Source organism: Cetorhinus maximus, chromosome 9 (genome assembly GCF_964194155.1).
Source record: "Cetorhinus maximus chromosome 9, sCetMax3.hap1.1, whole genome shotgun sequence".
In the NCBI taxonomy this organism is placed as follows: Eukaryota; Metazoa; Chordata; class Chondrichthyes; order Lamniformes; family Cetorhinidae; genus Cetorhinus; species Cetorhinus maximus.
Window position 1 is genome coordinate 109822945 of NC_135887.1, and position 288358 is coordinate 110111302.

Here is a 288358-nt window from a genome sequence, read left to right on the forward strand (position 1 = left end):
GACCCAAACCTCCCTGTCGCTTGCCATTTTAACACTCCACCCTGTTCTCTTGCCCACATGTCTGTCCTTGGCTTGCTGCATTGTTCCAGTGAAGCCCAACGCAAACTGGAGGAACAGCACCTCATCTTCCGACTAGGCACTTTACAGCCTTCTGGGCTGAATATTGAATTCAACAACTTTAGATCTTAAACTCCCCCTCCCCCCGTCCCCACCCCGTTTCTTCCCCCCCCCACCCGCCTTTTTTTTCAATAATTTATATAGATTCTTCTTTCCCCACCTATTTCCATTATTTTTAAATCTAAAACTAAAACCTTTAGTCTTTCCACCCCACCCCCACTAGAGCTGTACTTTGAATATCCTGTCTTCCATTCTTAATTAGCACTTTTCTCAGACAAAGACCACCACCTTCAACACCTCTTTGACCCTTTTGTCTCTGACATCTTTTGATTATCTGCTCACACCACACCCTCAATGTGTCTCTTCCCCCCCACCCACCTTAAACCAATTTATATTTCTCCCTTGTTGAAACTATGCTTCAGTTCTGCTGAAGGGCCATGAGGGCTCGAAACGTTGACTGATTTCTTCTCCGCCGATGCTGCCAGACTTGCTGAGTTTTTCCAGGTAATTCTGTTTTTATTTTGTTTTGGATTTCCAGCATCCGCAGTAGCTTTTAGCTTTTTGTTTTTATCCTTTTAAATCATCCATCTCAACTTAATTGATATTTAAGCAGTGTAATAATGATTTATTCATGCTCATGTGGACAATTTTAAATTAGAGACTGTAAGGCTCTGGCACTAGACAAACACTGCACAACATTTAACCTATTTTTGACTATGGTAATCTTAGGTTACAAACTAATACAGTCTTGTCTTAGCTTGTTGGCATCGTTCCATATCTTCAAAAGTAAACATTCTTCTTCATTTCTTAAATTACAAGTAAGATAAGCAATAGATCTCAAGGAAAAGGAATTAGGAAAAAAACACACATGCTTGGGTAAGTGCCCATAATAAGCCCACCCCTCGTGTTATACAACTCAACATACATAGCCAAAGCAAGGCTTTGTTTTTCATAACACCAGTCACTATCAAAATGCCTTGTCAGTACAGAAACATCAAACTTACTCTCAGGATTCAGAGGAAACTCCAAATCTTCTCAAAATATTTCCACAGGTGAGACTATAAGGACAGCTTAAAAGTGGCCCATAATCATGATTGCCTGAAGCAGCTCATGTTAGTACTCTGAATATTCAGTGAAATTAAGAGCCAAGGAAACAGTTGTGATTCAGAGATTCAAGCACAGTTTGCTTTACAAGGTTACAATAAGTGGGTTATAAAGCTGGTGGAGGAAGGTCCATGCAGATTAGGTGTACCCACATTGCTGGATGGGACAGGAGGGCTGCCATGGCCTGATGAAAGATGGCCAGCAATATTTCAGTGCTTATGCTTCAGCACTGGGGCACCTCCCCATCCTGGGGTAAATGAGAAGCCACCTCCTAAGCTAATTCAGCAGCAGTTGCGTTACTTCTTTTAGCTGCTGACTTCAGGCTGCCGTTGGCAGCAGTGATGTAATATAAAACGGAGTAAAGTGCAATATTAACCAACCACCGAAAGCTGTTGGACCGGTTATTACATGATGTAAAAAGAAAGAAAGGCTTGCATTCCTATACCTTTCATGACCTCAGTGTGTCCTAAATTGTTTTACAGCCTATGAAGTATTTTTTCATGTGTAGTCACTTTTGTAATGTAGGAAATATGGCAGCCAATTTGTGCATAACAGGCTCCCACAAATAGCAATGTGATAATGACCAGATAATCAGTTTTTGTGATGTTGGTTGAAGGATACTGGCCCCAGGACATGGGAGAGAACCTCTTTTCCCTTCTTTGAAATAGTGCCACGTGATCTTTTGACTCACCTGAGAGGATAGATAGGGCCTTGGTTTAACGTCTCATCTGATAGACAGCACCTCTGCCAGTGCTGCACTCCCTCCTCAGTGCTGCCCCTCCGACAGTGCAGCATTGCCTCAGCATTGCTCCTCTAGCAGTGCAGCACTCCCTCGGCGCTGCTCCTCCAACTGTGCAGCACTTCTTCAATACAGGCCCTCTGACAGTGCTGCTCTACCTCAGTATTGTCCCTCCAATGGTGCAGCGCTCCATCAGTACTGCCTCTATGACAATGTAGCACTCCATCAGTGTCGCCGACCTATTAAATGTGAATTAGCTCTCAGTTTTGGTAGCAAGAGTTCCTTTAACATAATGACTCACCTGTGGCAAATACCGATTTGATTTTTTCAATCACCTTTCAGCACCTGCGGTTTTACCTGTGCAATCACAGAGGAACGTAGCTTAAAATAACTCAAGGTATTATAATAATTCATTTCACGCATGATTCCCTTTTATCAAAGGTGTGTTTATAGCTTTTCATCAGCAGCCTTAGCAAAACACCAAATAGCCAAAGGTTTAGTAATTGTCAGAACATTTTCCGATAGGAAGCAGCACCCTCAGATTCCAAGAATTGCTGCAAGTAATTGATTCCATTCAAACAACAGTGAAGGAGGCTCTTTCTGCAAAGCACGTAAATCACGAGGAAGCAGTGAGGGAGCAAGCAGTACAGCATTCCAACAAACTGTAGTAATTACAGTTTTATTTAGTGTGTAATGTACCTTTAAGAATAGTATTTGTCAAGGAAGATCACATGTGCTGTAGTAACCAATAGGAGAGTGGCTCAGGCAACCTCCAGCAGTGAGTGTAGAGATAGAGTTGGAGTCGAAAGCACACGTGTAGTTGCTGCTGAGTATATTATAAATAAACTTAATGTTTCCACCCAAGAAGAGTCTGCAGATCAACTCTATCAATAGTAGCAACTTGGCCACCCTTACAACAAACTGGCAACAAGGATAAAACAGGATTGAACAGAAGAAATCGAGTTAAAAAGAAATCAGCACTGTACCTCGCCCAGTGATTGTAAGTAGCAAGCTCTGCTAGAATCGAAGAAGTATCCCCTCTCAAACTTCCACAATTTGGGAGAATAGATCCTTTTGAACCAGCCACAGACGATTGGTCTCATTACATAGAACGCCTCACTTCTTTTTCAAGTGAACGAGATTATGGGGGAAGAGAAGAGGCGAGTGTTCTTGAGTACTTGTGGGAGCAACACCTACAGTCTGATTCGAAGTTTGATGGCACTCAGTGCCCCAGATTCGAAGAATTTTGATGAATTGGTAGACCTCATGAAGGGTCATTTTCAACCAAATCCCTCAGTCACGATATAAAGGTTCAGGTTTAATTCATGAAATAGAGCCCTGGGTGAGACAATTACATGCTATGTGGAAAGCCTGAAGCAGCTAACAGAATATTGTGAGTTCGGTACGACTCTGAATGACATGTTCAGAGATTGTTTAGCGTGTGGTGTGAAAGAGGGCTCTATTCAGACAAGATTATTGTCCGAAGTGATCTGGATTTCAAGAAGGCGCTAGAGATAGCATTGGCCATGGAAAGCACAGTAAGAGATTCAAAAGCAATACAGGATGCGCAAAATGGCACCATCCTCCACATCAGGTGGGAAACCTCAGCCGAGAAGGGCACAAAAATGCAAGACTCTGCCGAGAAGCGGGAAACAGCCCCCACTAGCGAAAGAATAAAGAAAAATAGCTTTGCAGCAAAATAGATAAATAATTTTAATAGAGATGGAAACAAGGAGTCTTTTAGCGGTTGGCATTTGTAAAAAATCGAACGCTACTATTGTCACAGAAATGAACATATAATGAGGCAATGCAAGGAAAGATTTAAGCAGGGTTGTGAACAAAAGAGGAAGCCCAATGAAATCTACAATGTAGAAGAGCCTGAAACAACAAATTCAGATATTTACTCATTGCTTAACCTGCAAGTTGGACAGAACCAATTTTTGTCACAGTGAAAGTAAATGGCAAACCTGTTAGAATGGAATTGGACACAGGAGCTTCCACTACAGTAATTGGGGAACATACCTTCAGGTATTTGAATAATAGTGAACATCAATTAAGTTTAGAAGAAACAGCTGCCAAGCTCAAAACATACATGGGTGAAGACATTCAAGGAAAAGGCATAAGCAGGGTAAGTGTCCATTTTGGAAGCCAATCGGCAAAGCTACCCTTGATTGTGGTAGCAGGTGAAGGGCCAAGCCTCCTGGGGTGAAATTGGTTGAAGGAGATTAAGTTAGAATGGGTTGAAATTTTCCAGTTGAGAGCAAGTGGGCTACCAGAGCTACTTAGAAAGTATGCCAGTCTTCAAGGACGAACTGGAGAAAATCCAGGGCCTGCAGGCCAAGATTCATGTGGATCCAGAAGCAACCCCTTGCTTTATGAAGGCAAAGTGCCATTCGCACTTTGAGAAAAAGTCAACACTGAACTGAACAGACTAGAGAAACTGGGTGTTATACAACCTGTTCAGTTCTCAGAATGGGCAGCACCTATAGTCCCCGTCCTTAAGCCCGACCAAAGTGTCCGAATTTGTGGAGACTACAAACTGAGAGTTAATAAAGTAGCTAAGCTAGACAGGCATCCTATTCCAAAAATCAAAGACCTGTATGCCAAGCTGGCAGGAGGGACAACATACACAAAGCTTGACATGAGTCATGCTTAACAGCAACTAGAGTTCAATGATGCCTCCCAGGAATTTGTCACAATTGAAAGGGTCGTACAATATACATGATTGCCTTTCGGTGTCTCCTCAGCTTGAGCCATCTTTCAAAGAACAATGGAAAGCTTACTGCAGGTTGTAGTCTATTTAGACGATGTATTGGTGACAGGATTCACTGAAAAAGAGCATTTGGCAAACTTAGAAAAAGTCTTAAAACATTTCTTGCAAGCTGGAGTGCGTTTTGAAAAAGAAAAGTGCACGTTCCGAACAAGGAAGGTAATCTACCTGGTTCACCGGGTAGATTCCTAACACGTGAAAGTGGAAGATCAAATCATACAGAGCCACATGGATCACATAGGAAGGGGAGAAACAAAATACCCAGAAATGATTCCACCAGTGTTCGTGACTGGTCAACGTCTCCTGTTGAAAGAACTCAACCGAGTACAGATGTGTCTGAAGGGCCAACTGTACCTGAAAGAGTCAAAGAAACAGATTTGCAGGTATTTACTGAGGAACCAGATGCTCAGACAACTACAGTAAAGGAGGCTCTGGATATAACTTCAAAAGCTGTAGAGCTGAGACGTTCTACACGCATAAGGAAACCCCCAGAAAGACTGACTTTGTAAATTATTGATCTGCGTGAATAATTTGATTGTAAATAAATTGTAAAATGTATTTCTGAATAAAGGGGGAGGGATGTAGTAATCTGATGTGTAATACATAGAATCTCCAGACTATTTCTTCATACCAGATTTGAACATCTGAACTGCTCTCTCGGCCAGTCCATTTGAAGAAGGGTGGTATGGTGAAGTTCTCATGAGTAATACCATTGAGGCTGATAAATCAGTGAAATTCAGCACCTGTGAATACTGTCCCATTGACTGATACGAGCACTTCAGGTAGTCCATTGATTGCAAAACTTTGTCATAGCTTGTCTATTGTAGCGGAAGATGTCAGCGACCTCACTTCATATATATCCATCCATTTTGAATGTGCATCGATGATAAAAAGAAACATTGTTCCCACAAAAGGTCCCACATAGTCGATGTGTACTCACACCCATGGCCTTCCTGGCCAATCCCAGTGGTGTAATGGAGCTGTTGCATTTTGTACTTGTTGACACTGCATACAACTTCTCACTAAGTTTTCTATTACTCCATCCATTCCCGGCCACCACATATAGCTGCGAGCTATTGCCTTCATTTTGGAAATTCTGGGATGTGCACTGTGAAGTTCAGATAACAATGGCTTTCATCCTTTGGAGGAACAATCACTCCAGCTCCCCACAATAAAACACCTTCTTGGCTGGTGGTCTCATATCTTCTCTGGAAATACGGTTTCATTTAATCAGATTTTTGTTTTTGTGACCAACTATGAAGAACATGATTTCTCACTTTGGATAAGACTGGGTCTCGACTTGCCCAACCTCTAATCTGTCTAGCACACATCGGTGATGAGTCCAGGAAGTTCAATAATAAAATGAATTCTTGAGGAATTGGAACATTCTCATCTTTTACTTGCAAGGGCAAACGACTGAGCTCATCTGCGTTTGCAATTTGACTTCTGGGTCTATGAATAAAAGTATACGCCTATGCTGCCAAGATCAGGGCCTATCTTTGTACTCTTGCTGAGGCTATAGGGGGTATAGCCTTGTCTTCACCAAATAGTCCTAACAATGGCCTGTGGTCCGTTATGATAGTAAAATTACAACCGTGCACATATTGATGAAACTTCTTAACAATGAAAATGATTGCCAGGCCCACTTTTTCAATTAGTGAATACTTTTTCTCTGCAGTACTGAGTGTTCTCAATATCCTATAGGTCGTTCTGATCCGTTATCCATTCGATGGGAAATCGCTGTTCCCACTCCATAGGGTGATGCGTCACACATTAATACCAGCTCTTTTTTTGGGTCAAAATGTCCTAGAAGTGTAGATGATTGTAATAACTGTTTCACTTTTGTGAAAGCTTCTTCCTGTGGTGTTTGCCAAGACCATCTCTGGTTTTCCTTGAGCAAGTAATACAGTGGTGCCAGGTCTGTCTATAAATTAGGCAAGAAGCATCCATAGTAATTGATCATCCCCAAGAATGATTTCAGTTCGGATGTATTCTTTGTCTCTGGAGCTTCTTTAATGGCTTTCACTTTTTCTTCAACTGGATGTAGGCCTTGTGAATCCACCTTGTGACCTGGGTAAGTTACCTCTTTTGCCTGGAATGTGCATGTTTCCTTTTTCAATTTCACTCCCACCTGCGAAAAACATTTTGGAACTTCTTCCAAGTTCATCAACAGTTCCTTTTCAGTGAGTCCAGTCACGAGAACGTCATCCAAATAAACTACAACATGGGGCAGTCCCTGCAGTAAACTTTCCATGGTTCTTTGGAATATGATGCAAGCAGAAGATACGCCAAATGGTAAACGGGTGTATTGGTCCAATTCCTTATGTGTATTTATAGAGACAAGCTTACGGGATGCCTTCTCTAATTCACTTGTTGGTAGGTGTGACTCATATCTAACTTTGTGTAAGCCATCCCACCTGCCAGTTTAGCATATAAATCTTCAGTTTTAGGTATGGGATGTCTATCCAATTTTTCCACTTTATTATATGTTAATTTGTAATCCCTACATATTCAAATGCTTCAGTCAGGTTTGAGAACAGGTACAACTGGAGCTGCGTACTCTGAAAATTGTACTGGTTATATCACTCCCAACTTTTCTAATATGTTCAGTTTGACCATATCCCACATTGCTGGTCTTGCCTTCATGAATCTTGGTGTTGCCCCTGGATCTACATGAATTTTTGTTTGTAACCCTTCAATTTTTCCAAGCTCGTCCTTGAAAACTGAGGCATATTTTTGTAGTAGCTCTGATAGCCCATTAGCTCTCAGCTGGAAGATTTCAGTCCATTCCAATTTAATTTCTTTCAGCCAGTTTCTTCCGAGGAAACTAGGTCCCTCACCTGCTACTACCATCAATGTTTGAGCTCTGTAGGGTACTGTGACTTTACATACGCCCTTGACTTGTATGTCTTCTCCAATGTAATTTTTAATTTGACATCAGTTTCTTCCTAATTTAGTTTACGTTCTCCATGATTCAGGTATTTAAAAGTATGCTCACCATACTGTAGTGTAGCTGTAGTGGCTGCACCAGTATCCACCTCCATTCTGATAGGCTTCTCATTCACTCTCATGGTTACATAGATAGGCTCTGTTCTTCCTACCTTTAAATTATATAACGAATAGATATCAAAACCTATTACTTCAGGCTTTTCAACGCTGCTTATCTCATTGGGTTTTTGCTTTTGTCTGACAGTCTGCCTGATTCTATCTTTACAATGTCTCATGAGGTGTCCGTTTCGATGGCAGGAGAAACATTCGATCTTTTTATACTGTGATTCTTTACAAGGTTGTCTGCTTCTGCCTCTGTTACTATAATGCCAGGTTTTGCTGCTAAGTTATGACTTTTAATTTGTCTGCCAACAGTGGCTGCTTCCTGCTTCTGAGTAAAGCTCTGCACTTCCGTGCTCTTTTTGGTTGAGGTTCCCCGCCCAACTTGGAGGACGGCACCATTTTGCACTCCTCATATGGCTTCTGGGTCCCGCACTGCACCTTCCGTTGACAGAGCGATTTCCAATGCCTTCTGAAAATCTAAATTTATTTCAGCCAATAACCATTTCCGAATCGCACTTTTGTTTATACTGCACAGCAAACGATCTCTAAGCATATCATCGATAGATGTACCAAACTCGCAATATTCAGTTAATTGCTTCAGACTTGCCACAGAAGAAGCAACTGTTTCCCCCACAGCTCTATTTTTTGAGTTACCATCAGAGAAAAGAATTTCCCTCCATTTAACTTTCAAATCCATTTATCATTTTAAACAGCTAAACGTCACTCTTCCATCGCTCCACATCTCAGCTCCAAAGAACGCAGAACCTCACAACTCCTCACACTGAACTCCCTCTGTCACAGTTTTATTGACTCACCTCGCTCTGTCTATACTACATCCTGCTCCCATCTGCTTTTACAACTCATTCCCGAGATACCGGCATTGCTGGCAAGGCTGGCACTTATTGCCCATCCCTAATTGCCCCTTACTAGGGTGGCAATGGGTCTTCTTGAACTGTCGCAGTTCGTGTGGCGAAGTTTCTCCCACAATGCTGTCAGACAGGGATCGGAGAAGATGCTGCTGTAATCCTGGAGGGTTGCATAATTTCTTTATATTATTACTTAACAGACAGGAAGTGCATGAGATGCCATTTCACACTTTACCAGCAAATCTTCACTGGCACTGTTCCCTGCTGAGCTGGAGAATATAATGCTTTCTAATAAGCAGATTTTACCAACAAAGTGTGACAGCAGAAAGTGTCACAGGAAGCGTTATTACTCCTGCAGGGAATGCAAGACTTCTAAGAAAGATGATTAATAGATTTCCTATTTTCGAAATTGTCATCAAACTGGAATGAACCAGTTCAAGCAGTTCAATTTCCCGTTGACATGCATGAGTGTTTCATTCTGTATCTAGGTAATGTTTTGTTACACTGCTGAATTTAGCAAAGTGTTTGGTGACTCCTAGGACACTTTGTGACAAAGGGCGACATACCTTACTTGGGAGTTTGTATCTCTGAGATATGAGATGACCTTTGTTTGTGGAGCAAACATAGATTTCAGCTGTGGCTCAGTGAATGGCACTCTCATTCCTAGCTAAAAAGTCCAGGGTTTAAGCCCCACACCATAGGTATTGGGAACATAATCTTCCTGAAACTGTGATTGACAATCCTTTTGATTTAGAATTTTAGGGATGTAATATCAAATTAAGATGATGATGATGGAAATTGTACACTTATATCAGAACAAGCTTGTGATGCACTGTCCCCACCAGGAAAGCTTTCTCCAATGATGTAGGGACCTAAATCGCAAATATCTCCTGAATTTAGACAGCGGACAAATAGGATTCAGTCACCTTCAAAAGAATGTCATTTTATCTGAGGACTAGGGAGAGAATTCTTTGACCCCCAGCTCTTACTGTGGAATATCATTCATACCCTATAAATAAGCAATACGATGAGGGTCAGTGACTGGGAAGCACAGTATGAGGAGTGTAATGGGGATCAGTGACTGGGAATCGTAATGTGAGGGTGTATAGAGGATCAGTGACTGGGAATCATAATGTGAGGGCGTAATGAGGATCAGTGACTGGGAATTGCAATGTGAGGGGTGTAATGAGGATCAGTGACTGAGAAAAGCAATGTGTGGAATGCAATAGGGATCAGTGACTGGGAATCGCAATGGCAGGGATGTGATGAGGATTAGTGACTGGGAATTGCAATGTGAAGGGTGTAATGAGAATCAGTGACTGGGAATCACAATGTGAGGGGTGTAATAGGGATCAGTGACTGGGGATTGCAATGTGAGGGGTGTAATGAGGACCAGTGACTGGGAATTGAAATGTGAGGGGTGTAATGAGGATCAGTGAATTCTTTGATCACCAGCTCTTACTGTGGAATATCATTCATACCCTATAAGTAAGCAATATGATGAGGATCAGTGACTGGGAATCACAATGTGAGGAATGTAACAGGGATCAGTGACTGGATACAGCAATATGAGAGCATAATGAGGATCAGTGAATTCTTTGATCACCAGCTCTTACTGTGGAATATCATTCATACCTTATAAATAAGCAATATGATGAGGATCAGTGACTGGGAATCGCAATGTGAGGAATGTAACAGGGATCAGTGACTGGAAAAAGCAATGTGAGAGTGTAATGAGGATCAGTGACTGGAAATCACAATGTAAGGAATGTAATAGGGATCAGTGACTGGAAACAGCAATGTGAGAGTGTAATGAGGATCAGTGACTGGGAATCGCAATGTAAGGAATGTAATAGGGATCAGTGACTGGAAACAGCAATGTGAGGGCATAATGACTGGGATTTGCAATGCGAGGGACGTAATGAGAATCAGTGACTGGGAATCACAATGTGAGGGTGTAATGAGGATCACTGACTGGGAATCGCAATTTGAGGGATGTAATGAGGATCAGTGATTAGGAATAGCCATGTGAGGGATGTAATAGGGATCAGTGACTGGGAATCACAATGTGCGGGTGTAATGGGGATCAGTGACTGGGACTTGCAATGAGAGAGGTGTAATGAGGATCAATGACTGGGAATTGCAATTTGAGGGGCGTAACGAGGATCAGTGACTGGGAATCGCAATGTGAGGGTGTAATGAGGATCAGTGACTGGGAATAGGAATATGAGGGTGTAATGAGGATCAGTGACTGGGAATAGCAATGTGAGGGTGCAATGAGGATCAGTGACTGGGAATAGCAATGTGAGGTGTGTAATGAGGATCAGTGATAGGAAATCACAATGTGAGGGATGTAATGAGGATCAGTGACTGGGAATTGCAATGTGAGGTGTGTAATGAGGATCAGTGAATACTTTGATCACCAGCTCTTTCTGTGGAATATCATTCATACCCTATAAATAAGCAATATGATGAGGATCCGTGACTGGGAATCACAATGTGAGGAATGTAATAGGGATCAGTGACTGGAAACAGCAATGTGAGGGCATAATGAGGATCAGTGACTGGGATTTGCAATGCAAGGGGTGTAATGAGGATCACTGACTGGGAATCGCAATCTGAGGGATGTAATGAGGATCAGTGATTAGGAATAGCCATGTGAGGGATGTAATAGGGATCAGTGACTGGTAATAGCAATGTGCGGGTGTAATGGGGATCAGTGACTGGGACTCGCAATGTGGGGCAGTGTAATGAGGATCAGTAACTGGGAATCACAATGTGAGGGTGTAATGGGGATCACTGACTGGGACTCGCAATGAGAGAGGTGTAATGAGGATCAGTGACTGGGCATTGCAACGTGAGGAGTGTAATGAGAACCAGTGACTGGGAATCGCAATTTGAGGGGCGTAACGAGGATCAGTGACTGGGAATAGCAATGTGAGGGTGTAATGAGGATCAGTGACTGGGAATAGCAATGTGAGGGTGTAATGAGGATCAGTGACTGGGAATAGCAATGTGAGGGTGTAATGAGGATCAGTGACTGGGAATAGCAATGTGAGGGTGTAATGAGGATCAGTGACTGGGAATAGCAATGTGAGGGTGTAATGAGGATCAGTGACTGGGAATAGCAATGTGAGGGGCGTAATGAGGATCAGTAATTGGAAGTGGTCCTTCTTCCTGGAGATCTCCTCATTTGGTATTTACATTGTTCTTCCTGTAATGGCAGCTAATTGTGACATTGACCTGAATTCTTCGTTTGTCGGGCGCATATAATCGGTGGGCCTGAGAGCGGCCAGGAAATGGACCCCTGACCGCGACTTCACACTGGCTGGTCAATTAACGGCCAGCTAGCGTGAAACGTCCACTGGAAAGTTCAACACTGCCAGGATGGGGGTGGGATGAGGGCGGGCAATGACGTCACTGCGGGTGTGGGTGAGCACTGCGAGAGAGCTCCCTGAAGACAGACAGCTGCCATGGGGAGCTGCAGACCTGGAAACAATAAATAAAGCTGTAAAAAGCGGCAAATAAAAATGCACATGCATCACAATAAAGCGCCTGAAAGCAAACCTCATAAAAATGCTGACCCCAGACATTTATTTTTATTTTATTTCCTAACGGAAATTTCATCCCGACCTTGGATGAGGTTTGTTGAAAAATGTAAAGGCCACCTGGCCGATTCGCCCGTCCGCCAACCGTAAGGTTGGACGGGCCACGAAAAATCGTAGACAATTGCGCCGTTATTATCTCGATTGCGAGGGGGGCTCCTTTCTTTAATCATCAAAAATGTCAATATTTGCCCGACGCTAGAAATTGGATCAATGTGAAGAAATTAAATGCAAATAGCATGCTGTGAGGCCATCTTGCATTGGACTCTCACATCTTTGTGTGATCTAGCCACACCATCATGCATTGGACTGGTAATCCAGAGACCCAGGGTAATCCTCTAGGGACTAGGGTTCAAATCCCGTCACGGCAGATGGTGGAATTTGAATTAATAAAAATCTGGAATTATAAGTATAATGATGACCATGAAACCATTGTGGATTGTTGTAAAAACTCATCTGGTTCACTAATGTCCTTCCGGGAAGGAAATCTGTCACCCTTACCTGGTCTGGCCTACATGTGACTCAGACCCACAGCAATGTGGTTGAATCTTAAATGCCCTCTGAATTAGCCCAGCAAGCCACTCAGTGTATCAAACCACTACAAAATCACAAAAAGGAATGAAACCGGACGGACCACCCAGCATCGACCTAGGCACAGGAAACAACGACAGCAATCTCAGCCCTGTCGACCCTGCAAAGTCCTCCTTGCTAACATCTGGGAGCTAGTGTCAAAATTGGGAGAGCTGTCTCACAGACTAGTTAAGCAACAGCCTGACATAGTCATCCTCACGGAATCATACCTTACAGATAATGTCCCAGATCCCACCGACACCATCCCTGGGTATGTCCTGTCCCATCGGCAGGACAGACCCAACAGAGGTGGTGGCACAGTGGTATACAGTTAGGAGGGAGTTGCCCTGGGACCCCTCAACATTGACTCCAGACCCCATGTAGTCTCATGGTTTCAGGTCAAACATGGGCTGGGAAATGTCCTGTTGATTATCACATACCACCCTCTTTCAGCTGATGAATCAGTGCTTCTCCATGTTGGACACCACTTGGAGGAAGCACTGAGGGAGGCAAGGGCGCAGAGTGTACTCTGGGTGGAGGACTTCAATGTCCATCACCAAGAGTGGCTCGGTAGCACCACTACTGATTGAGCTGGCCAAGTCCTGAAGGACATAGCTGCTAGACTGGGTCTGCGGCAGGTGGTGAGAGAAAAACATACTTGACCTCATCCTTACCAACCTGTCTGCTGCAGATGCATCTGTCCATAACTGCACAGTCGTTGTGGAGACCTGCCTTCACATTGAGGATACTCTCCAACATGTTACGTGGCACAATCACAGTGCTAAATGGGATAGATTTCGAACAGGTCTAGCAATTCAATACTCGGCATCCATGAGGCACTGTGGGCCATCAGCAGCAGCAGAATTGTACTCAAACACAATCTGTAACCTCATGGCCCGGCATATTCCCCCCGCTCTACCATTACCATCAAGCCAGGAGGTCAACTCTGGTTCAATGAAGAGTGCAGGAGGGCATGCCAGGAGCAGCACCAGGCATATCTAAACTTGAAGTGTCAACCTGGTGAAGCTATAACACAGGACTACTTGTGTGCCAAACAGCATAAGCAGCAAGTGAAAGACAGAGCTAAGCAATCCCACAACCGACTGATCAGATCTAAGCTCTGCAGTCCTGCCACTTCCAGTCATGAATGGTGGTGGACAACTGAACAACTCACTGTAGGAGGAGGCTCCTCAAATATCCCATCCTCGATGATGGGGGACTCCAGCACATCAGTGCAAAAAATAAGGCTGAAGCATTTGCAACAATCTTCAGCCAGAAGTGTCAAGTGGATGATCCATCTCAGTCTGCTCTGGAAGTCCCCAGCATCACAGATGCCAGTCTTCAGCCAATTCAATTCACTCAATGTGATATCAGAAATGTCTGAAGGCACTGTATACTGCAAAGGCTATGGGCACTGACAATGTCCTGGCAATAGTACTGAAGATTTGTGCTCCAGAACCTGCCGCACCCCTAGCTAAGCTGTTCCAGTACAGCTACAACACGCGCATCTGCCCGGCCATGTGGAAAATTGCCCAGCTATGTCCTGTACATAAAAAGCAGGACAAATCCAAGCCAGCCAATTACCACCCCATCAGTCTACTCTCCATCATCTGTAAAGTAATGGAAGGGTCATCAACAGTGCTATCTAGAGGCACTTGCTTAGCAATAACCTGCTCACAGACGCCTAGTTTAGGTTCCGCCAGGGTCACTCAGCTCTTGACCACATTACAGCCTTGGTTCAAACATGGTCAAAAGAGCTGAACTTCCGAGGTGAGTTGAGAGTGACTGCCCTTGACATCAAGGCCACATTTGATTAAGTGTGGAATCAAGGAGCCTGAGCAAAACGAGTCAATGGGAATCAGGTGGGAAACTCTCCGCTGGTTGGAGCCATACCTAGAACAAAGGAAGATGGTTGTGGTTGTTGGAGGTCAGTCATCTCAGCTCCAGGACATCACTGCAGGAGTTCCTCAGGGTAGTGTCCTCGGCCCAATCATCTTCAGCTGCTTCATCAATTACCTTCCTCCCATCATAAGGTCAGAAGTGGGGATATTCGCTGATGATTGCACAATGTTCAGCACCATTCGCGACTCCTCAGCTACTGAAACAGCCCATGTCCAAATGCAGCAAGACCTGGACAATACCCAGGCTTGGGCTGACAGGTGGCAAGTAACATTCATGCCACACGAGTGCCATGTAATGACAATCTCCAACCAGAGAGAATCTAACCATCGCCCCTTGACATTCAATGGCATTTCCATCACTGAATCCCCCACTATCAACATCCTGGAGGTTACCTTTGACCAGAAACTGAACTGTACCAGCCATATTAATACTGTGGTTTCAAGAGCAGGTCAGAGGCTAGGAATCATGCAATGAGTAACTCACCTCCTGACTCCCCAAAGCCTGTCCACCATTTACAAGGAACAAATCAGGGATGTGATGGAATACTCCCCACTTGCCTGGATGGGTGCAGCTCCCACAACATTGAAAAAGCTTAACAGCATCCAACCCATCAAGCAGCCCACTTGATTGGCACCACATCCACAAACATTCACTCCCTCCACACCGATGCAGAGTGGCAGCAGTGTGTGCCATCTACAAGATGTACTGCAGGAATTCACCAAGGCTCCTTCGACAGCATCTTCCAAACCCACGACCACTACCATCTAGAAGGACAAGGGCAGCAGATACATGGGAACACCACCACCTGAAAGTTCCCCTCCAAGTCACTCACCATCCTGACTTGGAAATATATCGCCGTTCCTTCACTGTCACTGGGTCAAAATCCTGGAACTCCCTTCCTAACAGCACTGTGGGTGTACCTACACCACATGGGCTGCAGCTGTTCAACGAGGCAGCTCACCACCACCTTCTCACGGACAACTAGGGAATAGATGCTGGCCTAGCCAGCGAAGCCCACATCCTGTGAATGAATAAAGAAAAACTCTGTGCCCTCACTGTAAGAGCAAAACAGCCTTATCCTCTACTTGAGTCAGTGAGACAGAGGATGTGGGCACATTAAACAAGATGCCAACTGACTTCCGTGAGTCAGCCCCGTCTGTCGGTGCATTTAAAATCAGAGCAGAAAATCTTGCAAATGCTCAGGAGGTCAGGCAGCCGAGAGAAACAGACATTTCAGGTCTGTGACCTTACAACAGAACTGGGAAAAGTTAGAGATGCAACAAGTTTTGAGCAAATTCAGAAGGGGAGAAAGTGGGAGGCACGGCCTGAGATGGGGTGAAGACAGGAGAGATTAAATGTCAAAAGGGATGATTGCGAAGGACAAAAAAACCCCTAAGATTTGTATTTATATAGCACCTTTTACAGCCTCAGGATGTAATCATGGATGGTTAGTATTTTTAGTATATTTTAGTAAATAACCATTATTGTAATTAGTTAGTTTGATCTGTCACTACTCGGTTTGACTGGTGAAACACAACCTTTCAGCTAACATGCCCCCTAACTTTCACATGTGCAGATGAGGTAATTCTGCGGAAAATAAAGTCAGGGCCAAAATAAACATTACCTAAGTGACAGGGGTCAGATTGAATAGGAACACCACGAGGGCTTTTGAAGAGGAGTGAAATTGCAAAGGGACTTTTGGTAATTCATTTTAAAAGATACATTCACATTTTAAAAGTACCACCGTAATTTCCCCTCTTTTTTTATATTCATTCATGGGATGTGGGCTTCGCTGGCTGGGCCAACATTTATTGCCCATCCCTAGTTGCCCTTGAGAAGGTGTTGGTGAGCTGCCTCGTTGAACTGCTGCAGTCCATGTGGTGCAGGTACACCTACAGCGCTGTTAGGGAGGGAGTTCCAGGATTTTGATCCAGCGACAGTGAAGGAATGGCGATATATTTCCAAGTCAGGATGGTGTGTGGCTTGGTGGGGAACTTCCAGGTGGTGGTTTTCCCATCTGTATGTTGCCCTTGTCCTTCTAAATGGTAGTGGTCATGGGTTTGGAAGGTGCTGTTGAAGGAGCCTTGGTGAATTCCTGCAGTGCTTCTTCTAGATGGTACACACTGCTGCTGCTGTGGTGGAGGGAGTGAATGTTTGTGGATGTGGTGCCAATCAAGCGGGCTGCTTTGTCCTGGACGGTGTCAAGCTTCTTGAGGATTGTGGGAGCTGCACTCATCCAGGCAAGTGAGGAGTATTCTTTCACACTCCTGACTTGCGCCTTGTAGATGGTGGACAGGCTTTGGGGAGTCAGAAGGTGAGTCACTCGTTGCACTATTCCTAGCCTCTGACCTGCTCTTGTAGCCACAGTATTTATATGGCTAATTCAGTTTAGTTTCTGACCAATGGTAACTCCCCAGGATGTTGATAGTGGGGGATTCAGCGATGGTAATGCCATTGAATATTAAAGGGTGATGGTTAGATTCTCTTTGGTTGGAGATGGCCATTGCCTGACACTTGTGTGGTGCAAATATTACTTGCCACTTGTCAGCCCAAGCCTGGATATTGTCCAGGTCTTGCAGCATTTGGACATGGACTGCTTCAGTATCTGAGGAGTCGCAAATGGTGCTGAACATTGTGCAATCATCAGCGAACATCCCCATTTCTGACCTTATGATGGAAGGAAGGTCATTGATGAAGCAGCTGAAGATGATTGGGCTGAAGACACTACCCTGAGGGACTCCTGCAGTGGTGCCCTGGAACTGAGATGACTGACCTCCAACAATCACAACCATCTTCCTTTGTTCTAGGTATGACTCCAACCAGTGGAGAGTTTTCCCCCTGTTTCCCATTGACTCCAGTTTTGCTGGGGCTCCTTGATGCCACACTCAGTCAAATGCAGCCTTGATGTCAAAGGGCAGTCACTCTCACCTCACCTTGGGATTTCAGCTCTTTTGTCCATGTTTGAAGATTACAAGATGACATAATAAGATTGGGCCAAGTCCTCCAAACGCCTGGCTATTAAAGACAGCAAATGGCCAGGCATTCGATTCTAATCCCCAGAGGGTAGCAAGGAGAGAAGGGTATCATCATGTTCCTGCTCCTGGTCATTCTCTGGCTGGACATTGTTGTGCTGCATGAGGGCAGAACTGGGTTCAATTGCAATGTTTCCATGATTAGAAAGAAAGACAGACTTGCATTTATTTAGCCCTTTTCACAACCACCAGATGTTTCAAAGTGCTTTACAGCATTGAAGTACCTTTTGAAGTGTTGTCACAGTTGTAATGTAGGAAACTAGGCAGCCAGTTTGTGCTCAGCAAACTCCCAACAAACAACAATGCGAAAATGGGCAGATAATCGTTACTTTGTGATGATTCCTGTGTGGATTGCCACCTTGATCTGGTGGAGAGAGACGGGTGCTCCATTGATGCCTTGGGCATGTCATCAGGAGCTCCTTGCCCCTGGTAGGGCCCCAGACAAAAAGTGGTCCAAAAGGTCTTCAACAGCAAAACAGGCGAAGGAAGATTGTGCGTCTCACCAGCTGCAACAGCGGAAGAAAGCTGCAGCAGAAAGGTGGAAGCTAAAAGCAAAAAACTGCGGATGCTGGAAATCCAAAACAAAATTAAAAATACCTGGAAAAACTCAGCAGGTCTGACATAGTATAGAAAGGTAGCAGAAAGGTGGTCCTGGTTATCGTGGTTCAACGCTCACTGAAACCTGACTGCCAACCTGTCAATGACGGCGCCCCAAGGTTCCCATATTAAATTGTAATCACCTTCAAGAAGGGAGGTAAATCATGCTGTGTAAAATACAGAGGCATTTCCCTGTTGTCCAAAGCAGGGAAATCCTGACACGTATTCTCCTGACTTGCCTACTTCCTGTGGCTGAGGAAATTCTCCCAATGGCATAGTTTTGCTTTAGATCTTCCAGAAGAACCTCCGACATGGTCTTTGTAGACAAATCCAGAAAAAGTGTTGAGAATGACACCAGAAACTCTTCATTGCGTTTATTGACCTGACCAAAATATTTAAACCACACGGCTCTGTGGCTTGTGCTCCAAAGATTTGGATGGTTAAGAAAACTAATGTCAACCCTGCAATTGCTTCATGATGATATGGTGATACTGTCTTGAGTGGAGATCAGAAACAGTCCTCGTCAAAACCTGAAGTGGGTCCAGCAAGGCTGTATGTAAGCCCCATACTATTTACAATCCTGACAGTAGCTATTCACTTCAAGGATCAACTGCCCTCTTGTGTCAGTATTAAATACCACCTAGATGGAAAACTCTAACCTCAGTCATCTCTGTGTAATAATAATCATGTCGCTATTATTGATCTACAGTGTGCAGATGACTGCAGTGTCAATGGCCACTATGCACCAGATTTACAAGCCACTCTTGATCTCTTCAATTTTGCATAAAAGAAATCCGGCCTGTCCTTGAATGTTGCCAAAACAAAACTCATATATCAACCCACACTTGGTCAGCCAAATATTCGACTTCCCCTATGTTGGAGGGTCTCTGGAATATGTTGAGCATTTCCCATATCTTGGCAGCCACCTCTCTCAAAAGCCCATAATCGACAAGGAGACCCAGCACTGGATCAGCTTTACCAGCTCAGCCTCCTACAAACTATGGCAGAAAGTGTTTGACAGCAAAAACCTCCGCAAATCAACAGAAGTCCTAATGTACAGAGCAGTTGTTGTCACCACACTCTTGTACTGCAGTGGGACCTGGACTGTGTATCATTGTAGCCTTCAGTATCTCCTCCTCCTGTGTATCCTTTCCCATGTGCATCCTCCCTCCCACATAGCCTCTCTCTCACATATCCTCCCTGCAGCGTATCCTCCTTCCTATGTATCCTCCCTCTCACATACCCCATCCCTCCACTGTATTCTCTCCCCTGTATATCCTCCTTCCTGCATAACCACCCTCCAGTGTATCCTCTCTCTAGTGTATCCTCACTCCAGTGTATCCTTGCATCCATATACCATCACTCCAGTGTATCCCCCTCCTACATATCCTCCCTCCCTCATATTCTCCATCATGCATATCCACCATCCAATGTATTCTCCCATCTACATTTCCTCTTTTATGTATCCTCCCTCCTGCATTTCCTCTCTCCTGCATATCCTCCCTCCAATGTATCCACCATTAGTGTATCCATCTTCAGCATCTCCTCCTCCTGCATATCCTCCCTCCTGTGTAACCCCCTTCCTAGTAGATTGCTCCCTTGTATACTTCTGTCGCTTATCCTCTCACTATGTATTCTCCCTCCCATATATCTCTCTCTTCTGAGTATCCTCCTCCTGTAATCCTCTCACCCTGGTCTACTGCCTTCCGTGTATACCCCTTCTGGGTATCCTCCTGCAGTGTATCTTCTCTTTAGACACAGTCACAGCCAGTGGAACGCAATGGTGAAAGATATAAAATATTGTCTGGTAAAACAGCCATGTGATAAAGTGAAATCTTGTCAAATGCTTTGTCAGTTCATATTCTTGATTCTTTTTCCTTTTGCAAACACAATCTGTGCCTTGTGGAGGAAGTCACATTGTAAATTTTAAATTTAGATCCTTCTACGATGGCATCATGCCAATTTCATTGATGCTGTCTGCCTCAACCGTTCCTTGTGGCAGTAAGTTCCACATTCTTACCACTCTCAGTGGAAACTAATTTCTCCTAAATCCTTTATTCTTTCTATATGAGTTTCTATTTCTGCTCCTAGTTCTGAACTTACACACCAGTGGAAACATTCTTTCCACATCCACCCTATCGAAATGTTTCCTAATTTTAAAGCCCTCAGGTCTCCACCCAGCCTTCTCGTTTTCCAGAGTAAAGAATCTCAGCCTGTTCAATCATAGAGTCATTTAATGCACAGAAGGAGGCCATTTGCTCCATCAAGTCCAGCTCCCTACAGCAACCCAGTCAATCCCAATCTCCCGCTCTATCCCTGTCACCCTGCAAGTTAATTTGCTTCAAGTTCTCATCCAATATCCTTTTGAAACCATTGATCATCTCCAACTCCAAGCACCCTGGTTGGCAGCAAGTTCCAGTTAGTTTCCAGTTAGCTGATTCCTCTGAGCAATCTTCCTGACACTGCTCCCCCTCCCCAGTTGCCGCCAGCAACATATTTCCAAATTTTCCACTTAATGTGTGAGCAGAACACTCAGATAACTGAACATGGATCTTCTCTGCCACTGTACCTCCTGCTTCATTTATTCTGATTCTTTCTAACACAGCCATTTCCTCCTTTTACTTTCTTGATCCTTTAATGCACTGTCCATTACACGCTGCTCAGATAACCATTGATTTAGCCTCCAGATCCCTGCTCAGTTCCCACTATTCTTGACCCAGACTGAGATCTCGCTGAGCTTTAGCGAATGCTAATATGACACCGGCAGTGGTGGAACAGGTTTCAGTATCTCTGCATCGTTATTAAACAAACTTCTCATCTGAAACATCATCTCAGGGACATTGGAATCTCATGTGTTCATTTCCTGTGGTAACTTTATTCTTTTGTTTTGGAAGCTTCTCTCTTAGTCACTTAGTAATACAAAACTACCTATGGTGCAAGATGAAAAGCTTTGACATGTCTCTTTTTAGCAGTACTCAATTTTCTCTCTGTTCATCATTTCAATCTTTTCCCTTTTCAATGTCTGACTCATGAGGTAATTGTAAGTTTGAGACAGTATTAAATGGGTGATATTACATCTGCAGCCCATTGTACATGTTTTCTGACTGAAGTTACTGGAAATGAGAATTGGGGATACTGTAGAATGGGGCAGCTGATTCGACGTTGCCTGGTTTACAATATCCCCCTGTCGTGATTGTTGGCATACCCTTTCCTGCTGCCTTTATTGGTCACGTGATGGTACTGACGAATGAGCCCTAAGCGTGGGTAATCTTAGGGGCAGTGCTTTCTAGTCGTGGACCTGATTCAAGCACGTAGCTTCTAAACGAGCTCTGTAATAAAGTTATCTGTTTCAAGTAAGAAATCTGTCCGGTGCCTCAAGTTCATTACATTTGGCGATGAGGGTGAAGTAGCTCTGATGCTGCACCTCGCCTTGTGAATGTGAGTACATCAGTCCTTAAGGAAAGAAAGAAAGAAAAGTATATACTCACCAGTCATGCCACTTTCCAGCAGAATCGATTCTTATGACTTGTCCATGGGAGACTGGAGCCAGTACATAAGGTGCCTAGGTTTTTATTTTGTGGCAAATGAAATAACAGCGAAGGAGAAGCGGAAAGCAATTCTTTTAAGTGTCTGCGGTAGCAAGACATATAACCTCATCCATAGTCTGACAACCCCGAAAGCGTCCAATTCTAACTCTTTCAACAAATTAGTAGACTTCGTGAAGACGCATTTTCAGCTGAAGCCATCAGTAATGGTGTAGAGATTTAAGTTTAACTCCAGAGTAAGGGCCCCGGGAGAGTCCATCATAACTTATATAGCGAAGTTGAAGCAGTTGACTGAACACTGCAACTTCAGAGATACACTCAATGACATGTTGCAGGCCGGCTGGTTTGTGGTGTTCATGACAACCCCATTCAGCACCGTTTACTTGCAGAAGTTAACATTGATTTGAAGCGCGCCTTGGAAATAGCACTAGCCGTGGAGAGTGCAGCGAGGGACTCGCAGGCTTTACAGAGTGTGCAACATGTCGCCATTTTTCAGTTGGGGCGGGAACCTACCACCGGGTGTGGCGCAAAAACCAGAGAGACAACCGCGAAGTGGGAAACAGTCTCTACTGCTGGAAAAATAAAAAGACATAGTGGAAGCATTACAGCAGCGATTCAGAAATTAATCTGTTACAGATGTGGGGGTAACCATGTACCAGAAATCTGCAGATTTAAAGAGGCAGAATGCCATTACTGCCACAAAAAAGGGCATGTAATAAAGCATTGTAGGGTGAAATTTAGACAGCCAATCAATCAGCAGACCAAGATGATTGATGTCAAACCTTTAATCCCTGAGGTGACAGATCGACCTAGAATAGATATACCTGATGTCTCTGTTGAATTACCTAATCCTGAACAGCCACTGTCTAAGAGTACCCCTGATGCTGCAGTTCCTGATTATGTCAATCCAGTGAGAGAATCTCAAATGGTAAAGCTACAACGCTCTAACTGAATTAGAAAACCACCTCAGAGACTTAGGGCAGAATTTTCTGCCTGTCAGGCAGGTGGGCCCGACCCAATCTCCAGCGGGCGGGGAGCCGATCCCCGCCGGAGAAGCGGGCCCCGTCGCCATTTTATGTGGGCGGGCCAATTAATGCCCGCCCAGCGTGACATCTGGCGGGAAGCGCTATGTGCTTCCTGCGCGTGCAGGGGAGGAGATTCCCCAAAAGCGAGAGTGCGCTCTTTCGCGCATGTGCACAAAAGAGCGCACATCTCCCTGAGGCTAAATGCTGCCTCAGGGAGATCGTTTACACTTTTAGAAATATTAAAAATAGAAAAAAAAAATTCCCTAACATGCCCTCCTCATGTGACAATGTCACATGAGATGGGACATGTTCATAATTTACATAATAAGTTTATTAAACTTTTTAAAACCCCACATGAAACCTCATCCTGCCGGTGGATGAGGTTTCATGTTTTTTCTGTTAATAATATTGTTTTGTTTTAAGTTATACAAAGATTCTTAATAACCATTTATACATGTGGACATCAAAATTTCAAGACCCTTCACTTTCCCCTCGGTAACTACTTTCTAGGGCTCCTGGCCTGCCCGCCAACCTTTAATTGTATAATTGATCCTGTCAATGGCCTCAATTGGCCACTGACAGGTCGGCGGGCGCGCAGCTGATTTTGCTGCACCCTCGCCTTCCTGAAAATTTAAATGGGGCGGGATGACGTCAGGGGTTCCGCCCCCTGCTCACCGACGGCAAAATTCTGCCCTTAATCTTTAATCACAAGGCCTGTGCATATATGTTTATGTTGTGGATTAAAATATTCTTTGTAAATAGGAAATGTAAAAAAGCTAAAGGTGGAGGAAATGTAGTTATAAAAACAAAAAGCTAAAAGCTACTGCGGATGCTGGAAATCCAAAACAAAAACAGAATTACCTGGAAAAACTCAGCAGGTCTGGCAGCATCGGCGGAGAAGAAAAGAGTTGACGTTTCGAGTCCTCATGACCCTTCAACAGAACTGAAGTATAGTTAGGAGAGGGGTGAAATATAAGCTGGTTTAAGGTGGGGGGTGGGGGGGAGGTTGGGGGAAGAGAAGTTGGGCGGTGGGGGGGGTGGTTGTAGGGATAAGCAAGCAGTGATAGGAGCAGAGAATCAAAAGATGTCACAGACAAAGAATCAAAGAGGTGTTGAAGGTGGTGATATTTGTCTAAGAAAAGTGCTAATTAAGAATGGAAGACAGGATACTCAAGGTACAGCTCTAGTGGGGGTGGGGTGGAAAAGACTAACAAGGTTTTAGTTTTAGATTTAAAAATAATGGAAATAGGTGGGGAAAGAAGAATCTATATAAATTACTGAAAAAAAAGGGGGGGGGGAGAAATGGGGTGGGGATGGGGGGAGGGGGAGTTTAAGATCTAAAGTTGTTGAATTCAATATTCAGCCCGGAAGGCTGTAAAGTGCCTAGTCGGAAGATGAGGTGCTGTTCCTCCAGTTTGCGTTGGGCTTCTCTGGAACAATGCAGCAAGCCAAGGACAGACATGTGGGCAAGAGAACAGGGTGGAGTGTTAAAATGGCAAGCGACAGGGAAGTTTGGGTCTTTCTTGCTGACAGACCGCAGGTGTTCTGCAAAACGGTCACCCAGTTTGCGTTTGGTCTCTCCAATGTAGAGGAAATCGCATTGGGAGCAACGAATGCAGTAGACTAAGTTAGGGGAAATGCAAGTGAAATGCTGCTTCACTTGAAAGGAGTGTTTGGGCCCTTGGACGGTGAGGAGAGAGGAAGTGAAGGGGCAGGTGTTGCATCTTCTGCGTGGGCATGGGGAGGTGCCATAGGTGGGGGTTGAGGAGTAGGGGGTGATGGAGGAGTGGACCAGGGTGTCCCGGAGGGAACGATCCCTACGGAATGCCGTCAGGGGGGGTGAAGGGAAGATGTGTTTGGTGGTGGCATCATGCTGGAGTTGGCGGAAATGGCGGAGGATGATCCTTTGAATGCGGAGGCTGGTGGGGTGATAAGTGAGGACAAGGGGGACCCTATCATGTTTCTGGGAAGGAGGAGAAGGCGTGAGGGAGGATGCGCGGGATATGGGCCAGACACGGTTGAGGGCCCTGTCAACGACCGTGGATGGAAAACCTCGGTTAAGGAAGAAGGAGGACATGTCAGAGGAGCTGTTTTTGAAGGTAGCGTCATCAGAACAGATGCGACGGAGGCGAAGGAACTGAGAGAATGGGATGGAGTCTTTACAGGAAGCGGGGTGTGAGGAGCTGTAGTCGAGGTAGCTGTGGGAGTCGGTAGGCTTGTAATGGATATTGGTGGACAGTCTATCATCAGAAATTGAGACAGAGAGGTCAAGGAAGGGAAGAGAAGTGTCAGAGATGGACCATGTGAAAATGATGGAGGGGTGGAGATTGGAAGCAAAATTAATAAATTTTTCCAGGTCTCGACGAGAGCATGAAGCAGCACCGAAGTAATCATCGGAAATGTAGTGATTGTTGGTATAACCTTTCCTACTGCCTTCACTGATCACATGATTATACTGACGAATGAGCCCTAAGCGTGGGTAGTCCTAGGGGGTGGAGCTTTCTAGTCGTGGACCTGGTTCAAGCACATAGCTTCTAAAAGAGCTCTGTCATAAAGTTATCTGTTTCAAGTAAGAAACCTGCCTGCTACCTCAAGTTCATTACACACCCCCCCACCAAATTGAACACTGCCCTCATTGAGTGCCAATCAGAGCCCTCAGACTGAAAATAACAGAATGGGCATGTTCCTCAAACACTATTCACTGCCCCGTAATGTCCAACCAGCAATTCCAGGTTTCAGCGTCTGAAAGAGAAAACTCAGGCTTAAAAAATAACAATGCTGGAAGCGCACGGCAGGCCAGGCAACCTCTGAGAGAAGGGTCATGTCTCGGGTATACATCAGTCATAAAAATTGGAGGATATTGCTGGTACAAACAAATAAACACAAGGAGCCATTCAGCCCTTTGAGCCTGTTTCCCCCCTTCAACTATATCATGTATCTTGACTCCATTTACCCACCTTGGTTCTGTATCCCTTAAGACCTTACCCAACAAAATTCTATGAGTCCTGCTATTGATATTTTCAATTGAGCCCCAGACACATCAGCTTTTTGGGGGAGAGCATTCCAGATTTCCATGTTCCTTTTGTGTGAAGAAGTGCTTCCTGACATCACCCCTGAACGGCCTGGCTCTAATTTTAAGGTTAGGCCCCCATTTTTACCACACTAACTGCTGTTTGATAAGTTTAAATGTCCAGTCTGAATGTTAGTGAATGGGGGAGTGAGTGAAAGAGGAGGTGGGTAGGTGGGTAAGATGGACAAATGGGTAAGGTGGGTAGGTAAGTGAGGTGGGTAAGTGTGTAAGAGGGGTACATAGGTAAGATCGTTAGGCGGGTCATTAGGTGAGGTGGGTAAAGTGGGTAAGTGATTAATGTGAGTTAAGTTGTTAAGGGAGTAAGTGGGTAAGGTGGGTTGGGTGGATAGATGGCTTACATGGTAGGTGGGTAAGGAAGTAAGTGGGTAAGGCAGGTTGTGTTGTAGGGAGGTAAGTGGGTGAGGTCCTTAGGTGGATGAGGTGGGTAAGTGGGTAGTTGGGTTGGAGGGTAAGGTGGGCAGGTGGTTAAGGTGGGTAGGTGGGTATGTGGGTGACGTGGTAGGTCAGTGGGGGGGTAGTGAGATCTGGTTGGGGGGGTAATGGAGTCGGGCCTGGGGTAGTCGAGTCAGGTTTGGTAGGTAGTCAGGTCAGGTCGGGGGGCAGTCAGATCAGGTCAGAGCAATAGTTGGGGGGGCAGTCAGGGGGTGAGGGCAATAGTCAGGGGTCAGGGGAGTTTGGGGTCAGGAGGGGTGATTTAAGGGGTTAATTGTGTAGTTACCCAGCAGTTAGACTAGGTTTAATCTGTCTAACAATTCCTGGGCAACTATCCAGGGTAAGTCCCACAGAACTGCCCAAAGTCTCCAACTCGAGCTCAGAGTCAGGGACCTTCATGGATGGTCCCGGGGAGCAGGGGAATTTGCCATTCGGAAGTTGAAACTTCCTGTGCAATTCCCATAGGTCAGCATGTCAGGACTTCCACAGGGGCCCCAATGCTCATTTTTGGTCGTACATCCATCTGGAGACTGGAAGATTTGGCCCATCCTTCCTGAGGTGCAGTGTGCAGAACTTAACACAGATGAACAACGGTTAAAAAGAAAGAGACAAAGAGAAGGAAGTAGGAAAAACACCTGCCTGCGCTTTGCTGCTCCCTGACCTACTGAGTGCTTCCAGGGAGGTTAAAGCTCTGGACTTCAATATGACCATCCAATAATATTAATCTATATCTAGCACGTGCCTGTTATATTTCCCAGGTGTCACCCTTGGAAAGATTGGCTGAAATGTTACAGCAACAAGTCACAACTGAACAAGACGGGAAGGAGGCCAACGATCAGGGAATAATTGAGAAAGAAACCTCACCAATAAAACAGAAGGATGTACACTAACTGATGCTCAGCAAACAGACAATATAACAGTGAGCAAGGAGAAGGGGAATCAATAAAATCATTCAAACTCATTTAAACAAGCCTTTCAGCCATTATTTTGTGTGGTGACTGAACCAAACCTCACTAAAAATAATTGAGTGTTGTGGTACAGCAATTTCACAACGTTTGTAATTCACACCAAAATAATGAATGTTGCTCCCAACACTTGTCCTTTCTGCTACAGGAGTTCATGTTGCTTCTTAAAAACACTGGGTTAGCTGTTTAAAGAAGTTCTATTAACTGCAGACTAAAATGCACAGTGTGTGTGTTTAAACCTCTATTTTTTCTTAGTTGAAGCAGGACCAACAGGCTTTGCAGTGCAGAGGGACGAGAGGCAGAGCGGCAACAAGTTGCATTTCTGCAGCACCGTTAATATAGGCAGAAATGCAGAGGGTGGTGATGATATCACTGGGCTAGTAATCCAGAGGCCTAGGCTAATCCTCTGGGGGTACAGGTTCTAATCCCACCATGATCACTGGTGGCATTTAAGTTTAATTCGATTAATTAATCAAAAAAGATTGAAATGATAGCCAGGGTTAATAATTGTGACCACGAAACCATCATTTTTTTAAAAATATGTTCCTATAGACAGATTTTTGATCGACAAGGGAGTCAAGGATCATGGGGGGCAGACGGCAAAGTGGAGTTGAGACCACAACCAGATCAGCCATGATCTTATTGAATGGCAGAGCAGGCTCGAAGGGTTGAATGGGTTAACTCCTGCTCCTAAGTCCTATGTTCCTCTGCTCCAAGGTGTTTCACAGTTGGGTTATCAAACAGGACTTGACACCAAGCCACATAAGGAGATATTAAGACAAGTGGCCAAAAGCTTGGTCAAAGAGATATGTTTAAAGGAGAATTTTAAAGGAAGAGAGAGAGAGAGAGAGAGAGAGGGAGAGAAATTTAGGGAGGGAATTCCAGAGCTTAGAACATATTAAGACTGGCCATTCACAGAGTGTGCCAGTACTTGCTACCTGTAGCTACCTGCATTGCTGACTGGGTTACTGTATTGGAAAGGGGCCTGATGAGGATCAAATGTGAAAGTACAGCCACTGGTGTTGAGGCTGTGTGGCTATCATTCAGTTCTGCCTGCACAATGAATTTAACGATTAAGATAGTCAGGGGATTTTTTAAGAGTCAGACAACATTTTTTCCATTATGTGAAAGGGAACTAACAAATAAATGTCAGCAATATTGACATATCCTGTTGGCGAGCAGACACTCTGTTTGTAGATAGCACTGTACTTTCTACACAAGCCTCAGCAGAGGAAGTTTGGAAATCATTTACATTCAAGGCAATTCAAATCCATAAGTTTGTCATGTTAACATGTGCAAACCTGCAGGCACAATGAGCATTCATGAGGCACTGTGGGCCATCAGCAGCAGCAGAATTGTATTCAACTGCAACCTGTAGCCTCATGGTAAGCATATCCCCACTCTATCGTTACCATCAAGCCAGGGGATCAACCCTGGTTCGATGAGGGATACATGAGATCATGTCAGGAGCAGCACTGGGAATACCAGAAAATGAGGTTTCAACCTGGTGAGACGTTTAGCTACATGCATGCTGAACAGCACGCTATAGACAAAGCTAACTGATCCCAAAATAAACGGATCAGATCAAAGCTCTGCAACCTTGCCACATCCAGTCAAGAATGGTGTTGGGCGATTAAACAACTGACAAAGGAGGAGGAGGCTCCACAAACATCCCATCCTCAATGAGAGTAGAGTCCAGCACAACCGTTCAAAAGACAAGGCTGAAGCATTTGCAACCATTTTCAGCTAGAAGTGCAAAATAGGTGATCCATCTCAGCCTTCTCCCTGAGGTCCACAGGGTTGAATTCCAAAGGCAAGGTGACAGTAACAGTCCCTGACACTAAGGCAACATTTGACTGAGTGTGGCATCAGGGCCAGAATTTTGAGGTCGATGGGTGGGCGCGATCAGCAGGTCCGGGAGCAGCCAGGAAATGGCCCACCACCTGCGATCAGCCCCCGATCATGCTTTCATGGTGGTGGGCCAATTAAGGCCCACCGAGCATGAACGGCGGCTCCCCGATGGTCGGGAAGGGGAGGGCGGCAGCGGGGGCATGGGCGAGGGCCGGTCGGCCGCTGGGTCCAATGACAGCTGGCACAGTCAGGCCCTGGAAGGCTGCCGGCAACTAAGATATCTCAGGTGTTGTCAGCAGAAGAGTAAAAATCATGGATACAAATGCAGCTGCAGACACTGGGTGGGAGGGCAGGTCGGGTGGGCACTCAGCCCCCTGTTTTTCTGATGAGTGCCTTGCAGTCCTCCTGGAAGAGGTAGCTGCCAGGAGGGACAATCTTGTCCTAGGGATAGAAGGAGGAGGCCACCGCACCTTACAAAAAGAGCTTGGGAGGAAGTTGCAGTGCTCACCAGCAGCCATGATGTTGTGCGGCACACCTGGGTCCAGTGCCACAAGGGGTTTAATGACCTGCTGCGCTCAGGAAGGGTGAGTACCGTGTTGGCATGGATCGGTGTGTTGAAGTGTCAAGGTCTGGCCATCCCTCCCGTGGAGCTCAGGGGTGTTAGAGTCTGAGTGCTAATTGTCAATGATGCTGGAGCTGGCCAAGGGGGTGAGCCCTGGCTGCTTGGATTGAGTGCTTTGTGGCTCGAGGGCCATGACTCAGATGTGCCCTGCTCCTCAGGAAGGTGCTCCTCAGATGGGGTTGGCCAAGCTGCAATGGCGCCGCAGGTGAAGAGTGGACTAAACAATGCTCCTCCTTTCAGGAAAAGACGGCCCATAACAGCATTGAAAGGTCACGGACAAGCGGAGCCCCCCCCAAACCTCATAATCCTAACCAGATATGAGCAGGACGCCCTTGAGCTGGACAGCCAACACGCACCTCGGTCAACCAGCCATGGAGATGCTGGGCTGTCAGACGAAGGTAAAAGTGCAGTGCACAGAGGTGAGAGTTTCGGATGGTGCAAGCATTCTTGCTCATCATTGATGGGAGCCTCGTTCATCATTGAAAGACGATGGCACCATAATGCAGATCCCCATGGTCTCACCAGGGTGCCTGGCATGCTCAGTGACAGTGTGATGACTTAAACTAATGACATGTCATTGTCCTCCCTTAGGTTTGCCACCATGCACCCAATTGCAGGATCCCGAAGAGCCACCCCCGATGCCAAGGACCGCCAGGCTCCAGATGCACCTGTGCCACAGCTGCTCTCTGAACCAGGCACCAGCACAGATACCAGCATCTCAGTGGGTCTGCATCTTTGGCTAGAATGTCAGTGCACAGAGGTGAGGGCACTTCAGGTGCAGGCGGAGGCAGAGAGTGCCCAGGGCGCCAGCAGTCAGAGGACTGCTGGAGGCCAGGACAATGCTCAGTCGAAGGCTGATGATGAGCCTCTGGAGTCATCCAAAAGGTGGCAGGTGCTGGATGCCCAGTGAGATGTGCGGGACGATCTGGCAGAGATCCACGAGCATATGCGTGCCATGGTTTCCATTATAGAGGAGTCCATGCAGAGCATCAGCACTGCGTTGACCCTCATGGCCGAGTGCACTGCCTCCTCCATTGAGAGAGTGGCGACTCATTGAGAGGCAGCTCCAGGAACAGAATCAGGGGTCCTGGAATTGCGCTTGGGCCTGCAAACCCTCACACAGGCACTGACTTCAGGTGGTCAGTGACCGTGTGGGAGATGGATGAGGCACCCAGTATCCCAGCTAGGTGCCCTCTGCCAGTGACCATGGTATCTGATGAGACTGCGATGACTGGAGAGATGTCAGCCACGGAACTGGCCGCTCCCTCCCAAGCAGGGCCAGCGCAAGGCCTACTGGCCAGAAGATGACCACCAAGGGCTTTAGGTTTCTGGGGCATTGGGACCATTTCTGGGGGCAGTGGGACCTGTACAAGGTGGACGGGTTGCACCTGAACCAGAATGGGACCAACATCCTTGTGGGGAGGTTTGCTAGTGCTGTTGGGGAGGGTTTAAACTAGCTTGGTAGGGGGATGGGATCCTGAGAGGAGGTTCAGCAGGAGGAGATGCACAGCCAAAATTAGAAGAGAGAGCAAGTGAGTCTGGAAGGCAGAGAAGTTATAGGCCAATTAAGGCACAAGGGAGTTTGGCAAGGTTGGATGGCATTTATTTTAATGCAAGGAGTTTGATGAATAAGGCAGATGGGTTGAGGGCACAATTTAACACATGGAAGTATGATGTCATTGCTGTCACATGGACATGGTTAAGAGGGGCAAGATTGGCATCTCAATATTCCAGGATATAGGGTCTTCAGGTGAGACAGGGAAGGAGGTAAAAGAGGAGGGGGTATCGCAATATTGATTAAGGAATCAATTACAGCAGTAAGGAGGGATGACATCTTAGAAGGCTCCTCAAGTGAAGCCATATGGGCAGAACTTAAAAACAGAAAAGGAGCAATCACATTGCTGGGAGTGTACTATAGGCTACCAAACAGCCAGAGAGAAATAGAGAGGCAGATTTGTAGGCATATTTCGGAGAAGTGTAAAAATAATAGGGTAATAATAGTGGGGGATTTCAACTTCCCCAACATTAACTGGATTAATCATAGTGTGATAGGTTTAGAGGGAGCGGAATTCTTAAAATGTATCCAGGAGAGCTTTTTAAGCCAGTACGTAGAAGGTCCTATAAGAGAGGGGGCTGTCCTGGATTTAATTTTAGGGAACGAAGCCGGGCAAGTGGTAGAGGTATCAGTGGGGGAGCATTTTGCAGATAGTGATCATAACTCCATTAGACTCAAGGTTGTTATGGAAAAGGACAAGGATGGGCCAGAAATCAGGGTTCTAAATTGGGGGAAGGCCTATTTTAATAAGATCAGATATGATTTGGCCAGAGTGGGCTGGGAGCAGCTACTTTTAGGTAAATCTGCTTCTGAGCAGTGGGACTCATTCTAGAAGGAAATAGGGAGAGTACAGGGCCAACATATTCCAGTAAAGATAAAGGGTGGGACCAACAAATCCAGGGAACCCTGGATGTCGAGGGATATACAAGACTGGATAAATAGAAAAAGGGAGACTTATGGCAGATACCGAGGGCTCAAAACAGCGGAAGCCCTAGTGGAGTATAGAATATGTAGAGGGGAACTTAAAAAGGAAATTAGGAGAGCAAAGGGGTGAATGAAAAAACGCTTCAGGTAAAATAAAGGAAAATCCAAAGTTATTTTACAAGTACATTAAGAGTGAGAGGATAACTAGGGAAAGAGTAGGGCCCATTAAGGACCATAGTGGTAATTTGTGTGTGGAGCTGAAAGGCGTAGGTAGGGTTCTAAATGAATACTTTGTGTCGGTGTGCACAAGTGAGAGGGACAATGTGGGTATGGAAATCAGGCAGAAGGACTGTGATATAATTAAAGAAATTAGCATAGAAAGGGTGGAGGTTCTAAGTGGTCTGGCAGACTTAAAAGTATATAAATCTCCAGGCCTGGATGAAATGTATCCCAGGCTGTTGAGTGAGGCAAGGGAGCAGATAGCAGGAGTGCTGGCAATAATTTTCAATACCTCTCTGGCCACAGGAGAGGTGCCAGAGGACTGGAGGACAGCCAATGTGGTACTATTATTCAAGGAGGGAGGAAAGGATGAATCAGGGAATTACAGGCCAGTCAGTCTAACCTTCCCCTGATGGGGAAACTATTGGAAGCAATTCTGAGGGACAGATTTAATCTACACTTGGAGAGGTAAGGATTAATCAAGAACAGTCAGCATGGTTTTGTTAAGGGAAGGTCATGTCTGACCAATTTGATTGAATTTTCTGAAGAGGTAACCGAGTGGGTAGATGAGGGCAATGCATTTGACGTAGTCTACTTAACCCTCAGCAAGGCTTTTGATAAGGTCTCACATGGGAGACTGATAACCAAGGTAAGAGCCCATGGGATCCAAGGCAATTTGGCAAATTGGATCCAGAATTGGCTGAGTAGCAGGAAGCAGAGGGTGATGATTGAGGGGGGGTTTTTGTGACTGGATGCCTGTGTCCAGTGGGGTTCCACAGTGATCGGTGTTGAGTCCCTTGCTGTTTGGGATATATATAAATGATTTAGACTTGAATGTAGGAGGGTTGATCAGTAAGTTCGCGGATGACACGAAAATTGGTGGGGTGGTAAATAGTGAGGAGGATAGCCTTAGATTACAGGAGGATATAGATGGGCTGGTCAGATGGGCTGAACAGTGGCAAATGGAATTTAACCTGGATAAGTTTGAGGCAATGCACTTGGGCAGGACAAACAAGGTATGGGAATACACGATGAATGGTAGGACCCTGGGAAGTACCGAGGATCAGGGGAACCTTGGTGTACATGTCCACTGGTCCCTTAAGGTAGTGGGACAGGTAGATAAGGTGGTTAAGAAGGCATATGGGATACTTGCCTTTATTAGCCGAGGCATAGAATATAAGAGCAGGGAGGTTATGCTGGAACTGTATAAAACGTTGGTTAGGCCACAGCTAGAGTATTGCGTGCAGTTCTGGAATCCGCATTATAGGAAGGATGTGATTGCACTAGAGAGAGTGCAGAGGAAATTTACCAGGATGTTGCCTGGGCTGGAGAGTTTTAGTTATGAGGAGAGATTGGATAGACTGGGGTTATTTTCCCTGGAGCAGAGGAGATTGAGGGGGGACATGATTGAGGTGTATAAGATTATGAGGGACATAGATAGGGTAGACAGGAAGGATCTTTTCCCCTTGGTGGAGGGATTAATAACCAGGGGGCATAGATTTAGAGGCAGGAGATTTAGAGGGCTGTGAGGAAGAATTTTTCACCCAGAGGGTGGTGGGAATCTGGAACTCACTGCCTGAAAGGGTGGTAGAGACAGAAACCCTCATAACATTTAAGAAGTATTTGGATGTGCACTTGCGTTGCCATGGCACACAAGGCTATGGGCCTAGTGCTGGAAAATGGGATTAGAATAGTTAGGTACTTGTTTGATCGACGCACTCGATGGGCCGAAGGGCCTTTTTCTATGCTGTACGCCTCTATGACCATATGACTCTAAGGTCATCAAGGCCAACAGGACAGCAGACTAAGCAGGCTGTCTTTAATGCCGGTGCCAGTGTGGGGAGAGCGCCAAGGCGTAGCACTCGCAAATGTAAATTTAAGGCACTATGAGCACAAGAGGGACTGGTCACGGGTGATCTCCTATTGTGCAATGTTTTGTTTAATTTAACTGGACTGGGGTTTAAGATCAGAGAAGGTTCTGTTAATTTGTTTTGACTGTCAACATGATACATTTTTTTTTGTCGTAATGGCCTGAGTACACTTCTTTATCTAATGTGGTGCAAGGTATACCAGTATGTAATGCTGGACATTGGTGGCTTGAAATTTTAGGCACTGAATGGACTTTGGGGTCAAAGGAAAGGGTCATTTCAGACATCTGGGATGGAGGCGGCAGCCCTGGCTTGAGGTGGTCCTGCTTATTTGGCAGCCTAGCTGAAGAACTGTTGGATCAAGGCACCCCTGGTGTCCCGGTCTCCTTGCAAGTTACAGAGGTCTGCCTCCACACCCTCAGCATTCTCCTCACTGTGCTCCTCTTCTGACTCACTACTGGACTCCTCATCTGTGGCCTGTGCAGCTGCATCAACATCCTTTTCCTCCAGTGGATCACCCCTTGCCAGTGCCAGTATGAGGAGAGTGTAGCATGCAACCACTATCAGTGACACCCGCTCTGGGTGTTATTATAGTGCTCCCCCTGAATGGTCCAGGCATCGGAAATGAATCTTCAGAAGGCCTATGGTCCTCTCTATCACCGCCCTTATGGAGGCATGACTCCTGTTACACCGCTGCTTTGCCTCTGTTCTTGGGTTGCAGAGAGTTGTCATAAGCCAGCTTTTCAAGGGATAGCCCTTGTCACCCAGCAGCCATCATCCAGTCGGGCTGGAGCACTGAAGACCCTCACTGCCTGGGAGTGTCCCAAGATGTACTCTTCATGGGAGTTGCCAGGGTGCCTTGCACAGACTTGCAGAATATGCATCCTGTCGTCACACACTATCTGGACGTTCATGGAGTGGAATCCCTTCCTGTTGATGAAGGCACCCGGTTGACTCTTGGATGTCTTGTGGCCACATGTGTGCTGTCAATTGCACCCTGGACGCTGGGGAACCCAGCAATCGCTGCAAAGCCTCTGGCTCGCTCAGTCTGGCTGGCCTCATCCGTACGGTAGCGAATTAAAGTCAATACCCGCTTGAACAGAATTTCTATCACCAGCTTGACGCAACTATGGACAGCTGATTGGGAGACTTCACACAGATCCCCCACTGACCCCTGGAAAGTGCAGAGGCATAGAAGCTGAGGACTACTGTGACCTTCAGAGCATCTGGAATGGGGTGTCCACCCACACAGTCGGAGCTGATCTCAGGGCCGATCATCTGACATATGGAGGTCATTATCTCCCTCAAGAGTCGGGGCCTCCTTTGGCATTGCACCTCGGACATATTGATGTAGCTGCATCGCTGCCTGTAAACCCTGGCAGCAGGATAGTGGCATCTTCTGCGGCCCCTTCTGTCTTGGCTTCCTGCTTCCTGCTGGCCCTGCACCCCTTGTACCTACACCACCCCTCCCATAGGTCCCTCCCCTGGAAGCTGCATAGGGACACGTGGCCTCTTTTCCCTCCTGCCCCTCTCTTCTTCTTCAGAGGAAGTGCCACCAGCGGAGACACAATCCCCATTACTCGGGTAACAGAAGGCTGTCTGATGCCTGGAAGGGTCCACACGGTCTGAATTTACCGGGGTCCTTGGAGACACCAAGGAAGCCTGGAAATGCTAACAATGAACCCCCGAACAGAGATGAAACTGCCAAGTGCCAATAAGTCACCAGCAGCAAACTATGTACCAAACTCCTCACTACTCACACTGGCAATGCTGCTGCCTCTTTTTATCCCGTCCTAGGATGAGGTTTTTGAAATTGTCAGCTGGCCGCCTGCCCGTTCTGCCCATGCGATGAGCGCAAAATCGCACGGGCAACGGAAAATCGGCATCAATTGACTTTTCAATGGGCTTAACTGGCCTCTTAACTAATGGCAGGCACGGCTCCGGCACCCGCTTACGCCTGTCGACCAAAATATCGCGCGAGTGCACAATGACAACGGGACGCTCACCCAAGCTCATTGCGAACTACTTTACGCTCGAGCGTGTCAGTCACAGGGCTGCACACCGAGCGAAAAATTCTGACCCAGGAGTCCCAGCAAAACTGAAGTCAATGGAAATCAGGGGGAAAACTCCCTACTGGCCAGATTTGCATTTACTAGTGACAAATATATAAGAAGATTTGCGACTAATTACAAAGAATAGCTAGTCGGCCCTTCCCCTCAATCACCCTGATGTGTGGCAGGCTTTGCAGGATGGTGGCTCTCTGAGACACCGGCTCTGATGACAGGAATAAGGTTGTCAAAATGAGCCATGGTGGGAATCAGAATGGATTCACAGGATCATGTAATTGACAAGAAGGACATTGTAATTCAGTTCCCGTCACCACTTCCCCTAAATTCCAAGAAGAAACAAATGCCTTGTGCTAGTTCTGGCCTATTGCCAAATCAGCACAAGGAGTAAATTCTGCTTGCTCCATTGCCGTTGTGGTCAGTCCTGTGTCTGCTCTGGCCACGCAGGATTTCATCAGACAAGGCCCTGGGGCTGAACAACTCCACGCCAGCTGGATAAAAGCAACAACTTGCATTTATATAGCACATTCAACCAGTAAGGCACCCCAAGCTTCTTCACAGGAGCACTATCAAACAAAATTGATATTGGCGACATGAAGAGTGGTTGGGCAGATGGTCGAACAGGTCGGTTTTCAAGAGAGTCTTAAAGGAGGAGAAAGAGATAGAGCAGTGGAAAGGTGTAGGGGAGGGAATTCCAGGTCTTAGGGCCTAGGAAATTGGAGGCATAGCCTGCACCAATGGTGGAGCAATTAAAATCAGGGATGCTCGAGAGACCAGGATTACAGAGGCACAGATATCTTGGAGATTTATGCGCCTGGGACAGATTACAGAGACAGAGAGGGGCAAGCCATGGAGGGATTTGAAAACAAGGATGAGAATTTTAAAATGTAGATTATCTTGGGCAAAGAGCCATTGTAGAGCAGCGAGTGAACAGAACCTGGTGCAACTTCTGCCAAGCTTTCAATACAACCAGATACACCTGCATGTTGTTAATTATTTTGAGTAGGGCAAACAAACCTTACTGAGTATTGTCATGAATTTTTGGCTTTCACAGAAATATTATCCCTTTTATTAATTCACAAGATGTGTGTGCCACTGGCCACGCCATCATTTATTGCCCATCTCTGACTGTCCCTTCAGAAGGTGATGATGACATTTCTTCTTGAACTTTTGGACTTCGATATAACTTTCGGAGGGTCAGTACTGAGGGAGTGCTGCACTGTCAGAGGGGGCAGTACTGAGGGAGCGCTGCACTGTCAGAGGGGTCAGTACTGAGGGAGCGCTGCACTGTCAGAGGGGCAGTACTGAGGGAGCGCTGCACTGTCAGAGGGGCAGTACTGAGGGAGTGCTGCACTGTAGGCGGGGCAGTACTGAGGAAGCGCTGCACTGTCAGAGGGGGCAATACTGAAGGAGTGCTGCACTGTAGGCGGGGCAGTACTGAGGGAGTGCTGCACTATCAGGAAAGGTAGTGCTGAAAGATTGCTGCACTTTTGAAGGGGGAGTACTGAGGGAGTGCGGCACTGTCAGGAAGGCTAGTACTGAGGAGCTCTGGCACTGTCAGAGGGGTAGTAATGAAGGAGTGCAGCATTGTCAGAGTGTCAGCACTTAGGGATTGCTGCATTGTGGAGGCGAGGGTCCATCCTCCCCATCAGGTGAACATAATTTGTGGATAGTATTCGAAGACGAGTGGTGGAGTTCTCCCCAGTGCCCTGGACCAAAATTTATCCCTCAGCTAACATCAGTGAAAGGCAGATTATCTAATCATTATCTCATTGTTGTTGGAGCTATCTCGACGTGTGACTGCACTTTGAAAATAGCACTTCATTGGCTCATATGATCAGCAAAGGCTTGTTTATACAAGGCTAACCTAACAGGCACTACTGCAGCTCACCTACTGTGGGTGGATTTGTTAAGAACACTCATCTGAGAGAGGAGCTGGAAAGTCAGGAGAGAAATTCCTCGCCCAATGCCGTTCTGAAGACCATTGTTGTTCCCCGCTCTGTCTGATTGTCATCTCTACACCAGCTCCCCCAAAGCCGATTGCCCCTTTTTTCTTGAGCTCCCTCACTCCGGAGCTCCATCCCACAGGAGCTCTCCGAGCGCCATTACAAGTGATGAAACATTCTGAAATACAATGTCGGCTTTTGTCTGAGTTAAGCAGCAGAGGAGGTCATAGCTCACCTGCCACATTTAACTGAGTCCCGAAGGCTAATATCATGTGTACTCTAGGTTACCCAGCCCCTGCTCAACTCGAACAAATTCCTAGACCCCAGTTCCTGATGATTGAAATATGATGTTAATCATTAATCCAGCAGTAAACCTGTGATATTATATCCACCTGACCGTGTACTTTGTCCATGTGCTCACTCCAAAAAGACTAAAGCTGGATAACTGTGCTCACTAACACATATAGTAAAGGGAAAACAGCATTGTCAAGGCTGTAAAGTAGTTAAGGTGTTAGTTTTAAACCACATTAGTTTCCATACAGGAATTAGGATGTCAATCCTTCACAAAATCCTTCAGCAGTTTGAGTAAAGTTCACTTGAAAAAACATGTCAGACTTTATACCGCGAGCAATGAACTACAAACAGCTTTGCAAGCATGATTAGATCAGTAGCTATGGAGATTATGCACACATCAGAGGAATTTAAAATCACCTGGGGCAGGATTTTACATCTTTCGGGACGGCGCTTGCCCGATTGGCTGTAAAATCTCACGCGATGACATCAAGCGAGCGTTCTGGCATCATTGCGCACTCGCACGATATTTCAGTGGGCGGGCGTGGGCGAGAGTCAGTAGTGGGCCTGCCAACAATTATGAGGCCTATTAAGGCCCTAAATCAAATAATTGAAAAGTATTTTACGCTGCCCATCCAAGCTTACGGTTGGCAGGAGGGTGAATCGGCCAGGCGGCCTTTGGATTTTTTATGAAACCCACCCACGGGCAGGATGAGGTTTCCAGCAGTAATTAAGAAAAAAATTACAAAAATTTTCAACATCATTTTTAACATGTCCCTCTTCATGTGACTGAGTCACACGTGGGGACATGTTTATATCATTTGTAAAATCTTTCTTAGTCAGTGTCCAATTCTTCAGCTCCCTCAGGCAGCTCTGTACCCTCAGGGAGCTGCCAGCGTGTGCTCCCCCGTCATGTGCAGTTTTCCACGCTCGCCCTCCTCCTGCCCCCACCCTTGCAGCACTGAGTGTTTCAGCGTGCCTTTCACACTGGCTGGCCGTTAATTGGCCAGCCAGCGTGAAATCACAGTCAGGGTCCGATCGTAGCTGGTGGTCCATTTCGCAGCCATTCCCAGCCCCACCTGCCTGACAAAGGGAAAATCCTGCCCTTGGGTGCGAATGGAAACCTCAGCATGAGGTGTAGGGATTATGAATGATTTCAATCACCTGAACAGCACCTCATCTTCCGACTAGGCACTTTACAGCCTTCTGGGCTGAATATTGAATTCAACAACTTTGGATCTTAAACTCCCCCTCCCCCATCCCCACCCTGTTTCTTCCCCCACCCTTTTTTTTCAATAATTTATAAAGATTCTTCTTTTCCCACCTATTTCCATTATTTTTAAATCTAAAACTAAAGCTTTGTTAGTCTTTCCACCCCACCCCCACTAGAGCTGTACCTTGAGTATCCTGCCTTCCATTCTTAATTAGCACTTTTCTTAGATAATATCACCACCTTCAACACCTCTTTGATCCTTTTGTCTGTGACATCTTTTGATTATCTTCTCCTATCACTGCTTGCTTATCCCCACAACAACCCCACCCTCAACTTCTCTCTCCACCCGCCCCCCACCTTAGACCAGCTTATATTTTACCTCTCTCCTAACTATACTTCAGTTCTGCTGAAGGGTCGTGAGGACTCGAAACGTCAACTGATTTCCTCTCCACCGATGCTGCCAGACCTGCTGAGTTTTTCCAGGTAATTCTGTTTTTGTTTACCCTAGATCCTCACATTGCTTCTGTGAACGTTTGACTCCAGTCTGGCTGATGGCAGCGCACATACCCTCTGTGATAAGGCTCCTGTCATGGTGACGCAACAGATGCCCAAAGTCCCTACATTCCAGGAGGATGCTGACAATATGCAGTGGGGACACTCCATAGATCCTCATATAGCTTATGTGAATGTCTGACTCCTGTCTGGCTGATGGCACATCGCTTGCACTCTGTGAACAGGGTCATATCATGGACATGCAGCGGGGAAACTTTAACTTCTCCTGATCCTATGGCATCCTTCATGAGCTGAACCCTTCAGGTCCACACTGTGACTGGACACAAATGCTGATGAGATGGGGGCCCAGCCGCACCTCAAAGATGCTGAGAGCCCACAGAGAGAATGACGGAACTCTGTGCAGCCGGCCCAGGACATTCTGGCAGCATTGATAAGTCCCATCGAGATGCAGGCATGACTGATGTACCCAGTGACTGTGAAGGCCACCATCAGTGTGCTAGGAAGGTTGCACACAGCACAGGGAAGAGGCCCTGGACTGAGACACCTGCCTTTATCTTGTGCAGGAACCAAGCTTTCACTTCAGACTGACACAAACACTGCTCATCATAACAAGGAGCCATCGACAGAGTGACATTGTTGGGAGTTTATTTACAATAGTCAACATTATGTACAAGTGATTAACGCCCATGCCCACATGGTGAAACTACATTTTCTTAACCTTCCTAACCCTGCCGCTACATCTTGGTGCTCCCCGGACATCCACAGTGGAGGTGGAGCCCGCTGACTGCTACACCCTATCTGTGATGACCTTGGCGGGTGTCCTCTGGAGTTCTGAGACCTGGAGGGCCCCGGCCTGTTTTCGGGGTCCTGCTGTGTGGCAGTGGCACCCTCCTCGGCCTGTGGAGATGAAGCTGCTGGGGTCACAGGAAGAGGGGATTTGGATGGGCTGGACACTCCCAGAGTCACCTGGATGGCCCCGGGGTGTGCACCTGCTGATATTAACTCCTTGTGGGTGCCTGAGGGCCCCAGGATGACTGCTTGAGGAGAAGGGGAAGCTGCAGTAAGATTGAGCTGCCCCACATCCCTCTCGCGTTAACACTATCGGAGGCCAACTATGGCATCAGCAATGGAATTCAGCCTGCGCAGCTGTACAGGACCAATGACCTGGACCTAGGACTCCATGGTGGCAGCCATCCTACCACTGTTGACCTTGGTGCGTTGGCATGCCAGCGCTATCACCTCAGACTGAAGGTGGACAGGCTCCTCCATCATGCCTTGCAATCTGAAGAGCGTAGCAGGCATCCCTTCCTAATGTTCCCGAGCTTGCCTTTGCAGCAACTGAGGTATAACTGAGTCCAGAGGCTTGTCTTCTGACTCGGACTCAACAGGCTCCTGGCCTCTAGTGGTCGTCCGACTATCAGAAACCTGGGAAGTCCCTGCCGCTGCCTGCTGTGGATCAGACAGTGTGATGTGCTTACCAGGTTGTGACCCTGGGGCTACTCTAGAGGTAGATCACACCGAGGTGTGTGTCTCTGCTCTGGTGGAGGGTGTGGCTGAGCGATGTGATGGGACATCAGGGAGGGTTTCATCAGATTCTTCTACCGAGGTGTCTTCGATGTTTGAGTCAAGGACCTGGCTCAGTGAACTCCATCGGCTGTTTCCCAGATGTGCCTGCGGAAGCAAGGAGAGATAATTAGTGCATGGCAGTGGCCTGTGAAACTGGACACATCACTCACAGCACAGTTGTCTGATGGATGTTGCACTACTGGATCCTCACTTGGTTGACCATCGCCAACCTCACCGTCAGCACAGGAATAGTCCAGATCGTCACTGGCCAGCTGAATGACTCTGTTTTCAAAGCCGGTGAGGACCTTGATGTCAGGCATTCCTCCACCGGTCTGCGACCTCTCCCTCTTGTTGTGCGCCAGCTTGCCCTGCGTGAATACAGATGGAGAGAATGTAAGTTGGACGTCTGCCAGGCTAGATGAGAAGGGTGCCTGGCATGTGTGGGTGGTGAGTGGTGCCATGGACAGAATGAGGACATGGTCCATAAGGCAGATGAATGTGGATGCGAGAGAGTAAATGTCCCTTGAACTGACAGTGAGTGAGATCCCTGTGGATGTGTGATGGGTTTGTGAGTGTATGAGTTGAGAGTGAAGAGAACAGTAACTTACCCTGGAGGAACAGTGGAGATTATTCATCCTCTTGTGGCACTGGGTGGCTGTCCTCTTTTGCACAGGGTTGGCGCTGACCACCGCAGCCACCGCCTCCCATGCTGGATTGGTGACCTTGCTTGCTTGTCTTCGCCCAGAGCAGGGGGGGTAGAGGACTTTGCGACAGGCCTCCACTGTGTCCAGTAGGTGCTCAACGGATCAATGGAGGCATTGCTAAATTTGGGGGCAGCATGTTTCCTCCCTTTGGCAGCCATGACTTTGCAGCAGCTTCTGATGCCTTAGAGAGTGCTGGCTCTGTGCAGGGGTGCCCTTTAAATATGGCTCAAGTTTGCTGTGGGGTTAATAGAAATTGGATCACACCAATACTGAGGGGTTGGGAAGTATGCACAGCTTACAAAGGGGGGAAATCAAAATCAAAACACCTTTCTATTTACAGATGGGTGGTGAGAAGAGAAATCGGGGCTGTTTAAATTAAACCACCCCACCCTCCCCCCACCAGCCCCGACTGTCCGTAACAAGGCAAACGATAATGTGGTCAAGAGGGGCGGATCCAGGAGTAGGGTTCATTGGGCATCCTCATTCCTGAGCCTCAGTCAATGCCCAACAGAGTCTTGGAGGGAATGGTTACACCCTCTCAGTACTACATACTGGGGTCTCTAACTGGCTGGCTGCCTCAGGGTTGTTCACTATATTAAAATGTATCATATACACATTGTTCAGTTTTATTCACTTTAGTCTCCTGACATGAGCATTGCTTTCATTATTTGTCCATCCCTAACTGCCCCTTAAGAAGATGACAGTGGTTTTTTTTTCTTGAAAGGCTCCAGTCCATGTGGTTTAGATATACCCACAGTGCTGTTAGGGAAGGAGGAAGTTTTGATCCAGTGACAGTGAAGGAACAGCAATAGATCTCCAGGTAAAAGTGGTGTGTGACTTGGAGTGGAACTTGTGAGTGGTGATGTTCCCATGCATTTACTGCCCTTATTCCTCAAGGTGGTAGGGTTTGCAGGTTTGGAGGGTGCTGTCGAAGGAGGCTTGGTGAGTTGCTGCAGTAGATCTTGTAGATGGGGTACACACTGCTGCTACTCTGTACCACTGATGGAGGGAGTGCCATGCCCCCACCCTTCCTAAACTTTACTGCAGCCTTTCCCAGTGGACAGGCTGTCAATCAGGCTGGAAAACTTACAAAAAATAATTCAAACACAGGAAAAACTCCTCCCTCCCACTCTGAGATCACATCAGAGTAAATATCAGGGCCAATGATTCAGTGATTCAGTAAAGTATACCTACAGACTTGGGCAGGCTCTGAGAGTTTGGCTGGGACCCAGGGTATTTTGAGATGAGTTTCAAATGAGTACTTTGGCATAGTTAATTTACTTCGCACCTTTGCATCTATCTTTACCAAGGAAGACATTGCTGCCAAATTCATAGTGAAAGAGGAGGTAGTTGGGACATTAGACTGGTTAAAAATTAATAAATGGGAAGTATTAGACAGGCTACTGTACTTAAAATTAATAAGTTACCTGGTCCAGATCAAATGAACCCATAGATACTGAGGGAAGTAAGGCTGACAATTGCGGAGGAACTGGCCATAATCTTCCAATCCTCCTTAGACACAGGGATGGTGCCAGAGGACTGGAGAATTGCAAATATTACACCCTAATTCAAAAAAGGCTGTAAGGCTAAACCCAGCAACTACAAGCCTGCTGGTTTAACCTCAGTGGCGGGAAAGCTTATAGAAATAATAATGCAGGACAAAATTAACAATCACTTGGACAAATATGGATCAATTAAGGAAAGCCAGCATGACTTTGTGGCAGATTTTGTTTAACTAATTCAATTGAGTTTTTTTGATGAAGGAACAGAGAAGGCTGATGAGGACAATAAATTTGATGCGGTTTGTAAGTGTTGCAAAAGGCGTTTGATAAGTTGCCACATGACAGGCTTGCCACAAAGTTGAAACCCTTGAAATAAAGGGTACGGTGGTAGCATGAATACAAAGTTGGGTGTGCTACAAAAAACAGAGTAGAGGTGATTGGTTGTTTTTCTGACTGAAGGAAGGTATACAGTGGGATTCCCTAAGAGTTGGTATACGTTTTCATGACATGTTATTCACCCAGGCTTGGGTTGAAAAGGTCACAATTTCAAAATTTACAGATGGCTCAAAATATAGAAGCATTGTGATCTGTGAGAAGGATAGTGATAGACTTCAAGAGGACATTGGCTGGTGGAATGGGCGGTTATGTAGCAAATTAAATTTAATGTAGAGAATTGTGAACTAATGCATTTTGGTAGGAAGAACAAGGAGAGGCATAGAATACAAAAATAAAACGGCTATAATAAACTTGTATAAAACTTTGGTTTGGCCTCATCTGGAATATTGTATACAATTCTGGGCACCACATTTTAGGAAGGATGTGAAGGCATTACAGAGGGTGCAGAAAAGATTCACGAGAATGTTTCCAGGGATGAGGGATTTGAGTTACGAGGATAGATTGGCAAAGCTGGGGCTCAGGAATTCCAGAACACCGGGTTTCCCCATGTTTTGCTATTTTTGACTCCAGAGTGTGCATTCTTTTATCCAGCAGGTTCCCTGCTTCATTGACAGGCTTGGCTCCCTGTCAGATAGGAGATTCTCTAGAACAGGATGCAGGCCAGGAGCCTGCAGCTGGCTTAGTGGGAACGTGGAGTGGGTGGTTCAGGTGTGGTTCAGGATCTTGGAGGGATCAAATCCCTGATCCATGACTGCATGGTTGAGTCCCATGTCCAATCTAAATGAGGTTTGATCCTGAGGCGAGGGAGAGTGAGAGGGTGGTCAACGATCCCTGGAGAAGAGTCGGATACCTGGGTGATGTTGGTGAGGTGCTCTGATCACGGTGGGGGGGAGGCATATTTTTGGATCAGGATGGGTCTGCTGGCGAACTGTGGAGAAAGTGAGCTTGCTGGGTTGGGGGAAACACTCCTGCTTTAATTGGCCCTCAAGCCTTGCTATAAAGAGACGTACCTTTTTCAGTCTTCACCATGCTTTAGCTTCAGGGATAAACTGAGAGACAGGTTAAATATGAGGCACACACCTCAGTATAATATTTAAAGGGCAAACCCGCTCCTTGGAGGCAGATTCATTGCTCAAATATCATACCTCTGTTAAAACCAGGAGTGGACAGGTTGAAGTTGGGTTGAGATCTCAGGCAATGAATTCCAGGTTTCCACCAGCCTATGTGTGAAAACATTTCTCTCCAACTCCCCTCTAACCCCCCTCCCAATAACTTTAAATTTATACCCTAGTTATTCACTGATAATGGAGGTAGGTCCATCTGATCCACCATACTTCAGCCCCTCATAATTTTATACGCCTCAAAAATCTCCTCTCAGCATCCTCTGTTCCAAAGGAAACAACCCCAGCCTATCTAATCTTTCCTGAAAATTCTCTATTTCTGGCAACATTCTTATAAATCTCCTCTGTGTCCTCTCTGGTGTGATCACATTCTTGTTGTCATGCAGGGGCCAGAACTGTGCTTAGTATTCCAGCTACAATCTAGCTAATGTTTCTTACAGTTCTAACATAACCCCCTGCTCTTATATTCTACATCTAGGCCAATAAAGGAATGCATCCAATATGCCGTCTTAACCATTATATCTTCAATTTGAATCCCATTTGCCACTTTTCTGCCCACCTGACCAGTCCATTATATCTCCCTGGAGTCCACAGCTTTCTTCCTCACTGTCAACCAGAGCAAATTTTCAGATCATCTGCAAACTTCTTAATCATGCCTCCTACATTTAAGTCTCAATAATTGATATATATCACAAATTGCAAGGGCCCTGCAGAACCCCACTGGAAACAGCCTTCCAGTCACAAAAATACCATTCCGCCATTACTCTTTCCTGCCACTGAACCAATTTTGGATCCAACTTGCCACATACCCTTGGATCCAATCATCTTTTAATTTCTGGCCTCTCTGCCATGCGGAACCTTGTCAAAAGTCTTGCTAAAATCCAGTAGGCTACATCAAATGGACTACCCTCATTGACCCTCCTTGTTACCTCTTCAAAAATTCAATTAAGTTAGCAAGGCATGACATTCCCTTAAATCCATGTTGACTATTCAAGCATGCTTTAATTGCAGTATTCAATCCAATTGTTATAATGCCTTCGCAACCCAATGTTTGCCTAGCTCCATGTTGAACTGAAAGCCACGTCATGTTTTTACCTGACTTTAAAAAGATATTTTCAGACATGCAAATTGGAAGATTCAGCCTCGGGTGGTGTTTCGGTAGCAATTACTGGCAGAAAGAAGTCAGGGTAGAATGAAAAAAGGTTCTTATCAAATTATACACAACAACACCATTGTTTATGCGTTGGAGGAACATCTGATGCCATTTGATAGAGGGCACGGGGCCAAGAGCAGTTCTCCCTGTGAGCAATGAGTAATGTGCTTTTATTTATTGACCATGGGTTCCTAACCAAAAAGCCTTGCTTACGTGTTCAAATGCCCACTAGCAGTGAATAGTTCTCCAACTATGAGGGTCCATCCGTTGATCACATTAAGCAGAGAAGGGCAGAGTTTAACCTTTCTTGCCTGGCAGAAATGGCACGGGCAGTTGGTTAGAGTGTTAGTTTGGCAATTGCCACTGCATTTCTGACACATTTCCACTCAACGTCATTTTATCTACAGGTGGAGACCTGTTCACATTTAAAATTCTGGGTCCAATGATATCATTTGGAACCCAACACAATTTTTATTGAAGATTATTGATGATGACATTGGGTAATGGGCACTGACACTGGACATTGGCACTGGGTACAGATAATGGTGCTGGGCACTGACACAGTTATTGAAACTGGACACTGGACTCTGAACACTAGGCACTGATACTGGGCACTGCAACTGGGCACTGACCCTGGGCAATAGGTACTTACACTAGATAATGACACTGGCAATGACAGTAGGTGCTGGGCATGGACATGGGCACTCACACTGGGCAATAGGCACTTACACTGGATAATAACATTGGCAATGACACTGGGTACTGGGCATGGACATGTGCACTGACACTGGGCACTGACACTGGGTATTGGGCACTGACACTTAGCATTGACATTGGGCACTGGCATTGGGTGTAAAGGAATTCCTGTATTGACTGAAACTCCTGTCAGTATAATTCTCCTTTACTTCACTGCAACAATATTCGCCCAATCTACTTTCTCTGCTATGGCGCTTAAAATATAAATGACAAGGAAATGAAAGTAATCCCTGTTTTCTCTGCTGCAACAGAAAATTCATTTGTTCACTCACTGTGTTTTGTATTATAAACTGTAGTGTTAGAGAGTGTGAAACATAGTGTTGATTCAACGTGACAGAGTGATAGTGTCTCTGTGAAAGGGTGAAAGAAAACTCACATTTCAATAGCTCCTTTCATGACCACCGGATGTCTCAAAGAGCTTTACAGCCAATTAAGTACTTTTAAAAATGTAGTCACTATTATAATGCAGGAAATGCAGCAGCCAATTTGTGTACAATAAGATCCCACAAGCAGCATTCTGATAATGACCAGTTAATCCATTTTTCTGATGTTGATTGAGGAATAAGTGTTAACCAGGACACTGCAGAGATCTCCCCTGTTCTTCTTTCAAATAGTGCCACTGGATCTTCTCCGCCCTCCAGAGGGGCCTTGGTTTAATATCTCATCCGAAAGACAGCACCTCTGACAGTGCAGCATGCCCTCAGTACTGCCCCTCTGACAATGGAGCATTCCCTCAGTACTGCCCCTTGGACAGTGCTGCACTCCCTCAGTACGGCACCTCCGACAGTGCAGCGCTCCTTCGGTACTGACCCTGCAACACTGCAGTGCTCCCTTGGTACTGCACTGGAGTGTAGCCTAGATTGTTGTGCTCAAGCCCTGGAGTGGAACTGAAATTCTCAACCTTCTGACTGAGAGTTAAGAAAGAGTGCCACCACCTGGAATATATCTTGCAAGCTTTGTTTTACTCATTCCTGGGATGTAAGTGTCACTGGCTAGGCCAGCATTTATTGCCCATCACCAACTGCCCTTGAGAATGGTGAGCTGCCTTCTTGAACTGCTGCAGACCAGTCATATTGTGTAAGTACCTGTTAGGAAGGGAATTCCAAGATTTTGACCCAGCAACAGGGAAGGAACAGAGATATAGTTCCAAGCCAGGATGTTATATGGCTCAGAGGGGAACTTGCAGGTGATGGTGTTCCCATGCATCTGCTGCCCTTGCCCTTCTTGATGGTAGAGGTTGTAGGTTTGGGTTGTGGAAGGTGATGTCAAAGGAGCCTTAGAAAGTTGCTGCAGTGCATCATGCAGATGGTACACACTGCTATCACTGTGTGCTGGATTGTGAAGGGGGTGAATGTTTAAGGTATAGAATAGGATACCAATCAAGTGGTCTGCTTTTTCCTGGATGTTGTTGAGTCTCATGTGTGTCGTGGGAGCTGCACTCATCCCGGAAAGCAGAGAGTATTCCATCACAGTCCTGACTTGTGCCTTGTAAATGGTGAACAGGCTTTTGGAAGTCAGGAGGTGAGTTACTCGCTGCAGAATTCTCAGCCTCTGAACTACCCTTGTAGCTATTGTTTATATGGTTCACCCAGTTAAGTTACTGGTCAATGGTAACCCCCAGGATATTAATGGTGGGGGATTTAACAATGGTATTGCTGTTAAATGTCAAGATGGTTAGGTTCCATCATGTTGGAGATGGTCATTGCCTAGCACTTGTGTTGTGTGAGACATTTATCAGTCCAAGCCTGAATGTTGTCCACGTCTTGGTGCATATGAGCATGGACTTCTCCAGTATCTGAGGAGTCGCGAATGATGCTGGACATTGTGCAATCATCAGTGAACATCCCCACTTCTGACCTTATGATAGAGGGAAGTTCATTGAGGAAGCAGATGAAGAAAGCTGAGCTTGGGACACTGAGGAACTCCTGCAGTGATGTTCTGTGACTGAGATGATTGGCCTCCAACAACCATCTTCCTTTTGCTAGGTATGATTCTAGCCACTGGAGAGTTTTCTCCCTGATTCCCACTTGACTCCAATTTTGCTCGAGTTCCTTGATGCCATATTCTCTCAAACGCTTCCTTAATGCCAAGGGCAAGGGGATGGGGTACGAAGTCTGTATGTAAGGATGGGGTACAGTGTGTTCGTGAAACGGTGGGAAGGATGGGTGTCAACGGGAAGATTTGGGGACAGGAGTTACGTATCAATGACCTTTGAATTATTGGCCAGTAATGTTTGCTAATTGACAAACAAAAATTCCTAAGCTTTGCGATGTGAAAAGTTAAAGTGGGTTTTTTCTGAACATTCCCTTCCTTATCATTATTTGGAATATTACATGCCGGTTAAACAAGATGCTGCTTAACAATGTTTTTTTCCGGGCCTCCAGAACGAATAAATGCACCAATTTCTTTTTGCATTAACCAGTGCGACAATAGAAAGCGAAACTTAAAAAATAAATAAAGCTGCAAACTCGAATCGAGCCCATGTGATTTCTGAGAAAGGAAACTGCATTGCCATATTTGGACAGTTAGAGTTCCCGCCCCCAGTATTTGGGTAAAAGCTGGTCTGAAGTTGCTTGACTTGAGGTGAGCTGATGAAACCACAAACCGGCGAGAGTCAACTCCTCCTCCTGGGGCTTTTACAGCTGGGCTGGTGTTTCTGTTAGTCTGTGATGTAATATGACTGCTCCAGCCCTCCTTATATAACAGGCTGGAGCCTCGGGCTGCCTTTGAATAGAATTGAAAGCAGACAGACTGTCGTGTCGTGTGAACTGACTGCAATGGGCAAGCAGAGGTAACTCACTCTGGCTGTCATAAAGTATTTGCTGGGGGAAAAGTCTTGATTCTGACCTGCACTTTGTACCATTGGAAAACTCATTACCTTCATTTGATCTGCTTCCGTGCGTTTTAAAACATAAACCCCTGTCCTTATCACTTTACTATTTGCAGAATGAATAACCAGAAACCGCAGTTCCGAACCTGGCTAATTGAACAAATTAACAGTGGCCGTTACCACGGGCTGTATTGGCTGGACCCAGACCAGACGATATTCCGAATTCCCTGGAAACATGCTGGCAGGCAGGACCTCTGTGAGGATGATTACAGCATCTTCAAGGTAGGGACCTTGGCTTTCCTTGGCTGCAGAGGATAAATGTTTGCTAGGCTTAGCCCCCTTATCCCTGGAAGTATTGACATAGCTGAGAGACAGTGTCTGAATCTGAATGTCCAAGAACCGTGTCTGTAATGAGAGCGCGCTGCACTGTCAGAGGGGCGGTACTGAGGGAGTGCTGCACTGTCAGAGGGGCGGTACTGAGGGAGTGCTGCACTGTCAGAGGGGCGGTACTGAGGGAGTGCTGCACTGCCAGAGGGGCAGTACTGAGGGAGCGCTGCACTGTCAGAGGGGCAGTACTGAGGGAGCGCTGCACTGCCAGAGGGGCAGTACTGAGGGAGCGCTGCACTGCCAGAGGGGCAGTACTGAGGGAGCGCTGCACTGCCAGAGGGGCAGTACTGAGGGAATGCTGCACTGCCAGAGGGGTGGTACTGAGGGAGCGCTGCACTGTCAAGGAGCAGTACTGAGGGAGTGCTGCACTGCCAGAGGGGTGGTGCTGGGGGAGCGCTGCACTGCCAGAGGGGTGGTGCTGAGGGAGCGCTGCACTGCCAGAGGGGTGGTACTGAGGGAGCGCTGCACTGCCAGAGGGGCAGTACTGAGGGAGTGCTGCACTGCCAGAGGGGCGGTACTGAGGGAGTGCTGCACTGCCAGAGGGGCAGTACTGAGGGAGCGCTGCACTGCCAGAGGGGCGGTACTGAGGGAGCGCTGCACTGCCAGAGGGACAGTACTGAGGGAGCGCTGCACTGTCAAGGAGCAGTACTGAGGGAGCGCTGTACTGTTGGAGGGTCAGTACAGAGGGAGCGCTGCACTGTCAGGGGGGCAGCCTTCCAGTTGAGATGCTGAACTGAGGCATCCTCTGGTGGGTGTAAAGATCCTATGGCATTGATTTGAAGAAGAGCAGGAGAGTATACCATGGTGTCTTGGCCAATATTTATATCCAACGGCTTAGAAGAGATTTTCTGATATCTAATCTCACTGTTGTTTGTGGGAGTTTGCTGTGCACAAATAGACTACTATGTTTACTGTACCTGTATTACAGACTTCAAAAGTACTTCATTGGCTGTAAGGCACTGTGAGATTTCTGGTGGTCATAGAAGATGCTGTATAAATGCAAGTCTTTCATACGTTGAGTCTATTCTCTTAGGGTTTCCTGTTTGAATTGTTTGAGTTTTGAAAGTGCGCACTGATGGTTAAGCTGTGTTTAGTTGTATTCCGACTTCGATTGGGAGCCTGTTCTCACTGAATGTTGTTTCAATGTTGGTGTGAAACATGGAAAGTGAGTGGATTAGCTTCAGCACTAAAGTGAGACCAACCAGAAAATCTCAGTGGGGACTGTTCTGTGAATTCTGTTGAATGAATGGACCCCACAGCACAGTTTGAAAATGCTGCCTTACTGTGGAGTGCTTCAAATAAAAACATTCCGCTGCTGCTGCCTGGCCCATACTTGGTGTCTGCCTGAAGTGCATGCACCAGGCAGATTGAAGGGATGGTCCCTCCGCTGGGGCAGTGGGAAGCGGCAGTGGCCCCAGTCCATTGAGCTGTGAGCTTCAGACAGGAGGTGTATCAAGACCCCTCCTTAGGATCGCTCAGCGCTGTTGTGTGTAGGGCAGCTAAGGACCAGGGTCTTCTGGGGTAGTGATGAGCAGCCAGCACCCACACCCTGGGCAATGGCCATTTAGTTGAGGAATCAGTGAGTAGTTGACACCTGTGGCACAGAGTGTGCCAACACCAGTCTGCGCCTCGACAGAGGAGGAAATCAGTGGGGAGATTTAAAGTAACAGAGCACCTGTTTCCCCATCCATCAGCGCAAGAGGACTTTCAAAAATGAATATGTTTGAAATCTCCTCCCACCAGGTTTTGTGGGTTAGTTGAAACTGATTTATCAGCTCAACAACCTCCCAGTGCTCTAATTAATTTTACAAATTGGCCTTCCATCGTCAGCAGTCTAGCATCTGTTAACTGGGTTCCATTAAAAATCCGACTGTGTCTCAGCTAGGGATCCTCCCATGTTTATGTATCCAGTTTCTAAGTGATGATTTGTCAGTTGATTTTATCCAAAAACTAGAATTGAAATCTCAAAAAGCAGACTTTCTTGAGTTATCACTGTCCGACTGTGTTGTTAACCTGCTAGTGTTGCTGTGCTGCCCTGTGGTTAGCAGCTTATGAGGTGGGTGGAGTATTCACAGGATTGCAGCATGCTAGCTCACCCAAAACCCTGACACAGCTGCCAATGGCTTCAATATCCACTCACGTGGGAGGTATTTCAGGATAAATCAATGGTTTAACACTCCCAGCATGGAGGCTCATACAACAGGAGGGCAGTGTGCCCAAAAATGCATAGAAATTTAGCATGGTTTAGTGTGATCTGGATCTGTAATAACTAACATGGAAATGCTAATCATGACCCAACACTGTTCCAAAACAGTACGGCTCAATACTTGTACCCTCCCACCATTCCCCACTGCTAGCATCAATCTTGATCCCGTGATTAAATAGAGCTTTCCTGTAGCATCTTTCCCATCCTCAGCACATGCATTGCACATCACAACCAGTAGAGCACTTGTTCACTTATGTAGGCAGCTAATATGTACACTGCAAGATCCCACAAACAGCAGTGAGATAATGACCAGGTAATCTGTTATTATGGTATAAATATAAATGGATAAATATTGGGTGCAACATCCTAACTTTACTGCTCTCCTTTGAATAGTGCCATAGGATCTTTTATCTCTACCTGAGAGGCAGACAGGGCCTCTTTTTAACACCATACAATGTCCAGTCTTAGCTCTCTCGAGATTTGGGCACATAATCTTAGCTGACATTCTGAGTGCAAGGGAGTAAGGGAGTGCTGCACCATCTGAGCGGTAGTTCAGAGGGAGCACTGCACTGTTGGAGGGAGTGCTGCACTGCCAGAGGCACAGTACTGAAGGAGCGCTGAACTGTCAGGGACGCAGTACTAAGGGAATTGCTGCAATGTTGAAGGGATAGTACAGAGGGAGCTGTACTTTTTAAAAATTCATTCACAGGACTTGGGCATCGCTGGCTAGGCCAGCACTTATTGTCCATTCCTAATTGCCCTTGAGAAGCTGCAAGGCCTGTTGGGCCTTTTAAGAGGCAGCCACATTGTTTTGGATCCAGAATCACATGTAGGACAGCAGATTTCATAGGGCAATAGTGAACCAGATAGGTTTTTAATCATGATCATCATTAGATTTTTAATTCCAGATTTTCCACCATTTGGTGGTGGGATTTGAACTCAGCTTCCCAGAGCATTACCCAGGGTCTATGGATTATTAGTCCAGTGACAATACCACTACGCTACTGCCTCCCCTACTGTCAGAGGGGCAGTATGGATGGTGTGCTGAATTGTCTCCATACTGGTATCCTTCACCGCTGCTGATTGGTAAGAATTTTGCCCTTGTTTTTCAGGGTTGGGCCATAACGAGTGGGAAATTCACTGAAGGCCCCCCCAAATGGAAAACTAACTTCCGATGCGCCCTCAACACTAATGAAGCGTTCACTTTGGTGGAGGACAACTCAAAGGATTCCTCGGACCCACATAAAATCTACGCCATCACCAACCGGAAGGCCAATCCAGCTCCTAGTATGTATCACTCGTATGCTTATGTCTTAAATGTTCCATTTCACAGAAAAGCACTGAGATGCCTGCAGTTCAGTGACAGATCAGCCAAGTTCTCATTGAATAGCAGAACAGGCTACAGAGGCTAAAAGGCCTCCCCTTGTTCCTATGCATGCCTGGCGTGCATGTTTTTGAAAATCATCATCCTGTTGGTCTAGCAATATAAATTTTCTGCATTCTTTTACTGCTCCGTGTTACAATTTATTGCAGCTACAATCTGTTCCATCAGCTTCAGATAGATAAATAGCAGCAGCAACATGGAACTACGCTGCTCTGATAGTTAATCTCCTGGACACTGCTGAAAAATCACTGGAACAGGATTCAAGTTTTAAAAATAAAATCTTGGCAAATATTTTTATTTTATTAGTTAAAAAGATGTTGGACTTTGAGAAGGGGGAAGCTGTTTGACGTTGTATTTGCTCTTGAGATATGGGTGTCACTGGCAAGGCCAGATTTATTGTCCTTCCCTTGTTGTGGTTGGGAAGGTGGTGGTGAGCTGCCATCTTGAACCACTGCAATCTGGGTGATGTCAGTCACAAATCATCCAATTGGCTAAGCAAGAGTCAGTTCACTTTCCGATTGCCTGTGGGGCTCAAGTGTTGGGCGACCAATGATGGGACTAAGAAAATGCTGGAAAAACTCAGCAGGTCTGGCAGCATCTGTGGAGAGAGAAACAGAGTTAATGTTTCTAGTCCGTATGACTCTTCTTCAGAGTTACTAGTTACTAGTTACATCCCAACTGGAGTATTCAGACTTCAGTTCATGTGGAGAGATTGGAGAAGCTAGAGTTGTTCACCTTAGAACAGAGGTTAAGAGGAGATTCAATAGAAGTGCTAAAAGTTATTAATTGTTTTGATAGAATAAATAAGGAGGAACTGTTTCCAGTGGCGGAAGAGTTGGTAACCAAATGACAGAGATTTAAGGCGATTGGAAAAAGAACCAGAGGGAAGATGAGAATAATTCATGCAGCTGTTTGCTGTGATCCGGATTGCGCTGTCTCAAAAGGTGGCGGAAGCAGATTCAGTAGTAACTTTCAAAGGGAATTGGATAAATACTTGAAAAGGAGTAATTTGAAGGACTGTGGGGAAAGGGCTGGGAAGTGGGACTAATTGGATAACTCTTTCAAAGAGCCAGCACAGGCACAATGCGCTGAATGGCCTTCTTCTGTGCTGCAACATTCTTCGATTCTAGGTAATTGTAAAAACATTCTAAACAAAAGGTTTGGTATTGAAATTTTTTTTGATGCTGTGATTTCAGATCCTCTGCAGGAAGATGACAATCTAGAATCAAGACTGTATATCAGTCCTGAGACTAACCCAGCCTGCCCCAACTTCACGCTCCACAACCCCCAGCAGTCCTTTGGGGCATTTCACCTTCAGGTATGTTGGGATCCAAGAGTCTATTGTACTGAGCTTTCAACCATCAGGAGACCTATTAAACAGAGATAACAGGATTACACAAAGTTAGAAATCTGGACATGGAGCAGGAAGCAGTGATCCTTAAGTAGGCGTATTGAGGACTCTAGATAACACTAGTCAGCTGCATTCCACTTCTCAGTAACTATCTCTCTTGTAAATGATATTGGATCCATGACATCTGGGGAAAATTCTGCGCTCTTAGAATCTTAGACTGTCAAACTGTTTTATTTCAGGATGCACCTTTAAACTGGCTTAGCTTGATTTGTGACATGCTGCTTCCTTGTTCTGGATTCCTCAACTGGATGAACAAAGGCTTTCTCGATCTACCCTGTTATGATTTTAAAACCCCTCGACCAGCTCAACCCATAACTTCCTAATCTCCAGCAAGCATAAAGCAATCTGACCCAGTTGCTCATCACTGTGGTCTCGGCCATGGCTCAAAGGGGACATCTCTCTCACCTCTGAGACAGATCGTTGTGGGTTCAAGTCCCACTGCAGAAATCTGAGCACCGAATCCAGGTAGACACCCCTGGGCAGTTCTGTGGGAGTGCCGCACTGTTGGAAGGGCAGCACTGAGGAAGCACCACACTGTCAGGGAGGGCAGTACTGAGGGAGCACTGCGCTGTGTGAGGTACTGTCTTTCTGCTGAAATGCTAAACTGAGGCCCTATGTGCCCTCTCCGATGGATGTAAAAGAGTCCATGGCGTTATTTTGAAGAACAGCAGGGGTGTTCTCCCCAGTGTCCTAGCAAATATTTATCCCTCAACTAACATTACTAAAAAAACAGAATATCCGTTCAATTATCATATTGCGGTATGTGGGACCTTGCTGTGCAAAAGAATTGCTGCTGCATTTCCTACATTACAACAGTGACTACACTTCAATAAGTTATCCAATGCTTTGGGTCATCCTGCGGCTGTGAAAAGCACTATAGAAATTCACATCTTACTTTATATTACACACTGAGTGTGGCAGTATGCGACAGGTTAAAACCAATAGTCAGACTTATTTGCAAAGAAGACAATTACACCACAATAGAAAGAAACAGCAAATGTACATGACAAAGGATTGCAATCAATGAACTGTTTCAAAAGAAAAAGAATTCAAACACTTTAGTTATTTTTGTAGCTTTCCAATGAATCCTGCTGTATGTTACATGGGATATTGACCTTTGTCGGGAGCTGCTGTTAGCTCCCCCATGTTGAGGCAAAATAAGTAACTAGGGGTTGCAGTCCTGTTTGTCGCTGAAATATGATGTTAACGGAAGCCCACTTGCTGATAAATTAATTCATGTCAATTCCAGTCAATTAAGACACTAGCCATATCTAGCAGTTAACCAGCTAATGGAAGGCTTCTGGCATGTGAGGGTTGATAGAATCTTTGAAACGGGACATCTCCTGGAATTAAAACTCTTGACAGCTCATCAAGGTGAAATAATACATTCCATCGATTTTCTTCAGCCTCCCCACACCTTTAAGTTGAGTGTCTGGTAGGCGAGCCGCCTTTCTTGCAGCAATATTGTATTCACAAAGTGGCGTTAATCAAAAAGTTGCAGCTGGAGTTCGGTGATCATGTTTGTGTAATAGCGATAAGGAGCAGCTAGTTGGAGCCAATATTAATTTATTTACCCTATTTGATGTTAAAAAAGTAAAAAGCTTTCTACTTGATCAGATATCTCTATAAAGCAAATTAATTATCTTTCCAAATGAACGAACAATATATTTTGCAGTTCTCCAATTATAACCCACAGTGGAAAAATCGGTACTGCCTGTCTGGGTGATGTGCTCAAGTCTCTTGAGTGGAACTTGAACTCACAACCTTCTGACTCAACTGAGAGAGAGAGAGAGAAAAAGAGTGGGTGGGTGCTACCCACTAAGACATGGCTAACACCTTACATCATCCCTTATAACAAAAGAATTAGTGAATTTTCCACCTAGGCAGTGATTATAAACTGCTTGGTAAACGTGTTCATTAATGACAATGTGAGTGTAATCACTTTCTGAGTTAAATGTGACAGGGACTAATGAACAGCTTGGTGATTGGAGATTGCGAACAAATTGAAATACAGATGTTCCCCTTTGTTTCTGTTGAATTAGGAACAGCTAGATGAATGTATTCCAGATTTTGGATTAATGAATCTTTCGGACAGTGCTGCAGGTTAGTGTTATTCTCGTCAATGTGGGTTGTGTGTTTTCTTGGTGAAGCTGGGCTGCATGAAATCCTGGAGTGGAGAATCCAGCGGGATACACAATTAGATATTCCTTAGCTAAAGGGCGGTGAAGACTGCCTCGAGCGGAAACTAAATGCCTTGACAGTGCAGCCTGTGGGCCAGAGTGCTTCCACCCACCCCTCGCTTCCCACCCCCTGGCAAAGCTTCACTCTATTTCTACCCCCTGCCCCCAACACCCTTCCATACAATGGCCCCATTAAAAAGGGTCAGGAACCCTGCCAAAACCCCGGGGCCGTGGATTGGACCTGCCTACTCCGGTGTGCTTCCCCCACCCGACTGGAATGTCACATTGAGCTCCAGCCAGGGAGAAAAGACTCATGGTGTGGAATTAAAACTGCACCCCGAGAAACGCAGACTTCCCAACTGAAACTCTGTTCCCCCAGAAACTCCCCTATCTGTCTACAGAATCCTAACTGGTTAAATTCCAGGCTGTTTCCTTGGGTCCCCAATTCCCAGTTTCTACCCCAAAGTAACACTGCAGTTATAGAGAGCTCTGGTCAGACCCCATGAGGAGCACTGTGTTAACAGCTGGAGCTCAGGAAGGATGCTTGACCTCGTAGGGAGCATGGTGCAGATTCACCAGAATGATGCAGCGGCTAGAGGTTTGTGGGCGTTTGCTGTGTGCAAATTGGAAGAGCGATTACATTTCAGAAGTGCTTCACTGACTGTAATGTGCTTTGGAATGTTGTGAAATACGATTTTGAAAAATTAATCTTCCTTTATTGTTTCCTTGAAGACCAAATTGCTCCTTGCCTGTTAAATCCAGCAAACTTCTTTAACCCAGTAATGAACGGACACAGTAATCTACAGGTGCCTCTGGGCACTCCTCCCCAGGAAGCTCTCGGTGTGTCCCCAGCCCAAGTCGTGCCCACTGGTGAGTAAAGAAAGCTACTGATGTCAGACAGTAACACAGGTAATTGCTGGAGCCAGAACCAGGGAATTGGGTAGTGGCCAGAGGGAGTTTGATAAAAATTCAATTGTGATTCACCTGCCACCTGAGCTTCAACCTGTAAGTAAAGGCTGTGATCATTACCATAAACTCCCCTCCTCTCCCCAGATACGGGCCTTTTCCTGGATACATGGACAAAATTGTAACCACTGCTGTTGCACCCTGGGGCCTTCTCTCTGACTGCTCCTAGTCCTGGCTGGGTATAATACCCTGGAGGGTAAGAGGGAGTCCACTGGTCTTTACCACTTCTGATCCAATCCCCCAAAAAGATGTGCAAGGTGCAAAATGGTTGCCATTTCTGCACAGAAGAGAGATATATGAGGCAGAAACATGCCCTTTGTCCTTGTCACCGGGCAGCTCATGACCTGACCTGGGCTTTGTTGTTGCAGAAACCACATTCCAACAGGGGGCTAGCTCCAGAGTTCCCAAGGCAGGGCCTTGATGGGGTGTCAACACCCACTTCCTGAGGCTCAGCCCTTTCCCCAAGCCAGTAAATATGAAGCAGAGTATGTTAGTTATCATTACTTAGCATACCAGAAACACAGCACTGAGCCCAACAGAAATATAGTGATCCCTTGTTTGCCTTGAGATACTGGGTTTGATGCTCTGTCCAGCAAAACAGTGAGGCTGTGAATTGTGAGTGCTTTGACCTCAAATCCCAATCCAACAGGTCTGACAGAGAGTAATCTTCTTCTGATCGCACCCCCAGGCCCATATCCCATTGACATTCGCTTGAGTTCCACTTGGAGTCTCTCTCCCATGAAACATTATTTAGAGAGAGAATACTGTAAACTTTACATGTTAAGTTGACTTGTTTAAACAATAAGAATCACTGTTTTATGTTCGAAATATTAGACCAACGGTGGGAGCCTTTGCTTGTCCCAAGATCCTACATGATGGAGAGTGTGGCCCAGGAAATGCCAGTACAGATTCCTGCTCCAGATCTCTCTCCCAATCCGGTTCCGGAAGCACCGATCGTAACTGCAGCTGCTTCTCAACTCTTCCAACAATGTATGTCAAGTGGAACAACAGCCGAACTCTTGTGTCAGCTAGTACTGTCTTTGCCTTTTCTATTTAAATATGTTAACAGAGTTTTTAGACAGAACTTTCTTTAGAAAGACTTTCATTTCTATAGTGCCCTTTAGAACATCAACACCCAAAGCACATTACATCCAGTTAACTAATTTTGAAGTGTAGTAATTGTTGTAATGTATGAAATTGGGCAATTAGTTTGCACACAGCAAAATACCACAAACAGCAATGTGATATTGACCAGATAATCTATTTTTCATGATGTTGGTGGAGGGAAAATATTGGACGAGACATTGGGAAGAACTCCCCTGCTCTTCTTCTATTAGAGCCACGAGATCTTCTATATCTGCTGAGAGGGCAGATGGGGCCTTGGTTTTAATGTCTCATTCAAAACGTTGCACCATCCGGCAGTGCAGCCCTCCCTCAGTACTGACCCTCCCACAGTGCAGCCCTCCCTCAGTACTGACCCTCCGACAGTGCAGCCCTCCTTCAGTGTTGACCCTCCGACAGTGCAGCCCTCCCTCAGTACTGACCCTTTGACAGGACAGCCCTCCCTCAGTACTGACCCTCTGACAGTGCAGTTATCCTTCAGTACTGCTCCTCTGAGAGTGCAGCACTCCCTCGGTACTGACCCTCCTACAGTGCAGAGCTCCCTTGGTACTGCCCTTCTGAGAGTGCAGTTCTCCCTCAGTATTGCCCTTCTGGCAGTGCAGTGCTCCCTCGGTACTGACCCTCTGCAGCTCTCCCTCGGTACTGACCCTCTGACAGTGCAGTTATCCTTCAGTACTGCTCCTCCGAGAGTGCAGCACTCTCTCGGTACTGACCCTCCTACAGTACAGAGCTCCCTTGGTACTGCCCTTCTGGCAGTGCAGTTCTCCCTCAGTATTGCCCTTCTGGCAGTGCAGTGCTCCCTCGGTACTGACCCTCTGACAGTGCAGCACTCCCTCAGTACTGACCCTCTGACAGTGCAGCACTCCCTCAGTACTGCAGTGGGAGTGTCAGCCTGGATTATCGGCTGACATTTCTGGAGTGTTTTCTGAGTGAAGAAAACTGGGCATGAACTGGGTGAAATGATTGGCCTGTTCTGCTGTAACATTCTGTCTCTAGATCTTGGTTCAATAACATGCTGAGCATCATAGAACCATAGAAAAGTTACAATGCAGAAAGAGGCCATTCAGCCCATCGTGTCTTCACCGGCCAAAAAAGAGACAAAAGGAAATTAGCTGCTCATTTTTAGTCCCACTTTTCAGCACCCAGCCCATAACTTGCAGGTTACAGCACTTCAGATGCAGATCCAGGTACCTTTTAAATGAGTTGAGTGCTTCAGCCTCAACCACCAACTTAGGCAGTGAATTCCGGACGCCCACCAGCCTCTGAGTGAAAAAGTTTTTCTTCATGTCCCCTCTAATTCTTCTACTTTAAATCTATGCCCCCAGGTAATTGACCCCTCAGCCAGGCGAAACAAGTCTTTCCTGTCTACCCTACCTAGGCACCTCATAATTTTGTACACCTCAATTAGGTCACACCTCAACCTCCTTTGTTCTAAGGAAAACAACTTTAGTCTATCCAATTTTTATTCATAGCTGCAATTTTTCAAGCACTGGGAACATTCTTGTAAATCCCCTCTGTATTTCTCTAGGGCAATTATGCCCTTCCTGTAATGTGATGACCAGAACTGTACACAAAATTCCAGCTGTGACCTAACCGGCATTTATACAGTTCCATCATTACACCCCTGTTTTTGTATTCAATACCTCGTACAATAAGGATTTACCACCTTGACCATCTGTCCTGCCACCTTCAGGGACTTGTGGACATGCACTCCAAGGTCTCCCACTTCCTCAACCCCTCTCAATATCATGCCGTTTATTGAGTTTTCCCTTGCTTTTTTGCCAGCCCAAATGCATTACCTCACACTTTTCCGGATTGAATTCCATTTGCCACTTTTCCTCCCACTCAACCAAACCATTGATATCATTTTGGAGACAACAGCAATCCTCTTCACTATCAACTACACAACCAATTTTTGTATTATCTACAAATTTCCCAATGACGCCTTTCACATTTAAGTCCAAATCATTAACATATATGGCAAACAGAAGGGCACCAACACTGAGCCCTGTGGAATGCCACTGGAAACTGCTTTCCATTTGCAAAAACATCCATCGACATTAATTACCCTTTGTTTCCTGTTGCTGAGCCAATTTTGGATCCAACATGCCATCTTCCCCTGTATTGCATGGAATCTCACTTTTCTGACCTGTCTGCCATCTGGAACCTTGTCAAATGCTTTACTAAAATACATGTAGACAACATCCACTGCACTACCCTCATCAATCCTTCTTGTTACTTCCTCAAAACATTCTATTAGGTCAGTAAGACATGATCTTCCATGATCAGTCTCAAGACCAAGCCTTTCCAGTGCAGAATCATCCACTTTCCTCACCTGCCAGAGGTAGTTTAGCAATTAAGCCCACCTTTGTACTGTAGTCCAGCCCTAAATGGTTTGGGGGTGTGCGCAAACTCTCTTCCTGTATCCTCTCAAAGCCAGCACATGGATCATTAAAACCAGCTGCCTTTTGTTTGAAACAAATGAACAGGCAGAGGCCATTCAGCCCCTGGAATCTATTCTGCCATTAGATCATGGCTGATCTGTATCTTAATTCCATTGAGTTGTCATGGTTCCATATTGTTGTGAGGGCTGTTATTAGTTCTCACAAAGAGGTTCAGAGGCTTGCAGTGTTTATTAACAACACATAACTATATACATATGTACAAAGTATAACCCAGACTAGGAGGTAACTTCACGCCAACTTCTGCCAGACTCTGTCAGCCTACTGTCATGTGACTCTCTACATAATAATCTGGGTGGTACAGTTTGCTCAGTCCCACCTTAACACTTGCTATGCCAAACACCTTATACTACACCTCCCCCAAAGTCTTTACCCAATATATTTACAAAACAATCTTTCTTTGCATGCTTTACCCACCCCCCCACCCCGCCCCTACTCCCCCACCCCCCCACCCCCTCCAAGTCTCTGACTTTATAAATTCAGATGGTCTGAAGGCTTTACCATTTTTCTATATCTCGTTCTTGTCACATTTGGAGGAATGGTAGTCTCAGATGCTTTAGCCTAACTTTGTTGGGTTGGAGTTGGAATTGCAGTATCTGGTGTTTCAGGTGCTTGGGTGTTTTCATCTGATTTACTTATATGTTTGGTAGGAGATTCCCCTTGAGGGATGAGGAGAAGATTTCTCCTGTTCTGCCTGATCGTACCTTCTGGGGTATGTGTCAGGTAAGACCATGGTTGATCTTCATCCCTCCAGACAATAATGCCCACTCTGTCAAGGTCTCTGATCCAAACCTTGTCACCCTTGTGTAACCTGGACAAGTTTCTAGTGCGGTACCTCCTATTGTAAGCTGAAGCTTGTCTCTGTCTGCAGGACTATTCTTGGTCCTGAACCTTCTGATTGTCCCCGACTGCCAACCCTAAGATGAATTTATTCGGTAGCGTGGGAAGCTGAGTGTGAAGTTTTCTGCCCATCAGGAGCTCTGATGGGGCAAATCCACATTGCAGCGGGTAGATCCATATGTTAGAAGTGCCATTGGAAGGCCTTGTTTTTCTTCAAAATGGTCTAAATGGTGCGGACATCCCTTTGAGCTTCACCGTTAGATTGTGGATACCTTGGGGAGCTGGGAAGGTGTTGAAATCCATAAATTATCGCAAATTGAATGAAGCCATAATTCATTAACGAATTGCGGGCCATTATCAGACACACCTGGTCTGCGATGCCACGGCTCGAAAACACTTCCTTCAATGACCTACTGACAGCCTCTGTGGCCGTTGTGTGTAACTTCTTCCTTCTACCCTTCAGCCTCCACCTCTGCAATAGAAGCATTTAGGTGATCTCCGGTTGTGTGTTCAAATTAGGTGCACTTCGCTCAGGTCAGGCTGTGGTTTCTTTAGTTTTTCATGCCTTGGGATTTCAGGGTCCTTTAGCAGCTGCCACCATGTGTAAGTGTTGTTAGTAGGTCTCTCAGAGGTTCAGAGGCTTGTAACGTTGAATATTGAGTGTTTATTGGTAACACCTAACTATCTAATATGTACAAAATATAGCCCAGACTAGGAGCTAACTTCATGCCGACTTCTACTAGACTTTCTCCATTTGCCGCCCAATATCATGTGACTCTGTACATCATCATGTGGGCGGTATTGTTTCCCCAGTCCCACTCTAACCCTTGTTATGCCGAACACCCTCGTATTACGCATATCCTTTAATATTCTTATCTGACAAAAATCTATCATTCTCGATTTCTACTTATCAGTTGACCACCACCCTCAACAGCTTTTTGGAGGAGAGAGTTCCAGATTTCCACTTCCCCTTTTGTGATGAAGTGCTTCCTGACATCAGCCCTGAAAGTCCTTGCTCTATTTTTAAGGTTATGCCCCCTTGTTCTGGACTCACCCATCAAAGGAAATAGTTTCTCTCTATCTACCCTATCAAATCCTTTAAACATTTCAATTAGATTATCCTTTAATCTGCTATACTCAAGGGAATACAAGCCTGTTCTCATAATTAAACCATTTTAGCCCTGGTATCACCCTGATTACTGAATCTGCTTAATCTTCACTCTGAAGCAAATTATCACAGGGTAAGATCAAAGTCGTTTGCTGATTAAGCCTCTTCCTCTTTGTGCAGTTCCGAGAGATTTTGACATTACCATTTACTACCGTGGCAAAGAAGTCCTCCAGAGCACGGTTAGCAACACTCCAGGTTGTCGCCTGTATTATGATGAAGAGAATGAGAAATTTGCTCAGCTGCAGCATGTCAAGTTCCCAAGTACAGAGGAGATAAATGATCACCAACAGAAAAGGTTCACCAATTGTCTCTTGTCAAACATGGCAGGAGGACTCCTCCTGGAGTATAAAAACGGAGATCTTTTCGGCAGGAGACTGGGGAAGTGCCAAGTCTTTTGGGCTCGTTCGGAAACATCTGAGAATGAGGATTCGCAGAAGCTGAACCGAGATGAAGTGGTCAAACTGTTCAGCCTGAAAGATTTCATAACAGGTGAGTTTCATGCCGATTGGTTTCTGTTGTAGAATGTTCAGTGGCCCTGGCTTCCCTTTTAATTCCCAAATGTTGAAGAAATGATCCAGCCTCCCACCCTCCCCTTGGAGGGTAGACCCCGCTCTCATCTCCTCCCACTTTCCTCCTCAGTGACGTTAATACCAAGGTTAATACCTTCGCACCACGTGCACTGACACACATTCTGCTACGACAGCACTGCCCTATTGCCACTGTCTGTGACTTTCACTTGTGTTTTTAACATCCCATTCAACGTTCTTTAATAACCACACGGTTTACGCAGTCAGAGACTTGCTCTTCAGAGGGACTGTGCTTGCTGACGGTTACCCATGTGTGTTTTTATTGCCTTCCTCAATCGCTGGGGATATTGTCTGAAGACAACAGGCTCAGCGCTTCAGAAAACTGCTCCTCAAATTAGAGAAAAGCCTTTAAAAAATCATTTGAAAAAAAAAAATTCCATGTGGATCAGACCTTTGGCTCAGTTCTGGGGAGATTGAAGCCACACATGGTCCCAGGGCAGGGAGGTGGGAGCCCATCAAACCCTCCCATTGTATTAGCTGGGATAATGGATGTGTTCACATGGCAGCCTGTCAGGCCACTACTGAGGCTAGCTTTCAATTCCAAATTTATTAATTTAGTTTAAATTCTACCAGCTGCAATGGCAAGATTTGAACCCATGTCACTAGAGCATTAGCGTGGGCCTCGGGATTGCTAATTCAGTGACATTACCGCTACACCATCTCCCCTTAAATCTTCTGATCCACTTGGCCACAATCTGTTTGGGATGAGATTGAATAGCATTCTGGATTTACACCCTGACCAACTCCTCATGGAGACTAAAATTGGGCAGGGTGTATGAATCCAGCATTGTTCCCAATTCCATGGGTTTCTCACTGGTCAGTAAAGTTAAAATTTCCCCTGAAAACTTGCCCCTGAATGTCAGCCCATGGTTTAAACATTGAACGATTAAAATATGGCGTCTTTTTGAGAACATAAGAACATAAGAACTAGGAGCAGGAGTAGGCAATTCAACTCCTCGAGCCTGCCCCGCCATTCAGTACAATCATGGCTGATCTAATTTCGGCCTCAACTCCAATTTCCCGGCCTCTCCCCATAACCTTTCAACCCGTTACTAATTAAAAATCTGTCTATCTCCTTAAATTTATTCAGCGTCCCGGCGTCCACTGCACTCTGAGGTAGTGAATTCCACAGATTCACAACCCTTTGAGAAAAGTAATTCCTCCTCATCTCTGATTTAAATCTACCACCCCTTAGCCTAAAACTATGTCCCCTCATTCTAGAATGCCCCGCAAGGGGAAACATCCGCTCCACACCTATTTTGTCTATCCCCTTCAGCATCTTATATACCTCAATTAGATCTCCTCTCATCCTTCTAAACTCTAGCAAGTATAGGCCTAAACTGCTCAATCTCTCCTCATAAGACAAGCCCCGCATCTCTGGAATCAACCTAGTGAACCTCCTCTGAACCATCACCAATGCGGCTACATCCTTCCTCAAGTAAGGGGACCAAAACTGTGCACAGTACTCCAGGTGCAGTCTCACCAATGCCTTGTACTGTTGCAACAACACTTCCCTATTTTTATACTCTATTCCTTTAGCAATAAATGCCAAAATTTCATTTGCCTTCCTTATTACCTGCTGTACCTGCATACTAACTTTCAGCGATTCATGCACGAGGAAACCTAGATCCCTCTGCACTGAAGCATTCTGAAGTTTCTCTCCATTTAAATAATAAGTTGCCTTTTTTCTTCAGAATTCATTGAATTCACGCAGCAGAAACGCGGGGCGCCGCAATGCTCCATCTTGCTGTGCTTTGGACAACAATTCCAGGTGGGAAATGAGAAGAAGAAACTCATCCTGGTCGAGGTGAGAGAGTCTTCACCAATCCAACAGGGAATTCTGGAGATACCTCTTTAAAGAGAGACTTGCATTTTATGTAGTGCTATTCACAACCTCAGAATGTCCCAAAGCGCTTTACAACAAATAGAACACTGTTTGGAATGTAGTCACTGTTGCAATTTAGGAGTCAATTTGCACACAAGAAGATCCTACAAACAGGAATGTGATAGATGTCTAGATAATCTTATCCAGAAACTGCTTAGAATGTGGAACTTACTACTACAAGGAGGGGTTGAGGCAAAAAGTATAGATGATGTATCTAAGGGAAGCTAGTTAAACAAGTGAGGAAGAGGGATAGAAAGTTATGTTGATAGAGTGAGATGAAGTAGAGTGAGAGGAAGCTCATGTATAAACACTCGCGTGGACCATTTGGGCCGAATAGCCTGTATCTGTGCTGCACGTTGTATATAATTCTATGCTCTTCATAAGGTGAAGGTTTTAAACTGATAAATATTAAAATGATAACAGCATCGAGCATTTATCTACCCCCCACCCCTCCTTAAATGGCACTGTCCAATGAGTTTTCTTGGGCTGTTTCTTCTGGTTTGGTTTTCAAAATTTATATTAAAATAAAACTGAAATTGTTCCCTGTGGGGATTTCCGGCAGGAGTTACAACAGATTCCTGCCCGCAGCAGTGCGAGGTCATGGTTTTTAAGCTCTTTCAAGGTCTTAATTGCTGGCTGAGTTCCCGTCCTGAATGGATTCTACCTCAGCGCCTCCCAAACCCACAACCTCGATCACCTAGGGCAGCAGGTGCACGGGAACACCACTACCTGTAAACTCCCTCCAAGTCTCACACCATTCTGACTTCGAACTATATCAGGGTCTGAACCCCCAAAGATTTAAGGCCAGATTTTTGAAAATTGTTATTCAAAACATGGGCCCCCTTTTAGAAGTCACTGGTTTGGCCTCAGCTGGAGTATTGTACCCAGTTCTGGGCACCAGGCTTTAACAAGGCGGTGAAGACCTTGGAGAGGGAGCAGAGGAGATTTATTAGAATGTTACCAGAGATGAGGGAGTGTCATTCAATGGGTGAATCTGATGTCAGTGGTGTGGAGAGACTGGAGAAGCTAGGAATGTTCTCCTTAGAGTGGAGAAGGGTAAAGGTAGATTTAGTTGAGGCATTCAAAATCATGAAGGGCATTCATAAGAGGAAATAAGGAGAAACTGTTTCCATTGGCAAGAGGATCGGTAACCCGAGGACACAGGCTTAAAGTAAATGGCGAAAGAACTGGAGGAGAATTGTTTTTATTTTACACAGCGAGTTGTTATGATCTGGAAGGCGCTGACTGAAGGAGAGTGGAAGCCGATTCAATTGTAACTTTCAAACGGAAATTCGCTAAATATTCACAGGGGAAAGTTTTGCAGGGCTCTGGGGAAAAAAACGGGGGAGTAGGATTAATTGGATACTCTCTCAAAGAGCTGGGTCAGGCACAATGGGCTAAATAGCCTCTTTCTGTGCTGTATCATTCTGTGATTCTGGGAGGAGGGGAATCCGAGACCCTCCAGTCTGCCCTTTTGCTAACATACCCACTCCCACCCAGGCTGTTCGCTCTGAGAAGCAGAAATAGTTAATGGCCTATGAGCCTAGGCACCTGTGACAAATTTACTGAAAAACACGAGCCTAATAATTTTCGCCATTGGCAGAATTTGAAAGCATTTGGTTCTTCTTTGAGCAGCTGAACCTCGCTCCTTCAATATGCTAATCTTTCTTCTATTTCCAACCCTTAGATTGTTCCTAAAGTCTGTATCTGGCTGATTGAAAAGGCTCATCAAGATGGAGTATCCTCACTAACCAGTGAGAATGTCAGTCTGCAGATCTCCCACAGCTCCAACACTCCATCCCTCGAGAACTTCCTGGCTTTAATCAGCGAATTGGATACCATGGAATGGGGTTAGTGTAGCTGGAGCACTGGTCCCAAGAAATGGGCTCCAAGTATCAACACTGTCAACCTGTCACAAAGGCTTCCCACCTCAACGCATAGCTAAAAATATTCTGACCCAATTCCTACAATGCTTATCCAGAAGAATCTTCTAGGACTCGTCATTGTATTTTAATCTTCATTACTTTGAACTCTGAGCGAACCTTAAGCTTCACCTTTTAGATGTCGGAGGAATGCTTATTGCACCTTACTTCTTTCTAGTTACTAGCCAAAGTATTTGGACTGTTCGCAAAGTGTTCGAGAAGCTGGATCAGAAGTTGCTTTTCTCTCATCTGGTTCTTGCTGATAAAGGAAAGCGACATTCGGAAGATAAAACTTCAAACCCGTTTGCAGTTCTCCACAGTGCCATTTCCATTAAAGGCAAGAAGAAGCAGAAACTACTCTTGAAAAAGAAAGACACACTAAACTGTACTCTGTCGCTCAAGTGGGAAACTGGAAACAAAGATAAAAACAACTTGCATTTGTGTAGCTTCTTTCCACAACTTCAGGATATTCCAAAATGCTTTATAGCCAATTAAGTACTTCTAAAGTCTAGTCACTGTTGTAATGTAGGAAATGCGGCAGCCAATTTCTGTTCAGCAAGATCCCACAAACAGTACTGCCCAAATAAAGCACACTGTACAGAAATGGGCCCATAGATTTAGACCTGTTTGGCACAGGGCAACATTTTGAAATTATTTTTGCTCACCAGCATGCCTTGAGGCTTTGTTATACAAAATACTGAAAATAAGTATTTCTAAAGAATTGAGGTTTTTATTTATAAACTGTTTTTGTAAATTTAGAAGTCCCATATTTTTTGGCCCTAGTGCTGTTGGAGATTTTGTCCCAGCGACAATGAAGGAACAGTGATATAGTTCCAAGTCAAGATGATGTGCGGTTTGGAGGGGAACTTGCAGGAAGGTGATGCCCCCAAGTGTCTCAGTCTTGTTCTTTTAGGTAGTAGAGGTCTGGGTTAGGGAGATGCTACCAAAAAAAAGATCAGCAAAATAAATTGCTAAATGGCTTTTTTTTCCCACAAAAGAAAACCCTCGTACCCACAAAATTCCTCAAAAGACTGAATCCATTTCCAAAACGATGGCAAAGGAATTCACAAGGGCTCAGATGAATCTTCCTGATTGGAGAGTGCAGAGTGAAGTTAATGGTCAGATGAGATCTGGTCCCACACAGCTGCAGTCAAACAATTTCTTTCACAATGGGTTCATTCTCAGGTACAAAACCAACTTCAACTTGTTTATTTGTTTCAAATTTAGAAGGGTTTAAACCAACTTTTTAAGTTTCTATGATTCGTGGCACTGAGGCTCTGTCACAGGGAACACAAGAAAATCTACCTTTTATATTTCTGGTTAACTTAAGTTTAAGTTACACGACTGCTGGAACTGCCGGTGGTTCCACAGCACCAACAGTGTCAGGGTTAATGGAGTTCCCAACTTTCCAGGATTGTCCTGCTCCAGGAATTAATGATTAATTTTGGCCAGTTGCTTTAAAATGTATTGGAGATAAGTTTTGGGGATCACCCTGTTGTTAGATCAAGGGTAGGAACTAGCAGGAAAGCTGCTAGAATGACAGAGTCTCCTCCTTATAGTTTGTACACTTAAGAAAAATTAGTTTTTATTAATGTCCTTCAGCCCCATTCCTGGGAGAGAATAATCACACATTCATACTCACACACGCGCACACACACACACACAATTCCCACATGGATTCATTCCAGTCCATCACCTTGTAACATCATTAATTGTTAAATAAACACTGACATACTTACAATTGGGGATTAAAATGGGGAGGGAGAGTGACTGCAAATTCTGGAAATCTTTAAAAAAAAATTCTAGAACCCTCGGAAGATCATCAGTGCCTGTTTTTTTTTATATGTAAAAAAGTATGTCATCGTTTTGGGTGGAGATGTTCTGTGGCTATTTGATTAACTCCCGGTCTGCGAATCTCACTCTGTTCAGGGTCTGTAGTAAGGGAGGAGGAAGAGTTTACACAGCACGCCTTGGAAACCACCTCTTCAAGTATGAGTTTCTAAAGTCTTGAGTATCTTACTATGAAGTAGGCATGGATGCGAAGGGCTAAATGGTGCTTTATGCTGCCCTATTCAATGATAAATTCCTTTATCTGCTCTAAACAGAGGGAATGAGCCTTTATCATAATGAGGTGGTGTCTGTTAAAGTTTCTCACAAACACGTGAAACATCTATAGGCTAATACTCAAAAAAAAAAAATAATTTCAAGACAGAATCCATCCTGCAAGAAGAACAGTCAGGAAGTGTGAAACAACCTTCAAGCTTGATAACTATTTATTTTTTAATTTACTTTAATATTTTTATTGCTGCTGCCTTTTATGAGAATGTCAACCCCTTTGTGAGTCGGTGTGCTTTTTTAAAAATTTGAAACAGAAGTTTAAAGCAGAAAACCTGACCATCCAGCTCATCAATGAGGGCTTCACTGATGCTGCTCATTGGTGGCTTGAATTCAGGCACGGTAACCGCACTCCTGAGTTGCCAGAGAGTGACGGTTACAGAGAGTCAATAGTCCTCAGGTAGGGCCGAGTTAGAAATGTTTACAACAAATGATTTAAGGGCTTCCATATGAACTGTGAATTTGGACCATCTTGTGTTGATCTGATCAGCGCTGTGTGACGGGGTAAACATCAGTCTAGAGAATATTGTATTATATTAATCATGAATTTCAGTGATTCCTAGATGAGAGTTTTCACAAATATCAAGATCTAATTTCACAGATTGCTGATATTTTAGAATTGCCTGTATAACAGGCCTCTCTCCACACTTGATTTTATCTTTCAGTGATATGCATCAATCATTCATTATGCAACTCACCCCATTTCCCTCCCTGTTGACCGGGGTGGGGAGAGGTGATGTGCAGGATGGGGTGGGGGGGCGGTGACAGGAGGCGGGTATACCGTTCCTGCTGATCAGCTGGCATGTTGTATGCCCGTTTTCTATTCAAGACACCAGCAGATCTTCAACGCAGACGTCACTTAAAAATCAGGTCAGGAACAGGCCGATTGGATTCCATTTAAGCTTGTTGCTCATTGGTCAGAGCAGGATCTGCCCTTGGTTACCTTCAGGGAACTGGCAGATGCTAGTGATTTGGTTAAATGGTCACTCTTAAAATCAATCTGATCAGGGTTCCCAGGTCAGCTTTGGGCAAGGAGCTGGTGCTCGTTAATGGAAATAGAAATTGTTCTACATTCAGTCATGGGATCATAGATCCCAAAACAGGCTAACTTGTTCTACCAGATATTGGTAGCAGATACACAATTACTCCATTTCCCAATGAACTATTTTGGGAAGGAGTTTATTGAGCTGTGAGGAGATCAGGGCGTTGATGAATTTCTAAACTGAATTCTCTAAGTATCCAATATGCTACTCGTGCTGTGTTATGCACTCCAGGATCAGAGTGGCTCTTAGTTTTGGTGCAAGGTAATCTGCATTAAATCCACATTCAGCAATGATTGTAATCCAGGTCCCGGTGTCTCCTAGGGGGAAAAAGGTGCATGATGTGCACCTCAAGACACCTGCTGACTGGATTGAGCAGCACCTGAATATAAAGAGGGTGGAGAGGGAGCAGAATGAAGAAGGTGCACATTCCAAATAGCATTTGTTGTCTCACTGACCACAAGGAGACAGCACATGCAGTTAGATGTCCCCCACCACCCAAACCCCTTCAATCTCTGCACTTGGAAAAACCCTTTTCTCAGCCCAGCAAAGCTCGAACAGTCTTATTGAGGTTTGAAGGGTGAAGTGTATATATTCCTCTGTCTACATCTGAATATTTGATAACTTCATTGCTGTTTAAAATTTTATGAAGAGTTTATTAAAACAGAGAGAAAAATTGCAAGTCTTGTGTTTTCTTGAATTCAGTAGTTGTTTTTAGTAACACTTTTTGCATCATTTAAGCTGCAATGTTTGTGCTTCAAGCACTTATTTACAGAAACTAGAACCATGCCCAATCTTTCGGGGGGCGTGGCCGGTACTCTGGGGGCGTGTGTCGTGGGTTTCGACAGACTCTGGATTTCATAACCACAAGATATCCCAAAGCTGTTTTGAATTGTTGTTGCTGTTACAATTTATTTTAAAAATGGAGGCCAATTGGTGAACAGCAAGATTCCACAAACAGTCATGAGACAAAACACTTGTAAATCCAGCTACACTTGTTCCATATATCTCTAAAGAGTGCCATGGAAGCTTTGGTCACTTTGGTTTAATATTACATTTGAAAGCTGGCACAACTCCCTCAGTAGTGCCCCTCTGACAGGGCAGCACTCCCTCAGTACTGCTCCTCTGATAGTGCAGTGTTCCTCAGTACTACCCCTCTGACAGTGAAGCACTCCCTCAGTACTACCCCTCTGACAGTGAAGCACTCCCTCAGTACTGCCCCTCTGACAGTGTAGAGCTCCCTCAGTACTGCCCCTCTGACAACGCAGCCCTGCCTCGGTACTGACCCTCTGATTGCAGTGTTTCTTCAGTGCTACACAGGGGCATGTTGACCTTGACTCAACAACACCTGCTTGTATTTTTGTATTATCTTTTACACAATAAATCATTCCAGGGTGCTTTACAGGAACATTGTAAAGCAAAACCAAAGGGCACAGCTTTAAGATAACTGGCAAAAAAAATGCAACGGTGATATGAGGAAAAGCTTTCTCACGCAGCAATATGCCGGGATCTTGAATGCACTGCTAAGAGTGTTGAGGAGGCAGGTTTCATCATGACTTTCAGGAGAGAGTTGGATTATTAACTGGAAAGGGAGAATCTGCAGGGCTACGGGCTGGGGGGGGACGGGTGGCAAGGCAGTGACACTAGATGTGTTGCTCCTTCAGAGATCCAGCACAGACACAATGAGCTAAATGGTCTGCTGTGCAGTAACCAATCTGTGATCAGATGCGGAGAGGTGTAGGGAGGGAATTAAGAGGGCAATTAAGCTCATTAATGGCACAATTGTGTCTGATTTTTTGTGGCTCGTCCAACCTTACAGTTGGTGGACGGGCCCATCGGCCATTACATTTTTGATCAAACCACATCCAAGGGCGGGGGTGAAATCTCCATTATGAAATAAAATTAAAATAAATATCCGTGGACAGCATTTTTATCAGCTATATTTTCAGGTGCTTGATTGTGACGCATGGACTTGTTTTTGAAGCATTTAAAAACCTTTATTTGAGCATTTTCAGGTCTGCAGCTGTCTGCCTGCAGGGAGGTTTCCCGCAGAGCTCACCTGCACCGGAACCTCTTCCCACCTCCGCTCCAGCAGTGCCGAGCTTTTCAACCGGCTTTCCATGCTGGCTGCCTGTTAATTGGCCAGTCAGTCGCGGTCCAGGGGCCCATTTCCCAACCGCGTCCAGGGGCCCATTTCCCAACCGCTCCCAGGCCTGCCTAACGCATGAACCAAAGGTAAAATTCAGGCCGATGACTCCAGATGAATGTGGCTTATTAGCAACTGTGTGAAGTGGCTGTTGTGTCAAACTGCTAGAGGTTCACAATAGCTCTACCAAAGACACAATGGGCTGTACCATTCTGCAATACTTTTTCCTCAATAGGGACTGGGGATAGTGACACCCACTGCCCTCCAGAACGCGCGCACCCCATGAGAAGCATCATAGGGGTAATAAGGAAAACGATGTGTGTTTTTTTCCATTTTCTTTCAATATTTTAGTTCTTTTGTGGTTAAAATATCAGAAATGGGAGAAAAGACTGTACCCAGGTCGAGTAACGGACAGGCTCAAAAAGCCAAAAATCTTGACACGGGAGCTGCCCACTGAACTCTTGACTTCTGTGTTCTGACCCCTGACCCTATACATCGGTTTAATTTAGGCTTGCACTTGAACAATAATGGTGTTGGCTTGACACTGGACCCTCACCATTCTCCTGTTTTCACTGTGTCAGCACTCGCTATGTTATGGAACAACTAAAATCCCATTTTTTTAAACATTAACCCTTCCAGCACCCCACCTTCTCCCAACTGACAGAAGTCACAATATCAAAAGACGGCAGTGCCACCTGGTGAGAAAAGTTGTTTCTTTATTCAGAATCTTCCCTCTTATTATTACACAAACCCGAGAGAACAGTTCATGGGCAGACAGAGATATTTATTCGTAAAACACTTTCCCAATGCTCAGTAATCTCCTGCATGAGATAGGGCTTGGCCCTATCTCCCAGTCTAAAGCTTCCTGCTGTCACAGTGCAGGTGCCATGAGTGTGTTTGCAGAGATACTGAACCAACAGGCACTGACTAAACAAAAGGCAGAATTTTCCATCCCAAGGGCAGGCGCACGCCCGGCCCAATTGGGAGTAAAATAGTCCGTGATGACATCGGGCAAGCATCCCGACGTCATCACGCACTCGCGCGATATTTCGGTCGGCGGGCACATGCGAGAGCGGGCAACGCGCCCGCCGACAATGAAGAGGCCTATTAAGGCCCTTAAGCAAGTAATTGAAAGCTATTTTTCGCTGCCTGTCCAACCTTATGGTTGGCGGGTGGGCGAATAGGCCAGGCGGCCTTTGCATTTTTTTACGAAACCTCATCCACGGGCGGGATGACAGTAAATTTTTTTTTAAATTTTTAACAACATTTTTAACATGTCCCTCTTCATGTGACTGAGTCACATGGGGGGACATGTTTATATTATTTGTAAAATCTTAATTGGCCGGCCAGCGTGAAATCGCGGACGGAGCCCGATCGCGGGAGGCGGTCCATTTCGTGGCCGTTCCCAGGCCCGCCCGCCCGATGAAGGAAAATCCTGCCCAAAGAGTTGAAAAAAAAAATTGATGGCACCAAGAAATATACAGTCGACATTATTCGAACAAGGTGACATTAAATCAGCAAGTTCACTGAAACAGTGGGGTGGGGGGGATCGATTCCTAACAGTGAGAGTGAAATCTGTCTCAGGTGATAACAAATCAGGACCCATCCTACATCCGGATAGGCGCCATCATTCATTTTGAGTCATTGCACAACAACAATAACATCAACCTGCTTTTATATAGTGTCTTTAACAGAGTAAACTGTCTTGAGGTGCTTCACAAGAGCATTATAAAGTAAAATTGCATACGCAAGCTACATCAGCTAATATTAGGACTGATGGCCAAAAACTGGGTCAAAGAAATAGGTTCTAAAGAGCGTCTTAAAGGGTGAGAAAGGGGTAGAGAAGTGGAGAAGTTTAGGGACGGAATTCCAGAGTTTGGGGCCCAGGTAGAGAAGGTGATGGTGAAGTAGTTAAAATCAGGGACGTTGAGGAGCCCAACATTAGAGAGTTGTACAGCGGAGGGGGTTACAGAGAAAGGGAGGGGCAAGGCATTGGAGACATTGAAAAACAAGGATGAGAATTTTAAAAATTGAGGCTGTTGTCAGACTGGGAGTCAATTCATGTCAGTGAGCACAGGATGAATTTCACCCTCCCCCCCGCCCCACCCGTCTCGTAAGAAAAACACAATATTCGGATCACTAGGCTCCTCCTTCATTGCAAAACGATTATATCACACTGCTGACAACTGCAAGCGACTGGCTGAAAGTTTACTACAAGTTATGAATTGGATTCTGAGTCAGAGGAAACAGGAAACAGGAGAGACTATGAAGACAGCGATGTGACAAAGTGCCACAGTCTGAGCTTCAGCATGATTCACCATCCATGACCATGACTGAACAATTGAAAGCAGGGTACCTATCTTTCCAGGAACCTCGGAGTGCAGTTCCAGTAACATGTAATACTTTGGCAAAGTCGTAGAGGTCATAGGAGGAATTTTAACGCCCAAAAAAAAACAGGCGTGTTTGTGTGACAGGTTGGAAGTTAAAAAAAAAAAAATCCAGTGTGCCAACAACCTGCCCAGTTCTGGTTCGAACAGAGGTGGGGCTGGGAATGGGTACCAGGAGGTGGTCACTCATTTAAACATTATAATGAAACATTGTTCCTCAGTTTTAAGTTCCAGCTTTAATGATGGCTGGCCTTGTTAAGCAGGCTTCGGGAAACCTGATTAGCTGACGTGAGGTGACAGCTGCTGCACGGGGTGGGTTAATGACATTTCCAGCAATGTATGGGGGGCTAGGAGGGTTATGGCTGCTTTCCCCTAACCCCCCAAGATAATTTATAACTGCCCCAGTGATCGGCCCCCTCAGAGAGTTCAAATATCTACCCCTGCAATCAGGCCCATCCACCCCCCCCCGGCTCCCCATCTCTGATCATACCATGTGATCAAAACTCCAGGAATATGTCCTGCAGGATTTCACAACCCTCACCATGTTAGTTAAGAGTTAATTGCCCTAGCAAAACAGCAAGGAGCTGGGTTTGAATCTGGGACAACTCAGGTCACATATCACATGGACCAATGCCTAACTGACTCAGATCATGTGCTTGGTGCCACAGTCAGGAGAATAAGGGATAAAAACCCAAGCAAGTGGTGCAGATACACAGTGAGTTTGACCTGTATTAACACAATGGGCAGAGTCACGCAACCGACATTTGATAATCAAATCAAATGCTGAATTGTAGGATGGGAACTTGGTGTACAGGGGCATGCAAACCACCCTGATATTTTACATAGAAAGCTGTCCTCTCTCCCAGAGTTTGTCGTGCAGTGCTGCTTACCTGCTGTCCAGTAAAGCAACAGCAATGTTTCTCATGCCAAGTATTTAATTTATCTTGTACTATTTTATAACATATTTTTACTCCAAGCTCCCTAGGCTATACATCATTCTCCATTTAGTAGGTCATGCCGCCTGTGCATTTGCTGTTCTCTTTCTGTCCTCTTCTTTCTATCCATCTCTCTCTCTCTCTCTCTCTTGCAGGCTGCCAGTGGGGAGAGATGTGACTACAGTCCAAGGTTGAACCTTGATTCTCTACCTTTTGCTGTAGGGCAAGTACCAGGCCCAGCCTTGTACTAAGATTGAACTCACGTTATGGGGGATTAGAAATGGAGACTGTGCTTCAGCAACTGCCCACACTGTTACCTGAAGCAGTTCCTACAGTCACAGCTCACACCTACCCCCATCTTGGTTTGTGATGATTGATTTTTCTTCCCTCCACTGGAGGTGCTGATACTCAGTGGTGTACAGTTTCCATGGACGCTGCACCATGGACACTGATCATGGGGTATGGGCTTCCCCGTGGGTTTTTGGACACTGACTTGCAATGGATTCTACAGGTGTTAACTATTGGTGGTTTTGGGTTCCATGGGCACTGACTTTCAGTGGGGTGTGAGCTCCGGGGGGCTAACTGGCAGAGTGGTACAGGTCTTGCAAGTACTGACTGCCCATTCATACCTCACCTAAGTGGCCATTATTCTGTGTGATTTTAGGCAGCAAGTGTTTACAGATTGACAATAGACATTACAGATGTAGCACATCCAGGTCCAATCCTGGGTACGTTAGTGTAGTGGTTATGTTAGTGGACTGGTGATCCTGAAGTTTGCATTAATAATTTGCCAGGACATGAAATCAATGGTAGCTGGTGAATATGAAATAATTTAAAAATGTGATAATTAAAAAGTTCATATAAATAAAAAGGGCTGTGAGGCTGTTGGGTGTCCTTCCCTTTTGGGAAGTAAACTTGCCATTCTAACATGATCTAGCCGATATATAATTCAAATCTCACCCCAGTGTGGTTAACCTTTAACCGCCCTCTGCATTCAAGCTGTTAAAATAAATAGGAATAAAACCTAAAACACGGGGGCACATTCTCAGGATAAGGGGCCGATCATTTAGAACTGAGCTGAGGAGAAATTTCTTCACTCAAAGGGTTGTGAATATTTGGAGCTCTCTACCTCAGAGGGTTGTGGGTGCTCCATTAATGAATACATTTAAGGCTGAAATAGACAGATTTTTAGTCACTCAGGGAATTACAGGAAATGGGGAATGGGCAGAAAAATGGAGTTGAAGCCCAAGATCGTCCATGATCGTATTGAATGTTGCAGCAGGCTTGATGGGCTATGTGGTCTCCTCCTGCTATTTCTTATGTTCTTATGTTAGGCTGGCCAAGTCATGTAGGCTCTCTGTAATTCAGCAGGGAACAGACGGGTCTGGATTAAGCACTATGGTACGAGAGCGGTATCACAGAACTCTGCCTAGGAATAAGGGAAAACACGCTGGGTTGCTCCAATTCTATTAATATTTGACTTCCAGCTCCAGGAATGGATAAATGTTACCATCGCTCTCTCTGGGAATGGTTAAGAGTCATAGTGGAATTCCTGTGGAGACAGAATATTTTATTTTATTAGGTTTCAAACTTCCTAGTTTACAAATAAATACAAATATCTCCAAAATGGATTGTAATCATTCCACCAGTAATTTGTATTTTTATAGCCAGAAAAGCTGTACATCTAGCATGCATTTTCTGTCACTTTCGGACTTCCGTGTCACACTTAAAAATAAAAGTAATTTGATACAGGAGCCAGAGACTTGTCTAAAAAGCTTGGGAAATTGAATAGGCAATTTGTTCAATCACACTCTTCATGTGTAGCCAGGTTTAAATCCAGCTCAGACGAGCTAGAAAGATTCCCTATTTCTTTTTACAAATCTTTTGGATTGTCTGATCCTCAACCTTATTTAAAGAGAGCACCAAGGCTGATAGTGTGAAGTGAAAATAGCACACAGAAGCAATCTGCTGGGGATTAATGTGCAGCATCAGAGTGGCGTAGAGCCAGGGCCACTCACCAGGTGGCCTGTTCCATACCTGCCCCTGAAGAATTCTACCCCAAAGAACCATAGAAAAGTTACAGTGCAGAAAGAGGCTGAGCGTGTATGCACCAGCCAAAAAATGAGATTGAAAAAAAAACTAGCCACTCATTTTTAATCCCACTTTCTAGCACCTGGTCTGTAGCCTTGCAAGTTTCAGCACTTCAGATGCAGATCCAGGTACCTTTTAAATGAGTTCAGCGTTTCAGCCTCAACCACCAACTTAGGCAGTGAATTCCAGATGGCCACTACCCTCTGGGTGAAAAAGTTTTTCCTCATGTCCCCTCTAATCCTTCTATCAATCACTTTAAATCTATGCCCCCTGGTAATTGACCCCTCAGCTTAGGGAAACAAGTCTTTCCTATCTACCCTATCTAGGCCCCTCGTAAATTTGTATACCTCAATTAGGTCACCCTTCAGCCTCCTCTGTTCTAAGGAAAACAACCCTAACCTATCTAATCTCTTCATAGCTGCAATTTTCCAGTCCTGGAAACATCCTCTGCACTCTCTCTAGAGCAATTATGTCCTTCCTGTAATGTGGTGACCAGAACTGTACACAACAATTCCAGCTGTGGCCTAACCAGCGTTTTATACAGTTTCATCATTACATCCCTGCTTTAAAATTCAATGCCTCGCCCAATAAAGGAAAGCATTCCATATGCTTTCTTTACCACCTTATCCACCAGTCCTGCCACCTTCAGGGACCTGTAGACATGCACATCACGGTCACTCACTTCCTCAACCCTTCTCAATACCCTCCCATTTCTTGAGTATCCTCTTGCTTTGTTTGCCCTCCCCACATGCATTACCTCACACTTATCTGGGTTGAATTCCATTTGCCACTTCTCTGCCCACTCAACCAAACCATTGATATAATTCTGGAGACAACAGCTATCCTCTTCATGATCAACTACACGGCCAATTTTTGTGTCATCTCTAAATTTCCCAATCATAATCATTAATATATACATCAAACATCAAGGGCCCCAACACTGACCCCTGTGGAATGCCACCGGAAACCACTTTCCATTTGCAAATACATCCATCGACCATTACCCTTTGTTTCCTGTCACTGAGACAATTTAGGATCCAAATGATCACTGTCCCCTGTATCCCATGGGATCTCACTTTTCTGACCAGACTGCCATATGGGACCTTGTCAAATCCCTTACTAAAATCCATGTAGACAACATTCACTGCATTACCCTCATCGATCCTTCTTGTTACATCCTCAAAAATTCTATTATGTTAGTAAGACACAATCTTCCCCTAACAAAACCATGCTGGCTATTCTTGACCAATCCGTGCCTTTCTAAGTGACAGTTTATCCTGTTTCTCAGAATTGTTTCCAGTAATTTGCCCACCACTGAAGTCAGACTGACCGGCCTATAATTTTCTGGCCTATCCCTTGCACCCTTTTTAAATAATGGCACAACGTTTGCAGACCTCCAATTCTCTGGGACCTCACCTGTATCTTGTGAGGATTGGAAAATGATCCTCAGAGCATCCGCTATTTCTACCCTGGCTTCCTTTAACAACCTGGGATACAATCCATCCAGCCCTGGTGATTTATCCATCTTCATGGATGCCAGTCTCTCCAATACTTCCTCTCTCATTATGCTTATTGTATCTAATATTTCACAACCCTCCTCCTTAACTAGGATGTCTGCATCATCCCTCTTCTTAGTGAAGTCAGAGACAAAGTACTCATTGAGATCCCTGCCCACATCTTCAGCATCAGTGCACAAGTTACCATGTACATCTCTGATAGGCCCTCCCTTTTCCTTAGTTATTCTCTTGCTCTTAATGTACTGGTAAAACATCTTTGGGTTTTCTTTGATTTTACCCACCAATATTTTGTCGTATCCTCTTTTTGCTTTCTTAATTTGCTTTTTTACTTCACCCCTGTACTTTTTGTACTCCTCTAGGCTTTCTACAAGATTAAGCTTCTTGTGACTGTCATAAGCTTTTTCTTTTTCTGCTTTATCTTACCCTGTATGCTTCTGGATAACCAGGGGACTCTAGATTTGGCAGCACCACCCTTTTTCTATGTGGGGACATGTCTACACTGTGCCCGTAGAATCTCACTTTTGAATACCTCCCACTGATTTGACGCTGTTTCCCCTTGTGATAGCTGTATCCAGTCCACTTTCACCAGTTCACCTCTCAGCTTTGTAAAATTTGTCTTCCCCCAATTTAGAACTTTTACTCCTGTCCTATCTTCGTCCTTTTCCGAAATGATGCTAAACCTAACTGTATTATGGTCACTTTGTCCAAAATGGTCCCCTACCGCCGGTCCTGGAAGCAGCTCGTCAACCTCAAGCACTGCTATCTCTTATCGAATAAGGAAAATCTCACCAGCAGAATATACAATAGGAGCACTGGTATTATGCCATTGCAGGAACGCAGTCAGGAGTGTGAGATAACAGCCCAGAGATGACCGTCAGTAGGTGATGCTAATAGCTATCACTGACCTCCCATGTGACATTCTTCACCACATGTCTATAATTTAGCAGAGATGTCCAACTATTCAAGGTAAGTGTGTCAAGCGTGCGTCGAAACAGTGACCAGTGTAACATCACACTAACCCATTAAGCATCCATTAGGTCTGGGTTAACCAGCTGAATATGATAGTGTGAGGCATTGGGTAAAGCAAAGATTTCTGTTAGTGCCGATTGCAGAGTTCTCTGACAGACATGGACCTCAATGTGCCGGGCCTGAGAAGCAGATTTGCAATAACATTTCCTTGGAACATTCCAGCATTTCATTCAGACAGAGTTCCCTCACCACCAAATTGATAGATTTACCTGTTCCTCTATGTTCACTGTACAGGAGCCACTGACAAAGTTCCCGGTGACGTTGTAAGTGTTTTGGATATTCTGTTGAGCCACGGAGTTCTTTGCAGCTGTAAAATCAAAGGCAATTAACTTTATCCCAAGAACTGGAAGAATATGGAGTCAGGAGATACTTATGGATTAGGAAAATCATTTGGCCCATTTAATTCATCCAGAATAACCCTACACTTCCCCATTAAACTAGGCACCCACTACTCCAAATACTCCCCACCCTCCCCTAACCAGACTGCATAGCCCAAACCAACCCTCCCCCACCACAGTCCCTACAACACTCCCCCCAACATCCGCATACTCCACATGCAACAACCATCAATCCACTACCACACTTCCCACAACACCCCCACACTGCACCCCCCAAAAATCCCCCACTCCACCACCACACTCACTCACTCCACCCGCGCACTCCCCCCAACACACACCTGGTTCACCCCCAAAAGTCCCTGATACAGACCCCAACACCCCCAACTATTCTAGTCCCCACACGAGGCAGAAAGGAATAGAAGGATATGCTGACAGGGTGAAGAGGGGTGGGAAGAGGCTCGTGTGGGGACATGGACCAATGGGGCCATATGTTTTTTCTGTGCTGTAGACTCGATGTACCTGTATCGGCTCTTTGAAACAGCTTTCCAATACAACCCACTTCTCTGCTCCTTCTCCACAGTCTCACAGACCCTCCCACCACATAAACTCCATTTCAATACTAAAGTCCATCCACTGTCCTGTTCATGGTCTCAGGCTAAACCAGATTGTTCACATCATACAATCATAGAAGCTTACAGCATGGAAGGAGGCCATTCAGCCCTTCATCTCAGCACCAGCCAACTGGGAGCTTTATCCTACCCTGTATGCTTCTGGATAACCAATCTAATCCCACTTTCTGGCTTCTGATCCGTAACTTTGTGTTACAACACTTCAAGTGCATATCTGCTGCACTGTCGGAGGGACAGTACTGACAGAGTGCAACACTGTCGGAGGGTCAGTCCTGAGGGAGTGCCGCATTGTCATTGGGTCAGTCCTGAGGAAGAGCTGCACTGTTGGAGGGCCAGTCTTGAGGGAGTGCTGCAATGTCAAAACGGCAGTCCTGAGGGATTGCTGCACTGTCAGAGGGTCCGTTCTAAGGGAGCACTGCACTGTGGAGAGGGTGAGTACTGACTGAGTGCTGCACCATCAATGGATCAATACTGTGGGAGTGCTGCGTCATCAATGGATCAATACTGTGGGAGCGCTACATCATCGATTGATCAATATTGAGTGAGTGCTGCATCATCGATGGATCAATACTGTAGGAATGCTGCACCATCGATGGATCAATACTGTGGGAGTGCTGCACCATCGATGGATCAATACTGTAGGAGTGCTGCACCATCGATGGATCAATACTGTGGGAGTGCTGCACCATCGATGGATCAATACTGTAGGAGTGCTGCATCATCGATGGATCAATACTGTAGGAGTGCTGCATCATCGATGGATCAATACTGTAGGAGTGCTGCATCATCGATGGATCAATACTGTAGGAGTGCTGCATCATCAATGGATCAATACTGAGTGAGTGCTGCACCATCGATGGATCAATACTGTAGGAGGGCTGCATCATCGATGGATCAATACTTTGGAGTGCTGCATCATCGATGGATCAATACTGTAGGAGTGCTGCATCATCGTTGGATCAATACTGAGGGAGTGCTGCACTGTTGGAGCAGCTGTCTTTCAGGTGAGGTTTTCAATTGAGGCCCTGTCTGCCGTCTCAGGTAGATGTAAAAGATCCCATGGCACTTTGCAAAGAAGACCAGGGAGTTTTCTCTAGTATCCTAGGATACTGGTCATTATTTATACTTCAACCAACATCACTTAAGCAGATTTTCTGGTCACTTTGGAAAAACTTTCAGGGCAATGTAGTAAGAGTGGGGTGTGGGATGAATTCGATAGCTCTTTCAATGAACAAGCACAGAAACGATGGGTCGAATGGCTTCCTTTAGTGCTGTGTGATGATCTGAGCTCATTGCTACTTGTGGAACCTTGCTGTGTGCAGTTTGGCAATTGTAATTCCTTACACTACAACATTGACTACACTTTAAAAATGCTTCGATTTGTAAAGGGCTTTGAGATGTCCCGGGATCATGAAAAGTGCAAAACGTAACAAAACTATGTGCAGAGAGGGAAAGCAGAATGCATGCATTTTAATACAGCATCTCTCAGGAACGCTAGGAGACTATCACCAACCTTCAGTCATCCCATTCACACGCCGCGATCCTCGATCCATGTAGAACAAGAGTTCTGTCGGGAAATTTCCACCACAATTTTCACAGGTCTTTATTGTCTCCTCTGACATCTGCTTGCTGTTAACAACAACAACATGCATTTATATAGCACTTTTAACATAGTAAAACGCCCCAAGGTGCTTCACAGTTGCATTATCAAACAAAATTTGACACCAAGGCTCATAAGCAGATATTAGGACAGGTGGCCAAAAGCTTGGTTAAAGTGGTAGGTTTAAGGAGAATTTTAAAGGAGGAGAGAGAGGTAGAGAGGCGTAGGGAGGACATTCCCAAGCTAAGGGCCCAGGAAGCTGAAGGCACGGCCACCAATGGTGGAGCAATTAAAATTGGAGATGCACAGGAGGCCAGAATTGGAAGAGTGCAGAGATCTCAGAAAGCTTTAGCAATGGAGGAGATTATAGAGATATGGAGGGATGAGGCCGTGGGGGGATTTGAAAACAAGGATGAAAATTTTAAATTCATTGCTTGACCAGGAGCCATTGTAGGTCAGCGAGTGCAGGGGTGATAGGGAAGGGGACCTGGTGCAAGTTAAGAGGCAGGCAACAGAGTTTTGGATGACCTTAAGTTTACTGAAGGTAGAATGTGGGAGAGGGATGCATTGGAATAGTCAAGTCTAGAGGTAACAAAAACATCTGTAAGAGTTTCAGCAACAGGTGAGCTAAGGCCGGGGTGGAGTCAGGTGATGTTCCATAGGCAGAAATAGGCAGTCTTTGTGATGGCACAAATATAAGATCGGAAGCTCATCTCATGGTCAAATACAGAGGTTGTGAACAGTCTTGTTCAGCCTCAGAGCTGCCAGGGAGAAGAATAGAGTCAGTAGCTGAGGAATAAAATCCCTAGCCTTTGTCAGATACAAACACTTCATATCAGGGTGCTCTTAGCAAACAAAGACCCAAAGTTCTCAGCAGTATGGGGGAATGGGATCACAGTAACAATCCGCAGCCTCCTACAACAATGCAATCTTTATGTCTGCCCTATTACAGGAACTGGCTTTACAACCCAATCTAATAATCTGACAAATACTACAGAAAATTACCACCTGGAATGCCAGGTTCATGACCAGCTGCCTCATTGTGCTAAATGGCACAGATATGATGGGCTGAATGGCAGCCCTTAAGATATAGATATTATATGAATATCTTTATCAACTTATCATCAAAATTCCACAGCCATTTTCTGTAGAAAAATAACAGTTTTATTTCCTTTTAAACTTCTCCCCTTGCTGCATTGATTTGTGTGGAGTACAGTTTCACAGTCTAATTCCTCCATACCCTCATTCTAATGACCACAGTTCATGTGCCAGCCTGGAGTGGGCACATTGGCAATGATTTGGCCCAAGCAACTGCTCCTAAACAGACATCGACACATATGGATCTCCAGCAATCAGCATCATGAATTTGGGTTGACTGTTTCCCTCTCACTGTCCTGACTCCCCAAAGCCTGTCCACCATCCACAGGACACAAGTCAGGAGTCTGATGGACTTCGCCCCACTTGCCTGGATGAGTGCAGCTCCCACAACACTCAAGCAGCTCAACAACAACCAGCACAAACCAGCCGACCTGATCGGTAACCCATCCACCACATTAAACATTCACTCCCTCTACCACTGACACACTGTGGCAGCAGTTCTGTACCATCTACAAGATGCACTGCAGCAAATTGCCAAAGCTCCTTGGACAGCACCTTCCAAACCTGCGACCTCCATCATCAAGAAGGATAAGGGCAGCAGATGCATGGGGACATCCTGGCTTGAAACTATTTCACCGTTCCTTCATCACTGCTGGGTCAAAATCCCGGAACTCTCTCCCTAACAGCACTGTGGTTGTACCTATACCACATGAACTGCAGCGATTCAAGAAGGCAGCTCACCACCACCTTCTTAAGGGCAATTAGGGATGGGCAATAAATGCTGGCCCAGCCAGCGAAGCCCACATCCCGTGAATGAATAAAAAAAAGTTCACATTCCCCATATTATATTGTATCTGCCACCTTGTTGCCCACTCACTTAATCTGCCTATATCTCTTTGCAGCCTCTTTGTGTCCTCCTGCATTCCCACCTAGCTTTGTATCATCAACAAACTTAGATACATTACTCTCTGTCTCTTTGTCTAAGTCATTAATATAGATTGTAAATAGCTGAGGCCCCAGTATTGATCCTTGTGGCACTCCGCTAGTGTAAGAAACTGGAGTCTTGAATAAACATATTTTCTACATAATGTAACACCCCCTAAAAAACTTTCTATAAAGGCAACAATTTTTAAACAGTCCACAGAAACAGGCAATGTCACTTGGTTCATGTTGTCATTCCTAAATGAAGATGGCATCTTCTGTACCCCCTTATCAATGCAATTGTTTAAGAAGGACCAGGATATGACCCTCAGCAAGATGTAAACTAAAAAGCTGACCCTCAAGTGGGTGACGCACATGGGAGGGGGCTGGTAACCACCCTGACATTTTGAGTACCTGTCCTATATCTATTGGTCAGGATAGTTAGATAGATGATTGACACTAGGTAAGCTACCAGCCCCCCAAAAAGGGTATTTAGATTGGTGTCATACTGGTAAGGGGCTAAGGTACTGCTGAGGTGGCAGTGCTCGTTGGACAGCTGCCTTCTTCAGATGGAAGATGGGCCAGAGGAGGAGGAGGAAGGTTGAGAGATTGAGGAAAGAGTTTCCTAACATTTTGACTAGAGAGCGGAATGCTGTTATCACAAGCTGTTATGGGTCTTTTACATTTCTCTGTCTAATTAGTTAATGTATCATATCTAAACTGTTGCTTCTTTATAAACTCAATAAACTATCTTAAAATTACATACGAATAGTCGGCTGCCTATTTAGGTATCTGTGGTCACGAACCCAGAAATCTTACAATTGGTATCAGGAGTGGGATCCATGGTAGTCAGGATTGGCTTGGAATTTGAGAAGCAACAGTCTTAGATTGGATAAAAGCAAAAAACTGCGGATGCTGAAAATCCAAAACAAAAATACCTGGAAAAACTCAGCAGGTCTGGCAGCATCTGCGGAGAGGAACACAGTTAACGTTTCGAGTCCGTATGACTCTTCAACAGTCTTAGATTGGAGTTAGTGTGTAGAGTCACAATGGCATACACTAGGGAACGACGGATTGGGAGCCTGAATGTGAAAACAAGTGAGCCTGGAGTAAGGGTGATACTGGGATTTGATGGGCTTTCTAAAAAAGTTCAGAAAGGAAAGGTGAAGTTTAAAAAGTTCCAGAATAAATTGGTCTACACTGCATGTGTGTGTTGCCTTACAGCTTAATAAAAAGTACAAGGAGTTAAGGGAATAGGTCAGTAAATTAAAAAAGGGATTGGCCCGCCCGATCAGTTCTGCTACGAACAGTAAACACACGACAGAGTACGTTATACAAGGTGAAAAATTAGACCAAACATTGGAACCCAGGATTGAAGTAGCTCCGGAGAAGCCACGTGAATCTTTCTTTTCAGAGTTAAAAAGGGACCACGAAGGTTCCAAAGCAGAGTTAGAGAGCAATAATTTTAAACAGATCATCCTAGCCGCAGGCTCCTGAGGATGAAAACAAGAGGTGGACTGGGACTCTCACAAAGTCCTAGTTAGCATCAAACAGCTCCCCACCGAAAGCCCAAGTATATCTGATAGATCTGATTCCTACACAGTCATCACATACGACCCTTACTCCGACACTATGAAGTTGGCAGCGATTTGCCCAGCTGAGAGTATGCTTACTGTCTGTGAACCAATCCTTCATTCATGGTAATATATTACCCCCAACTCCATGAGCCCTTATCTTGCATTTTAACCTTTTGTGTGGCACCTTATCGAATGCCTTTTGGAAATCCAAGTATAGGACTTCTACTTTATCTATCTTATATCTTTATCTAAAGGTTTCCCTTTTTCTGCCCTACCAGTTACATCCTCAAAAACTTGTCAAACATGATTTCTCTTTCGTAAAATCATCAGTGAGGGATATGCTGGGCCATGAGGTTACAGATTGTGTTGGATACAATTCTGCTGCTCCTGTTGGCACACTGCGCCTCATGGTTATCTAGTCTTGAGTTGCTATATCTGTTCGAAATCTATCCCATTTAGCAAGGTGGTAGTGCCACACAACACGATGGAGGGTATTCTCAATGTGAAGACGGGACTTTGTCTCCACAAGGACTGTGTGGTGGTCACTCCTACTAATGCTGTCATGGACAGATGCATCTGCAACAGGTAGGTTGGTGAGGATGAATACAAGTAGGTTTTTCCTTCTTGTTGTTTCCCTCACCACCTGACACAGGCCCAATCTAGCAGCTATCTCCTTCATGACTTGGCCAGCTCAGTCAGTATCAGTGCTACCGAGCGACTCTTACTCATAAGCATTGAAGTCCCCTCCGCAGAGTGCACTCTGTGCACTTGACACCCTCAGTGCTTCTTCCAATTGGTGTTCAACATGGGCGAGCACTTATTCATCAGCTGAGGAGGGGGAGGGGGAGGGGGCAGGCAGTGATAGCTGGTAGTCAGCAGGAGTTTTCCTTGCCCATTTTTGACCTGATGCCATGAGACTTCATGGAGTCTGGGATCAGTTTTGAGGACTCCCAGGGCAACTCCCTCCGTACTTTATACCACTGCACCGCCACGTCTGTCCTGCCAGTGGGACAGAACATACCCAGGGATGGTGATGGAAGAATCTAGGGCATCGGCTGTAAGGTATGATTTGGCGAGTATGACTATGTCAGGCTATTGCTTGACTAGTTTGTGGTTTGCAGGGTTGACGGGGCTGGGTGTGTCATCATTGCTTCCAGCACCTTGATCAATGCTGAGGAGGCCGTCTGATCTTACTTTTATTATACTTTGTCAAAGGTTTGATACATCTGAGCAATTTGCACGGCCATTTCAGAGGGAAGTTAAGAATCAACCGCATTGCTGTGGATCCTTATAGGGTCAGAGAGTCAGAGGGCTGGATTTTCACCAACTTGGGATGACTCGGGAGCCCTTTAAAGATGGCGGATATATCACGAATCCGGGATTCCTGATCCCACTCTCGGAGCTTCCGATTTTTAGGAGTGTCTTTTAAGGGTGTGGCTGGTTTGGGTGGCGAGCCTGCACCCTGCACCCCCAACCTGGCCGGCTCCATTGCGGGGATAGGCATGTTCTGGTCCTCGCAATTTTCATGGAAATGGGGCCAGCTTTTCAGAGTCATAGTTCACGGCCCCTCTGTGGTGTCATGGACCACAGTCTAAATGAGGAAGCCATTTGAAAGGTATGACCACACACACACCCCCCTATTGTCCCTCATGACCCCATGTCAAGGTATGTCACCCCAAATAACCCCTATGGCCCCTTATGCCCTCCCATGTCATGGTATGACCCCCAAACAACACCTATGGCCCCTCATGGCTCCATGTCAAGCTATGACATATCCGTGACCATTCATCCACAATACACGTATAGAACCAATGAACCCTATAATGGTAGAATGTAAAAAAAAAGTTTTTAAAAAACAATCATTCATTGGTATCTTTCCACTTTCTTAAAAAAAAATCCTTTTTCAACAGACCAATAAGTGTCAATTATCCAGACCCTTTAAAGTATTAATGGCTGAAACTGTAAGCACTTGATACCTCTTTATCTTGTGTAAATAAACATTGTGAAATTGACAGCACAGGTCAGAGAGTCAGGACAATGTTTCCTTGGGGCTCAGTTGTTTAAACAGGCTAATGAATTTCTGGGCTCTCAGCCAAGCATTAGGCTTGGCTAAGAGCAAAGAAGTCCATTAGAGAATAGCTTGGCATGGGGGCCATAGGGGCTTGATGGAAAGCATGAGGTGGCATGGCGAGTGTCTGAGAACCTTTCTGTTTTTATAGCTGGGACAAAGTCCCACAACATTGAGGCAGGCCTTTCAAACTGGCCTCCACACCCAGCAGTACCTGTTGCTGCCTCTGAACTTTTACCTGGGTCAGTTGTCCCAACTGGAGCCTGAACCACCCACCAACGAAACTCTTTCTCCCAAGGTGCGGGCAGGCCAAGCCAGGAATTTTCCCAACTCCTGCTATCCGCCTCAGAGATGAAAATCCAGCCCATAGGCCAGACCAGGTAAAGATGGCAGATTTTCTTCCCCACAGGCATTAGTGAACCAGCTGGATTTTTAAGATAATCTGGTAGTTTCATGGTCACCATGACTAATGCTGGCTTTTTAATTCTAGATTCACTCACTCACTTTTCCAGAACCACTTCATCCAATTCAGTATCACAGGAAGTTGGAGCCTATCCCAACAGGCAATGGGCACTAGGCGGGGTACACCCGGACAGGATGCCAGTCCATCACAGGGCGCACGCACATGAATAATGGGGACAAATTTACTGTAGCCAATCCACCTAACCAGCAAGTCTTTGGACAGTGGGAGGAAACCAGAGTACCGGGCGGAAACCCAGGCAGACATGGGCAGCATGTGCAAATTCCACACAGGCAGACACCTGAGGTCAGGATCGAACCCGAGTCTCTGGAGCTGTGGGGCAGCAGCGCTAGCCTCTGTGCCGCCCCTAGTTTCAATTAATTGACTTTAAATTTCTCCAGTTGCTGGGTGGGATTTGAACTCACATCTCCAGATCGGTAGTCAACTTTCTGGACTGTTACTCCTGTAACATAATCACTATTCCACTGTCCATGAGGACAGAGGGTCCTAAAGTGCCCAATAGAAAGATGAGATGCCGTGGTTTGAGTTTGCATTGAGCTTCAATAGAACAACATTGGAGATCAAAGACAGGGGGGTCAGAGTGGGAGGTTTTAATGGGGAATGCCTGTGCAGAGTTACTGGAATAGGCCAGCAGAGCCATAAATGCTCCCAAAGTTCAACTCTAATGTCATGAGAGCAGGTCTAAGAAGCATCAATGCCTTAGGTCAGAGTTCCAAATCAAACTGTAGGCTCCTCTTGCTGAAATTGTACCCCAGTTCTGCTCCCACAAATTCTAGAAACTTCTAGCTTAGAATTTAGAAATTATAGCCAAGCAGGATGCCATTCAGCCCATCATACAGATCTGGTGCTAGTTCTGCAGCTGAAGTTATCTACTCCAATCCCATTTCCCCGTCCATTCCTCTTTTACATTCTTGCTTCCCAAATACTTAGAGAAACTTACAGCAAAAAAGAAAGCTATTTGGCCCATTCTGCCTGTGCTGGCTCTTTGAAAGAATTATCTAATTAGCCTCACACCCCTTGTTCTTTCTCCATAACCCTGTACGCTTTCTCATTCAAGTATTCATCTAATTCCCTTTTGAAAGTTACTAATGAATCTACTTGCACCACCCTTTCAGGTAGCGCATTCCAGGTCACAACAACTTGCTGCATAAACTATATTCTCCAAATCTCCTCTCTTTTGTTAATTATCTTAAATCTGTGACCTCTGGTTACTGACCCTCCTGCCACTGGAAACAATCTCTCCTTATTTACTCTATCAAAACCCCTCATGATTTTGAACACCTCAATTAAACCTCCACCTTAACCTTTTCTGCTCTAAGGAGAAGTACCTCAACTTTTGCAGTCTCTCCACGTAAAGTCCCTGATCATCATTCTAGTAAATCTTCTCTGCACCCTCTTCAAGGGCTTGACATCTTTCCTAAAGTGTGGTGCCCAGAATTAGACACAATGCTCCAGCTGGGGCCTAACCAGGGATTTCTAAAGATGTAGCTTAACTTTCTTCGCCATTGTACTCTCTGCCCCTAGAAAGCTGAGGTTCATTTTTCTTCCAGGATAACAGGAAGCCCTGGACTAGGAAAGCCCCTCCAGCCGATCTGCGTCATCAGTGCCTGGGCAATACCATATCCCATCAATTGTCTCACACCAACCTTGTGTATCTCTCCAGGTACTTTGCAACTGTTTTTTTTATTCTTTCATGGGATGTGGGTATTGCTGGCAAGGCCAGCATTCATTGCCCATCCCTAATTGCCCTTGAAATGAGTGGCTTGCTAGGCCACTTCAGAGGGCAGTTAAGGGTCAACCGCATTGCTGTGGATCTGGAGTCACATGTAGGCCAGGCCAGGCAAAGACGGCGGATTTCCTTCCCTAAAGCACATTAGTGAACCAGATGGGTTTTCACAATAATCAACAATAGTTGTCGTGATCACCATTATTGAGACTAGCTTTATAATTCCAGTTTTATTAAATGAACTTAACTTCTTATTTACTGATTCACAGTGTTCACTGCCTCTCCAAGCCATTCCATGTTATGATCTCTGTTTCAATTCTCCCATCTGATAACACATTCTAATGATCAATCATTGGAAACACCCATCTGAGGTATTCAGGTAAGCAAGGTCATTGAGATGGAAACTTACATGTCCTCATCCAAATCCGGCCAGTCAAAGTAAAACTCACACTTAGGGTCTCTGCATGGTGTTTTCAGTGAGTAATGGAGACCTGGCCACTCTTCTATCACTTTCTTCATTCTCTGAATGGCCATCATGAGCAGGCACCATCGCCCCTCAAAATCTGAAATGGCAAAAAATGGAAAAGAATTTGAATTGTGACAAAAGATCATCAACCTTAAACATTAACTCCGTTTCTCACTCCAGAGAAGCTGCCTGACCCTGTTGAGTATTTTCAGCATTTTTGGTTTTTTTTTGATTTCCAGCTCCCACAGTATTTTGCTTTTGTAAGAGATTGTCAGTGTTTGAAAATCAGTTTCTCTGTCCCTCTGTCCATCTGTCTCTCTCTTTGTCTCTGTCTGTCTGTCTCTCTCTCTCTGTCACTCTCTATCTCTCTTTATCTCCCCTTGTTTCTCTTTCTTTCTCTCTGTTTCTCTATCTCTCTCTCTGTCTCTATCAATTTATGTCTCTTTCTTTGTCAGTGTCTCTCTCTGGTCTCTCCTGTGTCTTTCTCAGTTTCTCTATCTCCCATTGTGACTCTCTGTCTCTATCTCTATCTGTTTCTGTCTATTTCTATCTCTCTCTGTCAGTTTCTGTATCTCTTTCTTTCTCGGTCTCTCTCTGTCTCCCTCTCTCTGTGTTTCTGTCTCTATCTCTGTGTCTCTATTTCCCTTTGTTTCTGCCTCTCTGTTTCTTGTTGCATCTGTCACTCTCTGCATCTCTTTCTCTCAGCCTCTGTATTGCTCTCTGTCCCTCTGTCTCTGTTTGTCTTTCTCTCAGTCTCACTCTCTCGGTCTGTTTGTCTCTCTCTCTGTCGCTCTCTATTATCCATTTGTGACTGTATCTCTCTTTCTCTCTCTGTCTCTTTCTCTCTGTGTGTCTATCTCTCTCTCTGCCTCTGTCTCTCTCTGTGAACACAGGAACAGGAGGGTGCCATTTAGTACCTCCACCTTATTTCACTATTCAATGAGATCATGGCCAACCTGCGATTTAACTCCATATACCCCATCTTTGCCCCATATCTCTTAATACCTTTGGTTAACAAAAATCTATCAATCTCAAATTTAAAATATACAATTAACCTCGCATCAACTGATACTTGCAGAAGAGAGTTCCAACCATCCCCCATCCTTCAGGCAGAATATTTCGCTTGGCGTGTGGGCGTGCGCTCGAGCGTAAAATGACGAGCGATGACATCGGGCAAGCGTCCCAGCATCATCGTGAACTCGCGCGATATTTCGGTCAGCGGGCACGGTCAGCCTGGTGTCTACATCTGCGTTTGAAGCCATGTCCTTACAGCAACTCCGACGCGGGCAGCCTCCCTGGGACCGCCCGCGCCGTTTTTGAACCAGCAGCTGAGTCGCCATTGGACTCGGCGGCCAACAGGCCCCCGCCCCCGCCCGCCCGCCCCTTCTTGAACATTCTGCAGCCGGCATTCACACTCGGCGGGCCTTAATTGGCCAGCCAGCCTGAACTCGCGGTCACAACCCGATTGCGGGCAGCGGTCTGTTTCACGGCTGCTCCCGCTCGCCCCCACTGTGCCCACCTGATGACTGGAAAATCCTGGCCTTTGTGTGCAGAACTGTTTCCTAGTATCACTGCTGGGAGCTCTGGCTCTAAACTATGCCCCCTAATGTAGGACTCCCCACTAGTGGAAATAACTTCTCTCCATCTACCCTAAATATCTGGAAAACTTTGATGAAATTACTCCTTAATCTTCTAAATTCCAGGGAATATAAACCCAGTTGTGTTATCTCTCCTTGTTAATTAACGCTTGGAGACCAATCTGGTAAACCTATGCTGCACTCCCTCCGAGGCTAATATATCTGTCCTAAAATATGGTGTCCACTGCTTACAATATCGCTTATCTTTGCATCATCAGCAAATATGGGTAAGTGATTTTCTATTGAATCATTTAAGTCATCAGCAAATATGGTGTATAGTTAAGGTCCCAACATGGATCATTTTGGGACACCACTTGCCAATTAGAGTAGTTGCTATTAACCTTACTCTCTGTCTTACTCAACTAATTTCCTAACCCAGGTCAAATAATTTGTCTTCAATTCCATGGGCTTCAACTTTAGCTATCAGTCTCTTATGAGGGACTTTATCAAATGCAGGCAAATGCAGTTAAGATACAGATCAGCCATGATCTAATTGAATGGTGGAGCTGCTCGAGGGGCTGAATGGCCTCCTCCTGTCCCTGTGTCAAATGGTGAGCAGCTGAATGCGTGCTTCACAACACAGGTACATGTTCACAGTCAAACAATGAGTATACAAGGAATAAAGTCTTCAACAGTCAAGGTCACTCAGAAAGCCAGCTCCAGTGGGTAATTTTTGGAAATGATGACCCGGCACTATGCAGGTGGAGCTGCTCTCCGAGGCTGGGGTTAAGACACAGAGTGAGGAAGCTGCACTCTGCAGCTGCTCAGGATGGTGCTGACACCGAGTGTAAAAGAAGCATTTGAACCTTAAATTTACGGAATGTGTATGTTTCTGTCAAAACTGTTAAGAAAAAGCTGACAAGCAAATTCTAAAATAAAATGAGGAACTCCTGCCATCTGTATGACCTGGGGTCAAAGTGAGAGCATGTGACATCAGGTTGATTCTCTTCCCCTTACGCTCCTGGCTGTTGTAGGACAGAGTGCTGGAACAGCTCACATATTGTACAAAGAGTGAGTTCACCATCCCTACTGCTACTCTAACAAAATCTCCACCACCTAATGGTCACTGATACAGAGGCATAGACACAACAGCAGCAACAACAACTTGTATTTGTTCGGTACCTTTAACATAGTAAAATGTCCCAAGGTGCTTCACAGGAACATTATCAAACAAAATTTGACGCTTGATTCACATGAGGAGATATTAGGTCAGATTACCAAGGGCTTGGTCAAAGAGGGAGGTTTTAAGGAGAGTCTTAGGGGAAAAAGAGAGTTAGGGAGATGGGGAGGTTTTGGGATTATAATTCCAGAGTTTAGGATCCAGGCAGCTAAAGTCATGGCCACCAATGACGGAGTGGTTAAAATCAGCGATGCTCAAGAGGCCTTCCGTTCCCTCAAACCTATTCCCATCAAACTGCTGACCACTCAACTTTCCTTCCTGGCCCCCATCTTAGTTCATATTGTTAACAGTTCTTTCTCTTCAGATAGTGTCAGGCTCCACTTCAAATCTTCCTCCATCACCCTCTCCTCAAAAAGCCCACCCTTGACCTCCTCACCATGCTAATTATGGTTAAAAGTGTGGCATAAATGCAAGTTGTTGTTCCAATTCTGGCACCTTGTGCAGTCCCGATTTTCATCACCCTATAGTTGGCGGTTGTGCCTTCAGCTGCCTGGGCCCTAAGCTCTGGAAATCCATCCCTAAACTTCTCCACCTCTCTCTCTCCTCTCGGTTTCTCATTGAAGCCTATCACTTTCACCAAGCTTTTGGTCACCTGCCCTAATATCTCCTTATGTGGCTCGGTGTCTAATTTTGACCCATAAAGGCCAGAATTTGACGCTCGCCCACCACTGGGTTTTTAGGCGGGAGGGGTTGCGAGTGTGAAACTGAAGGGACGGGATTCCCTCCAGGTTCCTGCCCACTGCAACCGCACAGCGATTTTATGCTGGGGTGGGCAAGGCCTTGGACGAGAAGCTCGCCCTCGCCCCAGTTGAGGCCCTTAAGTGGTCACATGGACTGCAGCGGTTCAAGGAGGCAGCTCAACACCACCTCCTCAAGGACAATTAGGGATGGGCAATAAATGCGGGCCTAGCCAGCGAAGCCCACATCCCGTGAATTAATTTTTAAAAAAATTAATGGCCCCTTAAGGGCCGTTTCCCGCCCAGCCTCAATTTTCAGGCTGACAGAAAGATTGAACATCTGTGGGGGAAAGCCCGAAATAAAACAAAAGTTAGATCTCTGGCGGGGAGAGGGGGTGGTTTGGTGCCTAATTCAAAAGCCCCCACCCCCGCTTGAGGTCCGGTGGCCTCCCTCCCAACCAGACTCTACCCAAAAATCCCAATCACCCGCTTCGTGTAACCCCCAGGCCTTCCCTAGTCTCCTCACCCTGGTTACCGGGCCTAGGGCGGAATCGTCCCAGATTTGCGGCAGCGGGTGGGAAAAAGAACGTTGAACCCGTCGGCCACAATGGCGGCTTTTCACACCGTATTGTCCCATTCCCGGCGTGTCCCATCTCATTAATAATTCACTCCTGAGAAACACGGTGGGTCGCTGGCAGGGCGGCCGCCATCAGCTCAGGCCTTCAGTAAACCGGGCGCCAAATTTAAAGGCCCCCCCCTGCACAGAGCTAGTGCTCCTCAAGGAATAGGAAGCCGCTGGGAACTGGTGGCTGCCAATGGGAGGAAAGGTGTTCCCCCAAATTTAGGGACACCTACCTCTAGCGCTGACTAGACCCAGTGGAGGGCCGTTGTGAAGTCCTCTAACCCCATTCTGGGCAAAAACCAGCAAGCAAGGTCACCAATCCAGCATGGGAGGCGGCGGCAGTGGTGGTCAGTGTCAACTCCCTGCTTAAGAGGACAGCCACCCAGTGCTGAAAGAGCATGAACGACCTCCTCCATTCCACCAGGGGAAGTTACTCTTCTCATCACTCTCAGCTCACACACTCACACAAACCCATCACACATCCACAGGGATCTCACTCACTACCAATTCAGGGGACATCACCGTTCACTCTCTCACACACACCTTCATCTGCCCAGCGGATTGTGTCCTCATCCCGTCCATGGCACCACTCACCACCCACACATGCCAGGCATCTTTGTTACTTGGCCTAGCAGGTGTCCTGCTTATACTCCATCCGTCTCTATTCATGCACAACAAGCTGACACACAACAACAGGGAGAGGTCACAGACCTGTGGAGGAATGCCTGAAATCAAGGACCTCACAGACTTTGAAAATAGAGTCATCCAGCTGGCCGGCGACAAGCTGGACCGTTCCTGTGCTGACGGTGAGGTCGGCAGCGCTCTACCAAGTGAGGATCCAGCAATGCAACATCCATTAGACAACCATGCTGTGAGTCACTTCCTCTGTTCCACAGTCCCCTGCCATGAACTAATTATCTCTCCCACACCCTCCACCAGCGCAGAGACACATACCTCGGTGGGACCTAGCTTTAGAGTAGCCTCAGGGTCACATTCTGTTGAGCACTTCGCACTGTCTGATCCACAGCAGGGGCTTCCCAGGTATCTGGCACTCATAGGATGCTGGAGGCCAGAAATTTGCTGAGTCCAAGTCAGATGATGAGCCTCTAGACTCAATCATGTCACAGTTGCTGGATCTGCAAAGGCAAGCTCAGGAACATCAGGAAGGGATCTCCACTGCACTCCTCAGACTGCAAGGCACGATGGAGGAGCTGGTCTGCCTTCACTCTGAGGTGATAGCACCAGCATTGCCAATGCACCGAGGTCAACACTGGTAGGATGGCGGCCGCCATGGAGACCTTTGTCCAGGACTTCGCTCCTGTACTGCTGCGTGGGCTCAACTCCATCACTGATGCCATAGTTGGCCTCCAACACGGGAGGGGTGTCGGGCAGCCTGACCTCACTCCAGCTACCCCTTCTCCTCAAGTAGTCAGCCTGGGACCCTCGGGCACCCATAAGGGGGAGGATCAGCAGGTGCACACCCCAGGGCCATCCATCCAGGTGACTTTGGGAGTGTCCAGCCCATCCGAATCCCCTCTTCCTGTGATCTCAGCAGCTCCAGCTCCATAGGCCGAGGAGGGTGCCACTGCCATACAGCAGGTCCCCAAAAGCAGGCCGGGGCCCCCCAGGTCTTGGCCCTCCAGAGGACACTTGCCAAGGTCATCACAGACAGGACATTGCAGTTAGCAGGCTGCCTCCACCTCTGCTGTGGATGCCCGGAGAGCACCAAGACGTAGCGGTTGGGTTAGGAAAGTTAAGGAGAATTAGTTACACAGCCTGGGTACGGGTGTTAATCACTTGTAATTAATGTTCACTATTGTCAATAAACTCCCAAGAATGTCTCCCTGCCTAGGGCTCCTTGTTCTGATGAGCAGAGTTCGTGTCACTCAGATGTGAAACCTTTCTGCACAAGATAAAGGCAGGTGTTTCAGTCCAGGGCCTCTTCCCTGTGTTCTGTGCAGCCTTCAGGCCAAAGTGATGGTCCAGCCTCACACTCCCTGGAAACATTACTGATGCCAGCACCTCGACAGTGCTAGTCATTGCTGCCAGAATGCAGTGGGCAGGCACCACAGAGTTCCTTCATTCTCTCTGTTTGCTCTTAGCACCTTTAAGGAGGGGCTGGCCCCCATCTCTTCAGCATCTGTGACCAGTGATGCTGTGCTTCTGAAGGGCTCAGGTGCTGAAGGTGGACAAAGGATCAGATGTTTTTAAAGTTCCATGGCTGCGCCTCTATGATATGACCCTGATCACACAGCACAAGTGAGCTGCCCTCAGCCAGATAGGAGTCAGATATTCTCAGAGACTTTGTGAAGATTTATGGAGTGTCCTCACTGCATGTTGTCATCATCCTCCTGCAATCCAGTGACTATTAGGGCCTCCACTGTGTCTCCATGACAGGTGCATTCTCATCGTGGATATTCACGCTGCCTTAAGCCAGATGTGAAACCTTGGTTCCTGCACAAGATAAAGGCAGGTGTGTCTCATTCCAGGGCCTCTTCCCTGTGCAGTGCACAACCTTCACAGTCACTGGACACACTAATCATGCCTGCGCCTTGATGGGGCTTATCATTGTTGCTAGAATGTCCTGGGCCGGCAGCACAGAGCTCCCTCATTCTCCCTGTGTGCTGCCAGCTGACCCCATCTCCACAGCACCTGTGTCCGGTGACAGTGTGGTCCTGAAGGGTTCAGCTCATGAAGGATGCCATAGGATCAGGAGAAGTTAAAGTTTCCCTGCTGCATGTCCATGATATGACCCAGTTCACAGAGTGCAAGCGATGTGCCATCAGCCAGACAGGAGTCAGACATTCACATAAGCTATGTGAGGATCTATGGAGTGTCCCCACTGCATGTCAGCATCATCCTTCTGGACTGTAGGGACTTTGGGCATCTGCTGCGTCTCCATGACAGGAGCATTATCACAGAGGGTATGTGCGCTGCCATCAGCCGGACAGGAGTAAAATATTCACAGGTGCAATGTGAGGATCTATGGCGTAGCCCCACTCCATGTCATCATCATTCTCCATGAATCTAGCAGCTATGAGGGCCTCCCGAGCACGCCTGCCTCGCCTGGCCAGTGCGATGGTCTCATCACCATAATCCTGACCTTTGGAGACGTCATCATCGCCACCCCCTTCGATGTCCTCCTCATTGGAGGAGACATGCAGCTCCTCCATCTTCTCCTCAGCCAGCTCCGTGTTGCAGCGCCAGGTTGTTAAGGGCACAGCAGGCGGCAATGATACCCTCTGTGGACTGTATTGCAGGGCTCCACCGGACCGGCCCAGGCATCGGAAGCTCATTTTCAACATCCCAATGGTTTACTCCACCAAGGTGCGAGCTGTAGCATAAGCCTCATTGTACCTTCTTTCTGCTGAAGTCTGAGGCTGTTGCATGGGCATCATCAACCATGTCCTCTGCAGGTAGCCCTTGCCCCCGAGGATCCATCCCTGCAACCTTTGTGGACCCTGGAAGATGCTAGGGAAACCTACCAGGAATGAAGGAGTTGTGGACACTCCCTGGGGATTGTGCGCAGAACTGCAGGATGCATTTGTGGTGGTCGCACACCAGCTGAACCTTCTGGTTGACATGGTTGACCACTTTTGCCATGGAGATCTGAGCGCCACATGAGTGCAGTCGATGGCACCCTGCACCTGTGGGAAACCCAAGATCTGGGCAAATCCCAGCACTCTTGCATCCTGGCTTTCCTGATCCCAGGCGAAATGCACAAAGTTGTGTGCCTTCGCGAGTATGGCTTCCGTGACCTCCTGGATACACTTGTGTGTGGAGGCTTGCGATATCCCACAGAGGTCACCTTTGGAGCCCTGAAAGGAGCCAATGGTGTAAAAATTGAGCATTGGGTCACTTTTGTGGCCACTGGCGGTGAATGCCGTCCATGTCCCCATGGTGCCAAATCCTGCAGTAGCTGGCAGATGTGACCGACCAGTTCCCTGGACATGCGTAGCCTTCGGCGATACTGTCTCTCGGTCATCTGCGTGAATGGCAGGTGCCATCAGTACAACATGTGTCTAGCTTGGCGCCGACCAGCTTGCTGTGGCTCTTCAGCGGCGTGTGCACGAATCCCAGTCGACATCTTCTTGAGGGTGCAGCTCCTCTCTCTGCCCAGCCAGTCGCCTTCCTTGCTCTCTTCTCCTTCGTCTCCACTCTCTGTAAGCCATGAGGCATTCAGCTAGTTCACCAGGCTCCATGCTCCTGATGTACTCCTCCTGCAGAATGAAAGAGATGCATTAGTTAACATGAGTGTACTAAGAACCTCTCTTGGTTAAGTCCAAAGGCCCCTTAACGCATGCCGGAGATTGCTAGCCACCACTTGGATGGCCAGGGTTTAGTGCGCTGCATGGCTGCCTGAGACCCCACCCACCTCCACCCCACTGCACCTGACCATTTGGCAGCATCTTCAGCCACTGGACTGCATGCTGTGTCCTCAGCTCAGGCGCAGGCATTCTCCTAACCCGCACTGCAAGGCTGCGCTGTTAACTTGAACCATGGGGGAGACTGGTCCAAATCGGGATGATGATATTGTAAAGGGCTGTGAGTGCCTCCACCAGTGACTGCTCCATGTCCACCTTTAGCAAGGAGATTGTACAACTTGCCCAGTCGTCCAACTGTTCTGCAGTCCACTAAAACACTCATTAGTTTGCAGTCTGTGCCCAAGTATCCAAGTGGAGCATTTGGTGGCACTTCCATGCCTCCGCGTTGCTTGAGTGGGCAGATAAGCTAGAGGCCCGACTCCAAACACGTCAACATAGCTGTGTCTGAACTGTCTCAGCTGCAGAGGAACGGTCACTTTATACAAAGTTTCCCTAATGCGTGGCTGCTTCCCTCCCCCCCCTCTCCCCAGCATGTGTTTGTGCTCTACCATCAGATTGTGCTGCCTCGCGGCCCCCCCCAACTAACCCAACCACAGGGCAGACCTTATCCCAGCACCGCACTGTCAGCCAGCCGGGAAACAGCCACTTTCCTGTGCCCTCGCCTGAATGCGCGGCGCCTCTGCCTTGAAGTGGAATGGGCGACCCTCTCGAGTGCTGCGTGACTGTGCACTCACCTCCGAGTTTCTCTCGTAGTTCAGCTCGCCAGGTGCAGGCCTCTTAAATGCTGCAGTGTGCAATCATGTTAATGTGCCCGGGTGGTCCAAGGTGGGAGGGCGAGCAGGACTTATAATTATATGAAGAAGTATTAAAATGACGTTCCCAACATCGGCGGTGGGAAACACGGCCCCTCATTGACAGGCGGGATGGACGATCGCAAACTGGTTTCACGACATTGTGATTTTTGGCCTTCTCACCATATTACCTGCTCACGCCCGCCATGATACCCGACACCAACAGGGGTGGAAAAGTCCGGCCCTAATCTCCGACATCTTCTTGAGCTTCCTCTTCGGTCCGCTGCAGCGCGGTTTCTGCAGGGACTGGGGAGCTGCGAGCCAATCAGCAGCTCTCTGAGGCGGGACTTCCTCCCAAGTGAGGGGCAGAAGTCCTGCCTGTAGCCAATCAATGATCACTGGAGCTTAAATTGGCTGCGGTGCAGCCAACTCTTCGGGTGGTGGGAAACAAGACCCCGCCATCCGAAACATTCAAGCCAATGTTCCTGTGAAGCACCTAGGAACATTTTACTTTGTTAAAGGCACGATGTAAATGCAAGTGGTTGTCGTTGTGATCAATGAATACTGAAGCTGCCTTGTCATCCAGCATTTTCACACCAGCCTTATTCAGCTGAAGACAGTGGGTAGGATTTTCTGCCCCACCCCCAGGATCGTCTGGTCCCACCGGAAGTAAATGAACTTTCGGCTTGGCCGCCGCATCCAGCATGGCGGGTCCCACCACTGCGGGGCTGGCAAAACCCGGCCAGTGTAGTACAACCAACAATATGGTGAGGGTTGGTGTGAATTTCCTTTGCTATTTTAACTGAAATTTTACCCAGCTTGAAACAAACAGAATAGCACATCAGTTTGTAAGGCTTAATTGTAGCAGTCTCGTCAATTCACAAAAGGGCAGCCAAACATCTGAAGGATGTGGCCAGACCTACCTTTCTCCTTTTCATTTCCCTTGCAGCGGAATTCAATATAACTGTTGGCTTCTTCATTGTGTTCCTTCAGGAGGAGTTTCCTCCCATTACTCACCACCAGGCATCGCTCTTTTCCAACCCAGTGAGAATAAATAAAATTACACAGTTTAATTGTTACCCTGTGAAATGCAGAGATGGGAATTAGGAAGAGGATTCTTACTGACACATGTCAAGAACGAATTGGTTTTCAACAACAATAAAAACAGCTATATTTATATAGCACCCTTAACATCGTAAGGCCCAACCATCTTCAGCTGCTTCATCAATGACCTTCCTTCCATCATAAGGTCAGAAGTGGCATGTTCACTGATCAAGCAGCCTGCTTGATTGGCACCCCCTCCACAAACATTCACTCCCTCCACCAACGAACAGTGGCAGTAGTGTGTACCATCTACAAGATGCACTGCAGGAACTCACCAAGGGTCCTTAGGCAGTACCTTCCAAACCCATAACCGCTACCATCTTGAAATAAACAGAATGGCACATCAAGGGCAGTGGACATATGGGAACACCACCAGTTGGAAGTTCCCCTCCAAGCCACACACATCCTGACTTGGAAATATATCGCCGTTCCTTCACTGTCGCTGGGTCAGAATCCTGGAACTCCCTCCCTAACAGCACAGTGGGTGTACCTACACCACATGGACTGCAGCGGTTCAAGAAGGCAGCTCACCATCATCGTCTCAAGGACAATTAGGGATGGACAATAAATGCTGCCGCAGCCAGCGACGCCCATATCCCGTAAATGAATTTAAAAATTGCCAAGGCACTTCACAGGAGAAATATTCAATAAAATTTGACACCAAGCCACAGAAGGAGAAATCAGGCAGATGACAAAAGCTTGATGAAAGAGGTATGTTTAAAGGAGTATGATAAAGGACGAGAGAGAGAGAGAGAGAGAGAGAAGCTTAGGGAAGGAATTCTAGAGCTTAGGGCCCAGGCAGCTGAAGGCATGGCTGCCAATGATGGAGCAATTAAAAATGTGGATGTTCAATAGGCAAGAATTGCAGAGTGCAGAGACTATAGAGGGGCTGGAGCAGGTTCCAGAGTTATGGAGGGATGAGGTCATGGAGGGATCTGAAAATAAGGATGAGAATTTTAAATTTGAGGCATATGATTTATGCAACATTACTTTTAACAAATTTATTTTCAATATGGCTGCAATGGTGTTTTATTAAAACAAGTCCAATTATATGAAGAGAAAATTGATTTGAAAAGTGATTTAAATTTTTGTATGTGAACTTGATAAGAAGCCAAACTGCAGATACTGAAGATACACATAACTTCCGAAAAAGAAGTTAGCTCATGATAGAGCTGTCATGTTAACATGGTGAAATGGGGTAAATGGCCTAGTCCAGTTCCTTTTCTCAGTTTTCCTAACCTCATCACCTAAATTCATACAAAGTGGGCAAGTTAGCGTATAGGCCTGTTCCTCATGGACCCTTGTCACAGGACCCGTCAGCTTTCAACAGAGAACGGAAAAAATTAACGGAAAAAATGTTGGGAACAGCAATACCTGTGGAAGAATCCTTGTGGAATTTCGGGCAAGAAGAAAGCTCGGATGTGTAGATCCTCTTTACCGTCTTCTTTCCAATGTTCTGATACCACCTTTGTATCAGTCAAGTAACTTGGGAATAAGTAGGTGAGAGGGGGAGCAATACCTGACGATGGCCATGGGGAGCCTGGCCGGAACACATGTGCATCAGGATTTAAGGCCTGCGATTTTGAAGAAAGACAAATACCAAAATATTCCAATATTTGGAATAGTTTGCCATTCCCGTTCTCATCTCCAAGCAAGTCCTCTGCCATTTCGCGCAGATCTGCATTGCCTTTGAGCTGATGCTTGACCAGGATCATTATGGCTTTGTGATGTAGAGTTGCTTTGGTCTGAAAGTCAATGATCCATTTTTGCTGGTCTGGTTTAACGGCCAATTCCTTCTTCAGTGTTTTGGCCGGGATACTGTTCAGCTGAATCAACAGATCATGGCGGACAATCATCTGAAATAACAAAGAACTTAAATGGAAAGAGGTTCCGAGTTGACAGAACTTTTGAGTCTCACCTTCCTATTACTCAATGGCATCTGTATTGAAGCATTTCTATTTGTGTTTGTTATTATCATTCACATTATTTCACATATTCAAAATCCTCCTAGGAACAAACAACACAGCAAGATTTCTATAGCACAAAAGCGAAATACTGAGGATGCTGGAAATCTGAAATAAAAACTGCAGTGCTGGAAATAATCAGCATGTCTGGCAGCATCTGTGGAGGGAGAAACAGAGTTAATGTTTCAGGTCAGTGACTTTTCCCAGTTCTGATGAAATATCACAGACCTGAAACATTCTCTTCACAGATGCTGCCAGACATGCTGATTATTTCCAGCGTTTTCTGTTTTTAATCCAGATTTCTACAGAGCCTTTCCCAACCTCAGAATGTCCCAAAGCACTTTATAGCCAATGAAGTACTTTTGAACTAGGTAACTGGTCTAAAATGCAGCAGCCAGCAAGATCCCACAGAAAACAATAATAAGCAGATAATCTGTTTTTAGTGATGGTGGTTGAGGGATCAACATTGGCTAGGACGCTGGGCTAACTCCCCTGCTCTTCTTCCAATAGTGGCATGGGATCTCTTCAATCACCTGACAGAGTAGATGGGGCCTCACTTTAACACCTCACTCAAGACAGTGCACTGCTCCTTCCATACTTCCTGCTCTAACAAAGCAGCGCTCCCCTAGTACTGCCCCTCCAGCTGTGCAGCACCCCCTCACTACTAACCCTCTGACAGTGCAACAGTCCCTCAGTACTGCCACTTCAACAGTGTAGCACTCCAGTAGTACTGCCTCTCCAACAGTGCGATGCTGCCTTGGTACTGCCCCTCCAGCAGTGCAGGACCCTTCAGTACTGCCCCTCCAGCAGTGCAGGACCCTTCAGTACTGCCCCTCCAGCAGTGCAGGACCCTTCAGTACTGACCCTCCAGCAGTGCAGGACCCTTCAGTATTGACCCTCCAGCAGTGCAGGACCCTTCAGTACTGCCCCTCCAGCAGTGCAGGACCCTTCAGTACTGACCCTCCAGCAGTGCAGGACCCTTCAGTACTGACCCTCCAGCAGTGCAGCACCCTTCAGTACTGACCCTCCAACAGTGCAGGACCCTTCAGTACTGCCCCTCCAGCAGTGCAGGACCCTTCAGTACTGCCCCTCCAACAGTGCAGCACTCCATCAGTACTGTCCCTCCAACAGTGCAGCACTCCCTCAGTACTGTCCCTCCAACAGTGCAGCACTCCCTCAGTACTGTCCCTCCAACAGTGCAGCACTCCCTCAGTACTGTCCCTCCAACAGTGCAGCACTCCCTCAGTACTGTCCCTCCAGCAGTGCAGCACCCTTCAGTACTGACCCTCCAACAGTGCAGGACCCTTCAGTACTGCCCCTCCAGCAGTGCAGGACCCTTCAGTACTGCCCCTCCAACAGTGCAGCACTCCCTCAGTACTGTCCCTCCAACAGTGCAGCACTCCCTCAGTACTGTCCCTCCTTTACACAGCCGGTATATCCTCTATATTCCTTTACAAAGCTGGCATCCCCTCTTTCTCTCAGGCAAAGACACCCACACCGCAGATACTAAAGGATCACAGAAGTATGATCAGTTCAGTTTTTTTGTGGATTATTCGATGTTATGTTGCATAAGGTTGGTATTGAAATAGGCGTTTTGTGGTGGCTTTTATTTTGGCAATGTGGTCAAAAGGACGCAGCGATGGTCAGTAACTGAGGGACAGTGAGGTGGGGAACCAATGGACAACATAGATCTGGCATTGTACTTAGAGGGGCTGGCATAGGTCAGGCACAAAGCAGGCTGCTCAGCTAGAATGTGCCTGTCCTCTGCCTCCTCCTCCTGGGGTCATTAGCCAGTCTGTGGTGGCAAAGACTGTGCCCTCAGGATTGTGGAGGGTGAGACAGATCCTGATTCAGGATACCCACTTTGGCAAGTAATGGAGAATACCGTCAAGCGATCCAGACAGCATCACAATCATATACTCTATAACGTTCCTCATTGCAGCTTGACTCCCATAATACGAATGTAGGTCACATGTGGTTGGGTTGCGGAGAGGAGTCATCAGCTGAGTGTACGGCAGAGAGCCTTTTTCACCCAGCAATCACCCTTTGGTTTTCTGTGGTGGCTGGAAGGTTGCTGGCACAGTGGACTGGCACAGAATGAATGACTGCTGCCCAGGATAGCAGGCATTCAGCAACTTGGATGTGGTCACACACCAACTGTACATTCAGCGAGTGGTAATCTTCACGATTATGGTACATCTCAGAGAAGAGGTGTTGCAGGTGTGCAGTCAATGGCACTATGCACCATGGGGAAGCCTGCTTTCCTGGCAAAGCCATATGTCCACGCAACTGCCTCTCTCTGTTTAGAGAGGAGCCAATGAATTCCCCCTCCGGTGTACAGAGCCACTGTGATGCTCCAGATGTAGCGATCAACAGTGAGCGGCAAGATGTTTGCACCGTTGCCTGTTCCAACCTGGAAGGACACGTAGAAGTTGAGGGCCATGGTCACCTTCGCCCGCACTGGGCAGCGCCACCCTCACCCTGCTCTGTGGCTGCAGGCTTGGTCCCAAAATGTGGCAAAGTCACCCTTTGGTGAATTGCAGCTACTGAACACAGTGCTCCTAGTTCGGGGCAGGGAGGGGAAATGTTCCCTGAAGACCCTTGGTGGTAAAACTTTGATGAGCAGCTTGTCTTCTCTGCTGCCTCTCCTCCAATCCCCTCTGATCCTGCAGGCCAAAGGGGATTGCACCAAAACACTATGACAGGGGGCAGGTGCTGTACTCAGGACCCTTTCCAGCCACGAGTAGTGGACTCAGTGGCCTTCATCAACTTTTCACAATTCCTCCAAACAGCTGGTATTTTCAAAGACCCAACAAGAATCAGTGGACAGTAATCATCAACTAAACTGCAAGTTCGATTGATGATGATTTTAAATATCACTGTTGAGGGGGTGGAAAAGGGGGGTGGGTGCCTCATGCTGCTGAGCATGTTCAGTTGTGCCTGCTTAAGGGAAGGCATTAACTGGGATGGCAAGATCCAAAGTGGCCTATCAGGCATCAAATCAGCATTAAACAGGATCGGCCCACTCAGGGGGTTGTTGTGGGTGGGGGGAGGCACAAATATTTGAAGGCGGCAGGGCAACCTGTTAAGAAACTACATGGGACACTTGGCTTTGTAAATAGGGTCAAAAACAAGGAAGCTGTCTTCAACCTTTATAAACACTGGTTAGGCACCAGCCAGTGTTGTAGTAAAAACAGGAAATGCTGGAAATACCTAGCAGTTCAGGCGGCATGTGTGGGAAAGCGGGGAAGGTGAAGGAGAGGAAAAGGTGGGGAGGTCTGTGGTGGGTTGGAAGGCAGGGGAGATTAAATGACCAAAGGGTGGTGGTGGCAAGGTCGAAGGGACAGGCGATAGCAAGAGTAAAGAAACAAAAGATGTGTCTAGAAAAGGTGTAAATGGCAGGATCCTGAACAGCCATCAAAAGAAAAGGAACAAAATGGAAGCAGCTGAGACCCATTGTAGGCACCACACTTTAGAAAGGCAGGCAAGGCCTTGGAGAGGGTGCTGAAGAGGGACTTCAGATATATGGAGTGACTGGAGAAGCTACGATTGTTCTCCTATGAGTAGAGAAGGGTATTTACCAGAGATGTTCAAAATCATGAAGGGTTTCGATAAAGTAAATGGAGAGAAAATTTCCCCCGGCTACTGGGCCAGTGACCAGAGGTCGAACATTTAAATATTTGGCAAAATAACTAGAGGAAAACGAGGAGTTATTTCTTCACGCTGCAAGTTATTAAGAACCACATCACATTCCCTGAAAGTGTGTGGGAGTAGATTCCATCGGAATTTGAGCAGGCAATTGGACATGTAGTTAAAGAAGAAAAAAAATTACAAAGTTATGCGGAAAAATGAGGGGCTGAAATTAATTGGACAGTTCTTTCAAAAAACTGGCACAGACAGGATCAACACAATGGCCTCCATCTGTGCTTTAAGTTTCTATGATTTTATGAATGATGAATGATGAAATGAGGCAGTGATCCCAGACTGACACTCATCTTAAACAAGGTGAAAACAGGTGTGATCCCAGACTGACACTCATCTTAAACAAGGTGAAAACAGGAGTGATCCCAGACTGACACTCACCTTAAACAAGGGGAAAACAGGAGTGATCCCAGACTGACACTCACCTTAAACAAGATGAAAACAGGAGTGATCCCAGACTGACACTCATCTTAAACAAGATGAAAACAGGAGTGATCCCAGACTGACACTCACCTTAAACAAGATGAAAACAGGAGTGATCCCAGACTGACACTCATCTTAAACAAGATGAAAACAGGAGTGATCCCAGACTGACATTCAATTTAAACAAGATGTAAACAGGAGTGATCCCAGACTGACACTTACTTTAAGCAAGATGTAAACAGGAGTGATCCCAGACTGACACGCAATTTAAACAAGATGTAAACAGGAGTGATCCTAGACTGACACTTACTTTAAACAAGGTGATCAGAAATGATGGCTTAAGGAACACTGTTCCTTCCAGGGTCTGCACCTCCTGGTACCAGACAATTAACCCAATCCGATGCAAGTAACTCAGAATGTATTTCAGCTGTTCCCTGTCAATGTTTTGGAGATTTACCATCATCAGTAATTCATCAAGAGCCACAGTTCCTGTTGAAAAAAACATGAAATTGAGAGACGGTGACTGTGGAACCCATACCCCAGTGAGAGTCAGTGTCTGTGGAACTCGTATACCAGTGAGAATCAGTGACTGTGGAACCCGTATCCCAGTGAGAGTCAGTGACTGTGGAACCCGTATCCCAGTGAGAGTCAGTGACTGTGGAACCCGTATCCCATTGCGAGTCAGTGACTGTGGAATCTGTATCCCAGTGAGAGTCAGTGACTGTGGAACCCGTATCCCAGTGAGAGTCAGTTCCTATGGAATCCGTATCCCAGTGAGAATCCGTGACTATGGAACCCGTATCCCAGTGACAGTCAGTGTGTGTGGAACCTGTATCCCAGTGAGAGTCTGTGACTGTGGAGCCTGTATCCCAGTGACAGTCAATTCCTTTGGAACCTGTATCCCAGTGAGAGTCAGTTCCTTTGGAATCCGTATCCCAGTGAGAGTCAGTGACTGAGGAACCTGTATCCCAGCGAGAGTCTGTGACTGTGGAGCCCGTATCCCAGTGACAGTCAGTTCCTATGGAACCCGTATCCCAGTGAGAGTCAGTGACTGTGGAACCCGTATCCCAGTGAGAGTCAGTGTGTGTGAAACCTGTATCCCAGTTAGAGTCAGTGTGTGTGGAACCCGTATCCCAGTGAGAGTCAGTGTCTGTGGAATCTGTATCCCAGTGAGAGTCAGTGTCTGTGGAACCCATATCCCAGTGAGAGTCAGTGACTGTGGAACCCGTATCCTAGTGAGCATCCGTGACTGTGGAACCCGTATCCCAGTGAGAGTCAGTGACTGTGGAACCCGTATCCCAGTGAGAGTCAGTGTCTGTGGAACCCGTATCCCAGTGAGAGTCTGTGACTGTGGAGCCCGTATCCCAGTGACAGTCAGTTCCTATGGAACCTGTATCCCAGTGAGAGTCAGTGTGTGTGGAACCCGTATCCCAGTGACAGTCAGTGTGTGTGGAACCTGTATCCCAATGAGAGTCTGTGACTGTGGAGCCCGTATCCCAGTGACAGTCAGTTCCTATAGAACCTGTATCCCAGTGAGAGTCAGTGACTGTGGAGCCCGTATCCCAGTGAGAGTCTGTGACTGTGGAGCCCGTATCCCAGTGACAGTCAGTTCCTATAGAACCCGTATCCCAGTGAGAGTCAGTGTCTGTGGAACCCGTATCCCAGTGCGAGTCAGTGTGTGTGGAACCCGTACCCCAGTGAGAGTCAGTGACTGTGGAACCCGTATCCCAGTGACAGTCAGTGTGCGTAGAACCCGTACCCCAGTGAGTGTTAGTGTCTGTGGAACCCGTATCCCAGTGAGAGTTAGTATCTGTGGATCTGTACCTCAGGGAGAGTCAGTATCTGTGGAGCTGTACCTCAGTGACAGTCAGTGTCTCTGGAACTGTTCCCTGTTGAGAGTCACTATCTGTGGAACTGTACCTCAGGGAGAGTCAGTGTCTTTGGAACTGTACCCTAGTGAGAGTCAGTATCTGTGACACTGTACCTCAGTGAGAGTCAGTGTGTGTGTAACTGTACCCCAGTGAGTGTCAGTATCTGTGGAACTGTACCTCAGTGAGAGTCAGTGTCTCTGGAACTGTACTGCGGTGAGAGTCAGTATATGTGGAACTGTACCTCAGTGAGAGTCAGTGTCTTTGGAACTGTACCCCGGTGAGAGTCAGTATCTGTGGAACTGTACCTCAGTGAGAGTCAGTGTCTTTGGAACTGTACCCTGGTGAGAGTCAGTATCTGTGGGACTGTACCTCAGTGAGAGTCAGTGTCTCTGGAACTGTGCCGCGGTGAGAGTCAGTATCTATGGGACTGTACCTCAGTGAGAGTCAGTGTCTTTGGAACTGTACCCCGGTGAGAATCAGTATCTGTGGAACTGTACCCCGGTGAGAGTCAGTATCTGTCTGAGGCTGTATTTCCAGGTGTGTGGAGGGGGCTGGGGAGAAGTGGCAGAAAAATGAGGGAAAAAGCAGAAACTGGTTAATATGCTCTAACCCATTTAGGACTGAGATGAGGAGGAATTTCTTCAAAGGATTGGGAATCTTTGGAATTCTCTGTCCTAGAGTGCAGTGGATGCTCCGTCATTTGTCAATTGATTTTTGGTTACTAAGGGAATTAAGAGACATGGAGGGGGAGTGGGATATTTTAGAAAGTGTAGCTGAGGTCGAAGAGACATAATCTCAATGAATGGCGGTGCAGGCTTAAAGGGCTGAATGGTCTACGCCTGCTGCTATTTCTTATGTTATGATAACCTGCCACTGTAGCCAGCAGAGTGAGACTGGACTCAGTGCTGTGTAAAACGATTTATCCTTACCATGTACTGGAACTTCTTGTGTTTCAATTAGTTCCATAATAGCTTTTTCTACCATCTTGTAAGTGACTGGAAGTTTCCGGATTACATTTGGGAAAATATCCGTATTCCGAACTGATTGCAGAATCTGCAGCCAAGCCTTGATTATGGCATCGTATCGAGTGCAATCGACGGGAATAAGGTCCAAAACCTGCAGGGCAAAAGTCACCCATTTTAGCTCAACTTTGCTTAAACTCTCATTGGTTTATATCTGGGAAGGGAGGAGGGGGGGGCGGGGGTGTGAAAGAGAAATGGAGAAAGGGAATGAGGGAAAGGGAGGGATGGAAAGATGGAAAGGATGGGAAGAAGAGAAGAAAGGAGGGAGGGAGGGATAGAAGGAAGGAAGGGAACGAGAGAGGGAACCAAGAACTGAGAAAAGGAAGGCAAGGTGGGAGGGAAGGTAGGAGAAAGGGAAGGGGGAGGAGGGTAAAGTTATGGGGAATAGCTGTATAGTATCTGTGTTGTAGACCAGTAAACCAGAGGTTGTGACTTTAAACCCCACCCTAAAATGTACAGTAATGTTTAATAAATGTGGTAATTTGTAGCTAGTACCAGGGCAGTAACCATGTCTGTTGTTGGATTGTTGTAACCTCTGTCTGCCCTTTGCAAAGCAAATTGGTAAGGGAATGAAGATCGAGTCTGACACTTCCTAATCCAGGGGTTCCCAATCCATAGGTTTGGGCAGGACGTGACATATCTTTGGAAGATGTCACATCTGCTGAGGCAGATGGTGGGGCCAGGGACCATGGTAAAATAAAGAGGGCCAAATATTCTTTAAATTAGGAGACCAGCCCTTCCTGTCTCCCCTCCTCCTGTTCCTCCCAAGGTCAGGCAGGGCCAGGAATGATCCTTGCCACTGCGTGTCCCCTGCCAACGTTTGTCCACCCCTGATTCCCCAAACTCCAATGGGGTCAGTGCCAATGGTCCCAAACCCGGTGTAAGCAAGCTTGCAAACATCTCACATTTCATTGCCATATTTAAACCAGGTGGATTTTGATATATGTATCCACACAGCAGCAAGATCCTGATAGCAGAAACAGCCTGGAGTAACAGGTTATTCACATCAGAACAGAGGGGCTACTGTGCAGGTATATTACTTTACCATGGCAATGACCTTGCACCTTTGACTGTACAGCCACTAGAGCTGGTGAATGTCACTTGCCAGCACATTGGAGAACCTAGCACCAGGGTGCAAAGAGATTTACCAGCAAGGCACAACAGATACATCCCAAAGGTGGATCTAGGGAGCTTGTGTGTGTGTGTTTTTAAATAACTGTCCAAACCAAATCTGCAATTATATGATTTTTGGTTCTGGCCTATTTCACATTGTGTGCACAAGTGAAACAAGGCAGTGCCCCGTTAAATGGTCAGCGTATCCAACATGAACCCTATCCTACTCTACAGAGTCAGTTTTATCTTCACCTTTAAACTGTACTTGGCTAAATCGTACAGTTTATTCACTTGATCACTGTATAATTCACACTGTGGTTTCTCCTTTAGCTTCACCAGACGCTGATTCAAGTTCTCCTCTCTCTCAGTCAGCATCTCCTGGATCTTCTCCTCAATGTCCTTCTTCTTCCTCTGGACTTCATCCTTATCACACATGTCTACATGACTCCCAATAGGAAGTACAATGGAATCTGGGACTCTCATTAAAACATTGTTGATCCAAAAACCAACCAGCTCCTTGAAGGAATCCTTGTCTTCCATCTTATACCTGGAGAAAGATAACCATCATCACTTAAAGACAAAGAAAAACATGGAATGAGAACCAATTATGCAAGTCATCAAGCTCACTCCTTTCACATATATGGTCTACTCTGTCATAAACACTGCCTCTGCTATTAACTTCCTGATAGGGTCATTATCCCTACAGAGTAAACAAAGAAACCTCCAGAATATTCATCCAACCTCACAGCTTCATTATTCAACCTTTTTACAATCAATGTTCACACCCTTGTCATTGCCCAGACCCTGGCATTCGATGTGCTGGGGATTATTTGATTTTCCAGGTCTGTGGCTATCCCTTCGATTGCCACTCTCTGTCCAAGACTGAGATTTATCCAGACTCTTTCTGAAAAGTTTAGCCATATTTGGATTGAAATGCAAGCATGTACTAAAGTCCTATCTGGCTTGCAATAGTCAGCTGACCTCTGCCAAGAGGCACTGATTGCAAGCAGTCATGTTACATTCAGTTCTAATAAAAACAGAGTAAAAGAAGCACTGTACTCATTGAGTTCACAACATGGTGTCAGAAGTGGAGCTGAGATTGAGTTTGAAGAGCTGTATAGAAGCAAGGTTACTAAAAGAGGAACACCAGAAATGTTCAGAGCTGCTGAAAGCTACTAAAAAAAGCCATTGAAAGGCACTGAAAAGGAAAAACAAATAAAAGAAGCAGACTGCAATTGAAGGGTGAGACACAATGGCTGTGAATTTTCCTCGCCTGGTATCTGTCGAAATGAAAGGTGATATGTGGCAGAACTGGCAGTTTTTCGACTTGCAATGGCAAAACTACGAGATTGCAACAAATATGAGTCGCACCACTTTGAACTCTGTTGAGAGTAGACTTCTACAAATTGTATTCCACCCTAAGTCACTCTAAAGAACAGAAAGAACAGACTGCAGATATTTTGAAAGCCTTGAAGGCATGCTTTACATAACTTATGAACGGTATGGGTTCAGCAATAGGGCTCAAGGTAAAAAAGTCTATTGATCAATATGTCACTGAAGTAACACAGCTTGCAGCGGCTTATAAATTTGGGCAACTAAGATGATCTAATTAAAGATGGGATTGTCTTAGGCAGAAGAGATTCTGTAGTGAGAGCATGTCCACTAAGAAAGGAGCAACATACTCTCAAGAAAGCGATCAATATGTGCAGAAGCACTGAGGTTTTACATCATCTGCTAGAGCTCATTCATGGCAGAACAGACCAGGCAATGCATTACGCTGATAGACATTCCAGGCCGAAAGAGCCTGAAGGATCACAAAAAAGGGCAGGATGCAAATACTGAAGACAGAAAAGGAAAAGAAGGATTGTCCAGCATGGGGAAAGCAGTATTCTAAGAAGCTGAATCATTTTGCACACCAGTGTTTGGCTAGAAAGACTCAAAATAAGATGACCACTGGAGAGGTATCAGCTGAAGATTCTGATGAATCACTACACGCCATACAGAAGGTTGGCTGCATCAGGTCTATAGGTGACAAATGATTTATGACCATTAGAATGATGACCACATAAGGAGAGCATCAAGTGAACAAGAAGTGTCAGATAGACACGGGCGTATCATGCAATAGCATGACTGTCGCAGACCTGTGCAAAGTAGCTCAACGTGGTGATCCAAAACTGAAACCCTTGAAAATAAGGTTGAGGCTATATGATGGCACGATACTCATGCCGAGAGGGCAAATTAATCTGGGAGCCCAATGCAATGGCAAACATGAAGATCTGGTGTTCCGGCTCATAGACGCTGAGCAACAGCCACTCATCTTAGCCGGAACAAGTCTAAAGCTTGTATTGGTAGCCCTAAACATCCCAAAAGAGTTATCATCTGGACATGACATACAAACAAGGGAAACAGATGTACATTGCTGACATGTTGTCGAGGGCAGCACTCCCTATGAAGACCGTTGAGGATACTCAAACAGAATGTGAAATCTTACAGATTCAATGGGAAACAGCAGCTTGACATGCTCTGGAAGACATCAAACCTGTAGAGACATTGAATCTGACAGACAAATGCCTTGCTCAAATCAAGCAAACTACCCACAAGATGCAACTCTCCTAGTGCTGCAAGAAGCAGTGATGAAAGGATGAGAACATCAGGCCTGAGAACATCAAGGGCACACCTGTGGTCACAAGAGCATATTGGGCATACAGAGATGAACTGACAACCCACAATGGCATCCTGTACAAAGGAAATAGAGTCATTATCCCTAAGGAGGTGACAGGAAAGATGTTGAAGTGCATCCATACAAGCCATCATGGAATTGATTCAAGTCTGAGGAAGGCAAGAGAATTACTCTACTGGCCAAACATGAGCAATGAAATTAAAGACCACATCAGCCAGTGCGGCGCTTGTAACGAGTACCAAGCTAAGTAAGCTAGAGAGCCACTGATGACGCATGACATCCCAGATCGTGGATGAAGCTAGGTGTACATCTCTTCACTCTAGCAGGAACTGATTATCTTGTCACCGTGGACTACCATTCTGACTACTGCTGGCTTCAACAACTACCGGTGAGATTGCAGAATGCCTGAAAGCACAATTCAGTCATTATGGCATTCCAGACATTGTGATGAGTGACTGTGGTCCTCAGTTCATAAGTGAAGAGTTTAGTTGCTTCATAAAAGTTGGGGAAATTCAACATGATACATCATCTCCACACTATCCCCAACTGAATGGAAAGGCTGAGGCAGCAGTGAAAATTGCCAAAGGAATCAATAAGAAATTGAGCAAATCTAGCACAGATGTATACAAGGCAATCCTCGAGTGGAGAAACACACCAACTGAAGGTATGGAAAGTAGTCCAATCCAAAGACTAATGTCACGTCACACACAAACTACTCTTCCAATAGCAACAATGCTACTGAAGCCAGAGGTAGTAATAGGTGTGAGTGAAAAAATTAAAGTGAAACAGCAGAAAGACAAATCCTAATTTTGACAAAGCTACCAAACCATTGCCAGAGTTGAGCATTCGAGAGCCAGTCAGGGTACAAACCTTCGACGCTCTCAACAGGAGTCATCGTACATGGCAATGTGGGACATGCAAAGAGCAATTGTCACTTCGATCGTATGAAGTGGATGTGAACGCAAATATACTGGCACAACCGCAGGCATATACACACAACTAGAGAAGCTGTTCCTTCACTCCAGGCAGCCGATCAGGAAGATGGGATCTCACCAAAGTACAGAGTACAGAACGAACATCCATCTCAAAGATCTACCGATCCCCAACAATGGAAATGGAACAACAAGTTACCATGGCAAAAACATGTGCCATGGGAACGACACACCCCAGAGAAGGAATATCACCCATCAGCACAGTCAATGACAACAAGCACGTGCACCATTAAGAGACCTGTACAATTTAACGACTATGTATGCAATGCATTTGCAGAGACTGACTAGAATAACAAACAGTTTGGTAATGCATGAGAACAGTTGTTATATAGTGGGTAACTTGGGCATCTCACAGTTACACATGTTAGTGCAAGCAATATTGTCTTTTGTTTGTTATGAAAAGGGGGATGTTTGGATTGAAATGCAATCATGTACTAAAGGCCCTACCAGGCTTGCTTTAGTCAGATGATCTCTGCCATGAGGCACTGAGTGGAAGTAGCCATGTTACATTCAGTTCTAACAAAGACAGAGTACAAGAAGCACTGTACTCATTGAGCCCGTAACAAGCCAGTAGCAGCTGTTAGTGAGTGACAGCAAATCACCTGAAAATTAACTTACTGGGACAAAGGTTTTTCTATCACAAAAGTATCTCTGAGCGAGGGCCAGGGTTCACTTTTTGGGTGAGAGTTTTGATGGAACATACAGGATTCACAACTTGTCTAAAACCCAATGAAAACATTTACTAATAACAAGGCCTACCTTCCTGGGAGTCAGAGCGGAAAGGACCTGCGGGAGACAATCGGGAGCTGAGAAGCACCGATAAATACAGACCGGGGAATGCAGAGCAACATACCTTCCTGGGAGTCAGAGCAGAGCAGAGCGGACCTGCGGGAGACAGTCGGGAGCTGAGGAGCACCGATAAATGCAGACCGGGGATTACAGAGCAACATACCTTGCTGGGAGTCAGAGCAGAGCAGAGTGGACCTGCGGGAGACAGTCGGGAGCTGGGGAGCGCCTATAAATACAGACCAGGGATTGCAGAGCAGCCTACCTTGCTGGGAGTCGGAGCGGAGTGGACCTGCAGGAGACAGTCGGCTGAGGAGCGCACTGTTTTGCTGTTTCAGTTGCCGTGAGGCAGCAGTCCAGGAAAAAGGAGAAAAAAGTAACTGTGACGTCACAGGAAGCTAGTAAGCTGATTGGCCGGTAAGTGCTCAGTCTAAGGGACAGTGTGTGAGAAACCAGCTTAGGGCAGGTGAGTTCAGGTAGATCTATAAATAAAAAGAACTAAAACTTAAAAATAATAAACCAAAATTTGAAAACTTTAAAAATAAAATAAAACAATAAGGATAATAAAGCAAAGAAAATGAAGTAATTTAAACAAACATCTAAAGCACATACCTTATAGTTAAGAAGCATATAACCTTTAGTTGTCAGTAGTACTAGTATTTAATAAACACAATAAATTGTAGCATACATGGAAGAAAGTAATTAAAGTAGATTAACTAAATAACATAAGTTAGAATGGCGGGACAGGTGTTATGTTGCAGCTGTGGAATGTGGAAGCTTTTGGACGCCAAGGTGATCCATGACAAACACGTCTGTAGGAAGTGTAAGCAGCTTGATGAATTCTGGATCAGGATTATTGATCTGGAATCTGAAATGCAGACATTGCGCAAGATAAGGGAGGGGGAGAAATACCTGGATACTTTGTCCCGGAAGACAGTCACATCTCTTAGAAGAGGGTCATCTGCTTTGGTCAGCAGTGAGGGACAGGAGAATGTGACTGTCAGTGAGGCGGGTAATGGGACTGAGCAGATGGTAGTGGAGGAGCCTCAGGCTTTGCAATTGTCAAACAGGTTTGAGGTGCTCACAACCTGTGTGGATGAAAGCGAAGTCTGCAAGGTGGATGAGCAGGCTGGCCATGGCACTGTGGTACAGGAAGCCATTCAAGCAGGGGGAGCAAAAAGGAATGTAGTGGAAGTAGGGGATAGTATAGTGAGGGGGATTGACATTGTTCTCTGCAGCAAAGAGGCGAGAGTCCAGGTGGCTGTGTTGCCTGCCCAGTGCCAGGGTTTGGGACATCTGCTCTGGGCTGGAGAGGAACTTGCAGTGGGAGGGGGAGGATCCAGTTGTTGTGATCCATGTAGGTACCAATGACATAGGTAGAACTAGGAACGAGGCTCTGCAAAGTCAGTATGAGGAGATAGGTACCAAATTATGAAGCAGAACCTCAAAGGTAATAATCTCTGGATTATACAAATTGGCATAGAGCAAATAAGATTAGAGAGACGAATGCGTGGCTCAAAGACTGGTGTGGGAGAAGGGGGCTCGGTTTGTGGGCCACTGGCATCAGTACTAGGGAAAGTGGGGGCTGTACCATTGGGACGGCTTACACCTGATCCATGTTGGGACGAGTGTCCTTGTAAATCGCATAACTAGGGAAGTAGAGGGGGCTTCAAACTAAACAAGAGGGATGAGGTATCAAGCTTGGGTAGAGATAGCAATTCAACGTTTAGAATCAAGACAGGAGAGCAAAATAGTAATATGAGAAATGAGGGTCAGAGGATGACAGGAAGGGACAGAGAGAAAAAACCTAAGAATCCATCAACCGTCAAGACTAGATGTTACAAAGGTAACAAAAAGACAAAACTGAAGGCTGTCTATCTGAATGCATGTAGCATTGCTAACAAAGTAAATGAATTGATGGGCCACATTGAAGTAAATAAATATGATCTGACAGCAATTATGGATTGCTATCTGATAGCACAGATGACAAAGATCGGGTCTTTAATATTGAGGGGTACATGACATTCAAGAAGAATAAGAAGCTAGATAAAGGTGGAGGGGTAGCACTGTTAATCAAAGATGACATTAGTGCAATAGTTGGAGATGACCTTGGTTCAGGAGATTACGATGTAGAATCGGATTGGGTAGACATAAGGAATAGTAGGGGGAAAAAGTAATTAGTGGGAATGGCCTAACAGTAGCCACTGTGTAAGACAAAACATTCAAGAGGAAATATTGTGTGCCTGTGATAAAGGGACAACGATAATCATGGGTGATTTTAATCTACACATAAATTAGAAAAATCAGATTGGCAGTAATAGCCTGGATGAGGAGTTCATAGAATGCTTTCGAGATAGTTTTTTAGAGCAGCATGTTCTGGAACCAACCTGAAAGCCGGTTATATTAGACTTGGTATTATGTAATGAGACAGGATTAATTAAAGATTAAAGGCACTGCTAGGTAGCAGATTGAATTTTACATCCATTTTGAAAGGGAGAAGAGCGAGTCTAAGACTAGTATCTTAAACTTAAATAAAGGCAACTATATGGGGATGAAAGCTGAGGCTAGCTGAAGTGAACTGGGAAACTAGGCTAGAGGATAGATCAATAGAGAAGCATTGGCAGACATTTAAGGGGATATTTCAGAATGTTCAGAAGAAGTACATTCCTACTATAAAGAAAAATTCTAAGGGGAGGACACACCATCCGTGGTTAACGAAAGAAGTTAAGGAAAGCATCAAACTTAAGGAAAAAACATACAACTCCGCAAAGTTGAGTAGCACGACAGATGATTGGTCAGAATATAAAGTACGGCAGAGAATGACTAAAAGGTTAATCAGGAGAAAGAAATTAGAGTACAAGAGGAAGCTAGCTAGAAATGTAAAAATGGATGGCAAGAGTTTCTACAGGTACTAAAAAAGGAAAAGAGTAAGTAAAGTGAGTGTTGGTCCTCAAGAGAGTGACAGTGGAGAGTTAATAGTAGGTAATAAAAAAATGGTAGAAGAAATGAACAAGTATTTTGCTTCTGTGTTCACTATAGAGGATACAAAAAACATTCCACTAGGGAAATGATACTGAGCAAATTGATGGAGCTGTGGGCTGGCAAGTCTCCAGGTCCCAATGGACTACATCCTAGGGTCTTAAAAGAAGCGGCTAATGAGGTAGTGGATGCTGGTGTTAATTTTCCAAAACTCGCTAGAATCTGGAAAGGTTCCATTAGGTTGGAAAGTAGCAAATATGACCCCTCTACTCAAGAAGGGAAGGAGGCAGAAAACAGGAAACTATAGGCCAGTTAGCTTGGCGGCTGTCATGGGGAAGTTATTAGAATTGATCATTAAGGAGGTTATAGCTGGACACTTAGAAGAGCGCAAAGCAATCGGGAAGAGTCAACATGGTTTTGTGAAAGGAAAATCATGTTTAACCAATTTAATGGAGTTTATGAAGGAGTAACATGCACAGTGGATAAAGGGGAGCCTGTAAATGTACTGGACTTGAATTTCCAGAAGGCATTTGACAAGGTGCCACATCAAAGATTATTACAGAAAATAAAAGTGCATGGTATAGTGGGCAACATATTAGCATGGATAGAAGATTGACTGACTGGCAGAAAGCAGAAAGTATGCATAAATGGGTCTTTTTCTGATTGGCAGGAGGTGACAAGTGGAGTCCCACAGGAGTCTGTACTGGGGCCTCAACATTTTACGATTTGCATCAATGACTTAGATGAGGGGAGTGAAGACATGGTAGTTAAATTTGCAGATGACACAAAGATAGGTAGGAAAATATGTTGTGAAGAGGACATGAGGGGGTTGCAGATGGATATAGATAGGTAGAGTGAGTGGGTAAAGATCTGGCAAATAGAGTTTAATGTGGGAAAATGTGAAGTTCACTTTGGCAAGAAGAACAAAAAGCAGAATATTACTTAAATGAAGAGCGGCTGCATAATTCTGAGGTGCAGAGGGATCTAGGTGTTCTCGTACATGAGCCACAAAAAGTTAGTGTGCAGGTACAGCAAGTAATTAAGAAAACTAATGGAATGCTATCCTTTATTACGAGAGGGATTGAACATAAAAGTAAGGATGTTATGCTTCAGTTATACGGGGCATTAGTGAGATCGTACCTTGAATACTGTGTGCATTTTTGGTCTCCGTATTTAAGGAAGGATGTAAATACATTGGAGGCAGTTCAGAGGAGATTTACTAGATTGATACCTGGAATGAGTGGGTTGTCTTATGAGGAAAGATTGGACAGGCTGGGCTTGTTTTCACTGTTGTTTAGAAGAGTGAGGGGTGATTTGATTGAAGTATACAAGATCCTGAATGGCCTTGACAAGGTGGATGTGGAAAGGATGTATCCTCTTGTGGGTGAGTCCAGAACTAGGGGGCATTTTTTAAAATTAGGGGTCTCCCTTTTAGGACAGAGATAAGGAGAATTTCTTTCTCTCAGAGGGTTGTGTGACTTTGGAACTCTCTGCCTCAGAAGGTGATGGAGGCGTGGTCATTGAATATTTTTAAGGCAGAGGTAGATAGGTTCTTGTTAGGCAAGGGAATCAAAGGTTATCAGGGTTAGATGGGAATGTGGACATTGAAACACAAGATCAGCCATGATCCTATTGAATGGCGGAGCAGGTTTGAGGGGCTGAATGGTCTACTTCTGTTCCTATTTCTTATGTTCTTATGATGGCATTATGAAAGATGGTTATTGCAACTTGCACATGTTGTATCACACTGCACTGGAACACTGACATTGAGACACTGTAATATTGTAGCACAGGAACAATCTGACATTGGCACTCTTACACTAAGACACTGGAACATTTTGACACTGGCATTTGGACTCTGAACGTTGTGACACTGGGTCACTGTAACATTGGAACACCGTGCTGAGACGTTGACACTGGAACATGGCTATCAAAAATACGAATAGCACATGAGCAAAGGATTGAAATGGGATTTGCTCATCTTATTTGAGAAAAGAGAGAAGAGAATGAGGGAAACAATGAGAGGAAGGCAATGAGAGATAAAGGAATAGAATGAAAGTAAAACAAGTAGAGGAAATACTGAAGATATGAAAAAGCAAGGGAATTAGAGGCTGTCAGGAAGAGATATTAATGTATATAATGTTGGAAATTATTTATTTAAAGTAGAGGTTTAGTCAGTGAGTGTATTAATTGGATTAAAGCCAGCTAGTCTGGGTGCTTTGATGTATAGTAGTTTTGAGGTGAAAACAGTACGTAGAGATACATTTGCATTTTGTTGAATAGAGCATTCAAGAGTGGGAGTGAAATCTTGCACCTAGCTAGGAGACACCAAGCAATGTTTATATTACTAATAAAATTGGTGCTATGAAAGGGGTTCAAAGGGCCTGGTGATACAATGAAAATTTACATTAAAGGGGAAGGCTGGGTTATAATAGAAAGAAGTTTTGTGTGAACAGGTCAGAGGCATGTAAGATCTAAGCCTGTAAGCCTACAACTGTCTGCAAAGGAACCAAATTGAAAGGAATCTCATTTTGAATTTGTAAGGTGAAAATGCTTTGCCTGGTGTCTGTTTAAGTCTATTGGTTATTGTTGCCTTAGTGGAGATTAATTTGGGAATTTGTTAAAAGTTATGATAGTAGTAATTTGTAGCCATGTATATATTGTTTAATTTGTTGTAAATTAATAAATGTCTCAGTTAGTTTGATATAAAAACCTCTCGAGAACTGGTGGTCTTATTCCTGAATTTAGAGCTGCAACTCAAAACATACCAATTGAAAATATAGGTTATGACAGTTGTTTAAAGTTTTCCTCTGGGATTTTAAATAACTCAGCCTTTACAAACTGCTGTGTCATAACAAGGTGAAGTGAAGGAGGGAAGCGAGCAAGGAGAGAGGGAGAGGCATGAAGGCATGTAAAGATGAAGAAGGCAAATGCACATGGGATACGGGGTAATTTGATAAGGTGGATTCAAAATTGGCTTAGTTGTAGGAGACAGATGGTGATGACAGAAGGCTGCTTTAGTGACTGGAAGCCAGTGTCCAGTGGCGTACCACAGGGATCTGTGCTGGGTCCCCTATTATTCGTCATTTATATAAATGACATAGATGACTATGTGGGGGGTAGGAGTAGTAAGTTTGCGGATGACACAAAGATTGGCCAGGTGGTTAACAGTGAAATTGAGTGTCTTGGGCTACAGGAAGATATAGACGGGATGGTCAAATGGGCATATAAGTGGCAGATGGAAAGTGTGAGGTGATATACTTTGGGAGGAGTAATTTGACAAGGAAGTATTCAATGAATGGCATGACACTAAGAAGTTCTGAGGAACAAAGGGGCCTTGGCGTGTGTGTCCATAGATCTGTGAAGGTGGAGGGGCATGTTAGTGGGGTGGTGAAAAAGGCATATGGGACACTTGCCTTTATCAATCGAGGCATAGATTACAAAAGTAGGAAGGTCATGTTGGAGTTGTATAGAACCTTGGTGAGGCCACAGCTGGAGTACTGTGTGCAGTTCTGGTCGCCACATTATAGGAAGGATATGATTGCACTGGAGGGGATGCAGAGGAGATTCACCAGGATGTTGCCTGGGATGAAACATTTAAGTTATGAAGAGAGGTTGGATAGACTTGGTTTGTTTTCGTTGGAGCAGAGAAGACTGAGGGGCGACCTGATCGAGGTGTGTAAGATTATGAGAGGCATGGACAGGGTGGATAGGGAGCAGCTGTTCCCCTTAGTTGAAGGGTCAGTCACAAGGGGACATAAGTTCAAGGTGAGGGGCAGGAGTTTAGGGGGGATGCAAGGAAAAACCTTTTTACCCAGAGGGTGGTGACGGTCTGGAATGCGCTGCCTGGGAGGGTGCTGGCGGCGGGTTGCCTCACATCCTTTAAAAAGTACCTGGATGAGCACTTGGCACATGATAACATTCAAGGCTATGGGCCAAGTGCTGGTAAATGGGATTAGGTAGGTAGGTCAGGTGTTTCTCACGTATCGGTGCAGACTCAATGGGCCGAAGGGCCTCTTCTGCACTCTGTGATTCTGTGGTGATACAGCAAGAGAGAGAAAGGGATGAAAGGGAAGATAAGGAGTAGGAATAATGGCCAGGGGTCACTGGATACTGATTAACATCAGGAGATTTAGCTGATCTACTCCCCCTAGCTCAAGTGATTGAATTTCTCAGATGGACCTGAAGCATTCCTGGTTTTTGATGCTTGGTGTCATGCAGTGAGCTGTGTTCACTCAGTGAAATATTGGGCTGCAGGAAAATGTAATTTATAAAAGAATTATTGTGATTAAATATAATGCAATGTGCTTGGTGCAAATCAGGCATCTGGTGATATCTCAAGGTCCTCAACCCTGGCTGTCAGCTCACCTGTGCATGTCAATGACTAATATAACCAGGGCCTGTGGTGTGATGAAGACATGGTGAGTCAGATAATACTCCAGCTGTCCTGCAAAATCCCAGCACAAGAAGGAGAAGTCTTCGGTTTGAAACTCATTGATCTCAATCCCGATTGTCCTGTCGTTCTCTGCAATTGTCACCAATTCCTGTTTGGTCAAACTTTTACACAGTGTTGACTTTCCCGCCATGGATGCTCCAAGAAACATGGTTTTGACCCGTTTGTCCTCCAGGGACTCGTTGGTCTGGAGTTGTTTGAAATAACTGCGGATCTGCTGTAGCCCACCAGCACAGACCTCATCAGGAGGCTCCCTCAGGGGGTTTGCCCGAGCAATAAACTTCCTCAGAGCCCCAATGTCAAACAGCGCGCACGGGAGTTCACACAATTTGTTGTTCTCAATGTAAAGTTCCTCCAGTTTTCCTAGTGTGGCAATTGTTTCCGGAATTTTCTTTATAACGTTGTGAGACAGGTTGAGATACTGCAGCTCCTTGCAACAGATGAGATCTCCCGGGAAGTCAGTCAGACGATTGTTGTTAAGTTTAAGCTGCTTCAGGAGAGGGAGGCGGGGGAGAATTCCCTCTGGGATTTGCTGGATTTTGTTCTGGTTTAAATGTAGTTTTTCAAGATACTGTAGTGAGCCAATCTCTGGAAAATCTACCAGTTCATTCTTAGACAGAATGAGGGTCTTCAGCTTGGTCAACCTGGAAAGATTTGTGACATTCTTCAGTCTATTGCGATCTAAATTGAGGTGATTGATCTGTGGGTTTTTCAGGATATCTTCAGGTAAAACCTTCAGACGTTCCCTGGACCTGTCCACATCTTGTCCTGTGTTTTGCTCAACTACCTGTTTTCGCTCTGAGAAACAAACACAGGCACAGCTTAAAATAAGTTCATTCAAAACTGGAGATTTGGAATTTCTCGGTAATATATTTTCATGTCCTGTCCCCCAATTTATTTTAATGACATTTATGAAAGGTTGGCTAGTTATAGTCCCAAAAGGAAAATATAGGGGTATGTTCACTTTCTTGGCTAGAAGAACATTGGGCATTAGGAAATAAACTGTTTATGTATCATCTCAACCTGGTATACTCTTAACCGACAATAATTAGAGGGTGTAAATCGGGGAGCTAAATCAAAGAGTTGTAAATCCGGGGGGCGGGAGGGATAAATCAGGGGTGTAAATCAGGGGGTGTAAATTGGGGAGGGTGTAAATTGGGGTGTATAAATCGGTTGGGGGGGGGGGGTGTAAATGGGGACGGTGTAAATCATTGGGTGTAAATCGGGGGTGTAAATAGGGTACGGTGTAAATTGGGTATAAATCAGAGGTGTAAATCAGGGTTTGTACATCGGGGAGTGTAAATCAGGGGTTGTAAATCAGGGGGTGTAAATTGGAGGCTGTAAATTGGAGGTTGTAAATCAGGGGTGTAAATCAGGGGGGTGTAAATGAGGAAGGGTAAATTAGGGGGTGTAAATCATGGGGTGTAAATCGGTGGTGTAAATCAGGGGTAAATCAGGGGATATAAATCAGGGAATGTAAATCAGGGGGTGTAAATTAGGGGTGTATATCAGGGGGTGTAAATCAGGGGTAAATCAGGGGATATAAATCAGGGAGTGTAAATCAGGGGGTGTAAATTAGGGGTGTATATCAGGGGGTGTAAATCGGGGGTAAATCAGGGGGTATAAATCAGAGGCTATAAATCAGAGAGTGTAAATTAGGGATGGGGTGTATATTGGGGTGTAAATCGGGGTGGGGGGGGCAGCGGTGTAAATCAGGTGAGTGTAAATTCAGGATGAGGGGATTGTAAATGGGAAGGATGTAAATACACTGTCATCCCTCTCATGTTCACTTATCATCCAGCCGGAAATAGGGATAATTCAGCCCATGTTGTTTACAGAGATGGAAACATAGAAATTATTAACGCAAAAGGAGGCTGTATGCATTGAAAATAAGTCTCTTATGAGGACTAATTTATCACACGGTAATCTTGCCACTTGCTTGCAATGTGAATGGGCATGATCCTGAATAGCTGCTGCTGGAAAGCAAAGATAAAGAAATACGAGAGAAACAAGACAGAAGAAACAAAACCTTCAGAGAAAAATGAAATAAAACAGAGGCAGAGGTTATGACCTAAAGCTATTGAACTCAATGTTGAGTCTAGAAGGCTGTAAAGTACCCACTCAAAAGATGAGGTGCTGTTCCTTGCGCCTGCATTGAGTTTCAGTGGAACACTGCAGCAGGCCAAGGTCAGAAAGGTCAGGGTGGGAGCAAGATAGAGAATTAAAATGACAGGTGACTAGAAGCCAGGCTCAAGCTTGCAGACTGAACGGAAGTGTGCTGCAAAGCAGTCACCCTGTCTGTACTTGGTCTTCCTAATGTACAGAAGACCACATTAGAAACAATGAATACAATATATTAAATTGCTGTTTCACTTGGAAGGAGTGCTTGGGGCCTTGGATTGGAGAGAAGGGAGGAGGTAAAACTGCAGGTGTTTCACCTCCTGCACTTGCAGGGAAAGATGCCTTAGGAATGGGAGAGGGTCTTGAGGGTGACTAAGGAGTGGACCAGGATGTCATGGAAAGAACAGTCCCTTCAGAATGCTGAAAGGGGAGGGGAAAGTGTGCTTGGAGGTGGCATCACACTAGAGGTGATGGAAATGATGGAGGGTGATCGATTGAAGGGTGGAAGGTGAGGACAAGGGGAATTCTATAGCCACTCTGGAAGGGTGAAAGGAGAAGTATGGGAAATGTGACGGACACCGTCAAGAGTCCTGTCAACAATGATGGGGGCATCCTGGGTTGAGGAAAAAGGAAGACATATTGGAAGTGCTGGTTTGGAAGGTAGCTTCATCAGGGCAGATGTGACAGAGGCAGAGGAACTAGGAAAATGGAATAGAATCCTTCCAGATGCAGGGTGTGAGGAAGTGTAGTCGAGGTAGTTGTGACAGTCAGTGGACTTTATAGTGAATATTGGTTGATAGCCTATCCCCAGAAATGGAGACCGTCCAAGGGCCCAAACACTCCTATCAAGTGAAGCAGCATTTCACTTGCACTTCCCTCAATTTAGTCTACTGCATTCATTGCTCCCAATGCAGTTTCCTCTACATAGGAGAGACCAAACGCAGACTGGGTGACCGCTTTGCAGAACACCTTCGGTCTGTCCGCAAGCATGACCCAGACCTCCCTGTCGCTTGCCATTTCAACACTCCACCCTGCTCTCATGCCCACATGTCCTTCCTTGGCCTGCTGCAATGTTCCAGTGAAGCTCAACGCAAACTGGAGGAACAGCACCTCATCTTCCGACTAGGCACTTTACAGCTTTCCGGACTGAATATTGAGTTCAACAATTATAGATCATGAACTCTCTCCAATCCCCACCCCCTTTCCGATCCCTCCCCCCAATTTTTTCCAATAATTTATATAGATCTTTCTTTTCCCACCTATTTCCATTATTTTTAAATGTATTTCCATCCATTGTTTTATTTCTACCTTTTAGCCTATTTCGATCCCTTCCCTTCACCCCACCCCCACTAGGGCTATCTGTACCTTGCTTGTCCTGCTTTCTACCCTTAATTAGCACATTCCTTAGATTATATCACCACCTCTTTGTCCTTTTGTCTATGACATCTTTTGGCTATCTCCACCTATCACTGGCCCTCTATCCAGCTCTACCTGTCCCATCCCCCCCCGCCCCTTTAAACCAGCTTATATTTCACCTCTTTTCTATTTTTACTCAGTTCTGTTGAAGAGTCATACGGATTCGAAACGTTGACTGTGTTCCTCTCCGCAGATGCTGTCAGACCTGCTGAGTTTTTCCAGGTATTTTTATTTTTGTTAAGGGAAGAGTCAGAGATGGACCAGGCAAAGATGAGAGAAGAATGGAAATTGGAAACAAAGTGAATGAAATTTTCCAGTTGAAGGCGAGAGCAGGAAGCAGCACTGATACGCCATCAATGCACCAGAAAAGAGGTCCCTGAGTGGGACTGGAATAAGGAATGTTCTCACATATCCAACAAAGAGTAAGACATGGCTAGGACCTTTGTAACATCTTTTATTTGGAGGGAGTGAGTGGTGTTAAAGGAGAAGTTGTTCAATGTGAGAACAAGTTCAGCCAGGGGGAGGAAGGTGGTGCTGGGTGGAGACCAGCTGGGCCTCCGCTCAAGGAAGGACCCGAGAGCTCTCAGACAATCCTGGTAGAGCTGCGGAGAGATTGCACTTAAATGCTGAAGATGAGTTAGAGCCATGAAATTGGCAATTGTTAATGTGATGAAGGGCATCGGAAGAGTCACGGATGTAGGTGGGAAAAGACTGGACAAGGAGAGAAAATAGACTCGAGATAGGAAGACATCAGTCCAGTGAGGCAGGAACAGGCTGAAATGAAAGGTCTAGGACAGTTCTGTTTATGGGAATTTGCACAAGAGAAATAACCCTGGGTCTTGGGAAAGGCTGTTTGGGATTGGAGGACAATGAGGTTGGAGGCTGTGAATAATGCTCTTGTGAAGCAGCTTGGGACATTTTATTACATTACAGGTGCTATAGAAACACATGCTGTTGTCAGTGTCCATGCTTAGAATGGAAACTGCTGAAATAAACTTGTCACACTGTAATACATGCTTCCAACAGAGGTGGCACTGTAGTGCCTCAGTTCTTTATCTCGCAATTCTTCAGCCCAAACTGCAGACAAATTCCATTCTAACTGCAAGAGGAATATTTTTACTAAAAGCCAGGGTAAGGATGTGGAACAGATTACTCTTACAGTTGAATGAAAATGTGACTGAATGTTATTAGTCTCAGTTCCTCACCATCATTAAGTGCACACTTTTTTCATCCCACATCCGTTTCTGTTCAGACTTACACAGAAGACAGCTTTGGTTCACTTAAAATACCTCTGCTCCCAGTTTCCCATGGCTTTGCCCCAGCCTCCCCCTGCTCTATCTCCCCACTTCCTGTCTCCCTGCTCTATTTCTCCTCTCCCTGTCTACCCTGCCCTATCTCTCGTTCCCTATCTCCTCTGCCCTATCTGCTCACTCCCTATCCCCCCCCCCCCCACCCTATCTCCCACTCCCTGTCTGCCCCTGCCCTATCCCCATTTCCCCCTGCTCTATCTCCTCACATCCTGTCTCCCCTGGCCCTATCTCCCCACTTCCTGTCTCCCCCTGCCCCATCTCCCCACTCCCTGCCTCCGCCTGCCATGTCTTCCTGTCTCCCTGTGCTTTCTCTCTCTGCTTTCTCTGTCCTCCACACTCCGGATTCCGCTCGTTTCGGAAGTCTCGTGTCAGGCATGCAGATGATGTGGCCCGGCCAGCGGAGCTGATCGAGTGTGGTCAATGCTTCGATGCTGGGGATGTTGGCCTGAGTGGGAACACTGACGCTGGTGCGCCTATCCTGCCAATGGATTTGCAGGATCTTGCAGAGGCAGCGCTGGTGGTTCTTCTCCAGAGTTTTGAGGTGCCTGCTGTACATAGGCCACATCTCTGAGCCATATAGGAGGGCGGGTAGACCATGTAGACCATGAGCTTGGTGCCGGGTTTGAGGTCCTGGTCTTCAAACACTCTCCTCCTCAGGCCGAAGGCTGCGCTAGCACACTGAAGGCGGCATTGAACCTCGCCATCGATGTCTGCCCTATTGACAATAGGTTTCCAAGACATGGAAAGTGGTCCACATTGTCCAGGGCCTCGTTGTGGAATTTGATAACCGGGGAGCAGTGAGACATGGGGGGTGCAGGTTGGTAGAGGACCATTGTCTTACGGGTGTTTAGTGTAAGGCCCACAAGCACACAGAATGAGAATCACATATACAGGCAGACAGGCCACAGACAGAGAGAGGTGGTGAAGCTGCTAGTCGGCTGGCAGAGAGGGACAGACACAGATGGCCCCACAAACTGGACCCAGCTCTGAAGAAGTGATGAGAGGGGAAAGTTTGAGACCCTGCGGAACATGACAGTCACAAAGCCCTTTCGCTGTAAATCAATGCCCCGGCGGCTGAACTCCGTTCCTTCCCCATCCACCGGCTGCGGTCACTGAGAGTGAAGAGTCCTGTTGGTGCCGAGACCGTCTCCGGTCTCACAGCCGGAACATCCGTGCACAAAGAGCCGGGGGCGGGGGGCTGGGGGCTCGGGAAATGAATGGAGCGGAGAGCAGCCGAGGGAGAGAGGGGCGTCAATCAATGGGCGGGGGGACAGAGGCCAAGGGGAGAAGGAGGAAGACGCTGATTTTTACTCACCCGCTCTCCAGGCCATTCTGCTCTGAATGAAGAAACGAAACTGAAAGGGATTCTGACGCGGCGGAGGAGCCCAGGGTATAAGGTGGGATGGTAGAGAGTCTGTCCCCAAAGAGGGCAAACTAAGCCTTCCAGAGAGGGTGACATTATCACATAGGGCAGGTCTGCCCCAAGAGAGGGCAAATTTATTACAGAGAGGGGTCTTTCCCAGAGCAGGTAAATTTATTACGGATAGGGGCAGACCTGCCCCAAGAGAGGGCAAATTTATCGGAAAGGGCAAGTGTCTCCCCGAGAGGGTAAATTTATCACAGCTACAGCAGACCTGCCCTCCTGCTCCCCCATTCACAGAGGCAATTTGCTCATTGGCAGGGCCATGGTGAATAGTAATTCCCAACTCCAGATCAAATTTCTGGCTTTCTTTTCCTTTTTCTGCTTGTGACACTGGATTAGGCCAGAATTGATATGGCAACTGAACAGGCAGCACAGAGCTGCTGCCTCATGTCAGTGTGTAGGAGAACATTGACCCCTTGGACATTTCACCCGGCCGTGGGCACTATCCAACCCAACACCGGAAGAAAGGCTCTGCCACATTTCTCTCTGCAGCCTCCTGAAAAACTGAAAGGTCTGAAGGTGGATAAATCACCTGGACCAGATGGATTACACCCCAGAGTTCTGAAGGAGGTAGCTGAAGAGATAGTGGAGGTGTTAGTGGTGATCGTTCAGCAATCACTGGAGTCAAGGAGGGTCCCAGAGGACTGGAAAATTGCTAATGTAACCCCCCGTTTAAGAATGGAGTGAGGCAAAAGACAGGAAATTACAGGCCGATTAGCCAGACCTCGGTCATTGGTAAGATTTTAGTCCATTATTAAGGATGAGATTTCAGAATACTTGGAAGTGCATGGTAAAATCGGGCAAAGTCAGCATGGTTTCATCAAGGGGAGGTCATGCCTGACAAATCTGTTAGAATTCTTTGAGGAGGTAACGAGCAGGTTAGACAAAGGAGAGCCAATGGATGTTATCTACTTGGACTTCCAGAAGGCCTTTGACAAGGTGCCGCACAGGAGGCTGCTCAGTAAGATAAGAGCCCATGGTGTTAGAGGCAAGGTACTAGCATGGATAGAAGATTGGCTGTCTGGCAGGAGGCAGACAGTGGAGATAAGGGTGTCCTTCTCAGGATGGCGGCCGGTGACTGGTGGAGTTCCACAAGGGTCAGTGTTGGGACCACAACTTTTCACTTTATACACTAATGGTCTAGATGAAGGAACTGAGGGCATTCTGGCTAAGTTTGCAGATGATACAAAGATAGGTGGAGGGACAGGTAGTATTGAGGAGGCAGGGAGGCTGCAGAAGGATTTAGAGAGGTTAGGAGAATGGGCAAAGAAGTGGCAGATGGAATACAACGTGGGGAAGTGTGAGGTCATGCAATTTGGTAGGAAGAATAGAGGCATAGACTATTTTCTAAATGGGGAGAGAATTTAGAAATCTGGAATGTAAAGGAACTTGGGAGTCATAGTCCAGGATTCTCTTAAGGTTAACTTGCAGGTTGAGTCAGTAGTTAGGAAGGCAAATGCAATGTTGGCATTTATTTCGAGAGGACTAGAATATAAAAGCAGGGATGTGCTGCTGAGGCTTTATAAGGCTCTGGTCAGACCACATTTAGAATATCATGAGCAATTTTGGGCCCCATATCTCAGGAAGGATGTGCTGGCCCTGGAGAGAGTCCAGAGGAGGTTCACGAGAATGATCCCAGGAATGAAAGGCTTAACATATGAGGAACGTTTGAGGACTCTGGGTCTATACTCAATGGAGTTTAGAAGGATGAGGGGGGATCTGATTGAAACTTACCGAATACTGAAAGGCCTGGATAGAGTGGACGTGGGGAAGATGTTTCCATTAGTAGGAGAGACTAGGACCCGAGGGCACAGCCTCAGAGTAAAGGGAAGACCTTTTAGAACAGAGATGAGGAGAAACTTCTTTAGCTAGAGAGTAGTGTATCTATGGAACTCATTGCCACAAAAGGCTGTGGAGGCCAGGTCACTGAGTGTATTTAAGACCGAGATAGATAGGTTCTTGATTGGTAAAGGGATCAAATGTTACAGGGAGAAGGCGGGAGAATGGGGTTGAGAAACTTATCAGCCATGATTGAATGGCGGAGCAGACTCGATGGGCCAAATGGCCTAATTTCTGCTCCTATGTCTTATGGCTCCTCCGCTCCCTCCCACCCGTCATCCCCGCTAAAGGAATTAATGCTGCAAGGGGCCTATCAAACACTGGCACAGATGCCATCATCTTTAAATAATGTACGTGTGGATTAATGACCATGGTATAGACAACAAAGACACAACCACCAAAAAAAAACACATCTCCAGGACCCCTGGGTAATAATAAGGTAATGTTTGACCAGCCTCCCCTCCCCTGCACCATGAGGTCCTGGCCATGTAATATGTAGTCTCAAAGTGACATAAATATTTACTGGCATGCCAAAGTTATTCATGTATGTAGTCTCCCCCCTTATACTCTGCATTACAAAGTTGTAGAACATCACCCGGGTCACTGAAAAAAAAATATCAGATGTTACTGGCAAGGCTAGCATTTGTTGCCCATCCCTAGTTACCCTTAAGGAGGTGATCCGCCTTCTTAAAGCTCTGCAGTCCATGTGGAGTAGGTACACCCAAAGTGCTGTTAAGAAGAAATTTCGAGAATTTTAACCCAGCGGCAGTGAAGGAACAATGATATAGTTCCAAGTCAGGATAGTGTGTGACATGGAGGGGAACTTGCAAGTGGTGCTGATCCCATGTATCTGCTGCACTTGTCCTTCTAGGTGGTATAGGTCACAGGTTTGGAAAGTGCTGTTGACGAAGCCTCGAAAGTTGCTGATGAGTGTCTTGTAGATGGTAAACAATGCTGCCACTGTGCAACAGTGGTGGAGGGAGTGAATGTTGAAGGTGGTGGATGAGGTGCCAATGAAGTGGGCTGCTTTGCCCTGATTGGTATAAGGAAATAGAGATAGTTTAAGTAAATTATATGTGCATTTGGGTGTGTTAGGAATAAGGTATATCTTTAAGTTTAAGTTTTATTTATTTTTTTCTATTTGTGGGTTAAAAGGTGAAACTTAGGATCTAGTTTCATTTTTGAGTGGAGGCTGCAGCTCTGTTTGTATACCTGCTGAAGAGAAGTTAAAGCAAACCAAGAGTAGAAAAAACTATGCTATTGCCTAGCAACAGGGGTCCAGAGAGGGAGACCCACCCACACACACACACACACAGGAAAACAGCAGTTTAAGTGTAGTTGGAAGAAGGTGCCAGGACAGGCAGGACATGAAAAGGGACAGATAGCAGGTTCCAAACTAAAGAAGAAAGTCCCCAAAATCCAAGGAAGTAGAACAGCAGAAAGTCTGAAGAAGACCTTCTAGTCAAAGGAAGGACAAAGACTTGGAAAAGGTCCTGTTAAGTGAAGTTAAGATTGAGGAGCAGAGGAAGGCCCCAAACTTCAAGCTTAAAGGAAGAAAAGTTGGAGGAATCAGATTTAAAGCGAGAGGTCAGAAGGTCCAAAGAGATGGATGAAGGTCTGTAACTCTTTACTATGGGCATGTGAAGCAGTGGTGTCCTGTTGGCATGACTCGAGTCAGAGAGTGCATGGAAGAAAGCTTGAGTGCACGTGGTGATCCAGAGGAGAGGAACATCGGAAGGAGACTTCGAAACCCTGGAGGTGGACCCTTGTGGAAGGCATCTGAGAGAAAGAATCAATTTGGGAGAAGATTTCATAGCAAGTTCTTCGAGAGTAGAGATTGGAAACCCTCATGTGAGAGACCAAGTTCAGTGAGAGTGGTTAACTCATGGTGTAACAAGCACCTGGGGGGAGTTGAGGAGAGATCCATAGCATCTGTCTGGGGTGGCATCTGTCACTTGATCTCAGAGTGTGGTGTGTCTGACCACAGGTCGCCTATTTGGTTACATGGACTGTGTACTTACTGTGAACATTAGAGTATATGATAGATTTTGTACCATATGTTCTCCTTACAAACCTGTATGTATCTGTAAATGTATAGTTGTGGGTGAAGGAGTATTGTAATATAGTTCATCTTTTCTTGTTAAATAAATGTTTTCTTTTGTTAGAAGTTCATCATCTGATTTCTTAACTCTGTTCAGTAGCCACTCTCCATGTAACTAAACAAAAAAGTTAGGATTTATCAAGCCAGGTTCCACCCTGGGATCAGGCTTGTCCAGTTGTAACATCTGCTGGGATCATAACAATGGTGTTGAACTTCATACATTATTGCAGTTGCACCCATTCAGGCAAGTGAAGAATAGTCCATCGCACTCCTGACTTGTGTGTTGTAGATGGTGGACAGTCTTTGGGGAGTCAGGTAGTACCCACTGCACAATTCCCACCTCTGACCTGCTCTTGTAACTACAGTATTTATATGGCTGGTCCAGTTGAGTTTATGATCAACGATGACCCCCAAGACATTAATGGTGGATGACTCAGTGACGGTAATGTCCTTGAATGTAAAGGGGAGGTGGCTGGACTCTCTCTTATTTGAGATGGTTGTTGCCTGGCACTTATGCAGTGCAAATGTTAGTTGCTATTTATTCACCCAGGTCTTACTGCATGCAAGCAAGAGGACTTACGAATGAAACTGAAAATTAGGCAATTTTCACATGAAAATTCCTACATTTAACCTTATGATAAAGGGAAGGTCTTTAATGAAGCAGCTGAAAATGGCTGGGTTTAAGACACTACCATGAGGAACTTCTGTAGCAATCTCCTGGGACAAAGATGATTGACCTCCAAAAACCACACCCATCTTCCTTTGTGCTAGGTACGACTCCAGCCAGTGGAGAGCTTTCCCAAATTACCATTTACTTCAATATTACTAGAGGTTGTTGATGCCTCACTTAGTCAGGTGCTGCCTTGACTCTGACCTGACCACTGGAATTCATCTATTTTGTCCATGTTTAGTCTAAGGCTGTAATGGGGAGTGGAGTGGACAGAACTTACCTGGGCAATTTTCCACTACCTCAATTAGATGCCAGGGTTGTACCTTGGCTCAAGATATGGCTAGTGCTGGAGTACAAGTCTTCACCCCTTCATCTGGGATGTAGAAACCTTCATGTGATTAGAAGAGATCGGAACTCCACAATGAATAAATGGAGTCACGCAATGCGTTCCTCCGATGACTAAGTATATCATTCAAACTGGAGTTGTACGCAGACCAGGAAGCTCCCAGCAGCCCAAGATATGAGGTTGCTCCAACAGTCCAGGTGAGTGTTAAACATCCCATCATTTTATTTGAAGATAAGGGAATTCTCTTGATGCTCCAGTACCATTTCTTCCACCCAATACCAAAAATAGTCATACAACCATAGAGGTGGTCAATCAGCCCATCATGCCTGTACCAGCTTCTTGAAAGCTAGCCAATTAATCCCATCCCCCTGCTTTTCACAGAATCATAGTTTACAGTACAGGAGGCCAATCAGCTTGTCAAGTCTGTGCCAACTCTCTGCAAGAGCAATTTCACTAATCACACTCCGTCCATCCTTTCCCGGTAGCCCTGCAAATTTATGCCCTTCAGGTGCTTAGCTAATTCCCTTTTGAATCTGCCTCCACCATCCTCTCAGGCAGCATATTCCAGATCCTATAACCACTCGCTACATTAAAAAGTTTTTCATGTCGTTTTTGTCATTCACCTGAAATCTGTGTTCTCTGGTTCTCAACCCTCTGTCAATGGGAACAGTTTCTCCCTAACTACGTTGTCTAGATGCCTCATGATTTTGAATACCTCTATCATATTTCTGCTCAATCTGCTTTTTGCTGAGAACAACCCCAGCTTTACAATCTATCCACAAAACTGAAGTCCCTCATCTCAATTTGCATAAATCTTTTCTGCATCCTCTTATGCCTTCACATCCTTCCTAAACTGCCATGCCCAGAATTGTTTTTTTTTTCCTTTTCAAGTGATTATCCAGTTCCGTTTGGAAAGTTATTATTGAATCTTTCACCTTTCTTTCAGGCAGAACATTCCAGATCATAACAACTTGTTGCATAAAAAAATTCTACCATCCTAGTTTTTTTGTTGCCAACTATCTTAAATCTGTGTCCTCTGGTTATTGATCCACTTACCAATACCCCCCATAATCTCCGCTCTGAGAACAATTTTCCACATAACAGAAGCTCCTCATCCCTGGTCATTATGTTCCCACAAAAAGTGAGATTTAAGTGTGCAAGAATATAATGAAGTGCAATGACTACAATCCAAAGTTGGTCATTGTTGTGTGAAAGAATACATCCCAAAATATTTCAGTCAGGGGTCTGTGCTCATTTAATTGATCACTGTCATGATGACAATAGGGACATCACAGAGCGCCCCAGCAACCTAGGTTAGCAAGGACTTGTTTCTTTATGATGCCATGTTGAGGCGTAGAGACGTGAAGCAGGCTCAGCAGTGATGCCTTTCACAGTCAAAAAGCCCACCAAAATCATCCAAGCTCAAAAACTTTAAAGTAAGGCAACTTAGATATGTACCCAGCATGAGTAAGTGACTTCAGCTAAAAGGAAAGTTGTTTCAAATAAATTGCTCTAGCCTCAAAAAAGAGAACAGCACATTTTACATAGAAGTAATGATAAACATAAACACTGAACTATGGCACTAGTCCCCACGTTAGTGAGGATTTTACAGGGTCAAGTGGGCTGGGTGTATTTTTGTCCTGTCCGAATTCAATGCCTAGGTCATAGTAGTGGTTGATCTGGTTTGATACCAGAGTGACTTGCTAATTCTCTCCAGAGGTAGTTAGAATGAAGATTAGTGTGGGACAGGAGTCACATATGGGCCAGGCCAAGGCAGGAGGATTCCCTCTCTAAAGAGCAGGCATGTTCTGCCCAGTGTCCTGGCTGATAATTATCCCTCAACCAACATCATTAAAACAGATTATCTGGTGATATCTCAATGCTACTCATGGGGTCCTGCTGTGCTGTAAATTCACTTGTCGTGTTTCCTACATTCCAACAGTGGCTGCACATCAAAAGTACTTAGTTGGTAGTAAAACACTTTAGGGCATCAGTGAAGCTGTTGAATTATCAGGAACCAGCTGTGTTTTTCTGATAATTCAACAGCTTCACTGAGACCAGCTTTTCATCCTTTGGGTTTAAAAAATGAGCCCTTCACCTTAAAAATCACCAATGGGAGAGTCTACAACTCCTGACTGCAAAAACAGATCCCGCTCTTTTAAAAAAAGTTTCAGCTCTTCCAGCAGAATTAAACAGATTCCTCCAACTACCACTGAGAAGCCGATACATCAGAGTATTTAATTAGTTCTGAGCTGTATCAAATTGTGCCACTGCAGCAAGTGTCCTGCAACAACCCTCGCTCAGTGCTGGAAATAGCACTGCGAAATCCTGGGACTCTATCCAGTAAGCACTCTCGCTATGACCCAAAGTGAAGTAACAAGCAGACAAAACAGAAGCCTTAAAATGGGAATTTGCAGCAACACAGCAGATCCCAAAGCCTCTGCAATTAATAAATCAGAAAACTCAAATCTCCATTTTGGGTGAAATGTGGTTTGAGTTAGAGGGCAGAAATCTAGTAGTGGAAAGATTAGAAATTATTTTTACTTAAAGAATTATTACAGCACGTGGGGTGGGGTGGAGGCATGATGAAGCACAATCCATTATAGCTTTTTGAAGGAAAATCACAAAATATGAGGATAAGGTAGGGAAATAGGGTTGAATTTGCTGATCTCTTCGACCAAGCTTTTGGACACCTGTCCTAATGTTTCATTATGTGGCTTGGTGTCACGAATCGCTCCTAGGAAGCACCTTGGGATGTTTTACCTTAATAGTACTATATAAATGCAAGTTGCTGTTGTTGTAGGTAGATAGCAAAAGAAATCTATGTGACTCCAGTCACACATCAACGTAATTGCCTAGCAAGCAACTTGGGTGTGTTAAACTGCTGCACAGCAACAGATCAAGAAAGCTCACCATCTTCTCAGGGAAACTAGGGATGGGCAAAAAGAAAAGCTGCTGGCTTTGCCAGCAATGCCCACATCCCAAGACTGAACATGTTAAAAAAAACGATGAACCACAATAGGACATAAAGAATTGTAATCGATGTCTGGGTTAACAGCTGTTGGAATTTAAATCAACACTTTCAACATTTTGAAACTCAAACCACTCCTTAACAATGAATCAAAGTAAACGTAGATAATGTTGAAAATTCTACTGAAAGTTTGTTTTCACACACAATGGCTAAGTCCTAAGCAGTGAATGATGAATCGATGTTTGCAAAATTATTGGAGGTAAAAATTTTAAATGCCTCAATTGTCCACACTGCGAATTCCCTACACCATGAGTGAAAATAAGAAAGCAAATTCCAAGACTGTTAAAATACTTTGATTCTTTTTCTTTTTCAAACATGTCAAAAAATAGTTTGCAACTCACTCAGAACTGTCTGATCAGACTACTGTTGAAGTCTTTTGCTCCTAGTTCACTACTGTGTGTTCCTGATGTGTGGATTAAGCAAGCTCGCTAAGGATGGCAATTTTTTTTTTTAAGTGCACAGAGAAAGCTGATAGTCCCAAAACCTCATCACTCGGTGTTGGTAAATCTATAAACAGTAAATTACAGCAACAGAGCTCCCAGCTTCCAAGGACAAGCCAATCTGGTCATTTCTCATAGCTCATTTAGCCAACACCAAGGATTAGCCACTTTGTTGCACCATCTCTAAAGTCTTGGCACCCCCTTTACATTCCACTAACCAGTATACCACTATACAGTAGAATGCTATACATTCCACTATACAGTAGCTTCCAACTCAAATGAGAGCACTACACAACTTCAGCGTTTCGCCTGGGGGCTTTGAACTCAATTGATGCAGCATATGTAGTAGCTAACTTATCATTGTTTGGAGATGGCAAGTAATCAGCCAACATCCTAGGGTCACCTCATACCTCTCTGTATGTTGAGGGATAGTTCCAAACTCTCCTGTAGGTCTGAAGTGGCCATTCTTCACCAAGAAGATGTCGGTTGGTGGGCTATTCAATCGCAGCTGCCTCTGATCCTGTCCTCACCCAGTGATCAAGAGCAGAAACTCAGACCTGCTTATTTCTTTTTCTGCCTGATCAGTGGACACCAACCCTAGGCACAGGAAGCTCTAACTGAGGTCAGCTAACTCTGGACAGGTCAGAAACTGACCCTCCAGTGCTGGGCACCTAGCCATTGTACCGTCAGGTACACAGCATCTTTTAGCAGAAAAAAAACCCAATTAGACAAAGTATATAAGAACTAGTTAAACAGCAAGAGAGTCTTATTAGATGCTTTATCCCATTGAATTCTCCATTAGAAAAATCTCCCAATTACACCTGGATCAAAACCATTTGAATGTGAAAAATTAGAAAATGTAATGCATGCTGAAAACAAATAAATTTCCATAAAATGCAATGCCCACAGTGAGGCAGAGACTAAAGCCTTCAGTGATCAGCTGAACACAGTAGGTATAATTCAGAGGTTAACCCCAGATAAACACTCAATATTGGGCTTTCTAAAGTAAAATCGTGCTCAGTTAGTTTGATTTTACACCTCTTTAAAATAATAGACATCTCTTGTTGCCTGACTTATAAGCAATCAGAAAAGATTTGTAAATTTACCTTCACAGTTAAACAGACTAATCTTGTTTTCCCTTAAAAAGATGGAAAATGGCAAAAAGCTCATATTTCGAAACAGGAAATCTCTACTGTAACAAACGTTCAGCAATGTGGACAATACAATCAATTTCCATTAATAAAGGACCTTGAATGTAGAAAAATGATCCCAGGCCCTTCACAGAGAAGTGGAAGTAGACACTGAGCAGGCAGTGAGGGAGTTGGTATAGAAGCCCTAAAAAGCCTGGTTGTACAACCAACGTGCCAATAGGCATGTCGGAAGTTAGTGCAGAAGAGATGAAAAGAGTAGAATTCTGAACCAGTTAAAGTTTATGGTAGATATAGCTAGCAAAATAAATGTTGGACTTAATCAACTATTCCATTTGCTTTGTCGATTTTAAATACAAACTAGTAATTTATGGGCTGGCACTCTTAAAATAACCATGAAAAATCCAACTGGTTCACCAATGAGGAAAGGTCATTTGTGAGCAGTTACCAATGTAAGTCAGTCCCGAAACATTAACTCTGTTTCTCTCTCTACTGAGCCTGCCAGACCTGCCGAGTATTTCCAGCATTTTGTGCTTTTATTTCAGATTTGCAGCATCTGCAGTACTTTGCTTTGGTTAACTAATGCCCTTCAGGGAAAGGAAACTGTCATCCCATAGCTGACACGTGACTCCAGTCCCACACAATATGGCTGACAATTAAGCCACTCAGTTGTCAGGGCAACTAAGGATGAGTAAAAAAATAATGACCACATCCTGAGATAATTTTAAAAATGCTATATTCAGAGAACATGATAGAGTTGTAGAAATCTGGAAACTCTGTCCCAAAAAGCTGTGGAAGCTGGGCAACAATTTGAGCCTTCAAGACTGAGAGATATGATGTTTTTGGGGTTTGGGTATTGAAGGACTTGAAACAATGGCATGTAAATGGAGTTGAGATCTAGATCAGCCACGAATGGCTTCATATTCCTGTGTAGCAGGCTTAACGGGCTAAGTGGCCTCTTACTATTTCTGTGTAACAGGTCTGACAGGCTGAACTGCCTCCTTCTGCTCCTGTGTAACAGGCTCAAGGGATGAATCGCCTCCTCCTGTTCCTGTGCGATAAGTCTGAGGGCCTTAATGGCCTCCTCCTGTTTCTCAGTAACAGACTCGAGGAGCTGACTGGTCTCCTCTTGTTCCTGTGATTCTAATGTTACGAAAATCTGAAGTCCCAGGACCATTTCCTGTTGTGTTAAAGCAACAGGTGACTATTTCCCTTAAGTCGCAAGAAATTTGGGATGAGTGTTTAGCATGGGGTTTCTGTGCGTTGTTATTCTAACTTTAGTCAGGGTTTGTGCAAGCACAGGGCAAACAGAAAGAATAAACCCAGGATGAATACCATTTACAGTGCATTTTATCATCACAAACCCATAATTATTCATACTGGAGGGGGGTGGGGGGGCAGGGGGGAGGAAAAAAACACTCCATTTCTCTGACAAATGAATTATTTGAATATTATTTACAGCAATAAAAGATGCAAATATGGCTTTTAAATTATAATTTATGACAAGCAGTTTAGAGCACTGATGATCCTTTTTGCAGATTTTGATAAGCCAAAATATGTTATGATTTACCCAGAAACGAGTAACCTAAAAAATAGAAAGACTGTTTGAAAAAAGTGACCAATGTTTTATAAACCCGAGTTATTTAGACTTTTACCTTTTATAGGCACAATCAGACTGACTAAACGGAGCTTCAAGTATTCAATTGATCTTAAGTAAAGGAACATTATGCTAAAGGCAAACAATGTCTATAAACCGGATTCATGGCAGGATAGACAGTCACAGTGTGAAATTTTGTTCTATTGTACAAAAGAAAAGAGAACAGGCAGGAAATTTCCAGTTGAAGATCTTCTAGCCTTTTTTTCCTTTCTCCCAGGCGCATTTATACATTGACTGACGATACCATGAAATATAAAGTGTCTCGGTGCTGCAGCCAACATTGCCCTGTTTGAATTGGTCTTGGAGTGTCCTCCACATTCACAGGAGAAACCGTACAATGAACCAAAGTTGGTATTGTCCTTGCAGGTTTCATGCATTTCAGCTTGCTTCCGGCTTTGCCTCTGTTTCTTTGTTGCTTTCTCCCTCTGCTCCTTTCTTGTATTTCCTGATGTGTTTGTATTTCTCTACATAACCTTTCACAAGGTTAGCAACTTTGACCGGGTTAATTTCACCACTCTTGCTGTGGCAGATCTGTAGCATGACATAAAAAAAGGCCACATCTTTCAAATTTTGTGTTAAAACATTCCTTCTAACTCCGTACCCAACATCTCCAACTCTTTCTGTTGCACTAATTTGCCTATTCATTTTCAGTGCACTACCTTGGCTTAGCTGATAGCACTTGCAATTGAGTCAAAAATTTGTGGATTCAGGCCTCAATTCAGGGCTTCAGCCCATAATCTAGACTAGCACTCCGGTGCAGTACTGAGGGAGTGCTCTTTTGGATGCAAGTTAAACAAAGGCTGTCTTCTCCTGCTATTGTGGTATAAAAGATCCTGTAGCAGCAAAATAACCCAGAGGGATTTCCCCTTCACCTAGTACCACACGTTAGCTGTTTATGGGGCCTTGCTGTATGTAAATTGTCTACCATGTCATCTCGCATAACAACAGTCACAGCACTTCAAAAATAACTCACTGGCTTAATATGACTGCACATGTGGAATGAAGGACAAAAGTAGCATGGTTTAGAAGCAGAATTCATTTACTGCCCATCCCTAGTTGCCCTAGAAGGTGATTGTGAGCCTTCTTGAACTGCTGCTGGTTTGATACGACTGAGTGACTTGCTGGGTCACTTCAGAGCACATTTAAGAGTCTTGGTCGTTGAAGTGGGACTGGAGTCACATACAGGCCGGGTAAGGACGGCATATTTCCCTAAAGGACATTAATGAAGCAACTGGATTTTTGAGCCAGTTTGATACCTTCATGGTTACTTTTACTGACACCAGCTTTTAATTTCCAAATTCTCAAACTGCCGCAGTGGGATTTGAACTCTAGTTCTCTGGATTATTAAAACAAATTATCAGATTAGTTCAATCTTTTAACAGTGAGCAACCCCCATAGTTCAATTTCTTGACTGTCCATTGGTTGTTTTTTAATTGGCTGGATTCTACATTTAAAAACGGTGCTTCCATTTCAACTCAGCCTTTTTAAAGCAGCCTATTACTACTACACCATATCAGCACACTTGGCTATGAGGTTGCTTTAAAAATTCTATTGTGTCCTTACCTTTTGCACTGCTTTCCGTAGTATCTCTTTGTACTCTTCTTTGGTGATCTCTTTACTCTGGTAATAGGGCTTTAAAGCTAATTTGGCTTCTTCGACAGCCCTCTCCTGCACATGGAGTTTCTTTATATACTGAAATATAAACAAAATAGTTTAATGAACATTTTCTTTCTAACTGGTCATAACATTGCATTGCAGTCACTATTTATTGTAACCTAAAAGTAACTGTACATTAAACTTACTTCTGGGCTCAGAATGGTCTTGAACGTACAGCACAGAAACAGGCCATTCGGTCACTGTTTATGCTCCACATGAGTCCTTCCCACTGTATTTACTTAATCTAACTACATTAAATATATCCTTCTATTCCTTGCTCCCTCATGTATGTTATCTAGCTTCTCCTCAAGTGTAGCTATACTACTCACCTCAACCACTCCTTATGGTAGTGAGTTCCACATTCTCATCACTCTCTAGATAAAGAAAACTTTTAACATGCATATCAGTCATGGCTTAGTTGGTAGCACATTCGCCTCTGAATCACAAGGTTCAAGATTCAAGTCTCACAAAAGCACTACAATCAAGGCTTGACGTTCAATGCAGTTTTGACGGAGCATTGCATCCTTCGGGCAAGACGTTAGACTGAGGTCCCATCTGATTGCTCGGGTGGATATAAAAGATCCCATGGCACTACTTCAAAGAAAAGGAGGGGAATTCTCCCTGGTATCAAGCCAGTATTTATCCGTCAATCAACATCACAAAAACAGGTTATCTGGTCATTATCATATCTCTGTGGGAGTTTGCTGTGTGCAAATTAGCTGCTGTGTTTCCTACATTAGAACAGTGACCACACTTCAAATAGTATTTAATTGGCTGTGAAGTGCTTTGAGATGCCTGGTGGTTGTTAAAAGCATTATAAATGCAAGTCTTTCTTTCTATATTCTAGCCTATAAATTATCCAATTGGCTGACTTTGCATCCCAATGCACTTAGAATTCTGTCTGTGTTACAGAGTTGGAAATAGCCATTAACTAAAGCTGAGAAAAATTCCAAGGAGCTTCCGGACTAGGCCTAAAAGCAAAAAACTGCGGATGCTGGAAATCGAAAACAAAATCAAAAATACCTGGAAAAACTCAGGTCTGGCAGCATCTGTGGAAGGGAGCACAGTTAACATTTCGAGTCCGCATGACTCTTCAACAGAACTAAGGAAAAATAGGAAAATTTTTTCCTTAGTTCTGTTGAAGAGTCATGCGGACTCGAAACGTTAACTGTGCTCCCTTCCACAGATGCTGCCTGACCTGCTGAGTTTTTCCAGGTATTTTTGTTTTTGTTCCCGACTAGGCCTAATGCTGATGAAAATCACGCGACTAAGGCTTGGTAAACGAACTGGGCCCTCAGGAGATTCTTAATGGTGGAAAGAAAGATGGCGAGCTATCATGACAGAGTTCCAGGGAGTAGAACCATAGTGATCTAAGGCTCTGTAGTAATCATAGGGTGAACGGAGAGGTAGGAGTGGATAATTATCACGTGATGCAGGCAACACCAGCAAACCTGCCCTTTATTGCCCACCTCTGGGTGTCCTTAACTGCTGTGCTCTGTATTTAGTTAAAATGCTTCCATAAAACTGCTTGGTAGGGAGTTTTGGGATTTTGACCCAGTGATGATGAAGGGACAGCAATATATGTCATATGCAATGACCATCTGCAACAAGACAGAATCTATCACCCTTTGATATTCAATGGCATTACTAGTGCTGAGTCCCCCACTATGAACATCCTGGGTGTTACCATTGACCAGAAACTGAACTGGACTAGCCATATAAATACTGTGGCTACAAGAGCAGGTCAGAGGCTAGGAATCCTGCAACAAATGACTCAGCTCCTGATGCCCCAAAGCCTGTCCACAATCTACAAGGCACATGTCAGGAGTGTGATAGAATACTATCCCCTTACTTGACACCATCTAGGTCAAAGCAACGTGCTTGATTGGCACTCCTTCCACAAACATTCACTCCCTCCACCACCGATGCACGTAGCAGCAGTGTGTACCATCTACAAGATACATTGTAGAAACACACCAAGGCTCCTTAGACAGCACCTTCCAAACCCATAATTGCTACCATCTAGAAGGACAAGGGCAGCAGATACATGGGAACACCACCACCTGGAGGTTCCCCTCCAAGCCACTCACCATCCTGGCTTGAAAATATATCACCGTTCCTTCACTGTCGCTGGGTCAAAATCCTGGAACTCCCTCCCTTAACAGCACTGTGGGTGTACCTACACCAATGGGCTGTAGCGAGTCAAGAAAGCAGCTCACCACCAGCTTCTCAAGGGCAATTAGGGTTGGGCAATAAATGCTGGCCCAGCTAGTGATTCCCACACCCCTCCAATGAATAAAAAAAAGTCAAAGGGAACTTGCTGTCAATGATATTCTCTTGCTCTCAGAATATCAGGATAATTCTGGGATTTAGGAAGAAGGGGGTGACAATAACACTTCACAAAAATGTTTGGAGGCAGGGGAGAGACATAAACTCATCATTCTCCCTCTAAAGTGAATAATTAAACTTTCAATTTTGATTTTCACTGACAGAATAATGGAGTAAAGATTAAAGCACAGGGTATTAAAGGGAAAGCAGCGTGAATAGAGAGATGACTCATGATTAGAAAGCAGAGAGAAAAGGAAAAAATGGATATTCTTGCAGATTCTTTAAGTGTGGATAGTAGTGACTCCCAGGAATCTATGGTCAGAAATGTTCCCTCTAAGATAATGGTCACACAGCAACCCAGAATTTCCCATGCAGGCCAAACACAAATCGGCTCCTTTAAAAGGCCATACAAAAAATTTAAAGGGCTCACATACTTAAATAAAAAGACTGTGCACAACAAAAAAAATGAGCGGGAATATTGGTGGTCAGAACTATGTCGTTTGCAAATATTATAAATGATTTGGACACAAATACATGAGGAGTGGTACTGATTTTTTTTTTAATACAAAAAAAGGAGCATGCAGGAGATTGTAGAACACAAACAGGTTAGCAAGGTGAACAGATTAGGGGGAAGATTTAGCTTAGAGCAGAGAAAAAATTGGAAATACATTTTAGGATATAGAATATTGAAAGAAAGACTTGGATTTATATAACATAATTCACGATCTCAGGATCTCCCAAAAACTTGAGCCAATGAAGCACTTTTGAAATGCAGTCATTGTTGTAATGTGGGAAAAGAAGCAGCCAGTTTGTGTACAGTAAACTCCCACAAGCAACAATGAGATAAATGGCTAGGTCGTAATTGTTTTTAGGAATAAATATTGACCAGGATCTCTGCTGCTCTTCTGATTGTGCCATTGGATCTTTTACATCCACCTGAGGGGGCAGATGTGGTCTCAGCATAATGCTTCTTCCAAAAGGCAGCACCCCCAGACAGTGCAGCGCTCCCCTCAGTACTGCACCGGAAGTCTCAGAAGGCAGAGAATGCCATCACTGAGCCAAAGTTCACACTGATATAAATTATTATACCCTAAATGGTAGAAACTTGAGAAATCTGGGGTCTAGGAGGCAGATATATAGATTGTTAAACATGAGAGGACAGATATAAAATGCCACAAAATAGAAAAATTAGATTCCAGGTTTTATAAATAGGGTGCTAAATATCAAAGCAAGGCAGTGATGGTTGAACTTGTGCAGGACATTGATTTGTCCCAAAATGCAGTACTGCCTGCAATTCTGGGCACCTCATTACAGGAAGAACCTGAGAATAAGGGAAGATTCACCAATATGATATTAAAACAAAAACTAAAATCAGAAGACAAATTGTTCACAAATAATTATTACAAAAGGAACACTTTACCACAAAGCGCTTTCTTTTTAAATTCATTCTTGGGAGATGAGCATCGCTGGCAACGTGGGATTTGTACTCACATTCTCTGTTAGCCCAGGCCCTTGGATTAATAATCAAGTAGTTTAACTACTATGATGCCAGCTATTGAGACAGAAATTGTAACATAATTTAAAAAGTCGAGCATATGTCAGCTGTTCCTTCAGTGTCGCTGGGTCTGGGTCAAAATCTTGGAACGGCACTGAAGGAGCAGCTTCACCACAAAAACTGCAGCAGTTCAAGGAGGAGGTCCACCTTCATAAAGGGCAACCAAGGGTGGATAATAAATGCTGGCTGTGCCAGCGATCCCCTTATCAATTTAAAAAAGAATTTTGAAACAACAATGATAGAAGCATAATGGGTCAAATGTCCTCCTTGGCTGTAATTTCTTCAACTATATAAAGTGCAAAACTACTTTTAGCAACAGTTGAATTCATACTCCAGGCAAAGGCTATAATAAGATTGCGGAAACACAAACCAGCAAGCTCCAGAAACAATGAATGTAGTGCAAAAGGAATGTAGACAAAAAAAGAAAATGGAAGACCTGTATTTCTACAGTGCCTTTCACAACCTCAGGAAGTCCTAAAGCACTTTACAGCCAAGTACTGTTCTAAAGTGTAGTCACTGTTGTAATGTGGGAAACAAGGCAATCACAGCAAGATCCCACAAATAACAAAGTGATAATGATCTGATAATCTGTTTTAGTGATGTTAATTGAGGGAATTGGCCAGAGCATCAGGAGAATTCCCCTGCACTTCTTCAAAATGGTGTAATTAGATATTTTTTTTACATCCTGCGAGGAAAGATAGGGCCTCCGTTTAATGCCTCATCAAGAAAAGAAACTGGTGAGAAAATGCTGATTGCAGTATTTAAAAAAACATTCAGTGTAATGAAATTAAGCATGCAAGTAGAGACATTTAAGGGGTATTCGGATAGAGGTGTTTAAGATGATTAAAAGATTTGATAGGATAGATAGATAGAAACTATATTCTTTGGTGGGAGGAGTATAGAGCAAAAGGGATATGGAATATTGAAAGAAAGACTTGCATTTATATAACATAATTCATGATCTCAAGATCTCCCAACCTGAGCCAATGAAGTACATAATGTTAAAATTAGAGCCAGACCACTTAGGGGTGATGTCAGGAATCACTTCTTCACACGAAGGCTAGAGGAAATCTGGAACTCTCTCTCCAAAAAGGTGCAGATGCTGAAAATTACATAATTGAGATTAAGAGATTTTTTGTTAGGTAAGGGCTTTAACGGTTACAGAATCAAGGGTAAATGGAGTTAAGATACAGATCAGGAATGGTCTAATTGAAAATTTATGACTGAAGTGTAATAGAGCAAAAGAAACAGTAAATTAAACAGAAATTCAGGACCAATGAAAATCACCGTGACCAGTAGCAGAAATGACAATGGTGATTCTGCTTCAAGCAGTGAAATGTTAGGAGCTGGAGGAAGGAGTGAGAAATTATTCTTGAGTCAATGATATTAGAAGCAAATACTGAAATTCTCATTGCAGTGAAAAGAGAATAAAAACTTTGGAAACAGAATTAGATACAGATGCTTAATTATGCATTTATGCAGGAAATTTTTTTTAAAATGTACGAGCAGAGGATACAACTGTCATTTTAAAGACTTAAACAGGTCAAGCGGTACCCAGTTATGTATCCAAAAGATCAGACTGTCTTTGTGTATTAAGAAAAAGACCTATCTTCATTTAGAGGGACATCTTCAACTGTTAAATACGAAAAACTAATTGTCTCAGCAGAAACCCAAAGGGCTCTTACACAGGTACACGGTATTTAACGAAACAGTAGAGATGGTGTGTGTGAGTAAACAGTATGTAAAAGGATGGCATAGTAAAATTCTTGAAACCACAACTGGTGTCATACATATACTTTAAATTGTCCCAGATTTGCACTAAGTATGGTAGCGGGCGGGAAAAAGGATGTTTTATCCGCCGGACACGATGGTGGCTGTATTGTTCCAATCCCGCCTCATTAATAATGCATTCCCAGGAAACAAACCGTTTTGCTGGAGAACGGGCTCTCATTCGGCTGCCAAGCCATTACCTCACCGCTTCATCACCGTGGGCGCCATATTTAAAGTGCAGGTGCAAGAACACCCCTCAGTGCTTCCAGACAAGGACTACTGCAAAGACATGGCCCCAAAAGGAAAGAAGACTCCAGCCTCCCAGCTTAATGACGCATCCCTTGAGCGCCTTTTGGAAGCAGTGGAGGCCTGCCGTGATGCCCTCTACCCCAACTCTGGCTGCAGGAGGGCAGCAACATCACCAATCCAGCATGAGAGGCAGTGGCAGCAGTGATCAGTGTAAAGAGGACAGCCACCCAGGCAGAAAGAGGGTGAATGATCTCCGTTCTGCCAGGATAAATCACTCTTCTCATCATTCTCAACTCTCACACTCACAAACCCATCACACATCCACAGGGATCTCACTCTCTGCCAGTTCAAGGGACATCACCATTCACTCTTGCACACACAACTTCATTGTCTTCATCCCATCCATGGGACCACTCACCATCCACACAGGCCAGGCATAATTACCTGTCCTGGCAGGTGTCCTGCTTACACTCTCTCCATCTCCATTCATGCATGACAAGCAGGCATACAACAACAGGGAGAGGTCACAGAATGGTAGAGGAATGCCTGAAATCAAGTTCCTCATGGACTTTGAGGATAGAGCCATCCAGCTGGGGGCGAGGATCTGGTCTGTTCCTGTGCTGACGATGAGGTCAGCTGAGCACAACCAAGTAAGGATCCAGCAGTGCAACATCCATCAGACAACCATGCTGTGTGATGTGTCCTGTTTCACAGGCCACTGCCACGCACCAATTATCTCTCCTTGCTTTCGCAGGCACATCTGGGAAACAGCTGACAGAGTCCTCGACACAGGGCCTCCAATCAAGCCCTGAAGAAACCTCTGAAGAGGAATATAAGGGCACCTTCATTGAAGACCCATCACAGCGCTCACTCACACCCTCCACCAGCGCAGAGGCACACACTTCGGTGGGACCAAGCTTTAGGGTAGCCTCGGGATCACAATCTGGTGAGCACATCGCACTGTCTGATCCACAGCAGGTGGTGGCAGGGACTTCCCAGGTCGCTGGCACTAGGAGGACTGTTGGAGGCCAGAAATCTGCGGAGTCCGAGTCAGGTGACGAGCCTTTGGACTCGGTCACGTCTCAGTTGTTGGAGCTGCAAAGGCAAGCTCGGGAGCATTGCACTTGGTGGCAACTCATGTCCCTGTGTTGCTTGAGTGGGCAGATAAGCTACAGGCCCGACTCCAAGCATGTCAATGTGGCTGCGTCTGAACTGTTTCAGCTGCGGAGGAATGGTCACTTTATACAAGGTTTCCCTATTGTGTGACTGCTTCCCTCCCACCCACGTGCTTGTGCACTGCCATCAACTGCAGTGCAGCCCTTGCACCCGCACCCTGCCCCCCCAAGTTACCTCAACTGCAGTGCAGCCCTTGCCCCCCACCCGGCCCAAGTTGCCTCAACCGGAGGGCAGCCCTCTGCACTGCACCGCACTGTCAGCCAGCCAGGAAAAAGCGATTCGCCTGTTCCCTCGCCTGAATGCGCAGCGACTCAACCTTGAAGTCTTGAAGTCCTGGGGGAGGGGGGTTTAAAAAGATGGGTTGACGTTCACCGTTCCAACATTAAACTCAGACGGAAGTATTAGAATTTCTAGTCACTGACCTGAAGGGCTACAAGTTCAGCAGCTTTCATAAATTCATCAGATTCACTTAAAATTTTCAAGTGTTCTTTCACAGATCGAGCTCCCTGTATCCCAGGAATTACAATAGAACCACAGTCAGCTCTATTAATAGTCCACTTTGAAAAGAAAGGCCATGGACTTGTTCTGATCAGTGTTAAACTAGTATCTGTTATATAATAATTCTGCCGAGCCCTCCCGTTCCTGGGGGTACCTCATATTAAGGATGTCAAGGCCTTGGAGATGGTGCTGAAGAGATTTACTAGAATAGCAGAAATACTCAACAGATCAGTTCTCGTGAAAGGCCATCTTGACCTGAAACATTAACTCTGTTTCTCGCCACAGATGCTGCCTGGTCTGCTGAGTACTCCAGCATTTTTGTTTTTACTTCATATTCCCAGCATCGGCAGTATTTTGCTTTTGTTTTTACTAGAATGGTATCAGGGATGAGGGGCTTTAAGAGAGACTGCAGAAGTTGTGATGGTTCTCTTCAGAGCACAGAAGGCTAAGAGAAGGTTTACAGAGGTGTTCAAAATTCTGAATAATGAGAAACTCTCCAATGGCAGAAGGGTCAGTAAATAGAGATTTACAGATTTCAAGTGATTGGCTAAAGAACCTGAGGTGACATATGGTAATGCTTTTTTACACAGTGAGTTATGATGATCTGGAATATTCTGCTATTCTAGCAAATCTCTTCAGCACCATCTCCAAGGCCTTGACATCCTTAATATGAGGTATCCCTAAGAACGGGAGGACTCCATAAAATTATTGTATAACAGATACTAGTTTAACACTCATCAGAACAAGTCCATGGCCTTTCTTTTCAAAGTGGACTATTAATAGAGCTGACTGTGATTGGTGGAAGCAGATTCAATGGAAAAATTCAACAGGGAACTGGATAAATAATTGAAGGGGAAAAAATACATCGCTATGGGAAACAAATAGGGGAGTGGTTAATTGTATAATAATTCGGATAGCTGTTTCAAAGAGCCGACAGAAGCACAAGGAGCCAAATGGCTTCCTACTGTGCTGCACCATTCTATGATGTGAAGGCCTCAGTGCTACCATTTGGCATTCTCCCAAAGGAGCTTCAAGAAAGACCACCCACAGTTGGATCATTAACCACTGCAGAAAAACATAATTCACACTTGAAAAGGAGGCTGTAGCCATCACATTTGGTCCACAGAAACGGCACCGATAGCAGTAAGGACAGATTTATTTTGATGATCAATCATTAGCCATTTCTGTTGACATTGGAGCTAAAGAGTCCAAGTAGCTTCAAGACCATGCCTATCAAGCTGTTGGTTTATCACTGCAAAAGTGCACAGATCCAGTAAACAAAATACAGATGTTAATAAATCACCTTGGTTAGCCCTGAAAGATACAAAATCTGACAGCTGTAACTCTGCACATGAAATCACTGTTTTGAACATTATGTTACTGGAAGTGTTTGTAACTCAAATTAATATTCATTGAACTTATAAGGTTATATCTATCAGGTAAGATTGAACAGGCTTATCTCTAGGAAAGAGAAAGCTGAAAGAGGTCTTTATGGTTATGAAAGTTTGATAGGGTAGAGAACATGTTTCCACTTATGGGGGAGACCAGAACTAGGGATCATAAATATAAGATAATCACCAATAAATCCAATAAAGAATTCAGGAGAAATGTCTTCACCAATAGAGTGGTTAGAATGTAGAACTCACTACCGCAGTAAGTAGCATTATGGGGAAGCCAGATAAACAATAGGGAGAAACAAATAAAAGGATATGCTTATAAAGTGAGATGAAAAGAGGTGAGAGGAGATTTGTGTGGAGCATAAACAAAGGCACAGACCAGCCAGGCCAAATTTTGCTTGTTTCTGTACTGTACATTCGACGCAACTCTATGTAAGTTAAACTCAAACCTTTGTCACACATTATGCATTTACACTATAAGCATGGTCAGATGTGAAATAAAATATTATAGAAAAAGAGATGAAGTATAAAGAATTCTGGAGATAAATACAGAGCATTTAGTTTCAGAGCCATTTATTGGCATGCCTATGTGAAAATCACACTGCTTAGAGAGGGTGAATTTGCACTAAAAGCCTTGGCCTCTGTGTTGATGACCAAGTTCGGATTCCAGTGTTGGCCACTTTTCCAAGATTGTCTATATCTTGAAGAGAACTGAACTAAGCAAGTTACAAATCCAGCTAATCACTGAATTTGGCCTTCAAGACAATGGCAACAAATCCAAACTGGCTACTGTGAATGGGAACTTCCTTAAGGTGGTCTGAGGTCACTCATACACCATCCAGAACCATCAACCCCACCATGAAATGTTGAGAATTTCCTTTATATCTCCTGGGGTTTGCTAGAAAAACTGACTTCAGACAATGGTAAAATGCAGAATTTGTAAAATGTCGTGGAATACAGACAATCTTATCCTCACCTTGAAATCTCCAAAGACTGAGATGGTGATGAAGGTGATTAAATCCAGTCACACATGCTAGTCAGGAGATGCCTTTTTATCCAATGTACTGACCCATGTCACATGGCAGGACCAAGCACACACTACTGAATCATTGATAGGTAGATAGCTGCATACCCAGTTAGCTGTAGGAAGGTTAACATTACTAGTACCATTCAAAAACATGTTACACCATTATAATAAAAAGAAATGGCTGAAAAGTGGAGATGCAGTTTTGATTGGTAATGCAGTTCCAATTAGAATACCTGGGCCCTGTGACTTAGACCGTCCAACTTGGAAAAGACAGGTTGATCAAAACCTTAATTAGTCAGGATAAAACGCAGGGGTCACTTGGGAGTGTGACCTTATAATCCATCGAAAGATAGTCAGGCATCAAGTGTACCAGTCTATGGCCCAGATAAGTCACTGGGCAAGGTGATAACCAAATCAGTGACCCTACCAGTGGTAAAATCCAACATCCATCAACAAAAGGTTTGGAAAAAACTGTTAAGATCAACGCAAGAGAAGAGACATCTTTATCTTTGACATCAGTGAAACATCGTAGGTAGGTTTGAAAGATGCATGGATACAAATGCAACAAGTTAATTTTCAGTATACATGGGGAATATTTTTAAAATGTTTTGGAATGGCAACTGAATTATTGCAATTTAATCTTAAAATAGTCTTGGGTAATTTGCCTTAAGGTGAGGGAAGTTGTGGGTTAAATGATGTTTAATTAGATAAGGAACTGGTTCCATTAAAAGAGGGTGCAGGGTTCTATTTAACCTCTCCATAAGGATTTCCTTACAGTCAGGTTCTTTGTAAAATCATAGAATCTTACAACACAGGAGGAGGCCATTCTGCCACTGCCAGCACTTTGAAACAGCCTTTCAATTAGTCCCACTGCCCTACTCTTTCCCCTGCAATATTTTTACCCTTTAAGTATTTATCCAATTTTCTTTTGAAAGTTACGATTGAATCTGTTTCTATCACCTTTTCAGGCAGCACATTCCAGATCACAGCAACTCGCTGTGTAAAAAATATTTTCTCATGCTGCCTCTGGTTCTTTGGCTAACTACCTTAAATTTGTGTCCTCTGGTTACCGAATCTCCTACACTGAAGAGTCTCTCCTTATCTACTCCATTCAGGGTTTTGAACACCTCTATTAAATCTGCTCTTAACCTTCCCTGCTCTGGGGTGAACAACGCCCCCAGCTTGTCAAATCTCTCCACGTAACCGAAGTCCCTCATCCTTGGAACCAGTCTTGTAAATCTCCCCTGCATCCTCTGCAAAGATTTGGCATCCTTCCTAAAATGCAGTGCCGGGACTGAACGCAATACTTCAGCTGGAGCCTAACCATCGTTTCATAAAGGTTTAGCATAACTTTTTAGCTTCTGTACTCTATCCCTCTACTAATAAGGCCGAGGATGCCAATGTTTTTTTGAATAGCCTTCTCAACTTGTCCTGCTACCTTCAAATTTGTGTTCACGCACCTCCCAGGTCTCTCAGCTCCTGCTCTCCCCCAGTATTTGGTGCTAGTTCTGTAAGTATGCGTTCTGAGAGGATGGAACAGAAACTCCTGCTTGCAGAACTTGCGCTTACTTTCTTACAAAATCACAATACTGACCTAATAAAACAATGCTTGCACTGGAATACATGCAACACAGAACTAGGATGTGCATCATCAGTACAAAGGGAATCACTTCTCAGATACAGCTGACATACCCCAATGTTCTGCAAATTACAAACAAGCAACAGGTTTTAGCCCCCATCAAGAAGATTCTGATGGATGAAAACATAATTACTGCGACTGTGTTCAAACTCTCTTACATTTTCATTTTGAGCTTTGTCTTCGTTGGATTTGTTTTCGGTGTCCAGGTTTCCTTCTGTTTGCACCACTTGTGTTTCAGCAGCCAAATTAGCAGGAACAGGAGTAGCAGTAAGAGTAAGAGCAGAGGCAGAAGCAGGGACAGGGACAGGGATAGGGGCAGGGACAGGGATAGGGGCAGGGATAGGGATAGGGGCAGGAGCAGGAGCAGGAGCAGGAGCAGCAGTTTGGTAAGTGGGCTGTGGGAGTAATGGAGGCACAGCGGTGGAGCCAATCAGTGGGATATTCCCTTGCACGATGTACGGAACTGTAGGCTGGCTGACTGGTGCATAGGGAGGTGGATGTAGTGGTGGGAAAGGTGGCATGAAAGGTGGTGGTGGCATGTTGACTTGGTTAAATGCCTGCATGGGTGAAAGAAAAAGACTTAGAAATCCACAACAGTAAAATGTTTGTACCAATTACAGAACAGGTAGGCACTCACATAATACTGGGCCATACATAGCACTCAATTCAAATATACGTGCCCAAGGAGTGACCGAAAATTGGCAGCCATGGATCAGTAGGTAGTACATTTGCATTGGAGTCAGAAGGTTCTCCAATAAACTCCCACTCCAGATATTTAAACAAAGCTGAGGCCGACTCTCCCATTGAAACACTGAGGGAGCGCTGCACCGTCGGAGGCCCAGGGCTGAGGGAGCGCTGCACCGTCGGAGGCCCAGGGCTGAGGGAGCGCTGCACCGTCGGAGGCCCAGGGCTGAGGGAGCGCTGCACCGTCGGAGGCCCAGAGCAGAGGGAGCGCTGCACCGTCGGAGGCCCAGGGCAGAGGGAGCGCTGCACCATTGGAGGCCCAGGGCCGAGGGAGCGCTGCACCGTCGGAGGCCCAGGGCAGAGGGAGCGCTGCACCGTCGGACGCCCAGGGCTGAGGGAGCGCTGCACCGTCGGAGGCCCAGGGCTGAGGGAGCGCTGCACCGTCGGAGGCCCAGGGCTGAGGGAGCGCTGCACCGTCGGAGGCCCAGAGCAGAGGGAGTGCTGCACCGTCGGAGGCCCAGGGCAGAGGGAGCGCTGCACCGTCGGAGGCCCAGGGCAGAGGGAGCGCTGCACCGTCGGAGGGCCAGGGCCGAGGGAGCGCTGCACCGTCGGAGGCCCAGGGCAGAGGGAGCGCTGCACCGTCGGAGGCCCAGGGCAGAGGGAGCGCTGCACCGTTGCAGGCCTAGAGCAGAGGGAGCGCTGCACCGTCGGAGGGCCAGGGCCGAGGGAGCGCTGCACCGTCGGAGGGCCAGGGCAGAGGGAGCGCTGCACCGTCGGAGGCCCAGGGAGCGCTGCACCGTCGGAGGGCCAGGGCAGGGGGGAGCGCTGCACCGTCGGAGGCCCAGGGCAGAGGGAGTGCTGCACCATCAGAGGCCCAGGGCAGAGGGAGCGCTGCACCGTCGGAGGGCCAGGGCAAGGGGGAGCGCTGCACCGTCGGAGGGCCAGGGCAGAGGGAGCGCTGCACCGTTGGAGGGGCCATCCAGAGGGAGAACTGCATTGTCGGAGGGAACATGCAGAGGGAGCGCTGCACCGTCGGAGGGCCAGGGCAGAGGGAGCGCTGCACCCTCGGAGGCCCAGGGCAGAGGAAGTGCTGCACCGTTGGAGGGGCCATCCAGAGGGAGCGCTGCACCGTCGGAGGGAACATGCAGAGGGAGTGCTGCACTTTTGGTGGAAAAATACAGCAGGACATTACTGAGGAATCACTGCACCCTAGCGGGGGGAATATACTGACGGAGCACACCTTCAGTGTTGCACTCTAATATCAGTCCACATTAACTGTTAAGATCCTGAAGTGGGGCTTGAACCTATAACCTCCTGACTCGCTCAATATTTGATGCTGGAGTAAGATAACAATTAAAACAGTAAAATTATAAGGATCATATGAATTAGGAGTAATAGTAGGCCATTCAGTTCCTCAAGCCTGCTCAGCTATTCAATAACATCACGGTTGGTCTGATTGTAGCCTTACCTCCACTTTCCTGCCTGCATCCCCATAACCCTCAACTCCTTTGTCGATCAAAAATCTGGTTAACACAGCCTTGAATATATTCAATACCCCAGCCTCCACTTTTCTCCATGGAAGAGGATTCCAAAGTCTAATGAACCTCAGAGAAAAAAAATTCCTCCTCATCTCTGTCTTAAGTGGGACGGCCCTTATTTTTAACAGCTTAAATTGTAATTCCAACCCATTTATGAAGTGTGTCTTCTCCACCAGCTAGCTGGGTGTATTCAGCAGAATGAGGTTTCACAGAATATTTTTACATTTTATTATTCACTTGAGATTAAAAAATAAATGAATTCAGATTGTGTGGTGAATTTTGCACATTTGGAAATGATGAATACAACAACTGGGAGGGAAGAGCATTGCTCAATTTTAGCATCCAAGTATCAGCATCGAGCACACAGTAGATGCAAATGGTGACCCTCTTTCTATTTTGTTCCAGAAATGGTGCTCCCCCCAACCCCAAAACCATAAGAGGGCATGGATGTTACTACGACATCGGCATTATTCCACTTAATACACTAGCTATACTTGTGTGACTGATTTAGCCCCAGTACGTGACAATCACTGGGGTCCCAGCCCAAACCAGTTTGGAAGCTTGTTGAGACTGCCCCTAAAACATATTTCCCACAAAACTCATTAAGTCACTGGGAAAACAGGATGGGGCAGTGGGTACACGCTCACCATTCCACTTCCTAGGATCTAGGTCCAAAGTCGGCCCAGCCTGATCGGATGAAAATCTCCCGTCTTATGCAAAATGAGCTTCGGACACGTTCAATTCAGCTCCGGCACCCAGCTCACGGCACTAACTGGCAATCTCACTTAGAGAAGCTAGAGAATGCCCAGGAGTGGAAAACAGAAACAAAAGGTCACACTGATGCAGTCATGGTGCTGGAGTTAAGGCACATGGCTAGAACAAAGTAGAATGACCTTTACATTTCATCTGTGTAACAACATACATTGGGGTGCTTTATATTGACACTGAAGGCCTTAAGTAGGAAAGGTTCCAATCCCCAGCACTAAAAAATAATTAAAAACCTCATACAACTGACAGTAAAAAGAGAGATCATAGTATGGGCCCCAATGAAACTCCCCAAGGTGAGAAGAGGGTGTAATAATTCACTGCACCCTTCCATATATTTTAAATACAACTGGGTTAAAATCTGGCCTTGACTAAAGGAATGAAAGTATCCTCTGTCCACAGGCCTATGATAAGAACACCTGGGCACTTCTGACTTTAGCCCCTTCTGACAATAAAATGAACCTGAAATTTGCAAAGGAATAAATCAATCCTTTCAACCTCATACACCGCCTAGTGGCCAATTCAAGAAGAAGTGACGCTGGTCTGAGTACAAATCTACCCTTTCAGTTAGGGGAATAGTACAATGAGTGGGTGACCTAAGGGGGCAGGGGTGAACTAAAATATAGCAAATGGAAGAGAAAGCACATCTGTGAAGTGGCATTCTCAGAGCCATTTATTCTATTCAAAGTATGGTGTTTGATTGTCCAAGCATTCTCTTTCTAAAATTCTCAAACCTAAAAGCAGCAACATAATGTGATGTTGGCTGGGCATAACCTTATACGTGTTGTGAACTTTACTGATCACATACTTTGAACACTTTATTCATTCATGGGATTTGAGCATCACTGGCAAGGCCAGCATTTATTGCCCATCCCTAATTGCCCTTGGGAAAGTGGTGGTTAGCCACTTTCTTGAACTGCTACAGTCCCTGTGTTATCAGTCCACCCACAGTGCTGTTGGGAAGAGAGTTCTAGATTTTTGGCCCAGCAACAGTGAAGGAGCAGTGAATAAGTTCCAAGTCAGCCTGGTGTGTGACTTGGAGGTGGTGGTGTTCCCAATCGCCTGCTGCCCTTCTCCTTCTGGTCAACAGCGATCATGGATTTGGAAAGTGCTGCTTTTCACATCAGTTCAACTTGTGTTTTAGTTTCGATTATCATAGAACAGGAGGCCGCCATTCGGTCCAATGGACCTGTTGTATTGCTTTCAAAGAGCTATCCATTAGTTCCACTCCCTTTTCCTTTTTAAATGTTTATCCAATTTCCTTTTGAAAGTTATTGAATTTGTTTTCACTGCCATTTTAGACAGTGAATTCCAGACCACAACTCACTGCATAAAAAATTCTCGCTTCCCCTGTGTCATTTGCCAATTCACAGAATCACAGAGTGCAGTAGATGCCCTTCGGCCCATTGAGTCTGCACCGACACGTGAGAAACATCTGACTTACCTACCTAACCCCATTTACCAGCACTTGGCCCACAGCCTTGAATGTTATGACGTGCCAAGTGCTCATCCAGGTACTTTTTAAAGGATGCGAGGCAACCCATCTCCACCCCCTCCCAGGCAGCACATTCCAGACCGTCACCACCCTCTGGGTAACAAAGATTTACCTCACATCCCCCCTAAACCTCCTGTCCCTCACCTTGAACTTGTGTTCCCTCGTGACCGACCCTTCAACTAAGGGGAACAGCTGCTCCCTATCCACCCTGTCCATGCCCCTCATAATCTTGTACACCTCGATCAGGTTGCTCCTCAGTCTTCTCTGCTCCAACGAAAACAACTCAAGTCTATCCAACCTCTCTTCATAATTTAAATGTTTCATCCCAGGCAACACCCTGGTGAATCCCTTCTGCAGCCCCTCCAATGCAATCACATCCTTATCTTAAATCTGTGGCCTTTGGTTACTGCCCCTGCTGCCATATATCCAAGAGGAACCCACTTGTATCTATATATAGATTTTCAGTGACAATCCTCACAAGCGACCTAATTATTTGCTACAACAGATTAACAAAAACATCTCATTTGCATTGTTTAAAGCAGATTGACAAACAACAATAAAACTTCAATTCAACACTCCTGCTTTGCAACTGTTATAGAATCGATAGGTTTTTGCTAGCCAAGGGTATTTAAGACATAGAGCCAAGAGGGTTGGATGGAGTTAGGGCACATGATCTCACTGACTGGCAGAACAAGCTTATGGGGCTGAATGGTTTCATCTGGTTCCTATACACATTTTCTCTAACTCACATGAAAGGGAATTTGATAAGTGCAATTTGTTTAGAAAAAAATTAAAAAGTTTGCTTTTGGTATGAACCCTTAACCGCTATAATCACTGGAGAAGCAGAAATACGCCAGGACACTATCTGCAAGATCGAGAGGTGACACTAACCTGAGGTGGAAATAGACCAGGGAAAATTGGAGGAGGAATCATAAAATTTGCTGCTGGAGGCTGGAACATCGGCACCTGGTTTGGTGGTTGACTTGTTTCTGGAGCTTTCCAGATGCTTTCTTTGTTAAATCTCTGTGTCCTATAGAATGGAGTCCCTGTGGAAAAAAAGGATAGCTTTAAACCCAAAGCCAAATGTTACAACATCTAATCTGAACAGTATCTTTACAATGCTTAACATGTTAATATGCAACAGGTTCAAACCAGCATGTGTGGTCTTAATTAGCCTTTTACGTTCACGCAACAATTCTCAAGCTAGCATATTGTAATGTCTGCAATAGGTATTTGCGCTGAGTAATCATATCCCTTCAAGATCTAGTGTTGACAGGGGTTGGATGCACAGCAAGACAAAATTCAGTTTCTGTCCAGAAGGTATAGGGGAGGTTTCATAACCTGACTTTGTGCTTCCAGGTATGCTCCCTAGCCCTATCCTCCCCAATCAACATAAATAGTTTCTCTTTATCTACCCTATCTGTTTGTCTTACTATCTTGAAAGTTTCAATCAAATCACCCCTTAACCATCTAATTCCAGGGAATACAACCCTAGTTTCTGTAATAAAAATGGAAAGCGCTGTAAACACTCAGCAGGTCTGGCAGCATCTATGGAGAGAGAAACAGAGTTTCTATGACCTTTCATCAGAACTGATGGATGACTGCCATATACCCAAAGACCTTCAATACAATGAACTGGCCACTGGGTCTCGACCTGCTGGACATCCATACCTCAGCTACAAGGATACCTGCAGGTGAGTTATGAAGATGGTGGACATCAACACTCACAACTAAAAGACATCGATCGACAGCCAGGACCTCACATCAGTAGCCTGGAATCAGCAACTCAAAGCAAAGTTATCAAATATTCAATAATGCCAGGCTAGGAGGAGCAGAGAGATTGAATGAGGCAGCTCTGAAATTATAGAATGAGTTGGATAAAAGATATAAAGTCAGCAGAACAGTGGGTGATGAAACGTAATGCAGGGAAAGCCAAGATACTACACATGGGATGGACAAAAAAGAGTGAATCACTCATGCCCTGTGAATGGAGCTGCAAGAGACCCTCCTGTCACAGTAAACTAAGCACGAAGCATGTCAACCAGTGCAGAGCAGCAATTAGCAGGGTATTGAACTATAGCCAGAATGGTGGAACATATGCCAGGAGAAGTAATGATCAGACTGTACAGAGTTCTCATCAGACCATGACTGGAGCACTGGGGCTATTTCTGGCCACAATGAAGTAAAGGAGATATTCCACTGATTGAGGCAATGCAGAGAGAAGCCATAAGACTGATTTTCAGTGTCAGAAGTCTGAGGGATTGAGGAAAAACTGGAGAGACTTGGGCTATAAAGATTGGAAAGGGGGGAGTTCAGGAAGATGATCTTACAGACGGATATACGATTGTTAAGGGTGTAGAAAAAATTAACCTTCAATATTACATTAGAGCTAGGAGACACAACATGCATGTATGTAGCTACTTTAATGTTGTAAAAATGTTCCAAGGCACTTCATAGGACTATTAGCAGACAAAATTTGACACAAGCCGTAGAAAGAGATATTAGGACAAAAACTAAATAAAAACAAAATTCTGGAAATACTCTGCAGATCAGACAGCATCTGCTGGAGAGAGAAACAGAGTTAATGATTCAGGGCAATGTCCTTTGGTCAGAATTGATGCTCCCTGACTTGCTGGGTATTTGCAGCATTTTCTGCTATAAAAGAAATATTAGGTCAGGTGACCAAAACCTTGGTCAAAGTGATAAATTTTGAGGAATGACTTAAAGGAGGAGAGAGGTTGACACAGATTCAAACTAGAGAAGGGCACTTTGAAGAGTGATATCAGGAAATTCTTCTTTGCACACAGAGTGATTGACCAGTTAGGGTAGTGGAGGCAAAAACCCTGGACGCCAAAAATGGATGGAGGGGAGTGGCGGGGTGGAGGGGAGTGGCGGGGTGGAGGGGAGTGGTGGTTGTAAGCAATGGGCCAAACGGCCTTTCTCACTCAGAATTATGTGAGAGTTGGTGTACAAGAGGCAGTAGTTGCTTGTGCAGGGTGTCTCAGTACATGCCCATGTCCATCTACATCCAGGTGCCTCCGATATAGGAAGGATGAACTGAATATTACTCCTCAGTTGCAAAACCCAATGTCTGAGCCAGGGGACTGAGGTCTGGCTTTAATGAAGAGTGTGCAAAATTGAATCACAAGCATGGCCATAACTGCCGGTCTCAACTTAAGCAGCAAGGCGTGAGACTGTCAAAGGTTACGTGTTGGAATGACATACTGTCCTCCTTACAAAGTAAAGAAGAAACTGAAATGCTAGCTATGAGCTCTGCTGTGTTAGAGAGTTATAAATCACAAATATATTTTATTAAGCCATTTTACATTTTGACTGTCTGATGCATTGAAATGTCCAGGTTTTGTTTTATTCTTTCATGGGATGTAAGCATCGCTGGCAAGGCCAACATTTGTTGCTTATCTCTAATTGCCGTCAAGAAGCTGGTGGTGATCTGACTTATTGAACCACTGCAGTCCATGTGGTGTAGATGCAACAGTGCTATTAGAAAGGAAGTTCCAGGATTTTGACCCAATGGCACTGAAGGAACGGTGATATAGTTTCACGTCAGAATGATGTGCGACTTGGAGAGGAGCTTGCAGGTGGTGGTATTCCCGTGTGTCTGCTGCCCTTGACCTTCTAGGTGATAGAGGTCGTGGGTTTGGAAGGTGGTGTTGAAGGTGTTGCTGCAGTGCATTTTGTATATGGTTCACACTGCTGCCACTGTGCATCGGTGATAGAGGGAGTGAGTGTTTATGGTGGATGGGATGTGATCAAGTGCTGCTTTTTCCTGGATGGTGTCGAGCTTTTTCAGTACTGTTGGAGCCACACTCATCCAGGCAACTGGGGAGTATTCCATCACACTCCTGACTTGTGCCTGGTAGATGGTGACAGACTTTGGGGTGCCAGAGGCGAGTTACTCGCCACAGAATTCCCAGCCTCTGGCCTGCTCTTGTAGCCACAGTGTTTATATGGCTAGTCCAGTTCAGTTTCTGGTCAATGGTAACCCCCAGGATGTTGAAGGTGAGAGATTCAGCAATGGTAATGCTGTTGAATGTCAAGGCGTGATGATTAGATTCTCTCTTGTTGGAGATGGTCATTGTCTGGCACGTACGTCACAATTGTTACTCGACTCATTCCTGGGATGAAGGGCTTATCTTATGAAGAAAGGTTGAACAGGTTAGGTCTATACCCATTGGAGTTTAGAAGAATGAGAGATGATTTTATTGAAACATACAAGACCTTGAGAGGACTGGATAAGGTGGATACCAGATGGTTGTTCCCTCTTGAGGGGGAAACTAGAACTCGGAGGTAGTTTATGAATAAGTGGTCTCCCTTTTAAGACAGATGAGGAAATTATTTTCTTTCAGAGGGTCATTAGAGTTGAATTCTCTTTCTCAGAAGGTAGTGGAGGCTGGGTCTTTAAATTTAATCAAGGCTGAGTTAGATAGATTTTTGTTAGAAAAAGGATTCAAAAGTTATGGGGCAGACAGGAAAAGTGGAGCTGAGACCACAACCCCAGATCAGCCATGATCTTACTGAACAGTGAAGCAGGCTCAAATGGCCAAATGGCCTACTCCTGGTCCTAAGTCCCATGTTTCTAGGTTGGCACTTATCAGCCCAAACCTGAATGTTGTCTAGGTCTTGCTGCATATGGACAAAGACGGATTCAGTAAGGAGTCATGAATGGCAATGAACATTGTGAAATCATCAGCATACATCCCTATTTCTGACCTAAAGATCAAGGGAAGGTTATTGATGATGCAGGTGAAGATGATTAGGCCTAGGACACTACCCTGACGAATTCCTTCAGTGATGTCCTGGGGCTGAGCTAAGTGGTTTCCAACAAGCATAACCATTTTCCTTTGTGCTAGGTATGACTCCAACTAGTGGAGAGTTTTCCCCGTCTCACATTGACTTGAATTTTGTTAGAAATCCTTGATGCCACACTTGGTCAAATGTTGCCTTGATGTCAAGGGCAATCACTCTCACCTCACCTCTGAAGTGCAGCTCTTTTGTCCAAGCTTGGACCAAAGCTGTAATGAGGTCAGGAGCCGATTGGCCCTGATGGAAAAAGTTATTGCTATGTGAGTGGCATTTGATAGCACTGTCGACAGTACCTTCCATCAATCTGATGGGCAATTTTCCACATTGTCAGGGAGGTGCCAGTATTGTAGCTGTACTGGAACAGCTTGGCTAGGGGCTCAGCTAGTTCTGGAGCGTAAGTCTTCAGCACTACAGCTGGGATGTTGTTAGTGCCTATAGTCTATGCTGTCTGCAGTGCCTTCAGCCATTTCTTGATATCACATGGAGTGAATCGAATCAGCTGAAGACTGGCACCTATGATCCTGGGCACCTCAGGAGGAGGCCAAGACGGACCATCTACTTGTCACTTCTGACTGAAGGAGGTTGCAAATGCTTCAGTCTCGTCTTTAATACTGATGTGCTAGGCTCCCAGCTAAAAGCAAAACAGGTCTACAAGTTGAGGTAACTTAGAAGATTATAGCACATCATGCCCTTATTGGCTCTTTGAAAGAGCTATCCATTTCATTCCAATTCTTGCTCTTTCCCACAGTCATGTAAGAATTTCCCCTTCAAGTGTTTATGCAATACTCTTTCAAGCAGAGCAATCAAGATCAAAAAGTTTTCATTTCTCCCCCCGCTCCCACTACTCCGCCACCCACTGGTTCTTTCGACAATTTCTTTAAATCTATGTCCCCAACGCAGCATGTGGCAGAGAAGTGAGTGACAGACTGCAACTTCAGAATTTTCACGTTAATCTGCACTTGCAGACTGCTGAAATTGCAGTCAGATTCAGAGTTAATGATGGTGAACACTGACATTTCAGTGTCCAAAACCCTCTCAAAAACTGGCAGTGTTTCTGAATGGAATATAAAATCATGCTGACAAACTCACTTCTAGCAAAAAGTAGTTATCAAAACTGACAAAAACCTTTTGTCTAACTTCATAATGCTGCATTGGTGAAGAACACACCTCATAGTAAACACTGCAATCCTTCTCAACATTGCATTTTCTATTACCAGGATAGTGTTAACATGCAGTCCTATAATATTTGATCGAATCTTGGCCTTTAGTGCAATCTGCCAAAAAGGGACACAATCTGCAATTCGTCTGTGCAGCCAAAATTCAAAGGGTACAATACAATGAGAAATAATTGTACTCACTTGCAGGCTTCCCAGAAGTAGTCTCATCCTTCTCCTCTGTCTCCAGGTTCCAAGTCACTCTCTTGACAAGGGGTTTGGTTTTCACCACAGTGCTTTGTAAACCTGTTTCACTCTCAGTCTTGGCTTTCACAGGCTCTGTTGATTCCAGGAGGGGGATTTCCTCACACTCCCTATTGCTCTCTGTTTTCATCGATTCTAGCTTTCTCTCTGATGAGTCATTTCCAATCACGTCACTTTGTGTTTCTTCTTGCTTATTTGCACTGTTTGAACAAAGGCCAGCTGACACAGTCTCAGGGGTTGGTTCATTTTTCTGGAGGCATGTATCTGTTGCACAGCTCTCTGGGTGTTCGTTCTTAAATAAAGCCACTGCCTCATTAACCGGAGTGCTGGAGCTTTGTGGTTCCTCAACCGTACTCGTGTCCACAGATTCTTCTTGATCTTCCACTGGTACCACTGAATCAGCAGTAGTTGAACTCTCAATTATAGGTAAAAGTGTGTCAGATTTAGCTGGCGAATGTTCTTGAAAAGGTTCAGCTTCAGGTTCCAAAGCTACTTCTTCATTTACTGACAAAAGTGGGATCTCCTCCTGTTTGCCTAGACATATTAGGGGAATAGAAACCTCATCTGAAACAGCAGGCTCTTGGTAACAAGGACTTTTGATATGGAGACACTCAGGCACAACACTGGGACTTTTTATTAATGTTTTGGCCTGGTTTGTGCTGGAGTCATTACTTTCCCAAATGTGGTCAACTCCAACAAAAACATCAGGAATATCTTCTCCTAAGCCCTCACTTTTGCAGCTGAAGTCCTTGTCCTGCTCAAGAAGTTCTTTCTGGTTTGCTTCTTCCTGTACTTTGTCAATGTATGGTGTTGATTCCTCTTTAATGGCTACTGAACAAGATGTGCTCTGAACAACTGGTATAAAGTTACCTTCCTGCAAGCTTTGAGAACTACAAGAAATAAGCAGTTTCTTTACTGAGGCTTCCCTCTCCAAAGGCTCATAATTTCTGTAAGTTGAAGCTTTCTTTTGCTCTTGATCCTTCTCACCAAATTTTACTTTTTCTTGAAAGAAAGTTTGTTTCCTCTCTAATTCTGTGAATTGCCATTTGGATTGCGAGCACCTATCTCTTGATCTTGATCTACTCTGGTCTTTAGACCTTGAACGGGTTCTTGATCGAGTTCTTGGTTTTCTTCTTTCCCTGGATCTAGATCGAGTCCTTGATCTTCTCTTTTCCCTAGGTCTGGCTGACTTTCTCTTCTCTCTGGAACTTGACCTCGTTCGCGACCTTCTCTTGTCTCGAGAGCTAGATCTAGACCATGATCTCTTTTCTCTAGAACTAGATCGGGACCGGGACCTTATCTTCTCCCTGGATCTAGGCCAAGTTTTTTTCCTATCTCTGGATCTAGACCATGATCTCGAACGTCTTCTCTCCCTGGACCAGGAGGTTGATCTTCTGCTCCGTCTGTCATACAATTCCCGGCTTTGCTCCCGTCGGTACTGCTTTCTTTTTCCTTTCTCACTGTTGCTCCAAAAGTGCCTGGAGGAGCCTTTGTGGTCCCTTGATCCTGAAATTTTCCTTCTTCTCTTGTGACTGTCTGTAGACGCACCAGAGGAAGAACTGCCTGACCTCCTTTCTCGAGATCTTGATCTGGAACGTCGTCTTCTTTTTTCCTTGCTCCTATCCAGTTTAGGTTTTCGTCTTTTAAACTTCTCGGAGCTGCTGGAGCGAGACCTTGACCTAGATTTTGATCTCCGTCGTTCTCTTGAGCGTGACCTCAACTTCTTCCGTTCCTTTGATCTTGATCTTGATCTGTAGCCCTTGCGTTCTTCGGATACTGAGCTCTTGCATTTGTGGTGGCTATGGGAACTTGATCTCGATCGTGACCTCGAGCGAACCTTTGATTTAGTGTGGAGCTTTTTATTCACTGTTTTTCTTAGTTCATTTTCTGATGAAGTATCTGCATCAGTTCTCACACAAGTGGGGACAATCTTGTTGACAGCTTGCAAATTGCCCCCATCAGAATATACACAAGAAATAATAACATCACTGTCTGTATTTACTGTCTGCTGTTCAGGCTTGGGTTTGTCTTCAGAAGATGTTGGAAAGCTGCAACATGCTCGGTTTGTGTGTGTATTGTCCCACTTCCTCGCATCAGGTTCTACACCTAATTTCATATCCTCATCTTCAATATTAGCCTGAGGTTCACTAATAGCTTCTGCCTCAGAGAACAGAGATTTACAACCATCAGAACTGTCAGTTGTTTTTTCTGTTGTCAGAGCTTCAGATGTGATTTTACAATGCTCTGTTTGCTGTGTGCAAGACAGCTGTACAGTATCAGTATTAAAGTAATGATTTAACGTATTAGTTGCGTGCTCATCGCCTTCAGAAATGTCATTACCAGGGCTGGGCAACGGGGATTCACCCTCAGATCTTAACTCATTCCTATCAGGAGTGGAACTAGATGAAGACGGGTCAGAACCAGTGGGATCAAAAGGATCATATATCTCATCTATTTCTTTTTTTACGGTGAGTTGCAATCGTGAAATATTCTTGTCTCTTTTGCTACAATGTTGAACTTCGTCATCCGTGGGTTCAAATGGGTCATAGGCATCCAACTTAGGCAACCTAGTTAAATGACCAGTGCTACTTGTCACTTTTGTACAGCCCTGTCCAGACGTGCTGGATACTAAGTCTTGAGCTCGGAGTTTTTCTTGGAAAGTACTGGAACAGCCAGCTGAACCTGTGGTGGTAGAAGATTGATGTCTCTGCTGGACAGGTCTCTCAGTATTCTTTTCGCTATTTCCCAATTCCATAGGATTTGTAGTCTGGCTATCCTGTTCATTGCCTGCGAGTCTGTTTGTACAGGCTTGAGATATTCCATTGTTTTGTTTGTTACCAGTTTGCAACCCTAAACTACCAGTTTGATTCTTGATCTTTGGTATCCTAGGAAATTCTGATATATCAAGTCTCCTAACAGGTGGTTTGGGTGGAACTCTATTCAGTGTGCCCATATTGTTTTTGAAATGCAAATTGGAGGCACTATTTAACCATTTGAAAGGTGTAAAGCCACTGGTGCTCTTCTGACCATCCCCAACATTTTTATTAAATGCTCCCGTCCGTTGTGTATTGAGCAAAGAAACAGATTCACCTGGCCTGGGGCCAACTGATATTTCAGGCATTGGAGTAAATGTTCCCGAAAAGGCAGGTCTTGGATTGCTGGATGCTGTTTGTTGCCTCGGCTTAGATGTTAAACCAGATGTAGATGGCAATGTACCCAAGACATGTTTTGCAGTTGTAGCGAGGCCAGCAGTTTCCTGATCCTCTTTCAAGGTGCTTACAGAGTTCCCTGAGATGCAAGCACTTGTCGATGAACATCTACCAGAAGTCTCACCAGTTCTGCTACTGCTTGACGTCGATTGTGCAGGTTGCCCTGATGCAACAACAGAAAGGAAATTGTAAAATTAATACATTACACAAGACATGCATATGAATTGCACTTCTGGACATCATACTTTAGGAAGGGTGTCAAGTCCTTTGAGGGGGACGTAGAAGTTTACCAGGATGATAAGATAGATTGGAAAAGCTGGGGTTGTTCTCCTTAGATCAGAGTAGTTGAGGGAGGTTTAACAGAGGTGATCAAGATAATAAGGGGTTTTTACAGAGAAAGCAAGGAGACCAGGAAGGCAGGCTAACATGGACCCTTTGGTTCCAACTAGAAACTGATAGTGAAGCGAGCTCTAATTGAACAACATGGTTGAGACAATGGAGTAGAATGAGGAGAATAGTTCAAGTCCAAACAGATTTTTCCAATAACTTAAAAGAACTACGATACATTTGCCATAGAGGGAGTGCAACAAAGGTTCACTAAATTAATTCCTGGGATGGTGGGATTGTCCCATGAGGAAAGGTTAAATTGACTGGGCATTTATTCTCTGAAGTTTAGAAGAATGAGAGGTGATCTCATTCAAACATACAAAATTCTTACAGGGCTCGACAGGGTAAATGCAGGAAGGATGTTTCTCTTGGCTGAGGGGTCTAGAGCCAGGAATCACAGTCTCAGGATATGGGTCAAGCCATTTAGGACTGAGATGAGGAGGAATTTCTTCACTCAGAGGGCAGTGAATCTTTGGAATTCTTTGCCCAACAGGGCTGTGGAGGCTCAGTTGTTGAGTATGTTCACAGCTGAAATTGATAGATTTCTGCATATTAAGGACATCAAGGGATACGGGGATAGTGCAGGGAAATGGTGTTGAGACAGGAGATTGGCCATGATCTCATTGAATGGTGGAGTGGGCTTGAAGGGCTGAATGGCCTACTCCTACTCCTATTTCTTATGTTCGTAAATGAAATCTGGTGGGCGATTTATGGAGATCATCTCAGTAGGGCAATGGAAGCAATAAATCAGATAACTGGCATGGACTAGAAAGAACATGAAAGCAAATAAATTGACCAGCATTCTATTACAATATAAAATCTTAAACTAACTCCTGTTTAAGATAAATAACTTGATGGTCTGTTTTAAAGAATACCTCGATCTTTAGGCTTTAGTGTTCCATCCCTATTGATCACAACATCGGAACTGTCCATCAGTAAGACATCCTGTCCTGCTAGGATACTTCCTAGCACATCTGGTACAGATGTGGCTTCTGGTTCTGCCTCCTGCGCAACAACTGGAAATCTTCCATTCCTGTTACAACGATAAGATGTAATCTCTGTTTAAACATTCTCTGCCATAGGACTAAGTCATGTCTGGCCGTTCTGTAAGGCTGACAGCAGAAAGTAGAGATTGTTCTAATTAGAGTTTTCAGGCTATTAGGAGACTCATGTGGCAACACATGTCTTCTAGAAGAACACAGAACTGCAAAGTCACTGCCCATCTAAACATACAGGCAAGTGTTCAATAATGCTGGCAGGGTGTTCTTCTTTCAATAACTTTGATTGTGTATGAACTGCCAATGGGCCCCAAGGTCCTCAGTTTGAACACAGGAATTAGGATTGGATTCACTGAGTCTAAAACTCAACAGTTCGAGTCTAATGGCTACTATATGATTCAACATGGTACACCATAAACCCAACCAATCATCACAGACAGATAACAAACAACTTCTAGCTGGAATTATGAAAGGATCTGGTAGAGTAAATCAGAATAAAATAAAAGCAAAATACTGAAAATCTGAAATAAAAACAGAACATGCTAGAAAAACTCAGCAGGTCTGGCAGCATCTGTGGAGAGAGAAACAGAGTTAACATTTCAAGTCGAATCTGACATTGCGAAGAGGAGTCGTATTTGACTTGAAATGTTAACTCCGCTTCTCTCTTCACAGATGCTGTCAGACCTGCAGAGTAAATCAGGAGCTTGTTTCTACTGGCAGGAGAGTTGGTAAGCAGAGGGCACAGATTTAAGATAATTGGTAAAAAAGGGCAGAAATGAAAAAAAAAACATTTATACAGCAGATTATGATCTGGAATGCGCTTCCTGAAAAGGTGGCGGAAGCAGATTCACATAATTTTTGTTGTGATTATCTAGTTCATAATTCATATGTTTTGGAATATTACTTTTAGTTTCTGGGATATATCTTTCAGGGTTGGAGGTTAAAGTATTAAGATGAATGGAAAAAGCCTGGTTAAGAAACTGGTAAACAACCCTAAGAAAGGCAAATCAAAGAAGCCTAGGCTTATCTTACAAGGTCAGAGTTAATGGCGAGAGAAGCCTAAATAGATGACCCATTTCTGGACCTCTTGGTGGAGCCACGGTGTCTATCATTATCTCCACAAAAGAAGCTATAACTTAGTAACTCTGGATCAATTCTGGGAAAGAGGATCATAAAACTCTATTAGAGATAGAAATTATTCATTTGGGTTGCAGAATCAAAGAGTTATTTTGAAGGTAAAATAATTTGTTTGCAGTTGTGCTTGAACCACCCCAAAACATGTTATGTTGCCATAGTGATAGTGATTCAGGGTGGAGCCTTGGTTGGAGGGGTATTATTTATCTGTTTATTTAATTTATCTGTGTGTGTTTGTTGACAGAAGCAAGCAGTTCAGTTTTAGAATAGACAGCAGATGGAGTTTTGCTTTGGTGTAGACTGTATCACACCAGATTGAGAAAGCCAACAGGAGAAGATAGTCAGTTAGGCCTGCCCCTCAAGCAGAGAAAATACTAACTTCATGGCTTATTGTGTGGAATGCAGGTGGGGCTCTATCTCAGTTTGGGTTATGTGACAGAAAAGCAGCTGGAAGATTTGCTCTAGCTTGCAGCTGATGGAAGAAATCTACAGTGGTCCCCACAGGGCCTTGTGGCAGAAAGCAGCCAATATAATTAGCTTTGAAAGCTGTGGGAAGACAGTTGGGTATCTGCTGGCAACCCGAACAAGGAGTTGAAGTATCCACAGATGAGGGGCCTGTAAAGAAAAGGTGGTGGGTCGTGCCCCGAAAAGATTAATGGAAGGATCCCAATAGAATCTTACCTCGGAGGATAGCTGGTGCACTGAGGAGAATTAAAGTGAATTCCGGAGATCTGTGGCATATGTTTGTGTTGGTCCCAGGAAAAGTGAATGAGCTTTCAAGGTTTCGTAAGATAAGGGTACTCTTATGGGGGTGGGGGAAAGTAAAAAATAGAACTGAGTTTTAGTCTTTATAAGTCTTTAAAAGCTATAGTGTTAAGTTAGTGGTGCTTGCTTTGTTTATTTTCTCTTTACATATAATATAGCTTGTCTTTGCTTAAACCCATAAAATCTTGTGGCGTAGTTCTATCAGTTAATTGCTGGGTGTTTGAATTTCTTCTTTAAATGTTAACGATCCCTAACAGAATCATAACTGTTTCAAAAGGTAAGTTCAAAGATACTTTGAAAGGAAAAAAATTCACAGAGCTATGGGGATAGATCAGGGGAGTGGACTAATTGGATAACTCTTCCAAACAGTACAAGCAATTTCCTGTGCTGAATCATTCTATGATATTAAAATTAGGGTTTTTTTTCCATTGGAATCCACTGCCACCAATTAGACTCCACAAATGGAGCCTAGGGTAACAGTCAACCTTGAATTTAAATATGTAGATACAATATTGTCAAAATATGTGCTGAGATCTGAGGTGATAAATAGAGAGTTGGTTGAGGAGAAGCAGATAGTGCCAGCAATATTGAACGTGTATTTTGCTTCAGTATATGCAAAAGTGAAAGATATTGAGATATAATAAGCAACAGATTAAGTATTAACTGCAATACCGTTCTTATTACTGAAACGTGGCTTAAAGGGCAGGCATGGTAGCTCAACATCCCTGGTTATGGGGTTTTCAGATGAGATAGAGACGAGGATAAAATTTGGGGGTGTGGGGGCTAAAGCTGTTGCAATATTGGTTAAAGAGACAATGACAGCTATGAGGAGGAATGATATGTTAGAAGCAGAATCAACTGAAACCGTATGAGTTGAACTGAGGAACAAAAAAGGGGGCAATCACACCGATGAAAATATAGTATAGGTCCTCAAACAGAGGCAGATAGAAGCATAAATATGTAGGCAAATTGGTGAGAAGTGCAGAAACAAAAGGGCAGTAATAGCAGTGGACTTCAGCTACCCTAATATTAACTGGGAAAATTAATTGTAAAATGCATAGAGGGTGCAAAATTCTCAAAATGTATTCAGGAGAACATTTTTAGGATGTTAAAAGCAAGCCCAACAAGAGAAGGGGCAGTTCTGGGCTTAGGTTTTAGGGAATGAAGCTGGGCAAATGGAAGGGGTATCAGTGAAAGAGCATTTTAGTGGTAGTGAGCATAATTTAGTTAGATTTGGAGTTGTTACAGGAAAGGATAAAGGTAGATCAGGAATAAAAGTTTGAAATCAGGGAAAGGCCAATTTTAGTAAGCTGTAAAGTGATTTGGCCGAAGTGGACTTGAAACAACTACTTGAAGGTAAATAAGTGCCAGAACAGAGGGAGGGATTCAAGGAGGAGATAAAGAGGGCCCAGACAAATATGTTCCCACAAAAAAAGGGCGGGACTCCCAAATCCAGATACCCCTTACATGTAAAAGAGCATAGAGAACAGGATACGGCAAAAATAGGATGTATATGTCACATGCCAAGAGCTCAATACCACTGAAAGCCTAGAGGAGTAAAGAAAGTACGGGAGTGAAAATAAAAAGGAAATTAGGAAATCAAAGAGAGAGTATGAAAAAAGCATTGGCAAGTTAAATTAAGGAAATCCCAAAGATATTTTATAAATACATAATAAGCAAGATAATAACTAAGGAAAGAGTGGGACCAAAAAGATAACTTGTGTGTGGAGGTGAAAGACGTGAGCATGGTTCTTAATGAATACTTTGGGTCTGTTATCACAAGAGAGGGACAAAGCAGAGATTATACTTAAGGGGAAGTGCAAAATATTGGATGGAATAAACAGACTGAGGGAGGGAATATTAAGATGGTGAGGAACCTTGAAAATGGATAAATCACCAGGTTTGGATTTAATGATCCTAGGCTGTTAAGGGAAGCAAGGGAGGAAAATAGCATCATTTTGCAATCCTCTCTGGCTAGAGGTGTGTTGCGGGAGGAAGTCAACATTTTACTATTGTTTCAAAGCAGATTAATTACAGACCAGTCAGCCTAACTTCAGTGGTGGGCAAATTATTGGAAAAAAGCTCTGAGAGATGGTATAAATCTTCATTTAGAGAGACATAAATTAATCAAGGACAGTCAGCATAGATTTAGGGAAGGTCGTACCTGATTAATGATTTCCTTTTTTCAGGAAGTAACTAGGAGGGTCAATGAGGGTAATGTGTTTGATGTAGTCTACATGGATTTTAGCAAAACTTTTAACAAGGTCCAAAAAGGCAGACTGATCAGTAAGTTAAAAGCTTATGGGATTCAAAGGAAAGTGGCAATTTGAATCCAAAATTAGCTCAGTGACAGGAAGCAAAGGGTTATGGTCGATGAGTGTTTTTGTAACTGGAAGGTTGTTTCCTGTGGGATTCTGCAGGGCTCTGTGCTGTGTCCCTTACTGTTCATGGTATATATGATTGACTTAATGTGCAGATGGTGATTGTGTGGTTGATACTGAGGAAGAAAGCTGTAGGCTGCAAGGAGATATTAATGGACTGGTCAGGTAGACAACAAAGTGGCAAATGGAATTCAATCCTGAGAAATGTGAGGTAAAACATTTGAGAAGATCAGACAAAGCAAGGGAATAACCAATAAATGGTAGGATATTGCAAGTGTAGAGGAACAGAGGAACCCCAGAATATATTTATACTGAACCTGAAGGTAGCAGGACAGATAAATAAAGTTGGTCAAGAAGTCATATGGCACAACTTCCTTTATTAGCCAAAACCAAGAGTGGGAGAGCAGGGAGGTTATGCTAGAACTGTATACAACACGTTAGCCGCAGCTAGAGTACTGTGTACAGTTCTGGTCACTGCATTACATGACATATGTGATCACACTAGAGACCATACAGAAGTCATTTACAAGGATGTGCCAGGAATGGAAAATTTTAGCTAGGACAAAAGATTGGATAGTTGGGGGCTGTTTTCTTTGAAAGAAGAGACTAGTAGAGATTTAATTGAGGTATATAAATTATGAGGGGCATATAAAGAGTGGATAGGAATAGACCTATTTTGATTAGCAGAGGTTAATAAACAGGTGGCATAGATTTAAAGTAATTAGCAGAAGGATTAGGGGGAGTTGAGGGGAAATATTTTCACCCAGAGGGCAGTGGGGTCTGGAACTCACTTTATTAAAGGTGGAGGCAGGAACCCTCATCACATTAAAAAAACACTTGAATATGCACTTTTGGAGCTGTAACTAACAGAACTATGGATCGAGAGAAGATGGAATTTGGATGGATAGTTCTTTTTGAATAGGCACATAAGTGATGGGCCGAATGGCCCTCTTCAGAGTTGTATATTTTTCTGTGTTACTGTGCAAGTTAGTTAGAGGACAGTTTTGAAACCTGACAGGATAAATTCAAGAAGCCAGAGGGAAATGGAAGCAGAGACCCTAGAATTTATATGCCAAAGGTCTATTGAAGGTGGCTGGAGAATTTCCAACATAAGTCAAACAGTGAGACATGGTTAATCTGGGTAATCACAGGTCAGTTGGCTTAATATGTGGGGCAGGAAAAATTTTGGAATCAGTAATGAAAGATGAAATTACTAAATATCCAAAACAAAGAAAATATTGCTGAAAAGAGAGACATATTGTTGAAGCTTTTTGTCTTGCACTCATCAGGAACAAACACAACAATACCAAATTTTAAACAATCACAACAATTTATACTAAAGGAGAAAAGAGTGCTGACGGCAAGTCAACTCTGATTGGCTGGGGTGCTGCCATGGAGAAAGCAACAGCCAGAGGAATGTTTGCTCATAACAGGTAGAATACAGACCATACTCATCCAGCCCGGACTTGCAAAACTCAAACAAAATATTTACTGCTACATGTGATTCTGCAATTGGATTGCACTTGTTGAAAAATCCTGAGTGTGCTGATTGCTACATAACCTGTTTAAGATAATCAGTCGAGCTTGTAATGTGGCTCATTTACGCTTGCTGGAAGCAACATGCATTCATGTATTCATGTGCAAATAAAAGGAATATGTTCAAGCCTTGTGCCTTTTTTGAACCACCCAGGAGCTTGGGGAGCCCATTGCTTTCTCCATGGTAACAATGCGACCAGAGTCGACTTGCCAACTAATCAACACCCTTTTCCCCATTAGTATAAATCGTTGTGATCGTTTGAAATTTGGCATTCTTGCATTTGTCCTGACGACTGCAAGATGAAAAGCTTTGGCAACATGTCTCTCTTTACAGCAAGGGAGGGAGTTAAGGGAGATTGTCTAATGTTGGAGGGGAGGATAAGACAGGTTTTTTAATATTCCTATTCTGAATAACCCTTTAACAAACCTCCAATCACAGTAACAATTCATCAATGGCATTTCCTACCTTGAGATTTTTACAGAGATGGGTCGGGCTACTGGCCGGTGAGACCGCAGGGCTGAGCGGGAGAGAATTCTTCTTTTGTTGCTAAGAGGGGACCTGGGACTTGAAGTTTCCCTGTCCAAAGGTTCAGCAGCACTAAAAAGAACATTTATTTCTAAATTATTTAATTTCCTCATGAAGCCTAAAACATTGGTAATTTTACATTTCAAATGATATCCAAATTATAATGTAATTATAATTATTATGTAAAAGGAAACCCTGAGGAGCTTTATATAAGAAATAAGAACAGAAGTAGACCATTTGGACCATCAAACCTGCACCTCTTTCAACACGATCACGGCTGACCTTCTGCCTCAATTCCCTTTCCTGCTTACACCCCATATCTCTAGATTTCCTGAGACACCAAAAACCTGTCTATCTTAGTCTTAAATATACCCAACAAAGGAGCATCCACAACCCTCTGCAGTAGGCAACCTGCCACCAGCATACTCATCAACAAAATCCTCCTCATGTACATATCCATGGTCTTATCCCCACCCTCTCTCTTCATCCTCCTGAGACAGAGTCTAAGCACTTCAATTCTTTGACTATGGTCTCCTGAACATTCCCAAAGTTCCTGTGCTCCATTTCCAAATGCACAGCTTTCACCCCTCCTGGTTTTATGATCCCAACCGATGTTACTTCTGGACAAGTCAGATCCCAGGGTGGAACCTGGTTTGCTGGATCCTAACTTTTATTTTTTTGTTTGTTTAAAAACGTGCAGAGAGGCAACTGAACAGTCACAGGAGTCAGCTGATGAATTTTTAACAAAAGAAGAAAACATTTATTAAACAAGAAAAGATGAACTACATTACAATACTTCTTCATCCACAACTATACCTTTACAGGTATATTCAGATTCGTAAGGATAACATAAGTTACAAAAGCTATCTTATACTCTAGTGTTCACAGTAAGTACACAGTCCATGTAAACCAATAGGCGACCTGTGGTCAGGCACCACTCTCCGAAACCAAGTTTGAGATGCAACACCAAACAGATGCTATGGATCTCTCAGCAAGTGCCCCCACCTCCGCCCCCACCCCGGCTCGTCACACCATGAGCCAACCAGTCTCACTAAACTCCCTCTTTCATACGAGCATTTCCAATCTCCATTCTCCAAGAACTCGCTTTGGAATCTTCTCCCAAACGACGCTTCCTCTCAGGTGCCTTCCACAAGGATCCACCTCCAGAGTTCAAACTCTCCTTCCGATGTTCCTCTCCCCCCGATCACCACTTGCATTCAACCTTTGCCTTCCATGCACTCTCTCTCAAATGTTCAGCTGTGCCAGCAGAACACGTGCCAATAGAATAGAGTTACAGACCTTAGGGCTATCTCCTTGGATCTTCTGGCTTCTCGCAAGCCTATTTTGCTTTAAGTCTGCGTCCTGTAGCTTTCTCCCTTTAAGCTTGGAGCCTTTCTCTGTTCCTCACTCTTAACTTCACTTAACAGGACCCCTCTTCTTCTGTTCTTTGGGGAAACCTGCTTCCTAAGGCTCGCTCCTGTCCAGTTTCTCCTAGCTTCTGTTTCCAACTTTAGTTTGGGATTTGCTATCTGTGTGTCTCCTATGATGTTTCTGTTGGCAACTCTTTTTGACTGAACTGAAACTACTTTCCCTGTGTTTCTCTAGTCTCTGAGGGGGCTTCCTGGTGCTAGGCAACAGCCCAGTGTTTTCTACCTTGTATTTGTTTTAACTCCTCTTCAAGAGTCATAAAACCTAATTCAAATGTAGGCATCTTTTGAAGTGAAACTAAAAACTCAAGCTCCCCTTTTAACACAAATTACAGAAACACAAATTAAACTTAAAGATATACCTTATTCCAATCACACACAAATACAAATGTAATTTACTTAAAATATCTCTAGCTCCTAACAGCCCTCCTCTTGAAAGAAAGAAAGCTTCACAACAGTGAAGGTTTCTTTACAATGGCCTTACATCCGCTTCACACAAGTTTATCATAAACATCTAACAATAGCTTATTACAGTCTATACAAATGAATTTTCCATCTCATTTTACAACTACACATCACACTGTACAATTACAAAAATATACTTAAAGTCAATAAATTTAACAAGATTAGCAGAATTTGTACATCATAGCATTATCATAACGCAACTCGTGTGTTTCGTTTTCCTCTTACTCTGTCTTTAACACAGCAAAGAATGTTTCACTTAAGTCCACAGTCCAATCGTCCTTTTCATTAGCTGTAGATGTAATTCCAACCTCATTTTCCGAATTCAAATGCGGTAAATTCTCATTTCGATTTAGCAAAGTTAAAATTTTCTGCATTAACATCTCATTTCTTCCCTGATCAAAATCTCTATTCGCTGTTTCAAGGATGTTGTTGAGATTTTTTTACGTTCAGACAAAAGGGTTTTGTACTCCTGCTTGGTTTGATCTTTAAACTTTTTATGATCTCGTTGTTTCGCCCAATCCCGCTTTGAACAGGTCTTTTCCACTTCTTTTTGAGCAATGTCAATCACTTCCCCCCTCTGGAATTTCATAGTTCGTTCCAACCCTTCAACTCTTTTGCATAATTTAAGAACTATAACAGTGCACTGCTCAGCAGGTTTTGAATGGTCTTTTCAAACTATCCACTTGCCTGGATTCCAATTGTTGCATTTTGTGCATTAGCACCGCAAGCACTTGTAAATCAGTGTGTCTGGTCATTGACCTTTCCAGACCATTTGCGATTTCAGTCCTTTTTGTTGACAATTCTTAAGTTCCAATTCTGCATGCACATAAGCTGTTTTCACATTGTCCGTTACTAAAGTTGATACATCAGTAACATTACTTGCATCAGTTTTCTGCTCAACTGAACAATTCGGCAAGAACTTTTTATTCACAGGAACAACTTCAGAACTGTGACCCTCCATACCATACATCTTCTCTTGCATTTTCTCCAGTTTGCTTCAGCGTTCAAGAATCTCATTGCTCTTTTCACAATGATGTTCTAACAGTTCGTTAGTTTTGATTTTTAATTCTGTATTCAACCAATTATTCTGATTTACCAACAATTCCTTTTCTTGTTCAAGGCAATTTCAATTATATTTCATAGAGACTACTGATGCTTGAAGTTCATCAAGTTTTAACTGAATATTGACCTTTGTTAAATTTGCTTCTACAAGTTTATCATTTAGACATTTCAAGTCCTCAGTCAAGTATTTTAATTTCTGTGGCTGATTCTCAATTGTTCTCACCAATTCTCTTTTTACATTAGCAAACTCCTCTTTTACTCATGAAATTTGGTTTTCTACATTAATCAGGGTTTCCTTCAATTGCTTGTTATCGGCAATAAGAGTTTCATTTTTGACCACAGTAATTTTTAGGACTTTGTTAAGATCAGCATGATCAACCGCCTGCTGCAATACAGACATTGCCACATTTCAATCTCCACTAGCCAAATCATTATCCAGAATAAAATTGACTCCTTCAGTAGGTGGTCTAGGAATATTCCCACCATAACAATTCCGTTTACAAAGTTACTTTGTAAGTTGACTCTCAGGTTCATCAATTCCATTAATACCCCTTATTAATGCTTTTTCCTTTATAAAACTGCCTGGAACACAAATTATATCATCAGCCACCATCGATGACTGATCTGCCCCAGTATCTCTCAAAATTTTGATCTGTTAACTTATTTTGTTGGAGGAGTAAGGGAACACTTCTCCCTTTGAAACAAAACATCCAAACCCTCTAATAGCCTGACTTCCTTAACCAGTATTCAAAGAAGAATTCTCTGGACTATCCTGAATCATATCCCCTTTCACTGTTAGTTCTCAGGGAACATGTTTCACCTGTACCACTGCTACAGTTTTAACAACCACTTCCTTTTCTGATGCAATCTTTCCTGAGAATTCCTTAGGCGTTCCTACTACTGCAATAAGTTTACCATTTAATTTCCAGCGATCTGCCTGAAAATGTCCCACCTTGTTTCAATGGAAACGCTTAGACCTTTGAATGTTACTGCCACCCTCACCACCTTCCTTTCTGGTCTGAGGAAGAATTTCCTGGGAATTCCCAGCTGTCCCTTCTCTTCCCTGGCTACTTGCCTTCCTTTCACCTTCCTACCTTCTATCCTTCTTGGGTTTGTGGGGATGATGGAAAAAGGCTTTAGATCTATGGACCAGTTCATAATCATCAGCCATCTCTGTTGCTTGTCTAGCTGTTTTAACCCTCTGGTCTTCAACATGGGTTCTAACTACCGAAGGAAGTGGATCTTTAAATTCTTCCAAGAGAATTATTTCCCTAAGAGCTTCATACATTGTCTCTACTTTGATGCCTGTATCCAATGGTCAAAATTACTTTGCTTTACCCTCTCGAACTCAATATAGGTCTGCCCAGGCTGTTTCCTTGTATTCTGAAATTTCTGCCTGTATGCCCCAGGGACCAATTCATATGCACTAAGAATAGCCTTTTTCACTGCATCATACTCCACAGATACCTCTTCTGACAGCGATGCATTTACCTCATGAGCTCCATACACCAACCTACTCTGTAAGAGCAATGTCCAGATTTCCTTAGGCCACTTCATTTGCTTAGCCACTTTTTCAAATGAGATAAAGAATGCCTGTAGATCCCTTTTGTGAAACTTTGGAAGAGATTGTACAAATTTAAACATCTCCCCACTAGGCTTTAGGTTGGAGGTGGTTGTTTCACCATCAGAGCCATCCTCCGCATCTGAGGTCTCTTTTTTAAAAGTCCAGCTTTTTAAGCCAGCATTCCATTTTTGGTTCCTTCTCTCTTTCCTCCATTGCTAACTTCTCCCTCTGGAGGTCATGTTCTCTTATCCTATCTCGCTCTCTTCCTCTCTCCTGCCTTTCTGCTTGCTCCCTTTGAAACGCGATCCCTTTTTCCTTTTCTTTTGCCTCTAATTCAAGTTTTTTCAGTTGCTTTTCATATTCAAGTTGCTTCATTCGCAACTGGATCTTTGCTAATTCAATTGACTCACCCCCAGAGAACATGGTCTATCTGGCATCCCTTCCAGTTTCAAATGCTGTGCTATTGTCACAACTATGTCTGCTTTCTTTGCCCCTAGCGGTAATTCTAACTCCAGCTTATCCGCTAATTCCATTAATTTACTCTTGGTTAATTTCTGTAAACCAGTCAGGGTTACATTTTCTATCTGTAAAAAAGTCTTAACAACTCCAAAGCCATTCAAATTCCAACCCATATAATATACCTCACAGCAACTCCAATTCCTATGTCCAGTACCTCAGTACCTCCACGTACTCGTTTTTTAAGGATTCACAGGTCCCACCAAAAGTCAAAGATTTCCAATCCCACAAAACATCCTACTTTTATAACAATAATCCTGGACAAGCCCCCACTTTGTTATGATCCCAGCTGGTTTACTACTGGATAAGTCAGATCCCAGGGTGGAACCTCGCTTGATAGATCCTAACTTTTATTTTTTGTTTAAAAACGTGGAGGGCAGCTACTGAACAGAGTCACAGGAGTCAGCTGATGAGCTTTTAATAAAAAGAAACATTTATTAAACAAGAAAAGATGAATTACATTACAATGCTCCTTCACCCACAACTATACCTTTACAGATATATTCAGATTAATAAGGATAACACAAGTTACAAAAGCTATCTTATACTCAAGTGTCCACAGTAAGTACATAGCCCATGTAAACTAATAGGCAAGCTGTGGTCAGGCACCACTCTCTGAAACCAAGTGACAGATGCAACACCAAACAGATGCTATGGATCTCTCAGCAACTGCCCCCCCAGATGCTTGTCACACCATGAGCCAACCAGTCTCACTGAACTCCCTCTTTCACACAAGTGTTTCCAATCTCCATTCTCCAAGAACTCGCTTTCTCCCAAACTGACGCTTCCTCTCAGGTGCCTCCCACAAGGATCCACCTCCAGTGTTTTGAACTCTCCTTTCGATGTTCCTCTCCCCTGGATTGCCATGTGCATTCAACCTTTGCCTTCCATGCACTCTCTCTCGCAAATGCTCAGCCATGCCAACAGAACACCATTGCCTCACATGCCCGTAGAATAGAATTACAGATCTTCAGCTGCCTCCTTGGATCTCTGGCTTCTTGAAAGCCTATTTTGCCTTAAGTCTGCATCCTGCAGCTTTCTGCCTTTAAGCTTGGAGCCTTTCTCTGCTCCTCACTCTTGGCTTCACTTAACAGGACCTTTTCCAGATTCCTGTTCTTTCCCTTTGACTAGAAAATCTTTGAGATATCCCTTCTTCTGTTCTTTGGGGAAATCTGCTTCCTGCAGCTCCCTCCTGCCCAGCTTCTCCTAGCTCCTGTTTCCAACTTTAGTTTGGGACTTGCTATCTGTCCCCCTCCTATGCTGCTTCTGATGGCAACTCTTTTCAACTGAACTGAAGCTACTTTCCCTGTGTTTTCCTTGTCTCTGTGTAGACCTCCTGGTGCTAAGCAACAGCCCAGTTTTTTTCTACCTTCTGTTTGTTTTAACTTCCTTTCAGGAGTCATAAAACCTAATTAAACTTTTAAAGTGAAACTAAAACTCAAGTTCCCCCTTTCTTAACATGCAAATGACAGAAACACAAATTAAACTTAAAGATATACCTTATCAAATACAAATATAACTTACATAAACTATCTCTAGTTCATAACACTGGCTGTGCTCTTGAAAACTCTCCCTGAGGCGTCAGCCTAGATTTTGTGTTCAAAACTCGAGAAGCATCTTAGAAGATTCACACCAATGGAAAACTAACCTTTCAAAAGGATCCAGGTCATTGGGGTCACCATACACAGATAATGAAGCTGCTCCAATATCTGTTCGCATAGTCCTCAGGGAAGGCTCCAGTGGCCTGTACATGGAAGGAACTGAAATCCCATTTACGGGCTTACCAAGGCCAAGATTCTTTGCAATGCGTGAGCGTGCTGTGACACTTGGTTTAATCTATTTAAAAACACAAAAATGTTACCCGATATTTGACTGAAAACTCAGAACTACAATACAGAACAGCAGCAATGTTGCTCTCACCGCCTTCTTCATTCCCTTCCTTCTCTTCACTTTTCTCCTACGCTTTCGCGCAGGCTTTCCGCTGACCTTAGTTCCAGATGCCAGGCTGGTTTTGCTGAGAGGTTTCTTTGCTCCAAATCTTTTCCTCTTTTTACCTGGAGAGACCCCAGTTAGAACACGTCTCAAGTCAACACTTACAGCTTGCGTGAGTGGCTACTACAAGGCTAGAAATTACAGTCTTTACACCAATTTCCATTCTGTGACATAGAAATGCAGAGTTAGGCACACTTAAAATACACTCTTTTCATACCCATCTCCTGCTCCCTACCACCCTCCCCCTGCTCCCAATCCCATTCCAGGTTATGGACATTAATCTTTCCACATAACCCTTCAGAGAATCTGAGCTTCACTGGCTAGTAAGTTAGGATAGGATAAATAAGAGAAGGCCTCAATGAAATATCTAAAATATTAAAGAGATATGAATGCTGTACTTGGAAATAATGATCTGCTAAATGTTAAGAAGGAGTCAAAGCAAATAAATGAAAATTGGAGAAAATAAATTACACAAGCGAAAAAAGTTTGGAACAATCTATTGTTGGACTGGTTGGGCCAAATATCAATTGTGTTTCTGTGCTGTGTATTCTATGTAATATTGAACCAGAGTAATCAAGACAACAACTTTGGGCATAGATACAATAAGTAGCAGCTAATGTACGCAGTTTGGGCTTTGATGAGACAATTAATGGCCAAGACGGATGGGCTTTGACGGGAGAGCCGATGGCCAAGACGGACGGACTTTGATGGGAGAGCCGATGGCCGAGACGGGACAGGCTTTGATGGGAGAGCCGATGGCCGAGTGGGACAGGCTTTGATGGGAGAGCCGATGGCCGAGTGGGACGGGCTTTGATGGGAGAGCCGATGGCCGAGTGGGACGGGTTTTGACGGGAGAGCCAATGACCTAGAGGGACGGGCTTTGACGGGAGAGCCGATGGCCGAGAGGGACGGGCTTTGACGGGAGAGCCGATGACCGAGTGGGACGGGCTTTGATGGGAGAGCCGATGGCCGAGTGGGACGGGCTTTGATGGGAGAGCCGATGGCCGAGTGGGACGGGCTTTGACAGGAGAGTCGATGACTCTGTTGGGAGAGTTAATGATGGGGAGCAATGTGAATGCTTAAGTGCGGGAGGCACTGGTTTTTTTATTCCTGACATTTTGTATGCATGAAGCTAATCACTATTACCTGTTCTTTTTCTACGTTTCCTTGTGCTTCGAGTTCGTGGAGTGAGGGGCCGATGATACACGGCTGTATTTAAGCCTGCGACGACTGTTTCAATAGTTTCATCGAGCAGACTCGCATTCATCAGGTACTGTGGTACATGCTGCAGGTAAAAACCAACATAGTAATAACAAAACCCCAAGCACATTTACAGTCTTTTATTTTGTATCGCTCAGTGCATCCCAGCAGTTGTAAACAAGCTCCTCATATTATCACTTTTTTTGGTATGACACAGTGCGAAGATTGATAAAGAACATGAACCTCTTGTAACTTCCATGATACCGAGATGCATATGATAACCTTAATGGGTTTGATCAAAAATAAAGAAGCTTAGATCACTTAGCACAAATCGTGCTTTGCCCCTCTAATAATGCAAGGCTGAAGCATTTCCAACCATGTTCTGCCAGAAGTGTTGAGTTGGCCGATTAATTGGTGAAGACACGATAATTAACTTGCATGGTTGTCTAACCCGGTTAGGGTCAGGAATAGGAGTGGATATCACAGCAATTGTAACTCTCCAGGGCAAACTATGAAGAGGAGTCAGTGATACAGGTGAACCCATGGCCCTGTGTGAGTCACTGCCTTCGAGTAAACTGAATTCAAATACAAAGAAAATAAATTACCATCTCACATGGAACTCAATACACTGCTGTAATGTCAGGATGAGATATTTGAGGCAACTGAAGTTCTAAGAACTGTCACTATCTAAAAGGATTTTACATGACCAAAGAAATGACAATTATAAAGGTATCTAGTTGGCTTACAAAAGGAACCTATTATAAAGGCCCAGGTTTTGCAGTAATAATGACAGCAAAACAGTGTTTTCACCATCATTATTCTTCTAAAACTGACAGCAACTTCTGGAATCCACACATGTGTAGGATAACATGAAAATGCAGAAGCTGCTATCAGTGATTCTACACCTGCTCATCGTGTGAAGGAATCTATGTTTCCAATTTGTTTCTCTGTACTTTCTGGGTGGAGGCCATGCCCTGGTTGAAGAACTACAACTCCCGGCATACCCGGGGCTATGACACAAGCGCACAGTGCGGTGGGGGGCAGGCTGCGCATGCTCGGTTCCAGGTTCCCTTTGATGACTGTGGAGATTGTGTGAAAAGAATGACCAGGGTTTTGACACAGAAACCCGACCACGGGAACTGGGGGATGCGCGAAAAGGAACCCATGGGACAAGTTTAATCAGAAGCTGAAGAGGCTGCAGAAGGTCTTTAGCTCCGTGCAGCGAAGGCTCAGAAAAGCCCATGAGGTGCTGAGTTCAGAGAACCCCAAGAGCAGTCGATAGCTCCGTGTTGTTTGGGGGTTGGGGCTCAGAGAAGCCCAGAAGCAGTTGGTAGCTCAGTGAAGCCGTCTGCTCTGTGAAGCTGGAAGTTGGGACAAAGAGAACCCTGTGGTGAGCGGTAGTTGTCTGTTCAGTACAGATAAATAGCTGTGATTGATACAGGATGCACCTGGATAACCCAGTGGGAAGCAGCCTCCAAAGAAGCGATTGAGCGCCTGGGAGGTGAACAGTTGTTGGGGGTGTCTAAGCTGGAATCCAGTTGCCTGACAACTCAACGCAGGCAGAAGATGCAAGAGGGCTTCAAGGCTGAGTTGGAGTTGCGGTCGAGGGAAATCAGACTAGATTCTGGAAAGAGAGGAGCTGAAATCCCTCATGACGAAGACTAGCTTTAAAGAATTTTTGCAGCTCACAGTAATCACTGACATCTGGGTGAGTTGCTGAGAAAATGTGTGTGTCTGTCTTAGTTGTGTTTACCATTTAACGTGCAGTTTGTGGTGTGTTCGACCACAGCTTGCCCATTAATTCATGTTTACCTCATGTTAATTTTGGGTGTTGGAGTATAAGATAGACAGTATTGACTATTTGCTTTGTTGAAAGTTGGTTCATAAAAAATTTTCTGTTTGTTTAAAACCATAGAATCTTGTAGCTTTATTCTCTTAGTAAGTAACTGGTATTTCAAATTTCATCTACTTTACAACACAAGTTCTTGGTCTCTAACTAGATCAGAGCAGTAGGATATGCAATTGAAGTCTCCAGGCTACAATCAATTAAACACCATTGAACTGACAAGAACTTCCCCTTTTATGCTATATCATTATTAAAACACCCAAAAAGGTCTCCCCTTGTTAATGAATTGAAACTGATAGTTTAACGGTGTGCTAAGTCATATCTACAGTTGAAGAACCTATCTGGTCCTATATTTGGATAATGTTAAATTTTTCCATTTTGGTAAAAATTCCAAGTTTAAATTTTTTTTTAAAGTTTACGATATTTCAGCTTCTAATGTGTATGTCCCAATCTTTACTTCAGTCTTCGTAAAAGTTAATTAAAAGTGAAGAATAATCAGTCCATTTTACTTCCTGGTTTGCTGTCTGTGAGAATACTTCAAAGTGATTGGCTGCTTATCCTGCTTGCTGGCATTAATATTACTATGCGACTGGCAAGCCCCTTAACTTGGCACCAGATTCAAGCATCAAAAAAGGTGAAAACTATGCCACAAAGATTGCTAGATTTTTGTAGGCATCTTTTTTGGACATTAAAGACAAGTGCTATTGCTTTGCCGCTGACCTCAAAACCCAGACCACAAATTCACAACAGCCATCATTTCTTTAATACATCATTACAGGAGTTTCTGGGTTAGGCGATGGCGTTATGGTATTGTCGCTAGACTAGTAATCCAGAGGCCCAGGGTAACGCTCTGGGGACCGGGTTTGAATCCCGCCAGGGCAGATGGTGGAACTTGAATTCAATGAAAATCTGGAATTAAAAGTCTAATGATGACCATGAAACCATTGTCAATTGTTGCAAAAACCCATCTGGTTCACTAATGTCCTTTAGGGAAGGAAATCTGTCATCCTTACCTGGTCTGGTCTACATGTGACTTCAGACTCACAACAATGTGGTTGACTCTTAAATACCCTCTGAATTAGCCCAGCAAGCCACTCGGTTGTATCAAACCGCTACAAAGTCACAAAAAAAGAATGGAACCCGACAGACCACCCGGCATCAACCTTGGCACCAGAAACGACAACGGCAATCTCAGCCTTGTCAACCCTGCAAAGTCCTCCTTACTAACATCTGGGGGCCAGTGCAAAATTGGGAGAACTGTCTCACAGACTAGGCAAGCAACAGCCTGACATAGTCATACTCATGGAATCCGACCTTAGAGATAATGTCCCAGACACCACCATCACCATTGGCAGGACAGACCCAGCAGAGGTGGCGGCACAGTGGTATACAGTCGGGAGGGAGTTGCCCCGAGCAACATCGACTCCAGACCCTATGAAGTCTAACAGCATCGTGTCAAACATAGGCAAGGAAACATCCTGCTGATTACCAAGTACTGCCCTCCCTCAGCTGATGAATCAGCGCTCCTCCATGTTGAACACCACTTGGAGGAAGCACTGATGGTAGCAAGGGCGCAGAATGTACTCTGGGCAGGGGACTTCAATGTCCACCACCAAGAATGGCTCGGTAGCACCACTACTGACCGAGCTGGCTAAGTCCTAAATGACATAGCTGCTAAACTGGGTCTGCAGCAGGTGGTGAGGGAACCAAAAAGAGGGAAAAACATATGTGACCTCATCCTTACCAACCTGCCTGCCGCAGATGCATCTGTCCATGACAGTATGGGAAGGAGTGACCACTGCACAGTCATTGTGGAGACAAAGTCCCGCCTTCACATTGAGGATACCCTCCATCGTGTTGTGTGGCACTACCACCATGCTAAATGGGATAGATTTCGAACAGGTGTAGCATCTCAAGGCTGGGCATTCATGAGGTGCTGTGGGCCATCATCAGCAGCCGAATTGGACTCGAACACAATCTGTAACCTCATGGCCCAGCATATCCCCCAGTCTACCATTACCATCAAGCCTGGGGATCAACCCTGGTTCAATGAAGAGTGAAGGAGGGCATGCCAGAAGCAGCACTAGGCATACCTAAAAATTAGGTGTCAACCTGGTGAAGTTACAACACAGAACTATTTGCATGCCAAACAGCATAAGCAGCAAGTGATAGGCAGAGCTAAGCGATCCCACAACCAACGGATCAGATCTAAGCTCCGCAGTCCTGCCACATAGAGCCGTGAATGGTGGTGGACAATTAAACAACTCACTGGAGGAGGAAGCTCCACAAATATCCCCATCCTCAATAATGGAGGAGCCCAGCACATCAGTGCAAAAGATACGGCTGAAGCATTTGCTACAATCTTCAGCCAGAAGTACAGAGTGGATGATCCATCTCAGCCTCCTCTGGAAGTCCCCAGCATCACAGATGCCAGCGTTCAGCCAATTTGATTCACTCCATGTGATATCAAGAAACGGCTGAAGGCACTGGATACAGAAAAGACTATGGGCCCTGACAATATTCCGGCAATAGTGCTGAAGACTTGTGCTCCAGAACTTGCTGCGCCCCTAGCCAAGCTGTTCCAGTACAGCTACAACACTAGCTTCTACCCATCTGTATGGAAAACTGACCAGCTACGTCCTGTACACAAAATGCAGGACAAATCCAACCCGGCCAACTACCACCCCATCAGTCTACTCTCCATCATCTGTAAAGTAATGGAAGGGGTCATCAACAGTGCTATCAAGCGGCACTTGCTTCGTGATAACCTGCTTACTGGCGCCCAGTTTGGGTTCCGCCAGAACCACTCAGCTCCTGACCTCAGTACAGCCTTGGTTCAAACATGGACAAAAGAGCTGAACTCCTGAGGTGAGGTGAGAGTGACTGCCCTTGACATCAAGGCAGCATTTGGCCAAGCGTGGCATCAATTGTCCAAGTCTATCTCTGAACCATGTAGTTTTGTATTGTGAAATTCAACGTACCTCGATTTGATGTGCACGGGTAATCCTGTTCCGGTTTACATTTTCCCGAACCCTTTCACTCTGACGAGTCCTTGCTATAGCACGGGTTCTTCTGGCAGATGGACGTAACCGGGAAGTAGTGGGTTCTTGCGCTGCATCAGCAACAAGGAAGGCAACCTCTTCATCATCAATCTCCTCAACATCTGCAAACAGAGGGAAACAGGGTCAGCTATTCCTCCTGTAACACCATTTCTGATGAGCTTTGTTCCATTCGCAAGCTTTAGTTTAGAGTAAGAAACAATCCAGTTCGTTGTTCCATATCCCAATGCACTGGTAGGCCCACCTGAAAGGACCTATATTCAGGCAAATTACACCTTCTAGGCAGGGAAAAAGTTCAAGAGCAATGATCAATTAACTGGGACACAAACTGAACAACAACTTATATTTACATTGTTGCTTTACCATAGTCTAAAGCTTCCGGTAGTCTTATTGAGAGTACAATAGTACATTTATGATAAAGAGCATAATGCTACCTTTGTCCATCACAAATCCCACACAAAAAATCTAATCCAGCATAATTCAATACATGAACATCACAGCATCTATTATTCATTAATACAGTCGAGTGTGTCGCAACACTCAATTTCTAAATGCATTTAAAAGCCCTAGACTAGGCTTGTATTCCCTTGAGTATAGAAAATAAAGGGTGATTTAATTGAGTTGTTTAAGATGATTAAGGGATATGATAGGGTAGATAGACAGAAATTATTTTCTCAGGTTGGAGTGGGGAGCCCTGAACAAGGAGGCAAAATCTTAAAATTAAAGTTAGGCCACTTGGGGGAAAGAGGAAGCACTTCGTCATCCAAAGGGTAATGGGGATCTGAAACTCGACCCTCTAGGAAGCTGTTAAGGCTGGGAGTCAATTGAACATTTCAAAGCTGAAATTGATAGATAAAGGGAGTTAAGACATTGATCAACTATGATCTTATTGAATGGTGCAAGAGGCCCAAGGGGCTGAATTGTCTACTTCTATATTCTTGCATATCTGAAATGGGAATCCATTAGAAAAGCACTTCCATTTAGCTGTCATGTTTGTAAATGGTGATATTATAGGGTTTTCAATAGATAATTTTGCATGACATAGCCCTACTCCAGAGAATTCAGTCCATAATATTGGCTGACGCTGACTTTTAGTGCTAGCCATGGATCAGTGGGTAGCCCTCTTGTCTGCGACTCAGAAGGTCATGTGTTCAAGCCCAACCTCGCTGACTTGAGCACAAAATTCAAGGCTGATATTCCAGTGCAGTACTAAGGGAATGCTGCACTGTCAGAGGTGCTGGCTTTCAGATGCAGACATTAAACCGAGGCCCACTTCTGGTGGACGTAAATCTAACAGTACTTTTCAAAGAACACTAAAGTTGCCTCCAGTGACCTGACCAATATTTATCCAACAATCGACATCAGTAAAATGGATTATCTAGTCAGTTATCTCAATGTGGACCTTGTGTGTACAATGGCTCCATGTTTCCATACATTATAGCTATGGTCACACTTCAGACATACTTAACTGGCTGTAAAGCACTGCGCTGAAAAGAGCGATATTACTCTCAGTTCTTTCTTTGCTAAAATAGCAGCATAGGCACACGGGGTATATAAAAGGGTTAGATCTACATGCAATTACAAACTCTGGCCACTGCCAATCACTGTGGAGTAGCATAAATGTGCTTCCAGCCAGCTACATAACTGGCAAAGTTTCTAAGTAAAATTAAAATCTTTTACAATTTTGTCCTGTCTGGTGGCTGCTGCCCAAGACTTTCCATTACAACCTCCTCTACTTCTCCACTCCCTGTCTCCAAACTGCTTCATCCCACAGGCCTCTCCCAGCTGCCTGCAGCCTAACTGCCTCCCCCTGGTAGAATGCTTGCTGCAGCCAGATAGAGTGCTCCACCACTGCCAGCTAACTCATTTGTAAGGCTCTGCCACTGCCACCCTCCTCTGCTGACCACCCACCCATCCTTAAAGGTCTGTGACCACTGAACTCCTCCACTGACCACTTATCATTACAGGCTCTTGGACTGTCAGTCCAGCACCACAACCAGTCTAACACTATGGGCAGAATCTTCTGTTCTCCTGACCTCACCACGCATCATTCCGATCTTTCATTTGGTGGGCACGCACCAGAGTTGGCTGCGCGCCCGCCGGACTGTCAAAAACCTGTTAAGGCCATTAATAAAGTAATTAACCAATCTGACAGGGCTGCCCGTCCAACCTTAAAGTTGGCTGGCAGGTGAAGAGCCCAGGCGGCCTTTGCATTTTTCATGAAACCTCATCCACAGGCGAAATGAGGTTTCATGAAGAGTTTATTACATTAATAAATTTTTTTTAAACATTTCATAAACATGTCCCAGCTCATGTGACGCTGTCACCTGAAGGGACATGCGTAAGTAACTTTCAACTTTCTTTATTTTAAACTTTGAATCTGAAGTTAATCTGCCTGAAGCAGCTCCGTGCCTCAGGGAGATTTCTGCGCTCTTTTGCACACACGTGCGAAAGAGAGCAGGCCCTGACTCTCCCTCCTCCCCCCGTCTGCACAGGTGGCGCTGAGCACTACAGCACGCACAACACACTGTGCGGGCCTTAATTGGCCCGTCCATGTAAAATGGCGGCAGGCAGCTGATCGCGTGCGGCGATCAGCTCCATGCCCGCCCGCACCCGACCGGCCTGCCCGACAGGGAGAAAATTCTCCCCTATGGGCTGAAACTTCCAACTAGCATTGGAAAGTACTGCCTCGCAGGAATTAGATGAATAAATGTACACTTAACTGGTCTTGAAAATTACGCTGACCCTTCCGTTCGCTGGAGCTGCTCGGGGCCTGTATCGAAAGACTCCTCACAGACCCCAGCAAAGTGTAGTTCCAGCAGATTCAATGATGCCACATCCCCTTTTTTACGGCACTTGCTGCCGTAAAGCAGGTAAGTTTAAAGGATCAGTGAAATTGAATTGACAGGCCAGGGAGAAGTATCTAAGTGGATAGGTTTTTTGGGGGGGGGGGGGGGGGGGCGTTGGTGGGGATCGGGGGGTCCAAAGGTGTTTGGGGGAGGGGGGGATGTCCATGGAGGGAGGGAGAGGGGGGAGGTGTCAGAGGTCAGGCGGGGTTGGAGGTCGGTGGTCAGAGGTCCGGGTAGGGGCAAGGTGGAGGCATGGGGGGGGCAGTGTCGGTGGTGGGGGTTTGGACGAACCCGATGGGAGTGGGGTTGTGCACAGATTTCACACACAACTCAGTTATCAAACTTAAAGTATTTAAAAAGGCAATTTTCCCCCAAATATAAATCACATGGCTAATTTTATTTACCATCTGTGGGATTGTTAACAGCACATTCTGGACAAAACCATTCTTCTACTGGAACAGTATCAAGGGCGGGAGTGAGACAATCCAAATGGTATCTAAAAAAAATGGAGAAAGTTTGAATCAGCAAAAATGCTCATAAGTGAGAACAGTTAAGAAGCAAACAGAAAAGCAGAACTTTAAAGAATTAAAATGTAAGCACCAAATGCTTTCCAGCAAGCCTGTTACTTCCAATACAGAGCTATAGAACTTGCTTCCAACAACTTGAAGCTGCTATTATCTATATTCGCCACTGGGGACTCCAAGGGAAGAAAGACAGAACTGAACCTACACAATTGTGAAGCCCACTCAATTAGCACTGAAAAATACAGCGGTTCAAGAATGGCAGTTAGGGATAGGCAATAAATACTGGCCTAGACAGCGACGCCCACATCCCATGGATGAAATAAAAATGATAAAAGGGCCATTTCACCCATCTAGTCCATTCCCCTGAATCAACTCTCCATTCAGGGTACCAAACAACTGGTTAAAATCTCCAGGGTGTGACTTGAAGGAGCTGTTATTATTTATATTAATCACTGGGGACTCCAAGGGAAGAAAGACAGAACTGAACCTACATGACTGTGAAGCCCACTCAATTAACACTTTCAGCTTCCAGCTCACCACCTAGGACAAGGGCAGGGGGCACATGGAGACATCATTACCTCCAAGCCACACATCAGGCTGACCATCGCTGGCTCAGAATCCAGAACTCCCTACATAGAAGCACAGTGGAAACACCTTTGCTACAGTCGTTCAAGAAGGCTCTTAACACCACCTTCTCAAAAGAAATTAGAAGGGGCAATAAATGCCAGCTTCACCAACAATGTCCACATCCTAAGAATTATTTTTTAAAGACACGATTTGAGTTTAACTAGCAGCATTTAGAAGGTGGTCATCCATCAGCTGAATATAAAACAAATCAGTGTTGTTCATACAGTGTCTGATGAACCATGTCTACAGTTGTCAGGGTGTGGAGGAAAGGAGGCAGTTTTCATAAATCATAAAAAGCAGCCCCCATTAGGCAAGTGTTCCTCAGTGATGTTCAGGGCAGATTCTGCAGGCACCTTTCAATCACAACCTTTTCCCAGCTGTTACTCTAACTCATTTTAAGACAGGTGATTGTCAGGAGATGATTCCTTTTCCTGGATGAAACTTTTAAGATATCAAGAGATATGGAGCAAATGGAGTTGAGGTACAAATTGACCATGATCTAATTGAATGATGAGTGAGGCTTAAGGAGTTGAATTGCCTCCCCTTTTGGGGTGAGTGAGTGAAGCTTTCACTCCCTAGTCACTTCAGATTTGTTAACTCAAACTCAAGTTCTCTTTTTTTGATACAAATGCCACATTTTACTAAGATGGGTTATGTTTTGAACTGTCTCTTTATAATATGGTAAAAATGGAGTAATGAAGAGTCAGGTGATCTGCTTTGAGTTCTGCCCTATGACTAGAAGACTGGTTACCATGGGGATCAGGGGACCAGGTCGAGTGCTATTGAAATACAAGTGCCAGGTTTTTGTTCTTGTTTTTTCAGACTTTCGGCCTCAGAGACTTAGGACAGGAACAGAGAGAGAGGGGGAGTCCGGGATAGAGACAACAGCGATTGCGAGCAGCAAGGAAAAGGCTGTTTTGTGGTAGTTACCAGGCGGAATGCTGGTGGCAGCAAGTCTTCTAATCAAGGAGAAGGAACTGGCAGGAAGTTAAGAACTCTGAAAGATTTATCCTGGTGTAGCAGGGAGAAGGAATCATTGAGGTGAGCTGTGCTGCTGGAGGTTAGTTTGGGATTTCTTGGAAAAACAAGGGCAAGAACCTTTGATGGTCAATGGACGTTACAATTCAGTGAAAGGGGGAGAAGCAAGCCTATTGGAAGCTGGATGTAACTTTGAACTGGGTCCTGTAAAGACTGTAATCCTGTGGAGGGTATGCCTTAATGTATAATTGTGGTGTGGGGTTATCGATCAAGTTTAAGAAACTGACAAAAGATATGTTTTTGGTAGTTTAGTATGTAATGTTTTTGATGCTGCTTTTACTTCGTTTGCTACAGTAAAGATCTTAAAACTTGAAATTTTGTTGTGCAATTCTTTTAGATCAGTCACTGGGAATTCAAATATCCTTTTAAAAGCTATTGGTCTCTAAAGGGATTGTAATCTATTCTACGGTGAAAGCTATTGGCTCCAAATTATCCTTGCCTCTCGTCATGATGCCACCATCTCAATCTATTACCTAATGAAAAACCACCCAGTTCTTTCAACTTAACTCTGTTTCACATGTTGAACTATATAATACTTTGCTCTCTATGAACTCACCCAATGCATTAAAATATGCGTAAACCTCCACAATAGCAATACCTTCACTTTAAATTCGTCACTTTATGTCCCCTTTATTTTGCAACTTTAAAGATAAAGTTTTATAAATGTTTGAAGCAGATACAGGGTTCGGAGCGAAAAAGACATACAGTAGCACAAGTTGAGGATTGCTCGAACATTAAGCCTGTACAGACTAGATAGGCTGAATGGTGGCCTTCTGTGTGGAAACTCCAATGGTTCCACGATAACTCCTTATATTCAAATTAGTGCACGTGTTGGGATTCCCATTGTACTGAATTTCACCCCACCTACATTGCCCCAGCCGATTTCACATTACAAATAATAAATGTTATGTGCCTGTGCAGAATCTCGCAGCAGTGCAGTGGTCCAAACAACAGTGTTTCCATTATCAGGCAGAGCAGTTTCTCCAGTGTCAGAGAATGCTGACACACAGCATGATAGGGCTGCATGGATAGGTTACATGATCAGACCATTGACATCCAAGAAATGAGGAAAGGGGTATGAATGCCTCCTGTGTCTATTCGCAATGCAGTCATGGCAGTGCTGGAATGTAAAAGGATGTTAGACAGAAACATAGAAAGTAGGAGCAGGAGTAGGTCATTTGGCCCTTCGAGACTGTTCCACCACTCAACATGATCATAGCGGATCCTCTATCTCAATTCCATACTCTCGCTCTCTTCCCATACCCCTTGATGCCTTTACAGTCTAGAAAATCTATTTCCTTCTTAAATATATTCAGTGACTTGGCCGCCACAGCTTTCTGTGGTAGAGAATTCCAAACGTTCACCACCCTAAGTGAAGAAGTTTCTCATCTCAGTCGTAAATGGCCTACCCTGTATCCTGAGACTCCTCGGTCTAGACCCCCCCAGCCAGAGGAAACATCATCCCTGCATCCAGTCTGTGCAGCCTTGTCAGAATTTTGTACAGTTCAACGAGACCCCTTCTCATTCTTCTAAACTCCAGTGAATGCAGGCCGAGTTGACCCAATCTGTCCTCGTACAGCAACCCTGCCTTCCCAGGAATCAGTCTGGTGAACCTTTGCTATACTCCCTCTACAGCAAGTATATCCTTTCTTATGTAAGGAGACCAAAACTGCACACAATACTCCAGGTGTGGTCACACCAAGGCCCTGTACAACTGCAGTAAGACATCCTTGTTCCTGTACTCAAGTCCTCTCACAATTAAGGCCAACATACCGTTTACCTTCTTAATTGCTAGCTGCACCTGCACGCTTGCTTTCAGTGATTTGTTTACAAGGACACCCAGGTCTCTTTGTACATCAACATTACCCAATCTACCACCATTGAAATAATACTTTGCCATTCTGTTTTTCCTACCAAAGTGGATAACTTCACACTTATCCACATTATACTGCAACTCCCATATATTTGCCCACTCACTCTAAATCGTCAAATTGTCTAAATTGCCTTGAAGCCTCTTAACATCCTCCTCACCACTCATATTCCCACCAAGTTTTGTGTCGTCAGCAAACTTGGAAATATTACATTTGGTTCCCTCATCCAAATCATTGATATATATTGTGAATAGCTGGGGCCCAAGCACTGATCCCTGCAGTGCCCCACTAGTCACTGTCTGCCGCTCAGAAAAAGACCCATTTATTCCTACTCTTTGTTTCCTGTCTAACCAATTCTCAATCCATGCCAATATATTACCCCCAATCCCATGTGCCTTAATTTTGCACACTAAGTTCTTATGTGGGACTTTATCAAGAGCTTCCTGAATCCGAATACACCGCATCCACTGGTTCTCCCTTATCTATTCTGCTAGTTATATCCTCAAAAATCTTCAGTAGGTTTGTCAAACATGATTCCCCTTTCATAAATCCATGTTGACATTTTCTAAGTGCCCTGTTACCACATCCTTTATAACAGACTCGAGCATTTTCCCTACTACTGATGTTAAGCTAACCAGTCTGTAATTCCCTGTTTTCTCCCTCCTTCCTTTTTTAAATAGTGGGGTTACATTTGCCACCCTCCAATCTGTCGGGACTGTTCCAAAATCTACAGAATTTTGGAAAATTACATCTAACGCATCCACTATTCCCATAGCCACCTCCTTTAGTGCTCTGGGATGTAGATTATCAGGCCCTGGGGATTTATTGGCTTTCAGTCCCATTAATTTCTCCAGCACAATTTTTTTAGTAATACTAGTTTCCTTCATTTCCTCCTTCTCACTAAACCCTTGGTTCCCTAGAATATCTGGGAAGTTATTTGTGTCTTTCTCTGTGAAGATATCAAAAATACATTGCAGTTCATTACTTGTCGCTCAGTTCAGTCATTTTCAATTCTCAGAGTTTATCACTGCAAAATATGTGGGTGAAATTTTAAGATACTAACACACCTACTTATAAGACTCCAAAATGAACAGAAGACCAATGATTATAGTTAAAAAGGAACATGCCAAAAAAACACTTGAACATATAAACCAGGGATTTTCACCATTCATCATTATCGCCATCTTATCACATCAAAAGTTATCTGAAGACACTCAGTTATCCCATTTCTTTTGAGTAAAAATACTGCAGGGTATTTCCCAGATTATTTTCCTCGATTAAAATCTTAAGATGGGACACTAATTCTCAAACAACACAAACTTCAACTGAGCAGGCCTCATTTGGAGTACTGCGTTCATTTTAGGGTATATTGGTCTTTGAGGAGGTGCGGCATGGATTCTGCAGAACAATAACAGAGCTAAAAGGCTTAACTTACGAAGATAGATTGCTGAAACTGGGCTTGTATTCCTTTGAATATGGGAGGTTAAGGAATGATCTAATTGAGGTACATATGATGATTTAAAGGAGTTATAGGTTGGAGAGAGGGAGATGATTTTCTCTGGTGGATGAATCCAGAACAAGGGAGCATAACCTTAAAATTAGAGTTCAGACACTCAGGAGTAATGTCAGGAAGCACTTCCTCAAAAGGTAGTGCAAATCTAGGTCTCACTCCTGCAAAAAGGCTTCTGACTCTCTGGGTCAATTGAAAATTTCAAAACTGCGATCAATAGATTTTTGTTGAGGCAAGAGTATTAAGAATATGTGGGTGAAATTTTGAGCTGGGTGAATGGAAATAAAATACATGTCAGCCAAGACCCCAGTGAATAGTGGGTCAAGCTTGACAGGCTAACTGTCCTACGTGACACTATGGGAATCAAGGGATATGGGGTTAAAGCGGAAAAGTGGAGATAAGGTCGATGATCAGCTGCACTGTATCACCTGTTAAGACACGTCACTATACTGTATCTGCATTACCCTGCTTGACACATCACTTTACTGAATCTGAAACTCAGGCACTCAACTATGCTGTATCTGTGTTACCCTGTTAGATAGGCCACTGTACTGAATCTGTTAGACACATCACTGTACTTTATCTGTGTTACCCTGTAGATACTTAAGCTTCAACTTAGTCATTGAATCATAGAATGGTTACAGCACAGTTGGTAGCCAGTGAACCCCCCATCGTGTCCGTGTCGCCTCTCTGCAAGAACTTAACTCGTCCCACTTTCCACCCTTTCCCCATGGCCTTGCAATGTTTCTCTCTTCAGATGCTTATCCAATTGCCTTGAAAGCCTTGATTGAATTGGTCTCTACCACCTAGGCAGAGCACTCCAGATTCTAAGCACATGCTGCAAAAAAAAAATTTCCCCATGTGTCAAAAGAACTAATGACAAACCACCTTAAATCAATGTTTTCTGGTTCTTGAACCTTCCTCGAGGGGAAACAGTTTTTCTCCATCTATTCTGACCTAGTACCAACCTCTGGGGAGCTTTACTGTATTACCTTTCTCCAGTCCCAGTTAGCTGTATATTTTGTAAACACTTGAATGTTTAGCACTCAACAACATCAACTTATATTTAAATAGCGCCTTTAACATAATAAAACATCCCAAGGCACTTCACTGAAGCATTATAAAACCAAAAATGCCACCGAACCACATAAGGAGATATTAGGTCGGTTGATCAAAGCTTGGGTATATTTTAGGAAGTGCCTTAAAGGAAGAAGGTGAGGTGGAGAGGCTAAGGGAGGGTTTTCCAGAGCTTAACCACATGACAACTGAATTTACAACCACTAATGCTGAAGAGACTAATATCAGGGAAGTACAAGAGGCCAGAATTAGATATGTTGATTGCAGGGCTAGAGGAAATTACTGAGATACGGAGGGCTATGGAGGAATCTGAAAGCAAGGGTGAGAATTTTAAAATCAAGACACTGCTTGACCGGGAGCCAATGCAGGTCAGCGAGCAGATGGGTGATAGGGGAACAAGACTTGGTGTGAGTGAAGACATGAGCAGCAGAGTTTTGGATGACCTCAAGCTTACAGAGGGTAGAATATGGAACACCAGCCAGGAGTGCATTGAAATTGTCAAGTTTAGAGGTAATGAAGGCATGAATGAGGGTTTCAACTGCAGATAAGCTGAGACAGAGGGGGGTGAAGTTGGGCAATGTTAAGGTGGTGAAAAAGTGAAAGCACGATGAGATCAGAAGCTCATATCAGGGTCAAACGTAACACCAAGATTGTGAACAGACTGGTTTAATCTCAGGTAATCGCAGGGAAAGGGATGAAGTCAGTAGTTGGGGAGCGGAGTTTGGAGTGGGGACTGAAACAATGACTTAATGGTTTAAACAGCAAAATATTTAATTTCAGCGATATTACACATTCACAGGATGCGGGCATTGCTGGTAAGGACAGCATTTATCGTCCAGCTCTAAGTGCCCTCAAGGTGGTGTTGGTGATCCATCTTCCTGAGTACAACAGGATAGCTTTCTGGACGATTTTAATGGACAGTTAGGAGATAGAAGGTGGAGAGGTCTGGAAATCACTGCCTGAAAGGGTTGCATTTAAAATGCACTTGTATATGCATCTGAAGTGCTGTAACCTGCAGGGCTATGGACCGAGAGCTAGAAAGATGGATTAGGCTGGATTTTCAGTAAGCACTTACACCAAGGATGAATAGCCTCCTTCTGTTTCGTAAATGTTTCTAAGTTTCAACCACAGTGCTGTGGATCTGGAGTCACATGTATGCCAGACCTGGGTACAGGTAGCAGTTTGCCTTCCCTGAAGGACATTAATGAACCAGATCGGTATTTACAACAATTCAGTAGTTTCATGGTCATCATTACAGATACAACTTTTTATTGTTTGATAAATTCAATCAAAGTTCCCCAGCTGCCATCGTGGGATTTGAGCTCATTTTCTGAAGCATTAGACATGGCCTCTAGATTACTAGAACAGTCTGTTATGATCCTTGGCCAGACCCCCAGGTTTTTGGTAAGATTCAATTAAGGGCCAATAACGTTTTGTTTTAAATAGACAAAATATAAGATTCAAGACACTTACTAAGTGAATAAAGCCACAAGATTCCACGGGTTTTGAACAAACAAAAATAAACTTTACTATACAAGGTCATAAATATAAAACAATTTACAATATCTATCTTATTGTCTAACATTCAGGATTAATGAAGTGCATTTGAATTAACAGGCAAACTGTAGTTGAACATACCATTCTGTACAATAAATGGCAAATGGGACCAAGGCAGAGTCCATGAATTTCTCAACACCCACCCAGACATCAGTAACGCTGTGAGTCAACCAATCCCACTGAAGCTCTGCCTCTCTCTCACGAAGAATTCCAGTCTTCACCTTTGAAGATCTAATCTGGGAATTCTTTCCAAAAGTCACTCCAATTTGGACAGTATCAACAATGGCCCATCTCACAGGGTTTCAATCTCGTCTCCCAAGATTCCGTTCCCCCGGATTCCCAAGTCTGCACTCAGGCACCAACTCACAAGCATAACTTCAGATCTTCGGCTGCGCCGAGCAGAACACCACTGCTCCTCAGGGGTATCTTTGCCCCAGTGGCTCAGAGCACAGAGTCATCAACCTTTAGCTGCCTTCTTGGATCGTCAGGGTTTCTCTTGAACCCTCTTCAATTACCAGGACTTCCCTTGAGCCTTCTTCACTTAAAGTCTGTTACCCACAGCCCTTTCCCTATTTGGAGCCTTTTTCCTCTATTCCTCTTTTTTAACTGAACTGGGACTTCTCCCTGTCCCTCTCCCTTTAGGACCTCTCCCTGTCCCTCTCCCTTTAGGACCTCTCCCTGTCCCATACCTGGAACACCACTTTTTGGTGGCACTCCATTCCCGGTCACCTGGCCCAGGATTTCACGCCATTTTTCTACTGGCACAGGCGCACTGGGCCCAAAGAACGTAAAAACGCTGTACATGTGTAGCCTGCTCCCTGCCTGCGCATGCAGAAAAGCTCTGAGGCCCATTGGGAGTTGAAGTTCCTGACCTCCACTCTCAACATTATGGTAAGTTTGACTTTCAAAACAAGTCACATAGCCACTATGTTAACATACTCCACCTGGATAATGGATGATAACTCTTGGAAAACTTACTTTCTAAGACAACATCTAATATAAATGTTCAGCTTCTTTGATAAATCAAATTAACCTCAATATTACATCATATCATATACACAGACAAACACATATACATTATATAGATATGTCTATCACAGAATTGTTTTGCCCATCTTCTTCAAGTTACAGCTTTCCCCATCACTGTATCTGCCATGATCTTGTAGATTATGTTTTCCCCAAAAACATCACAATGAGAAGTCAGAAAGGTTGCACCAGGGTATATTGGCCTCTGTGAAATTACAGAAAAACCTTTCAGTAAACCCTTGCTATAAACTAGTAACTGTTTACATAAAAATATACAGAGGTAGAAAAAAAAGAGTTTGCACATTTTAATTTTTTTGGGGGGCAGCAAAACTCAGGCTTTCATCTTATATTTCTAAAAATTATGCAAAACCTCATGCAATTGACAGTTCCCTGCTGTAAAATTGAACTGGCTTACTCCATGTGACAACCTCCCATTAACAAACCAATCTATATTGAAAATCATGCACTTGCACACACTTCCTATTGTTTGTTAATTATAAATTCCCATTTTAACTTCCCACGTACATTTTTATAATGGCACCTGCCTACGTAAACTTATCACACTGTAATCCCTTCTTTCGCCCTCAGTGGACTGACAATAATCACTCCGCAGAGTGCAATAACAGCATGGCAAGTTTACATAGCAGTTATCTTTATAAAATGTGTCAGAAGAATTTATCATGAAAATGCCCAAAGGATTGCAGAATTTTTTAAAATGGGGAAACATCATTTTAACTCAAACTATTCCAGATGCAACGACCGCCCTCCCCACCCCAACATCTGACACCACTTCAACTGAAAATTACATTAGGCTTTGAATTTCCATGTATAACGCCATTGCAGATCAACTAATAACCCATTGGAAATCAAATATATCCTTGCATTCCCTAGTGGCAAATTTCCATTCCTGCTGCAACAATTTTTAGTCATGCTTCTTAGCTCAACATTGTGACAATGAAAACACTGTAATCAGTCAGAATGAGAATTTCCCATGTAAACAAGTCACGGTGGTACTGTAGTTGCAGGCTGTAGCCAGTAGGGTGGCATTGTTGCCTCAGCACATCATGTTTCATTGCATTCCCTGACCAAGCAGCAACTGACAACCTTCTCATGATTCATGTGTGTGCTTCTAAGGAAAGGGATAATTCAATTGTCTGGTGATCAGCATATTAACTTTTAGCTTATGCCTGTCAAATGGGCTTCAACATTCACTCGGTCAGTGGGAATTAGAACTTACCAGACAGAGACGTTTAGCTGAAAAGGATTCATTCAGTCACAAGCTTCCTTGTTCTGGCCCCCTAGATCCCTCAGCTGACCTCCCAGGAGACATCTTCCAAGGCCAAGTGAAAACGTCACCTGTAGGGGCCCCTAATTCATTAATCTCTCAGTAACTGTCTCCAGTTGAATGATTTGACAGTTTAATCAAGGTGAAGCTAGTTGGGAAGTTATTCTTTTAAAATTGTGGTTATCAATGAGCAAGAGCAGCTAATTGAATAAAGTGATGCTATGGAACATGTGCATGCTCACATAGCTGGGTTCAGACAGAAGTATTAAAGGATTATTAATTCAATGAGGCCTGATCAGTCACGAACCCCAAGGTCGATAACAGTAATGTGAATTTTCAGGGAGATACCTTGAGAGTTCACCAAAGTGCTGCTAAATTTGTGTGTAATTATTATCAAATAATAATTATCACTATATGTTTAATATTCTGAACATCAGCAATTCAAACCCCATTATTTTGAGGAGGAACTTCTAAGCTTAGAACAAAGGAATCCCATCCTCTAGCATGTTCACTAGCTGAAGCAGTGCTGCAACAAATACTACACAAAGAAAATATAAAGATCAATCAACAGAGAACAGGAAAAAAAGTGGCTCCCCAGAACTGACAGTTGTAGATTTTCTTTCCAATATAGTGCTAATGTTCGGATGTGCCGAAGATCAGATAATAGGTTGTCATTATAATAAAAGCAATTTGAATTACCACTGTTTCCAAACACAGTTTTAGGTTATCACGTTTAGCTGGTTACATACCCCGAATCACAACCATCACAGAGGAGAAGGCTATCTTCCCGGTCACTTCGTCCACACACCTCACAGTTTGTCACGTCCTCTTCCTCCTCTTCATTGCCTTTATCAGGGTTCTGGACTGGAATCTTCAAAAGAAATGTGAGTAGTTAAATGTTTGATGATCTAAAGATACCATCTTTACCTCCCGCTTCAACAACACCAGACATTTGATACCTAGGAAGATTAGGAAGAGCCACGGTGTGATTCCCATTCAATTGAGTTTGGCTGTTAGTGGGCCTGTTCTCAATGCGAGGTCACAGTTGGCAGTAAAAGCAAGGAAGTGCATTAGAGACACTTGCACAATATAAGCAAGGATAGTTTCAACAGGCCTTGCTACCCCAGGGGTCATTGTTAGGCACTTGTGTTAGGTACAGCCAGACACACCCCTATGCCTGGTAAAGCAGGATCACCTATGATGCCCTCAGGGAATTCACTGTCCAGGATCATATACAAGGAACTGACATTTGAGCAAAGCGTCAGAGGTTCCTGGCACATAGGGCACTGTCAGTAACCCAACCCACCCCCAATTCCTAATCACATCACCTTGATCCCTAGCAGGAGGGGGAAAAATAAACATCTTCTTGATTTTATGCAAACATACTTATACCACCCTGATGAACAGTTTTCTTTCCAACTCACCTTCTTTAAAACTGTCCCTCCAAAATGTGTGCGAACACAGATGTGTTTGAAGATGATTCGATCAACAGGGCATGAATTGGCGTTCTGTTTGAGAAATAAACATTTTATAAACTATCATTGCAATTCCTTTTTCTTTGCAAAGTTGTGGATTAATCAATCTGCTTCGGAATTTTATGACTGAGCTTATCGGTGGCTATCACTATATGGCAGCTGGCTTTAAAAGGGCCTGTCAATATCTGCACTTCCAGCATGTGGGAGGTAAAGTAAGATAGAATTTGCATTTATATAGCTTCTTTTATGACTTCAGAATGTCCCAAAGTGCAGTCACTGTTGTAATATAGGAAATGCAGCAGCCAATTTGCACACAGCAAGCTCCCATAAACAGCAATGTGATGATCAGATCATATGCTTTAACAATGGTGATTGAGGGATAATTATTGGTCAGGATAACAGGGGGAAATCCCCTGCTCTTCTATGAGTTGTGCTGTGGAATTCTGCATCCAGCTGAGGGGGCAGGCCCTGTTTAACATCTCATTCGAAAAACCACGCGATTAACAGTGCACTGAAGTGACAGCCTGGGTTATGTGCTCAAGCCCTGAAGTGGGTATTGAAACTACAATCTTCTGGCTCAGAGGCAAGAGTGCTCCCCACTAAAACATGGCTGACATTCTCAACCCGATGGGAAATACTACTGCCATATCTCTTTCAAATCATTACGGATACAAAAAAGCAGAGAGCAGTGAGTGCTGATCACCAGGGCTTCATTTGGGGAACAATGCTCTTTTTGATATATATTAATGGTCAGGAGTTGAGTATATAGGGCATGACTTCAAAGTGTGCAGATGACACAAAATCCAAAAATGTATAAGCAATGAGGAGGATAATTAACAACTTCACAGAATATAGACAGAATGTTGAAATGGGCAAACATATGGTAGGTGAAATGCAATGCAGAAGTATGTGAAGTGATCTTTTTAACTCTCTCACGGGATGTAAGCATTGCTGATAAAGCCAGCATTTATTGCCTATCCTTAATTGCCCTTGAGGTGGTGGTGGTAAGCCTCCTTCTTGAACTGTCGCGGTCCATCTGGTGCAGGTACACCCACAGTGCTATTAGAAAGGGGGTTCCAGGATTTTGACCCAGTGACAATGAAGGAACAGTGATATAGTTCAAAGTCAGGATGATGTGTGGTTTGGAGGGAACTTGCAGACAGCGATGGTCAATGGCAATCCCCAGGATGTTGCTGGTTGTGGGGTTCTGGGCTCCACAACTTAAGAAGGTCCTGGAGAGAGTGCAGGGATTTGACAGAATAGTGCCAGGTTGAGGACTTTAGTTATTTGGAAAAATTGGGGTTATTCTCTTCAGAGCAGGGAAAGTTACAAGCAAATTAGTTTTTAGAATTATGAGAGGATTTGACAGAGTACATACAAACGTATGAATTAAGAGGAGTGACCACTCGGCCTCATGAGCCCGCTCCGCTATTCAATAAGATCACAGCTGATCTGAATAACCTCAACTCCACATTCCCACCTATCCCTGATAACCTTTCACCCCCTTGCTTATCAAGAATCTATCTAGCTCTGCCTTAAAAATATCCAAAGACTTTGCTTCCACCACCTTTTAAGGAAGAGAGTTCCAAAGACTCACTACCTTCAAAAAAGTAAAATTCTCCTCATCCCTGTCTTAAATGGGCCACCCCTTATTTCTAAGCAGTGAGCCTTGGTACTAGGTTCTCTCAGAAGAGAAAGCATCCTTTCCACATCCACCTTGCCAAGGCTCCTCAGGATCTTATGTGTTTCAATCAAGTCACCTCTTACTCTTCTAAACTCCAGCAGATACAAGCCTAGCCTGTCCAACCTTTCCCCATAAGACAACTTGCCCATTCCTGGCATTAGTCTCGTAAACCTTCTCTGAACTGCTTCCAATGCATTTACATCCTTCCTTAAATAAGGAGACCAATACTGTAAACAGTACTCCGGATGTAGTCTGATCAATGCTCTATACAACTGAAGGATAACCTACCTACTTCTGTATTCAGCTTCCCTAGCAATAAACAATAACATTCTATTCGTTTTCCTAATTACTTGCTGTGCCTTTTGCAATTCATGTTCTAGGATACCCAGATCTCTCTGCAATCTCTTATCATTTAGATGACATGCTTCTTTTTTTATTATTCCTACCAAAATAGACAATTTCACATTTTCCCATATTATACTCCATTTGCCAGGTCTTTGCCCACTCACTTAACCTATCTATATCCTCTTGTAGCCTCATGTCCTCTTCACAACTTACTTTCCTACCCATCTATGTATCATCCGCAAATTTAGCGACCATACCTTCAGTCACTTCATCGAAGTCATTTATATAAATTGTAAAAAGTTGAGGCCCCAGCACAATCTCTGGTACTCGTTACATCTTGCCAACCAGAAAATGTGCCATTTATGCCTGCTGTCTATTTTCTGTTAGCTAGCCAACCTTCTATCTATGCTAATATGTTACTCCATTCAGCATGGGCTTTTATTTTCTGCAAATGTGACACCTTATCAAATGCCTTATGAAAATCTAAGTACAGTACATCCACCAGTTCCCCTTTGTCCACAGCACATGCTACTTCTTCAAAGAACTTCAATAAATTGGCTAAACACGATTTTCCTCTCACAAAACCATGTTGACTCTGCCTGATTACCGTGAATTTATCTAAATGCCCTGCTCTAACAACTTTAATATTAGCTTCTGACATTCTTCCTATGACAGATGTTAAGCTAACTGGCCTGTAATTTCCTGCTTTCTGTTTCCCTTTCTTTCTGAAAAAAGGAGTTACATTTGCTATTTTCCAATCTAATGGAAGCTTCCCTGAATCTAGGGAATTTTGGAAAATTAAAACCACATCAACTATCTCACCAGCCACTTCTTTTAAGACCCTAGGATGAAGTTCATCAGGACCCGGAGACTTGTCAGCCCGCAGCTCCAGCAATTTTCCCAGATAGGAAGAAACCCTTTCCACTAGCAGGGGAATCAGTAACCACCAAAGGACACAGCCAGTAGGTGATGAAGAGAATTTCTTCTACACTGCCAGTTGTTCCAATCTGGGATGCTCGTCCTAAAAGGGTGGTGGAAGCAGATTCAATAGTAACTTTCAAATGGGAACCGGATTAAAAACTTAAAAATGAAACCACAGTAAGATTTTGTGGGAAGAGCATGGGAATGGGACTAATTGGACAGTTCATTCAAAGAGCAGGCATTGGTGCAATGGGCTGAACAGCCTCCTTCTGTGCAGTATGATTTTATATTCGTCAGCGGTCATTTCACTGGGTGCAGTCTCAGTGAAAGCAAATTAGGGATCGATTCAAATAGTAGAAATTTAAAATCGTTCAATAGACTACAATGCTTTGTTCGCAGCACTCACCTTTGCCCATTCGAGGATACAATCAAGGCAAAAGTAATGTGTACAGCTTTCTGGAGTTCCAATTGCCTGATCCCGGAAAGTATTCAGACAGATCGGGCAGTTTTCAGCCTCCTCGTCAGAGTTGCTTTCCCACTTCCCTCCAGAACTGGCCTTCTCCGTTTCGTCTCCTTCAATTGCCCCATCATCATCATCATTGTCTTGGGGCAAAAGAAAAATTTATTTTTTTTTCATAAATTCAATGGCATTTCCACTTATCACCTTCCGCTTGTAAACCCGAATTATAAAAAAGCATGACTGTGGATCAGAGTTTACAATGTAAATTTATATAGTGCCTTTAACATAGTAAATCATGCCAAGGTGCTGCACAGGAGTATTATCAAAACAAATACAAAAGCAAAATAGTGGATGCTGGAAATCTGAACTAAAAACAGAAAATGCTGGAAATACTCAGCAAGTCTTACAGCATCTGTGGAGAGAAACAAAGTTAACGTCTCAGGTCTATGGCCATTCATCCTGTCGTTTGTTCTACAGATACAGCCAGGCCTGCTGAGTATTTTGGCATTTTCTGCTTTTATTATCAATTCTGAAACCGAGTTACATTACGAGGCATTAGGGCAAGTGAGCAAAAGCTTGGTCAAAGAGGTAAATTTTAAGGAACATTTTAAAACAGGAGAATTAGTTAGAGAGGTTCAAGGAGGAATTTCAGAGTTTAGGTCCTGGCAGTTGAAGATATGACCACCAATGGTGGAGTGATGAAAACTGGGGATGCACAAGAGGCCAGAATTGGAAGAATGTGGAGATCTCAGGTTGCTGTAGGGCTGCAGTAAGTTTTTATAGAGATAGGGAGAGGTTAGGAGAGGTCTGAACGTAAAGATGATCATTTTAAATTCGAGACATTGGCAGGAGCCAATGTAGGGTCAGCGAGCACTGGGCAGTGGATTTATGGGGCTTGGCACAAGTTTGGATGTGAGGCAGCAGAGTTTTGCATTAGCTCAAGTTACAGAGGGTGGAAGATGGGAGGCCAGCTAGGAGACCTAGTTGAGTCTAGAGATAGTAAACGCATGATTGAGGGTTTAATGGGCTGGACTGAACAGCAACATAAGCAAATTACATTGGGATAATGCTATGGGCATTCCAATGTACAGCAGGGAAAAGTAATGCATGTAAAATCCTCCACATTGGAAACATTTCAAAAGGGAATGAGATTAAAAACTTAAAAATGAAATCACAGCAAAACCATGTGGAAAGAGCACGGAAATGGGGCTAATTGGATAGTTCTTTCGAAGAGCCAGCATTGGCGCAATGGGCTGAACAGCCTCCTTCTGTACAGAAGTTACGCTGGGATAATGGAGCAAGATTAGCAATCCATTCAGATAATAGAAATTTAAAAGTGGAAAGTAGTTAAAAGTATAGTATGCAGATTCTAGCTTGAAAAAAGACTTAAGAAACTGCAGTAATACCCACAAGAGCAGAAAAGGCTAGGGGGAGATTTAATAAGAGGTTTTTAAGATTGTTAATAGTTTCGATAGAGTGCAAAAGGAAAGGGAGTTTCCTCCAGTTTGTGGTATAAGTAACCTGAAGATGTGTAGTGATGATTGCTCTTGCTTTTGGTGCACTTGATCAAAGTATGAGCTGGTAAGTAAAGACAGCTGTTATTGTAATAAGGTCAGCACTTAAGATGCTACAACTGGCAATTTAGAAATCAAAATGGTTAACTGTTATCAAATTTTTGGCCATTTTAAACATGGATGTTTTATGTGGTGGGGGCTGTCTAGAATAACATGGAATACCGAGGCATTGTTTGGCACAATTTCCACCCACTCCATGCTGTAGGGTCCTGCACCAGTAAATTCCTGGTCTGTGTTATGTTATCCATTTGCAGCTTGGGTACAACTGGCTTAAGAATCTACAAGTTAGGACAAGGAGGGGGAGAGAGAAAAAAAACATTGCCTAGAGTTCCTGAATCACCACCCAGTGATCTCTACCAGCAGAGGATACACACATATGCTCACACACAAATAGATAAGCACAGGAACAGGCTTAGTTGTATTGGCCCTGTTCACTATGCAATTTACATGTAGCAATGGCTATTTAGTTGAAGCACCAAAGGGCACCATTACCAGTGATACCAGTTTTTATAGGAATCTAGCATTCAGGGCGGGAGGATTGAGGGGAAAATTTCCTTTCAAGCTCAGTCATGAGATTTTTTTTTAAATGTAGGTTTTACAAGAGCAGTAATGCACCTGAACAATGCTTGGTCCTATAGATTTTAAATCTTTTCAGGATTAACAGTTTTTAACTCAGATCAATTATGAAGTAGGCACTAGTGAATTCAACTGGATCAAGTCTTACAAGGTAGTAAACCAATACTATACCTTCCTCTGCCTCCTCATCTTCATCCCCTTCATCATCCTCGTCACCTTCCTCATCATCTAAGTCATCATCTTCTGCCTCTTCTCCATCTTCATCATCATCATCCTCTGTACCATCCTCGTCTACGTCATCTTCGCTACCAGATTCCTCTAACAAAACAACACACATTCAGAGTTTTAAAAACAAGCCTGAGGTTAGACTTTCACTCCATCCTTCTTTGGGAATGGGGACATATCATTGTCCACTACTTGTGTGAAAACTACAAAACTCACTGGCAATACTCAAACCGAAGGGTTAAGGCACCTCAAGATTGTAAGCATGAGAACAGGCCATATGTCTAAGAGCCCAGTGGATGGCAAAATATTCCAGTCGGATATTACAGCAAATTTGATACATATTTCAAGTTAGACTCAATCAATCAATAAAAGCTATAGTGGTCAATGTCATGGATGAGAGACTATAGTTATGAGGACAGGATGATCTACTGAAACCGAAACATTTTACAGCACTAAGAGGCCAATAGGCTCAACAAACATCTTGAGAGTAACAATAAGGGGAGAACAAATGCACTAAATAGTGAAACTTTAAAAAAAAGAGCTGTTAGGATGAACTGGTAAAGATATAAAACAAATACTGTATGTTTTTGGAATAAGAAATACTAGAATTGCATGTGCTGAATAATTCCAGATATTTCAGCTTATATTTAAGAAAGTCAACAAGTTATAGGCACAAGGGCAGACCAGGAGGCTATTTAGACTCTCTAGCATGTTCGACCATTCAATGGGCTCAGGGCTGATCTGCAACCTAGCTCCATATGCCTTTACCCTATATTATCCCTTACCCGGAACATAGGAACAGGAGTTGGCCATTCAGCCCGTCGAGCCTGCTCTGCCATTCAATTAGATCATGGTTAATCATCTACCTTAATACCTTTGTTAGATTTTTGTTATCCAATCTCAGTTTTAAATTTAACAATTGATCTAGCATCGATTGCCATTTATAGAACAGAATTTCAAACTTCTGCCATACTTTGCAGATAGAAGTTTTCCTAATTTCTCTCCTGAAAGGTTTGGCTCTAATTTATAGATTACACATTCTAGTCCCAGACTCCCCAACAAGCAGAACCAGTCTCTATCTACCCTATCCGCTCCCCTTACTATCTTCAAAACTTCGATCAAAGCAACCCTTAACCTTTTAAATTTCAGGGAGTACAGTCCTTGTTTGTGTCGTCGTTTCTTGTAATTTAATCCTTCGAATCCAGGTATCATTCTGGTAAAGCTGCACGGCACTCCCTACTAGGCCAATATATCTTTCCGAAGGGGTGGTGCCCATAACTGCTCACAGTATCCAGGTGTGGTCCAACTAGGACTTTCTATTGCTGAAGCCTGACTTCTACTTGCGTTCTAGTCCTTGAGATATAAAGGCCAGCATCCCATTAGCCTTTTTGAATATTTTCTGTACTTGTTCATGACATTTTAATGATCTACGTAGCTGGACCCGAAGTCTCTTTGGACCTCCACTGTTTCTAGCTTTTCACATAAGAACATAAAAAATAGGAGCAGCAAAGGGCCATATGGCCCCTCAGGCCTTTCTCCAGCATTGAATAAGATCATGGCTATTCTGATTGTGACCTTAACTCCACCTGCTAATAACCCCTCACTCCCTTGTAGATCAAAACAATGTCTAACTCAGCCTTGAATAGGTTCAATGAGCCAGCATTCACTGCTCTCTGAGGTAGAAAAATTCAAAGATCAACCACCCTTAGAGAAGAAATTCCTCACCTCTACCTTTAATAGGAGACTCCTTATTTTTAAAACTGTGCCCCCTAGTTCTAGATTCCCCTATGAGGGAAACATCCTCTCAGCATTTATCCTGTCAAGCCCCCTCAGAATCTTACGTGCTTCAATAAGGTCACCTCTCATTCTTCTAAACTCCAGTGAGCAAGGCGCAAACTGCTCAACCTTTCCTTATTACACAACCCCTTCATCTCAGCGATCAACCTAGTGAACCTTCTTTGAATTGCCTCCAACGCAAGTATATTCCCCCTTAAATAACAAGACCAAAATTGTATGCAATGCTCTATGTCTGGCGTCACCAATGCCCTATACAATTGTAGCAAGACTTCCGTATTTTTAAAGTCCATCCAGCTTGCAATAAAGGCCACATTCCATTTACATTCCTAATTACTTGCTATACCTGCATGCTACCTTTTTGTGATTCAAATTTACCATTTAGGAAGTACAATGTTCTATCCATTTTAGGTCCAAAGTGGTTGACTTCACAGTTGCCTGCACTGAAATCCATTTGTCATAGTATTGTCCATTCACCTAATCTGTCATTATCTCTTTTGCAATGTTATGCTTCCATTAACATTGCTTAAAATACCACCTAGCTTTGTGTCATCAGCAAATTTAGCTATGAGGCTTTCTGTTCCATCAAAGTTGTTAATAAATATATTATGATCATTATTAGATAAATGCTCGTGCACCATTAGGCTGTTAACCAAGTCTGGCTCATTATTCAATGCAAAATTTAATATGCCTCTTGTTGACTGTAGGACATCTTATTGCAGAAAGTTACCCCAAACAGGCACAATACTTCTTTTGACAAGTGCCAATCTGCTCATCCCAATATTTATGAAAGTTATAACCTCCAATAAAAGCACTCTGTCATTGCTATCTGCTTGTCAGATCTCTGCATTTATATAATCTACCACTTCACAGCTACTATCAGGGGGCCTGTACATAACTCCGACTACAGTTTTAAATTGTTTTATTTTTCTTAATTCTATCCATAAAGTTTCCACTGCCTGCTTACTTCTCATTGTATCATTGTTTGCCATTGAAGTGATTTAATCCTTAATCACCAAGTTAGCACTCCTCTTCTACCATTTTCCCCATCTTCCCTGTAGACCTTAAAACCTGGTATATTTAGTTCTCACTCCTGAGCATCTTGCAGACCATCTCAGTAATGGCTACCATGTCACACCCTCCAAGCTGAATTTCTGCCTGCAATTCAATCAATTTGTTGCTTTCACTCTGTTTTTATATAAGAATGCATAGTTGGGCCACCTATCATTCTGCTCTAATGTTTGACTCACGTTTCTTATTTCTCTATTGTGGATTAATCACTTTACATATTTTAATTTTCCCTTTATCTATAACACCTAAAGCACAATTTCTGACTGTTATTCTATTCTCTTCCTTGTTGCTGGTTTTCGATCTATTATTTACACTATCTTTTCCACCCGAGCCCTGCCCTCCATTTAAACTCCTTGTGACCACTTATTTATTCTTTCCATTAGGATCTTATTCCCAGCCAAATTTAGGTAGAGCCGGACCCAGCAGCACATTTTCTGGCCCAGTACTGATACCAGTGTCCCATAAAATCAAATATCTCTTTCCCACACCACTCCTTCAACCACATGCTCACCACCCTAATCTGCTTATCCCCACACCAATCTGCATGTAGCTCAAGTACACAGAAAGACTTGCGGCAATTCAGCCTTCTGTGTCCGTGTTGACTGAAAAAAAGTTATCCAGTCTAATCCCACCTTCCAGTTCTTGGTCTGTAGCTCTGTAGATTATGGCACCTCAAATTATAATCCAAGGTTATTTTTTTTAAATTTAGCTCCTAATTCCTGGTACTCTCTAAACAGGGTCGCTTGCCTACCTTATGCTATTGGTCCCAACATGGAAAACAACAAGTGGATTCTACCCCTCCCTCTTCAATATCCTGTCAAGTTGTTTTGAGATGTCCGTCACCCTGGCTGCAGAAAGGTAAAATACAATGTGAGACTCTCAATCCTGCTTATGAAGGATTATATCTGTCCCTTTGCTTATCGAATCTGATTTTTAAGTGTGTCCTGCTTCATCAGAAACAATGTGATAAAAGGTGTGCACCTAAACAATCAGCTGTAGTGTTTCCTATAGCCAAGTCCAGCTCATTTTTGTGCAATGAGAAGAGCAACAGGTCTAACACTGACCACCGGGGAGACTCCTGTTTACAATACTCGAGTCCAAATAATGTCCATTGAGCACCACACACCGTTTTCTGTTCTTTAATCAATTTTCAATATGCTACCACACTGCCTTTAACACTGTGCCTTAATATAATCAACAAACCTCCAATGTGTCACCTTACCAAAAGCACAACATACACTGTATTTCCTTATATCACTACACTGACATTTCCTCAAATACGTCAGACACGATTTACCTTTTACATAATGGTGCTGGCTCTCCCTACTTAACCCTCGTCTTGCTAAGTGGGTATTAATTAGAGGACGAACTGACAGGTTTATTTTTATTTATTCGATCACAGGATGGGGGCGTCACTGGCTAGGCCAGCATTTATTGCTTATCCCTAATTGCCCTTGAGAAGGTGATGGTGAGCTGCCTTCTTCAACTGTTGCAGTTCATGAGGTGTAGGTGCATCCACTGTGCTGTTAGGAAGGTAGTACCAGGATTCTGGCCCATGGACAGTGAAGGAACAGCCATATAGTTGCAAGTCAGGGTGGTATGTAGCTTGAAGGGAAAATTCCAGGTGGTGGTGTTCCCATGCACCTGCTGCCCTTGTCCATCTAGGTGGTAGAGGTTGAAGATTTAGAAGGTGCTGTAAAAGGGACCTTGGTGAGTTGCTGCAGTGCATCTTGTAGATGGTACACACTGCTGCCACTGTGCGTCGGTGGTGGAGGGAGTGAATGTTTAAGGTGGTGGATGGGGTTTCAATCAAGTGGACTGCTTTGCCCTGGATGGTGTCGAGCTTTTCGAATGTTGTTGCAGCTACACTTATCCAGGCAAGTAGAGAGCATTCCATCACACTCCTGACTTGTGCCTTGTAAATGGCGGACAGGCTTTGGGGAGTCGGGAAGTGAGTTACTCACCGTCGAATTTCTAGCCTCTGACCTTCTCTTGTAGTCACAGTATTTATATAGCTAGTCCAGTTCAGTTTCTGGTCAATGTTAACCCCCAGAATGTTGATAGTGGGGGATTCAGCAACGGTAAGGCTGTTGAATGTCATGGGGAGTTGGTTGGATTCTCTCTTGTTGGAGGTGTCATTGCCTGGCATTGTGTGGCGTGAATGTTACTTGCCATTTATCAGCCCAAGCTTGAATGGTGTCTAGGTCTTGCTGCACATGAACATGGACTGCATCAGTGCCTGAGGAGTCACGAATGGTGCTGAACATTGTGCAATCATCAGCGAACATCCCCTGCTAGGGCTCCTTAATGCCACACTCTGTCAAATGCTGCCTTGATGTCAAGGGCAGTCACTCTCATGCCACCTGTGGAGTTCAGCTCTTTTGTTCATGTTTGGACTAAGGCTGTAATGAGGTCAGGAGCTGAGTGGCCCTGGCTCAACCCAAATTGAACATCAGTGTACAGGTTATTGCTGCACAAGTGGTACTTGACAGCACTGTCAATGACTCCTTCCCTCACTTTGCTGATGATCAACAGTAGACTGATGGGGCGGTATTGGCTGGGTTGGATTTGTCCTGCTTTTTGTGGTTGTTCCTTCATGACAGGGGATACCCCGGGCAGTTTTCCACATTGCTGGGTAGATGCCAGTGTTGTAGCTATATTGGAACAGCTTGGTTAGGGGCACGGCTAGTTCTGGAGCACAAGTCTTCAGTACCACTGCCAAAATGTTGTTAGGGACCATAGCCTTTGCAGTATCCAGTGCCTTCAGCTGTTTCCTGATATCATGTGGAATGAATCAAACTGGCTGAAGACTGGCATCTGTGATGCTGGGGACCTCAGGAGGTTAGTGACCCCATTGGCTTTTCTCCTTCAATGGCTGTGAACAATTAAGCACCCGCAGTCCAGAAGCTCTGAGGTTTAGTCCTTGGCCTATGCTGAGCATGCAGGCTCAGGGAAGGAACCCCTGGACTAATGAAGAGAAAGGTCAGCTGGAATGATCCTTCCAGATTATCATCAGTGATCTCCACTCCATATGCGGATATCAGATGAAGAACAGGATAGGTGATGCTTTCAAAGCTGGAATACGAACAGGAGGCCATTCAGCCCCTCAAATCTATTTCACAATTCAATATCATGACTGATCTGTATCTTAACCCCATCTACCTGCCTTGGCTCCATATCTCAATGCTCTTGACTAGCAAAAATCTATTTATCAAACAAGTGTTTCCTAACTTCTCTCCTGAACGACCTGGCTTTGATTTTAAGTTGATGTCTCCCTGCCGTGGACTGCCCCACCATCCTGTCACCGCACCCTGCCTGTGCCTTCATGTGAAGAATGACAACTTTAGAAAAGCACCAGGTGACTGCCAGTACCTTGGAGCCATACCCCAATAGTGAGCATTTTCTGGAGATAAGGTGAAAGAACATAGAAACAGAGAATGAAAAATTCAGTTTGCTAAATGATTAAATATTTAAAATTCAACTCATCGTAAGCCTGTCAGGACCACTGATGTATTAGCACATTTCTGAGGCTAGAGTGTCATTGAGAGCTCCCTTCCCAGAACGCCACCCCTCTTTTGCTGTTCATTGCCTTCAATGTGCATACAGTCCCTTTCAAATATGCACGTCAACCCAAAATAAGAATAGTTTTACCCCATTGGCATGTCCACCATATCCTATCCAGTAACTCATTTTGCTCAAGCTCGCGCTGAACATTACCTTCATCACTGAAAATGGAAACAACTTCTCGCTTTCCTCTTTCTTTTCCCAGTGCTGCATTTACATTAATCAGTTCATCTTGGCTGTCGTCATCCATAGTGTACATTCAGAAATGGAATATCTGCAAGAAACAAAGAGGTATCATTAACTAAAACCCAACAGAGGCACAATTTCAAAGAGAACAACCGGATTTGTGGGTCATCAAGTCTGTGATCGCTGTCATTAAAACACAGAATGATACAGCATGGAAGGAGAACATTCAGCCCATCATGCTTGTGCTAGCTCTTTATTATCCAATTATTCATTTCCATAGCTCTGTAATTCTTTTCCTTTTCAAGTGTTTATCCCATTCCATTTTGAAAGTTATTACTGAATCTGCTTCCAGCACTCTTTCAGGGAGTGCATTCGACATCATGTGTAAAAAAATTCTCATGTTTCTTTTGGCTTTTTATTGCCAATTATCTCAAATTTGTGACCTTTCTGCCAGTGGAAACAGTTTATACTTATTTGCTTATCAAAATCATGAAAAGGTTTTGAACATCTCTATTAAATCCCCTCCCTTTCTCTTCTCTGCTCTAAGGAGAACAGTCACAGCTTCTCCAGTCTTTTCAACCTTTGTACTATTCTAGTAAATCTACTCTGTATCCTCTCTAAGGCCTCGACAAGCGTTACAAAGTGTGGTGCCGAGAACTGATCACATGTACCCCCAGGTCTTTCTGCTCCTGCACCCCCTTCAAAATTTGACCCCTTATTTTATATTACCTGTCCATGTCCTTCCTACCAAAATGCATCACCTCACATTTCTCCACAGTGAACTTCATCTGCTGCCTATCTGCCCACTCCACCAATTTGTCTTTGTCCTTTTGAAGTTCTACACTGCCCTCCTCACAGTTTACAACACTCCCAAGCTTCGTATCATCCGCAAAATTTAAACTTGTCCCCTGAACACCAAGCTCCAGATCATTAACATGTATCAGGAACAGCAAGGGTCCCAGTACCAAACCCTGGGAAACTCCACTACAAACCTTCCTCCTGCCCGAAAAATATCCATTGACCATTACTCTCTGCTTCCTATTTTTCAGCCAGTTTTGTACCCACGTTGCTACTGTCCTTTTTATTCCATAAGCAATAACTTTTCTCACTAGTCTGCTGTGTGGCAGTGTATTAAATGCCTTTTGAAAGTCCATGTACATCGCATCAACAGCATTACCCTCATTGACCTTTTCTGTTACCTCTTCAAAAAAAAACTCCAGCAAGTTAGTTAAGAACAATTTCCCCTTTAGAAATCCATGCTGGTTCTTCCTTATCACCCGTATTTTTCCATGTGGCTACTAATTCTATTCTGAAGAATTGTTTCTAGAATCTTGCCAATCAAACAGACTGGTCTGTAATTGCTGGGCTTATCCTTACAACCTTTTTTGACCAAGGGCGTAATATTTGCAATTCTCCAGTCCTCTGGCACCTCCCCTGAGTCTAGGAAAGACTGAAAAATTATGGCCAGTGCCCCTGCAATTTCCACTCTCATTTCCTTCAATACCCTTGGATGCATCTCGTCCAGTCCTGGTGCCTTGTCAACTTTAAATACCAACAGTCTATTCAACACTTACTCATCAATTTTGAGCCCTTCTAGTGACAGAGTTTCCTCATCTGTCACCATGGCCTGGGTAGTATCTGCCTGCTTGGTAAAGACGGATGCAAAGTATTAATTTAATACCTCAGCCATGGCCCCTTCATCCATGGGTAAATTCCCTTTTAGGTCCCTAATCAGCCCTATTCTTCCTTTTACCACCCTTTTACTATTTATATGCCTATAAAAGACTTTGGGATTCCCCTTTATGTCGGCTGCCAGTCTTTTCTCATAATCCCTCTTCATTTCTCTAATATACTTTCTCACCTCCCCTCGGAACCTTCTGTATTCCTCTTGTTTTTCAATTGTATTTTCTCCCTGACGCCTGTCATAAGCACACTTTTTCATCTTTATCTTAATTTCTATCTCCTTAGTCATCCAGGGAGCTCTGGATTTGTTTGCCCTACCTTTCCCTTTCAATGGAATATACCTTGACTGTGCCAGAACCAATTTTTTGAAGGTAGCCCAATGCTCAGTTACAATTTTTCCTGCCAATCTTTCATTCCCGTCTATTTGGCTCAGCTCCATTCTGAACCATCGAAGTCAGCTCTCATTCAGTTAATTATTCTTGCTCTGGATTGCCTAACGTCCTTTTCTATCATCATCCTAAAACATACAATACAATGATCACTGTCTCCTAAATGTTCCCCCACTGACACTTGGTCTACTTGGCCCACCTCGTTTCCAAGAACCAGGTCCAACAGTGTATCTTTTCTTGTTAGATTGGACACATACTGCTGTAGAAAATGTTCCTGAACTCAATCTAGGAACTTTTGCCCCTCTCCACCCTTTACACTACCACTGTCCAAGTCTACATTCGGGTAATTAAAGTCACTCAATACAATTACTCTATAATGCTTGCATTTCTCTGCAATTTCCCTGCAGATTTGTTCTTCTATGTCCTTCTCACGAGTTGTCAGTCTATAGACTGCACCAAGCAATGTAATTGCACCCTTTTTGTTCTTTAGCGCTAGCCAAATTGATTCTGCCCATGAATCCACTTTCTCCAGCACTGCAGTGCTCTCCTTAACCAATATCAACACCTCTCCTCCTTTCCTATCCTTTCTGAACATCTTGTACCTGGAAATATTTAACATCTAGTTCCGCCCTTCCTTGAGCCAGGTCCCTGTTATCACCACAACATCATATTTCCACATGGCAATCTGTGCCTGTAACTCCCCAATCTTGTTTACTATACTCCATGCATTCACATACATGCGTAGTAACCCTGATATAGATTTTGTTACTTTCTCCCTCACCCCAACTTCACCTAATAACTTACTATTCTCTATTCTAGTGCTATCTGTCCCTCCTAGTATGTTGTGCACCTTGGTATTCTTAGCAAAATGCCCCGCAAGGAACTTGGTTCAGCACTGTTCAGGTGCAACCCATCTGGCTTGTACAGGTGCCATCTCCCCCAGAGGCAGTCCCAGTGTCCCAGGAATTTAAAGCCCCCCGTCCTGCACCATCTTTCCAGCCACGCATTCATATGCCTTATCCTCCTAGTTCTGTACTCACTGGCACGTGGCACTAGGAGCAATCCAGAGATTACTACATTTGAGGTCCTGCTTGCTAATTTTCTACCTAGCTCCCTAAATTCTGATCGCAGGACCACATCCTCTTTCCTACCTAAGTCATTGGTACCAATGTGGACCACGACCTCTGGCTGTTCACCCTCCCCCAGAAGAATGTCCTGCAGCCACTCTGCAACATCCTTGACCTGGCACCAAGGAGGCAACATACCATCCTGTGGAGTCACATCTACAGCCACAGAAACGCCTGTCTGCTCCCCTAACCAACGAATCCCCAATCACTATTGCCCTTCCTCCCCTCCTGTACAGCCATGGTGCCACAAACTTGGCTCTGACTGCACTCCTCTGAAGAACCAGTGCCCTCACCAGCTTCCAAAATGGAAAACCGATTGGTGAGCGGGACCCCAGGGGACTCTTGCACTATCTACCTACTTCTCTTGGACTACCTGGTTGTCACCCATTCCCTCTCTGTCTCCAGGCCCCTTAGGCTGTGGTGTGACCACCTCTCTGAGCAAGCTATCCACATAGCTCTCAGCCTCAAGGATGCGCCACAGTGACTCTAGTCACCGCTCAAGCTCTGAAAGCCAGAGCTCAAGTTTCTGCAGCTGGCAGCACTTCCTGCACGTGGTCATCTAGGACACCAGTAGTGTCCATGACTTCGCACATATTACAGGACACACATTCCACTCGACTGAGCTGCCCTGCCATGTCTTAACTCTATTTCTCTTACATTAACTTTATTCTACTTTAAATTATTTATATTACTTTATTATATTGGCACTAAATTTCCCTTATTCCTGGCGCTTCTCAGTTAAATCGAAGTATAGCTACTTATTTAAAACTATTACACTTTTCTAATTTACTCACCAGGTCCTACTTATCAAGGCTGTCACTCTTCTTTCTGAGGAAAGATAGAAGAAAGGAGCACCTCCTCCCTCCTCACTGAACTCCCTCAGTCACCTCTGCTCTTGAACTCTCGCCACTTCTCGTGCTGTTTTTATAGCTCCTCTGCACTCCTCTAGGTGCTGCTGACTGCCTGTCCAAGAGTCCTCCTCTCGCACTCTCCTCTAGGTGCTACTGACTGCCTGTCCCAAGATCCTCCTCTCGCACTCTCCTCTATCATGCCCTGGAACTGAAATAATTAACCTCCAAAACTACAGCCATCTTCCTTTGTGCTGGGTATGACTCCAACCAGTGAAGAGTTTTCCCCCCCGATTCCCATTGACTCCAGTTTTTCTAGGGCTCCTTGATGCCACACTTGGTCAAATGCTGCCTTGATGTCAAGGGCAGTCACTCTCACCTCGGGAGTTCAGCTCTTTTGTCCACGTTTGAACCAAAGCTGCAATGAGGTCAGAAGCAGAGTAATCCTGGCAGAATCCAAATTGAGTGTCAGTGAGCAGGATATTAATAAGCTAGTGTCACTTTATAACACTGTTGATGACCCCTTCCATCACTTTACTGATGATGGAGAGTAGACTGATGGGGCGATAATTGGCTGGGTTGGATTTGTCCTGCTTTGTGTGTACAGGACATACCTGGGCAATTTTCCACATTGCCAGATAGACACCAGTTTTGTAGCTGCACTCAAATAGCCTGATTAGGAATGCGGTAAGTTCTGGAACACTATTGCTGGAATATTGTCAGGACCCATAGCCTTTGCAGTATCCAGTGCCTTCAGCCATTTCTTGATATGCGTGGAGTGAATCAAATTGGCTGAAGGCCGGCATCTGTAATGCTGGGAGGAGGCCGAGATGGATCAGCCACTCAGCACTTCTGGCTGAAGATTGTTGCGAATGCTTCAGCCTTACCTTTTGCACTGATGTCCTGGGCTCCTCATTGAGGATGGGGGTATTTGTGGAGCCTTCTCCTCCACTTAGTTGTTTAATTGTCCACCACCATTCACGACTGAGTGTGGCAGGAATGCAGAGCTTAGATTTGATCTGTTGGTTGTGGAATCGCTTAGCTCTGTCTGTCACTTGCTGCTTATGCTGTTTGGCATGCAAGTGTTGGTGTTGTAGCTTCACCAGGTTGTCACCTCATTTTTAGGTATGCCTGGTGCTGCTCCTGGCATGCACTCCTTCACTCTTCATTGAAATAGGGTTGATCCCCTGGCTTGGTGGTAACAGCAGAGTAGGGGATATGCCAGGCCATGAGGTTACAGATTATGGTCGAGCACAATTCTGCTGCTGCTGATGGCCCACAGTGCCTCATGGTTGCCCAGTCTTGAATTGCAAGATCTGTTTGAAATCTATCCCACTTAGCACAGTGGTAGTGCCTCACAACACAATGGTAGTGCCACACATTACGATGGAGAGTATCCTCAATGTGAAGACGGGACTTTGTCTCCGCAAGGACTATGCAGTGGTCACTCCTACCAACACTGTCATGGACAGATGCATCTGTGGCAGGCAGGTTGGTGAGGATGAGGTCAAGTATGTTTTTCGCTCTTGTTGGTTCCCTCACACTTGTCGCAGACCCAGTCTAGCAGCTATGTCCTTTAGGATTCGGCCAGCTCAGTCTGTGATGGTGCTACCGAGCCATTCCTGGTAATGGACATTGAAGTCCCACACCCAGAGTACATTCTATTCCCTTGCTACCTTCAGTGCTTCCTCCAAGTGGTATTCAACATGGAAGAGCACTGATTCATCAGCTGAGAAGGGGAGGTGGTGGTACGTGGTAATCAGCAGGAGGGTTCCTTGTCCATGTTTGACCTGATGCCATGAGACTTCATGGGGGCCAGAGTCAATGTTGAAGACTCCCAGGGCAACTCCCTGCCGACTGTTTACCACTGTGCCACCACCTCTGCTGGGTCTGTCCTGCCGGTGGGACAGGACATACCCAGGGATGGTGATGGTCATGTCTGAGACATTATCTGTAAGGTATGATTCCATAAGTATGACTATGTCAAGCTGTTGCTCTCCCAATTTTGGCACAAGCCCCCAGATGTTAGTAAGGGACTTTTACAGGGTCGACAGGGCTGAATTTGCCATCGCTGTTCCCGGTGCCTAGGTCAATGTTGGATGGTCTGTCCAGTTTCATTCCCGGTGTCTTGCAAATATTTGCCCACCCTGGGCAACATCACAGAAAAAAAAAATCAGATTATTTGGATGTTCTCACATTGCTGACTGTAGGATCTTGTTCTGTACAAATGTCTACAAGCATCCTTGAATTTCAACAGTGACTATATTTCGAAAACACTTCACTGGCTGTGAAGTGCTTCGGATTATTCTGAGATCATGGATGGTGACCTAGAAATACAAGTGCGTATTCTGTATCAACACATGGATCATTTTTAGATCAAATACAACATAAATAAATAAAAGGCACAGAAATCAACAAATATAGAACACCACCAAAACCTGACGACATTGCAGACCTTCCAGGGTGGCCTCGCAGACCCAAGATCAAAGGGCACAAGCTTGAAAAAGAAATATCCACATGCTGGTCATGCAAAGACCCAATGGAACAGAAATCCCACTAAATTCATATCTTTCTTGCAGTTGTTGGTTATCTTATACATTGCCATGCCTCCCCATCCACAATTATAATACAACAGTGTAGTGAAATATCTGACCTAGCGAAACAGATCTAAGTGATTATATAGACAGTATGCAGATCAAGACAGTGAACAAGGCCGAATCATCTCCAGCGACTCAATCGCTGAGCTTCCCACCATCATAAGGTTTGAAGTGGGCATGCTCGCTGGTGATTACACAGTGCTCAGTTCCATTTGTGACTCCTCAGATACTGAAGCAGTCCATGCCCGCATGCAGCAAGATCTGGACAACACTCAGGTTTGGGCTGATAAATGACAAGTAACATTTTGCAAGTGCCAGGCAATTACCATCTCCAACAAGAGAGAATCTAACCCTCTCCCCCCTTGACATTCAATGCCATTACTATTGCTGAATCCCTTACAATCAACATCCTGGGGAATCACCATTGACTAGAAACTTAACTAGACCAGCCACATAAACATTGTGGCCACAAGAGCAGGTCAGAGGCTAAGAATTGTGCCGAGTAACTCAACTCCTAACTCCCCAAAGCCTGTCTTATCATCGACCAGGCACAAGTTAGGAGTGTGAGAGAGCACTGTCCACTTGCCTGGATGAGTGCAACTTCAATAACACTCAAGAAACTCGACAATATTCAGGACAAAATCCCCATCCACCACCTTAAACATTCACTCCCTCTACCACCAGCACGCAGTGGCAGCAGCATGTACCAGCTACAATGTACACTGCAATTTGCCAAGGCTCCTCTGACAGCACCTTCCAAACTCATGTCCTCTACCACCTAGATGGACAACAGCAGCAGAATCATGAATTTTTTTTTATTCATTCACGGGATGTGGGCTCCCCTGGCTGGGCCAGCATTTATTGCCCATCCCTAATTGCCCTTGAATTCTGCCACTTGCAAGCTCCCCTCCAACCCCACATCATCCTGACTTGGAAATATATCACTGTTCCTTCACCATCACAGGGTCAAAACCCTGAAACTCGCTTCCTAACAGCACTGTGGGTGTACCACACCACATGGACTGCAATGGTTTAAGGCAGTGGCTCATCACCACCTTCTCAATGGCAACTGGGGATCAGCAATAACTGCTGCCTTTGTCAACAAGGTCCACCTCCATGAAAGAAAAAACAGAGATATTAGAACTGCTGATCATAAGTTTGGTTAAAGAGGTAGGTTTTAGGACCGTTTTAAACAAGAAGAGAGGGGCAAGGATGTTTTAGGACACTGGACTAATGCACTGATATTCCTTGTTAATCAAATGTCGCTTTTTACTGGTTAACCTGCAAACATGTCACAACAGCTTGCACTTATACTGCAGGGCAGGGAGGAGGGAATGAGAAGAGGGATAGCAAGACTGAAGGACCAAGGGCCAGAATGAATATGAATTGTAAGCACATGAAAAAAAAATGTTTACAACATAATCCACAAGTCCAACATAACAGATAAATATCTTTAATGATGGATTTCATTAAGAAAATAAACTGAGAACAAGGCAGCAAATTCAACATGCTATGCTTTTATCTACAGGTTAAAGAATAGTAAAGTTATACACTTTCAGATCTATTGTGCTGACGTACACTAAAACTCTCAGAATCTGCCAAAAATGAGTAAATCAACACCCAGAGCATTCCATAGTAAATCCACTTCATTTCTTAATCTATTTTCAGATACATCCAGTATATCTAAACATCACATCTTATCACTACATGCACCATAAAAAATGCTTGTATCAAAGCTGAAAATCTCAGATATGAAACATTGCCTCATACAACTGGAGTACAATTGCAGCATTTGGAAACCATTATATTGCTTTATGAATGAAAGAGAATCACTGCTACTTCTACAAAATCTAATTTTAAAAACAACTAAATCAAGGTATAATGAACCGAACCAAGATTAATTTCCTATGAATAGTGTACATTCTATAAGATTTAATGCAAAATGCAGTTGACATGATGTTTGCACCTATGAAGGGTTTTGATAAAATAAATTGAGAAAATATATTTCTACTGGTCAGTGGGCTGCTAACTGGAAAGAATAAATATAAAACCATTAGCAAAAGAAGAATGGGAATTTTTTTTTATTGGTTCCTCCCAGCCGAGGGTTATTAGGACTTTGAATTCCTGACCAAAAACAGCAGTGGATTCAGAATCCACAATAGCTTTTTAAAAGAGAAATGGGTAAATATTTGAAGAGTAAAAATTTGAAAGGGTGCAGGAATAAGTGGATATCTCTTTCAAAGCACAGGTACAATGGGTTGATGTCCTCTTTTTGGGCTGTAAAATTCTATGAATCTAACAGCAAATCTCATACAGTAAAAGAATAACATTTTACAAAAATTGAACAAAAGCATTATTTTAATTAATTATCTCTGAACTTAAAAAATGCAGTCATTATCCTAACACTGTTGTCATAAGTATTTCAGCAATGAGTAATGACGAGCATGTGAATCAAGTAAGGCTTATTTCAGAAAATAACATTTTGGATACATTATATGACTAACGTTGAAACATGACATTAAATGTGGCTTGCTCAAGAGGAACCTATGGTTCCCAAAGGCATTTCATAAAGTGCCACATAGTAGACTAGTTAGCAAAGTGGAAGTCCATGGAATTAAAGGGACCGGGGAAGCCTGCACACAAAGTCGTCCAAGACAAAGAGAGTAGGGGTGATCGGTTGCTTTTCAGATAGGAGAGTAGTGTTCAGTGGTGTCCTCTAGCAGTCAGTATTAGGGTCACTCCACTTTTTTACATTTTTTAATGACCTGTACTTGGGTATACAGGGCATCATTTCAAAGTTTGCCACTGACATGAAACTCAGAAATATAATACAGTGAGAAAAACAGTAACTGACTTCAGGAGGACACTGGTGGAATGGACAGAGACATGGCAGATGAAATTTAACACACGGAACTATGAAGTGATGCATTTTTGTAAGAAGAATGAAGAGAGATATATAAAGGAAATGGTCCAATTTTAAAGTGGGTGCAGGTACAGAGACCCCTGGGGTGTATACACATCTTCGAAGGTGGTAGAACAAGCTGAGAAGCCGTTTATAAAAAAAAAATATGGGATCCTTGGCTTTGTTAATAGAGACAAAGAGTATAAAGCAAGGCCATTTTTGCTAAACCTTCATAAATCACTGGTTAGTCCCCAGCTGGCGTATTGTGTTCAATTTTAGGCACCATACTTCAGAAAGCATGTCAAGGTCTTAGGGAGTACACAGAGGAGATCTACCAGAATGGTTTCAGGGATAAGCAACTTCAGTTAGCTAGAGACCAGAGATGCTGTTTTTTTTTAAAGAGCAGTGCAGGTTAAGGGGAGATTTAACAGGGGTGTTCAAAACTTGGAATGGCTTTGGTCAGAGTACAGAAGGAGAATCCGCTTCCACTGGAAGAAGGGTCAGTAACCAGGGAACACAGGTTTAAGGTGATTGGCATGAGAGGAGGCAAGTTGAAGAGAAGCCTTTTTCACAGAATCACACAGTGCAGTAGGCCCTTCAGCCCATCGAGTCTACAATGACACATGAGAAACACCTGACCTACCTACCTAATCCCATTTACCAGCACTTGGCCCATAGCCTTGAATGTTATGATATGCCAAGTGCTCATTCAGGTAGTTTTTAAAGGATGTGAGGCAACCCAGACCGTCACCACCCTCTGGGTAAAAAAGTTTTTCCTTACACCCCCCCCAAACCTCCTGCCCCTCACCTTGAACTTGTGTCCCCTCGTGACTGACCCTTCAACTAAGGGGAACAGCTGCTCCCTATCCACCCTGTCCATGCCCCTCAATCTTGTACACCTCGATCAGGTCACCCCTCATTCTTCTCTGCTCCAACGAAAACAACCCAAGTCTATCCAACCTCTCTTCATAACTTAAAATGTTTCATCCCAGGCAACATCCTGATGAATCTCCTCTGCAATCACATCCTTCCTATAATGTGGTGACCAGAACTGCATACAGTACTTCAGCTGTGGCCTCACCAAGGTTCTATACAACTCCAACATGACCTCCCTACTTTTGTAATCTATGCCTCGATTGACAAAGGCAAGTGTCCCATATGCCTTATTCACCTCTCCACTAACATGCCCTCTGCCTTCAGAGATCTATGGACACACACACCAAGGTCCCTTTGTTCCTCAGAACTTCCTAGTATCATGCCGTTCATTGAATACCTCCTTGTCAAATTACTCCTTCCAAAGTGTATCACCTCTCACTTTTCAGGGTTAAATTCCATTTGCCCATTTGACCATCCTGTCCGTATCTTCCTGTAGCCCAAGACACTCAACCTCACTGTTAATCACCCAGCCAACCTTTGTATCATCCGCAAATTTACTAATCCTACCCCACCACATAGTCATCTATGTCGTTTTTATAAATAACGAATAATAGGGGACCCAGCACAGACCCCTGTGGTACGCCACTGGACACTGGCTTCCAGCTTTTTACACAGCAATTTATCATGATCTGGAATGCACTGCCTGAAAGGATGATTGAAGCAGTTTTTAAATCTAATTTTCAAAAGAGGAAAATATGCAGGTCTATGTGAAAACAGCAGTGATAGCAGGACTAAATTGCAGCTCTTTCAAAGTGACACAAAGACAATGGGCCAAATGGCCTCCTTCTGTACTATAATGTTCTATGGTTCCAAGCTCTCTACTACAATGGGGTATGTCTCGCCTCATGTCTGGGTCTATTGTGAGCTAATTGGTAAAGAATGATTGTCTTGATGAATCTATAACACAATTAAAATACAACTACCAGAATGGTAGGAGAATTAATTGGACCTTGGAATTTTTCGTTCAGCAATGAGGGTGGATTAGACTGGGTGGGGTATTAATGGATTCAGGGCGTGAGAGAAGGGTAGGGTTAGATTGAGTAGGATATTGCAGGGTATGGGGAGTGAAAGGAGGGTGGGATCAGGCGGGGCGGTATATTAAACAGTATACTGAGTGAGAAAGAGAGCGGGATTAGACTGCGTAGGATATTAACAGGTATAAGGAATGGGTAGGGTGGGTAGGAGCATGGGGTTAGACTGGGTGGGATATTAAAGGGTACGAGGAGTGTGGGAAGAGTGGGATTAGACTAATCCCATAGTGGGATACCAAAGGCTATGGCAGGTGAGTAGACTGGGTGGAATATTAAAGGGTAAGAAGAGCGAGTGGGAGTGTGGGGTTTAGGCAGGGTGGGATATTAAAAGTATGGGGGGTAAGGGGTTAGACGCAGTGTTTTATGAAGATGATTCTAATTTCTTTTGTTCAAGTGCAGCAGATAGTGGAACCTTACAATAAAATGTTACTGTGTCGGTTAGAACCACTGCCTTCCAAATGCTGAATTGTGTTCATTTGGCACTCTCACCCGAGAGAGATTGTCCTCTAGGATAACAGTGCAGTGCAGTACTGAGAGGATGTTAGACTGCCATAATTAGTCAACAACTCCATTATTGTTGTATTATGTAACTATAAGGATGGCAGCAGAACCCATATGGATCTTGGGCTTCTTTTCATTCAGGAATTCTTATGTTCCTCTGAGAAACTTTCATTCTGTATCCCTTGGGATGTGTCTGGAGACAACATTGTTATTTAAAGCAAGGACAAAATGATGAAGGGCCTGTCACTAGTAGATACTAGTGGAAGCAATGGTTAAAGCAGCATGCAAGAGGTGTATCACGGGGCAGTGAATCGAAATGAACCGGCCGGGTGACAGTGATCTCATTACTGAGGCAAGTGTTTTTGGGTTCAAACCTCACTCAAGAACTAGACTAAGTAAATAAAACTGGCACTAAGTACAGAATTGTCGGAGATGCTGTCTTTCAGACGACACATTGAATCAAAGACATTGAATCAAAGCCCATCGAATCAAAGCCCATCTACCAGTTCGATGGGAGATCTGACGGTGTCCAACCCAACATGCAACCCACAACAAATATCACCAAAACAAGTAATCTTGTCACTTATTTTGTTTTTTGTGGGGTCATGCCGTGCATAAATTAGCTGCCACATTTCCCTACAATGAGAATGTACAATGAGTACATTCAAAACTACTTAATTAGCTGTACAACACTGTTGGACATCCTAAAAGGATATAAATGCAGTTTCTTGCTTTTTTTGGAAAGGCCAGGCCAGCATTTATTACCTATCCCTAGTTACCCCCTAGTTCAGAGGGCATTTAAAAGTCAACCACATTGCTATGGGAGTGACATGTAGGCCAGACCAAGTAAGAATGGCAGATTGCCTTCCCTAAAGGACCAGTTGGATTTTTACAACAATCGACAATGGTTTCATGGTCATTATTTGACTTTTAATTCCAGATTTTTATTAATTCAAATTCCACCATCTGCCATGGCAGGATTGGAGCCCGAGTCCCCAAAGCATTACCCTGGATCTCTGAATTACTAGTCCAGCGACAATATCACTATGCCATCACCACCTCCCCAAAATGCATGGCAGGTCCGAGCTGAGAGTCAGAATCGCCCAGCACTAAAACAAAGCTTGAAGACTAAAGTGTGAAGCCTCCATAAACAGAACTTGTTGTTTTTAATATATTAGAGACAGCAATACTTGCACTGATATAGCACTTTTTAAAAATTCATTCATGGAATGTGGGCATCACTGGCTCAGCCAGCATTTATTGCCCATCCCTAGTTGCCCTTGAGAAGGTGGTGGTGAGCTTCCTTCTTGAACCGCTGCAGGCCATGTGGTGTAGATACACTTCATTACATTATCAAAACGCCTCAGCAGCAGCTTGAACTCAAGTGCACCTTTAATGTAAAAAAAATTCTAAGGTGATTCAGTGGAGTAATCAGGCAAAAATGGTTACCCAAACAAAGAAGATATTGGGAAGGGTGACAATTGTGAGTTCTTAAGAGGATCTTAAAGTAGAAAAGAGATTTATATAACATCAGACTACTTCACACAATTAATTCCTGGAATGCCAAACTGGTTGCACGAGATGCTCAGGTTTTTGTGTGTAAACACAATGCAGACAGAGAGTTAAAATGTTCTAATCTGTACACTCCAGTGTTTGGTAATTACCAAGATAAATATAGATGGAGGAGACTTTGCAGCCCATCTAGCTTATAGTTCCATGACAAACAACAGTTCACATCATTACAGCTCCCAAGGCAGAAGATCATTGGTTTAAGTCCCTCTTAAGGCTTGAGCACAAAAACTAGACTGACACTTTAGTGCAGTGCCAATGAAGTGTTACACTGTGGAACAGTCAGTTCTGTGGGAGCACTGCAATGTGGGGGGGGTCGGTACTGAGGGAGCGCTGCAATGTGGGAGCGGTGGTATTGAGGAGCGCTGCACTGTGAGAGGGGCATTATTGGGGGAACACTGCACTGTGGGAGTGACAGTACTGAGGAAGCTCTGCAGCATGGGAGGGGCAGTACTGAGGGAGCACTGTAGCGTGGGAGGTGCAGCACTGAGGGAGCACTGCAGTGTGGAAGGAGCAGCACTGAGGGAGCACAGCACCGTTGGAGGGGCAGTACTGAGGGAGCACTGCACCATTGGAGGGGCAGTACTGAGGAATGCTGCACTGCCAGAGGATCAGGACTAAGGAAGCACTGCACTGTTGGAGGGGTAGTACTGAGGAGTGCTGCAATGTTGGAGGATCAGTACTGAGGGAGCACTACAATGTCGGAGGAACAGTGCTGAGGGAGCACTGTTGTAGAGGCAGTATTGAAGAACTGTTGCATTGTTGCGGGTAGTACTGATGGTACATTGTAAGTGGGGCAATGGTGAAAGAGCACCAAACCATTGGAGGTACCACCTTTCAAATGAGATGTTAAACCAAAGCCCCTTGTGCCCTCTAAGGTGAATGTAAAAGATTCCACAGCACTATTTGAGGAAGAGCTGGGGAGTTCTCCTAGTGCACTGACCAACATCTAACTCTCGACAAACACCTAAAGCAGATTATCTGCTATACTTATTTCACATACTGTTTGTGTGATCTTGCTATCGGCAAATTAGCTGCCGCATTACAACAACCACACTTCAAAACTTCTTTATTGGCTGTAAGTACTTTGGGACATATTTTCATTTGTTCATGGGATGTGAGCATCGTTAGCAAGGACAGCATTTGTTGTTTGTCCGCAAGTGCCCTCGAGTAGATGGTGGTGAGCCGCCTTCTTAAACCAGTGTAGTCCATCATAAGTATTGTTAGAAAGGAAGTTCCTGGTTTTTTTACCCAGTGACTGTGAAGGAACTGCGATATGGTTGGGAGGGGAAATTGCAGCGGTGGTGTTCTGGTGGCCTTGTTCTTCCATGTGTTAGAGGGATTTAGGAGGTGCTGTTGAAGGAGGCTTGGCAAGCTGCTGCAGTGCATATTGTAGAGGGTGCACACTTCTACCCCTTTGAGCCAGTGGTGGAAGGAGTGAATATATAAGGCGGTGAACGGTGCTGGAAAAATGCAAGTTCTTTCTTTCTTCATTAGCTGTTGCAAAGATCATGTAGGGTGGGAGGAGGCTCAGGTGGGACATAAACATAGACCAGTCAGGCCAAATGGCCTTTTTCCATGCTGTGCTTCAATCTAACATCCCTAGAAACACTTATCTAACAAAGATCTATTAATCTCAGTTGTGAAAAATTTAGCTGACCACCCACCGCCCCAGAAGAGTTCCAAATTTCCACAACAGTGTGGGAAAAGTGCTTTCAGACATCACCCTGAATAACCAGGTTCCACTTTTAAGATTATGCCCCCCTTATCCTCGATTCCCACACAAGAGGAAATAGTTTCTCTATTTCCAGTCCCTTAATCATTTTAAATGTCTCAATTACTTCTCAACTTTCTAATCTCAAGACCTTGCAAGCCATGTTCATACAAGCAGTCCTCATAAATTAATCTTTAAATCAGGTATTGTCCTGTTCAATCTACACTGTACCCCTTCCAAAGTCACCACATCTTTCCTGAGGTTTAGTAAACAAAACTAAATGCAGTTACTCCAGATGGAGTTTGATCAAGGGTTTGAACAATTGAAGCATCACTTCCTCCCTTTGTATTCCAGCCCCTTGAGATAAAGGATAGCATTTTATTAGCCGCTTTGTATCTTGTCATGATTTGTATACACAGAAACCCAAATCCCTTGGTTCCTCCATATTTCCTAGTAACTCCACCACCTGCAAGTTTCCCTACAAGCCATACAATATCCTGACGTGCAACTATATCGCCATTCCTTCACTGTCACTGGGTCAAAATCCTGGAACTCCCTTCCTAACAGCACTGTGGTTGTACCTACACCACATGGACTCCAATGTTCAAGCAGGCAGCTCACCTCCACCTTCTCAAGGGCAATTAGGGATGGGCAATAAATGTTGGCCAAGCCAGCAACACCCACATCCCATGAAAGAATAAAAAAATATCTCCGATCAGCCTTCCTCCGAGAGAGATGATAATGGAGTTATGATCTGGAATGTACACCTGAAATGGTGGTGAAAGCAGGTTCAACAGTAATTATGAAAGGGCATTGGATAATATGTGAAAAGGAGAAATTTTGCAAGGTTATCTGAGGGAGGAAGGGAAAGGTGGGGATAGTGCAACAGGGAAAGGGACTAATTGGATACATTTTTGTAATGTAAGCTGCTTGACTCAATGGCCTCCTCCTGTGCAGTAATATTCCAGCATAAGTTGATTCAATATAGATTATGTAAGCAGGGATAACATATTGCATAGAATATATAGCACAGGAACAGGACATTCAGCCCAATTAGTCTGTGTTGGTGTTTATACTCCATATGAGTCTCCTCTCATTCCATCTGCCTCATCTCAGCCTTTCAGCATCTCTTTCGATTTCCTTTTCGCTCATGTTTCTCTCACCTCCAGCTTCCTTTATTTAAAAACAAAAGAGGCCCCAAATTGACACACAGAGAGATGCTTTACTGATCCCACAGACATATATATTACATAGAGACTCCCCATATGTATTTGATAGAGACCCCCAACTGTAGAAAGTCATTTACGGTACAGAAGGAGGCCATTCAGCCTGAGTCCATGCCATCTCTCTATAGAGCAATCTAGTCAGTCCCATTCCACCTCTCTATCCCAATATCCCTGCAATTTTATTTCCCTCAAGGGCCCATCCAATTTCCTCTTAAAATCATTCATTTTCACCGTTTCCACTATCTTCCTAGGCCGCGAGTTTCAGGTCATTACCACTCACCAAAATGTTCTTCCTCACATCCTCCCCATATCTCTTGCCCAAAATCTTAAATCTGATTCCCCCTAGTCCTTACACCATCATCCAAAGGGAACAGATTTTCCTTGTCTACCTTATCCAAACCTGTCATAATCTTGCACATCTTTATTAAATCTCCCTTCAATCTCTTTTGCTCCAAGGAGAACCTCTGCTTCTCAGACCTAACCTTAAAGCCAAAAATCCCTAGAACCATTTGGCAAATCTCCTCTGCACCTTCTCAAGGACCTTCACATCCTTCCTTAAGTGTGGTGACCAGAACTGGATGCAATACTCGGGTTGTGACCTAAACAGAACTTTAAAAAGGTTCAAACTATATTATGTAGACACCACAGAGATATAACTTTAGTGATCCTTTTAAATATATAGAGACTTTATACAGAAACACTATTTAAAGATTTTATATGGAAACCCCATAAATATGTATTTGAGAGTGGGAAGCATGTGTCTGGGGTCAGTTGCTGCAGGTTGAAGGTTTCCACATACTCCGAGTGCTCTGACAGGGTGAGCAGTGAGGCCTGTTTATTTTGGTGTGAGGTGACAGAGCCTGGGATTTGAGTTCCTGCAGTGTCCCCCTCACAGGGACAGAGGCTGCAAGCCAGAGCTAGGCCTGCACCACGGACTCTCCTTCTCCCGGTCCACGCCTGACCGACACCCCCACAGCGGGGAGCTCCTACCCGACACCCTGGCTCGGGCTGGTGAAGGAGCGAGGCCCTGGCACTCTGCTCCCAGGCTTGTTTCCACCTACAGGTCGTTGGCAGTGACCGCGGCCTCTGGATTACTCTGTCACCGAGGCAGTGTAGGCCTCAGGCTGTGCCGTATTAAAACAGCAGACCGGCCGGGCTTTGACTCTCCCCCCCCACCGGCCGATCACCTCTCCCGCTCACCTCTCTTCGTTCCCGGGTTCCTAGGGTGGAAGCTCCAGGGGCGCTCACTCCTGTCAGTCAGTCGCCACACGGGCCCCTAAGCGAACGCAGCGCCTCGGCGCCGCACCGAGAGCGGGTGGCGGAAATAGCCGAGCGGCTTCGGGGCCCGAGAGCGCGTGGCGGAAATAGCCGAACGGCCTCGGCGCCATGGAACGGGTGCCGTAAAGGCCGAGCGACCTCGTCGCCCGGGAGCCCGGTGGCGGAAAAAGCCGAGCGGCCTCGGTACCCGAGGGCGGGTGGCGGAAACAGCCGAGCGACTCCGGCATCGTACAGTGAGTGGGGCAATGACGGAAAAAGCCGAGCGCTTGCCGATGCTTCGGTGCGTGCGCCGCCTGTTGACGTCATTGGGCTAGTCAGGGCTGCGCTGCGTGGAACGAGTGCAGCGTTTTGGATAAAAACAAAAAACTACTGCGGATGCTGGAAATCCAAAACAAAAACAGAATTACCTGGAAAAACTCAGCAGGTCTGGCAGCATCGGTGGAGAAGAAAAGAGTCGACGTTTCGAGTCCACATGACCCTTCAACAGAACTGAGTATAGTTAGGAGAGGGGTGAAATATAAGCTGGTTTAAGGTGGGGGGCGGGGGGGGGAGGGGGGAGAAGTTGGGGCGGGGGGTGGGTGGGTGGTTGTGGAGATAAGCAGTGATAGGAGCAGATAATCAAAAGATGTCACAGACAAAAGGATCAAAGAGGTGTTGAAGGTGGTGATATTTGTCTAAGAAAAGTGCTAATTAAGAATGGATGGCAGGATACTCAAGGTACAGCTCTAGTGGGGGTGGGGTGGACAGACTAACAAGGTATTAGTTGTGGATTTAAAAATAATGGAAATAGGTGGGAAAAGAAGAATCTATATAAATTATTGGAAAAAAAAGGGAGGGGGGAGAAATGGGGTGGGGATGGCGGGGTGGGGGCGGGGGGGGCAGTTTAAGATCTAAAGTTGTTGAATTCAATATTCAGCCCGGAAGGCTGTAAAGTGCCTAGTCGGAAGATGAGGTGCTGTTCCTCCAGTTTGCGTTGGGCTTCACTGGAACAATGCAGCAGGCCAAGGACAGACATGTGGGCAAGAGAGCAGGGTGGAGTGTTAAAATGGCAAGCGACAGGGAGGTTTGGGTCTTTCTTGCGGACAGACCGCAGGTGTTCTGCAAAGCGATCGCCCAGTTTGCGTTTGGTCTCTCCAATGTCGAGGAGACTGCATTGGGAGCAACGAATGCAGTAGACTAAGTTAGGAGAAATGCAAGTGAAATGCTGCTTCACTTGAAAGGAGTGTTTGGGCCCTTGGACGGTGAGGAGAGAGGAAGTGAAGGGGCAGGTGTTGCATCTTCTGCGTGGGCATGGGGAGGTGCCATAGGTGGGGGTTGAGGAGTAGGGGGTGATGGAGGAGTGGACCAGGGTGTCCTGGAGGGAACGATCCCTACGGAATGCCGCCAGGGGGTGTGAAGGGAAGATGTGTTTGGTGGTGGCATCATGCTGGAGTTGGCGCTAACTATACTTCAGTTCTGTTGAAGGGTCATGTGGACTCAAAACGTCAACTCTTTTCTTCTCCACCGATGCTGCCAGCATTTTGGATTGTTGCGGAACCGCCTTCATAGCAGCATAGTAACATATATTTATTTATATAGCGCCTTTAACGTAATGATAGCACAAAACAAAGTAGGACACTGAGCCACATGAGATATTAAACAGGTGACCAAAAGTTTGGTCAAAGAGGCAGGTTTTGGAAGTGGAAATAGGAGGAAAGTGAGATCAAGGGAGCAGCAGTTAATGTTTCATTTTCAGTTTGGTGTCTAGATGGGGTTTCTTTAGGCTTCATCTGTTACTCTAAGAATGCTACCATAGACTGTTATTTATAAAAACCATTCTTGTTTATTTACTGCTCAGTACTCTACACAAGGTTGTATTTCTGCTTCCACCAGATCGCAGTCTCTTTGTCATGTGATATCACATCAGTAGTTACATCAATATCAGGTGCTCCTGATGTTAACCCTTTACTTCTGTACATCTCCCCACCACCGCACCGCCCCCCCCCCCCCCCCCCCCAAGTCTTTATCCCAACTATATACATCCTCCTACATCTCCCCCGAAAGTCTTAGACTTCACAGGGTTGGTCTATATGGTGCTTTGACCAATCTCCCTGATCTGGTCCTGACTTCATTTTGAGGTTAAGGATGAACTGCACTCTCTTTTAGTTTGATAGGAGTGTCTTCCACCTCGATGGTTGTAGAGTTTCTACTTGTTTCTGCTTCCTTGTCCCCATCCGGATCTAAATAATATTTTGAGGTTCCTTTGGTTTCCTTCCCAATTATATCAAAGCTCTTTGGTACCTGCTGATATTTCCCTGGTCTGCACCGATTCTACAAGATCTCGGTGATGGAGCTCTTTCTATTATAATGTATCTATACTCTCCTCGGGATAAAGCATTTTCAAGTTTCGTGCTCTATGCTTCAAGTTGAAATTACGAGCTTGATTGTCTCTTTTTGCTCCTCACTCTTCCTAACTTTCTCATGATCATCTGAGATAATGTTAGGTTGTAGTGTTTGCTGTAGAGCTGGAAGTTATGTTCGCAGCCGTCTTCGCATCAATAGTTTTGATGGTGAGAACCCATATTTTAGTAGCGAGGTTCTGTAGTTAAGAAGGGCTAAGTTAATATCTTTGTTCTTTTTCATGAATTCATTGATTGCTCAAACTCCTCTTTCTGCTTCTCCGTCAGACTGAGGATATCGAGGTGAACGTGTCACATGCATGAAACCATATTCCTGCGCAAAGTTATGGAACAGTTCGTTAGCAAACTGAGGACCGTTGTCTGACCCAACGACATCCGGGATGCCATGTGTCACAATTCTTTTTAGTGACATAATAACTGCCTCCGCCATGATGCTGTGCAGTCTACTCACTTCAAACCATCTGGAGTAGTAATCAATGACAATGATGAAAACTTTACCTTTGAACTCAAATAAATCTGTTCCTAGGCACTGCCATTGCCTCGAAGAAAAGTGGAGGGTACCAGTGGTTCGCTCTGCTGTTAGCTATTCACTGCATACATAAGGCAGTTCATGATTAACTCTTCAGTGGTGTGACTGATGCCTGGCCACCAGACTGACTGTTCAGCTCTTAGTCAGCATTTCACTATCCCTGAATGACTTTGATGAATTTTCTGGAGAATGTTGAGACAAAGTGCTTTAGGGATGACTAGTCTGTCATTAAAAACTAGATGTGAGATGTTCTCTCTGAAGTATTGGCGAATACTTGGTTGTTTGGAAAATAATCCAGCCATCCATTCTGGCAATGCTCCTTTATTTTTTGGGTGCATTTGTCATCCTGTTATTGTGCTTGCTTAATCTCTTGTAATCTCTTCTGCAGCTTGTACATATTTAGTAATGAACAAAGAATATGCTTCCACTTCTTCAATAAAATTTAAATCTTCCAGTTTGACTCCTTCCACTGGTATTCTTGGTGGCACATCTGCTGTGGTCTTGTACTTCTCTTGAACGTACTCAGTAACTGAATCATATCTCATGAGTCTCAGTCTGAAACATTGAATGCTAGGCAATATTTTTGCAATTCCTTTAGGTTAAGAAGAGTAACCAAATGTTTGAGGTCAATTTCAATTTTAAGCATTAATCCCATGACATAATCAGAGAACTTCTCGCAGGCCCGGGTGGCTACTAATGCTCCTTTCTCAGTGGTTGCACACCTCTTCACTTGTCCATGAGAGATCTCGAGGCATAATAAACTTGTCTTAGTGCATCCTTTTGAACTTGAAACAACGCTGCGCCCAAGTCTGTAGATGGTGCATCCACTGCTACAATTGTTGGAAACACTAAATCGTAATGCACTAGAATTTCTAGTGAAATTAGGAGATTTTTGATTTTGTCTAAAGCATTTTGCTGGTCCATGTTCCAACACCACTGGTGACCTTGTCTCAGCAGCTGTCTTAACGGTTTGATTTCTGCCAAGTTTGGTAGAAACTTGCCTACCTGATTGACCATCCCAAGGAATCTTTGTAATTTTGTAATTTTTTTTTTTTAGGCAGTGGAAACTCTCTAATGACATTGGTTTTCTGTGGGTTGGTCGTAATTCTAGAATAAAGCAGCCCACTTGATTGGCACTCCTTCCACAAACATTCACTCCCTTCACCACTGACGCACTGTGGCTGCAGTGTGTATCATCTACAAGATGCACTCCAGCAATTCAACAAAGTTCCTCAGGCAGTACCTTCCAAACCTGACAGCTACCATCTAGAAGGACAAGGGCAGCCGATATATAGGAACAACACCACCTCGAAGACCCCTCCAAGCCACTCACCGTCCTGGCTTGGAAATATATCACCGTTCCTTCAGTGTTGCTGGGTCAAAATCCTGGAACTCCCTTCTTAACAGCACCATTGGTGTGCCTACACCACATGGACTGCAGCGGTTCAAGAAGGCAGTTCACCACCACCTTCTCAAGGGCAATTATGGACGACAATAAATGCTGGCCAAGCCAGCGATGCCCACATCCTGTAAATGAATAAAAAAAGAACAACTTGGCATAAGAATGCTATCATAGGCTTTGCAAATACACATTTGTCATTCAATGTCAAACCTGCTTCTTGTAGGACTTTGAGGACTTCTCTCACTCAACGGTCATGTTCTTCCTTCAATGAACCATGTACAAGAATGGCATATTACTCTTTGGCATAATATGGCATATTACTCCTTCCATGCCTTCTGGGGTCTGAGACATCGTTCTTTGGAATATCTCAGGTGCATGAGGAATTCCAAATGGTAACCTTAGAAAAGAAAAAAACAAATAGGGTGATAAAAATAGTTAGCAATCTGGATCTTTTGTCCAGAGGCAACCGCCAAAAGCCGCTATTAGCATCCAGTTTTGTGAAGAGGGTGCTTTTTGCTAATTTGGCGTGATTTTTATCCGCTGATGCCATTGGTGGATCCTGTGCTCTATGACTTGCTCAACTGAGTCAAATCCACATAGCTTCTAACTGAATCATTAGCCTTTGTTACTGTGACCATTCCAGAACACCACTTTGACGTTATGTTACTGGAGAGATGACCCCTTGTTGTAATGTGTTCAATCTCATTCTTGACTTTGTCTAAGACTGGGTGAAGGACCTTCCTCACAGTGAAGAGACATATTGGCTTTGCATTCTCCTTCAGGGCTACATGATACTCTGTCTTCAGCTTTCCTAAACCTGAAAATAGGGATGGAAATTCATTTCTGAATACATTACTGGACTGCTCATCAGCAATTTCATCAATCATGTAAATCAGCCTTAACTACAAGCATGCTTTTCTGCTCAACAATGATGACTCCTGGTTCTGTGTAACATACAGAGGTTCAATAATTTCTTTATCCTTGTATCTTAATCTCACCAATTAGCCTATTGCTTTCAGTGTAGTCCCTCCTTGACCTTGCAACTGGACAGAGGATGGCTGTAATGCGATATTTTTAAGCCATTTTACTTCATCAGGTAATACTGAAACACCTGCCCCAGTATCTAGCTTGAATACTGCAGGGTGACCATCAAATTCTAATTGAATGCTCCAACAATTATTTTCTGTTTTGTTAACTTCTCCTAGGAAGCTTATTTGTTTCTCCTCTGGCTCTTCCACTTCTTGAATTTCATTTGGCCTTGTGATTTCTTCCTTTGAGCTACTTATATTTTAGATCGGCAGACATTTCTAAACTATCCTAACTTTCCACAGTTGTGGCACTCTGCTCCCCTGCTGGGTATTTTTCCCACTTGGGCAGGGATTTTCTGCCACCCCGAGAGCTTCTCAAGTTGGCGGTTGGCCTGCTTTTACCGATGTTGCAGGCTTTTGCTTCACTACGCTTTCTCTTTTCTATCCAACGTATTGAATGGCTTCACTCATTTTTTTTTCCCAAGGGACATCACTTTTCCCACAAAGAACCCCTCTGTTTTACTTCCTAAGCTCGGTCTGTCACGCTATTTGCACTGCCTTTGTGAGAGTTAAATCTTGGCAAGAGATCTGATAGGATCCCAACTGCTATACATTGGCTTATTAATTAATGTCTGAGGATCCCATTCTCGCAATTTTCCACAAACATGTACAGCTCATTTTGAGTGAATCCATGCATTCATCCAGTTTTTGATTCCTCTCATTAAATGTTGCTCATTCAATGATCAAATCTTTTCAAACACTGAAGTACATATCGAATACCTAAAGGATTTCATCGTATTCGCTTGAAGCCAAATCAACTCCCTGCCTCGCTACTACATCATCTTCAATAGCCCCTACTGCATAGAGGAAAGTACTGACTTGATCCTTTTGTTCCTCATTATGCAAACATGAAGCTGTTCTGTATCTAGAAAATCTCTTCTTCCAATTGTCCCAATGTTAAGCCTGTTTTGAGCCTTCAGCACTTTGGAAAGGTTCTGGGAATAGCTATGTAAACTCCATGCTTGTCCTAAGCTCTGAATCTTTTGCTGCTTCAGTAATTTGGCTTGTAGATTGTAATCTGTACTCACTGCTGTCTGGACTCCAGGTCTGTGTGTCTGTTTGTATCTGCAGCACCCATGATGGTCCGTTCTCAGGTGCAACTTCAATCTTTTTTCTCCTTGTTCTTTTTCCAAGGGTTTGTAGGTCTTTCAGGACTGCAGTCTTCTTCTTGGAGTTTTTCAGGGTCTTTATGCACTGTCCACTGCCCCTATCTTTCATCTTTGGTCCATGGTCTAGATGGGGTTTCTTCAAGGTTTGCCTGTTACCCTAAGAATACTACCATAGACTGTTATTCGTAAAAAAAATCATTCTTGTTTATTTACAGGTAAATATACATCTCAGTACTCCACATGAGTTTGTTCTGCTTCCCACCAGATCTCAGTCTCATATTCATGTAACATTGCATCATAGTTACATCAGTCGTTACATCAATATCAGGTGCTCCTGATGTTAACCCTTTACAGCCAATGAAGGGTCTTCATCAACCTGAAATGTTAACCCAGTTTCTCTCTCCACAGATGCTGCCTGATCTGCTGACTGTTTCCTGCATTTTATGTTTTTATTTCAGATTTTGAACATCTGCAGTAATTTTTATGTCGTTGAAGAGAGGAAAAGTGTAGGGAATTCCAGAACTTGGGGCTTAGGCAACTGAAGGAATTGCTACCAATCTGCTTCTATTCCTTTTGCCCCCATGTGTTTATCTTGCTTCTGCTTAAAAGTATCTAAGATCAGATAAGCCAACTCACATAAAATTATCTTAGCAAATTTAAACATCTGAAATAAATAAGCCTCCACTGTTTCCTTACTATCAGATGGCTTATCCCACATCCAGTATTGTATGAGCAGAAATTTCTTCCAATTAAATATTGGGATTACTGAAGCCATTGTCATCGGTGCCCGCCACAAACTGCATCCCTCTCCCCTGCTAGTGTCTGAGGCTGAACCATACAAAATTTGTGTCGTGTTTAACCCCAAGATCAGGTTCCAACCGCAAATTCACACTATCACTAAGACGACTTATTTCCAGCTATATAATCATAGAATTCAGAGATGGGTTACAAGACAGCAGGAGGCCATTTAGCCCATCGTGTCTGTGCCTACCCTCTGCAAAAGCAACTCAGCTGGTTCCACTCCCTTGTCTTTTCCCTGTGGCCCTGCAAATCTTTTCTCTTCAGGAAATTATCAAATTCCCTTTTGAAAGGCTTGATTGAATCTGCAACCACCATGATCTCAGGCAATACATTCCAGATCCTAAACAATCGCTGAGTAAAATAGTTTTTTTCTCATGTCGTCATTGCTTCTTTTGCCAATTACCTTAAATCAGTGTCCTTGATTCTTAATGCTTTCACCAATGGGAAGTTTTTCCCTATCTACTCTGTCCAGAACTGTCATGATTTTGAACACCTCTATCAAATCACCTCATAACCTTCTCCAAAGAGAACATCCCCAGTTTCTCGAATCTATTTACAGAACTGAAATTCCTCCGTAACATCACTCAATTCCAACTTTGTCTCAGCTCATCTGCCGCTGAAATCATCATTCATGCTTTTGTTACTTCTACACTCGATTGTTCCAATGCATTCCTGGCCAACCTCCCATGGTCCTCCGTCTGTAAACTTGAGGCCATCCAAAACTCTTTCGCCCATTTCCTAACTTGCACCAAGTCCTATTCACCTATCACCCCTGTTCTCGTTGATGTGCACTGACTTCTAGTCAAACAATGCTTCAATTTTAAAATTCTCATCCATGATTTCCTAAGAACGTAATAAATTGGAGCAGGAGTAGACCATTCGGCCCTTGGAGCCTGCTGCACCATTCAATAAGATCATGGCTGATCTGATTTTCACACTGACTCCTCTCTCCTGCCTGTTCCCCATAATTCTTGGCTCCCTCATAGATCAAAAATCTGTGTAACTCAGCTTCGAATATATTCAATGACCCAGCCTCCATAGCTCTCTGGGGTAGAGAATTCCAAAGATTAATAATTTCCTCCCTAAACCTCTCTCTCTCCTTTAAGATGCTCCTTATAACCTACCGCTTTGACTAAGCTTTTGGTCCTAATATCAAATGTCCTAATATCTCCCAATGAGACATGGTGTCAAAATCCACATCATGGGAACATCCCGTTCTTTATGTCAATCTCAAGAGCTTTGAGAAACACGATTAAGATTGAAATGACGTCATCACTCCAGCCTCTGTTGTCATAGTGCAAGTGACACAATGGCAACAGAGGCGATTCACAGGTGCGTGGGACTAGCTGAATTGCATTATTTTAAGGAGAATTCTGATTAAAGAGAGCCAATATGAACAGGAGAGGCTGAATGGACTCCCTCTGTGTTGTAACCATTCAATGATTCTATTACTGATTGCAACCCGTTCTCTCAAACTTTGAAGTGCCTGTTATTATAAATGAGGTTTTGTGCTAGTAATACCCGAGCATGAACTCACTCATGAGCCACATTTTTATCTAGTTTCCACCATACACATTTGCTGAAATACTTCATTTTTTATTTAATATAACTATTTTCCCCTGAAATTTACCTTTTGCTCTTGTAAATAAACCATAAACATCACAAAGTACTAATCCTGGATTGTCTGGTTCCTGTCCTAATGTACGTTCAAGGATTATTAGTAATGGCCAAGCACTCTAGATTTCATAATCCAATCACTCTCTGACATTAAAGCATGGTTTTTCATGTTAGACCCAAGTGGTTTCCTTGTACTTTGTGATTCTTTTGACCTCCAATAACTCAGGGTCCAGCTAACACCTCGATTTTAAAATCCTCAAGCTTGTTTTCAAACCTCTTCACCACGTACCTTCCCCCTCCCTATCTCTGTAATTTCCTCCAGGCCCATAACACACCAAGATGTCTGCACTCCTCCAATTCTGGCCTCTTGAACATCCACAATATTATTGCTCCACCATTGGCATTTCAGATTGCCAGCACCTGAAGTATTTTGCTTTTTCACAGGTCAGAATGAAATCGAATACAGTTCAGAAGGAGGCAACTCCCACATCGTGCCCATGTTGCCATGGGAACAGAGAGAGGGAGAGATAGAGCATACGGGCTGGCGACTACAACCAGTGATGCGAGAGACCTTGGTGAGGTGGTAGCTCTTGAAGTCTGTGGGGCTGTTTCCAAACTGGTGCATGTGCCTTTGCCTAGTGTAGCAGCTTGACCCAGAAATTGTAGCCCAGGTTCAGCTATTGGTTTTGGGGGAGAAATTTTGGAGAGATAGGCATTTATTTTAAGGAGAATTCTGGTTAAAGAGAGCAGGATCCAGTTAATCCCTTGTAGCTGTGTTTATTTTAAAGAGTGGGGTTCATCAACTCAGAGTATTGAGTGAGACCCATTGAGTCTGGATATCCCACTTTTCTGCAATTTTGGGGACTTAAACCTGCCCAGAGAGCAAAGTTCTTGAAGTGCGAGAGGTGGAGAGCGGGTTTGTACAATGGGTTAGACGTTAGTTGTTTACCTTTGGAACATGGGCATTTATCCAATCGAGTTTTTGGAGCCTCAGTTCCTGGTACGGCTGGACTCATATGTCAAGCCAGGCATAATTGGCAGTTTACCTTCCTTGATTAGTGTGAGAAATGGTGGGGGACTCGTGTGCGATTAATAGGCAGGTTTTTTAAAAAGTTTTTTGTGAGGTACTTTCAGATGCATTAATCTAGTTTTTGTGAAGATCTCTGACCTGTTAGAGATTGAATAATCCTCTAATGAGATTTATAAACCAACTGTCATTTCATGTTGGTTTATATGTTTATATTTGAAAATAGATTTTTATACCAAATCTCTCAAGTTTTAAGAGTTTGTCCTTGATTTATGAGGCAGTGGGGTTGGCATCTCTGTTGCTATTTGCCTCAACTACTCCCTGTAGTAGCAAGTTCCACATTCTCATCACTTCCTGAGTAAAAGCGTTTCTCCTGATGAATAAGGGTTAGGGGTGATTTTATCAAAGTTTTCAAGATATTAAGGGGAACAGATAGGGTAGATAGAGAGAGACAGTTTCTGCTGTTTGAGGAATCAAGGACTGGCGGGGTGGCATTGTCTAAAAATTAGAGCCAGACCTTTCAGGAAGCAAATTAGGAAACACCTCTACAGGCAAAAGGTGGTAAAAGTTTGGAACTCTTTTCCCTACTTCTCTCTCCTCCCATGCTGGAAAACTCTCCATAAAACTTTCCTATTGTCCATGTCTCCTCCCACTTTATGCACAAATCCTATCCCTTCAATTATGCCTTCAAGCACCCCTCTCTCAGTTCTCCTATTCTTGCTTGTCTCTCCCTGTGAAGAGCCTTGAAATGGTTTATTATATTCAAGGCACTATGTTAGTGCAGCTTGTACCAATTGTCTCTAATCAAAGGACAAAAGAAAATGCTTTCCACATAAACATATCTGACCATTTCCGCACTGTGGGACAGTGAGGACAGGAACTGAATGACAAAGAAGACAATCTTGCCTGTCCTAGAACTGCACTTTCTGTGACCAACACAAGGTAAATTACCTAATTAACTAATAACCACAGTCACTCACTATCTTCAATCAACCTGTGCATAACATGGGCACCACCCACGAGAAATAAACATAATGTCAAATGCCTCATCAATGAATGAGAAAGACACACTTAAATATGTACAGAACCACAGTGGGTAGGTGGAGTTAAGATACAGATCAACCATGATCTGATTGAATCAGCGAACAGGCTCGAGAGGCTGAATGGCCTCTTCATGATCCCATGTTCCTTCCTATGGCCAGAATTTTACGATCGCCGCGCTGGTGCACAGTAGACCCAACCCTTCATGAAATGGGGCGCGATGACATCGGGAGGGCGTCCTGACATCATTGCGCCGCCTCGTGATATTTTGGTGGCGGGTGCACATTGAAATCGGAAGCGTGCCTGTCGACAGTTAAAGGGTCAATTAAGCCCATTAAATGTCCAATTGACCAAGATTTAAATGGCACATGGGCTTTTATACTCAGCGCATAGGCCAATTAGCCAGGCAGCCTTCACATTTTTCATTCATTCTGCATCCAGGGCGGAATAAAAGGCCCACAGGATGTTGGTAAGGTGGGGAGTTAAGCGTTGTGCTGGAGTTGTTTGTTTTGGGATTAGGGATGGTTTCTGGCATTTTTTTGGTTGTTTTAGATAATTCTCGGATTGTTAAACATTTGCAGAGGCTTTCTGCAGAAAGGCCCCTTCAGTGCAGAAACCTGTGCAGCCATCTGGACAAACATGGGGATTGTGTACTCAGCTGGAGGAGCCTCCTCAGAAGAGGAGGAGAGGGCCAGAAGGGAGAGGAGGCCAGCTGCCCACAGGCACAGCCCCAGAGTCTGCCCTCTGAACCGAGAGGCACAGCCAGAAGGGGTGGAGGGCCAGCAGGAAGGGTCCAGAGAAGGGTCCAGAGATGGTGCCAATACCCAATGGGTAGAGTGTATAGACAGCAATCATGCTACCTGGACGTAACAGAGGTTCAGTGCCAAAGAAGGCTCCACCTCTCCAGGGACACTGTCACTTCTGTGACAGGATCGGCCCCGAAATAGCCTCCAACTATGTAGGTGGCCACCTAATGCCAGTAGCTCTTGAGGTGACAGTGTCCATTGAACTTCTATGCCTCAGGCTCGTTCCAGGGGTCAGTGGGTGATCTCTGTGGAGCCTCGCAATCCACTGCCCACAGCTGCATCAAGGTGGTTACAGATGAACCTTTCCAAAGGGTCAACACTTTTATTCACTTCAGGGCAGTCAAGGCCAGCCAGGCAGTGCAAGCCAGGAGATTCACTGCAATTGCAGGATTTCCAAGAATTCAGAGAGCCATTGACTGCATGCATGTGCCCATAAAGGCACCAGTGGGGGATTCAGGTGATTTTGTCAATAGATAGGGCTTCCACTCTCTAAACGTCCAAATTGCACGTGACCACAAGAGTGAGATACTGCAAGTTTGTGCCAGGTATACAGGAAGCTGCCATGATGCCTACAGCCTGCGTCACTCCCAGATGCCAAGGCTGTTTATTGCCCCAGCACAGTTAGATGGCTGGCTACTGGGGAACAAAGGCTATCCACTGAAAAGGTGGTAGATGACGCCATTTCAATTGGCCCTTTAACTGTCGACAGGTGCGCTTCCGATTTCCGTGTGCGCCCGCCTACCAAAATATCACGAGACACCCAAGGACTCCAGCTGAGCAGAGCTATAATTGCAGTCATTCCTCCACAAGGGCAATAATTGAGACAACAATAGGCCAGCTCAAGATGAGGTTTCGCTGCCTGGACAGCTTAGGGGGATCACTGCAATATCCTCTGGATCGCAACACCCTTATTGTAGTAGTCTGCTGCACCCTAAAAAGTCTGGCTCTCTCAAGGGGGGACCCATTTGAGGATGAAGACAGCAATGCTGTTCAGGAGGCTGCAGTGGACGATTCCAGTGCTGAGTCTGAGGTGGAGCCTGAACAGCCCCAGTGTGAGGAGCAAGATCCTGAATTGAGGGTGTTAATGGGAGGCAGTGAGACCAGGGAGGTCTTGATTCAGAGGACTTTTAGTTAGGACTCCAAAGCAAGGAGTCAAGGTAGGAAACACTACCTTAATGATCAGTGCTGATGAGGCACTCCTGTCACCTTCCAATCATGCCCCTACCTTGAAATAAACTTGCAGCCCATTATGTGTGTGACAAACAACTCCCAGGCCTCTCCCCTAACAATTGCATGAAGCACAGTAAGGCCATTGCAGATGATCCCACATTTTAATATTGAAGGGAGAGGTATACATGCACGATTACACACATGTCACAGAATCACAGAGTGCAGAAGAGGCCCTTCAACCCGGCTGCACCGACACGTGAGAAACACCTGACCTACCTACCTAATCCCATTTACCAGCACTTGGCCCATAGCCTTGAATGTTATGACGTGCCAAGTGCTCATCCAGGTACTTTTTAAAGGATGTGAGGCAACCCGCCTCCACCACCCTCCCAGGCAGCGCATTCCAGACCGTCACCACCCTCTGGGTAAAAAAGTTTTTCCTCACATCCCCCCTAAACCTCCTGCCCCTCACCTTGAACTTGTGTCCCCTCGTGACTGACCCTTCAACTAAGGGGAACAGCTACTCCCTATCCACCCTGTCCATGCCCCTCATAATCTTGTACACCTCAATCAGGTCTCTCAATCAGGTCAATGAAAAATTATTCACCCGTGAGACCCTTTCTGTAATCATAGTGACTTAAATTTTCCCTGCTACATCTTGGTGCTTCAATCTTGTACACCTCAATCAGGTCTCTCAATCAGGTCAATGAGAAATTATTCACCCCTGAGACCCTTTCTGTAATCATAGTGACTTAAATTTTCCCTGCTACATCTTGGTGCTTCAATCTTGTACACCTTGATCAGGTCTCTCAATCAGGTCAATGAAAAATTATTCACCCCTGAGACCCTTTCTGTAATCATAGTGACTTAAATTTTCCCTGCTACATCTTGGTGTTTCCCCCTCACTGGCAATTGCAATGTAGGCAGGCTGCTAACTCTGATGCCCCATTGATCTTGATGACTTTGGCGGCTGTCCTCTGATCGCTAGGGCCTGTGTAGGCCCTGACAGGGCAGGACAGTCCAATGCCATGGCTGAGCACTCCTCAGTCTCACGGTGTTCACGAATGCGACGGTCACTGGCGGAGGGGCGGAAGAGCTGCTACCATCAGCAGGAGCCTGAGAGGATCCAGGTGCATGGAGCTGCAGGTCATCTGCCAACATGAGGTTTGTTTGAACCTCCCTGCTCACTAGAGATAGATGGGACTTCAGCAAAGTCACTAGGTGCCTCATCCATCTCTCATATTACCTGCTGAGGTCACTGCCAGTGTATGGGCTCGCATTTCTGAATGCAACCCCAGAAACCCCTGATTGAGTTCCTAGAGCTCCTTTTCCATGAGAGTCATCACTCTCTCTGTGGAGGATGCTGTGCATTCAGAGCTCTGGGCCATGCAGTGCTCACGCTCTGCATGGACTCCTCCAATACAGAGACCGTGGCACACAGACCGTCAGGATCTCTGCCAGATCTTTATGTGCATCCCACTGGACATCCAGCATCTGCCACCTAATAGATGACTCCAGGGGCTCATCATGTGCCTCAGCCTCAGCATCGTCCTGGTATCCAGCAATCCTCCGACTGCCAGCGCTCTGGGGACCTCTGCCTCCACCAGCTCCTCAGGTAAGTGTGATGTGGCTTCCCCAGCGTGTACTGCCATCTGCACCGAAACACACATGCCCACTGGCATGCCTATACCTCACAGGTACATGGTGCAGAGGGAGGATATGATGCAGGTGCATCTGACTGCAGGTCATCCTCTGATGTCAAGGGAGTGTCCCTGGGGTCTTTCTGGGGTCTAGAGGATGTTCCATCTGATGGAGGAAGAAAAAACGTCAGTCTCAAACAGCATTACAAACTCAGAGTGCATGCATTCTGGTTGCTTCTCAGAATAGACATCGGGCTAAGAAATGACTTCTGAATGTACAAGCAACAGGGATTAGTGGATTTCACCTGTCAATCTTACAACCGCTGCCCTACATCTCTCATACCCTCCCCCAATCTTCCCTGTCCACTGGACTCTTACCCTCCTCTGAGACCCCTGCCTCTCCACGACCAGTGGATCTGGCTCCACGTTCACATGCCATCTCCAGCACTTGCTCCTCCGCCTAACTTAAGATTAGAAGATTAGGGACCATCCACCCTTGCTCCTGCACATTGTGACTCCTCTTCTCCTGTGAGAACAAAAGTGCTTTCAGTTGTCCCCCCTCTACATGCCAGAACATACCAGCCTTCCCCCCAAAGACACAAGTTGAGGTGCCCATCACATTGCTAGACGTAACCCTTACAAATACATGCCAGCCATCCGATCTAATTACATGTAGCCTTTCAAGGTACATCAATATGTGCCAATTAAGGCACAGCATTTCATACTCATGAGCACCAACAAGTGCTGCCACCCACAAACACATCTCTCCATGGTTACAACTGGATTCAGTTGTCACCCTGGCAAAGTGCAGAAGGTCATTGGACCACTTCCTGCACTGGATCCAGGTCCTACACACTATATCATGTCCACAGACCTGACCTGCCACCTCCGTCCATGCCTTCTTTGTTAAGTGTGGTGGCCTCATCTTTCCGACTCGTGGCAGCAATATGTCCCATTGAGCGCTGACTGGCTCCGGCCATTTCCATCCCACCTGGCATGGGCATTGGGTGCAGATGACATATCGCAGACACAACAGGCAGCACAAGAACTGAGAAAAGTAGTCAGACCCCTGGAAATTCAGAGCAGCTTCCTGAGGCTGTTTTCAATGATTGTCAGCCTTCAGGGAGCTCCATTTAAACTCCCGCCCACACCCTCATTCGTCCCACTGCCTGCCCGCTTCCCATCCCCGCCAGAAGCGCTGAGCCTGTCTAAGTGCGTGTTTCACATTGGCTGTCAGTTCATTGGCCAGCCAGCATGAAATTACTGTCAGGAGCCAATCACAGGCAGAAGTAAATTTCACATCTGCTTCCCGGCCCGCCAATCGCACTCCCCCACCAAGCCTAAAATTCAGAACTATGTTTCTAATTATAAGCAATCAACATTTTGGGAATATCTTGCCTATATCGTTAATTCATTCTCGTGATGTAAGGTTATCCCAAGTCCCAAGGAAGATACTCTGTTGGAGAGTGGCTTCTGTGTGGAGTGATTGTTTCAATCTAGAGCTAGTTCGAAACTAGCAACATGTTTCAAATGTCTCAAATCATTGAGATATTTTCTGCATTCCTCTGTATGATGTTGAAAAAAACTTTGTGAATTTTCTGCACTGTAATTTATTTTTCCACAATCCTGAACTTCCTGTGATCAACTTTGGCTCTCTTTTCTGACTCCCAGTTCCCTGCTGTTTTGAATATTTGCTATCAATGAAATCTTTCTCTGGCTTAACTGACTAAACAACTTTGGAACAGCAAGTGAGCAGAGTTATCACAATCGTTAGTCCAGGAGACATGGGGGAGCCGGAAATTCAGTGAGTGGTGTTACATCAACATTCCCACACGGTGAGACTCAGTGACAGCTCCCAGTCAAGTAAATGGACACTACCAGCACCACCTTCAAACAAATTACAGATTACTTGCAATCATCGAAGAAACAAATAAACAGCAACATGCTGAAGTTAATCTATCTACAGATATTTCACTGTTGGCGATGTTAATATTCTGTCTTTAATTATCACATGTACGGCTTCAAAAGATTGTTTCAAAGTGGTGTCAACTCTGGCACGATCGGAACAAAATGGAATGATTAGCTTATTCAGATGCTGCTGTTACATTGGGTGGAATTTAATAAGAGGAACTCGGGTCCCGACCGCGGAACGGAAAGAGGGCGCCACTTCCACTTGCATGTGGGGAGCCGATGCAAACGTTAATTAAAATGTAATGGGCTGGTGGCAGGCACATGAAACATGTGCGATTACACGGTGGGAGCAGTTTCACTGGTGGTGTCGCCATCAGGTGACAATGCAGCAGGTACGCACAAACTAGATAAGAGCCTTCTGGACGTATAGCGAAGCTCTGCGTCATGGTTACAACTTTTCTGTTGGACTCTGTTGTATCGCTGCTTTATTCAATTTCTTGTTGCCGTTCTCCATCACTCTCACTCCCTCCCATCATCACCCCAAACCCCCCCAAAAAAAGCTGACTTATTGTTCCTTTTCTTCCTGAGTCACATCCAAGCCCCTTCAACTTCACATATCTCAGCCTAGATAGAGACCGGCCCCCTACTTTAACCACACCCCGCTGTAGATTCTACAGGTTGCCAGGGAAGAGTGGGAGGTGCTCTTCTCCACAGATGGTATCAGAAGGCCTTCCTGCCTGAGTAAGGTGGCCTGGATGCAGATTGCAGAGGGGGTGAACAACTATGGGGTCCACCAAAGTTCCTGAGTCCAGTGGAGAATAATGGCCAATGACCTGCTCTGATCTGCTGGGCTAAGCGAACGCCTTTAGTGAATCCACCAAGTTAACCATGTGGAGAAGATAGGCAATGATATGAGCACTGCTGTGCTCCCACCCGCTTCCCCCTCCTCCCTGTAGTCTCCTTCCTCTTGGACCTGGACTCCTGCCAGCTTGATCATAAGTTTGGAGCAATGGCCAGCACAAAACAAGAATCAGCCTCCCCTCCTGGAATGCCTCTACCCTCCTATTGACACCATTGAACCTCCCACCATCACCCTTGACCCTGTGACAGAGGACATGCTATCTCTTCTTTGATACTACTCCCCCCCCAGGTCACTGTAGACATTCCTCCTCTGATACTAGACTCTTCCCCCCCACCACCCCACCCCATCATCCTTGACATGTCCTTACAATCCCTTGACCCACCCTCTGAGAACTTCCATTATCCCTACCTTCAATTGGACCTTTGCTCGTACCACATCAATGTCCCCCCCGTAACTGTGGACCCTCCCCATGAGAGACAGCTTCCTCACTTTGACACCCAGGACCTAACATTGCACACTATAAAGCCCATCTTTTGGCCACTCATTTTGCATCTCCTGACTGCTTACCCCATCCTCCCACACGACTCCCCTCACCCGACCCACCTAAGATGCCAGGCCTTTCCTGTTGTGCACTTCCACTCCCCAGCGCCACCCAGTTCCCTTCCTCAAAGACCCCTGGCCCTTATAGATAGATGCTCCTGACCCAACTGTTTTGGATAATCCCCAGGATCTGTGGACTCTTTGCATGATTCTTGGTTACTGGTATGCATGATCTATCTCCCTCTAGATAGACTATAGTCGTATTCTGGTACCTGCTTTAAACTGGTTTATTAATACCACATCTATACAGGTTACAGAGTCGGTATGTTGCTCCTGAGCATGGTGTGTTCTATCCTTCCTCTCAAGAGTCTAACACATGACTACAGATGTCAGTAACACATCATCATCTGCATCACTCATTAGCATATCCATTCCATTAACCCATTACAGTACACCAATTGAAAATTATCACCAAATGGTGGATGACACTGGCGGTAGAGGAGGTTTCTGCTGTGGCTTTGGCTCCAGTGGCCGTGGGCAGGTCCGAGGCCGCGGTGGAGAAATGGCAGAGGCTGTGGTGCTCATGGTGGAAAGGCTGAAGGTAAGGAGTGGGTGCCAGTAACTAGGCTTGGGTGTTTGGTAAAGGATATGAAGATCAAAACTCTGGAGGAAATTTACCTCTTCTCCCTTCCTATCAAGGAATCTGAAATCATTGACTTCTTCCTGGGATCGGCCTTGAAGGATGAGGTCCTCAAGATCATGCCTGTACAGAAGCAAACCCGTGCTGGTCAACGCACAAGGTTCAAGGCTTTTGTTGCTATTGGTGACTATAACGGACATGTTGGATTGGGTGTCAAGTGTTCCAAGGAAGTGGTCACTGCCATTCGTGGAGCTATTATTCTGGCGAAGCTGTCAATCATCCCTGTAAGGAGGGGTTACTGGGGTAACAAAATTGGAAAGCCACGCACCGTACCATGCAAGGTGACTGGCCGTTGTGGTTCAGTCTTGGTGCGTCTTATCCCTGCCCCACCTCATGGTACTGGTATTGTCTCAGCCCCTGTACCCAAGAAACTGCTTCCGATGGCTGGTATCAATGATTGCTACACCTCAGCCAGAGGCTGCTCAGCCACACTGAACTTTACTAAAGCTACTTTTGATGCCATCTCTTAAGACCTACAGTTACCTGACCCTGGATCTCTGGAGAGAGATTGTGTTTACCAAGGGCCCATCCCAGGAACTCACTGATCGTCTGGCCAAGGCCCACACCCATATGTCTGCCCAAAGATCCCAGTCGGCTGATGCTCCAGCAACATGAAGTGTTTATACAAAGAATAAAATAAAGACCTGTTGCCCATGAAAAAAAAACACCCCCTCACCCATGATATGCCCTTGCCCCTCCGACCCTCCATCCAAGGTGCCAATCTCCTGCTCCTCTCCCTGTTCCACAAAAACAATTGCTCATCTCAGATCCAAATGGACAAACTCAACTGCTGCACACCACCTTTAAACGATCACGAAACAGGCAACGCGAGATTCCCGTGTGCTGCTGACTTAATCTTGAAGGTAGGACTTAATTTGAAAAAGTTTTAAGATATGAGTACTCATGGGATATAAATGTATTGAAATGGGTATCTGCCACAAGGTGCTGTGAGGCCTGATCCACCACCGCAACTCCACTGACATCTCAACCCGCTGTTGGGAAACCCAGATTTCAGCTCCCGCCCAATTAAGTCCTCCCACCCACCACGTTTCTCACTCTTACAGGCCCCATTAAGTAGCGTCCATTGTGTGTGACTATGGGTGGGGCAGTAGGGGCCAATTTCCTTATATTTTGTTCTTTCATTTTTAAAAAACGTATAATCAACATTTGGCGTCGGCGGCAAGGCTGATATTTATTGCCCATTCCAGTCACCCTGACAAAGGTGGCAGCGTGTCTTCATCTTGAACCATTGATAGTGGGTTTGCACAACTGAGTCTTGCTGGGCCATTTCAGAGGGCAGTTAAGAGTCAACCATGTTGGTGCGAGACTAGAATTGCATTTAGACCCAGAGTAGGTAAGGACAGCAGATTTCCTTCTCGAAAGGACATTAATGAACTAGTTGGGTTTTTTGTGACCATCTGACAGCTTCACCGTGACTTTCACTGAGTCCAGATTTTTATTTCCAGATTTTTCAAATTTAATTAAAACTTTGAAACTGCCATAGTGGGTCTTGATCTCATCTTCTCTGGGTTATTAGTCCAGTAATAGAACCGCTATACTATCATACCCAGTATAACCTGCTGGGCCAAAAGTAAAATACTGTGGATACTGGAAATAAAAACAGAAAATGCTGGAAATGCTCAGCAGGGCAGACACCGTTTGTGGAGAGAGAAAAATTAGAGTTAACGTTCCTGGAGTGTGACCGTGCATCAGAATCAACCTGCTGGGATCTGGATTTGTACCCTATCCACACGAATGGGGTATTACTTTTCTCCTCAGCTGACTGTAAGGGCAGAATTTTCCATTTTTGAGACTAAGTGAGGTGGCAGGCCGGTTTCGCAGAGCGTTTCCCTCTGGTCGGAATGGCGGGAAATCGCACTCGTGTCCGCACTTGGAAGTTCAGTGCTTCTGCACAGGTGAGTATCTCTCCGAATCCCCTGGTGGGTCAGGAGCTGATTCGACTTCCCTGCCATTATGTGATGAGGTCGAAGGTCTGGGCACCATATTTAAACACCACCCGAGCACACATATCTCACTCTCTCCATCCCAGTTGTCTCCAGGACACACACACAGATGCCTGGAAACCAGATGAAGAAGTCTGCAAGCCACAAGAAGAAGGCTGCGCCCCACTTCTGCCCTGATGCCCTCAAGGTCTTGATTCGAGGAGTGTGGGAGCATAAGGATGTGCTGTGCCTGAGGGATGGTTTCCGAAAGCACACCAGCCTCACCTCTCTGGCCTGGAAGGCTATCGCAGGAGAGGTCAGCGCTGCTGCCCACCGCACATGCAACACCATCCAGTGCAGGAAGAGGATGAATGATCTAATCCGCTCCACCAGGATAAGTTATCCTTCAACTCCCTCCAATATCCAACTCTCATCGTGGTATCATGTACTCAGAGGGCTACTCTCTTCAGGGATCTCACACAACCATTAGCAGGGGACACATATGACACATCACCACCATCTCATCTATTATGCTGCTCATACTCCATCCTCTGCCCCTTCAGGGGAGGGCTCACTGCACACAGGGGGCATGCATGTGTCCCAACCTCAGCTCCATCCCTTCTCATCACATTCCTTTCTTTTGTCGTCATTCAGGACAATCTGGCCCACAACAAACGTGAAAGATCCCAGAGCCAGGGGAAGGATGGCCAACATTCTCCTCACCCGGTTTAGGAGGATGCTGCTGAGCTGGTGCGGAGGACAGGGATCGCTCTTGTGGGGAAGGAGAGATCGGCTTGTCCCAGGAACCCAGTATGGATGATACCTTCATGAGTTCACCGTATCCTGTCATTCACAGTGAGTGACATGCAATCTTGTATTCTGCCTGCTCATGAACTAAAACTCTCTTCTCTCTCTTGTAGGAGACTAGGATAGCCAACATAAGCCCCAGCCCCCACACCACCTCGGATGAGGAAGCTGAGGAAACCACCGAAGAAGAACCATCACAGTGCTCACCAGCACCCTTCATCAGCACAAAGACACACACCTCAGTGGGGCATAGCTCTAGATTAGGCTTGGGGTCACCTACTGGAGAACACCTGACTGACATATCCCCACAGCAGTTGGAGGTAGGGACAGCCCAGGTCTCTGGCACTTGGAGGGTTGCTGGACACCTGCTGAGTCCCAGTCAAATGATGAGCTTCTGCGATTGGCCTCTGAGGCAATGCTGGAGATGCAACAACAGGCGGTGCAAACATCAGACAGATGTGGCAGTCACTCAGCTCACTGGAGCAAAAGATGGAGGAGTCCCTCCACGTTCTGTCTGATGTCGTGACTTCGACAACCGAGCGCCTCGAGGTCACTATGGGAAGGTTGGCGACCACCACGGAGGCCTTGGTCCAGCAGGTTTTGCTGGATTTGCGCTTGGCCCTGGACTTCATAGTCACACACACACTGGTGGGCATCAGTGCCTAGGTGAGAGGGAGACAAGGCACCTTGACCTCTCTCCAGGTGCCCCTTCTCCTCAAGGAGTCGGGGAGGGGCCCTTGGGAATCCACAGGGAGGATGAACATCAGCAGGACACCACAGTGGCCTCCACTCAGGATGCTCCAAGGGTGTCCAGCTGCTGAGGAGCCGCTCTGCCTGTGACCCCATCCGCTCCAGCTGCTTAGGCAGAGGAAGGTGCATCTGCCAATGAGCACAAGACCCATATTAGGCCGGGGCCCTCCAGGCCTCGGGCCACCAGAGGACGTCCGTAAAGGTCATCACACGTCAGGACGTAGCAGTCAGCAGGTGCCTCTACCTCTGCAGTGGATGTCGGTGCTGCACCCAGGCATAGTGGTAGGGTTAGGAAAATGATGAAATATTGAAATCACTTTTGGGTCATGGGTGTACAATCACTGTAAAAATATTGCACTTTTGTTAATACATTTGATGTTTCTGCAAATGGTTTGGTCAACAGAAGGCATTGTGATTGATTACATATAAATTCTCTTATTTCGAGCTTTAGCCATTCCCCCACTCAGTGATAGTCTCCCTTTGTGGGATTCATATTCATGTGATGTCAACCTCACTAAGGTTGTTTCTGCACCCTTGTGTGATATTGTGGAGATGTGTTAAACTCTTTACTGGAACTGTATGCTTCATGTGCTTGTAACCCTTTTTTGTTCACAACACATTGTTGTGTGAAGACAGCTCAGCAGCCTTGAGGAATTAGCAGCAGTTGTGTCTCCTCAGTGGAAGTGCCAAAGGCCAAGGCCTGGACAAGAGGATGATATCCCTAACCATGTCCTCATCTCACTGGCCGTTGTAGTTTCTCATTAATGTGGCAACGACTGCATCAAGTAAGTCACCGCAGCGTTCTTGCTGTTGTCGACTTTCACTTCCCGGAGCGAGTGCATACAGGGTGCACCACTGACCTTCTTAGAGATCATGGCATTGAACGGGGTGAATCATGAGGCTAGAAGGTGCATGTCTGAATGCTGAACTTGCTCTCGATGTGACTCGTTGGACATCTCTTTCAATGCCATGGAATGGCAGGAAGGGACAGGAGAAATATGGCCATCTCCCGTTTTCTTCACTTTACTCCTCCTGGAATCTGCTAACAATTAAAGTGGCACAGGCATGTCTTCCATGGTTCCTCGATGGTGTCATCCCATGTAAGCTGACCCTCACCACCCTCTTCAGGTTCCTGGCCCTTCTACTCTTCATTCTCCGAGTAGCTCTCATCCTCCTCCATTTCTCCCTCTGGCAAGGGATCACCCTTTTGCAGTGCCAGGTTGTGAAGCTCGCAACACACAGCGATGATGTGGTATACCCTATCTGGAGTGTACTGCAGCGCCCCACCTGAGCGGTTAAAACATAGAAAACATCTTCAGAATCCAATGGTCTGCTCGATTAGGGACCACGTGGAGCCGTGAGTTGCGTTGTACCTCTTCTCCGAAGCAATCCGAGGCCAAAACATGGGTGTCATAAGGCAGTGTTTCAGTGGGTAACCTTATCCCCAACCAGCCGTCCCTGTAGACAGTCAGGCGCTTTGAATATCTGAGACACCTGGGAGTGACTCAGGATGTATGAGTCATGGCAACTCCCAGGATAGATGGCACACGGTGCTTCCGATTGCACACCAGTTGAACATTGATGGAATGATGGCCTTTACGGTTGATAAACATTAGTGGCTGCTGCCATGGAGCCCTTAAAGCCGATTGCACCCTACACTCTTGGGAAGCCTGAGAGCTGCAAAGCCATTGAATCTCACAGCCTGGCTATCTTCATCTAATGTAAGCCTCACATAGTGATGTGCCTTGCTGTAGACCTCCTTGATGCATCTATGTGCGGTGGACTGTGAGATGCAGCACAGGCCTTACGGAGCCCACATCCCATGAATGATTAAAAAAACATTGTGGTCCATAGTGGCTTCTGTCCCACGCGCCCTGTTACTGATGCAGCCTTGTATCTGAGGTGGTAACAGACATATCAAGGTGACCAAGATGCCATCCCTAAGACTTAACAACATCTGAATTCCATGGTTAGCGAAGGTGTGAATGACATGCACAAACTGACCTAGCTCAGTGCTCCAATCTCAGATCTGGCATGCTGATTAACAATAAGTTGCTCATGATTAATAACTGGATGCCCTCTGAATGCCAATTCTGAAAGCACATGAGAGTCTTCCATTGATGGGATGGCATATATTCAACAGCTTTGCCTCCTTAATGGTTGCCTGCATTCCCAAATTTCACATTCCTGCATGTTAATTTGAAATGCAGCAACTGTGTTAAGCTAGTGACTCTTACATTTCCCTGTTACAACGTGGCAAAGGCATGTGTTCCAATGGCTACCTTTTCAAGGAACTCTTCCTCCTTTGACTCCATTATAATCTTGTGGTACCAACAAGTTAATGGGTGTGCCCAGAAAGGGCCCCTTAGTCCAGCAGTGCACTCTGCCCAGACTGCATCAGACCCAGATTCACTTCTACTTTCAATTTATAACTTGCCATTAGTTTGAGAGTGCAAGATGGTGGTTCTCCACTATTGCTTCGAGATCAGCTTCAAATTCACTTTCTCATTGTCCGCATGCCAGAAATTTACCTGGAGCCTCATGATGTGAAGGTAGAGCTCCCTCCTGTTATTCTCTAGCCTTGCCTAGTAATACTGGATCCCATTGTTGTTGTGGTCGACATTCCTATCCTCTCCCCTGAGCTCATCACTTTTGATGTGCACTTGCCCCATGTGGACCTCTACCCTCCCCATCTAGAGGCTGTGTGCATGGTCACCTCCAGAGGAGGATCCCCACCCCACCCCCCCCCCATCCCCCCCACCCCCTCCACTTCCCACTTATTATGTTTTCCCAAAATACAGGCTGCAGATGCCTCCCATAGCCATTACTACCCCATCTGCAGCCCAGTACAGAGACAGACAAGCCCATGGACAGCGACTGTGAAAACGCCCTGCACATCAAGCTGTGCATTATCCCAATTGAGCACTCAGCCCTTGACCCTCTCTGGAGTGGGAGTACAATATGCACGCCATGCATAGCCCTTAGCATGGCTGTCTCAACTCTCTTACTCTTAACTGTGAAGCCCACAGAGTCCAGGACCGGCTCTACTCTCTAGTTTCTGACTCCTGACTGTGAGCCCAATGAGTGTCTCTACTCTCTGACACCAATCTGCTAGCTCCAGACCAACGACTTTGACTTTCAATGAGTTCCCCGTTACCCTCAGGACTGAACACTACACTGTCTCGCTTCCCAAACACCCCGCTTCTTACGAGTCTCAGTGTGACCCATCTCTCTTATGCCACGCTAACACACACCCACCCCCTACCCTATTCCAGAGTCTGTGTGCATCCCTTCCCATTCATATATGTGGTATCCCATCCACCCCTTGTTTGTCAGTGTTTCAGTTTACCTTGTTGGGCTCCAGATTCCCATCCCTCTGTCTCCCCTCTGCCTGCCATCGTTCCCCCTCCTTCTTCACCCTTTACAAAGCCTTCCTGCCCCTCTGCCTTTCATCATTCCCCCTCCCTGCAACCCCTTGTAATGCCTTCCTGCTCCTTTGCTCCCCCCGCCAAGTGTTTCCCCTCCCCCCAACCTCTCGCAATGCCTTCCCTGTCCCTTCTCCCCCATGTGTCCGTGACCCTTCCCCCACCCCCCCAGTCGAAATGCTGGCCTCTGTCTGAATGCTCAGCTCTGCCTGAGTACCGCTGCACAGTTGTCTCTTTCTGGACTACGGAGGCACCCGCTGGGAACAAACACCCAGTGTGTGGCGTTCCACTGGCATCGCATCGAGACTGGCGCAGCGCTGTGGCAGGTCCCCTATGAATGTTGCACTTACTCAAAATCGCGAGTGAAGCGAGGTTCGACTGCTGAAATATTTTTTTCCAAACGTGATTCAGACCGATGTGATTTCCCGCTGGCGTGATGCAAGATTGAAAGGCAGCACATGACTCCAACCAGCAGCTAATTTAATGAGCTTTCATGAGATTGTGATGAATATACACGCCGTCCATGCCACTCGTCAGCAGGGTACCCGACCCGCCATTACCCCGCCGTCGGGTGAACTGTGAACTGTTTTCACACTGGAAGGATTCCGATTTTTTTGCCTCCCGCTAAATTCTCCACTTCCACCCATCACTAAACCTGCCACAGGCAGGATGAGAAAATTCCACCCTCAGAGTCTGACTGTAGCAGGGATCGTTCTGGCCCCACTCTAGATATCCCTGGTGAGTGAAGACTGGTTGGAGGTCCAGCTCGGAATGCACGTTTGGACAGAGTGACATTTGGCTCGGGATCATATTTCAACCTCAGAGTCAGAAGGGCAGGGATCAGGACCCACTGTGAGAGGTGCATTTTACCCTGGGTTACAGCCCACCTAGGAGAAGGTATTCTGTAGATAAAACCATGAGGGAGGTAATGGGAACCACCTCGGCCACTGCTCCCATGTAAATGGCTCATAAAATCTCATGTGAGTTTAATGGACAACCAGGTCTTATGAATGTGCACTAGATGCAGGGCCTTTATACCATACAATAAAAGCAAAATACTGTGGATGCTGGAAATCTGAAACAAAAACAAAAATAGCTGGAAAAACTCAGCAGGTCTGACAGCATCTGCGGAGAGGAACACAGTTAACGTTTCGAGTCCATATGACTCTTCATCAGAACTAAAGAATTATAGAAACATGGTGAAATATAAGCTGGTAGAGGGTGGGGGTGGGACAGGTAGAGCTGTGGAGGCAAAGAAGAGATTGCCGAAGATGTTGTAGACAAAAGGACAAAGGGGTGTTGACGGTGGTGATATTATTTAAGGAATGTGCTAATAGTGACATTAAGGGTAGAAAGCAGGACAAACAAGTGGCAGATGGCCCTAGTGGGAGTGGGGTAGGGGGAAAGGGATCGAAATGGGCTAAAAGGTGGAGATAAAATGATAGATTTAAAAATGGGTGGGAAAAGAAAAATATATTTTAAAAATATAAATTATTGGAAAAAGGGGGATCGGAAAGGGGGTGGGGATGGAGGAGAGAGTTTATGATCTGAAGTTGTTGAACTCAATGTTAAGCTCGGAAGGCTGTAGAGTCCCTAGTCGGAAGATGTTCCATACCATGTTATACCATGTTGGGCTGCCCACTGTAAATTAGATGATGCACAGTTTAAAAGGACAAAAGTTTTGCCATCTAATGCACATTACATTTGTTTTCAAAGGTGGGATTATGTCCTTTTAAAACTACAATGTTGAATTGTAAGTGCAGTCTCGGGGGCTATGGTTTGTTTGGAGATCATTGATAATTTCAGTCTCAGCCGTGACTCAATGAATATCACTCTCACCGCGGAACCAGAATAATGTGTGGTCAAGTGCAACTTCAGAGACTTCACACAATCTAAGTGATTCCACAATGCTGAGGGAATGCTGCACTGTCGGCAGTGCTATCTTTTGAATGAAATGTTAAACCGCTAAGGTGGGTTTAAAATATCCCATTTGAACAAGAACAGGAGAGTTTTCCCCAGTGCCCTGGACAATATTTATCTCTTAATCCATGCCTAAAAACAGATGACTTTGGTCATTTATTTCATTCCTGTTTGCAGGATCTTGCTGTGCACAAATTGGCTGCATCCTACATTACAACAGTAACTACACTTCAAAACTACTTCATTTTCTGTAAAAGCACTTTGGGATGTCCTGCAGTTGTGAGAGGGGAAGTTTCTTGCTTTCTTTTTTCGAAAATGCAGGGCAGATCCTAGCTGAGACTCAGAGTCGCTTAGCACTAAAACAAAATGTGATGTCTAAAATGTGAAGCCTCCATAAGCAGAACTTGCAGTTTTTAATATATTAGAGACAAATCGGCGATTGGTTGTGCAGAACTTGAGTATTGCTGAAAAAAGAGACGTTATCGAAGATTTTTGTCTTGCACTCATTGGATAGCTCGCAAGAATTCTCCAACAGTAATGTGGGAACAATTTATACTGCATGAGAAGAGAGTGCTGATTTTTTTCTTTTTCAGTAATATTAGAGGCAGCAGTATTTGCATTGATTTAGCACTTCATAACATTATCAAAATGCCTCAGAAACAGCTTGAATTTACATTGTGAATGTAAAAATTAATGTTAAAAAAATTCCAAGGCACTTCAGGGGAGTAATCAGACAAAAATGGTCACCCAAACAAAGGAGATATTAGGAGGGATGACATTGTGTGATCTTTGGAGAGTATTAAAGTAAGACAGAGATATATAAACAACACTTTGAAAGCACAACCAAAGCGTGATACAAAGGATCATTTGGGTTTGAGTGAGTGCTGGCAGCATGCCTAGCTCAGCTGTAAAGATCCACAGAATTTATGTCACCAGAACAACTCTGGAACAGCGTTACTAACTAATCCCGCACTTGGGAATAAAGTTTGCTTCCATAGTTGTCACATATTCCTTGCATTTATATAGAGCCTTTCATGACCTCAGGACATCTCAAAATGTCCAACAAAGGATGCAGTACGTTGACATGCTTGCAGATGTTGTTTGTAGGTTAAGGAAAACAGGCTGTGGATTTTTTAAAAAGTTCAGCCTGTGTTGAAATTACACGGAAGCTGTTGGACTATAACTCTGGGAGTGGCCATCCGGTAACAAAACAGAAAAAGAAACAGGAGCTGAGTTTTCTATATATGAATGTGATGACCTAGAGAAACCACAAGTACAGGAGCAGAGTTCACTGACTCACCCACAACATTAACCCTTGATCACACGTTCAAATTTAATATCATTAGCAAAATACAGGAGGACCCTTTGTTTTACGAAAATGGGCGTGAGTCTGTGGAACATATAATCAGCAGTGGTGACCCAACAAGAAACATTAATGAGTTTCAGAAAGGAGCCAAATGTGTTCAGGGTCTTAGAGAATTATCTAACACAAAGGAAGATAGTGTTGTTTGAGGTCAATCATCTCAGTTCCAGGGCATCACTGCAGGAGTTCCTCGGGGTAGTGTCCTCAGCCCAGCCATCTTCAGTTGCTTCATCAATGACCTTCCTTCCATCATAAGGTCAGAAGTGGGGATGTTCATTGACGATTGCACAATGTTCAGCACCATTCGAGACTTCTCAGATACTGAAGCAGTCCATGTCCAAATGCAGCCAGACCTGAACAATACAGTTTGGGTTGACAAGTGGCAAATAACATTCGTGCTACACAAGTGCCAGGCAATGACCATCTCCAACAAGATAGAATCTAACCATTGCCCCTTGACATTCAATGACATTATCATTGCTGAATCCCCCAATATCAATATCCTGGGGGTTACCATTGACCAGAAACTGAACTGGACTAGGCACATAAATGCTGTGGCTACAATAGGTCAGAGGCTAGGAATCATGCGGCGAGTAGCTCACCTCCTGACTCCCCAAAGCCTGTCCACCATCTATAAGTCACAAGTCAGGAGTGTGATGGAATACTCTAGATGAGTGCAGCTCCCACAACACTCAAGAAGCTTGACACCATCCAGGACAAAGCAGCCCACTTGATTAGCACCTCTTCCACAAACATTCACTCCCTCCACCACCAACACACAGTGACAGCAGTGTGTACCAACTATAAGATGCACTGCAGGGACTCACCAAGGCTCCTTACACAGCACCTTCCAAACCCACAACCGCTACTATCTGAAGGACAAGGGCAGTAGACACATGAGAACACCAACACCTGGAAGTTCGCCTCCAAGCCACTCACCATCCTGACTTGGAAATATATCACCGTTCCTTCACTGTCGCTAGGTCAAAATCCTGGAACTCCCTCCCTAACAGCACTGTGGGTGTACCTACACCACATGCACTGCAATGGTTCAAGAAGGCAGCTCACCACCACTTCCTCAAGGGCAATTAGAGATGGGCAATAAATGCTGGCCTAACCAGCGATGTCGGCATCCCATGAATGAATAAAAAAAACACTGGTTTAGGAGGACTAGATGGGCTGAAGATGTCAACCATGGCTCAGTGGGTAGGACTCTTGCCTGAGTCAGAAGGTTCAAAGTTCAAGTCCCACTCCAGAGATTCGAATACAAGATTGAGGTTGACACTCCAAGTAGAGTACTGTTGGAGGTGCAGTATTGAGGGAGTGCTGCTTTGTCAGAGGGCACAGTTCTGAAGGTGCACTGCACTGTTGAAGGATGTGGTACTGAGGGGGTGCTGCACTGTTGGAGGGCATGGCTCTGAGGGAGCACTGCACTTTTGGAGCATGTGGTTCTGAGAGAGAGTGCTGCATTCTCAGGGAGGGTTGCACTGTTGGAGGGGGGTTTTGCGGGAATGCTGCACCATTGGCTGTTTGGAAAATACCTGTGTTTCCTACATTACAACAGTGATTGCACTTCAACAAGTACTTCATTAGCTGTAAGGAGCTTTGGGATGTCCTGACGTTGTGAAAGGTGCTATATAAATGTAAGTCTTACTCCTGCCTGAAGCTGTTAGTTCTATTGTAAAAGAAGATGAAAGTGTGAGTGAATGAGCCAAGCAGAAGTGATGTTGTAATACCCCTTTAAATATAGCAGGGAGGCTGAGGTATTGAGATAGTAATTTATGCAGAGTGTAGAGGATCAGTTCATGGGGAAGGGGCTGTCCTTGGGATCCTCCTGTGTAATGAGGTATTGAGATAGTAATTTATGCAGAGTGTAGAGGATCAGTTCATGGGGAAGGGGCTGTCCTTGGGATCCTCCTGTGTACTCTTTGCGCACAGGAGCAACGAGTTTTGACTCACTCCACACAAACACACTAACGACCACGCCACATTGCTTGCTGTTGTGTAATCCGAGGTTTACGTGCAGCTTGTCACTGCACTGGCACTAGGTCAGTTTGATCAAACACTCCCTCAGCAATGCAGCGAGCGGGAAGCAAGCGACTCTGGGCAAATGCTGCTGCTGCTCCCTGCCAGCCAGCACCAGGGTAAAGCTTCGTGCAGGAGGGAGGCTTCCCTCCCCCTGTATCCATCACGGGAATCCCGGACTAGCTCCCAGGATTACTCCGAGTCAGTGTGGAGAGAGAAGCAGCGGCCGGAGCGGCCACTGACCACAGCTTCCCCAAGGATCAAAAGGCAGGACAGAGCGGATACCGTGCAGCAAGTATCGTCTATTTCTCTCTCCCTCTCCCCCACAACACTTTGTGTCCCTCTCCCTCCCTCTCTCTGTCCCTCTCACTCTATCCAGCTCCCTCTCTTTCGGTCTTTCTCGCCTTCTCCCCCAATCCTTTTCTCGGTCTATCCCTCCCTTGGTGAACACAACTCTACCCGCTCACTCTGACACGCTCTCACTCTCTTCTCCTTTCCCTCCTCTTCCCAGCCCCCACTCCTCACTTCCTCCCTCCATTCTCCACCTCTACCACCCACCACCTCTCCCATCACCCCTGCACTCGCCCCACTTGCCCCACCCTCACCCTCTCATCCTGCCCTCGCCCTCTCTCCCTCGTACTGCCCTCTCCCCCTCGTCCCGCCGCCCTCGTCCTCTCCCCCTCGTCTCGCCCTCGCTCCCTCGTCCCATCCTCACCCTCTCATCCTGCCCTCGCCCTCTCCCTCTCGTCCCGCCGCCTTCGCCCTCTCCCCCTCGACCCGCTGCCTTCGCCCCCTTGTCCCCCCCCACGTCCTCCCCCCCCCCTACACTGGCCCCCTCGTCCTATCCCCGCCTTCTCGTGTCCCCCTCCCCCTGCCCTCGCCCTCCCCCTGCCCTCGCCCTCCCCCTGCCCTCGCCCTCCCCCTGCCCTCGCCCTCCCATCCTCCCCCGGCCCGCCCTTGCCCTCTCGTGTCCCCCTTGGCCCTCCCCCGCCTCTCGTCTTCCCCCAGCCCAGCCCCGACCTCTCGTTCTCCCCCACACTCGCCCCTATTGTTGCCCTTTCTAATTCAATTTTTGTCTCCCGGCCTAATGGGTGTGGCTGACAGACAGTGACGTGTGGATTGGCAACCACTGACAGAGGAACTGAGGGCACGGCTAAGAGAGAGAAAATGAGAGTGAAAGTGGGGCAGAGCGGGAGACACAGAGAGAAAAAGAGAGTGAAACAGGGAGAGAGATAAAGCGACAGAGAGCCTGAAACAGTATTTCATAAAGGGTGAAAGACAAATGGACAGAGTATGGGGATGTGATAGAGGAGATAGCATACGACAGAATCAAAGAGGGAGAGTGCAATGGGGGTGAAGAACAAAATGTGGAGACACAGAAAGACACAGAGAGAAGGAGAAACAGGGACAAAGTTGGGCGCTGAGAAATGAAGATGTGCATTGAGAAATGGAGAGGGACGGTGGGGGTAGTAAGGAAGTGCAACAAAGCAGGAAAGAATGTGAGTTAAGAAGCGGGCAGGACAGGAAAGTGAAGTGAAGCAGTGATAGCTGGAGAAAGAAAGAGACAAATGAAGGGGTAATGAGTGAGGACAGAGGGAACATAGTAGTTTTGTATAAGAGAGGGGAATATGTAAAGGATTAATAGAAGGTGGAGTGAGGAGAGGGATGAGTGGGCAGGGGAGAGAGAGGAGGAGTTGGGGTGGCTGAGAGAAAATGGGCAGGAAAAAAGAGGGGTTAGGGGGTGGAGAAGGAGTGCCTACACAGAGAGAGGTGGGGAAGGAGATCCTCAGCAAGGGGGGAGTTCCTGGACAGGAAGGGGCAGCCCAATGTCGGAGCCTGGACCGCAGACTCACTCACTCCAGGGGTAGGTGAGCCACTGACTCATGCACATTGTGCTTTCTCTGACCCACTGTGCGTGTGACAGCGGCTAACTTGCTTTTAGGACAACAGCAATTGGGAGATTCAAGGAGAAGGCACCGAGAGCAGCAATGCATTTATACAGCACCTGTTGAATGTAGTAAAACAACCCAAAGCACTTCACAGCAGTGTTAACAAATAAAATTTGATACCGAGCCACATAAGGAGCTATTAAGACAGATGACCAAAAACTTGATCAAAGTGGTAGGTATTAAGGGGAGTCTTAAAGAAGGAGAGACTGAAAGAGAGGCGGAGAGGTTTAGGTAGGGAATTCCAGAGCCTGCCGCCCAGGTAGCTGATGGTATGGCTACCAATGGTGGTGTGATTAAAATCAGGGTGTGCAAGTGTCCAGATTTGGAGGAACACTGATCCCAGAGGGTTGTAGGACTGGAGGAGGGAGGGGAGGGGCCATGGAGGGATTTGAAAACAAGGATGAGAATTTTAGAACCGAAGCTTCGTCAGACCAGGAGCCGATGCACGTCAGCAAGCGGAAGGAACTGTGGGTGAATAGGATTTGATGAGTTAAGATAAAGGCAACAGAGCTTGGGTGACCAACAGCAGGTGCAAGATGGCAAGACAGCCAGGATAGGTTGGAATTTCCAAAAGTAGCAACAGCTGCTTTGACAAGAAGACTGCAGAAAAGCACAAGAAGTATTGCTATTGTTCTCAGAAACTGAAATACAGAACTGGGCATGATAGGCAGAGCAGGAGTCGGGATCCCATCGGGAGACGGGGGCCTTGGGAATTTCCTTGTGGAATTACCATCCTTGGTTTCAGATATCCCTTGACGTTCAGGCAAAGGTTCCTGTAACATTGAACAACAATCTGAAGCTTCCGTTTCATCTGTTGAGAGGAAGTTTGTCAACAATGTTTAGTTTTCATAGGTTTCCAAAGCTGCTGGAAAAGAATTGCCTACATTTCTATGTGTACATGTGGTTGATTGTCTGTGTGTTTGCATGTGTATGTATGTACCTGTGTATTTGTATGTATTTATGTGTATGTGGGCATGTCTGCATGTGTTTATGTGTGTGTGTTTGTGTGGCTGCATGTGTATGGGCACTTGGGTATACAAGATATAATTACAAAGTTAGCAAATTACATGAAACTCGGATGTGGAGTAAACAATGAGGAGGATAGCAATAAACTTCAGGAGGACATTAACAGCCTGCTGAAATGGGCAGAAACCTGACAAATGCAATTTAACACAGAGAAGTACGAAGTGACACCCTGGAAGAAAGAATGAGGAGATGCAACTTTAAAGGGGGTGAAGGAACAGCGAAATTGGTGGTATTTGCACACAAATCTTTGAATCTGATAGGACAAGTTGAGACGGCTGTTTAAAAAGCATATAGATATTTGGATTAAGAGAGGAATAGAGTTCAAAAGCAAGGAAGTTATAGTAACCCTTTATAAAATATTGGTTAGATCCAGTTGGAGCATTGCGATCAATTCTGGGCACCACAATTTATTTAGAATGTCCATGCCTTGGGGAGGGTGCAGAAGAGATTCAATCTTATGGTTCTAGGGTTGAGACATTTCAAGTATGTAGGGTGACTAGTAAGCAAACACAAAGATAGCAGTTGGTCACTGAGTGCAGCTAGTTTGAGCTTGGGAATTTGGTGAGTTAGGGAATTCGGTGCAGTGAGGGAGGAGGTGTTGTTCACATACATAGCTACCTTAACTTTGAGTTTAAAAGAGTGTGGAGAGTGGAAGGTGAGTTTAAAAGACCTAGGGGGCTCAGTCTGTGGACTGGCCATGTTCTGAGAAAAATCAGTGTGCTGTCATAAGAAAATGGGTATTTTGCTCATTTGTCTTTCAAAACTCATGTAATTTATAGTAATTGTAAGGTTTTTTTAGTATTAGGTTTACTGGCAGAAGTAAAGCTTATTGGGAGTGGTAGGGTTTATTAATTATAAATTAATTAAGAAAATAATTAACACATAATTAAAGATGGCAGTGCAGATGATATGTTGCGACTGTTGAATGTGAGAAATCCTGGACACCAGTGTGATCCAAGGCAAACACATCTGTAATAAGTGTCTGCGGCTTAAGGAGCTTTGGCTCAGAGTTATTGAGCTGGAGGCCAAGCTGGAGACACTGCAATGCACCAGGGAGGGGAAAAGTTCCCTGGACACTTTGTTTCAGGGATGGTCACACCCTTTAGGATAGGATCTTCTAATTTGATCAGTAGGCAGGGACAGGAGGGTGTGACTGCAAGTGAGGTAGTTAAGGGGATCAACAAGGTAGAATTGGAGGAGCCTCTTGCAATTGTCCAACAGGTTCGAGGTTCTTGCAGCTTGTATGAACAAAATGGGGGCAGCAGGGTGGATGGGTGAACTGACCATGTCACTGTGGTACAGGAAACCATTCGAGTTGGGGGGAGTTAATAGGAATGTAGTGGTAGTGGGGGACAGTATAGTCAGGGGGATTGACACAGTTCTTGACACAAGAGTGGAAGTCCAGACGGCTGTGTTAACTGCTCAGTGCCAGGGTTTGGGACATAAGCTCAGGGCTGGAGAGGAACTTACAGTGGGAAGGGGACAATCCGGTTGTCATAGTCCACGTTGGTACCAACGACATAGTTAGGACTAGGAAAAAGGTTCTGCTTAGGGAGTATGAGCAGCTAGGGGCTAAATTACAAAGCAGAACGTCAAAGGTAATAATCTCTGGATTATTATCTGAGCCACAAGAAAATTGATGTAAGGTAAATAAGATTAGAGAGTTAAATGTGTGGCTCAAAGACTGGTGTGGAGAAATGAGTTTTGATTCATGGGGCACTGGCACCAGTACTGAGGAAAGTGGGAGCTGTACCGTTGGGACAGCCTTTACCTGAACTGTGCTGGGACAAGTGTTTTGGCGAGTCACACAATGAGGGCAGTAGAGAGGACTTTAAATTAAATATTGGGGGTGAGGGAGCAAACGAGGGAAGATATGATAAATTAAAGAGAGGACAAGGCATGAGAACAGGGTAGTAATAAGGGAAATGATAATCGGAGCATGCCAGGAAGGGACAGGGTAGACACACTTAAGAGTGCGCCAGTAGATAAGGCTAAAGATTGCAAAAATAGTGAAAACACAGAACTAAAGGCTCTCTTTCTGAATGCATGTAGCATTCACAACAAAATAGATGAATTGACAGCTCAAACAGAAATAAATATGTATGATTTGATAGCTGCAAGATGACAAAGGCTAGGACCTGAATATTCAATGTACATGACATTTTGCAAGAACAGGAATCTAGGAAAAGGTGGAAGGGTGGCTCTGTTAATTAAGGATGACATTTGTACATTAGAGGGAGATGACCTTAGTTCTAAAGATCAAGATGTAGAATCAGTTTGGGTAGAGATACGGAACAGTAAAAGTAGGAAGTTAATTGTGGGAGTAGTTTACAGGCCCTCTAACAAGAACGACGCTGTAGAACTGGGTATACAGAAAGAAATAATGGGGGCTTGTGAGAAAGGTATGGTGAAAATGATGGGTGAATTTAATCTACACATAGATTGGACAAATCAGATTGGCAAAGGTAGCATGAAAGATGAGTTCATAGAGTGTTTTCGGGACAGTTTCTTGGAGCAGCACATTCTAGAGCCAACCAGACAGCAGGCTATTCTAGGTCTGATAATGTGCAGCAAGGCAGGATTAATTAATGACCTCATAGTAAAGGTGCCCCTAGATAGCAGTGATCATAACATGATTGAATTTCATATTCAGTTTGAGGGAGAGAAGAATGTGGTCTAAGACTAATATTTTAAACTTAAATAAGGCAATAACGAGGCATGAAGACAGAGCTGGCTAAAGTGAACTGGGAAATTAGATTAAGGGATAGGTCAGTAGAGATGTAGTGGCAGACATTTAAGGACACTCAGCAAAGATACATTCTGGTGAGAAAGAAAAACTCTAGGGGAAGGATACACCATCCGTGGCTAACTAAGGAAGTTAAAGATAGTATCAAATTGAAAGGAAAAGCGTACAATTCCTCAAAGATTAGTGCAGATCAGATGATTGGACAGAATATCAAAAGCAGCAAAGAATAACTAAAAGAATAATAAAGAGAGGGTCATGAGTCCTCCCTAGAGAGTGGTGGAGGAAGGGTCATTGAATACTTTTGAGGGCAAAGGTAGATAGATTCTTGATTAACAAGGGAGTCAAGGGTTATTGGGGGCAGGCAGGAAAGTGGAGTTGAGGCCACAATCAGATCAGCCATGATCTTATTGAATGGTAGCATAGGCTTAAGGGACTGAATGGCCTACTCCTGCCCCTAATTCGTATGTCTATATGACTAGAGAATTTGGATCTGTTCTTCAAGCAGAGAAGGTTAGGAGTAGTTTTTATTGAAAGGCCATCAACCTGAAATGTTACCAGAACTGGGGGGTTACAACTATCAGAAAATCTTGAACAGTGGAGTGGGGCTCCTCTCTCCAGAAAAGAGAAGACCTGATTGAGGTCATTCAGATGATGAAAGTGTTTTGTAGGGTAGATATGGGCCAGGATTTACTGCGCCCGCTGGCATCAGACATGTTCGATGGCATGAGCGGACAATATGGTGAGAAGGCCAAAAATCGGTTTCACGATGTTGTGAGACCAGTTTGCGATCATCCGCTCCACCCACCAATGGTGGGCTACTATCCCAGCCATTGGACGTCGGGAACATCATTGTAATACATTAGAATATCATTATAAGGCCAGCCTGCTGGACTCATTGCCCCCTTTTGGATTGTCCGCCCACGTCGGTGGGAAAACACAATGACGTGTTTCACATCAGCATATATAAGGTGTGCACTTGGCGGGCTGCACTTTGCTCGGTACTTCAAGGTTTGTTTGCCTGGCTGGCTTCGATCAGCACTCGCAGTCATCAGCACCAGGCTTCACAGACAGCATCACATCACTTTTAGAGGGGGCTCACGGGTAGGTCCGTACCTACAAGATCAGCCACATATGGGTAGCTTTTCAATGGCTGCAGGGCGAGGTCTTGCTTGGGGAAGGGGGAGAAGTGGCCTCAGGCAAGGGAAGAGGCTGCAGGACGAGGGCTGTACTGGGGAAAGTGGGTATCCCAGGGTGTGTAGGGGGGCACATGTTGATCTGTGCAATTGGCCTCAAGATGGTGATGCCTGAGGATGCAGTCTCCAGAGGAAATGAAACCAGATGGACATGTGAGGGTATGTGTGTGAGAATGGGTGGTGATGTCCCTTGAGCTGGCAGTGAGTGAGGTGCCAGTGAATGTGAGATGGGCTTGAGTGTGTGAGTTTAGAGTGATGAGATGGTTGCTATACCTTGGCTGCACAGATAAGATCATTCATCCTCTATCTGCATTGGATGGCTAACCTCTTCGTGCAACATTGGCACTGATCACCACTGCCTTCACCTACCAAGCAGCTGCCCCTCCTGTGGCCAGAGCGAGGGTAGTGGACATCCACAGTGTCTAAGGGCGCTCGAGGGCTGCAGTCTTCTTGTCTTTCGGGGCCATGTCTTCTTTGCTGCAGTCCTGGGCTGGAAGCACTGAGCGCAGCTGTGCTTTAAATGTGGTGCCTGGTGTAATGAAGCGGCAAAGTGATGGCGTGGCGGGCGAATAAGAGCCCACCAGCCATGGAAATGGCGTGTTTCCCAGGAATGCATAAGTAATGTGCCGGGTTTGGGGCGATACAGCGTGAAAACCTACAATCGCGGCCGGCGGGTAAAACATCGTTTAACTTGCCCACTACCGCACTTAGTGTGAATCTGGGATGATTCGGCCCATAGAGAAGATGTTTCCACTTCTGCAGAGACCAGAGCTAGGGGCCATAAGTTTAAAATGGTCATGAATAGGTCCAATAGGGAATTCAGGAAAAACCTATTTATCCAGAGAGAGGTGAAAATGTGGAACTCACTACCACAATGTGTGGTTTGAGGCGAATAGTATCGGCAAATTTAGGGGGAAGGTGAATAAACACATTAGGATGAAAGGATTAAAAGAATATGCGGATAGAGGGAGATGTAGAAGTCTTGTGTGGAGCAGAGACACCAGCATGGACCAGTGGGGCTGAATGGCCTGCTCTGTTCTGTCAACTCTATGATTCATTTGTTGGTCTATATCAGTACCTGCAGGCACTGATGGATTCCCCCTTCAGCCTGGCCACCATCCTCTGGGACTATGCTGAGAATAGGAGATGGGCACCTTTATCCATTGTAATCTCTGCTTAGCCGGCAGCAAAATGCCAATGCCAGTTAAGCCTGTGGTAAATAACAGAGAGAGTTTTTCTGTGATGCAACAGAGTTCCTCCTTGAGTTTGTTATTCAAGACCAAGCTGTGAGATGGATTTATGCAGGCCAGGGCTTCTCTACCAATGCTCACCTGAGCAAGTCAGCCTCATGGTCAGCTTGCTTATTTACAAGAGCCCCTTGTGAGAAGCTGGATGAAGCCATTTGTGAAATTTAGGTCTGCTACATTTGAACAAAACAATCGCCAGATTTGGCTGAACTTCATTTAGCCAGGCCTCTCTCTTTCTTCAGCCAAATCCACCAACTACTCTACAACCATTCCTGGCGATCAAAGGCAACACAGAAACAGGTAAAACAGAACAGGCTCAAAGGGCTGAATGGCCTACCTCTGTTCCTATGTTCCTATAACCCTTGTCTTCTTTACTTCGTTCCAAACCATCACCCTTAAGACCTGCTCCCCCACCCCCACAGCAAGTGCCAAGAGCTCAAGTTGTCTTTGCCACCAAGGTAATAGCAGAGATTATTTTACTGGAATTGTTTTTTTTCCTCATTCCCAAACATGGGCATCACTGGCAAGGCTGGCATTTATTATCCATCCCTAGTTATCCTGGGAAGGTGGTGATAAGCCTTCATCTTATACCATTGGTAGCAGGTTTGATACAATGGGCTGGCATGCTCGGGAGTTAAAGTTAATCCTATTGACCACATAATCCATGGGTGTGGTTCAATAATCTAAAGAACGGGAGTTCAAATCCCACCATGGCAGTTTGACAATTTCAATTGTTTAAAAACCCTGGAAATAAGAAGCTGGTCTCAGTAAAAAGTGTCCATGAAGCTGTTGGATTGTCATAAAAACTCAATTGGGTCATTAATGTCCTTTAGCAAAGGAAGTCTGCTGTCCTTACCTGGTGTGGGCCTATATGTGACTCCAGACCTACAGCCATGATAACTCTTAACAGTCCCTCTGAAGTGGCCTAGTAAGACAAACAGTTGTATCAAATCATGACCTAGGACAAACCTGCCGGCCTCGCCATCAGCGCCCACATCTTGAGAATTCCTTAAAAATACAAAGATAGGCTGAAACAAAAACAGAAAATGCTGGACAAACTCAACAGGTCTAACAGCATCTGTGGAGAGAAAAAGAGATAACTTTTCGAGTCCGTATGACTCTCACCACGCCGTCCCCGCACCCCCCCCCCCCCCCCCCTCGCTCCGGTCGGCATTCTGTAGGGACTGTACCCTCTGGGACACCCTGGTCCACTCCTCCATCACCCCGAACACCTCAACACCCTTCCAAGGCACCTTCCCATGCAATCACAGAAGGTGCAACACCTGCCCCTTTACTTTCCCCCTCCTCACCGTCCAAAGGTCCAAACACTCCTTTCAGGTGAACCAGAATTTCACTTGCACCCCCTTCAATTTCGTCTACTGCATTTGCTGCTCCCAATGCGGTCTCCTCTACACTGGAGAGACCAGACACAGACTGGGTGACCGCTTTGCGGAACACCTTCAGTCTGTCCGCAAGCATGACCCTGACCTCCCTGTCACTAGCCAGTTCAACACACTATCCTGCTCTCATGCCCACATGTCCGTCCTTGGCCTGCTGCAAGGTTCCAGTGAAGCTCAAAGCAAACTGGAGGACCAGCACCTCTTCTTCCAATTAGGCACTTTACAGCCTTCCGGACTTAACATTAGGTTCAACAACTTCAGACCAACTTCAACCTCCTCTATCCTCACCCACCTTTTTTACCCCCTTTTTCTATATTCATTTTTATTTTTCAATTTTCATTTTTTTTATCCGCTTATTTTTATTTATTTTTCATTTTTATTCATTCATTCATTGTTTTATCCCCATCTTTTATCCTATTTTTGATCTTTTTCCCTCACCACCATCCCCTCCCCCCACCCCCACAGGGGCCACCTGTCACTTGTTCATGTTGTTCTTTCCAGAGTGCTTACCCTTGTCCTGCTATCATCACATTCTGCTCTCTGACCTTAATGCCACTGTCAGTATCTCCTTTAGCCCTTACCACCACCGTTAACACCACATTTGTCCTTTTGTTCATGACATCTTTGTCAATCTCTCCTTTGCCCCCACCTATCACTGGCCTTCTATCCAGCTTCACCTGCTCCACCCCCCCTTAAACAGTATAAATTTCATCACATTTTTACCTCTCTTTAGCTCTGAAGAAGAGTCATACGGACTCAAAAACGTTAACTCTGTTTTACTCTCCGCAGATACTGTTAGACCTGCAGAGTTTTTCCAGCATTTTATGTTTCTGTTTTTGTTTCAGATTTCCAGCGTCTGCAGCGTTTTGGCTTTTACCTTAAAGATAGGCTGAACCTTTGGGCCTTGGGCTGAATTTTCCTGTGGGTGTCAGGAACCCGACACTGGGACTGGATGCAGGCTCCGAGCCCAAGCTAGCCATCCAGGAACCCACTGGCACAAGTTTACATAAGGTCAGCTGCCTCTGCATTCGCCATCCAATCAAGGACAGTGGGCGGGTTCCAGAGGCAGGTGAGCCAATGAGAGGGTTCGCAGTGTAGGCCTGCTGGCAGCTGCACTTGGCGAGGACGGTGCTTTCAGTTTTAAAAAGGCCCAGTTTTTAGGTCAGTGTGGAGGGTAATCCCTTCCACAGGAATGGTTTTAGCTGTGGCTGCGACCTTCTCGTACATGTGGCTTATTCAGTGGGAGAAGATCTATGGCCTTCCGGCTGCCTCCAAGTTGCTGTGGACCTCCAGGCTCAGCGTGGGGTCTGTCCAATACTGAGAAAATGCAGGCGGGTTCTGAAAATGGAGCCTTAATTGATCTAATTGGCTGCCTGCCTCCCTGGAGCGGGTTAGCCGATTGCCATGGCAGCCACCCTTGGGAAACTCGCCTGGAGGAGCTAGCTGAATTTCCACACTTCTGAGATCACCTGTGCCTCCGTGTCAAAATTCAAACCCTTGTGTTCATCTGCGTCTGCCACTAGAGCCAAGCCTCTCACTGCAGTCTGCCCCTGCCTCAACAAACAGACTAAAGTGTAAGTTACAGAGTAAAGTGATTAGAGGAAGAAAGTAAAATTGTTCTGTTATAAGCAGGCTATAAAAAAAGGCTGAGATAAAGAAATGACAAAAGGTACAAGGGGAAAGGAATAGTTTAAATTGGATTTTGTGGCAGGAATATCGGGGAGGTTCTCATCGTTATTGAGGAATAAATTGGACAACGACTTCCAGCATCCACACACATTCAGTGAAATTGGAAATTAGGAAGTTTCTGCCCAAGTTTTCCTGCTCTTCCACAATCTTCGCTATGTCAGTACCTCAGCAAGAGACTCAACATTCAAACAGATGAAGGCCGTGTAGCTGCTGTGCTTACCCACTAAATACACTAGAAAAAGTTATGGCTGGTCCGTTCCAGGGTAAATGAGTCTTTAATGATGTGATTCTTAATTGCTGACAAACAAACTTTCTTGCATGGAAAGTTATATGTGTGTATTTTATAAGTGTGGAAACGCATTCCTTCAGATTTTAATTATTGTTGGAGATTTCAAAAAATAAAGTTTAGAAGAGTTTTATTCTTTCTGTCTCGTTTATCCTCAATACTATCCTTTTACCTCCCTATATTTCACTTTCTGTACATCGTTTTATTGTTTTAAATATTCTAATTTGTATTTGGTTTAGACTCTGCATACCTCAAAGAGGATTCTTCAATCTGAGGGTTGAAGAGACATGCTTTTTTTTGCCCTGCTCACACAGGACCCAAATCCCCTATAGCTGACATTGTTTTGGACTCCCGATGACAGCAAGTCACCATGCAAAAGCACATGAAACATTTGTGGGCACCTGTAAGGGTGATGAACAGCAAGCATTGTTCCTTCACCAGTCACCGCCAAATCAGGGCTATTATTTCAAATATGTTATCAAGACCTTGGAGAGGGTGCAGAGTAGATTTATAAGAATGATTCCACTGCTGAGAGATTTCAGTTATGTGGAGATACTGGAGAAGCTGGGATTGTCCTCCTTGGAGAAGAGAAGGTTAAGAGGAGATTTAATAGAGGTATTTGGAATTCCAAAAGATTTTGATAGAATAAGTAAAGAGAAAGTATTTCCAGCGACAGGAGGATCAGTGTTCAGAGGACACAGATTTAAGATAATTGGCAAAAAAACCAAAGGGGAAATCAGGGGATTATTTTACATGGTGAGTTATTGTGATCTGGAACGTGCTGCCTAGAAGGAATAGGGAAGCAGATTCAATAGTAACTTTCAAAAGGGAATTGGATAAGTACTCAAAGGGGAAAATTTACAGGGCTCTGGGGAAAGAACAGGGGGAATGAGGCTAATTGGATAGCTTTTTAAAAGAGCCAGCACAGGTACGATGGACCAAGTGGCCTCCTTCAATCCTGTGTGAGTGATGCCATAAAAATAAAGATAAAATTCCTGTGTTGCAATGCTCAGAGTGTGAGAAATAAACTGAAGGAAATAGATGATATCACAGGAAGCTATAGATTTAATAGCAGCAACAGAAACTTGGCTGCAAACTGGGCAGGAATGGAAAATAAACATCTTGAGTTCTAATATGTTTAGGATAGACAGAATAGTTTAGAGAGTAGGAGGAGGGAATGCCTGCTGGAGAGACCACTGATCATAGTCTCAGGTAGTTAGTATGGTTGGAGATCAAAAAAAGGACTTGCATTCATACAACACCTTTCACAACCATGGGACATCTCAAAGCACTTTGCAGCCAATGAAGTACTTTTGAAGTGTAGTCACTGTTGTACTGTTGCAGCCACTTTGTGTACAGCAAGATCCCATAAACATCAAGGTGATAATAACAGTTAATCTGTGCTAGTGATGCCAATTGAAGGATAAACATTGGCCCTGCCTTTCTTTGAAATAGTGCCGTGGGATCCTTTACATCCACGTGAGAGGGCAGATGGGGTCTCAGTTTAATGTCTCATCTGAAAGATGGCACCTCTGGCAGTGCAGCACAGCCTCAGTACTTGATTTTTGTGTTCAAGCCCTGGAGTGGGACTTGAACCCAGAAACTTTTGACTCGGGCAAGAGAGCTACCAACTCAAGGGAATACAAGCCTAGTTTATGTAGTCACTTCTTAACCTCGCTATCATTCTGTTGAATCTGCACTGCACAACACTCCCTCCGCGGCCTTCCTGAGGTGTGGTACTCAGAACTGAACACAGTTACTTCAGATGGGGTCTAACCAGTGCTTTGAACAACTGAAGCATAATTTCCTCCCCTTTGTAATCCAGCCCTCCAGAGAAATGAACAGCAATAACAAAATGTAAGAGATTTAGGACAGAGAATGTAAGGCCTTGCCAGCAACACCCACATGAATAAAAAAAGGCTCTGGTACCACAGAATTCCCAGCCCCTCCACCTTTTCCCGTTCCTAACTCAAGCCCAGCTGCCAGCCTTTGGTTTTGATTGGGATATCAGCTACTGGAATGTTAATCAGTTCAAGTCATTAAAATCATCTGAATCTCCTGCTTCTAATCCTGGGTAAGCCCAGTCGCTCGCTAGACCACTTTCCAACTGGATTGTTAAAACTCCACCCCCAACATTTTTATTTGTTCTTCAGGCTGTGAGCATTGCTGGCAAGGCCGGCATTGATTGCTTACCCCTAGTTACCCTTGAGAAGATGACAATGGGCCTTCTTTCTGAACCACTGCAGTGCATGTGGTGAAGGTGCACATGATGATAGGAGATATTCTTTATACAGGACAGTTAAGAGTCAACCATGCTGGTGTAAGGACTGGAGTCAGATATAGGCTCAGATTGGGTAAGGGCAGAAGATTTCCTTCTCTAAAGGGACAAATGGGAGCCTAAAGCCTGGCCACCCTGTTTAACCCCATTATGGTTATTCCAGTAAAGGAGGCCTTTGGACCCATTGAGAGTCTTTGTCGGCATCCCTTCACGCAACACTTCCATCAGCACTAGAATGTTCTGAATGCCCTCGGGGGTGTTTGTTGTACACTTCCTGTCAACTGCAATACAAAACCTGCCCTTGTGATAGAGCCAGGTTCAGTAGGAACCTGATCAACAATTGAGGAAAGGGAATTTTTACTGAGAAACCCTGTATGTAGAGAGGGGTCAAACAGGATGTAACTTCATGGAAATAAATCTAAATATAACTCATTGGTGACCAGCAAGTCTTTACACTGGTTCTAAACATCCTGGAGATGGATATTTAAAGATTGCACTTTTAAAAATAATATTACCCTGTTAAAAGTTTTAATAGAGATGTTTAAAATCAGGAGGACGTTTGATAGAGTAAGCAAGGAGCAACTGTTCCCAGTGGCAGAAGGTCAATAACCAAGACTTAAGATAATTGGCAAGAGGAGATGAGGAGGACTTTTGTTTACACAGCAAATTGTTATGATCTGGAATGTGCTGCCTGAAAGGGCGGTGGAAGCAGATTCAATAGGAACTTTCAAAAGGAAATTGGATAAATACTTGAAAAGGTAAATATTTACAGGACTATGGGGAAAGAGCAAGGGAGTGGGACTAATTGGATAGCTTTCAATGTGCCAGCACAGATATGATGGGATGAATGGCCCTCTTCTGTATTGTATCAGTCAAAGACTGGTACTCTGAGATTACGATACAGTGTACAAAGGATATTGTAAGCACTTTTGCTTGTCAAAACAAGTTTTTGGTCCCTGTAATGTGAATCGTTAGGGATCACTGTTGTTTACATGAGGATTACTTTTTCTGGGACAGGTGCGGGAATGTCTAATGTTGCTGTTGGGCCTGCATGTACCAACACCACCTGACCAGACAGGCAGGGAATGTTCTCCAGGGCTATAGAGGCTGATTAAAGTAAATACAGGTAGAAAAATTTACTTCAATAATGTGTTCAGACCAATGGAATGAGCAACAAAGACTTGTATTTATATAACACCTTTAACATAATAAAACATCCCAAAGAGTGAAGCATAAATTAGACAAAATTTAACACAGAGCTACATTAGGACTGGTAACCAAACGTTTGGTCAAAGGGAGAGGTATTAAAGAATGACTTAAAGAAGGAAAGAGAGTTGAGAGGTGGAGAGGTTTAGGGAGGGAATTCCAGAGCTTATAGAGACCAGTTAGCTGAAGGAACGGCCATCAATTAAAATTAGGGATGCTCAACAGGTCAGAATTAGGAGAACACAGAGATCCCCTGGGGTTGTGGGGCTGGAGGAGATTACACAGATAGGGAGAGGCAAGGCCACGGAAAGATTTGGAAACAAGGATGAGAATTTTAAATTTGAGGTGTTGGACTGGGGGCCAATATGGGTCAGCGAACATGGGTGATAAAGGAACAGGACTTGGAGAGTTAGGATATGGGCAGCTGAGTTTTGGATGAACTCAAGTTTACAGAGGGTGGGAGATGGGAGACCTTCCAGGAGTGCATTGGAATAGTATAGTCTGGAGGTCAGAAAAGCACAGAAGACAGTTTCAGCAGCAGATAAGCTGAGACAGCGGCTGAGATGGACGATTCTAAGGGTGTGGAAGGAGGCAGTCTGGGTGATGGAAAGGATATGGGGTAAGACATGCAACTTGGAGTCAGATAGTCCATCCCTGAGGTTCAGCCTCAGACAGTGATCAGGGAGGGGGATGGAATAAATAGGGAAGGAACATAGTTTGTGATGGGGACCAAAGACAAGGGCAGTGAACCAGAAATTAGCAACTTTACATCATTTTAAACAATTGATAGATGCAAGTGTCAAAATGAACTAGTAGCTCCCAAAATAAACGAGCAGAACTGAGTGACAGAGAAGCAAAGGGTTCCTGCTTCAAACCCTAGCCTGTGTTGAGTCACTCAATCTCTGCCAGGCAGTGATTGGGACAAATGTGCGGGTTCTGCTCAAATCTCTTTCTGTATATGTGCGCCTTCAAACTTCCAGCCTCTCAGAAGTACGTCTCCACTGGAGTACAGGTAAACCTCAAGGGCAAGAATTCAACCTGGAGGCAAGGTCACACACCATCCAACAAGCCCAGGAACCCTCAACAGCATCTGTGAATCAGCCAAAATGGACAGTGCAGGATCACTGACACCATCTCAGGAACAGCCTGTGCTCCCTCTGCCCAGTCCTCTGGAAACACTCTTTGTTCTCCAGCACCCAGATGTAATGAGGAATGCGCATGACAAGCTGGGAGACTTGTCCATCTCAGTAAAATAATAATGGAAGGTATTCAAATAAAACCAAACAAAATTAAAAATTGATAGCAAAGCAAACAATGCTACTGAGATAAGACAATCCAAATAATCCAGGTGTTGCTGGGTAGCACTCTCACCTGAGTCAGAAGGTTGTGGGTTCAAGTCACACTCCAGCGCTTGAGCATAAAATCCAGGCTGGCAATTCAGTACAGTATTGAGGGAGTGCTGCGCTGTCGGAGGGGCAGTACTGAAGGAGTGCTGCACAGTCAGAGGGGCAGTACCTGAGGGAGTGCTGCACTGTCGGATGGGCAGTACTGAGGGAGTGCTACACTGTTGGAGGGGCAGTACTGAGGGAGTGCTACATTGTCAGAGGGGCAATACTGAGGGAATGCTACACTGTCGGAGGGGCAGTACAGAGGGTGTGCTGCACTGTCAGAGGGGCAGTATTGAGGGAGGATGCACAGTTGAAAGTGCTGGGTTTTGGAAGGATCTGTCTGCTTTCTCAGGCTAAGTTAAACAAATTCCACAGAAACTATTGAAAGTAGAGTTTATGAGAGAGTCCGACAGTTTGATGAAATCCATGCAGCAGAGATGGAAATAAGGATGAATGTCACAAAGTTGTACAGAAATGGCCAGCACTGTGGGGCAAAGTGTTTATGATAGAACTAAACTCAGCTGTGGGACAGTTCTGAATAAGACATCTCCAAATCACAGTGCACGTTTCTGTACTCACATATTTCCCTCTCACAGTGAAAGTCTCTGCAGATATTAATGAGGTGCGAAGAAGAGGACTGTGAACATAAACACTAACATAAACTTGTGGGACTGAATGGCCTGTTTCTGTGCTGTAAATTCTATGTAACACTTTGCCAGGATATTCACTATCCTGAATGATTAACATTAACTGGGCATCCCAGAGCCAACTTTAACCTTCCAAGTGCAAATTTAATAAAGGAAACATAAAACCTGCTGTTGAAATTCTTTCCATTTTTGTTCAGCTCCCTGAATTATCATCAACTAATTTAACTTATTCCTCAACTCTCAAGGAAAATTTGCAAAATTTGAAATTTTTTCAAAGTCAACTGAGAAAAATACCATTTGTTCCACATATCTGCCTGAAAGTCTTGAATCTGATTCTTGTCAATTCTTGGACTGTGGCAGATTTGCCCAACTATATTTCCCTGATGGCATTAGGAGTCAACCACTTAGCTCTATTTTAACCCCCTCACACACTGTCCTGGCTAGGACAAATATCAGCCATTTTTTGATTGCTGGGTCAAAATCCTGAACTAACAACACTGTCCCTGCCCAGAGTTAGGGTTCAGAGTTGAGCGGGGCACTAGGTCTAATGGGGTCATTGCCAATTTGTTTCAGTAGGGAGTAATGCAGTACCCCCAACATGTACCTTCTGCCAGACGTCATGCATGTTTTTAATGTGCGGCTTGAGGGGTGGGGGCACACCAGATTTACCCCCTGCACGTGGGTCACAGAAGTCGATCAGACATTTCAACCCCAGAACATTCCCAGGGGCCTGGATATTCCCAATGGGAGAGAATCCAGTGCAATCAATAGGTAAAAGTGGCTGCACTGATGCAATAAATGCTTGCACTGCAGCTTAAAAAGTATTCATAATTACCTGATTTGCAGTGTAGCTGTTTTATTGAATTCACAGAGTTAATGTTTGTGAATGACACTCCTTCCTCTTGCTGTGAACGTCAGAGACAGGAAGCTGTCTTAAAGTTCACAGTCTGTTCAACAAGCTTCAGAAATCAACTATTAATGCCAAGATCCGCGCCTTCAAACAATGATTGGTCAAAATCAGTGTGCCAGCACTTTGAAGCCAAACCACTCCCTATTTCAGTTCCCAGCAGCAATGTGAGCTGTGGGAGGCTCTTGAAAGTTTTGAACGACACATGCACGGACAGATTCCACTCTGTCACACAGATCAAAAACCATCTGGGACTCGAGCACTCATCTGCCCAAACTGAAATCACATTTCAATTTACTCCTGGGTACAGAATCCCACATCCCCACAGGCACTGGGGGTTATTCTGGTGAAGAGGTGAAATCAGGTGTTAAGTGGATGCTGTGCTAATAAGTCAACGCCTGTTTAAAAGTCTGTCTTTAGCCTGCAATATTGGGGCAAATTGCTGATTGCCATGTGTGAAAGGTGTGAAAATGGGCACCTGCAGGTTTAGCACACAAGTACTGATCAGGTGTAATTTCCATGAAGTGTTAAATGTAGCCTCCATACACACTGAAGGTGGAGAGCATTCTGACTGACATACATGGTGACAGTCAGTCATGGGACTGAGTGAAGATGCACAGGCTCTCAGACGCATCACTGGAGGTCTGCAGGAAGAGGTCCACAGGAGGAGATCAACAGGAGGGATGCCTGTACCCATGGTGGGGAAGGAGTGCCCTCACCCTCCCATCCTTATTGCCTGCAGTTGTGTCGTTCTGCCTGGCTTCATGTCCTCCTCCCATTCCTCCTGCAAATCGAGGGAGATCCCTAGTGGAGAGTGCGAGAGGAAGATCCCGGGACAGGCTGTCTGCAGCACCTAGAGTGTGAGAGGAGGATCCAAGGACAGGCAGTCAGCAGCACCTAGAGGAGAGTGCGAGAGGAGGACTCTGGGACAGGCAGTCAGCAGCACCTAGAGGAGAGTGCGAGAGGAGGACTCTGGGACAGGCAGTCAGCAGCACCTAGAGGAGAGTGCGAGAGGAGGACCCTGGGACAGGCAGTCAGCAACACCTAAGGGTCTAGTTTATCTAGAGGATCTAGCATCTGGTCCATGCTAAAGTAGGAGTAAGGGTGAAATAAAAGCAAGGGTCCATATTCTATTTAGTGAAGATATATCTGGGGAGCTCAGTCCCATGATTTGCACATCCTGTGCTATGTGAGAAATCCTAGACACTCCTGGTGGTCTGGATGACCATGTGTGCAGGAGGTGCCTTCGACTGGAGCAACTTGAGCTCCGGGATTTGGAGCTTGAGCGGTAGCTGGGGGCACTACGGTGCATTCACGAGGCTGAAAGGTTCGTGGATAGCATGTTTCAGGATGTGGTCACCCCACAGTTTAAGGAAGTGCAAGCAGAGAGAGAATGGGTGACCGCCAGACAGAAGCAGAGTCCAGTCAGGTGGTGAAGGAATCCACCAAGTGCATCTCACTCACAAACCGTTTTTCAGCCTTGGAAAACAGTGAGAGTGACAGTTCCTCTGTGGAGGCCAACCAGAGCCAAGGCCATGGCACTGTGGGCGGTCCAGATGCTCGGGGGGAGGAAGAAGTGTGGAAGGGCAATAGTGGTAGGGGACTCATTAGTGAGGGGAATAGACAGGCACTTCTGCAGCCATAGAAGTGACTCCAGGATGGTATGTTGCCTCCCGGGTGCCAGGGTCAAGGGTGTCACGGAATGGCTGCAGGGCATTCTGAAGGGGGAGGGTAAACAGCCAGAGGTCATGGCCATGTTGGGACCAATGACATAGAAAGAAAAGTAATGAGGTCCTGCAGGCAGACTTTAGGGAGTTAGGTAGGAAATTGAAAAGCATGACTTCAAAGGTAGTAATCTCTGGATTACTCCTGGTGCCACGCAGTACTGAGTATAGGAACAGAAGGATAGACCAGATGAATGTGTGGCTGGAGAGATGGTGCAGGAGGGAGGGCTTTAGATTCCTGGGGCATTGGGACCGTTTCTGGGGAAGGTGGGACCTGAACAAGTTGGACGGGTCACATCAGATCAGGAACATCCTCGTGGGGAGGTTTGTTAATGCTGTTGGGATGGATTTAATCTAAATTGGCAGGGAGATGGGATCCTGAAAAGTAGTTCAGAGGGGAGAGAAGCTGAGATGGAATTAGAAGTTAAAACGTTAGTAAATGAGTCTGGAAGGCAGAGGAAGCATAGGCTAGATAAGAAAGAAGTGAGTTTAGCAAGGCTAAATGGAATATATTTTAATGCAAGGAGCCTGAGGAATAAGACAGACAAGCTGAGGGCACAGATAGGCACTTGGTGCATAATATCATATCTATGACCGAGACTTGGCTAAAAGAAGGGCAGGATTGGCAGCTGAACATTCTGGTTATAGGTTATGCGGACGAGATCGAGAGGGGGATAGAAGAGGAGTGGGGGGGTGGGGTCGCAATATTATTCAAGGAATCAATTATAGCAGTGAGGAGGGATGATATCTTGGAAGGTTCATCAAATGAGGCCATATAGGTAGAAGTAAAAAACACAAAAGGGGCAAACACGCTGTTGGCTGTGTACTATAGGCCCCCAAATAGTCAGGGAGAGATAGAGGATCAAATATGTAATCAAATTTTAGAGAAGTGTAAGAATAATAAGGCAGTAATAGTAGGGGATTTTAACTACCCAAATATTAACTGGGATAGTTTTAGTGTTCTAGGTAGGGAGGGAGCAAAATTCTTAAGCTGCATCCAGGAGAACACTTTTAGCCAGTACCTAGAAAGCCCAACAAGTGAGGGGCCAGTTCTAGATCTAATATTTGAGAATGAGCCCGGGCAGGTGGAAGGTATATCAGTAGGGGAGCATTTTGGAGATAGTGACCATAACTTAGTTAGATTTAGGATAATTAAGGAAAAGGATGAGGTTGGGCCATGAATAAAAGTTCTAAATTGGTAAAAGGCTAATTTTACTAAGATGAGATACGATTTGGCCCAAGTGGACTGGGAGCAGCTACATGCAGATAAAACTGTGTCAGAACAGTGGGAGGCATTCAAGGAGGAAATAGCGGGAGTACAGGGAAAAAATGTTCCCTTAAAGACAAAGGGAGGGACCAAGTCCAGAGAATCCTGGATGTCAAGGGTTATGTCCCTTGTATGCTTTATGTAGTTTAGGATTAAGAATAAAAGAGAAGCTTATGGCAGATACCAAGGGCTCAATATGGTAGAGTCCCTAGAGAAGTATAAAAAGTACAAGGCGGGACTTAAAAAATAAATTAGGAAAGCTAAGAGAGTGCATGAGAAAGCTTTGGTAGGTAGAATAAAGGAAAACCAAAAGGGGTTTTTTAAATATATAAAGAGCAAGAGAATAACTAGGGAAAGAGTAGGGACAATTAGGGACCAATCAGACAATTA

General features: G+C 44.8%; 3 protein-coding genes, 1 non-coding gene and 1 pseudogene across 7 annotated transcripts; 2 read left to right on the forward strand and 3 right to left on the reverse strand.

Moving 5' to 3' along the window:
* The first annotated feature begins 50237 nt into the window (after window positions 1–50237).
* On the forward strand, window positions 50238–72864 carry irf7 (interferon regulatory factor 7). The gene is made up of 10 exons (XM_078549340.1): window positions 50238–50468; window positions 50624–50789; window positions 54213–54387; window positions 55681–55802; window positions 57938–57998; window positions 58808–58945; window positions 59876–60031; window positions 64754–65122; window positions 66915–67027; window positions 68793–72864. Exons 1-10 carry the CDS (start codon window positions 50455–50457, stop codon window positions 68958–68960), a joined length of 1482 nt encoding a protein of 493 aa, XP_078405466.1. The 5' UTR covers window positions 50238–50454; the 3' UTR covers window positions 68961–72864.
* On the reverse strand, window positions 55740–131737 carry LOC144684920 (malignant fibrous histiocytoma-amplified sequence 1 homolog). 2 transcript variants are annotated; one of them, XM_078549336.1, is made up of 11 exons: window positions 131675–131737; window positions 125428–126310; window positions 113875–114169; window positions 112417–112603; window positions 109927–110105; window positions 104902–105383; window positions 103347–103504; window positions 93135–93288; window positions 84768–84883; window positions 82497–82594; window positions 55740–55854 (listed from the first exon to the last, which is right to left on the reverse strand). In XM_078549336.1, exons 1-11 carry the CDS (start codon window positions 131688–131690, stop codon window positions 55846–55848), a joined length of 2577 nt encoding a protein of 858 aa, XP_078405462.1. In that variant the 5' UTR covers window positions 131691–131737; the 3' UTR covers window positions 55740–55845. The 2 variants fall into 2 exon arrangements, with proteins under 2 accessions (XP_078405462.1, XP_078405461.1); XM_078549335.1 differs by lacking the exon at window positions 55740–55854 and adding an exon at window positions 77200–79202.
* On the reverse strand, window positions 113454–113706 carry LOC144685123 (small nucleolar RNA SNORA53). Its single transcript, XR_013577637.1, has one exon. It is a non-coding gene; the product is annotated as a small nucleolar RNA SNORA53 (small nucleolar RNA).
* Window positions 131738–138261: 6524 nt separating the features above from the next.
* On the reverse strand, window positions 138262–236214 carry phrf1 (PHD and ring finger domains 1). 3 transcript variants are annotated; one of them, XM_078549329.1, is made up of 18 exons: window positions 236063–236214; window positions 218307–218427; window positions 211671–211817; window positions 209296–209492; window positions 205889–205972; window positions 205214–205335; window positions 194354–194445; window positions 191023–191204; window positions 186142–186280; window positions 184924–185057; window positions 184652–184839; window positions 177910–178041; window positions 171505–171662; window positions 166974–170405; window positions 161683–161837; window positions 156468–156866; window positions 144578–144706; window positions 138262–143545 (listed from the first exon to the last, which is right to left on the reverse strand). In XM_078549329.1, the coding sequence occupies exons 2-18, from the start codon at window positions 218410–218412 to the stop codon at window positions 143393–143395; spliced, it is 5949 nt and encodes a 1982-aa protein (XP_078405455.1). In that variant the 5' UTR covers window positions 218413–218427; window positions 236063–236214; the 3' UTR covers window positions 138262–143392. The 3 variants fall into 3 exon arrangements, with proteins under 3 accessions (XP_078405455.1, XP_078405457.1, XP_078405456.1); XM_078549330.1 differs by lacking the exon at window positions 138262–143545 and adding an exon at window positions 156265–156371 and having other exon boundaries at window positions 144584–144706; XM_078549331.1 differs by lacking the exons at window positions 205214–205335; window positions 205889–205972; window positions 209296–209492; ... (1 more) ...; window positions 218307–218427; window positions 236063–236214 and adding an exon at window positions 204417–204531.
* Window positions 236215–254557: 18343 nt separating this feature from the next.
* Window positions 254558–255397, forward strand: LOC144684923 (small ribosomal subunit protein uS5 pseudogene; annotated as a pseudogene).
* The last annotated feature ends 32961 nt before the right edge of the window (window positions 255398–288358 follow it).

Coding starts and splice junctions, on each gene's coding strand:
- phrf1 (XM_078549329.1), bottom strand. CDS start 218,412: ATGTACACTATGGATGACGACAGCCAAGATGAACTGATTAATGTAAAT. Junction 205,336..205,888: donor GAGGGACAGTTTTAAAGAAG/GTGAGTTGGAAA, acceptor TTTCTTTTGAAG/ATTCCAGTCCAGAACCCTGA. Junction 161,838..166,973: donor TACTTCTGGGAAGCCTGCAA/GTGAGTACAATT, acceptor TTTTTTCCACAG/GGACTCCATTCTATAGGACA.
- LOC144684920 (XM_078549335.1), bottom strand. Junction 105,384..109,926: donor TTCTGATCACCTTGTTTAAA/GTAAGTGTCAGT, acceptor TTGTTATTTCAG/ATGATTGTCCGCCATGATCT. Junction 82,595..84,767: donor TGTGAATGGGATGACTGAAG/GTTGGTGATAGT, acceptor TTGATTTTACAG/CTGCAAAGAACTCCGTGGCT.
- irf7 (XM_078549340.1), top strand. Junction 55,803..57,937: donor TTGGGGCATTTCACCTTCAG/GTATGTTGGGAT, acceptor CTGTTGAATTAG/GAACAGCTAGATGAATGTAT. Junction 65,123..66,914: donor CCTGAAAGATTTCATAACAG/GTGAGTTTCATG, acceptor TTTTTTCTTCAG/AATTCATTGAATTCACGCAG.